Source organism: Talpa occidentalis, unplaced genomic scaffold, assembly GCF_014898055.3.
Source record: "Talpa occidentalis isolate TD23 unplaced genomic scaffold, MPIMG_talOcc4v2.1 talOcc4.5, whole genome shotgun sequence".
NCBI classification, from domain to species: domain Eukaryota; kingdom Metazoa; phylum Chordata; class Mammalia; order Eulipotyphla; family Talpidae; genus Talpa; species Talpa occidentalis.
In genome coordinates this window covers 61,201,133-61,425,786 of record NW_023604861.1, presented here as the reverse complement: position 1 = coordinate 61,425,786, position 224,654 = coordinate 61,201,133, and the positions used below count along the sequence as shown (strand labels likewise).

Genomic DNA, 224,654 nt, shown 5'->3' with positions numbered 1-224,654 from the left:
GTGTTGAGTGCAGTGCTGTGAAGCTGTCCACAGGTTCTGCAACACAAGTTTGATCCTGGACCAGGGAGCTACCCACACGGCGCAGCAGACCTCTCCTGACTCGCCTGCTGTTCCCTCAGCAGTGTACTTCGGTCAGTCTGCCTGTTCTGTTCCCCATTCTCTCTTTGGTGAATCTCTCATCCCCTACACCTCTTGCCTGTACCCCAGTTCTTGTAATCATAAATAAATAAATCTTTTTTTAAAAAAGGGAAAAAAAAATATGTATCATTTGACACTAAACAGAACTTTAATAAAATATATGTTTTGTTTTGAAGAAATGTATCCTTAGAGGAGAAGACAGGTCAGTATTTTTATACATCGACCCTGGATTTTATGAATATCCAAGAATGGTGAATGTCAGTTGAAATATTGTTAGGCATATTTTTCTTTGAAGCAAGAAAGGACAAATGTTGCCATTTCTACAACTATAATTAAAGTCAGAAGAAATCTATTCAATCTCTATCATTTTACAAAGAAGGAAATATTGACACAAAACTACTAGACGCTGAATCAATAGTTACCCTCAAAATTGCTGGGCCTTCAGATTTACCTAGAGCAGCAATAAGTGAGAATGTACTTCTTTCTTTTTTTTTTTTTTTTTATAGAGGCATGTTTTTTATTTATTTATTTGTTTTGTTTGTTTGTTTTGTTTATACATGCACTGGTACAGTCAGAAGCGCGGGAGGGTGAGAGAATTCACACAGAGCCAGAGCGGGGAGCAGAGCAGGCAGAAGGACCAAAGTACACTGCTGAGGGGAGCAGCGGGCGAGGAGAGGTCTGCGCGCCATGTGGGACCTCCTCTTGGTGGCCGGGAGCAGCCGGGAATTGAACCAGCGCTGCAGAGGCTGCGGGCAGCTTCGCAACCCAGCGCTCAAACCGCTGCGCCACCGGGGAGGCCCCTGTACTTATTTTCTTATGCTCAAGGTTATTATATTTGACCAAAACTAAGGCTATAATATTAATACTATTTTCCTGGTCATCTTAATTATTATCTTCCAGGTGGGTTGGCTACTACTTCCTTTAGGCATGAAATTTCAATGTTTTAAAAACTCAAAGCAGAAGAATCACTAAAAAAATTCAAACCCTAATGTCTGCTCAAGGATTACATTCATATTTCATTTTGCAAGTTATGTTTCTTTTATGAGTCAGTTTTTTTCATATTCATATTGCTGAATAAATTTTTTTTGGAGAAAATAATTACTTTGAATTTGTGGCATTATTGAAATGGAAATTAAATGCATAATCAATCTACTCAGCTTCTCTAAGTGATAATTTCCTTGTGTCCTCAGTTTTTAGCATACAATGCAGAACTTGAGTTCAATAAAAATCCAAAATATTTACAGTGATGGTTCCAAGTCCTTGAACATTAACATTTAGAGCAGTAAATCTACTTTCTAGCATCAATGAATCCAGTTATTTCTCAAAACCTTCACCAATCCACCATCATCTCTCGCGTGAATTAGTGTAGTACCTCCCCCGTGATCCACCCACTTCTTTCCTTGCTTTCCTATAAACTTCTGTCAACACAGAAAAAGTGAAGTACTAAATACGTGTTAAGTTATGCCATTCTTCAACACAACTTTTCAATACCGCCCCATTTTCTTCAGAGGAAATAAAACCTATAGCCTTGCAATGGTCCATAGCCCTGTTTTATCTTATCCTTCACTGTGTCTTTACCTCACATTTACTATTCTCTTACTCGTTTGTCTTCAGCCACAGTGACTCCTTTCCAGTCCTCTAATATACCAGGCATGTGCCCACATTGAATTTTCCCCCTTCTGATCCTCTAATTGAAATGGCCCTCTCTCAAATGCCCACATGCACTTTCTAACATTCTACAAATCTCTGCTCTGATAGTAACATCTCAAAGAGGGCTTCCTTGATGATAAATTTCCTCAAACTGACTCTTTCCTACTTTATTGCTCTCTGTAGCGATTACTGACATCCACGCACTATATTTTCATTGATGTGTGCCTTCCCTCACTAGCAGATATACTCCCTAAAGTAAAAGACATTTTAACATTGTGTTCATTACAGCATAGTGCCTAGGAACAGTGATTTTCACATAGTGGATGTCAATAAAAAAATTACTGAATTAGAAGGGGGCGGAGCAACATGGCGGCGAGGAGACGCTGCGAGTAAGAATTCCCATTAAAAAAAGTGAATAGGGAGGAAAAGCGGCAGGTCCCAGTGAGAACTGGACACGGAAGATAAACGGGTGACGCCAGCGAACTGCCCGAAGAAGAAAGTGGCCATAAAAGAGGACTAGAAGGCAGGGAAGCGCAGAACCCTGCTCCCCTCCCCGCCACAGAGCGGCACTCTTCGACTGCAGAGAGGAGGAAACAACAAACCAAAACGGCCACAAGAACAAACGACGCAGCAAGCGGACTGGGAGTGGAAAGGAACTATTTGCAGCACCACACACCCGTGAACGGGAGCTGAGGCGAACCCTGCAGGATTCGCCCCGCGGTGAGCGCACGGCTCCTGGCGCCATTAGAGAAGAACAAAGACCCCGGGAGACCGCACACAGCCCGGGCTGCCGGTTGGTAAGCCTGCGCGGAAACGCGGCGCGCTCGGCGCGCTTGAAAAGCAAGTGCAGACCTGGATCGCGGCTGCCCAGGTCCCCGCGCCTGCGACCTAGGCTTGCGGGGGACGACCTAGGCTTGCGGGGAGACGCGCGGAGGTCCTCACTGACGTGAAGGTCCCTCCCTGAGTGAGCAGGAACAGGCGCCCAGGCACGGGAGCGGTGCAAAAAGGCGCCATCCCGCGCCACTGAACTGGGCTACAGCCCGCGTCCTGGAACTGAGGGCTTTGAACTGAGGACCCGGGCACGAAAATTCGGGCGTGGGTTTTCCACGACGGTGGGGCACAAGGCAGACACAGCACCCCAAAGCTGTTGAGGTGGTACCCTACCATTCCCGCTCTGTTCTCTGTCCACGGGGTGGGGGGAGGCGAAAAACAGCCCCCCAAGGGTCAATAGGAGAGATCTCTGGCGCCACCTAGCGACCAGGAAAAAAAAAGTCACTAACACCTATAAAACAGGACATTTCTTAAGACTGCTTGAAAAGGGCAGAAGGTTTCTGGAGACCCAGTGGCCAGCCGGAAGTTATTCCGCCAGGCCCCTTTCCGACCAGCAGTCTGAGCCACAGAGGAGCAGGCACCCACGTCGGGGCAGACCGGGTGCGCAGAAAGAGTGTGCCTGAAACCGGAGGCGCAGGGACTGCATCCCGCTTCGCCATTTGAGAACAGGGACATTTCTTCAGTAAAAACTGCCTAAAACCAGCAGAAAGCTCCCCCAGAAGACAGAGATGGCTCCTGGAAGAGCCAGAGGGGGAGCGGAGAAGTTCACCCAGATGTCAGTCAAGTCCGAGCAACACAGTGTCCAACGCATACGACAAATTAGAAACAGACAGTAGGGAGTAGAAGAACCCACACGCAACCTAAAATCCTCAGGAAAGAAGCACACCACAAAAAGAAAACCACTCCCCAGATTGCAAACGAACGATAATGAAATTATCACTATTTTCAGATAATATACATAGGAAATCCAAAGACTCTACCAAAAGATTTTAGAAACAATAAATGAATACAGTAAATTGGCAGAATACAAAATAATTATACAAAAATCTCTTTAATTTCTATATGCAAACAATGAATTGAAGAAAGAAAAACTGAGAAACAATTCCATTTCAATAACAACAAAAAGGATAAATACCTGGAAGTAATCTTAACAAAAGCTGTGAAGGACCAATATGCTAAAAACTAAAAACTACAAGACATTGGCAAAGGAAATAAATGAAGACACAAAGAAATGCAAATGCATTTCATGTTCGTGAATTGAAAGAATTTTTTTTTAAATGGCCATATTACCTAAAGTAATTTACAAATTCAACATAATACCTATCAAAATTCCAATGGCAATATTCAAGGAAGTAGAAAATAATGATAAAATTTTTACAGAACTACAAAAGACTCCAGGACCTCCCTGTGATGCAGGGGTTAAAGTCTCAACACTATGAAACTATCCTCAGCCACTGTGGCATGAATTCGACCCCCAAACAGGGAGCTAACCCACATGGCGCAGCAGACCTCTCTTGTCTCACCCACTGCTCCCCTCAGCAGTATATTTCAGTCAATCTGCCTGTTCTGCTCCCCACTCTGTCTCTGGTGAATCCTCTCACCCCACCTCCTCACCTCTGGCCTATACCCCAGTTCTTGTATGCATAAATAAATGAAAAATAATCTTAAAAAAATGAAAGACTCCAAATGACACAGAAAATTGGTAGAGGTATCACATTTCTTGACTTCAAACTATACTATCAACAATATTAATGACAACAGTGTGGTACTGAAGCCAAACAGAAAGGCAGACCAATGGAATAGAGATTCCAGGCATAAACCCACATATATATGGACACTTAATCTTTGTCAAAGGAGTCATGAACATACAATAGAGAAAGGAAAGCTTCTTTAACAAATGGCGTTAGACAACTTGGATAATCCAAAAAATAAAACTAGATCATTACCTAATTCTATATACAAAAGATCAATTCAAAATGGATTAAAGAACTAGACATATTCTTTTAAAAATGTAAAAGAAAACATAGAAGATACACTCCTGAATATAGACCACAGAGATGTGTTTGGGGACACAATTCCATTGGCACGGGGAAAAAGAACAAAAATAACATGGAACTACAATGAACTAAAAAGATTTTTCATTGCAAAAGGGACTACAACAAAAAAGAAAAAAAGAGAACAACCTACAGACTGGGAGAAGATATTTTCACATTACGTGTTCAACAAGTGTTAAATTCAAAAATATATAAAGAACACACACAACTTAACAAAAAAGTTGGGCAAAAGATATAAATAGATACTTCTTGAAAGTGACATATAGATGGCCTACTGGCACATGAAAAAATGTTTTGTAAGTGAAATGCAAATCAAAACCACAATGAAATATCATCTCAACCCCTTTGAGAATGATTGCTCTCCTTCTTGAGGCAAGTGACATACACCATTTCACTCACATTTATTTGCTCAAAGTAAGTACCACATTCATTTTCAACATGTAATCCTACCTTGTACTTAAATACAGAAATAAAATTTTTAGTATAAGTATTAATGGCTACTATAAACATTTTTTCCTATTGTCCATTATCTGTTTTTCCCTTTAAAGTGGAATGTATAATTAATGATTGTCTACCTACTAGAATATGTAGGATTTTCGGGGTCACCCTGGTGGCCTAGGGGTTAAGTCTCAGTGCTACCACCACTGTGGCCTGAGTTCAATCCCCCACCAGGGAGCTACCCATATATGGTGCAGCAGACCTCTCCTCTCTCCTGCTGCTCCCCTCAGCAATGCATTTCAGTAACTCCTCCTGATCTGCTCCCCAATTTGTCTCTGGTGAATCCTCTCACCCCTCAGCATCTCTGGCCTGCACCCCAGTTCTTCTATGTATAAATAAATAAAAAATAAATCTTTAAAAAAGAATACTTAGGATTTTAATAACATTTATTCTTGTTATACCAGAACTTTGGTATGCATATTTCTAACTACAGTCACCAGGCAACTTGAAATGGCTCTTTACCCATAAATTGGGAGATCTTTTCCCCAAAATACATGTTCTCTTTCCTTTTTAATAGTTTAATATGAAAGTAAAAAAACAATTGTTTTATCTCAATTAATATAAACCTCCTCATAATTTCTGAACCTAATTCCTTTAAAACTATGGATTTATGTATCAATTCACAAAATCTGGAAGGAGAGCTCTTTAGAAATAGTAATAAGATTTTTTTGATACAGTAATGGCAAAGATGATGAGAAGGATGCCCAAAGTCCACTCACTCAAGCATTTCAGTCTGTGCATCTTTTGTAAGCCTAATTTTGTTAGAGCTGTAGCAGAAAGAAAAAGTCCTGGCAAGTTTCCAACATAGAATTTTATTTATTTTCTGCTTATTCTCCAAACATTCTGAAAGTGCTCACCCTGTATTGCAACAAAGTGATATTCAAAAAGTTGAATCTTGGGGCTTCCCTGGTGGCATTAGGGTTAAGTTTCAGTGCTATCACTCTATCACCAGTGCAGCCTGAGTTCAATCCCCTGCACCTCTCCTGTATTGCATGCTGCTCCCCTCAGCAGTGTATTTCATTAGACCTGCATGTTCTGCTTCCACTCTGTTTCTGGTGAATCTCTCACCCCCTGCACCTCTGGCCTACCCCTCAGTTCGCTACACAAAAATTAAATGATTTTTTTAAAAAGTTGAATCTGAATCAAATAGGGAGGCAACATAGGTACAAAGTTCATGATATATTAGAGATATATATATGGATTTTACTGATTATCCCCAACAACAGTCTAATACTTTTGCATATTCAGAACAATTAGGAAAAAATAAGAAATGTAATATTTTAAGATTTATTTTGCAAATATTCTGCAATTTACCTTAACTTTTGACTAATTACACATTTTGTGGACATTAAAATCATAACACAGTTTATACATAATAATTAAAGCAAAAACTCTAATCAGCTTAAAAGTAGTTGCAGGTGGGAGGAACCAATCTACTAAGCTAAGCTCTTCTTTAGTTGCAGTACATAAACCACTACAGTTTGTTCTGATGGCTACGATTCAGAGGTCTGGTTATTCATGAGAAAATTCTGTTATTCCTTTTCACTTATTTTTTATTATGGGGGTAACATTGGTGTCATGTAATCATGCCAGGCTGGTAGGTTCATTTTTGACTTGGGCAGACAGAGAATCTTAAATCCTTTGTATATCTTGTATGCCTTTAATTCTGAATCAGGGGACCAAATACACAGGCAGACCAGCAGCAGGGAGGCACACAGGCAGAAAATGAGCACCCTAGCTCCCAAGAATCTCCCCTTTACGCCAGCTTCTTGGCCCAGGTGTCCATAATCACAGGTGCACGAGCCCCGTGCTCCAGCTCCCAAGCACCCTCTGCAATAACATATAACACGTGGGTAATGAAACCTGGGAAGGAAAAAAAGCCACAGGTGGCAACAGCAGGCTAGTGGCAGGGAGGCAAAAAAGAGCCTAAGTACCCAATGTTCCTTAAAATGGGTTTTGACTTAGGGAAATAGGTTCATATCACCTCAGATATATATCACACAGTATACCCACCACCAACACACCCTAATCCCTTTAACATAGACAATTCCCCCCACCTCTCTCTTGTCCCCATGCCCAAATCTCTCTCTCTCAGTCTCAATTCTACAGTCATATTTCTAAGCTATTTATTTTTGGCTTAGTTTGTCTGCTCCTTTGTTTTATTTCTCTATGTTCCAAATGTGAGTGAAATCATCTGGTAATCACCTTTCATTTCTCACTTATTTCACTTAACATAATACCCTGTAGTTCCACCAATGGTGCAGCAAATGGCAAGATCATCTTTGTTTAATAGCTGAATAGTATCCTATCATGGATATATACCACATGTTCTTAATCTAGTCATCTGTTGTTGGCAACATAGGTTATTTACATAATGTGGCTATTGAAAATAGTGCAGCAATCAACATAGGAGAGTGTAAATGTCTTTGAATTCATGTTTTCGCAGTCTGTGGATAAATACCAAGAAATACAATTGCTGAATCACATGTTATATCTATTTTTAATATTTTGCGAAACCTCCATATCATTTTTCAAAGGGGCTATCTCAGTTTATATTCCAACAACAGTATGAAGGTTTTCTTTTCTCCACACCCCAGCCAAGATTTGTTGTTTCTGGGGTTTTTCACGTGGAATATTCTCATAGGTATGAGATGGTATCTAATTGTGATTTTGATTTGTATTTCCCTGATGATAATTTATGACAGCATTTTTCCATGTGCCTGTTGGCCATCTGTATGTCTTTTTTAAAAAATGATCTATTTAGCTCTTCTGCACATTTTTTGATTGAGTTATTTGTTTTTGATTTATTGAGTTGTACTAGTTCTTTTTAGATATTGGATATTAGCCTCTTAATTTTGTATGAAGTATCTTCTCCTTACAAGAGTTCTTATTTTTATGTTCCATACAGTGAACGCACAAGTTATCCAGGTACTCACTTTTATTTTTTTAAAGATTTATTTATTTATTTATACAAGCACTGGGTACAGTCAGAAGCATGGAAGGGTGAGAGAATTCACCAGAGCCAGAGCAGGGAGCAGAACAGGCAGACTGATGAAATACACTGCTGAGGGGAGCAGCAGGTGCAGCAGGAGAGGTCTGCGCGCCATGTGGAACCCTTGCTGGCAGCCGGGGATCCAACCAGCGCTGCAGAGGCTGTGGGCAGCTTCTCAGCCCAGTACTCAACCGCTACACCACTGGGGAGGCCCAAGTACTCACTTTTAAAAAAAGATAGTTTCCCCTTTGGAGAAGTTTCTTTTTAGCTCTCCTGCCCATTTTTTGACTGGGTTGTTTACTTTGTTTTTGTTGAGTCTCATCAGCTCTTCGTAGATTTTTGTGATCAGTCCTTTATCATTAGCATTGTGCGCAAAAATTTTCTCCCAATTGGTGGGGTGTCTCTTTGTTTTGGTTACTGTCTCTTTTGCTGTATAGAAGCTCTTTAATTTGATGTAGTCCCAGCCGTTGATCTTTGCCTTCACTATCACTGAAAAAAATGTTCAACATCACTTGTAATCAGGGAAATGCAAATCAAAACTACAATGAGATACCATGTTACACCAGTGAGAATGGCACATATTTAAAAAACTAGCAACAACAAATGTTGGTGAGGGTGTGGAGAAAAAGGAACTCTCCTGCACTGCTGGTGGGAGTGCAAACTGGTCCAACCACTATGGAGAGCTGTGTGGAGATTTCTGGACCTACTAAAGATGGAGCTTCCATATGATCCAGCAATTCCACTCCTAGGTATTTACCCAAAGGACACAGAAACATTAATTCCAAAGGGCACCTGCACCCCTATGTTTATAGCAGCACTATTTACAATAGCTAAGCTATGGAAACAACCCAAATGCCCCAAAATAGATGACTGGATCAAGAAGCTGTGGTATATATACACGGTGGAATATTACTCAGCAATCAAAAAAGATAAACACATGCAATTTGCAGCAACATGGATGGAGCTGGAAGGGATCATGCTCAGTGAAATAAGCCAGAAAGAAAAAGAAAAATACCAGATTGGCTCACTCATAGCAGGAATTTAGAAAACCTAAATAAGTGACCAGGAAAAAGACTAATTATAATAGAGTAAAAATCAAAATTAACAAGCAACTATAAACCAGAGACACAGTACAGCATGGGGTCAGAGGGGAGAGAAGGAAGTAGGATCAAAACAATGGTGGTGGGAAAAAGAACTATAACCAAGATGAAAATGCATACATTGTGCAAAAATGAAAAATGATGTAAAATATATTTAAAAAAATAAATAAATAAGAATGCATTTTGCAAATTACATTTTTGTTGTTGTTTCTGAATAAACCCGTTTTGTTGGTGAAAAAACAAACAAACAAATAAATAAATAAATATAAAAGAAGATTGTATACTCTCAAAAGTCTCCCTTGAAAATTCCTTAATTCTCTTGAGAAGAGGTTAGAATACACCTGGTTTGGGGGAAAGGAGAACGTCAACAATGGTTTTGGTGACCTAAGGAACTTTATAGCATTAAGAGATTTAATAAAATCATTTAACAAAAACAACTCTTTAAAGTCATTGTCAAATTAAGAACTAAGTCAACCAAGTGAACAGTGTATTTTGGGCTCCTAAACTGTTATTTCTACTTCTTAAAAGTTTTATCCCCTTGGCTGAACATCTATTGTTGCAATCACAATTTAAGTTACATGTGATAAGCTCTATAATAGATGCTAAGAAAAACAGGCTCAAGATGGAGTTCTCATTGCTTGTCTTCACCCAGAATTAATAACTATAGCAGTCTTAACCTCTTCTAAAAATATAATCCTAAACAAATCGATTTAGAGTTTCCTAATCAGCAACAGTGAGGTAATTTGCAAATCACAACACTTTGCCTTCCTCTGAGGAAAGTGACTTTATTTGAAATAATCTTTTCCTTTGTTAATAATTTGTCCCACCCACTTTTTGCCTATGCACACCCTTCATTTTAGGCAACCCTTTGCAGAAACTAGATGGAATGATACCCCATTCATTAATCATTAAACAAAGCAATGATATCTAAGTTTATGATTTTTATTAAATTAAGTCTTTACATTTAAGACTTATTTAATTATATGTAATAATAATTTTATTATATATTTGAACTCTAAAATTGCTGTGAAAATAGAAAAGCCTACAAACTGTAAAAGAATATGAGCCCAGATTCTGTAGAATCACAGTATTTTATTTCACATTTGGTTAACTTATTAAAAGACCAACTTTCATAAGAATATAACACCTCTGCTTTCAGAAACATTCAATGGGAACATTAATAGGAGCACCTAAGGAGCACATAAGATGCACTTAAACATTTGTGAGTGTCAGTGATTTATACAAACTGAATATTTAATATTGCCAAGAGTTGTACATCAGTCAAAATGTTGTTCCATATTCTGTATTTTTAAGGACTGGTGTTGTTACCAGGAGGCTTAGGCAAGATCAGGTAATCAACACTAATATCAGGCAAAACCAAGAGTGCCCAGGAATCCCATAGTGTTAAGGGGAAAAAAACATGTTGCCTATTCTAAGAATCTGTGTCACCTGCATGCACAAAGGAAAGTAATCAGACTCTAGTGTGATCAAAGATTTTAATAGATAAATAGAATAAGAGTAGGAGCAAGAAGGATTTCAAATAAAAGAGTCTCAGTCAAACTCCAAAATCATCCATCCCTTGAGGACAATTGTCCAATCAAACAGGTCAGATCCAAAGTGGAGTTGGCCACTTACTAGCTGAAATCACCAACCCATACTTATCTAATAGCAGCTACTGAGAATAGTGAAGCAATGAATATTCTTTCTTGCTTGCTTTATTATTATTTTTTAATTTTATATATTTTTACATCATTTTTCATTTTTTGCACAATGTATGCATTTTCATCTTGGTTATAGTCCCCTTACAATTCCCACTCCCCCTTGCTTTGATCCTACTCCCTCCTCCCACTCCTCCAGCAGTGAATATCTGGTTTATAGTTGCTTGTTGATTTTGATTTTTACTTTATTATAATTAGCCTTTTTCCTCGTCCCTTATTTGGGTTTTCTAAATTCCTTCTATGAATGAACCCATCTGGTATTTTTCTTTTTCTTTCTGGCTTATTTTGCTGAGCATGATCATGAACTCAAAAGGGTACCTGCACCCCTATGTTTATAGCAGCACTATTTATAAGAGTTAAGCTGTGGAAACAACCCAAATGCCCAAAAATAGATGACTGGATCAAGAAGATGTGGTATATATACACAATGGAATATTACTCAGCAATCAAAAAAGATAAACTCATGCATTTGTAGCAACATGGATGGAGCTGGAAGGGATCTCAGCAATGAATATTCTTAATTTTTTTTAATTTCTATTTACCATGCAGGTATTCTGGGCTGTATAATTTATTGTGTGATATAACTGTTTATAAGTCTTCTGGGTGTATAACTGCCTAAGTGAAAATTGCCTAGGTTTCTGAATAAGAAAAGCTTTCAAATAACATTTTGAATAACATTCTTTGGATAGTATAGTTGTTTAGTTTGTCTGAGGAAACAAAGACAACAAAAGCCTTTATTACTATATACTGCTACCATTGCTATTTTTTCTGCAAATTTGATTCACCATGATAAACAATGTTAATGCAAAAGTAGAGAAAATCATGAATGAAATACTGTTTTCCTAGCACTTACTAGTCTAAAAATAGACACCCATATCTAAGATGGAAACACTCATCCTTAAATATATTACTTTATTTTTCTGCCTCAATAAGAAAATAATTGCAGTATACTGTACTTAAAGCATTTTTATTTGAAGATGCAAAGTGTTGCAGAGGTAGAGGTCATTCTGAAATGAATTTGAAAATCAATTCTCATTACACCATGATATGGATGTAGATTATTGGGTTTACTCCGTACTAACCCCAAGCAAAACCCTGAAATGTATTTTTTAAAGGTAACTATATAATTGACAACTTCTTTTTTCTTACAGTTTGACTCTTTTGGGAGAAATGTTTTAAAAATCTGAAAAATCAAAAGCTTTGGTTAATTGTGATCTGTCATCAAACTCCTTAGTGGTTCTGTTTCTCTGGAGAATCAAAACTAATACATACAACAACTATATGATGCAGCCAAATCTACTCAGAGAGTAGAGAAGAGGAAGCATACATCTATACAAAGACTTGTACATGTATATATTAAAAGGAAAAGTCACTTAGTAGTAATGAAAAACTGGAAATAATGAAAATGTCCATTAAAAGGTAAATCAATAGAAATATTTCTTAAAATGACATGTCCATTCAATGCAATTCAGCAATAAAAAGAAATGAGCTATTGATTCATGTAACTCCATAAATGAATCTCAAAATAATTATGCTGAATGAATGAAGTAGACAAAAAGAGTACATACTGTATAATTCCAATTATGGAAAACTCAAGAAAATGAAACTGATCTACAGCAACAGGAAGTAGATCAGCAGCTACCTGGAGAGAAGAGGTATCGGGAGGAGGAGAGGGAGGCAGGGATCACTTAGGGCCATGAAAGAACTTTTGGCAGTGATAGATGCCGTCACTATTTTGATCAGCATGATAGTTTCATAAGTGTTTATGTATTTCAAAATTTACCAAATTTCATGTTAATTACATGTCATATATTTCATGTCAGAGCTCAATTTTGTATACTACTACAATTTGTCTTCCAGAACAGAAATGTTTTTGAATGAACTGAATATGCTCTCTCAAAATAGTCACCTTAGATACATAAATAAATGTCTAATTATGCCTTTTGCTTCGGGATTACAGAAATAGCATGTTGTTTAATATATTTTCCTTGGCACAGTGTTGAAATATATGTTCATTCTTAGAAGTCTTTGGAAAATGAAATAATTATTTTTACTCCTATGATCTTATTCTGGGTGCCACAATTAAAGAAACTTACAACATCAGTGCTATAACTTACTTTCAATTATCTAAATTCTTGAATTAATAAGATTTCACATAGTTTTATCAAATTAATCTCAGGTGCACACTGGAAGTGAAACTTGCAGTCTGGAACTTGCCAACAACACACTTGATGGGCCACTCCAAGAAAATGGGTTCACTCCAAGAAAAAGGATTGTCAATGGACCCTCCTGGATTGTTCTGGAAGGATGTCACAATCATAGAATGCATTGCCAAAATAATAAATAAGAAGCATAAATTCACACATATGAACAAACTTGCAAGATTCAAATAAAAGCCTGTCCCCACAGAACTGACAATGCCCAGCATTCTGGTTTGAGGCTTCATATATTTATTTCTCCTGGAAGAGAAGAACTAGATTGAAAGGAGGTAGCCTGGCACAATAACTTAAAGTCAGAGCACTTATATAGGGATCAGAACTTGGGATGATCACATGTTCCACTGAAGCCTTTGTTTTCTTGTCTACAAAATAAGAATGCTTGTATCTGCCTTACAGACAATACAAGAAAGTTTGAAATGAAGCAACTGAAATGGCATGCATAGAAGTGTTGAAAAATTCAAGACAACCAGAAAGACCCTTAATTAATTCCCTCATATGACATTTCACTAAAATTACTTGTTATGTGGCCATCTTCCCTTGAAATACAACTTTGTGGAATAAACAACATTTCAGACTTATTCATGCCATATGCCCTGGGCCTGGTAATAGTTTGTGGAATAAAAATGATGGTATCTTGAGTTTGTGAGCACCCACTCAGTTCTAGGTACTTCCTAAGGCCATTACATGCATTAATGTCATTCTTCCCAACCATACTATGAGCTCGATACTGTTACTAATACTATTTTAGAGATGAAAAAGCTGAGGCACAAAGAGTTCAAGAACTGATTAATGAATAAATACGGGGAGCCCCCACCAGGTGGCTAGTGCAGTATCATCACACATGGGCTGTCCACATAACATGCTACCCAACTCTGAGAAATTCTAGTCCAGGGCATTTGCTCTTATAGATTTAAAAACTGAGTATTTGGGGAGCATCCTCACAGAATAGGCCATAGTTTATTCAGTCAAACTACCTATCAGAGGAGAAGTGGATTTTTTTTTTTTTTTTTAGTAGGGAGGGTCTACATGGAGACAGTAAAATGAACTGCTTCCCTCCATGGAAATGAAATCTGCCTCCCTGAGGAGCCACTTACCACCCAGGACTAGGGAGAAGAGTTTCTCTGATTTTCAGGAGCTAAGATAGGAGAAATGATGCTTTTGAGTTTGGAGAAAGTATTCAGATTTTTTTAGGACTGCCCCAAAAAGCAGGGCATCTGCCACACATGTGAACACATGCACATAAAACATAAACACACACGCATGCACACACACCAGCGCCCCTAGTATGAGTTCAGCGACAGGCTATGTGAGAAGGAAATGGGCCGTGCATAGCCCCACCAATGTCCAGGCTCAAGAAGCCTTTGTGCAGTACTAGGCACTGAATACTCTGTGATTTCCCCTTGGTCAAAATTCAAAAGGCCAATAAGATGGGGTGCTTAGGTGAAGTTTATTGCAGAGGTGCCAGTGATAGATAAAGCAATACTTGACTGTATTGGCACTATTTACAATAGCTAAGATATGGAAACAACCTCAGTGTCCCAGAACAGATGAGTGGATCAAGAAACTGTGTTATATACACAAGTAGAATACTATTTGGCAATCCAAAAAGACAAACTCATGTCATTTTGCAATAACATGGATGAAGCTGGACGGGATTATGCTCAGTGAAATAAATCAAAAGGAAAAAGTAAAATATCGGATGGTTTCATTTATAGGTGGAATATAAGGGAGCCAAATAAGGGATAACGGGAAAAAAAAAAAAGATGAGCAAGCGAACTATAAATCATAGACATTCAGCAAGGCAGGGAGAAGGAGAGGGATTAAAGCAGGAGTGGGAAGAGCACAAGAGACTCTAGTGATGGTTCACGGGTGACTTGGTGGTGGGAATTATATGGGGACTACACCCGAGAGGAGAAGAGAAATCAAACATTGTACAAAAATTAACAATGATGTAATATATATATAAGATTATATATATATATATATATATATATATACACTAAAGATAATCGGGTAAGCTTCATAGCCAATGTTGAGGATTGAATTGAATGCAGCAAAAGAAGAAGAGGAGACTTTGGACTTCATCTTGTAGCTATGGAGCATCAATGGTGGCAGAAACTTCACAATTCATTTTTTGTTTTGTTTTGTCTTTTAGAAAGAACACAGTACTTGTAGTACTGCTCTAAAATGTTTTAACCATGTTCCTTTTTTTGCCACTTACTAATTCTGCTGAAAATTGGTACTTATTCCAAGTCCACAGTCTCAGTTATTCCTAAAGGTGTGTTATATAAGCTCTGGTGATAAAGTTGAGACACTATAATGATCTAAGGCACTTGAAGTTGCTGAGATACTTAATAGGAGTACAAGAATTAAGTAAGAAATAAACTCCATCCCCCATGGCTCAGCAGACAATATATCCTTATTATGACAGAGGAAAAAAAACCAACACCTGCATGATCAGCAGGAAAAAAGGAATTACAGAACTGCTTTTAGCTGGGATAGGGAGTGAGCTTAGCCTCTGTTTAAACCAAAGAATTCACACACACAGGAGATGTTCATTTGAGTTTGATGATGTGATAATAAACTAGAGCTGCTTTAATTTTTTGTTTGTTTTTGTTTATGCTTTCTGTAAGACAATTTTCCTCCTGGCAGGAGAGAATTTGCACTATTCCACAAAACAAAACACTCCAGAATCACCATTGTCTTTTCACTACTGCAAAATCCAGTGGCTTTAGTGACCTCCTATACGTTTGCTTTCTTATCCTCAGTCCTCTGTATTTCTTGATATGAATTCTTCATGTGTCAACCTAAAGTGTTGACTGTTTCCAGGACCCTATCAATATGAGAATTTATGCTTCCTCTTTGATTGGAAACATCCTTTCCTGTCCATTCCTTTCTATCTATAGAAACCACTTCTTTCAATGTCCAGATCAAGTTTTATCTCCTTGATGAAGTGTTCCATGATCCTCTGACTCCCTTAGCATTTTTTTCATAACAAACCACCCCCAAAATAATGGCTTAAAACAGCAACCACGTATTCAGCTCATAATTCTGTAGTTGATAATAGAAGGTGGGCTCAACTGGGTAACTCTTCTGATTCTTACAGTCCCTGCTGGGATTCCATATATCTGTGCTTAACCACTGGCTGGTCTGTTCAGTGGATCCATAGTTGGGAGAACCTGTCTCGAATAAAATTTCAATGTCTGCTGAGGCCTAGACTCAGAATGTAGGGTAAGGTAAAATGTATCAGACTTTTCTGCCCTCCCGCCATCAGGATAGATGATGGAACCATGTGGTCCCGAATGCATGCCTGATGGCGGGCACCTGGAGTAGGGTGTGGGCATAGGTAGATGAGATTCACCTGGGCTAAGATTGGGCTTTTAAGGGCGCCGTCATGGGGACGCCAGCAGAAGCTGAGAGAAGCAGAGAAACAGAAGCCGAAGCCAAAGCTGAAGCCGAAGCCGAAGCCAAAGCCGGAGCCGAAGCCGAAGCCGAGAGAGAAGCAGAGCCATGAGAAGTGCAGAGAGAACATGAGAGAAGGCTGGAGAGCTGTAGGGTAAAGAAAATATCAGGCTTTTCTGCCCTCCCGCCATCAGGATAGATGATGGATCCTTGTCCTGAATGCATGCCTGATGGCGGGCACCTGGAGTAGGGTGTGGGCATAGGTAGATGGGATTCAGCTGAGCTAAGACTGTGCTTTTAGGGGCGGCATCGCGGGGACGCCAGCAGCAGCAGTAGAAGCCGAAGCCGAAAGAGAAGCCGAGAAGCAGCAGAACGAACTCCAGAGAGCTCAGATAGAGTGAAGACTTGCTCCTCCCAGCCCCCCAGCCAGCACCTCTGCCTGCCATATGCCTGGTGAACTCCAATAAAAATCCTGCAAAACCACTGAGGACTCTGACTCCTCCTTCACCCGGTCTGCATAGGATCAGAAAACCTGCACTGTGTCCTGTTCCTGTCCCTACAAGAGCCCAGAGTGAGAACTTGCTGGGGACTGGGAGGCCTGCCAGCCTCCCGGCCCCCCAGCACCTCTGCCTGCCGTGTGCCTGGTAAATCCCAATAAAAGCCTGAAAAGCCACTGAAGGCTCCAGGACTCTCTCCTCCTTTACCCAGCCTGCTGGATCAAAAAACCTGCCCTGTGCCCTTCCTGCCCCTCACCCAGAACCAGTGCACTATTACTTCAGACACACTCTCTTGGCCAAGGCAAGTCATAAAATCATCCCAAATTCAAGGAAATAGAAACATAGACTCTACTTCTTCATAGGAAAACTACAAAGGCATAGACACAGGCAAGGGATAAAATTGTAGGCATTTTTATAACGTACCACATCCATATCTACAAAACGAGAACTACCAATGTCCTGTATTCCCAACTGCAATATTGTTATAACACTATTAACTTTTTTTTTAAATAATAGATTTTAGTTTTATATTCCCCATACAATTGCAATCCCCCCATTTTGACCCCAATTCATCCCCTCCCACCCCCCACCCCTCAAAAAGTGTCTCTGGTTCATAGTTTTTTGTTGATTTTGATTTTCACTTTCTTATAGTTATTCATTTTCCTGGTCCCTTATTTAAGTTTTCTAGATTCCTGCTATGAGTGAGACCATCCGGTATTTTTCTTTTTCTTTCTGGCTTATTTTGCTGAGCATGATCCCTTCCAGCGCCATCCATGTTGCTGCAAATTGCATGATAACACTATTAACTTATTCACTTAACTGTTCATGCACATTTTCCTGCAGGTGGAGCTCCTATTTGAATGCAGGAGTCATGTTTCATTTATCATTGTAAACCCACAGTTCTTGGCACAAGTTCTGATACCTTATAAGTGTTCTATGCATGTTTACTAAATGCTGATTAAGAATGATCAACCTTCATCCAAAGACAGCTGTCTACAATTAATTGGAATATTTTTTGCAGAATTAGTAGTGGTCAAAGCCAGAACAATGTCAAATTTTTACTTTTTCATTTCCCATTCTTAGATTCCTTGAAATTTACCACCTATGTCTTGAAAACATTTTTTTCTCAGACTGAATTTTTTTAATCAATTTCAAAGGGATAATATTGTAATAGATTACAATGTTGACATAAATTAGTGGTATTATACCCAATATGTACATATACAAAATTGGATATAATTCAATAAGCCTTAAATATAAAACTGAAAAAAAATAAAAAGAGAGCCTCCCCTGGTGGCACAGCAGTTGAGTGCTGGACTGTGAAGCTGCCCGCAGCCTCTGCAGCGCCGGTTCAATCCCTGGCCGCTGGCGAGGGTCCCACATGGCGCGCAGACTTATCCTGCAGCGCCCGCTGCTCCCCTCAGCAGTGTACCTCGGTCCTTCTGCCTGCTCTGCTCCCCGCTCTGGCTCTGGTGAATTCTCTCACCCTCCCGCGCTTCTGACTGTATCCAGCGCTTGTATATATAAATAAATAATCTTAAAAAAAAGAAAAAAAGTACAAAACCAATAAAATTCTAATTAACATTAATCCAATGTAGCACATAGTCTTGTTTTGCTAAAATAAATCACTGCTTGCAACAAGAATAAGATTAATCTGTTATTGTTTAAGTCCATGTTGAATTGGTATGCCTATAATTAATACTATAGAAGTATCCACATTTTTCTGTAAACACTGGTATACCTAAAAATAATTTCTTCAGTATTTCAATAACCAATTTATCTCTTTAGTTGCCATCTACCAGGATAATAGAAACCTAATATCAATTAACTAAAGTCAGGAGTTTATCTTGCTTCTCTTCATAGTCACATATAAACTGTCATTCTTATATGGTATCAAAGCATGTGGGGAAGAGGAAAATTGATACATAGCAAAAGAGTAAGTGAATAGGGAAAGTAACTGTCCAATTTTTAGATTCTCTGTTCACACCAATGTGTGTTTGTGGAGAAATTCACTGTCAACACACGTGGATCACTGTAAAGAGTGCCCTGTTTCTGTTCATTAAGATCTTTCTATCTCCCAATGCTTTCTTCTCTAGCACCTGCCTGTATGAGATACAAGAAACTCAACCATATCAACAACTCCATCTTCCCAGACATTCTCAGCAACCATGATCTATGTGGAGTTTGTCATCTCCATCATAGTCTAACCCTTTAAGTAAAGCTCAGACATGATCTACTCTTGGGTCTTTAAAATATATATATAAAAATTTTCTACATTCTATACATTTTGTCTGTGAATTTGGATGCAGAAGACAGTCCAATTAAAATAGGACTCCTCAAGCATCTCTTATTTTTCTCTTTAACTCACAGCAAATCTAGGCACTGAAAAGGAATGGAAATAGTATGTCATGTTCCCATACAGTAATGTGGATATATATGTCATTCAGACTATTCATTTTCTAACTTACAGTCATAGCTAATTTGTCATCATAGCAAAAACCTATTTGAAAATTCTTTCAGAGAACTCTCAGATGCCTAAGAATACATCCCTAGGTCTCACAGGCCTAGGAACCCCAGATTTAAAATCATTGTGCTGTAAAAACCTACTCTTCTTTCCAACCCACTTTCTTTTTTTTTTTTAAAGCATATTTATTCTTTTTTTTTTAAGATTTATTTTTATTTATTTATACAAGCACTGGGTACAGTTAGAAGTGCGGGAGGATGAGAGAATTCACCAGAGCCAGAGCGGGGAGCAGAGCAGGCAGAAGGACCGAAGTACACTGCTGAGGGGAGCAGCGGGCGGCAGGAGAGGTCTGCGCGCCATGTGGGACCCTCCTCCCGTGGCTGGGGAGCAGCTGGGGATTGAACCGGCAGTGCAGAGGTTGCGGGCAGCTTCGCAACCCAGCGCTCAACCGCTGCACCACCAGGAAGGCCCTCCAACCCACTTTCATGCAAGAAATAAGTCTACGCAAATAGTATTGGATGGATGACTTTTTAGTTTTACTTTCAGATGACGTTGAATGGACATATATTACCATCGCCGTCCAAATATCATTTCTATACTGTACATATGGAAAAGACTGTTCTAGGATCAGAAGAGAGTTGCCTGGTGTTGCTACCTATCAGCTATATTTTGGGTTTTTTTTTCAGTTTTTAGTCAGATTTATTTATTTATATTTATTTATTCTTAAATATTGGGGTATCCCATCAATTATTACACCATAGTACACCCAATATCAACTCACCCATAGCCTACCACCATAGACTGTTATGCTTCCTTCTTTCAGCTATCAAGGGTTAGCTTTTCAGCTTGCCTGTATTTGATTATTTATTTAGTAATTTTATATCCCACATATTATTGACACCATCTAGTATTTATCTTTCTCCTTCTTACTTATTATTGCACTTAGCATTATTCTTTCAAGCTCCAGCCATGTTGCCACAAAAATAGTATCTACAGTGGGGAGAGAAAGGAGTAGGATCAAAACAAGGGCAGTGGGAATTGTGTGGGGACTATAACCAAAATGAAATGCATATATTGTGAAAAAAATGAAAAATGATGTAAGAAATATATAAAAGGAAAAAAATGGCATCAGTTTATCTTTTTTGATCACTGAGTATTATTCACTGGGTATATATACCACATCTTCTTGGTCCACTCATCTTTTCTAAGGCACTTCGGTTGTTTCCATAGTTTAACTATAGTAATAGTGTTGCAATCAATATGGGAATGCAAGTTTCCTTCTGAATTAGTGTTTTTGAATTTTTTGTACAAATGCCTAGGAGTGGAATTACTGGGTCAAATGGCAGATCCATGTTTGATGTTTTGAGACCCCTCCACACTGTTTTCCATAAGGGCTGGACCAGTTTGCAGTCCCACCAGCTGTGCAGGAGGGTTCCCTTTTCTCTACATACACACCAATGCTTGTTGTTTCTGGTCTTTTCAATTCAATTACATTTTTGTAGCTCAAGCCTCCCTTCCCTACAATTCTGGAAACAAAGAGCCAATATGTGCAAGGATAAATGTTTTGATTATCAGAGAGTGATTAGCACTTTCTGATGCATATAAGGGAAAATACTGATTTTGGGATAGATAGCTAACATTGGTAATAGATTTGAGACAATGTGGGGAAAACTTCATTAAGGGTTCTTAATAAAATTCTGCTACTTAACAAATTTAAAATCTATTCTCCCAAGTTCTGACTTGGTATATAACACACTCAGGAAATAAACACATAGTTTTCTACCTTACCCGTGTACAATGCACCCCCAAATATTGGCTAGAGTTATTTGTTGGATTTGTTGATCCAGACATCTATGCCAAAGTTGAGTGCTCTTTAATGTGGATCTTCATAAATATTACCCAAAATAAAGCACAGTTAAAGATTACTTACCTTCCTTCCACAAGGAGTAAGGTCCATTTATCCATTCATTTCTTCGATATTTATTTAAAAACAAGTATATGCTTAATATTTATTCATAGGTATTAAGTAGTAAAGATCAAATATTGAAAAAAGTACTCAAGGCTTTCAAGGGGCTTACAGATAAAGATGCTAGTAGATAAGGAAAAAGAGGCTGTGTATTCATTAATTTTTTAAACACATATGCTAACATACTATTCCCTTCCACATACACACACAGTATTTACTAAATGGCAATCAGTATTTGAAATACTAAAAATGCCAAACCAAAAATGTCTTAAAGCAAACCTGCAAGATACTGTCTCCAAAATAAGTTTCCAAGAAATATTTTTCATGGAAAAGGTACTGTGGGACAAGTCATTTCAAGAAATACTTCATACTTACCCCTTTCTCTAAAAAATTCATAATGCACAGTTAGTATATTAGGAAGCACATTATAAATGAAATTGCATTGTTTTGTTTAATACAAATATCCAAATATATTTAATTTTAAGATACAAAGATCTCTTAAAGTACAAGATAATAAACAAAACTATTTGAATTTATTTTGACACATTTCTTAAGAAAAATGCAAATAAATCTAAAAACTTTTCAAAAAATATATAATCAGAACTAATATTTTTCAAGTGTTTTCCATATACCAAGAATTGAAAAGCACTATACCATACCAATTAAAGGCATAATTTCTACATCCAGAGTACATGGTTCAAACTCCAACTCTAACAAATACATTGTCTATGTTAGGTTCTGTTATGCTAAGAAATAAATTCTAAAATCTCAGTGGCTTGACTGAAAAAGAAATTATTCCTCACTCATGCAAAGCACAACACAGATGTTTCTGATGGGGTTATTCTGCTAGTTCTTCATGAAGGGATGATTCAGAGACCCATGTTTCTTTACTCTCACAGCTCTACTATCCTCAACAAATGATCCCAAGGTTGCCAAAGAAAATGAAAGGGAATGTGAAGTAATGTGAAACCTGGAAATAACACATATCATATCTGCCCCCATTCCCTTAGCCAGAAATTAACCATATAACCCCAACTTAACCACAAGTGAACTAGGAAATGTTGCCTGAAAGTAGAGTCTGGCACAAGGTAGGAAGAGTTAGAAATGCACTATTTACAATAACTAAGCTATGTAAACAACCCAAATGCCCAAAAATAGATGACTAGATCAAGAAGATGTGGTACAGATACACAATGGAGTATAACTCAGCAATCAAAAAAAGATAAATTCATGCAATTTGCAGCAACATGGATGGAGTTGGAACGGATCATGCACAGAAAAATAAGCCAGAAAGAAAAAAAAAAAATACTGGATGGTCTCACTCATAGCAGGAATTTAGAAAACCTAAATAAGGGACCAGGAAAAAGACTAACTACAATAAAGTTAAAATCAATAAGCAACTATAGACCAGAGACATACTACAGTGGAGGGCGGGGAGAGAAGAAGAGGGATTAGGGTCAGAAAAGGGGGGTGGGAATTGTATGGGGAATATAACCAAAATGAAATTGCATACATTGTGCAAAAATGAAAAATGATGTGAGAATTATATAAAATAAAATAATTCATTAAAAATAAAAAATAAAAAGTGAGAAATACGGAAAACAAGGTAAAAATAAATTTGAAAAATTTGAAAAAAAAATAAAAAGAATTAGAAATGATTCCAAGGACAGGACAACCCAAAGGCAGGCCTGGGAGGCAGTAGAGGATGGGTGCAGGGGTGTCTCATCCATAATCAGCTCCTCCAAGCTCTTTCAAGTAAGCCTACATGCTAAGTGAAAACTTAGTCTCAAAATGCATCCCTGGAAGATCTTTAATTTGCTTTCCAATTACCAGTAAGTTTTGGGAACAATAAGAAGGAATATAATATAGGTTGATAAGACTCGAAGCAAGAATAAGGAGAATTATTTTTTGTTCTGTCCATTTGCAACTGAAAAACCTTAGACCCGTCGTTAAACTGCTTTGGTCCTCAACTTTCTAGTGTCTAAGATAAAAGAATTAGACTAGATGGTGGTTCTAAAGCAGGAAGTTTCCCAAGTCTGCTGCTTGGGGGAGTCTGCTCCTTAGATTCTGCTGCTTGCTGGAGCGGAAAAGTTGCCAGGTGTCCTGCACTGTGTGTTCATAGAGGTAGCCATGGCTACCTTGACCCCCTTCCCAAACAATAAAGAATGTTGATGCCATGATGGTTGGGATAGCAAGTTTCCTCATACAAACTTTATAAAACCCTGCCATTTTTACTCTTGGGTGCTCACCCTTTTGGGAGCGATCCCACTGAGCCTGCCAGTGTGACAAGTAAATCTCTCTCTCCACCTCTCTGAGTGCCATCGGATTTCTCTGGAAAATTTCCATAACAGTTCTCCATAAGGGCAGCACCAACTGCCCTGAGGACATTTTGGCTAATTATAGGAGAAGTTTTGGTTGTTGCAAGGGTTGTGCAATGCTGCTGGCATTTAGCTGGTATGGACAGGGATTTTGGATATACTGCAATGGTTAGACAGTCTAGGACAACTAGAAATTGTTCTACAATCTGTTAAAGCTTCTAATGTCACTCTGACATTGAGGTAGGTTAAAAGACTTGTTATAATTAATTATCCTAGAACCTAACTCTTTCACATATAAAAGCAAATGTTTTTTGCACAGTTTTAATGCATACCAGTCCTACTAGCTTCTACTCCAATATCTACCTATACCTTCATTTTTGCATTTTTCTCTCTATTTATACAGAATGATTCCCGATCTTCCTTTAAATCTGAACTTACTCATTATAAGTAGTACCTCTGGCTACTTCAATATGTCTTCTAGACTGGTGTATTATGTGAACACTGTAAATTTATGTATTGAATATATATTATGATACATTACCTTCATCTTATTTCTCATTTATATTATAGTTATGACATTTTTATTTATGTGTGTATACAAGTTATTTATTTATGATTTTTTCTTTTAGGATAGCAAAGGAATGTTACAAAGCATTTGTTATAGAAGTGCTGCTCTTGGATCTGAAATGTTGGAATCACTAGATTTCATATTCTCCCTCTTCCGTGACTCAGCATTTGCCCACATTATCGTCCACTGAGAGTAAACTACAAGAAACAAGTAGAATATCTTACTTGTTGCAAAACTTTCACAGGAATCAACATGATATACTTTTGGCTATAATTTTACGCAGTGATGGTGATGTGGATATCCTCCCAATAATAGACATTAAACAACCTGAGTAAATATCAATAAATAATGGAAACTGAGTGGAGTCACATCCATATTTACTACCAATTTCTTGGCATTTACACAAGACACATGCAGAGTGTGTCAATTATACTGATCTATGAAGACCACTCTCCTGATAATAGTTCTCTGAACACCACGCCCTGCTTACTTTGCATCAGCAGGCTTCTACAGCTTATCCTGTTGGAAGACTACTCTTAATTTGGTTTGTCATCAAAAGCAGATAAATGAAACTATTTTTCAAGAAAACAGAAACTTTTGATAGAGCTGAAATGACAGGTCAAATACAGACAGCTGAAATAAAATGGTTACTGTTCTGTCTTTATTTCTCAAAGAAAATAATCACCATTGGGAGTTATACACAATTCTGCAGTGTTTGAACAAACTAAGTCATTTATTTTTGTTTCTCCTCTGAAAAACATAGCCAAGGCAAAAAGTACAGGAGTAATGTACATTTTAAAGGATGAATGTTACATCTCTCCCTTTTCATTCTACAAATACTAAATTCTTTGTTTTTCTATAACCAAATTAAATTACTATTTTTACCCACCTCCACTTCCAACTGCTGAAACAATACTTAATTGATTCAATTCTAAGTGAAGTGTGCCAAATTCAATGAGCTCTTAATAACCAGAGGTTCAAAATTTAGCGTTTTAAAGGACTTTTTCTATCCCTTGTCCCACAGGGTGTAGCATTGGTTGGGAGGGTACCGTCCACTCTTCTGTCTTGACCTGCTCTCTGATCACTTATTCTGAAGCCACTTGCACCTCCCAGTGTGGGCATCTACTGGAAAGTCAACTTCCTCCATCATAATTTCCGCACTCTACTCTGTTAACCACGCTGCCCAGGCGTGGCACTATCATCACTTCTGGGACCTGCCTACTCCCAGTATCTCATTCAAGCCAATCTTTAACGACCGGGAAAACATGACTGTTCTAACATCCCGCCAAAGTCAAAGAGAACTCCGGTGGAGGCAGACGCAGAGCCATCTGCGTGAGGTGCTGCACGCGGTCTTCTCTGTGCTGGTTGCCTGTCCAGGCTCACGCATGCTTTCAGGGGAACGAATATTTCCCAGACTTCCCACATCATAAAGAAGCCAAGTTTAACTCTTCTCTCTTTCACTCAAGGATCTCAAAGTTTAAAGGTGGTGAGGTTCCTTCATTGCTGGCTCTGCCGGGAATTCACCCACAGGGAAAAAAGATGAGGGAAACAGCTTTCCACACACCAGGGCAGAACATTCTGCCCGCTCTCTCGCTCGCTCTCTCTGTTTCTCTCCCCCTCAATTTCAGGGGCCCTTACCTAATTTTGATTGACAAATGAGTTGACAATTGAAGACAGAATTCTCTCATTCTGTGTCTTTCTCAAATTTTTCTATTTTTTAAGTGATTTAAGGCTTTGAGGAATTTTAACATCTTTGTTGACCAGTTCTCTCTTTATTTGTGGGTAGAGAAGTAAAATAAGCTCTCTCACAGACTGTTAATGAAAATTTATACTAAAAAGTTTTATTATAAACTTTTGGCATTAGACTTTGTGATATATAAATAGTAATTCTATTCTTATGAATCTGGCTTAAGAAAATAACCATAAAACTGAAAATATTTTTACACAAAAATGCCAAATGCCATCATTTATAGTAATAGCCCAAAATGAAACATCCATGTCCAAAAATATGGAAATCAAAAATTGCAATAATTTTCTGGGATGCATTGACATGAAACCATTAAAAACTGTGTCAAATAAGGGGATTAGTAACACAGGGAAATACTTTGCAATAGAAAGTTAAACAAAAATATAAGTGTAAAGTACACATCAGATTTCAAAGACTTGATGTAAAAAAAAAGAAAGTAAAATATATAATTGATAACTTTATATTGATCACATGATATGATAATATTTTGGGTCTATTGGGTTAAATGAAATATATTTTAAAAGTTAATTTCACCTGTTTCTTTTTATTGTTTAATGTGACTACTAGAAGGTGTAAAACTGCATCTCTGATGGGACATTGGCTTGGGTGGTCTGGAGGACAGTGAATGGGACATGTACATATGGAGGAACAAAAATGTAACCCCCAAATTAAAATTAATTAAAAAATAAAGAAAAGAAAAAATAGTGTAAGTGGTTTGAATTGTATTTCTGTAGGGCAGTGCTATTCTAGAAACTGGTACAGATCAATGAAGACTATTATATTCCAGTGACACAGATTATTCACATAAAATAAACTAACCCCAACATAAAGATTCATTCAACAGATACTTCTATCTCTCTTAAAGGTTCTCTCTTTTCTAATATTTCTTTTTGGTCCTATAACCACTACAGTGAGGACTTCAAATAGATGTGAGTCTCTCTTAATCTCATTACTGGGACATTTAATGAAATCCACTCTCTTCCCCAGGAAGGAACTGGGTCCTGCTTCTAGGAGCTGAACCGAGGATGAATGAGAAGAGCAATAAAAAATATTTTTAAATACTATTAAAGGTGGCCTCTAAGTTTAAAAATACATGATTATATTGCCTATTTGTCTACTTCATTGTGTGTTAGTCCCATCTGGCATTTTATTCAAAGGATTCTCACAGCCAACACCACAAATCTCTTTCAGAGAATTCTTTCTATCTGTTCAGGTGATGTGAGATCACTAATGGGAGTCTCAGCCTGAAACTCAAGGGCTCCAGCTTGTAGAGAAGGGGTCTGGAGGACAGACCTGACCCAGGGACCCAGGTGCTGCTAAGTGATAGGGACTTGTCCCCAAACAGGACCATTTATACACTAAGAGGCAAGAACAATGAACTACTCAACAAATGCTTTTTAGCTGGGGTTTTCAATAAATGATCTGTTGTGCTGTTGTTTTTCTTGAAGAGAATTGTACAAGTCAGCAAAACACAGAAAATAAACCTCCTTGAGCCTGACAGACCAAATATGCCCTGATTAAGAGCACATCAATCCTACAAGCTGTCATCTACTAACCAGCAAGCAATTTCACTGTGCTCCTTTATTAAGGAGTGCACATTTCTGCATTTCATCTGTTCTAAGAATTGCTATTATTCATCAAAAGATGATCTGCAAGTTATTTTTGGAAACCATAAACTCGTTTCATTTATGATGATGGAAGAGTTATAACTAAGTGATGGGAACAACATTAAACTTCTCAAAACTCTGCCTTTGCTAAAAGACAACCTTGCCAGGTTCATTTGCCCTTCAGATTTCTCTAGAGCTGTATCTCTAACCAGATAAGCAAAGCATTCCCCTCTATCCAAATTGTCTATAGGTAGAAAGATCTCAGTTTTTCAGGAGCTCTACTGACCTTGACCCTCACTGCAATGGACTTGGTTTAGCCTCCTGCTATTTGTATTGCATCCTCCTTTCCTCTGACCAGCTTTGTAGTTTTGCCCCAGATCACAACAATAATAGTTCTCTGAAGCAAGTCCCCAAGTTCTCTGTCATAATGCCTCTTTCACACCTTTCCTGGCAACACTTCTATCTTTGGTGTCAATTACTGCTCTGCTCTTGCCTCATCTTAGCCAAAGCTATGCAGTGAGAGTCATGGGGAGTGGAGGGTGGAGGAGGAGATAGTGGAGTTTGCAGGTGTTGGGATTCAAAAAAAAAAATTCTGTTTTTCCATGACCGAGAAATGATTGAAAGGGCAACTCTATCTGTTATTAAAATACTAACCCTTCAATGTCAGTGTAATTGGAAATTTCATTTCATTATAGCAGCAGCTCAGGAAATTCTACTACTGTCAACTGAAAAGTAGCTTAGAGAGAAACAGGATCAACTAGATCTTCCCTGGCCAATAGGAAATTTCCTCAGAATGATCTTTTTACTGGGAAGACTTCAGTGTAACAAAGGTTGTTGTTTTTTTTTTTTAATTCCTCCAGTTGTAAGGACTGTTGATGCTATTCACGGGGATATGTGGTTACAGTAACGCAGTCCTGTTGGAGAGTATAGAGCAAGCAACACTTCTTGCTTAGTGAACTTCTCCCCCTGAGCCCCTGTGTCGAACCTTAAAACCAGAGTGACTCCCTGAGGAGTTTGACCTGCTTTAAATTTAGAGAAAACTTTTCTCAGTTCCTTTGGCAACAAAAAGCAGTAAGTTGCTGTTTCATTCCCCTGAGAAATTAGACTACAAAAATGTTAAAAATTAGTAGATCTTATAAAGGAAACACAGCAGAACTATGCATTAATCTTGCAACCTTTGTGTGACCTTAAGATGATTTCAAATTAAAAATATTTAATTCCCTGGGTGATTCTGATAAAAGCACACCAATGACTGGCATTTGGAGATCACAGAAATAATAGTGTGAATGTGACCTTAAGAAAGCTAATGGAATGCTGTCTCATCTTCTGTTCTGTTATTTTTATAATATCCCTTGAATGAATCATCAATGTACTATCTGGAGTTACCATCCAGGTAAATAACCAGGTGGAAATGATCACAGTATTAAATTAGGAGAAGAAAATGACATGCATTTATACTTAAGCTTCTGCATAAACTTTTCATGCAATCAATTACTTGTCTCAACACCTTCAGACTTCTCTAAGATAATTGCATGTGCAGTGATGATATGCTTCTGTGCTTATTCATTATGATCATGACATTAATGATTATAAAAAAGAAACCTCAAAATTCCACATATACTTGGATCTTTTTGCTTCATTCTTCCTTTTCATTCTTACTAATGATAAGACACTAAAACAAAAGACCTTGGGAGAACATACCTAATTGAAGCTTAATAAGATTCCCATTTTAATAACTGTATTTTTGAATACTTACTATGTGCCAGAGGCTTTATCAACTACTTTCACACTATATCAGGAAGAGAAATTTAGTGACTTATAATAATGAGGGCTTAAGACTTGCTCACACTTCAGGTTTATTGCAGCTCAGCAAAATGATTCTGCTTATAGTAGTTATAGAGGGAAAAAAATAATAAAGCAGTCACCATTTCCAATATCGAATCACATTGCTAGGGCCAAGGGGTCTCTAGCAGGACTTGCACCAGTCACAAAATGATACCCGTAGTTCCTGTTCACCAGTCACTGGCTAATTAAGCACATGAGAAGTTCATCATCTAGCACAGAAATGCCAATCAAAACAACATTGAGATATCACCTCATACCTGTGAGAGCAGCTATTAACCAAGACAAGAAATAAGGTTGGAGAGGACATGAAAAGAGTGTTCACATCTGTTGATGGGATTGCAATTTGTAAATTGGTGCTGTAACAGGGTGGTCCCCAAGAAAAGGGAGGTTCCAGTTTCCCTGGCCCACACAAGAGAGGGTGGAGCTGAGCAGCAGGAGGAGAAGCTGGACAGGAGACAGGGAGAAGGAAGAGGATGGGGAGCAAGAAGGAGACCTGAGGAAGCACAAGTTGCAAAGAGAGGTGTGAAAATCTGCACTTGCTTCTTGGTCCTGGACTGGTTAAAACAGGTGTGGGTGAGACCCGTGGGGAGGTTAACAATGGAAGCATTTTTTTTTTTTTTTTAAGGTGATACTAAACTTTTATTTTTTAAAAACTTCTAACATTCTAAATTTATTCATTTGTTTTTTTTTTTTTTTTAAATATTAAATTTTATTTTTATATTCCCCCATACAATAGCAAACGCCCCATTCTGACCCCAATCCTTCCCCTCCCGCCCCCCACCCCCCAAAAAGTGTCTCTGGTTCATAGTTTTTTGTTGATTTTGATTTTCACTTTCTTATATTCATTTTCCTGGTCCCTTATTTAAGTTTTCTAGATTCCTGCTATGAGTGAGACCATCCGGTATTTTTCTTTTTCTTTTTGGCTTATTTCGCTGAGCATGATCCCTTCCAGTGCCATCCATGTTGCTACAAATTGCATGTGTTTATCTTTTTTGAATGCTGAGTAATATTCCATGGTATATATGTACCACATCTTCTTGATCCAGTCATCTATTTTTGGGCATTTGGGTTGTTTCCAAAGCTTAGCTATTGTAAACAGTGCTGCTATAAACATAGGAGTGCAGGTGCTCTTTGGAATTGATGTTTCTGTGTCCTTTGGGTAAATACCTAGGAGTGGAATTGCTGGATCATATGGAAGCTCTATGTTTAGTAGGTCCAGAAATCTCCACACAGCTCTCCATAGTGGTTGGACCAATTTGCACTCCCACCAACAGTGCACAAGAGTTCCTTTTCTCCACATCCTCGCCAACATTTGTTGTTGCTAGTTTTTTTAATATGTGCCATTCTCACTGGTGTGAGATGGTATCTCATGGTAGTTTTGATTTGCATTTCCCTGATGACAAGTGATGTTGAACATTTTTTCATATGTCTGTTGGCCATTTGCATTTCCTCTTCAGAGAAGTTTCTTTTTAGCTCTTCTGCCCATTTTTTGACTGGATTATTTTCTTTGTTGTTGTTGAGTCTCATCAGCTCTTTGCAGATTTTTGTGATCAGTCCTTTATCATTAGTGTTGGGTGCAAAAATGTTCTCCCAGTTGGTGGGGTTTCTCTTTGTTTTGTTATTGTCTCTTTTGCTGTGCAGAAGCTCTTTAATTTGATGTAGTCCCAGCTGTTTATCTTTCTCTTCACTATCACTGCTTTGGGTGATGTGTCTGTAAAGATGTCTTTGATGTGCAAATCCCGTAGTGTTTCGCCTATATTTCCTTCTATGTATTTTATGGTTTCAGGTCTTATGTCTAGTTCTTTAATCCATTTTGAGTTGATTTTTGTGTATGGTGTGAGGTAGTGGTCAAGCTTCATTCTTTTGCATGTAGCGACCCAGTTTTCCCAGCACCATTTATTGAACAAACTTTCTTTGCTCCAATGCATAGTCTTTGCTCCTTTGTCAAAGATTAGTTGACCATAAATCTGTGGGTTTATTTCTGGATTTTCTATTCGATTCCATTGGTCTGTATGTCTGTTCTTGTTCCAATACCATGCAGTTTTGATGATTATGGCTTTGTAGTATAGTTTGAAGTCTGGGAGTGTGATGCCTCCATTTCCTTCTTTTTTTTTCAGTAGAGCTTTGGCTATTCGGGGTTTTTGGTGATTCCATATGAATTTCATCAATAATTGTTCTATTTCTTTGAAGAATGCCATTGAGATTTTGATTGGAATAGCATTGAATCTGTATATTGCTTTTGGTAGGATGGCCATTTTAATAATGTTTATTCTTCCAATCCATGAGCAGGGGATGTCTTTCCATTTCTTTGTGTCTTCTTCTATTTCTTTTAACAGTGTTTTATAGTTTTCTTTGTATAGGTCCTTTACCTCTTTTGTTAGATTTATTCCCAAATATTTGATTTTTTTTGTTTCGATAATAAAAGGGGTGTTTTTTTTGATTTCTTCTTCTTCAGATTTATTGTTTGTGTATAGGAAGGCTACTGACTTTTGCGTGTTGATTTTGTATCCTGCCACTTTACTGAATTGATTGATGAGTTGAATTAGTTTTTCTGTGGAGATTTTGGGGTTCTCTATGTATATTATCATATCATCTGCAAATAGTGATAGTTTGACTTCTTCTTTTCCTATTTGGATGCCTTGGATGTCTTTCTCTTGTCTTATTGCTCTGGCTAGGACTTCCAGTATTATATTGAAAAGCAGTGGTGAGAGTGGACATCCTTGTCTTGTTCCAGATCTTAATGGAATTGCTTTCAGCTTTTCACCATTGAGAATGATACTGGCTGTTGGCTTGTCATAGATGGCCTTTATGATGTTGAGGTATGTTCCTTGTATCCCAAGAATTTCAAGGGCTTTTATCATGAATGGGTGTTGCACTTTGTCGAAAGCTTTCTCAGCATCTATTGATATTATCATATGGTTTTTATATTTCTTTTTGTTGATGTGTTGGATAACGTTGATTGATTTTCGGATGTTAAACCATCCTTGTGCCCCTGGAATGAATCCAACTTGGTCGTGGTGAATTATCTTATGGATACATTGTTGGATTCTGATAGCTAAAATTTTATTGAGGATTTTTGCATCAGTGTTCATTAGGGAGATTGGCCTATAGTTTTCCTTTTTTGTGTTGTCCTTATTCGGTTTTGGTATTAGTGTAATATTGGCTTCATAGAACGTGTTTGGTATTGTCCCTTCCTTCTCAATTTTTTGGAAGAGTTTGTGAAGGATAGGCACTAATTCGTCTCTGAATGTTTGGTAGAATTCATTTGTAAATCCATCAGGTCCTGGGCTTTTGTTTTTGGGGAGGTTTTTGATTACCATTTCAATTTCGCTAATTGTAATTGGTCTGTTTAGGTGTTCTATTTCTTCTTTATCTAGCTTTGGGTGATTGTAGAGTTGTAGGAATTTGTCCATCTCCTCTAGATTGTTGAACTTGTTTCCATATAACTGTTCATAGTAGTTACTGATTATTCTTTTGATTTCTGCTGTGTCCGTTGTGATTTCTCCTCTTTCATTTATGATTCTGTGTATTTGTGCTTTCTCCCTTTTTTCCTTTGTGAGCCTGGCTAGGGGTTTGTCTATTTTATTTATTTTTTCAAAGAACCAGCTCTTGGTTTCATTGATCTTTTGGATTGTTTTTTTAGTTTCAATTTCATTTATTTCTGCTTTGGTTTTTATTATTTCTTTTCTTCTACTGGTTCTGGGGTTTTTTTGTTGTTCTTTTTCTAGATCTTTGAGCTTCGAGATTAGGTTGTTTCTTTGAGTTCTTTCTTGTTTTTTGATGTGAGCTTCTATTGCTATATATTTTCCTCTTATTACTGCTTTTGCTGCATCCCATACATTTAGGATATTGGTGTCCTCCTTGTCATTCAATTCAAAGAATTTTTTAATTTCTTCTTTGATCTCCTCGTTAGTCCAGTGGTCTTCCAGTAGTGTGGCTTTTAATCTCCATGAGGTAGGATAGTTCCTTGCCTTCTTTTTATGATTTATTTCTAGTTTGATGCCTTCGTGGTCAGAAAAGATGGTTGGTATGATTTCAATCTTGGTGTATCTGTTGATGTTTGTCTTGTGCCCCAGTATGTGATCGATCCTGGAGAATGATCCGTGTGCGCTTGAGAAAAATGTGTACTCCGTTTTTTTTGGGTTTAGTGTTCTATAGATGTCTGTTAAGCCCAAATGCTCTAGGTCCTTATTTAGAGCTTTAGTTTCTTTACTTATTTTTTGTCTTGTTGATCTATCCATTGTTGATAGTGGTGTGTTGAAGTCTCCCACTACATATGTGTTTTCTCTGATGTCTGTTTTCAGAGAGGACAACAGTTGTCTGATATATTTTGGTGCTCTTTCGTTTGGTGAGTATATGTTAATGAGTGTTATTTCTTCTTGAAGTATTGTCCCCTTAATCATAATGTAGTGACCATTGGGGTCTCTTTTTATTTTTTTGAGTTTGAAGTCTGTTTTATCTGATATAAGTATAGCTGTTCCTGCTTTCTTTTTTGGCCCATTTGCTTGTAGGATTGTTTTCCATCCTTTGACTTTGAGCCTATTTTTATCTTTTGTAGCTAAATGTGTTTCCTGGAGACAGCAAAAGGTTGGGTTTTGTTTCTTAATCCAGGCTGCAACTCTGTGTCTTTTTATTGAAGAGTTTAGTCCATTTACATTTAGAGTTAATATTGATATGTTAGCATCTGTATTTGCCATTATGTTTGTCTTTCCTTTGATTTTATTTATTTATTCTTTTAATAACTTTTTGTTTTTTTTTTGGTCTTCTTTCGTTGTTATTCGTCCCTCTGAGGTTCTGGCTTTAGGATTCCTTGTAGTATTTTTTGGAGTGGGGGTTTAGTCGCAATGAAATTCCGGAGTTTCTCTTTGTCTGGGAAGGTCCATATTCTTTCTTCATGGAGGAAAGAGAGCTTTGCGGGATAGAGTATTCTTGGTTGGCATCTGTTTTCTTGGAGTCTGTTGACTATGTCCCTCCACTCTCTCCTTGCCCATAGTGTTTCTTCAGAGAAGTCTGATGTCAGCCTGATTGGTTTTCCTTTGAATGTTATCTGTTTCTTCCCTCTTGTCAGCTTCATTATTTTTTCCTTGTCCTGGATTCTTGGGAGCTTTACTATTATGTGTCTTGCTGTATTTTTCCTTTCGTCGTGGAAGTTTGGTGTTCTTCTTGCTTCTTGTATATCAATTTTCAGCTCCTTCTTCTCATTTGGGAAGTTCTCTTCAATTATATCCATGAATATTTTCTCTGTTCCTACTTCTCTCTCCTCTCCTTCTGGTATTCCTATAACTCTTATATTTCCTTTCCTCATGGAGTCAGATAGTTCCCGAAGTCTTTCTTCATTCTTTTTCCTTCGTACTTCTCTTTCCTTTTCTGTTTTGGTTCTTTTTATTTCTGTGTCTTCAAGATTACTTATTCGTTCTTCCATTTCATCTATTCTGCTTTCATTGCTTTTCCCAGAGTTCTTTAGTTCCTCCATTAATTCTTTGATCTCCTGCATTTCTCTTACTTCCCTCTTTAGGGACTCAATTTCCTTCTTCTGATCTATCACTTTTTTAATCATGGCAATTTTAAATTCTCTTTCTGGAAGGCTCAGAAGTTCTTCCAAGTTGCTGTCGTTGCAATCTGGGGAGTGGTTTTCTTTTTGTGGTGTGCTTCTTTCCTGAGGAGTTGTTAGGTTGCGTGTGGTTCTTCTACTCCCTACTGTCTGTTTTCTAATTTGTCGTATGCGTTGGGACACTGTGTTGCTCGGACTGACTGACATCTTGGGTGAACTTCTCCGCTCCCCTCTGGCTCTTCCAGGAGCCATCTCTGTCTTCTGGGGGAGCTTTCTGCTGGTTTTAGGCAGTTTTTACTGAAGAAATGTCCCTGTTCTCAAATGGCGAAGCGGGATGCAGTCCCTGCGCCTCCGGTTTCAGGCACACTCTTCTGCGCACCCGGTCTGCCCCGGACGTGGGTGCCTGCTCCCTCTGTGGGCTCAGACTGCTGGTCGGAAGGGGCCTGGCGTGGAATAACTTCCCGGCTGGCCACTGGGTCCTCCAGAAACCTTCTGCCCTTTTCAAGCAGTCTTAAGAAATGTCCTGTTTTATAGGGTGTTAGTGACTTTTTTTTTTCCTGGTCGCTAGGTGGCGCCAGAGATCTCTCCTATTGTCCTTGGGGGGCTGTTTTTCGCCTCCCCCCACCCCGTGGGACAGCGAACAGAGCGGGAATGGTAGGGTACACCTCAACAGCTTTGGGGTGCTATGTCTGCCTTGTGCCCCACCGTCGTGGAGAAACCACGCCCCGAATTTTCGTGCCCCGGGTCTCAGTTCAAAGCCCTCAGTTCCAGGACTCGGGCTGTAGCCCAGTTCAGTGGCGCGGGAATGGCGCCTTTTGCACAGCTCCCGTGCCTGGGCGCCTGGTTCCTGCTCACTCAGGGAGGGACCTTCACCTCAGTGAGGACCTCCGTGCGTCTCCCCGCAAGCCTAGGTCGTCTCCCCGCAAGCCTAGGTCGCAGGCGCGGGGACCTGGGCAGCTGCGATCCAGGTGTGCACTTACTTTTCAAGTGCACGCTGAATGCGCCGCTTTCCCGCGCAGGCTTACTGGCAGCCCGGGCTGTGTGCACGTCTCCCGGGGTCTTTGTTCTTCTCTAATGGCTCCCGGAGCAGTTCGCTCACCGCCGCGGCGGATCCTGCAGGGTTCGCCTCAGCTCCCGTTCACGGGGTGTGGTGGCTGCAATAGTTCCTTTCCACTCACAGTCCCGCTTGCTGCGTCGTTTGTTCTTGTGGGCCGTTTTGGTTTGTTGTTTCCTCCTCTCTGCGGGGTCGGAGAGTGCCGCCTCTGTCAACAATGGAAGCATTTATCTTTATTTTTATTTTACTCTCTTCCTTCCAGACTTGCCTTGCTGCTTCTCACCCTTTTCTATGGGTCCCCACCTGAAGGTGCTTCAGATTTGGGGCAGGATTTCAGGCTTCAGTGGCCCTGCTTTGGGCCAACCCTGTTTGAGCATTTACCCACGAGGGGATGGGTAACTTTGGGTACTTGATATGGAAGCCATATTCTTTGTCTTTTCTTTGTTGCACACTAATTGTATTAAAGTTCCTTTCTATTAAAGGTCTTATGCACTAGAGTATGTTTTATCTTGATACAGCAGATGGCAGAACCTTTTTAGAGGGGGCAGGTTTGGGGGTTCTGGGGTGCTCCTCACCCTGCCCTGTAACAGTGAAGCCAATATGGAAATCAGCATGGAGACTTCTTTTTTTAAAGTGTTAAAAATAGAAATTCCACATCATCCAGTGACCCCCACATATGGTCATTTATCAAAAAACAAAAACACTAATTTGAAGAGATATATGCAGCCCCATGTTTATTACAGGACTACACAATAGCCAAGAACTGGAAATGACCTAGGTGTTCATCAACTGTTTAATGGATGAAGAAGATGTAGTACATATACACAATGGAATTCTTCATATAAAGAAACTTTTTAAAAAGATGAAATCCTACCATGTACAACAACATGGACTGATACAGAGGTAATTACACTTAGTGAAATAAGCCAGACATAGAAAGACAAACATCATATGATGTCACTTACATGTGATATATGGAGAAAAGAAACAAAAATTTGATTTATTTTGAATTAAATTAAAAAATAAACTGTGGACTACATAAATAAATTCATTGGCATGAGTAAGTTGCAAGGCCTCACCTAGCCATCAGGAGTTAGGAGGCCATGCTACATGGACCTGGGAGGATTTCCTCCACCAATGCTAATAACTACAACACATGCATTATAACACCTCTCCTTTGCCCTACCCAAGGGCACAATAAAGTAGTGACTTTCATTGTCTTCATGTTACTGATGATAAACCAAGAGTTACAGATATTTAGGTAATTGTACACAGTTACACAGAAAAGGAGGCAAGATTTGAACCCAGATCTGTGTGGTTACATATCTATGATCACAGTCACTAAGACTTGCTACTTACTTGTTCAGTTTTAGTGAGGAGTTAAATGTACAATTTTAAGAGATTTTTCTTAGAAGTGACATGACATTGGAGGGGCAGTATTACCTGTGAGAGAAAGGTCTCTTACTCTGGTTGCCTAGAGTAGTCTAAGTCATTTCCACCCTTCCATGAAAACAACACTTTGCTTCAGCTTCTTAGATACCTACTACCTTTCCCAGTTCACATCCACTGTCAGCATTTTTCTCTTCATCTGCAAGGTCTATTTGCCTCAACTATACTCTCAGTCAAAAACATGAGCCCTGACTTCACTAATTACTGGCACACTGGCTTTCAGGTGAATGAGTGCAACTGAACTGGGTAGGATTTCTCTGTGCACAGAACCTATTTCCAATTTAGAATTTTATAATCCAGGCTTTAGCAGACTGTGTATAATCTGTATAATCTTGCCAAAGCACACTGTTTTCATGTTTTTCAGCACTGGGCCAGTGAGCCACTCTACATAAGAGTGACTAAAGATAAAATCAGTGGGGTGAAGAAATATACTTTGCCCAACCAACTTGTATGACTGCAAAGGCATAGGAAAAGGTGTCCAGGGGTGCATATTTCTACAAAAGAATATAGTAAAGAATCAGGAACAACATTCAAACTTCAATCCCACAGTAACAGGAGATGAAGTTGCTGATGGATAAATTCTTTGCCCTTTCTTCCTCCCTCTTCTTCACCCCAAGAATTGTTCCTAGGCAAGGTGATCCCTTTGGAATCTCTAGTAGAGCCATTACAGGTAAAAAAAATAATAATAATCAGCTTCAGGGCCTTCCTAGTGGCACAAGGGTTAAGACGCAGGACTTTGAAGCTATCCGCAGCCACTGCAGCATGAGTTCAATCCCCAGCCAAGGAGGTGACCCACATGGCACAGCAGACCTCTCCTGACTTGCCTGCTGCTCCCCTCAGCAGTGTATTTCAGTCAATCCTCCTGTTCTGTCCCCCACTCTGTCTCTGGTGAATCCTCGCACCTCCACACCTCTGGCTTGTACCCAGTTCTTATAAGCATAAATAAGTAAATCTCTCCAAAAAAAAAAAAAAAAAAAACCAATCAACTTCTTGAAGGACCAATACAATAGCACAGTAACACCACACCTTGTATTAGTAATAAAACAACTTTAGCTTGTAAGATATTCCTCAGTCTCACTTTTCTAGGGAACTGCAGTAAAGAGAATAGGTTTATAAGATATACATTCCCAAGGTGTTTTCCATAATGGTGAGATATATCTATATTGATTTATATCTAGACAGACAGACAGACAGAGAATACAATTTTTTCATTGACACAAAAATGCAGACCTATGACTTAGTCACCATCATACTTAACTTTACACCAAACCTATGTTAAAGTCAAGATTTTTAAATGTGATCACAGGAGAAAGCTTTCAAGTCTCCCCTGTGCCCGGAACCCTCTTTTTCCTCTTCATATGCTACTGTCCTACTTGCAGAAATGTATCTGTCCTCTCAGGCTCTGAGCTCACTACCTCCTCCAACTCTGAAATCTTTCTTGACTCTTTATCTTCCTACTTGTCATGTTTTTTGTTTTTCATAGACTTTATTAGAAGTGAAGGTAAATTCAATTATTTTAACATATGTATTTATTATATTAAATCCAAGCAACATTGATGATTAAAAATGCTATTTTATGAAATACTGTTTGATTAAATCCTACCTACAGAAAATAAAGACTTTCTCAAGAAAGAGAGGAAATGAAACCATCAATAGCTTTTCAGAGTTGATAGTTGCTGCTTCAAGTGATTTTACCCAAAGACTGAAATACTTTCATAAAAGCTGGAAGACAGTAATAAAGAGCTTTCTGAGATAATAGGGAGGAGGAGAGAGAAGGGGTAAAAAGGGTATAAAAATCAATTATAAAAACTTTGTTTCCAAATCTACGAATGTCAAAAAATAATCATTATTTCTTACTTCCTTCCAAATAAGATAAGAACATTGGCTGTCTCAGATCTCCTGAACTCACTTTGACCTCCACGTTGTTGATATCCTTTAGACTGTTTTTGTCATCTCTAGAGATGGAGTTGAGGGATGGAGCCAGCATCCATGCTAGATCATGACCTTGTCCGGAAAGAAAGTTCTCCCATAGAAAGTAGAGCCACTCATTATCTGGTACTCATTTATTTGGGGTGTTTCTCCCGTCAGGGAGGGACTCTGATCTTACCTAAAGCACCTGTCCCGAGACAGACAGTTAAGACATGTTTCAGAGCAGGCTGAATAGCACAACTTAGTGCTATAATTTTAAATGATTAAAAATGTTCTTTTTATATATTTTAAGTAATATTGCATTGTAACATTATGTAAGTTTCAGGTATTCATTGCTGAGTATCAACATATGTATACACTACATTAAGTTCAAGCTAAAAGTCCAAATCTATCTTCACTGTTCTCCCCTTTCTTACAATGCACCCACCCTTCATCCCCTTTCCTTCTTGTAACCACTAAATGGTGTTACAGTGTAACAGTTTATCTTTGCTTATTTGCCCTATATACTAGAATTGAGTGAGATCATATGATGTTTGTTTTTCTCTGACTTATTTCATTAATTTCTTATTATTTCATTAATTGTAATTCTCTTTAGGTCCACCCATGTTGTTGCAAATGGCAGAATTTTGTTTTATTTATAGCAGAATGTGTTCCACAGTGTATATGCACCACATCTTTATTCATTTATCAAGTTATCAGCACTTAGATTGTCTCCAATTCTTGGCTATTCTAAACTATGCTACAATAATCATAGGGCTCCATATACTCCCTTGGATTGTGATTTTGTATTTTTCAGGTAAATAACCATATGTGGAGTAACTGGACTTATGGGATTTCTATTTTTTGTTTCTATATTTTTATTTTTAATAATCTCCATAATGTCCTCCATAAAGGCTGCACCAATTTACACCCCCAACAATAAAGTATAAGGGTTATCTTCTCTTCAGATACTCTCCTACATGTGTTCTTTCTTATCTTTTAGATAATAGCCATTCTCATATGTGTAAGGTGATGTATCATTGTTTCAGTTTGGATTTTTATAATAATAAGGGATAGGAAACAACTTCTCATATACCTACTGGAATATCTATGTTTTCTTTAAAAAAAAATGTGTATTCAGATTCTCTGTTCATTTTTAAATCAGGTTGCTTCTTCAGAGTTGAGATTAATGAGTTCTTTGCATATTTTGGATGTTAACCATTCTTGGACATATGATATGTAAATATCTTCTCCCATGCAGTAGGATTAGTTTTGTTACAAGTTTCTTTAGATAAGGAGAAGCTTTTAAGTTTGATGTGGTCCCTTTGTTTGTTGAAGTGAGCTCCCAAACATCACAAAGTCTGATGTCAAGGAGTCTATCACCTATATTTTCATCTATGTATTTTTATGGTTTCAGCTCTTACATGCCAGTTATATTAATTCATTTTGAATTACTTTTTATGGCATTAAATAGCAGTCTAGTTTCATTCTCCATATGACTGTTCAGTTTAACCAGCACCATAAATTAAAGATACTTTCTTTGTTCCGTTGTAACTTTTTATTCCTTTTTCATATAGGAGTTGTCCATAAGAGTGTGGTTTTATTTATCGGCTCTCAGTTCTGTTCTATTGATCAACATTTTTTATTTGAATGTCATTTCTTTCTCTCTTGGCCTGAGAAGCCTAATGAAAACCTGATGGGAGCACCTTTATAAGTTATCTGCCTCTTGTCAATAATCTTTCTTTGTCTTGAGCTCATGAGTTTCTCTAATATGTGTCTTAAGCATAAGACTAATTGCACTTAGCTAATGAGAAGTTCTGATAGCTTCACGAATGTGTATATTTAGATCCTTCCCCATGTTTGTGAATGTTCTATTATTCTTCTTTGAATAATTTCCTTCATTTGCATTCATGGCTTTCTCTAGAGCTAATGATTGCATTTTCTTTTTTAGTTCTTTACATCCTAAATCTCTGTCATTTTCTTATTTAAGACTTAAATTTCTATATTCTTGTTATTAATTTTTTTTTTTATTTCTGTGCTCATTCATTGGTTTCTCTGAGTTTTGTTTTGTCTCTTATAGTTTCTCTGTGCCTTCTTGTATCACTTTGTGACTTGCCTTTCTGATTTTTTTTCTGTATGTGTTTCTTTAATATAGAAATTCGTACTCTAACTGCTAAGGAGATAAAATTATCCATGTCTTTACAATTTGATCAAAGAATCAGTTGCTTATATATGCAGGTCTATTTCTGGGCTCTCTATTCAATTTTTTTCATCTGTGTCTATTTTTTTAGGCCAATATCATTTCATTACCTTTATACGTAGTCCTAAAATTATATAATGTTATCCCCTAACTTTTTTCTTCTTTTTCACAGTTCTTGTGTTTCTTTTAGAAACCTTGCATACCCACTGAATTTTAAAATCAGCTTATCAATTTCTAAAACAAAATGCTTATACTTGTTAGGAATTGTATTGAATCCGTAGAAACATTTAAAGGAAACTGATACCAATACACCATAACTGTGGTATATATCTCCATTTATTTAGACATTTTAATTTTTTTGAAGATTTATTTATTTATGCATACAAGAGCTGGGGTACAGGCCAGCGATGCGGGGTGGGGGAGGGGCAGTGAGAGGATCCACCAGAGACAGCGTGAGGAAAAGAACAGGCAGACTGACTGAAATACACTGCTGAGGGGAGCAGCAGATGAGATAGGAGAGGTCTCTTTGCCATGTGGGTATCTCTCTGGCCGGCCGGGGATAGAACTCATGCTGCAGAGGCTGCGGATTGCTTCATAACGTGGTGCTTAACCTCTGCACCACCAGGGAGATCCTAGGCATTTTAATTTTTTTCAGAAACTTTTTGTAGTTTGTTTTTGTACAATGTTGTACATATTTTCTCTTGCTTATCTCTAAATGATAGAAAGTGATTGTAGGGCCTCCCCGGTAGCGCAGCGGTTCAGCGCTGGGTTGCCAAGCTACCCGCGGCCTCTGCAGCGCGGGTTCGATCCCCAGCTGCGTCCCCGGCCACCGGAGGAGGGTCCCACATGGCGCGCAGACCTCTCCTGCCGCCCGCTGCTCCCCTCAGCAGTGCACTTCGGTCCTTCTGCCTGCTCTGTTCCCCGCTCTGGCTCTGGTGAATTCTCTCACCCTCCTGCGCTTCTGACTGTACCCAGTGCACATATAAATAAACAAACAAACAAACAAATAAATAAATAAATAAAAATACATGCCTCTTTAAAAAAAAAAGAAAAAAGAAAGTGATTGTAAATGGTTTGTTTAATGTACTCATTTGTCCTAAAAGCTTTTTCATTGATTCCATCAGATGATCATGTTACATGCAAAAAAAAAATTATTTTTGGCCTCCCTTTCTTATCTAGACACTTTTTACTTACTTTCTCACCTCATTTCAATGAATGTACACTCTTGAATAGTCATGGAGTGAGTCTCTTCACCTTCTTTTCAATATTAGGAGAGAGCATTCAGATTTTCATAGTTAAATGTATTGTGGGCTACAAATTTTTCCTAGTCTTTATCAAATTAAGGACATTTCTATTCCTAGTTTGCTAAGAGTTTTTGTCACAAATGAATTTGGGGTTTTTCAAATGCTTTACTATGTCCATTAGGATGATCATATAGGTTTCCTTTTTATTGTATTAATACCAAGTATGTTGGTTGATTTTTTAATGTTATAACAACCCTGCATTCATAGGACAAGCTACATATACTCATGATATTTTATTGTATTTCACATATTGTTGGGCTTAATTTTCTAAAATTTTGTAGAATTTATACATCTATTATCATCAGCAATGTGAGTTTGTAGTTTCTTTCTCTTATGTTTCTTGCACCTTGATAGCAGGATAATGCAGGTGTCTAAATAGTCTTAGTGGGGCCTCCCCAGTGGCACAGCAGGTTGAGCGCAGTGCTGTAAAGCTGTCCACAGCCTCTGCAGTGCGGGTTCAATTCCCAGCCAGCCAGGGAGATTCCCACATGGTGCAGCAGACCTCTCCTGTTTTGCCAGCTGCTCCCCTCAGCAGTGCTTTTGGTCCATCTGCCTGTTCTGCTCCCAGCTCTGTCTCTGGCGAATCCTCTCACCCTCCCACACCTCTGACTTATACCCCAGCTCTTGTATAAATAAATAAATCTTTTTAAAACATTAAAAATTAAAAAATAAAATAAAATAAAATAGTCTGAGTGGCATTCATTCTTGTTTAATTGCTTTGGCATAAGGTAGCCCAAGTCAGTTTCCAGTGGTGCCTCAGCTGGTATTCTGGCATACTAGATGGTTAGGTGGCTGATATCATCCATTAAGGGTTTTTTAATATTTTTTAAGACTATTTATTTATTTATTTATACAAGAACCAGGGCACAGTCCAGCTGTGCAGGAGGGTGAGAGGATTCACCCAGAGACAGAGCGGGGAACAGAACAGGCAGACTGACTGAAATACACTGCTGAGGGAAGCAGCGGGCACAATAGGAGAGGTCTACCATGCCACGTGGGTATCTCGCTGGCTGGCTGGGCTCAAACCCGCACTGCACAGGCTGTGGACAGCTTCACAGTGCTGTGCTCAACTTCCTGCACCACCAGGGAAGCCCAAACCATTAGGTTTTCAAAGAATCAGTAGTCAGAGAAAACCTAAAAAAAAGAAAGTTATAAAACTAATACATTGTAATGCCTTCTGAATCATAATGCCTTTCTTCAGAGGAAAATAATGCCTACCTGCCTCACTTAATAGAGCTGTTGAGAAGATCACATGTGTATTGCATAGTTGTCCCATTGATATCATAACTATATTCTCTTCCTTCATATAAATTTCTATATCATTTATGGGCATATATTGGCCTAATCACAACTCCCTTTATCTCATCTGCCTCAATTAAATCAATCATCAAGATCTAGTTAATCTATTTCAAATATTGCTCTCAAATCTAGGCTCTTCCTTCCGTCTTTGTTATCAGTGAGTCAGTTCAGTTTATCATCATGTACTATCTCACTTAGATTGTTATAGGTGTGTTATGTGATCATCTTCTCTCTAGCTTGCCACCTGTCCTTCCTTACAAGTCAGATCATGCCACCCTCTTGCTTCAATATTTTTACTGTTGTTGCCTCAAAATTCATGCTGTTAGAAGTCTTAGAAGATGTCAAATTCATAATCAAATGATGTTCCAACAAGCACTTCCACAATGTATCAGTATTAAAACTGGATTGTTTGCTTTGTCAAGTATGTTTTCTTAAACCTCCTATGCATACTACCTCTGTCTACTCCTCATTAGTCATAAATTACACAACTCTTTTCAGTTTTGTTGCCTCATCACTTCTTTTCCGTCAACTTCATCCTGTTCTTTCCCTAGCCACTCTGATTTTGCACAAAAAGCATGATATTCTATGTTTACCTTTATACTGTATCAAATTATACATCCCAGCCACATATTGATGTCATTGAACCCATCTTATAATTTCTTTCTTTGGGAGAAAAGATATCTATATCTATTATCTGTTTGTATTCTCCTTTCCTGGGTTTCATTGCATTTACCTCAAAATAGGCATTTCTCTGACAAGTAGGAAGCTGAACCAACTACCCCTAATTAACTAAACCATGTGATAGTTTTTAAAGTTAATTCTAGGTTGTTAAGTTATTTTTACACTCAGGTAGCTCTTTACATCTAAACAGCTTCTAAATAAAAGAAACACAATATGATAAACAAGTTATTTGGGAACAGAAATTAACGTTCCAGTATTGTACTTCTAATACCTAATTTTCTTTGATAAATACCTTAGTCATAGAAATCATAGAAAAGCAGAAACTGCCTATTATGTTGTGAAGTATGAAAGGTACTTGATCAAGAAGGAAAAATTCCTATTAAGAGATATTTTGGAGAAAGCATATTTAACATTTCCATTCTTTTACTTTGAGATTTTGTATGAATTTATGTGGGTTTGGAAAAAATATCTCCATCAATTGACAATACATTCACCCTCTGGCCATTTCTATTTTCTTTGAAGGCTATTATGTTGAATATCTAGATATAGGTATCAGCACATTCATCTAATAATTTCTCTGTCATCTTTCTCTAGGTTTATCTGATCCGTTCTCATGGCTTTACAACATCAACAATCTGATAATGACTACCTATTTATACCTCCAATCTGGAATTGATTTCTGAGTTCCAATATAAGCTCATAGAAAGCCTCTGAACAAGTCCACTTAGTTGTGCCCAGAACAACTTAAACTCAAGTGTAAGTAAAACCTTAGTTTTCCCTTTCATAATTGCTCCTCCTCATAAAGGCCTAATCTTAGCAAATGACACTGGCTTTTACGTTGAAGCTTCAAACCCAAAAACTTAAGAGACACACTTGGCTTTACCTTTCATCACACTCCACACCAGTCCTTTATCAATCTCTACAAATTAACTCAAATTTGCTGATTGTTATCATTCTCTACTGCCAGCACTGTACATGAGGCCAACACCATCTCTTACATGCACTATCTCCATAGACTCCCACATACTCTTATTGACTCTTTAAATTTCATTCTGAGCAGCATAATAATCTTTGTAGACTATGTTGACTTTCATTATTACTGTGTTCAAAATGTTTTAAATAGGTTGAGAGAGCATATATTCCAAAGACGGCCACAATAACTCCCATCCCACATACTACTGAGTCTGCATGTGATTATGACTCTCCACATAAAAAGGAGGAAAATAATTGCCGTCACCCTTAATTCTATAATGACCTTTTGACCTCCTTCTAATTAATAGAATCAGTCCAAGCAACAATGCATGAATTCTGAGGTTAGGTCAAAAAAGAGAAGGACTGGAGAAAGACAATTGTGAAAAAATTCAACGATTCTTAGACCACCATTCCAGAAAGGTCAGTATTAGACACTCCAGTCAACAGCTTCAGAGTTGAGCTCCCAGCTTCAACTGCTAACCTTAATGAAACATCTTGACTATACAGTCCAGTCAAGACTTCTGCTGCTTTGAAACATCCGACTAAAGGAAGCCAGGAAACATCTGACTATAGTGAAGGGAAAGACCCTGAGTAAGAGCTGCCCCATGGAATCATTTCTGAAGCATTGTTCTACAAAATTTGAGCAAAAATAAAACTGCTTTTATTATACTGTTTTATTGTACTGCTAAATTTGGGGGTAATTTATTATATAGTAATAGTGACTGTATCAGCTTCCCATTGTTCTCAGCAAAAAATTCAAAATCCTTTCTGTAATCTATAGTCTTCTTATACAATCTGGCTCCTGGCTAGTCCTCCAACCTCTTTCTCACCCATGCTGAATCTTCACCCATATCAAATCTCATTTATTCCTCATTAGAAATTTTGTTGAAGCTATTGTTTTCTCTTCCTAAATTCACTCTTCACCTGCTTAATATCAACTCATCCTTAGGGTCTTAAATGTCAGTCATTTCTTCAAGAAAGCTAAAAATATACATGACAAAGAGGAAAGCTTGCTTTGTCTTGTTGCTGTTGTTTTTAAGATGGAGGAAACTTCAGCAAAAATATCCAGTTATGGGAAGGAATTGGTGGAAAGGGAGAGATTGATGATGGGGAGAGATAAGATAATTAACGGAGAATGGTGGGCTCTGGACACAGATTCCTGAATCAGATGTGCATGAGAAAGACAAAAGCTAGCATGCATGTGAACACCTCCTGTATCCCCTGCAAGCTTACTCTACCCGGCAAGTAATGATGACTAGGGACTACAACAGACACATGCCCTCTGAGTCCCTTGGGAGGAGCCCATGGGAATTGTTAGCAGGGGACTGGTGAAAGGGAGGAGACAGATTTAGGAATATTTACTTGCCCCTCTCCTTCCCAGTAAGGGTCGAGTCTAGCTGCTGCTTGCTTTGCTTTGTAATGGCCCTCTTCACACTACCTTCACTGGGATTTCAAGAGTGACTCCTCTCCTTCCCCACTGCAGTCCCCTCTGCAGGGAATTGTGTGTCACTCACTATTCCCTGGAGTTCCCTACACCCCACCAATGCCTTTGTAAACAGTCTGCTTATTAAACTAACTTCCAATTATCCTAATTTAAGTGTGACATCTGTTTCCTGCTAGGCCCCTGTCAGATTCAGGAAAGAACACTGATGAGTAAGAAGGTGGAATGGGCAAGAAAATGTGAAGCAGGGGACAAATTCAACACCTGATGCAATTCTGGTTAAAATAGAAAACTGAACACGACTGCTCTTAAATCAAGGATTAAAATGAAAAGGCTGGACAATTGTCATCTGCATACAGCAAAATAATATCTATAGCGAGGTAGGGTCTCTTCTATTAAACAATGTAATCAATCTTTTTTTCCCACTTAAAGCTCTAAACTAACAGAATCAAGGTCATGAGAGATTACAGAAAACAAACCAGATAAGTCATTTTATTCTTTTTATTTACTCATACATTATAAATTTAAACACCACTCTTACCATACACATCACAGTGACCTCTGCACACTAGAATACCTTAAAAGTTTTTTTTTCTTCTAAGTTTTTCTGAATTCCAGAACAGAACAATATTTTTTTAATAAATGCCTAAGTCAGGGCAGATGTCCTCGACCTGAGATCCACTGGGCCTGTGTCAACACTTAAAATAACTCCTGAAGGAGAAAGAGCAAAAGTGAAAATGAGAAAATCTAGTCCTCATTGATTTGTTACCATCTTTATTAATCACATTAGGCTATTTTTAAGACTTTCTATATTATTATTATTATTATTATTATTACACTTTGATGGATGAAGAGAGATGTTAAGAGCATTTATGTCATTTATGAAACATCTACTCTGTGCCAAGCACTGTTCTAAAAAATGATTTATGTCAAGTCATATTAGCCCCATGATAATCCTATCACAGAGATATTATTACTCCTATTTTCAGATAAGGACACAAAAGCACAGAGGTTAGGTGAGTTGCCAAAGTAACAAACTTAATAGGGCAATAGGATTATCAGGGACAACTTGTAACACAGAATACTTGAAAGATGACTTTTTGTTTTTATTTCTTTTCTTTTTTTTAATTTTCATTTTAGATATTTATTTATTTTGGTCCCTCTGTGGAAGACACTCTCCACTTTATAGTTGAGGATATGGAGATATAACAACAAGTGTTAACTTCTTTTCTTTTCTATTTGTCTTCTAAGAAATGCTTTCCAATTTGGAGAAATTTGGAACTGTTTTGGACCTCATTTCTCTGGAAAGTATCAAAGAACTCCATGTTTCCCTCTGTATATGTCCCAGGAAAAGTATAGTCATTGTCATAAAGCTCTTTCCTGTAACTTGACAATGTGGCAGTACTATATGTGATTCTAAAGAAAAATATCTATATTGAGAAATATAAAAGGATTTAACTATTTTGCATCCATTAGAATGGCTATTGTTTTAATAAAATGACAAATGTTAGTGATGATGTTTAGAAATTAGAATGTTTCTGCATTGCTGATAGGAATAAAATGGCACAACTGGGTCTCCCTGGTGGTGCAAGGAGTTAAGACGCAGCACTGTGAAGCTATCCACAGCCACTGCAGCACAAGTTTGATCCCCGGCCAGGGAGATACCCACATGGCACAGCAGACCTCTCTTGACTCACCTGCTGCTCCCCTCAGCAGTGTATTTCAGTCCATCCGCCTGGTCTGTTCCCCACTCTGTCTCTGGTGAATCCTCTCATCCCCCCACACCTCTGGCCTGTACCCCCGTTCTTGTATGCATAAATAAATAAATAAATCTTTTTTTAAAAAATCGCACAACCACAGTAGGAAAGTTTGGCAGTTTCTCAAAAAATTTAATCTAGAGTTAGCATATAACCCAGCAATTCCACTTGTGGGTATAAACCACCAGGAATTAAAATCAGGGACTCAAACAGATACCTGTGCACTAATGTTCACAGAAGCATTATTCACAATAACCAAAAGGCAGATGTAACTCAAGTGTCCATTGATTGATGAATGATTAAATAAAGTGTAGGATATGATATCAAGTTATATTAATTCAGCTTTCAAAAGGAAGGAAATTCTTATGCATGCCACTACATGAATGAGCCACAAGGACTTAACACTAAATGAAACAAGTCAGACAGAAAATGGACAAATATTACATTATTCAATTTAAATCGAGTATCTAAGATAGGCAAATGTATAAACATAGAAAGTAGAATAGTGGTTACAGGGGGAGGGGGTACAGAAGTGAAGAACCATTGTTAAATGGATCCAGTTTCTGATGAGGAAGATGAAAAAGTTCTGGAGGTGGCTAGTGGTAATGAATGTAAAATGCAGTAAATAGATTTAATATATCTGAATCATACACTTATAGATTGTTAAAATGATAAATTTTAGGTTAGTTATGTCTTATCCAATAAAACATAAATATATATATGGCTACAGTAACATCTCCTCCTTCTCTTACTCAATATCTGTGGACAAACCACTGAATTTCTCTAAAACTCAAATTCTTAATTTGCAATTAATGAGGTGCTTGAATTTGAATTAATCAGAAATCACAAAAGCTGCACAGTGACAACAGAACAAATTTTGTGCTTTAAAAAAAATCTAACAGCATTTAATGAAATATTACATAAAGATTCAAATTTGCAGTTTTTATTTTAAAAGATCAACAAAGGCAGTTCATTTTGAAATATGGAGCCCGAACTCATATCAAAAAATAAAAACCCAATTGCAAGTTCATAATTTTTAGGAAGCAATCAGATAGCTTAAGTGACAGAGAATCAAATTATCCTAAAATATGAAAACAGATAGATGCCTGGAAGAAGAGACAAGACATGCATACCTGCTTACCTGGGGAAGACCCACTGGACACCAGCAGGAAAAATGTAGCCACAATAGTGAATGATTAGTGGAAGATGGGAGTGGACCAGCTCTCAGGTTGCTACAGATGTAACAGAATTCTCATCCTCTTACCAAATTTTTCTCTACAGGTTCTATGTTTGTGAGATAAAGTTTCCTCTAAACCTGTGAGAAAAGGTCTAGTATAGCACAGGCCTAGGAAAGAACAGTAGTTATATGCAGACACAAAATGCCAACTACTGCTTCCCTCCCCAAGAGCACAAGAGACTATGGTCATGGTTCACGGGTGTCTTGGTGGTGGTAATTTTATGGAGATTACACCTGAGAGGAGAATGAACAACGATGGGAAAAATATATAAATTAAAAATTATAAAAATAAAATGAAAAATCTAGACACCATAAACACACACATGAACAAATGTTTCCCTCCCCCTCAACACCCTGTGTTACGAAAGGTTTAATCAATGGGGATAGGGAGGCACACTGTTACCCTTAGGGCACTGTGGAAAAAGTAACTTCAGCTAGGAAAAGAAATCAGACATCTGACAAGGATCTACAAAGAACTCATACAACTCACCATAAAGAAAACAACCCAATCAATAAGTGAGCAGAAGAGCTAAATAGATACTTCTCCAAATAAGACATACGGGTGGCCAACAGGCACATGGAAAAATACTCATCATAACTGATCATCAGCGAAATGAAAATCAAAACCATAATGAGATGGCTCCTCACACCAAGGGGAGTGACCAGTATCAGAGATGAAAAATAAGAGGTGCTGTCAAGAGCATGGTGAAAAAGGAACTCTCATATACTACACTGTTGGTGGGAATGTAGACTGGCCCAGCCCTTTGGAAACCAGCATTGAGTTTCTCAAAATATTAAAAATAGACCTACCATATGATCCAGCACTTCCACTAATTTGAATGGATATTTGGACTCCTGTGCTCATTAGAGCACTGTTTACAATAATCAAGTTATTGATCACCTCATACCCAAGGACAAGTGAATGGATAAAGAAACTGTGGTATATATACACAATGGAATATACTGTTATTTAAAAAAAATATCCATGCCATTTATGACGACATGAAGAGAACTGGAGGGGATGATGCTAAGCAAAATAAATAACAAGTAAACTTTGTAGAATATGAAGAATCAAAACAAAGGAACAGACCAGTTAAACTGAAGCAAGCTCTATAAATATGACTGCAGATTTGGGGCCACCAGAAAGGTAGGATGTATGGGAAGCAATGGGGTGGAACTGAGTGGACTAGGATAGAGATGATTGGTACTTTGGTGGTGGACAGCATGTGATGGTATGCATCTGCTGCAGTATAACCTTATACAGTGTGGTAAGCTAACATTATCGGAATAAAAAATAACATAGCTTTTAAAAATATAGAAATTATTATATTTTATTTTAAAAACTATTAAATAGACTCTATCAATATTAAAAACTTTTACTCTGACTAAACACTACTGAGAGAATGAAAGACAACCCACACAATTGCAAATCACATTTCTGATAAAGTACCTATTATCAGAATACATAAAGAAACCTCAAAACTCAATAGGAAGAAAACAAGCAGCCCAATTTTTAAAAAAAGAGGGAACAAAGACTCTGAAAAGATATTTCACCATAGATGTATTCACAGTTGAAAATAAATAAAACATGAAAAGATGAACAAACATTAATCACTAGGCAATTCAAATTAGAAACAAGAGATACCTATCTCTTAAAATGGGTAAAATTTCAAAATCTGACAATAACAATTACCCAATGAGAAAGGAAATGTGGTTAAGTGTTAATAATTGGTGAAGTTGCAAAAAGACACTCAGCTCTTTTTACTGCTCCTGCAACTTTTCTGTAAATTTTAAAATCATTTAAAAATAAAGTTTAAGAGGACAAATATTTAACTAAGAAACAAGTAGTGAAAAATGATTATGAATCTCCTTTATTCAAAAATGGCTTTTGTTATTTGCAGTTTTTAAAGTAGACTGAATAATTTAAACTGTAATAATCGAAAAGTCACATCTACTATGAAAGTAACTCTAATCTATAATATTTGACTTTGTAATTTTGACATTAAACAATATTATAGTTCTAGCTGAGCAATGTCAATAAAGCACAATTTTCAAAATAGAAAACTAACATATTTTTCCCTTAAATATTAAAAAGCTACCTATTAAATAACAAAGAAATTAAAACGATTTGTCCAAACTGAATGTGTATTTCTCCATAGCAACAACTGGCTAGAGCTGAATAGTGACTGCCTGCTTTAGACAAGGAGTGTGTTTTGGAGTGTGTTTTGGAGGCTTTACATTTTCTTCCTGGTCCTTGTGGATATTTGAGTTTGGGATCTGTGCTTATGAGATTATATGGTGCCATTCGACTATAGTCCAATAAGGCTTTACATTTTCTTCATGGTCCTTGTGGATATTTGAGTTTGGGATCTGTGCTTATGAGATTATATGGTGCCATTCAACTATAGCAATTGTGATACTCATTCATGTCAATATTTTGCACACAATTTCAGACACCATAAACTCCTCCCCTTGACCTCTGCCTCTAAATAACTATCGTTTGCCTCACTCCACTCATTAAAATGCATTGCAATGTTTTCTTATCAGAATTTCCTACTCTATTCTCAATTTGTTCTTACCACCACTTCAATCCCTGAATTACAGGGCAATATATTGTTCTACTTGGTAATTATGCTTTATTACTTTCTTTTAGATTAGCACAAAATGTTCCTCCTCAGACTACTAAAAAGGAGGTACCATACGACCTGGCAATTCCACTATTAGGGATCTACCCAAAGGACACAAAAACATTGATTCAAAAGGCCACCTGTACACCTATGTTTATTGCAGCACTATTTACAATAGGCAAAACCTGGAAACAACCCAAATGCCCAAAAATAGATGATTGGATCAAGGAGATGTGGTATATATACACAAAGAATGTTATTCAGCAATCAAAAAAGAAACTCATGGCATTCGCAGCAATGTGGATGGAGCTAGAAGGAATTATGTTCAGTGAAATAAGCCAGAAGGAAAAAGAAAAATATCAGTGGTTTCGCTTATAACAGGAATATAGGCAAAACAAATAAGACATCAGTGTAAAAAAAACAATAATAACAATACAAAACACAGCAAACCAAAAACAGACAATTATAAACCAGAGACATGCTGCAGGGGAGGAGGAGGGAGAGGGATTAGAGGGAGGGAGGGAGGAGCACAGGGTGTATGGTGATGGTGCATGGATGCCTTGGGGAAGGAAATTCTATGGGGACTCAATCTGAGGGGATGGGGGGAAGCAAATATTGTTTAAAAAATTTTTAAAAATTTAAAAATTTAAAAAATTAAAAAAATAGATTAACACCAAAAAAAACCCTCAAAACTTTGGTCTCCCCATGATCACGCACAAAACACTCCAGCAGGTTCATAGATCTGGAATTATTTAATAATTATAGAAATGATTTTCTTATTTTATATATTTTTACATCATTTTTCATTTTTGTACAATCATCCCTGTAAAATTCCTACACCTCTTGTTTTGATCCTACTCCCTTCTCCTCCTCCCCTGTAGTGTGTCTCTGGTTTAAAGTTGCCTGTTGATTTTGTTTTTTTTTTTTTTTTGTTTTTTTTTTGTTTTTTTTTTTTTTTTTTTTCTGGATCATGTGGTAGATTTATTTTTATTTTATTTTATTTTTTTTTAAATATTAAATTTTATTTTTATATTCCCCCATACAATTGCAAACGCCCAATTCTGACCCCAATCCTTTCCCCCCCGCCCCCCAAAAAGTGTCTCTGGTTCATAGTTTTTTGTTGATTTTGATTTTCACTTTCTTATATTCATTTTCCTGGTCCCTTATTTAAGTTTTCTAGATTCCTGCTATGAGTGAGACCATCCGGTATTTTTCTTTTTCTTTTTGGCTTATTTCACTGAGCATGATCCCTTCCAGTGCCATCCATGTTGCTGCAAATTGCATGTGTTTATCTTTTTTGAATGCTGAGTAATATTCCATGGTATATATGTACCACATCTTCTTGATCCGTCATCTATTTTTGGGCATTTGGGTTGTTTCCAAAGCTTAGCTATTGTAAACAGTGCTGCTATAAACATAGGAGTGCAGGTGCTCTTTGGAATTGATGTTTCTGTGTCCTTTGGGTAAATACCTAGGAGTGGAATTGCTGGATCATATGGAAGCTCTATGTTTAGTAGGTCCAGAAATCTCCACACAGCTCTCCATAGTGGTTGGACCAGTTTGCACTCCCACCAACAGTGCACAAGAGTTCCTTTTTCTCCACATCCTCGCCAACATTTGTTGTTGCTAGTTTTTTTAATATGTGCCATTCTCACTGGTGTGAGATGGTATCTCATGGTAGTTTTGATTTGCATTTCCCTGATTACAAGTGATGTTGAACATTTTTTCATATGTCTGTTGGCCATTTGCATTTCCTTTTCAGAGAAGTTTCTTTTTAGCTCTTCTGCCCATTTTTTGACTGGATTATTTTCTTTGTTGTTGCTGAGTCTCATCAGCTCTTTGCAGATTTTTGTGATCAGTCCTTTATCATTAGTGTTGGGTGCAAAAATGTTCTCCCAGTTGGTGGGGTTTCTCTTTGTTTTTGTTATTGTCTCTTTTGCTGTGCAGAAGCTCTTTAATTTGATGTAGTCCCAGCTGTTTATCTTTCTCTTCACTATCACTGCTTTGGGTGATGTGTCTGTAAAGATGTCTTTGATGTGCAAATCCCAAAACTGCATGGTATTGGAACAAGAACAGACATACAGACCAATGGAATCGAATAGAAAATCCAGAAATAAACCCACAGATTTATGGTCAACTAATCTTTGACAAAGGAGCAAAGACTATGCATTGGAGCAAAGAAAGTTTGTTCAATAAATGGTGCTGGGAAAACTGGGTCGCTACATGCAAAAGAATGAAGCTTGACCACTACCTCACACCATACACAAAAATCAACTCAAAATGGATTAAAGAACTAGACATAAGACCTGAAACCATAAAATACATAGAAGGAAATATAGGCGAAACACTACGGGATTTGCCTGTTGATTTTGATTTTTACTTTATTATAATTAGGATTTTTTCTGGTCCTTTATTTAGGTTTTCTAAATTCCTGCTATGAGTGAGACCATCCAGTATTTTTCTATTTCTTTCTGGCTTATTTCACTGAGCATGATCCCTTCCAGCTCCAACCATGTTGATACAAATGGCATAGAAATAATTTTAAGGGGGCCTCCCCGGTGGTGCAGCGGTTAAGCGCTGGGTTGCGAAGCTGCCCGCAGCCTCTGCAGCACCGGTTCGATCCCAGGCTGCTCCCAGGCCACCAGAGGAGGGTCCCACATGGCGCGCAGACCTCCCCTGCCTCCCGCTGCTCCCCTCAGCAGTGTACCTCGGTCCTTCTGCCTGCTCTGCTCCACGCTCTGACTCTGGTGAATTTTCTCACCCTCCCGCGCTTCTGACTGTACCCAGTGCTTGTATAAATAAATAAATAAATCTTTAAAAAAAAAAAAGAAAGAAAGAATTTTAAGGGGGCCTCCCCTGCTGGCACAAGCGGTTGAGCGCCGCACTGTGAAGCCAGCTGCAGCTTCTGCAGTGCCGGTTAGACCCTGGCCGGTGGCAAGGGTCCCACATGGCGTTGCAGACCTCTCCTGTAGTGCCCGCTGCTCCCCCCAGCAGTGTATTTCATCAGTCTGCCTATTCAGTTCCCCACTCTGTCTCTGGTGAATCCTTTCACCCTCCGGCGCATCTGACCTGTATCCCAGTTCTTGTATAAATAAATAAATAAATCTTAAAAAAATAATAATAATAATTTTAAGGAAGATTCTGTTAACAGAAGAGAGATGGTTCCCTTATTATCTAAAAAGGGGGCCCACAGAAAGATTATTTTCAGTACTTGCAGAGTCTCCTGAGTAAGTACCATGGACAGTTTCCCTGTAGTACTAGCATTCCATTGACAGTGAGTATATCAGACTATCATATGTTAATGACATTAGTAAATTAGTAATTTTTCTGATATGAAGCTCATCAAGTGATTTCCTGGTTAGAATTTGGTTTCCCATATAGTTTTAATACAGGGAGAGAAAGTTCTGATCTGTTATTACATGAATATACAATTTTCATTTTCATTTATTTTATTATCTTATTTATTACAAATAAATCAACTGACATTGTGGTTGTAAATCAGTCTTTTGATGGTAAAATAAATATGGGGCACAAATAGGCAAAGTAATCCTGACAAAAAAGAACAATTTTGGTATTTTACACCCTGACTTCAAAGTATACTACAAAGCTATAATACTCAGAGCTGTATATTACTGGACTAAAAGCAGACACACAAAGCAGTGGAATAGAATTGAGAACCCAGAAATAAAACCACAATCTACAACACAGGAGTTGAGAGAATACACTGGGACAAAGATCTCTTCAACAAATGGTGCTGGAAAATCTGGATTGCCACATGCCAAGAATGAAAATAGACCACTATCTCACAGCACATTCAAAAAATGCACTAAAGACGGATATAATACCTGAGGCCAAAAAAATGCATAGACGAAAACATAAGCAAAGCACTCCATGACACTGTCTTTGGTGATGTCATGTGGATTCAACTCCAACAGCAAGAGAAACAAAAGAATATAAATAAATGGGACTACATCAAAATAAAAAGCTTCTGTATACTGAAATTTATATATTTGCCTTCCTCAATTACTACATATTTCTAACATAAGGATGTTGCCAGGTATGTTATAGAAGTTCAGTAAATGGATATGGCCTATAATTACTGAGGGGTGGTACCTAACTCATAGAAATAAAGGAATTTTCATCTTTATTTGTTAAATTACATCTAAACAGTAAGATTCTCTTACAAAAACTCTTATAACTGCCTCATTATAGATGGCACTGGTTATCAAATCCTGATATTTGAACGCATATCTGACCCATATTTGAACCCATAACCCCTCCAAATCTATGTTTTAGAGCCTCTCAAAATCAAAGAGCAACCTTCTAAAATCATAACTCATACAGAAAAGTAGTTGAATATTTTAGTCTTTAAGGAAGTGTATATTTGTACTGAAGGAGCTCTTGCAATAATCCTGTGATTTTACTTTACTTTAAGAGCCAAATTTGAGAACCCTGCTCAAAAGAAGCTCTTTATCTTTCCCTGAGGGCTTTTAAATTGCTTTCTTAGACTAAATTCTGGTACTTAGTGAAACTTTAGGTAAAGGTTTTCATATTTTCATTTTGACAGTTTGTATATAATTCACATGGGTATATCAATACAATATAAGAAAACATTATTTTCTTATTTGTGCCATTCCTGATTCAATAAAAGATAAGGTGACTTCAAAAGATGTATATGGTAATAGCACAGCAAATTTAAACATAAACAGCGATTAAATTCTATACTATACACAGAATTTGAAATGTCTGCTGAAGTGCTTATATCATACTGATAAATATTTACAAACAGGGCCTCCCCAGTGGCACAGCAGTTGAGCGCTGGGTTGCGAAGCTGCCCGCAGCCTCTGCAGCGCTGGTTCGATACCCTGCCACCGGGTGAGGGTCCCACATGGCACTCAAACTTCTCCTGCCACCCGCTGCTCCCCTCCGCAGTGTACTTCGTCAATCTGCCTGTTCTGTTCTCCGTTCTGGCTCTGGTGAATTCTCTCACCTTCCCGCACTTCTGACTATACCCAGTGCTTATATAAATAAATAAATAAATCTTTAAAAAAAAAAAAAAGTATTTACAAACACCATGATGGTGATCTTGTCACTTAATGACCCAAAATTATTTAGATTTTTTTCTTTAGTTACAAATAGTTTTGCAGTACAAGATTAAAAAAAAAAAATCCTAGTTTTCCTGCATGACTCTTGTCCAGTGTGTTCTTTCCATCAATATTTTTATTTCAAGTGTTACATATTCTATCACATTGATTTATTTTTCTCTAATCCCACTTTTTTGTTTTCTATTTTGAAAGAAACACATGCTAATCATATAATAATAGATAATAGAAAAGCAAATCTCCCATTAGTCCATCATCCAGTGATACCAGGTATTAAAACTTCCCATATTTCTTTCTGTACTTTTGTTCTGCATAGTTTTTAACATTATATAAAAATTCACTTTCAATGATTTTTAATATTTGGAACTATTTTCAGTATTTAAAAGTAGTGTATACAGGGGCCTCCCCGGTGGCGCAGCAATTGAGCGCTGGATTGCGAAGCTGCCCGCAGCCTCTGCAGCACCGGTTCGATCCCCAGCTGCTCCCCGGCCACCAGAGGAGGGTCCCACACGGCGCGCAGACCTCTCCTGCTGCCCGCTGCTCCCCTCAGCAGTGTACTTCGGTCCTTCTGCCTGCTCTGCTCCCTGCTCTGGCTCTGGTGAATTCTCTCACCCTCCCGCGCTTCTAACTGTACCCAGTGCTTGTGTAAATAAATAAATAAATCTTTTAAAAAAATAAATAAAATAAAAGTAATGTATACAACTGAAGTAGATTTGCAAAATATAGAAAAATATGAAAAAATTATATAAATTAGAATCTTTCCATTCAAAAATAACCACTGCTACTCTACATTTTTACATTATTTGCTTACTTTATACATGCATATATATTTACATGGAATAATTATAAATTTGACTTTAATCAACACAAAACCAAATTCTTGAAACTATTCTGTCAATAGTACTGACAAAAGAGTTATTTAGGATCTTCTTTGCTTGTAGGGACTGGAGGTTTTGATGAGGGTAGAAATTAAACTCTTGTTTCAACTTGACTTTGTGAAATATGATAATACCTTTGCACATCAGTGAGCTTTGAGCTGCTCTCTAACCTTTTTTGATATAGTGAGAAAATCTGCCTTGGTGCCCTGAAAGAGGCTGTCCATTTCCTTGTGTTTCTCACTTTGCTAAGTGACCGAACTGAGATGACATAAAAGCATTCTTCTTTATGCTGTCACTAACCCAGGAGGACTTGATCAAATGGAAGGAGGTACAACTTTATAGCATGAAAGTAAATGTAAAAGTCAGGCTGTTTTCTTATTTTGAAAAATTCTAAGATAATTCCGGGGAGTGAGGAGGAGGAGGATAAACTTCATTCAGAGCATTTTATGTTTTATCTTTTTCCAATTAGATGGCTGTCAGTATTCTTTGAAATTCTGACTCATCAAGGTGGTCCCCTCTTGCCTAAATTAGAAGTAAATATTGAGGGAAAAAATGTGTAAGTAATTAAGAGTTGACACTTTTACTTATGTATCTGTGGTACAAGTTTCCCTAATGACATAAGAGAAGTAATTTTAATGAAGAAATTGGCAGTTAACACTCTCTTTGATTTACATGGGGCCAGCAGTGAGTTTGATTGAGCTCCTTGAAATAATTAATCATGCAAGGGGAAAGAACTCAGAAGTCGACCCCTGCCAATGGCATGTGGCTTGTAATCCTGCATGTCACATTACTATTTGCAATACTACCAACCTCCTCTCTGACATCAGTTTGTACTTTTTCCCTTTCGTAGTCATTAAAAAGTAAAGGCTGAACACCTTCAGCTGCCCCCAGGGCAGAGCAGGCGGAAGAAACTCCAACATCATCAGAACCTACTGTCCAGGGCTGATTATATCCCCAGGGAAAAACATCACGACTAATCAGTTCTGAAAGCAGTGACCATTTCCTTTTTACAGGGAAAACAAAATCATCCTTCTATGGAGTTCTAATAGATCCACTTAAAATTTCAGAAAGGTATAAAAAGAACTGACTCAAGGAGAAAGAGAGGTGAAGCTTTTGCAATAGACATCTTATTTGAAAGGAGCATTACTCCTTAGAAAGGTGACATTGTGATGTTGCATCAAAACAATGCTAATATGAAAGCATCAATGGCCTGTCAATCAAAAATCCTAGGATCAAGTGCAGCTCTGCATTTACTAGTCATTGTGGCATGGGGTAACTCACTTGAGCTCACTGAGCCATAAATTTCTTTTATCAATGAGGTATATAGCACTCCTTGATATACTGCAAGTTTCAGATGAGAATAGATTTGAAATATCTTTGCATTATTCTTGCTATCAGGATGCAAAATTGAGCAACACAGACATGGATCATTACCATTTAAATTTAAAATTATTAAAGGAAATACATATAACATGTAGGCAGATTAATAGAATGCCGAGCAGAGGGAGAGGGAATGAACCTGTATATGCTGATTAGGGAAAAAGGCAGTATTGTAGACTGAGAACTGGATGATGAGAGATTGCCAGTTGTGAGTAATAGCTGGGGAAAGATGCCGGGCAGAGTGTGCAGAAGTCCTGTGGTGGATAATATAATTGGTGAACTGAAGAAAATGAAGCAATATCAGTAAATCTGGAACATAGTAAATGAGTGGGAGAGTAGCATGAAATTGGAATGGAGTGAGATTCTAGACACTTCTATTTATATTCTGAGAGAGAAAGATTTGACTGTGACTGCTTGCACAGAGCCACAGAACAACGGCTTGGCAGTTTGCACTGAATGATAACAAAAGACATGTCGAAAAGACTTAAATTCTAAAATTTGGCCTGACCACCCTCAACAAAATTCCAAATATGCATGCACATTAAGCCTACAACATTCCAATATTCCTCCACTGAAAAAAAATATAGAATAATAAATTTAGATAATATAGATAATATAGATAATAAATTTAAAGTATTCATGATGACCACTGAAGATCATTATATGATCTAGATCTCCCAATAGGCCCATCTGCAGTGTAGAAAGTGAATCACTGAGATTACTTTGAAAGTGATCTTAACCAATAGCAGACAACCAAAGTCTTTCATCTCAAATCAAGAGAGACCGAGTTAGACCCATCTGTGAATTTTCCACTCTAGCATTCTCTACTACATGTCAACCTGAGTAACTGATCCATTCAGTTGGAAATGTTCTTAATTCATCACTCACAGGCACCCCCATCTGAAAATTGTTTAAAAATAATGGCCAACCAATTTGTTCAGGAGACATTAGTCTATATAGGACATTCATCCAAAACATTTTTCTTTATTCTTTCAACCCTACCCTAAATGAGTTCACCCAAACCACTGGCATTAAAACCAGGAGTATTCACATAACTCTCAAATCTATTCACTGGCTCTGACCTCTCTTACATAACAAAGCTGTTAACCACCTCCTAGATATTAGTTTATCCAAATCCAAGATGTCCAAAGCACAAAGGACCACCTTTCTCAAACCATTTTCTCACCAATAAAAACACTACAATAAATCCACCAAGTACTCAACCATGAAGACTGGGGCTCGCCTTCCCTCTCTCTCTTCTTCATTCAGCCAATATTCAGTCCCTACAGTTTCTACTGCTGCCTTCATACTCTGTAGTCTCCCAACCTCCTACCCTCCCCATGATGTGAGACCTCTATCTTTTCTTGCCCGGGTCTCCCAACTTGCCATGTGGCCCACTCAAATTTACCCTCCACAGAAATACCATAATGGTCTTTATCAAAGGCAAACCTACTCATGTCAGTTTTCTGCTAAAAATTATTCATTGTTAGCCTTTAACTACTAGCTTTCAAAACTGTGGCCATATACTGAAACTTAGGATACAAGACCCTTCATGATATCATTCCTTCCTATCCGGCTGACTTTGCTTTCTCATCCTCCTACATTCCAGACCAACTCGACCATTTAAACCTACACACACACACACACACACACACACACACACCCCTTGCAATTTTTTTTCTCTATTTTTTTTCAAATTCACTTAATTTCTTTTCATCCTTCAAAATTTAGTTCAAGCCTTTTCTCTCCCTCTATCTGGATTAGCTGTGCTTTCTCCATGCCTTAAAGGCATCCTGTTTCTAAATACCTACCTAACACTCTCCACACTGGGCAACACATACTGGTGTACTTATTTGTTTCACTAAATTGACTCTCTTTCCCTCAGGAAAGAGAGCTTATTTCATTTGTTTCCCTAATACTTACAACAAGCTCTCTGTAAATATGTATACTGAATATTTAGCCAGTGGAATATTAACTATAAACTACAGAGTAAGTGATCAGGAAGCTATGAAATATATGATAGAAGAGTGAATTTTTAGCTTTATCTGATATCTGAGTATATTCCAGCATGTATTTGATGGAAAGGGTTTTTCATTCATAGTATTCCACCAAGTGAAACTATAAGTAAAGGTACATTTAAAATGTGAATATTCTTTTCCATTCTTGTAGGCATTCTCCAAAGAATAAATTCCTCCCCACACCCTCACCACAGAGAACGACTATCCTTTTCTGACACTTATAAATGCAGTGAAAATTATTGCAGAAAAACAGAACTCATATGATTTGCAGATGACAAATCCACAATCCCTTAACTGAAATTCTGCAATCCAAAAGCTCTGAAAATAAAAGTGTTTTAGAAACTCATTTGGCTGCAAAACCTGGCCTGATCTGAACCCCACTGATGGCAAAACCTGAACGAGGGCTATTGAAAGTCATGACTTATCACACTCTCAGGAGTACAATTCAACACTTTTTTTCAATGACTCTTCCTCAGTTCACACCATAATCTTTACTAGCTAAAAAAAAAAAGAAAAGAAAAGAAACTGACCTCATGATTTTGTCTTTGGATTTATGGTTCCATACCCTCACAATAGGCTATGTCTTCCTAATTTTCTTTTTCCCACTCAATACATACTCCTAGTCAGAATTCTTTGTGTCTGTCTGCAAGTTAACATATTGTTACAGTAAAAAAATATAGAAATGAAATTACTTCTAGTAATTTTGGAGATTGAAATCATGGTAGATAGCTTTCATTCAAAAAAGTTACTCACTATATTTCTTTAGATTAAAAAAATCAAATGTCTCACACTCTTAATTAATTTCTATTTAAAAACATTTTCCAGGTGTAAACTAACCCAGGATCCCCTAGGACAGATAGGAAAAATTATAGTTTTTAAAATTAATATACAAATGAACAAAATTATAAAGTAACAAAGAGCAAGGAAAGAATTCTTTACAACTTCAGAAAGAGGAAGTGTTCTGAAGCTATCAAAACATAAAATTTAGAAGCAATTTTTCAATAATTGGAAAAACCTAACTACATAAAAGTTAAAATTTTCTGCAAAGCAAAAACACTATAACAAAGGCCAAAGACAGAAAATAAGGGGGGAAATTTAAATATAATTTAATGAATACATATGAAAATCCAACAAACAAAATTAATAATAAACGATAGAACAAGATATGAATAAACAATTCACAGAAGGAAATACAAAGTACTCGAATGTAGAAAATGCCTCAATCACATCCATAATAAGAAAAAGGCATTCTTTTTAATTTATCAGATTGGCAACATTTTCAAACTTTGGAAACAGCTTTGTTATCAAAGCAGTGGAAAATACATGTGCTCTTGTATGTTACTAGTGAGAATATAACCTGGAACATCTCACATAGAAGCATTTTGGCAATATCTGTTGAAACTGCAAATGCACACATTTAATGTAGCAATTCCACATGTAGGAATTTATGATGCTGCAATGTGAGATTGTAAAAATGACACAAGTACATGGTTACTCATTGCAGCATTGTTTGCAGTGAAAAAGTAGATATTATCTAAATTTCCAACAATATGGGCTTAGTTATCTATTATGTATCCTTTCAGTAAATACTTCCCAGTTTTAAAAATACACATATAAATAAGTTCTTTGTGTGTTCACGAGGAAAGATATTTAAGATTTTTTTTTTTAATGAAAGGCAAAGAAAAGCACAACTGTATTATCTGATATTTATTTTTTTAAATGTTTCAGAAACTGTTATCTAAAATGTCTTTTCCATAAAATCTATTTTTTAAAGATTTATTTATTTATTTATTTATACAAGCAGTGGGTACAGTCAGAAGGCAGGAGGGTGAGAGAATTCACCAGAGCCAGAGCGGGAAACAGAACAGGCAGAGTGACGGAATACACTGCTGAGGGGAGCAGCGGGCATGGCGGGAGAGGTCTGCCGCGCCATCCGTAAAATCTATTTTTAACATCAATGTTTTCTTGGATGAAACTTTTAGGAAAAAGGAGACTTAAGTAACATAATAAAAGCAAAAGAAATAATATCTTTTCCAAATTAACTACTCAAAGAAAGTCCCTTTCATATTGAAGGTTTTTCCACTCTTTGCATTGTAGATCACACTGGCTCCTTACCTTGTAAGTTTCCACTGGCTTCTCAGGTCTATTGAAGTGTCCCTTCATACATTCAGTTTTATGACAGATATTCATTCAGCAATATTATTATGAGCACCAACAATGGTCAGATGCTGTAACTGTGTGCATTCTCCTCATTTCCTCATTTGAATAGTAATTCATTTGCACAGGTATAAGGTAAGTGAAAAAGTATCAGGCTTTTCTGCCCTCCCACCATTAGGATTGATGATGGATCCTTGGGGTCCTGAATGCATGCCTGATGGCGGCACTTGGAATAGGGTGTGGGCATATGTAGATGGATTCACCTGGGCTAAGACTGAGTTTACAAGGGCAGTGTCATGGGGACGCCAGCAGAAGCAGAGAGAAGAAGAGCAAAAGAGAGCACAAAAGAGAAACAGAGACCACCAGAGAATGCTGGCGAGCCTAGAAAGTGTGAAGACTTGCTGGGGGCTGGGAGGCCTGCCAGCCTGCCGGACACCCCTGCCTGCTGTGTGCCTGGTAAATCCTAATAAAAGCCTGCAAAAGCCGCCAAGGGGGTCTCCCCTGGTGGCGCAGCAGTTGAGCGCTGGGCTGCAAAGCTGCCCGTAGCCTCTCCAGCGCAGGATAGATCCCTGGCCGCCAGCGAGGGTTCCACATGGCACGCAGACCTCTCCTGCCGCCCGCTGCTCACCGCAGCAGTGTATTTCTTCCTCAGTCTGCCTGTTTTGTTCCCCGTTCTGGCTCTAGTGAATTCTCTCACCCTCCTGCGCTTCTGACTGTACCCAGTGCTTGTATAAATAAATAAATAAATCTTAAAAAAAAAAAAGCCACGGAGGGCTCCAAGACTCTCCTTTACCCCGTCTACTCGAATCATAAAGTCCTACACTGTATCCTTCCTGGCGCTACAACAGGTTAATTAATTCTTTCAATTCAACCTATGGGATTAGAGGCACTTTGCACTGTTAAAAAGTTTCTTCTACATTTCTGGTAATTCTATCTTACCTTTTGATAAACTATTTTCTTCTTTTTCATGTTTTTGAACTGTTGTGTTGCCAAGGATCCCTTCACTCTTTATAATGTCCCAAGTGGCCTCATATATTTTTTTTTTAAAGATTTATTTATGCATACAAGTACTGGGGTACAGGCCAGAGGTGCAGGGGGGAGTGGGGTGAGAGGATTCACCAGAAACAGAGTGGGGAACTGAACAGGCAGATTGAATGAAATACACTGATGAGGGGAGCAGTGGGCAAGTCAGGAGAGGTCTGCTGCACCATGTGGGTTGCTCCCTGGCCGGCCGGGGATTGAACTCATGCTGCAGAGGCTGCGGATTGCTTCATAGTGCTGTGCTTAACCCCTTGCGCCACCAGGGAGGCCCGGCCTCATATATTTTAGTAACTTCACTATTATAGTGAGACTGAATTGTGGTGGACTGCAGGTGCTTTGGAGGGGGTGCACTATGGCAACAACACATGATGGGGGATCACACACTTGTAAAATTCAAATGATGTAAACCAATGTTAACTCAATAATTTTTTTTTAAGTAAAGAGTTTAAAAGAAGTAAAAGAGGTTGTAGTGCCAGCAAGGCATGGGGCAGTTTCTCTAGCGATTCAGGCAGATGGGTAAAGGAGAGTCCTGGAGCCCTCAGTGGCTTTTTCAGGCTTTAATGCTCTTTCTATGCCAAATGTAGTGAGGTAACCAGGTGCAGCGCAGGCAGCGGGGAGGGGCCCAGAGGCTGGCAGGCCTCCCAGTCCCCAGCGAATCTTGACTTTCTTTGGGCTCTCTCAGGTGTCTTTTGATGGGTTCTTCCTCTCATAGCCATTCTCTGCTGCCCTTATAGCCTCAGCCTCCAGGCTCAGGGGTGCACTCTTCTGCCTGCCCACACCATACTCCATGTATCCACCATCAGGCATGTGAACCCCAAGCTTATGCTCACAAATACCTCCTGCATTAGCACAATCAAGGCCACAGGTGATAGTCACAGAGACCAGCAGCATAAGTGCCTGACCAGTCTTCATTTACCCTACCGAGGCGAACAAAATTTCATGGCAAATGTTCAAGAGAGAGAACTGAAACCAATGTGTCTGAAGTCAAGAGTGGGGGTGAGGAGGAAAGAAACATGATTAATAGATTCCTCCTAGGAGTTCTACCAATGATGAACTTACTTGTCTTGGCAAAAACCCAACTAGAAAATCAAGACTATTGCCTTATCTTTTCACTTCCTCTGGAATCATTAGGAATTTACATACAGTCACTCTTAGACTGCACTGACTACTTCTCACATGTTGATCAATTATCTATTTTATCCCATTTCTTTTTTTAAAGATTTATTTATACATACAAGAACTGGGGTATAGGCCAGAGGTATGGGAGGGTGAGAGGATTCACCAGAGACAGAGTAGGGAACAGAACAGGTGGATTGATGGAAATATACTGCTGAGAGGAGCAGCGGACCAGCCAGGAGAGGTCTGCTACACCATGTGTGTCCCCCCCCTCGGGGGTCCCCCCTCCACCCCACCCCCTGCCAGGGATTGAACTCGTGCTGCAGTGGTTGCAGACAGCCTCACAGTGATATGTCTCAACACCTTGCACCACCAGGGAGGCTCCCTGTATCCCATTTCTTGTCACCACTTGCTGAAAAACTCAATGCAAGTTCTCAACTTCTCCAGTACCTTTCCTGATGCAATTTAAATTAACACCACAGGTGTCTAACTTTTTACCTAGATACCACTCCTATAAAGGTTGGCTCATGATTCATTAAATCCATTGTTAGAAGAAGCTTTAATTAGCCACTCTTTCTAGAAACAACCTAGAAAAGAACTAACTGGATTCTTGCCTCATTCCTATTTTTATTCTCTGGGGCCTTCCTATCAGTAAAGATTTTCTGTAGTGGCTACTCCTCCTTCTCCATTGTTGCCTAGCAGCCTAATCAGTAAATCTAGTCTAGTATGATTGTCCTTGTAACCTTGACACCTGCTTCATATCAAACCGATTTCTGTTTATCAACCACATCAAAGTACTTCCTTTTCTCTTTACTCTTCTGCCTCTTCCCCCAACACTCTCTTGCTGTTGATAATTCTCTCCCTGTCTCTCACACATGCACACATTCACAGAATTCATACTCACAAGTCTCTATTATTTGTCTTTCTCAACAATTACTTATGTTCACAAAGCACACGTTTATATTTAAGATGGCGCCAGACTCTCAAGTCAGATGCACTTTTAGTTCCAAACGTGCTTTTAGTGTACAGATTTTTGCCGTCAAGAGAAATGCCGGAGAAACACACTCTGGAAACTAATTGGAAAGAAAAATGTTTAAGCAAAATATAAGAAAAAAGTTTCTTTCTTTCTTGGCATTCCCAGAATGCACCTGCTTCCATTCTAAAAGGCAATGTGTGCAGAAGTGACAGAGCAAAAGATTTACATTCACAGTGGAATGAAATATCCATAGTTCAATAAAAGCCAGTAGAGCAATTGCAGAGAAAAAGAAATAATAAAGATATGACAGAGGGAGATAAATATACAAAGCAGTTTCAGAAATGGCTTGCTTCTGTTTGCACAACAGAATCTAATTATGTGTATGGTCAATATATGCTACTCACAGATAGTAGTGAATATCTGACTATAATTTTAAATGCCTTTTCTAAATAATTAACATAATATTCCACAAACTGTTCCTACCCAACTCATCACACATTTATATTCCAAATATACTTTTTGCTATTCATTATATTTTCTTTCAGTCTCCTGGATTTCAAGAATTTTTGGTTGAATTCATTTCTGAATCCAATTCCTAATACAAATCTCATTCTACAGCAAATATGTATATATTAATATACTAAAAATATATGCATACATGTATACATTAATAAATATAGTAAATATTATCTCTATATACACACGAGCAAACATAATTTTGACCAAGGTAATTCATCCAGTTCTAAATAGGAAACAATTCAATATAGGTATCCCTCATTTTTTAAATCTCAGCTGAATTGCTAACTCACAGAAATCTTTGCCACAATAGTTTCTGTTATTTCTATGTCACAATAGTTTATCTATACATATGTAATTTTAAAGCTGTACTTAATTAGTATTCTCTGTTTCTTTCAATAAAATATGTTTCATAAAAGCAAGAAGCATTTCTGTCTTGTTTTGTAACCCCATCACATAGAATTATATGAAACACATTGTAAAAGTGTTATAATTAATTAATTAACAAGTTAGTCATGGCTAAATCTAAGCATTATAAGCAATGAATAAATATTACTTGTCACAATCAATAAATTTAGAACTTGTTCATGAGGTAACACTGCATCAGCAAAAAACTGAATAATATAGTGATGAATTTTCCAGCTATTGATGAACAAAATAAGAATGACTGACTATATTTTCTACACTTAAATCACATTTGTTTCGAGAAGAAAGTTTCTATGCTTTTTGGTATTTTCATACACCATATTATATGTATTTTTCATGTATTTTTATACCCCGTATTCTAATTCCTGCCAACATTATCATTAATGCATTACTTCTGTTGAATAGCAAGACTGAAGTGTAAGAGTCAAAGAGGCATTTAGGGTCAGGATGGCCACAGAGCAGGTTTCTTTATGATCCAAGCAGATGAGACAGGTAAAGGAGAGTCCTAGAGCCCTCGGTGGCTTTCTCAGGCTTTTATTGAGCTTTTACATTTAGTGCAGCAACCAGGTACACGGCAGGCAAGGGTGTGGGGTGGGGGACGCCCAGGAGGCCGGCAGGCCTCCAAGTCCCCAGCAAGTCTTCACTCTGGGCTTCTCTGGCATTCTTTTTCCCCTTCTCTAGCCTGCCTGGCTTCTCTTGGCGAATATCTCAGTACTGTAGTCCAGCCCACAGAAGTAAATAATACAACCATAACAATGTAACAGAATGCAGGTGTCCCATCAGGCAGGGCAATCCTAATGGCCGGAGGGCAGAAAAGCCTGAAAATCACTTACCCTACAAGGCGTATTAACAATCTTGAGAATTAGGCTTCCCACACAGTCTCTGGCATACATGGACAGACAGTTTTTGCTTCTGAAGGCAGAAATTTCTACCACTAAACTTGACACCCCTCAGAAAGGAAGGACCTGAGCAACAGCCTCCCACCTCCCATGGTGGGGGAAGAGCCCACACATCCCACTCTAAGGAAGTTTCTTGCAGAAAATATTAAGATGGGGACTTCTGTTTTCTCAAAGTATTCCTTTCTCACACTCCAGTATTTTCAGAACATCCTAATTTCAACACTTCATAGCATGATCTGATGGTTAAGTTACTGATGCCTGTCCCTGTTGCCACTAGTTAATGCTGACTCCCTAGAGAGCCAAGGTCACAGTTCATTCGTTTTTTTAAATTTCTTGTGCTACACAGAACCTGCCGAGAGCAAGCTTTCAGGAAATGTATCTGAAATGAATTTCTATGTGCTTTGCTAAAATTCGCTCCTCGCTGATCAGTGAGAAATAACCAGAGGGAGGTAATAAAAGTGTATAAGGGAAACTGGTGGTAAAGTTTCATTTTAAGCAAACCATAAGAAATTCTCAGACTTCCTTGATGATAGAAAGCCAAATATTCCATTCTTGGAGACCTTTAGAGCCATAAGCACTAGACTTATGCCCAGATATGCTAATTTTTGACAACACCTATTGAGGTTTATCTTTGATGTGTAAGCTACACAACATCATAAATATTGCTAATAAAAATCATAGTTTGTGTATTAAGAAAGATAAAAGACTGTGTATCCGGTTTAATGAAATAGAGTTTAATCTCCTGGTACATAATATAACATACTCAAAAGTGCATTTTCAAATTACCTCCTACATTTTCTGACCAATGGGCTATCACTTTTATATAAATTTTAGCATAAGGCTACAAGTCAAGAGGCACACTTTACAAAACTAACCATATATCCATTTTCAGGTGAAGTCATGCAGTCCCTCACAATAAAACGTACATTTCTATTCCAAAAGAAAACAATGGCAGTAATTGAAAATTCCTAAACCCAATGGAGAGTGTTTCTTTCTCAGAATTGGTTTCAATTCATAGATGGAAAGGTCAGAGTGAGTGCCTTCTGTGATTCAAAATGTGTATCCAAGCAGGAAATGTGCTAGAATTGGGAAATACACAGCAAGGGGGTGTCTGCACATAGGAAAGACCCTATTCTCCAATAAGGCTAACAGAGTGGCTTTCAGCAATCCACCTGACAATTCTGAGAGATGAGCTTGCAGTTGGCAAGGGGTCAAGAAAACTTTATACTCTAGCTATCATGATCACAAGAATGTGAAAAAGTAGGGGAAACTTCTCTGGAAGTTTGTAGAGAACAAAAAAATGTTATATCCCTATTTCCCTCCAAGCATAATAAAAGGTGCAATGTGTCTGAAAACAAAGCCTTACCTGTCTGGTATAAATTGTTTGATTGAAATGGAAATACTTGCAAATAAGATTGTTCTATGTTAATTCAAGACATCAGAGGCACTCAACACAGGCTGTTGTGTTGAGTAAAAGCTCTGTTTGAATGTATTTATTATAGGACTAGAAGCATGGGAGTTGGATTGCAGAACCAAAATAAGTTTGAAATTAATAAAACAGGAAATTCAGAGGGGCCTGGCATAGGTAGCTAAATTTAGATTTTGAAGAAGGGTCATTTTTTGGTTGATGTTACTGTCTCTGAAGGGGTAAAGTGTTTCTGCAAATGTTGGGAATGAGTGAAGAAATCCCTTTGGCGCTTTACAGTTAGTCATCAATTACTTAATTGGTATCTTGGAAGTGTCCAGAATTAGATAAATCCAAGGAGAGAAGAGATGTTCTCATGAAAATAAAACAGAAAGTAGTATACAATGAAAAGATATTGAGATACCATATATTTAACTTGGGAATGAGATAATATGAGATTAATTTGTCTAGCAAAAAGTTTAGCTATCTTGGTGGGTTTTGGTAACCTGAGAGTAAGATTAAAATGTACAAGGTTGATAGGTAATTATGCTAAAAGTTATGATGGATGTAGATATAATTGTGCCATGAAAATGTTCACAAGTAAAGATTGGTTCAACTCTTGAATTAATTAGATACCCCAAATAAGAAATAATCATGGAGCTGATATTTTGACTTATTCTTGTTGTGAAACATCATTCAGTCATTTAACAAATACTTATTCAGCATCCACTATGTGCTGGGGGCTGTCCTAAAAAACAAATATCCTTGTAGTCTTAAGTTTCACATTCTAGCAGGGGAAGAAAAATAAAGAGAATGAACATAATAAACATGGTATATTAGAGGAAGACAAGTGCTAAGAAAAAAAAAAAAAGAAAGAAGAAAGAAGAAGAAGTTATAGAGGGTGTGAAGTTTTGCAATTTTAAATAGGGTGGTACAGAGTAAGTTTCCTTCAGAAGATAATAGTTAAACAAGATTTCACCAACATATCATTGGTAAATTCTGAGGCTCTGAAAAACTGCTAAAAGGAAAAAAAAATTCCATCCACAGTGCAAAGAGTTTATCAAATACAGTTCTAGAAAATATCAGATTCCAAAATTTTGCCCCTCTGGAATAAAAGAATGTGAAAGCATAGTTGTTACTACCTTAAAATGGTAGGTTCACTTACTGCTGTTGTACTAAGAAGTAGTACATGGAAAACAGCAGAAGTCTGTAGAGTTGGACAGTGGACACCACTCATCTTTCTTCTTTGCCACCTCCCTCTGCTTTCACCTCACAAACTCTCTATTGCATTTCTATTGTGTACTTGGGCTCTTTTGTTGTATTTTTCCAGATTTTAATTCAAAATAAACTTATTTAGACCTGGTTTTTTATCTTAATCAAAATTCCTAAATTGAATTCACAATAGCCAGCAAATATATATATATATATATATATATTATATATATATATATATTAATCCAGAGCATATAGCAAGGAGAATGGCATAGTTTTCTGATTAAATGTTAATGCATTATGAAGTCTGTAAAGATGTAAGTAGGGGCCCAATTATAGATGATAACAGAATGCAAGCTTCAGGAGACTGAGGAAAACACCAGGGACACATCTATTGTAGAATTTGCCAGCAATTAATGTGATACACATCAGTCAATGTGCAAAGACTAAATGAAGAAGTAACCAAAAGTTCTCCTGGACCTGGTTCTACATCAGCCAACAGAGGACAGGAGAAATGTTAATGGATCTGTGAAGAATGTAATTTGGCAACCTCTGGGATAGTCGCTCCCATTATAATTCACATTCAAGTTGACTTTTATCGGAAATGTTTTTAAACAAGGAGAAATTTTGTAAATTTAGAAGGCAGGGGGAAAGTTGGGATTTATGTTAAATTGCTTCCCTTTTAAAATTTAAAGGGGGGGGGGGCCTCCCAGTGGCGCAGCAGTTGAGCGTTGGGTTGCGAAGCTGCCCACAGCCTCTGCAGCGCCAGTTCAATCCCCAGCCGCAGGGCGAGGGTCCCAAATGGCGCACAAATCTCTTCTGCCTCCCACTGCTCCCCTCAGCAGTGTACTTTGTCAGTCTGCTTGTTCTGTTACCCACTTTGGCTCTGGTGAATTCTCTCACCCTCCCTCACTTCTGACTGTACCCAGTGCTTGTATAAATAAATAAATAAATATTTTTTAAATAAATAAATAAAATTTAAATGTGAATGAAATATTTCAGGCATCTCAAAAGAGTAGAAGGAAGCAGTTAGTTAGGCAACCTAGTCTTGTATGTGGGCATTTTCTAAAACAATCATGGTTAATGACATCCAGTCTTTTAACAGATTTATCCAAAATACTTCAGGTATCATTCAATAACTTGCTATAATTAAAATATCTCTGATGAAATGAATTGAAAAACTCAAGAGAGGAGATATAAAAACCACACTTGGAGCACCTTTACAATCTAGCCTAGCTTGTTTTGTTTGGTAACTTCAAACTGACAAAAAAAAAAAACCTATTTTTACATAGGGAGAAGATTCTTGAGACTGAGTGGGTTGAAGAATGAAGGAGCAGTCAGTGAAGTACATGTCTCCAGAGAGATTTTTTAAAGACATATATCAGATGATATCACTTTCCAGCATACCAACTTCCAATGGCCTCCCTTCTATCCAGTCAAATCGAAACTCCTTCAAATGGCATGTGAAGTCCAGCACAGTCAGGACCTTTCCTTCTCCTTTGCTCACTGCACCCCTGCCAAGCTGGTTTTTTGCTACTCTGAAACATGTTAACTCATTCCCACCCCAGAGTCTTTGCATGTCGTTTTTCTCTGTCTGCTTCATTCCCCTCTTTTACACATGTCTCACTCCTTATCACTTGGGGTCTGCCCAAATGTAACCTTTTCCAGGATAGCATGCATTACCACGTATCTGAACACCAGCTTTCATATCATCCTTCAACACACATTCTTAACCCTGCCTTGGTTTAATTTTGTGGCATTTATCTCTATCTGAAATTATGATTTCTATTTCAACAAGAACATAAGCAGAAATCAAAGGGCCAGATTGTTCTTGAAAAACTAAGAAATTAATATTTAGTACCCAGAGAGAGAAACACAGAAAATAATATGTTCATCAATTTAAAATAGTCACTGTGCAAATCAATGTCATTCACCATATCAACAAAAGGAAAGACAAAACTCTATGACCATATCAAAGGTGCAGAAGGGAGCAGCATTGGGGGACAGGTAAAATGGGTGAAGGGGGTCAAAGCCTGCAAACTTCAGTTACGAAATGAATAAGCCAAGGGCTTATAATGAGCAACATGGGGGCCATAATCAATAATAAGGTACAGCAAATTTGAAAGTTGTTAGGAAAGTATTATAAATAGATCATTTCCCAATGTATATGAATGTTGAATCACTATGTTGTAGACATGAAACTAAAAAAATACGTTGTAAGTCAATTATATTTCAATAATAATAATAAATTAATAAACGAAAGAAAGGGGCGGGGGCTTTGGACCTGTTTTCAAGGACTAAAGGCAGTTTTTGAGGCAGCATGTGATGAAAACTTTGAAAAAAATATCGAAATCTCTGATGCCTCATGACAAAATTAAAGAAAATGTTCACTGTTGGCATATTTCATAACTAACGGCCACTTTGCTTCTTCTAGCCCACCGTGCAGATGAGAATTGTGATGAAATCTGATCTCATCTCACTGCTGATGACAAATAGCATGCCACAGCCCAGTTTGTTCCATTTAAGCTCATTGTTAAGCTCAAAAAGAGCCTCACCAAGTCAGGCTCTTTTTCCTCTCTAGTTCTGCTTAACTTAACCAGAATTTAGAATACCAAGCTACTGGGTACAAGAAAGGATCTCCCCTCAAACTGTGATGTTTCAGTCAAGGAAACCTTTATGCTTCTCTATTTCTACTTTTCCTTTTTTCCCAACAGGGTCAGGATATCATCCAGTACAAGTGCTCATGTCCCTCCAGAGACTTTGTTATTGGAAACAATCTTCTATTCTATCCCCTGTTTTGTCCCACCTGTGATCTCACAAAAGCAAGGAATACCAAAATCGATTTTAAAAACTGACAATATAAAAGTATTTTACAATGCCTAAGACACTTACATACATCATATAACTTAACCCTCAAAACTGCTCTGTCAAGAAGCATGATTTCCCCAATCTTATAAACATAAATGTAAAAGTTGTATTAATTAAAGTCAAGAATAGCTGCTATAATAAAGAGACCAAAAAATACCATGGATTAAATATAGATATTAGTTCCTCTTACACTTTAAATTTGCCACTTAGTGGTCCAAGCTGATAGGACAATTATATTTAATGAAGTCATCTTGGGATATAGGTAACTCCATCCTGTTGGTCTGCCATCCCCTGCAATGGTTCTCCTCATCTGCACCATAAAAGTTAGGTCACCCCCAGATCCAAGAATCATCCCAAGAGAAGGGGAAAGGAGACAGTTAAGAATAGGCAATTTCCTCACACATCATCTCTCCTTAAATTCCCTCAGTTAAGAACTTAGCCATGGAGATATACCCAACTGTGAAGGAGTCTGAGAAATACCTCTCACTGGGCAGCCATGTGCCCAAAAGGAAAGAATGAACAGATTTCGGAGGACAACAGATGCTCAGAAAGGCTAAGTGACTTTCCTAAGGGCAATTAGTTAATGAGTCAGAACAGAAACCTAGACTTCCAGCTTAATACCCAGGGCTGATTTCCCTACACCAGAACATCTTCTTAATGAAAAGGTGGTAGACCCCTTAAAATTGTATTTCTAGAGAGTGCATTACACAACTAAATTTAAAGAGATAAAGCATATCATTTTTAAGCTAAAAAAAAAAAAAACAGATGGTCAGCACAGGAAAAGTGGCCACTCTAAATGGGCAGCAATAACTCCTAAGGATCAGTTTCTCAAAGAGGTCACAGCAGAGATGACAAGTGACATAGTTGTATCCGTCATACAAGAGCTAATTACACTTATCACTGAATTATTCAGATCCTTTTCTTTTTATGCCATTGTAGTGCCTGAGGCTCACGAAGACCATGCAAATGTTTAATGGTGGTTGTCATGGGGATGCCAGGAAGGACTGAGTAGAATTCACTGAGATAAATCCAATAACTCTGGAGAGTGTCATCATAAATATGATCCAAAAAGACAGGGGTAAAAAGGTATTGTGAACACCCCCATTTCCTTTCCCAACGCACAGAGAACATTGCTTTGACGTTGCCCTCAGTACCTTGTCCACCTCCTGATTGAAGTAGTCAGACATCCCTCATGAATCTTTTCTATCCCCTTCTCATCAGCCCTACATAAAATCCCACATTCCCAAAATACGCTTAAATCTTCCTTGGGACACATTGGACACTCTCCCTTGTTGGACTTTTACACATTTCAAATTGTCAAATAGCCCTCAGCTCCTAACCTGTCTCTTCTGGATCGTTGCAGCTTCCCTGAATGTTTGTTCTCTCTCTCTCTCTCTCCCTCCTTCCCTCCCTGCCTCCTCCCTCCCTGCCTATGTTTCAGTTCCCTGTTCCTTGCTGGTCATAACTGACTGTAAATGACCCCTGCCATGAGAACAGAACATTCAAAGGAAAATCTTACCTTTCCTGACATGGCATTTCATCAAATAACAGAGCAGTTTTACACAAATATCATGTTTTCCCATGACAGCAAGTCAGTGACAAGTGAGCACATCACTATCCATATGTCTGACATAGCCCTCTCCCTTCCAAAGGCCTATTTAGGGGACTATTCAAGGTGAAGAATAAACGCCTAGTGACTGATAGTGCCCCATCCACTCTACAGAGGGAAAAGGGGAGTCACAGTTCAGCCACATAATAGCTGAATTAAAATCTCAGTAAGTAACTTTAAACAGTGCTTCTCAAACTCTAAGTTGCATACAAATTAGCCGGAAATTCTGATTCTGCTTTTCTAACAATCTCCCAGGGTATATTGCCCTTCTCCCTACCACTTGATTATTCCCATGTTACCTCACCTTGTACCTATTTAGTTTTTTGAATGAATTCATGGAATTCTACATGTCAACTCTGTGGCTAAATGTACTTTATAAATATGAGGATGTGTGAAGTTAATCTAAAATTACAAATCTCATATTTATATCTTGTTGTTAAGAGTCCAAAGTTTTCCATTCATGCTCTACCATACTTTCCTCTACCGCTGAGTTTCATAAAGATGTTTACCTTAAGGTCTAAATTATATGTTGATAGCCCAAAGTGAACTTATCTGGTCATATTTTCCTTAGGAAACTCTTACTTATATCAGTGAAAGTTTATGTTTATATATGGGGAGAAAAAGAATTGCCTTTAGTGTTAATACTCCATGATACAGTTTTGAGTTTTTAAGCCCCACTTAGTCACGCTGATAATTTTCCATAAGTACCTTATTTCCTCCAGTTGCTCCAGATAACATCTAGCAGATAAGTTCCTTATCTTCCATTCAATGGGTTTTCGTTTTGAACCTCTGAAGTGAAAGGACATTTCTCAGTGCTCTTTGTGAGGCAGCTAAGAAGTCCCACAGTTCTCTAGGAGTGCCATCTAATCACAGAGTCTGCAAATGATTGATTACATAAAGCAAATGCACTGCTTATACAAAACTATATGTCTATGTCTTCAAATCACCTATGGGTAATTCACAAATGGTTTCACTGAAAAGTGACATATTTGTTAAAGTAAATTACCCTGAAAATGAGACAAAAAATATTCCCGATTCTCACTTCATTTCAAAGTGGGAGTGGGGTGAAGAGAGATTGAAACAACAGTTTCATTTCAATAAAAGCTAAAACAGAAGGATATTTTTTTCATATCAACCTAAGATAATTACTCCTGACATTGTACCATATTTTAATCTTTATCCAATGAGAATTAACTTCCTCACCTGCAGAAATATAATGTATAATGACCCATTGATTTCTTTAAAATAAAAAGCTTTTTCCAAGCAATTTAATCAGTAGATTATATTTGTTCTACCCAATTTCATTTCTTTTTCTATTTCTTAAAGTTTCTTGAGTCATGTCATCTATTATTGGACTATATTTTACAAACTTTATAGCAGTGAAATGGCCATTTCTTTATCCTTGATTTTAATAGTATAATATATGATTAAATGCAGGGTGTATATGAATACCTACATAAAGAAAAAGATGTTTAGACACTGGATAAATAAATACAATAACTAATCAATTGCCTAATTCAGTCATTAAATATTTTTGAATGTTTATCAGTGATCGACACTGTAAAATTCACTTGGAATACAAAGATAAATGGGGAATGTTCTCTATTGTCAAGATGTTCAAGGTCTGTTGGAGAATAAGACTAGTAAGTCCATTTGTCCTTCAGTATTACAAGTGCTGCTGTAAAAGTATGCTTGCAGTTCTGCAAGAATATGCTGAAGGAGCATCAAACTAGAGAGGTCAAGGAAAAGTTATATAGAAGATACTTATACTTGATGAGTATTTGTCATACCTGGGGTAGGGGAGGAAGGAGAAGAACAGGAAATAGGCATACCTGACTGGAGGAATAACACCTGCAAAGGTCAAGAATCTATGAGGGCAAAGTACATGAAGAAACTTCAAGTATATCAGAATGACTTGGACTAGAAAGTGGGAAGTTAGGAATCACAGAAATGTCAAGAGAATCATTGGAAAGCAGATGGTAAAAGCTTCAATTTCAGTCTTTCTGACTCCAAATATTTGTGCTTCCTCTATACCAAGCTTTTCAAGGCAGGAATATGAAAAGCTATACATAGTGTACATTTTGAAGATTTATTTATTTATTTTTATTTATGCATACAAGAACTGGGGTATAGGCCAGAAGTACGGTGGGTGAGAGGATTCACCAGATATAGAGTGGGGAACAGAACAGGTAGGTATACTGAAATACACTGCTGAGGGGAGCAGCAGGCAAGACAGGAGAGGTTTGCTGAGCCATGTGGGTGATCTCTCTGGCCAGGGATCGAACTCATACTGCAGTGTCTGGCAATTGCTTGATAGCACTGAGACTTTAACCCCTGTGCCACCAGGGAGGTCCCATATTTTGTAGGAGACTGGAGGAGGCAGAGATGACTCGGCTATATCAATTAAGGATACCTCTATGAGGTGAAGAGAGGAACTGCACTATATCCAGTTCATGTAGAAGAGATGGACAGTGTCACAATATGAGTTGTCTTGTACCATTATCTCCCTGTAACCATTGAATTATTTCCAAGAGTTTATAACAGCTATAGGTGCTTTCCAACTTTAGGAAATCTTCCTTGACACTACATCCCTACACCTGTGCCCACTCTACCTCATTTTCCTGCTCCTCTTCCTATGTAATTTCTTGATAGTGGCTTTTCCACTAGATAATCTCATTTTCTCACCTCTAACTCTACCCTCAACTCGCCAAAGTCTGACTTTTCACCCTCAACCCCATAAAACAACTTTCATCAAGGCCATAAATGGCTGTCATAGTCAGTCAACCATAGTCAGTCAACACCAACCAGTAGCATTCAAACGGTGATCCCTTGAATAATTCTCCACTCTTGGCTTCTTCAAAATTGTGCTCACTTGCCTTGGCCCTCCTATTCTTTCTCAAACACCTTCTGTATATATTCCCTAAATGTTCATTGAGGAAGTATAAGGCTCAATCTCTGGCTTACTTCTCCATTTTCAACTCACTCACTCTAAATAATCTTAATAATCCTTTTTCTATTAACTCTGAAACTTTTATCTCTAGCCGACATTTCTCCCTTGAAGTACAGATGGCAGATAAATAAATCTGTACTTGACATCTTTATGTGGATATCTCAAAGACAACTCAGATTAACATCCTGAAAATAAAATTCATCTCTTTATCCCTTGCTCTCTACTTCCAGTCTTACCATCCCACTAGCTATCCACCCAGGAAAGTAATGGGCGATTTAGAAAGAAAAAAGAAAGACAGGAAACATCCAGTTTTATAGAAGACTAATGATAGAAAAAGATAAAATCTAGAATTAGAGGTGGTGTATTATATAGACTATTACTAGCTGCTATAACAAATAAACCTGAACTTTGGCTCACCACATTTTATTTTATACTTATGGAACTGTCCAAATAAATGCTGGTGAACTCTCTTCACATGGTATTATAATGTAGATACCTCTGACCTGTGACTCCATTATACACTTAGAGACAAGGATATTTTGTATCTAGCCAGAGGTGAATTGTGGACAATGCACAATAATTTCTTATTACTCCAGCTCAGAAGAGAAGCATATAATTTCTTTATGTTGTTGTTGTTTTGTTTGTTTTTTTCCTTACGTCATTGTTATCTCCATAGTTCTCCCACCACATCAGCCCTGAATCATCACCATATTCCCTTGTGTTCATCCCTCCCCTGTTTTGTACCCCTTCCAGCCCATTCCTTTGCTTTATTCCTCAGTTCTATGTTTGGCTGATAGTTTTGACTTTTTCTTGAGACTTTTTTTGGTTTCTCTATATTCCATACATAAGTGAGACCATCCATTATTTATCTTTTTCCTTCTGACTAATTTTGGCTACAGAAACCCGTCCAGTGCCATCCATGTTGCCGCAAATGGCATGAGTTTGTCTTTTTTGATCACTGAGTAATATTCCATTGTATAAATATACCACAACTTTTTATTCATTCATCCATTTTGGGGCATTTGGGTTGTTTCTATATAGTTGCTATTGTAAATAGTGCTGCAATCAACATTGTAGTGTAGTTTCTTTTTAAATTAGTATTTCTGTATCCTTTGGGTATTATCCTAGGACTGGAACTGTTGGATCATATGGTAGGTCCATTTTCGGTGTTCTTAGGAACCTCCACACAGCTTTCCATAGTGGCTGTACCAGTTCACATTCCCACCAGCAGTTTAAAAGAGTTCCTTTTTCTCCACAAGCTCTCCAGCATATGTTGCTTCTTTTTTTTTTTAGTGTGGATCATTCTTATTGGGGTGAGGTGGTATCTCATTATAGTTTTGATTTGCATTTCCCTGATTATAAGTGATGCCTTATGGCCATTGGCATTTCTTCTTTGGAGAACTTGCTTTTTGGTTATTTTTTCCCATGTTTTGACTTAGTTGTTTTCGTTGAGTTGTATAAGTTATTTGTAGATCTTTGATATCAATTCCTTATCTGTTGTATAATGTGCAAATATTTTCCCCCATTCAGTTAGATATCTTTTTGTTTTGAATATTGTCTCTTTTGAAAGCATATAACTTCTTATATTCTATTGGTGAAAACTATCCATGCAACCTTATCCAAGGAAACCTAAGCAACATTGTCCCTGGTTGGGTTGTTGCCCACAATTTAAAGAGGAACACAAATTTTGTGGACAGTTATTTGTCTCTGCCATAGGCAACTAAATCAAGGAACCAAGAATTGGGTATTATCTGAGGATAAATTACAAAATTTTTTAAAAGAAAAAATATTTTTTCATGGGAAGAAAGAAAAAGATGCTTATAAGAGAATAGAAAAGAGAGTGAGATATTAAATAACTACCATATATTTATGAAATGATACAATATTAATATATTTATAAAGTTAATATTATCTATCCCATACCATCTATACTTAACATACCCATAGCCATTAGCTCTCTGGATTCCTGTGGGCCATATCTTTTCAGGACATGAGAAAGGATAATTCCACCATAAGTTTACCATGGGAGGGAAAAAACTAAAAACTGAATGAATTTCTGCTAACTTCTGCCAGTGTTTTTAAATGAATGTACATACAAATACGTTCTGACAGTTGCAAGAAAAGAAAAAAATAATGAAGTAGATCAAGAAAAAGATTTTGTTGGCTAATTGTTCACTGTTATCCTTTTATGTTCCCTTGGGAGACTGTTACAAATGAAATTTTTACTAAATTTAGTTTTCAAGGGAACCTGACATCTTACCTAGGTATTTGGCAAACCTGCCATAGAATGGAATGGCAGGCAATGAAGAATGAGTGCTCTAAACCTCCCTTCTTCATCTTCAATTTCATGTTCTTATTATGTAGAAGTGATAAGGGAACATGAAGAAAATTTTATTCAAAGGTAGTGACATTTGAGGTGACAAAGTATCTCCTGGACTTGGAGCAGACATAAGGTCACAAGGCTATAACAGGACATAAATCATAGAGGGCACATCAGGATCACAATGAGCAGATTAACAGCCACAAGTACTTTTGAAAAGGAAAGTCAATACACCAATGTAGTAAAAGTCCCATTAGATAAACATACCAACCCAGGTGCAATAAGCAAGTTTGCTTTCCCTTACCACTTGCAAATTCTCTTTTTGTCTGATGGACTTATGGCTGGTCTTTACACTAACAAGGCTGCATTCTATGAGAAGAGGGTACAGCAGAGTAAGTGACTCCTCTTATCTTCTGTTAGCGTCTTCCCACTCCCCTTTGTCAAAACTTCCCATTTTGCTCATCTTCCCTCTGAAAAACCTTATCTACCCAAAATGTAATCTCCATGTAACCTATGTTAAAATAACTGAGTATAAAAGGAAATATTTCTGTATGTTTAGGGCCCAGATCTTTCCAGGAGAGAACTCTCCTATCTAGTGCCTGCTAGCATGATAATAATAAAAGTTGTACCCACTTGCTCTCTGAGTCTGCTTGGTTAGTTCTTGTCCAGGAAAAACAGTTTTTCCATAACATTTTTACCTCTGAGAAGTTTGGCTTTCCCACAGAATCAAGGTCTAACAACAGTGGCCACACCAGAACAGAAAGTACGGGCTGCGGAGGACAGGTAGTATAGTGTCATGTAAGATAGAGAGCAGTACAGCCCCCAACCCTGTAATGTAAGAGTCTAAATCTTCCTCAAGACAAAGAATTGGAGGAATAACTTAGGTCTAATGAAATGTACTGTGATTTGTTAGGAATGAAAAATAAACAGCTGCTGTCAGTTTTCCATAAGTCAGGGTGGGGGTGGCTGTGGGAAATGTTCTTACCCATTTAGTTGCCACAAAGACTTCCAACTAGGTTACCATGGAGACAGTCTAGAAATCAAAGTAAAGACTTAAATTATTAAAATCTACTAATCCAAGGAAGAGAAACGCTGATAATTTGAATAGTTTCCCATTGAGACTGGTGATACTTATCCCAGAACAAAAGAGTAATTAAAATACTTTCCTACATTGTTTATGAGCTGCCATACCATATTGCTACGTTTATGTGTTTAAATGCTGAACTTTTTATTACACAATAACTTCCATAGCTTCACACTGTCAAATTTTCAATGTATGTAAGTATGATTTATAATGTATGTTAGACTCATAACAAATGTGCTAGCCACTACCACCACCACTAGAAGCAAATAATCTATGTTTTATTCCAGTGCAGTGTCAAAAGATGGCACAAGCATAATTCATTGGCAGAAAATCAGTCATTTGGCTAATATTCAGTGTGGCTGGTGCTTTGTTAGTTAAATATGGTCATGAATGTAAGACAGAAAGTTTTTACATTGGAAATCATTCTATTCAAAATCTGCTCCCTGGGCACCTATAGGACAATTGCATGGAGCTGGAATAGTCAGTGTCACCAAAATGAATTAAAGGATGATGTTCATAGTCAAATACCCTTGCTTGGTCCAAGCAGGAAACCTCCTGGTAGCTTCACAGGTCTCACCTAAAAGTATCTGAGTCACTGGTCTGATGGCTCTTCCCTTCCTAACTACTTAGTCTAAAACCATTTTTTTTTTTCTTAGACAGAGTCATTCTTTCTCTTTATACAGCAAATGGGAAAGTGGAAGTCCAAAACCCAAGAAGTCACTTTGGTTATTGACTGAGATAACACAAAACAGGTGAGGACCAAAGCAAATCCTCATAAACAAAGCAATAATGGGTGAACAATTTCTCCTTTCAGAGAGAAAAGGCAGAAGTGACATGAAGTTTAAGGAATCCTTATTTATTTTGCTTCATCTCTTAAAATTAGAATGAGACCATTAATGCAATAATTATTAACTAAATTTACTAAAATCAAAGGAAATCCATTCCTCTAGTATCCAGTTCCTCTTCTAACAGTTTCCTTCACCCTTCCCCATCCCTTCTCCCATGTCCTCAATCTATCGCATCTCTATCTGCCATTTCTGTCCTCTCTAACTACCAACTCCAATATATACCAACTCTGGAAAAGAAAACAAACCATGAGTAGTAGAAACTTCCAATGTTGATTTATCCTTTCTTCCTTAAATAGAGTTCCAATTTTGTGTGGGGAGGAAATATGACCAGTGAAAAATATTCATCTCCTTAGATTCTATTCCAGCTTTAAATAACCTTAGAACCTATGTCCAGCCAATGAGATAAGGGCAGAGTAAGGAAGATCTTGTGTTCCTGAGAACAGAAAGGGTAAAAGTTGGCACACACAGGCCTTCCACTTTTGCTTTTTCTGCCTTTGTGCTGAAATGCAGGCACAAAGTTGTATTTGGGCACAGTAGGAAAATCATACCCTAGAAGTGATAGTGGGTGATTTAAAGTAGCTTTGGCCCTTGAAATTTCTCTTAAGGTCCCAGTCTCAACTTTCCACTTCAGATTGATATGTAAAAGCAATAAATCCCTTTTTAGTTAAAACACCGTGTCTGTTTTATGCCAATAAAGGTAACTATGGCTGATATAATACAACTGTTACTTGACAATGTGAGAGTTTCCATGAAAAGAGACAATTAAGGTAGGTCATCAACAGGGCATCAAGGAAATGCTGCGAGTAAGATCTCCCATAAAAAAAAGTTAATAGGGAGGAAAAGTGGCAGGTCCCTGAGAGAACTGGGACACAGAAGATAAATGGGCGACTCTGGCAAACTGCCTGAGGAAGAAAGTTGCCATAAAAGAGGACTAGAAGGAAAGCTCAGAACCCTGCTACCTGCCCCCACCCACAAAGTTGGCACTCTTCAACCAACAGAAAGGAAGGAAAAAAGAAAAACTAAAGCAACCAACAAGAACAAACTACGCATCAAGCGGGACTGTGAGTGGAAAGGAAATATTTCAGCCACCGCACCCTGTGAACTGGAACTGTGGAGAACCGTGCAGGATTCCCCGTAGAGGTGAGCGAATGGCTGGGCTCCAGGAGCCATTAGAGAAAAACAAAGACTCTGGGAGACCTACAAACAGCCCCAGGCCAGCCGGTAAGCTTGTGCGGAAAAGCAATACGCTGAGCATGGCTGCCCAGGTCCCCGCGCCTGCTACCTAGGCTTGCGGGGAGACACGCGGGGACCCTCACTGAGGTGAATGACCCTCACTTAGTAATCAGAAACCAGGCGACCAGACACGGGAGCAGGGTGCAAAAGACGCTATTTCTGCAGACACTGAACTGGGTTACAGCCCGCGTACTGGACCTGAGGGTTTTGGGAACTGAGACCCGGGGCACGAAATTCAGGGCGTGGGATCCCCATGATGGTGGGGCACAAGGCAGACATAGCACCCCCACCCCACGCCGTTGAGGCGCTCCACGCCACTCCCATTCTGTTCCGCTGGACCCACGGGCTTGAAAACAGTTCCCAAAGGACACTAGGAAAGATCTCTGGCGCCACCTAGTGATCAGAAAAAGATCACCAACACCCTATAGTTGGAAAACAGGGATCACAAAAACACCCTCAGGCGCTGAGAGAGGATGGGCCAAGCAAAAGCGGGTAAGGAGGGAAATAAGGCATGGAGCAAGACCCCATCCTGGAACTGAGAGCTCAGCACAGGATCCAGGGTGTGGGACACACCATAACAGTGGGCACTGCATAGGGTGGCAGCCATTATTTTGGATCTGATAGCCCTGGAACTGAGACCTAGAGTGCAGACTTCAGGGCATGGGATCCATACAGCTGAGGGCACAACACCTGGTGAGCACAAGGCAGTCACAGCACCTGGCTTGAATAAGAGCCCCTGTGTTGAGGTGCTCCCCTCCACTAGTCCAGAGAACCAATGGGAAAAACCAAGTATGGGTCTCTGGCGCCACCTCGTGACCAGAACTAAATCACCGACTAGCTGATTCCCTGTCGGAACTGAATAAATACAGAGGGAGGGAACTGTAAGAGACAGAGCCCAGCAACACAGCATCAACACCCTGGTGGAGTTTTGGCCTTACAGTGCTGGTCTCAGTCTGGTAAACTGTTTCCAACACCCCTAAAGGAGCACTCCAAAGAGATGCCCGCCAACACCAGTGGCACAACGTCCCAATGCATAGAACTAATTAGAAAGCAAACAGGGAGAAGAGAAAATACAAATAACCAAGCAAGCCAGCAGGAGGACACACCACAAAAAGAAACACAGTCACCAGAGTTCAACGATGACATGGAAGAACTTCTCGGCCGATCAGATAGAGAATTAATAATCATCCTGATTAAAAAGCAGAAAAATGAAAAGGAAAAAAATGAGTTGAGACAAATAATCACTGAACAGAAGAATGAAATTGAGACCTTAAGAAAGGAAAGAAAAGAAATGCAGGAGATAAAAAGATTACTAGAAGAGATAAAGAACTCTGAGAAAAGCAATGAAAAGAGGATCGATGAAATGGAAGAACACATCAGCACTATAGAAGATACAGAAATAAAAAGAGCCAAAAGAGAAAAAGAGAGAGAAGTGAGAATGAAGCAGTATAAGGAGACTCTTAGACAATTATCAGACTCCATGAAGAGAGGAAATGTAAGAGTTACAGGCATTCCAGAAGGTGAGGAGAGAGACAAAGGAACTGAGAAATTATTCAAGGAGATAATTGAAGAAAACTTCCCAATTATGATAAAGGAGATGAATATAGACATACAGGAAGTGAGAAGAACTCCCAATTACCATAATGAAAAGAAAGCTACAGCAAGACACCTAATAGTAAAGCTTGCAAGAGTCCAAGACAAGGAAAAAATAATGAAACTGGCAAGGGGGAAAAACAGATAACTTATAAGGGAAAACCAATCAGGTTAACTTCTGACTTCTCCAAAGAAACATTTCGGGCAAGAAGAGAATGGAGTAACATATTCAGCGAACTTCATGAAAGCAAATGCCAACCAAGAATACCTTACCCTGCAAAGCTCTCCTTCCTCTACGAAGAAAAAATATGGACCTTCTCAGACAAACAGAAACTCCAGAAATTCATTACAACTAAACCCCCACTCCAAAAAATTCTACAAGAAGTCTTAAAGCCAAAACCAACAAAGGAATGAACAAGAAGAAAAGAATAAAGCAAGGAATAAAATCACAAAAAAAGACAAACAAGATGGCAAACACAGATGCCAACATATCAATATTAACTCTAAATGCAAATGGATTAAACTCATCAGTAAAAAGACACAGAGTAGCAGACTGTATTAAAAACAAAATCCAACCTTCTGCTGTCTCCGGGAAACACATTTAACTACAAAAGATAAACACAAACTGAAAGTAAAAGGGTGGAAAACAATCCTACAAGCAAATGGACCAAAAAAGAAGGCAGGAAAAGCCATACCTATATCAGATGAAATAGAAATTAAAAATAGTAAAATTTAAAAAAGTAAAAAAAGAGACATAGATGGACACTACATTATGATCAAGGGGACAATACATCAGGAAGATATAACACTCATCAACATATACTCACCAAATGAAGGGGCACCAAAATATATTAGACAATTATTATCAGCTCTGAAAACAGATATTAAAGAAAATACATATATAGTGGGAGACTTCAACACCCCACTCTCACCAATGGACAGATCAATGAGACAAAAAATAAACAAAGACACTAGAGCCCTAAATAAAGGACATAGAACTCATGGACTTAACAGACATCTATAGGACAATGCACCCAAAAAAATCTGAGTACACATTTTTTCTCAAGTGCGCATTGATCATTCTCCAGAATCGATCACATACTGGGTCACAAGACAAACATCAACAGATACATGAAAATCAAAATCATTCCAACTATCTTCTCTGATCATAAAGGCATCAAGCTAGAAATACATCATTAAAAGAAAACAAGGAACCGTCCCACTTTATGGAGATTGATCCTCACTACTGGAAGACCACTGGACTAATGAGATCAAAGAAAAAATTAAAAAATACTTTGAGTTGAATGACAATGAGGATGCCACTTTCCAGAATGAATGGGATGCAGGAAAAGCAGTAATAAGAGGAAAATATATAGCAATACAGGCTCACATCAACAAACAAGAAAGAACTCAAAGAAACAACCTAACCTCACATCTCAAAGAACTAGAAAAAGAACAACAAAAAAACCCTAAAGCCAGTAGAAGAAAGGAAATAATAAAAATCAAAAGCAGAAATAAATGAATTAGAAATTAAAAAAACAATCCAAAAGATCAATGAAACCAAAAGTTGGTTCTTTAAAAAAATAAACAAAATAGACAAACCTCTAGCCAGGCTCACAAAGGAAAAACAGGAGAAAACACGTATAAATAGGATTATAAATGAAAGAGGAGAAATCACAATAAACTCAGTAGAAATCAAAAGAATAATAAGAGATTACTATGAACACTTATATGCAAACAGATTCAACAACCTAGAAGAGATGGACAAATTCCTAGAATGATATAATCATCCAAAGCTGGACAAAGAAGAAATAGAACAACTAAACAGACCAATTATAAGCAGCAAAATTGAAGCAATAATAAAAGCACTCCCCAAAAACTAAAGCCCAGGCCCTGACAGCTTCACAGATGAATTCTACCAAATGTTCAGCAGTGAATTAGTGCCTATCCTACACAAACTCTTTCAAAAAATTGAAAAAGAAGGAATACTACCAAATATTTTCTACAAAGCCATTATTACACTAATACCAAAACCCAACAAAGACAGCACAATAAAAGAAAATTACAGGCAAATCTCCCTAATGAACACTGATGCAAAAATCCTCAACAAAATCCTTGGCAACAGAATCCAACAACGCATCCATAAGATAATTCACCATGACCAAGTTGGATTTATTCCAGGGACACAAGGATGGTTCAACATCCGAAAATCAATCAATGTAATCCAACACATCAACAAAAAGAAATATAAAAACCATATGATAATATCCACAAATGCTGAGAAAGCATTCAACAAAGTACAACACCCATTTATGATAAAGACCCTTGAAATTCTCGGGATACAAGGAACACACCTCAACATCATAAAGGCACACAGCCAATATCATTCTCAATGGTGAAAAGCTGAAAGCATTCCCATTAAGATCTGGAACAAGACAAGGATGTCCACTCTCACCACTGCTTTTCAATGTAATACTGGAGGTCCTAGTTAGAGCAATAAGACAAGAGAAAGACATACAACGAATCCAAATAGGCAAGGAAGAAGACAAACTATCACTATTTGTGGATGATGATAATATACATAGATAACCCCAAAAATTCCACAGAAAAACTAATTAAACTAATCAATCAGTTTAGTAAAGTGGTAGGATACAAAATCAATGAGCAAAAATCAGTAGACTTCCTATACACAAACAATAAATCTGAAGAAGAAGAAATCAAGAAAACCATTCTCTATATTATTGAAACAAAAAAAAATCAAATACTTGGGAATAAACCTAACAAAAGAAGTAAAGGACCTATACAAAGAAAACTATAAAACACTGTTAAAAGAAATAGAAGTAGACACAAAGAAATGGAAAGACATCCCTTGCTCATGGATCAGAAGAAATAACATTATCAAAATGGCCATCCTACCAAAAGCAATTTACAGATTCAATGCTATTCCAATTAAAATTTCAATGTCATTCTTCAAAGAAATAGAAAAAATATTGATGAAATTCATATGGAGCCACCAAAAGCCCCAAATAGCCAAAAACCTCCTGAAAAAAAAAAAAGAGAAGAGAATGGAGGCATCACTCTCCCAGATTTCAAATTATACTACAAAGCCATAATCATCAAAACTGCATGGTATTGGAACCAGAACAGACACATGGACCAATGGAACTGAATAGAAAACCCAGAAATAAACCCACAGATCTATGGTCAACTAATCTTTGACAAAGGAGCAAAGGCTATGCACTGGAGCAAAGAATATTTGTTCAATAAATGGTGCTGGGAAAACTGGGTCGCTTCATGCAAAAAAATGAAGCTTGACTACTACATCACACCATGCACAAAAACCAACTCAAAATTGATTAAAGAACTAGACATAAGACCTGAAACCATAAAATATATTAGAAGGAAATATAGGCAAAACACTACATGACATGCACCTCAAAGATGTCTTTACAGATGCATCACCCAAAGCAGTGATAGTGAAGGCAAAGATCAACAGCTGAGACTACATCAAATTAAAGAGCTTCTGCACAGCAAAAGAGATAATAACCCAAACAAAGAGAAACCCTACCAACTGGGAGAAAATTTTTGCACCCAACACTAATGATAAAGGACTGATCACAAAAATCTACAAAGAGTTGATGACACTCAACAAAAACAAAGAAAATAATCCAGTCAAAAAATGGGCAGAAGAGCTACATAGAAACTTCTCCAAAGAGAAAATACAAATGGCCACCAGGCATATGATAAAATGTTCAACATCACTTGCAATCAGGGAAATGCAAATCAAAACTACAATGAGATACCATCTCACACCAGTGAGAATGGCACATATTAAAAAAAACTAACAACAATGTTGGCGAGGATGTGGAGAAAAAGGAACTCTCCTGCACTGTTGGTGGGAGTGCAAACTGGTCCAACCACTATGGAGAGCTGTGTGGAGATTCCTCGACCTACTAAAGATAGAGTTTCCATATGATCCAGCAATTCCACTCCTAGGTATTTACCCAAAGGACACAGAAACATTAATTCCAAAGAGCACCTGCACCCCTATGTTTATAGCAGCACAATTTACAATAGCTAAGTTTTGGAAACAACCCAAATGCCCCCCAAAAAGATGATTGTATCAAGAAGATGTGGTACATATACACAATGGAATATTACTCAGCATTCAAAAAAGATAAACACATGCAATTTGCAGCAAGATGGATGGAGCTGGAAGGGATCATGCCCAGTGAGATAAGTCAGAAAGAAAAAGAAAAATACTGAATGGTCTCACTCATAACAGGAATCTAGAAAACCTAAATATGGACCAGGAAAAAGAATAACTATAAGAGAGAAAAAAATGAAAATCAACAAACAGCTAATAACCAGAGACACTCTTTGAGGGGGGGGCGGGGTGGAGTGGAAAGGAAGGATTGGGGTCAAAATCAGGGTTGTAATTGTATGAGGAATATAAAAATAAAAATAAATAAAAATAAATAAATAACCATGGTCTATTATTAAAAAAAAGAGAGAGAGACAAATATCAGGGATTGATGTAAGAATAAAAGCTTGCAATAGATGTAAGTTGCTGGGGGTTCAAGGGAGGAAGAGGAGGTGGAAGTATGGTTTCTATATCAGTCAGGGATCCCCCAGAGAAACAGAACAAATGGGATATTTATTATATATATATATATATATATATATATATATAGAGAGAGAGAGAGAGAGAGAGAGAGAGAGAGAGAGAGAAATTTATTGCAAGGTATTGACTTAGTAATAGTGGGAGCTGGCTAGGCAAATGCAAATCTGCAGGGCAGGCCATTAAGCAGAATAGGCTAACAACTCTCAGGCAGCAACAGATCTGCAATCCACAAGCAAGGTATATAAGGTTACCATAGGGCCTCCCCGGTGGTGCAAGGGGTAAAGCAAGGCACTATGATGTAATCTGCAGCCTCTGCAGCACAAGTTTGATCCCCGGCCGGCCAGGGAGTAACCCACATGGCACAGCAGACCTCTCCTGTCTCGCCCACGGCTCCCCGCAGCAGTGTGTTTCAGTCAGTCTGCCTGTTCTGTTCCCCACTCTGTCTCTGGTGAATCCTCTCACCCCCTGCATCTCTGGCCTGTACCCCAGCTCTTGTATGCATAAATAAATAAATCTTTTAAAAAAATGTTACCATAGTAGAGAGAAAAGCCAAAGTAGTAATTAGAGTATTCCGACATCTGTGACACTGGCTTATTACCCTAGAGTTGAAACAGATAGGCAGTCTACTAGTGACTAACTTGATCTCACTATGTAAGTAGAAAAGCTCTAGGTATGGAGAACAAAAGTCTGACTTAAATCATCAAAACACAAGCATAGCTCCTAAATAAATCCTCAGCTTGATCCAATTCATAGGTCCTTTTGAATAAAAAGGAAGCCAGAGCCATTTGAGAAGAACTCTGCTATGTACCCATAAATATAATCTGTTAATCTTTTTCCTCATTTTTGCAAAATGTACCTGAAGCGATATGCCAAAGTAATTGTGCATGGAGGAAGGAAAAATAGTCAGACTTTATGGAGGCTTATAAGCTACTAACTCTGAACTGACACTATCTCCTAGAGACCTAAATGTCACTGTGACCCATCAGCCAGCTTGTGGGAGTCAGGTGATGAATGGAGTTTGTCTCGGGTCTGTGTCCCAGGGGTCCCAATGAGTCTGAACACAATCTGTGGTTATATTCTCCATTTGAGGAATGCATAATTGGAATAGACATGTTCACAAACTAGAAGAATCACCAAATTTATTCCCTTACCCATGTAATGAAACCGTTACTGGTTCTTACATCAATCCCTGATAAATAGAAGCCACTAGAACTACCTCTCTCATAAAATAGCAAGCCAAAAGCAATACTGTATTCCCAGTAGAAATTGAAAATGTTAATGACATAATCGAGGACTTGATAAATGCAGAAATAGTGATTCCCAATTCCTAATAAACCTCTATTCAACTGACCAGTCTGGCTTCTGATGAAGACAAATCTTGGATGGCAGCTTTTTAACCTAAATGTAAACAGATGTTGGCTCAGAACAGTAGAGGGCTCTGCAGCAGGTACAGGCTGCTATTTTGACCCAGATCTGATGGTGCCTAAAGTGTCTGTGGTAGATAAAACTGCTGTTTGAAGTCTTTGGCAGGCTCCTATCTTTAAATTTTGTCAGTCTCTTAGGATATTAGAGCAACATTAGGCCATCCTCTATCAGTAGCTACTAACTTTGAGAAACAGCTTTTGCTTTGCTACTGGGCATATGTAGAGACTAAAAACTTTTCTCTGGGGTACCATGATGTCTGAACTGCCCATCATGAACTGTTGCCCGATACACCACTCTATAAGTTGGTGTGTACAGCACTTCATCATCAAATAGAAATTATACATATGAGATCAGATTTAGGCAGGTCCTTACGGCACAAGGAAGAGATCAGCATGGCCATGGCCCTAATCCTGCTTGTTCCCTCCTTTGTCTCTCACTTCTGTGGACTCTTGGAGAGTTCCTGTGACTATTTGACTGATGAAAAAACTCAAGCTCAAATTACAGATAGTACTGCACAATAGGTAGGCACCACACCAAGGGGCATATTCCAAACTGCATTATTAGCACTTCACTCTGTGAGAGCTTAAAGGTGAAGGGAAAACCTCCTGGTGAGTAGAATTTAAAGAAATGTATCAGGTGTTTGTTTCTTCCGGAAAGGGAGATTCCCAATGGCACATGCACCAATTCGTCAACCACAGCTAATGGTATGGTAGAACAGTCAGGAGACCTAGAAAAGAAGTAAATGGGCAGGTATCTTTAAATATACACAAAATGTAAAGATATTTGTGTCTCAAGATCTCAAGGGAGAAATTTAGTATTTAAGCTGTCTAGATGATCAGTCATGGACATTAGTCAATCCCCTTCCCCAATCTCTCCTGTCATTGTCCAATAGACTCATGAATAAAGTGGCCATGGCAGCAAAGACGAATGCTCAGCAGCATGGACTTCCACTCCCCAAGGTCAACCTGGTCATGGCCACTGCTTTGCTTTGTCAGATCTTCCAATAGCCAGTAATCTTACAAACAAGCTTGGGAAAGGATCTTCCCATATTCAAGTCTTGAAATGACTACAACCCCAGCCAAAATCATCACTACAACCTCATCACAGATCTTGAAATTGAACCATCCTACTTTTCCACCCACAGAAACACAGATATAAGTGCATATTATTTTAAGCTGCTAGTATTGAGGTGACTTGTTATGCAGCAATAGATAACACAAACCTAGCATTTAAAAATCTGATCAGGAAACCCCAGATAACCTACATGTGATAATGGTAGGGACCCCCAAAAGATGCACTCACTGGTTGGTTTATTTTAGTTTTCTATCATTGTTTCCATTTGTGTTTTTTTCATTATTGCATTATGTGATAAATAGAACCATGCCTTATGTTTATAGTTAAGTAACTGATCTCCAAAAGTTACATATTCTTTTAATCTGTTTCCCTAATAGTTACATCTAGACATTAGCAATTTGGAGAAAAGGACAGCTCCCCTCTGTTCTGTTCCTTTCAACTGCCACCCAAAGCATGATAATGATGATAGGCACTTACTTTTACAGAAGTAAAAGAGACAGTGAGAAGAAAGCAGAATCATAGGGACAGCTCTATGATGCCTCTCTTCTTTTCCACACCCTGATTGATTTGCCTTTCCTGTGGAACTGAGCTCAGCACCTCTAGTGACCAATGGAATCTGACCTGAGATCAAACCCAACTTTCATGGCTCTTATCTGAAATATTTTTTTATTCATGTGTGAGTCCCAAGTAACCTGGCATTTAAACAGGAACCACAGTCCTTTTTAATTGGTTTATTTCCAAGTATAAATCTATGTCTTTTTTTTTAAAGATTTGTTTATTTATATAAGAATTGGGGTACAGTCAGAGGTGTGGGAGGGTGAGAGGATTCACCAGAGACAGAGTGGGGAGCAGAACAAGCAGATGGATTGAAGACACTGCTGAGGGGAGCAGCGGGCGAGGCAGGAGAGGTCTGCCATGCTATGTGGGTTTCTCCCTGACTGGCCGGGAATCGAACTGGCACCACAGAGGCTGCAGACAGCTTCACAGTGTGGTGCTCAACCCGCTGCACCACCGGGGATGCCCTAAATCTATGTCTTTTAATCGCATTTCTGCTGTTGTTATTCAGAGACAGATTAACTCTGAAACCTTGCAATATAACGTTTTTCCTCTGATTTTCTAACAAATAAAATAGGGCATTTGAGAAATCATCCTTTTGGCCAAGTTTCTTTTACCGGAAAGTGATTCTCCTTTCTCTCCTATCTAGTAAGATACAGATCTTGTACCACACTAACTCAAGAACTACATTCCTTATCTCAAGTCTTTTAGATTTCATCTATTTCATTTTCCATCTTAGATGTGCAATTATTCACTACAAATCACTTGCAAATTACTTTTGGTCACTTTATTCACTTCAGATGTGAAGAGATCACTGCAGCTTTTACCTCAACATTATCCCATAGAAATTTGTTTTAATTTTAAAACGGCACACCTTCTTCACTCTTGCAGTTTTACATCTGTGTAAAGAATGTAGTAAGCTACCCATTGGCATGATTTTCAGATCTAGTGACACCAATTTGTTGGTGAGCTAAAATCAATTTCCCAGGTAATGGACAATCTTCTTTGTCAATTTCCCTAATTAGTATTTTTCCATATTTAATGAAGATTCTGACCTCATATTTCTGTCTTCCTCTAAGCAAATGATTAAAAAAAAAAAAAAAAAAACACTGACCTTGGGTCTTCAAGACCCATTCTCTAAACTTAATGTCATCTGACCTTGCTCATTCAAGATTGATCAGGAGCGGGGCTTGAGCTACACTATCAACTGAGGGAGTCACAGCATTAACAGTTAAGATAATAAATTAATCTAGTCATGCAAAATGGACTATTACTTAGCAATCAAAAAAGATAAACTCATGCAATTTGCAGCAACATGGATGGAGCTGGAAGGGATCATGCCCAGCGAAAAAAAGCCAGAAAGAAAAAGAAAAATATCGGATGGTCTCACTCATAGCAGGAATTTAGAAAATCTAAATAAGGCACCATGAAAAAGACTAATTATAATAAAGTAAAAATCAAAATCAACAAGCAACTATAAACCAGAGACACACTACGGGGGGAGGGTGGGGAGGCGGAATTAGGATCAAAATAAAGGGGGTGGGAATTGTATGGGAAATATAACCAAGATGAAAATGCATACACTGTGCAAAAATGAAAAATGATTTAAAAATTATATAAAATAAAATATTAAAAAAAGGTAGCAAATAAAGCTAACAGCATTGCTTCAAACACTGGAATAAATATCTAAAGTAGGAATCGCAGAAGAGGGAAAGCAGTCAGGAAACTTAAATTCCTATCACCTTTGGCAATTGCATATAAATACATGGTGTATTAAATTCCTGGGTTTGTGATAACAAATTTCCACAAACTTAGTGACTTGACACAACTGAAATCTACTCTGTTGCAGAAATCTGAAATCAAAGTATTGATGTGGGCACGCTCTTGGAAGGTTTACAGAAGCATACATCCTTGCATCTTCCCACTTTTAGTGGACCCAGACATTTCTTGGGTTGTGGCCACATCAATATCTACTTAAGTGGTCACAATGCCTCTTCTTCATCTTGTCTTTTTCTCTTCTGTTTCAGCTCTCCCTTAGCCTTTCGTTTATAAAGCCACTTCTTGTTGGATATAGGACCCATCTGGACAATTCATGATGATCTCCTTACCTCAAGATCCTTAATTGAACTATCCCTGCAAAGGCCCTTTTTCCCATTAAGGTTATATTTATAGATTCTGGGAATTGACATGGGTATCTTTTGGTGGACCATTTTTCAACTGCCACATGTGAGTGTGAATAAAGGAGCAGACACATACACAGGAGAAACATATTCCTGTGCTGACTGAGGAGTGGGGTATTAGATAGATTAGACCTAACAAAATAACCACAATAATTTAATCTTTGTTCTTGTCTGATTTGTGCTCACTATGAGTGATTCTGTGAGAATATAGAACTATAAAAACATGATTCAGTTTTCAAAATGCTACATTTAATAAAATATACTTATTGTTAACCCTGCTGATACAACAGAAATAAAAGGAAGAGCAGAAAGAGCATGTGGGCATATGGATTAGAAAGAACTGAATTTAAATCTCGGTTATACTCAACTCTGCTCCCATGACCATACATAAATTAAGTTCTGTCTCTTTTTTTATTAGTAAATAAAGATAATAAATTTTGTGGTTATAATAGTCTGGAGAGAATTACTGAAGCAGAGTGCAAAATAGGTCCAGGGGAGTAAAATCTGAACAAAAATTCAGCACCTAGTCATTAGCCTCAGGTATGTCATACTTTCTATTTTATTGTATCTTCAAGAAAATGCTAAAATATAGCTGTTATACACAATTTACATGTGAGCAAAAGAGGCTCAGAGAAAGTGGGTAATTTGTCCAAACTCTCACAACTATTAACTCACACAGCTTCTATTCAAATGTAAATTCTTCCAGTCACAGCATCTATTTAAATGATAAAAATAAATGATAAGGATGTGCTAACTAATCTTATTGTGATGATTTTACAATATATATATATATGTATATGCAAATATCAAATCATTATGGTGTAACCTTAAACTTACCCAATGTTATATGTCATTAAGTTCAATGAATGTTCACTGCATAGTGAGAGGCTCTGAGACATCCTGTCCTCAAGAAGCAACTGAAAATACACTATAATCAGACATTTGGAAGCTCAGTCATGGGACAACAGGAGTCCAGCCTAACATGAAATTGCAAAGTGTCTAGTTTTCACCTCCCTCAACATGAACCCTAGAAGTCAATGCCCCTACATGCAACATAAGCATAGAGCCACAGCATTGATACTTTGTTCCCATTGCAAAGCGTTTTCCCACTTTGACCAGAATCCACTCCCTGGTCTTTCTCCTAACTCATTCTTCCTGCAGTCACCTACCACCATTTCAAAGGGACTCAAGCAGTGACCCTCAATTCCAACCTCACATAGTTGCCCAGTTCTTACTGATCCTCAGGGAGTTCTAGGTAGCTATTGGCATGCCTTTGCCCTTTCGTAGTTCAGGCCAGTTCCTTGGCCAGTGACACCAGCCAGGTTTTTCCACATTTGTTCAGATTTTGTTATAAGGGGCAGGTACTCACTACTTCTTCTGTCCTGATGTTCTCCCTCCTCCCACTGATCTATCCTTCTCAGTAGCCTGCCTAGTGGACTGGGTAGAGGTGTATGCCAAATGAGTATGAATGAAATGAGCAGGGATATGTTTAACAAATGAATGAAATGAATAGGGTTAGCCGTAATAAATGAACGAAATGAACAGAGAGATGTAAAACAAATAAATGGAATGAACAGGAAACGTAAACAAACTCAATGAATAGGAGGTTCATAACAAAAGAATGAAGTGACCAGGCCTGTAAATACACAAATACACAAAAGAAACATGAAGATGTATAAAAAAATGAATGAAATGAACAGAGGGGAAAGGACCTCTACGAGGGTAGAGAGCTGTACACAGGCTAAGACATGGCCAGGGACTGAGCAGAATAGTTGAATTTAGAGGAATTCTGTTTCTTTAAATATTTGTCTTCACATTAGTGAGTCAACTTCCATCATGTATTTGAAGAAATGTTTTTGTCAAATTATTGTCTGAGGTCAGTTTAAATAAAGGTAGGGTCAGACTCAAAAGAGCAAAGTATTCCTGGGGTTTAAAAATAAGCTATTTTCCGAAGAGAGATGGATATGTTAAACTGTTCCACAGATGTTCTGCTTGACTGTATTGATTTCTTTTGTGAGGTTTTTTTTTTTTTTTCAAGCAATAGTAGAGAAAGTGACCCCCAGATTCCCAGAATCAATCATGGTGAATTTTAATAGTGTGATATTCCAGGAAATGCTCTAACAAAGGTTTGTTTCAAATTCAGTTTCAATCTCCTAAAATTTATACCTAGCCAATATGCTTGTGCCTTCTGTGATTCTGTGTCTGTGGTAATTTTCTTGAATTTTATAAGTTTTATTATTAACAGAACCAAATTCAAAGAGGAAACAAAACAGGTGCAAGGGTACATTGCTGTTACACTTCACAGCCCGTATAAATCTCCCACATGCCAACACATAGTTACGAACAGCATTTGTAGCAAATACAAACCGGTTTAAGAATTAGACGATTCAGTCCCATTACTTTGCCTACTTTATTTTCATCTCAATACTTATTAGACCCATAAATATTAGATTAGCAAGAAGGAAAAAAAACCTCAAATTAGTCTATTAAAAACATAGGGTCTCCAAAAAGATGTCTGCTAAGGATTAAAGCAATTGACTGACATTTCTGAATAGCATATGGATTTCAAGCATCACGTTTTCCCTGTGTTCATCTATATTCATTAGCATAGTCACACCTCCCAGACTCTCCACAGAGTGAGTGTTAATACACAGATTGTTTGCACTTCTAAGATGTGGCCATGGTGAAATGGAAAAACTTAGGTTTGCAAAAAGACAGGGTTATGCTAATTACTCAAAGCAAGAAGAACAAGAATGGATGTATGCCTTATAATTACAACACCCACACTGAAAACCACCCCCAAAATGTGCACCCATCCCTATCTTCTGAACAGCTGGAGGGCTTTGCCAAGAGACCTTTTCAGGTATAGTATCAAGGAAGCGTCTCTCAAAAAGTAAATCTGAGGGCCTCCCCAGTGGCGCAGCGGTTGAGCGCTCGGTTGCGAAGCTGCCTGCAGCCTCTGCAGCGCCGGTTCAATCCCTGACAGCCCTGCAAGGGTCCCACATGGCGTGCAGACCTCTCCTGCTGTGCCCGCTGCTCCCCTCAGCAGTGTACTTCATCAGTCTGCCTGCTCTGCTCTCCCCTCTGGTTCTGGTGAATTCTCTCACCCTCCCGCGCTTCTGACTGTACCCACTGCTTGTATAAATAAATAAATAAATCTTAAAAAAAAAAAAAGTGAATCTGAGGGTAAACTCTAAAGTGTAATTTAATTAGTGGCATTTTCTTGGATTTTTACATGGGTTCCCAGGCATTGTTTCTCTCTATTACTGTGTTCTCTATGTCTGCAGGGGGATGATTTGGACTTGACTCACTCCTATGCAGGAGAGGACTAAAATGATGGTCGTAATACTGGGCTTTTAGCATCTACCAAGAATTCGCCATTTACAAGGCACTGGGCCAAGTTCTTTGCAATTTATTATCTGAGTTAATCATATTAAGGGATTATCAGGAATCACTTCTATTTTTTTCTCCCATTTCTGCCATGCTATGTCAAAACGTCCTGCCCCACACCTACGCAACATCTCAGGTAACCCCTTTCAGGTAACCACGTTCATTTACTTTAAGACTCACTTTCAGATACTGAGTAGATCATTAGAGTAATATGAAATCATCCATCATATCTGATTTACAATGTCTTCCTTCTGCCTAATTCAGGTCTATGAGATGCATGAAACTAGATCTAGAAACTAGAAACTAGATCTAGTTTCTCCATCTTTTCTCCTTTCACACTCCATATTCTCCCTCTCCCAGCTTCAGGGGAACAGGAAGGAAAAGGAGAAAACCACATAAATTCCCTCCCGAAATCACCTCAGCTGGAAATCAAGACTTGAGGTAAAATAAATGTCCATCCTTCAAAATCTCTCCTCCAGCAGTGTTGAACTCTGTACTGCCCAGTTCTCTGACATGGGCACTGGGCTCTCCGGACAGCCTCCAATTTCCTCCACTTCTTCTGAACAGCTGTGCTCAGCCACCCAACTAAAAGCCTTTGATTGTTGGTGTCTTCCTTACCTTGCAGATAGACTTTATAGGAAGATCCCCTTAAGATGGCTAGGGCCCACTACCATATACATGGTCCATATGGTTTGAGGGAACTCAAGCATAAGTGTCTATTGGCCCAGCCACCATCCTCCTCCTCTACCAGGGAGGGTTGCTCCCGACCTTCAGAGCTCTTCCAGGAAGGATGAAAGCATCAGTAATAATGTTCACACATGAGGTTTCCCAGGAGCTCTCTGGCCATGCCCCATCTCAATAACACTCCCCAACTAAGAGAGTGCCCCTTCTGTAGCCACAATCAACCTCTATATGTTCCTCCTGGGGTGGGGGGGGGTTGCTTGTTAGGAAAGGGAATAGATATAGGAAATACCCTGAAAAAAAAGTCAAAGATTTCTCTATCTGTATGTATGTATTTCATCCAATAACTTCCATTCAAATTTTTCCTTTTTTTTTTTTAATAATCTAAAGATGGGTGATGGAGGTTGTTATTTGCATAATAAGATTTGTCATCTCTTACTAAGACTGACTGGGTGCTTCTTTTATTTGTCTTTAGAATGTTGTAAGTCATCACTCAGGAGCCTTCTTCAGTATCAAGGATTCGTCCACCACACTCCCTGCTCCCTCATGGGCTTCTCCTTGCAGTCCTAATGGCCACACATGGAAATGCCACTATCTACACAGTAAGAAGAAGCTTCCTCTCCAAGATATAGGGAGGAAGTGGATAAGATTCCTTTTCCTACTTACCACCCCATCTTCCCAGACAGCCAAACCCATATATAAATTTTTCACCAAAGGATTAGGAGAGTTTTAAAGGAAATTACAACCTAGGGATAGGACATGGTTAAGCTCTCACTATGCATTCTCAACATCTAGAGAGAAAGTCCTCAAGGAAGTCAGCCTTCATAAGATGATTGTGCTTGTATGTCCTCCGCATCCTAACCTGGCTGCCCTGCCCTGAGGTTCCTGTTTCCCGATCCCCAATCACCTCTCCCCATATTTGAATTCCATCCACCTCTCAGTAAAACAACCCCTATCCACAGGGAGGAGTCTATAACTTCCTGGCTGTTACCTAATAAATATATTGTTTAATATGTTATATTTTAAAATATTTCAAAAATGAACAAACTATGAAGAATCGTATACTTTATATCCATGTACTTAGACCCAGCTTTTTCAAATATTAGTACTTTTATATATTTGCTTGAGATTCTTTCACATAAAATCAGCAACATTTTTTAAATATGGTTGAATCCCAACAACTTTACTACCAGAATCCTGGGCCTTTTCCATATCCCCACGCCCGAAGTCCCCCACTCCCCAGAATGAACTACTTTGTAGGATATTATGTTCTGTCTCACATATTTTTAAGTCTAAAGAAGTCATTCAGGCTGGAGTATGCTGGGATTTTGTTCCCATGATACAGCATGATTTCCATGTTCCCCAAAACAACCTGGAGAAGGGTTCTCCAGATGCCATTGTATGAAGCAGCTATGGGATCTTGCAGCTTGGCTTACTCTTGCAAATATCCATCCTGTAATTCACTTATCAGTAAATGTAAACACCAGGCGCAATTCTAGAATCTCGGAAAACAGTAATAAATCAATTGGCAAAGTCTCACTCTTCAAGAGTTTTCATTCTAATGTGGGGGAGTGAGTCAGTAAAAATATAAACAAATAGGTCAGACAATGTTAGATAATGTGTAAGTCCTGTGTAGAAAAGATGGAGAAACCAAGATTGTGGGATAGAGAGTGATGAGAAAGAAGAGAGGCATTTTAGCTGCTTAGGTCTTCTCTCTGAGGAGATGAAAATAGACTTAGAACTTAGCTGATGACAAGGAGCCAGTCTAGGGACGATCTGGTAAAGGAATCTTCCAAGCAGAGGGGAACACAAACTTCAAGGCACAGGGTCAAGACCAAACTGGGAGTGTTCATAGAAGAGAAGGAAAGCCTGTGTTTCCAGACCCTGGAGGGAGATGAAGGTAGGAGACAGAGGCAGGACCAGAGTGAAGACCAGTCACATGCAGTCCATATGGACAGGGAGACTAGGTTAGGACAGGGGAGATAGATGGTATGGTCTATACCTGGCTCAGAGTGGGTTTCTGTCCTTTCTGCCTCATAATTGCAACACAGTCCTATTGACCCATGGACCCAATAAGGCATTATGTGCCAAATTCAGCTCTTTTCCTGCTTGCCTCCTGGACTAAACCAAGAACTGAGCATTACTACACCTTAATGGGACATTTCAGCAGTTTTCAAGAGACATTACGTGGCCTATTCTGGGAGCCCTCTTAAATTCCTCCCATAAGTCTTGACTCTAGCTAGTCTCCATCTGGGAGAAAAATAATGGGATGGTCTGGTTTTCTTCTTATATACAACCCTTTATTTAATCCCTCTGCTATCAGAAACACAGCTATATTCAAAAGGATACCTGCACCCCTATGTTTGTTGCAGCACTATTTACAATAGATAAGATATGGAAACAATCCAAGTGCCCAAAAAAAATTGACTGGATCAAGAAGATGTGGTATATATACACAATGGACTATTGCTCAGCAATGAAAAAAGATAAACTCATGCCATTTGCAGCGACATGGATGGAGCTGGAAGGGATCATGTTCAGTGAAATAAGCCAGAAAGAAAAAGAAAAATATAAGATGGCTTCACTTATAGGTCGGGGGGGGAGTAATTATAATAAATTAAAAATCAACAGGCAACTATAAATCAGAAACATTCTTCAGGGGAGGAGGAGAGAGAAGGGTCAAAATGGAAGGCAAGAGCACAAGGGACTATGGTGATGGTGCATGGGTGAAGTGGTGGGAATTTTACAGGGACTACTACTGAAAGGAGAAAGCATACATTGTACAGAAATGAAGAATGATGTAAAGTATATGTGAATTTTTTTTAAAAGCCATCAGCAATCCTTTTATTCACACAAACAATGCAAAAGGCAGAAATTTTCATCAACTCCCTAGGGGAAAACATAGCCTCAACCGAAGTCAAACATTTTGTTATTGCAGTGAAACATGAATATTTATGCTAAGGGGGATAGATAAAGATCACAAATACCAACATGTTGGCCTGGACAAATTTGCTATCAAGACAATAACTGAAAAAATAAAGCACAACTTTGTTTCACTGCTTTTTGGCACAAGAGATTATGAACCTAAAGAAAAAAAAAAAAGGTAACAAGACTCAGTACTGAATACTCACTGCACATCAAGCACTGTTCTAAGTTTGTCTAAATTCTCACAACCCTGAGAAGCAGGATGAGGGTCAGGCAGTCTATAAGCAGGGGGTGGGACACACATCTGTAACAAGAGTGAAGTACCGAGCCGCCATATACCTGGATGCTAATCCCATGTGTGACATCCCAGTGTGAGCTACCCCAGAGTGACCCAGGAATTTCTCTGGTGAAAAAGAAAAGGGTCATGTTAATGAGGTTTACACGTGGAATAATTAGAATATCATATATTTCAGGCCAGCTATACCTTGCTCCCAAGTGAAAAAGTGGCACTCACTTATAAGCTTAAACACTTGAAATCACATGCAGAGCAGAGAGATCTTGCTAGAAAATACGCAAGTTGACATTAGCTCATGGTGTGGTTTGCTCCCATTAAGCTAGGAATTTCAGAAGTCTGTGGCCTCTGGGTAAATAAAATGTCTCTGTTCCTGCTCATCTCACCTCCAGGTTTCTTGCTACAAGAATCTGGGGTACGTATGTGTGTGTATTTTACATAGGAAGGGTCCTTTTTCTTTTGAGCAACCATATTTTACCTGAAAAACATGGTTTTACCTGGAAAAAATCTTGTTTTATCTGGAAATTTATAGAGAAATATTTGCTCAGGATCTATTCCTCAACTACAAATTTTCATAGGTATACACATAAAATAAAACTCCCATTTGTTAAGCCCTGGCTAAGCCCTTTGCAGGCCTGATGGCGCAAAAGTTGCAGAATGTTGCCAGGTGGGTATTTTTACACCACTTTACAGAAAATAAAACAAGCTGCCATTTACTGTGGGCAAGGCGTTGAGCCTGCTATTTTGCACAATGACCTCACATTTCATACAATGACACCATAACCCCGAGAACCATATTCCATTATTCCTGAGTCAGGCAAGCAGGCTAAGGCTCAAATATGGAAAGTGGCCAGTTGTGATTTGCAAGGCTCTGAAAGGCAGCAGCCTTGTTTGACTGCACTGGCTAAATGGACAACTAAGCTCCCAAGTCTTCTACATCTCAATTTCCTCCTCTGTAAAATGGGCTCGGACAGTTTCTCATAGTGAGCCATTCAACCCCACATGTGCACACAACCAGGATCTTAGTCAATTGCAGGCTCCATTTCAGGGGGTCTGGGGCAGGGCCTGATATACTACATTTCTCACAAACCACCCAGTACTGCTGGTCTGCAGACCACATTTTGAGGCTAGAAGCTTTACTGGAATTTTATCTTAAGGCCTTAAATGAGCCAATGCAAATAAAGTTATCAGCACTTTGTCCAGCACACATTAAGCATTCATTGTATGAATTTTTATGTAGTCAAGCCTAACTTGCAAAGTGACTCAAAGTTATTGTTTGGCTAGTCTATAAGATCTTCTTTATAAGATCTTCTTAATAATATCTTCTGAATTTCTTTTCATCATGAAAATAAAATTTCATTTTGAACTGAACATTTCTTAAGAGAGGTAGGTAATAGTGCCATGTGATGTAATAAAAAGAACATTAGAGTTAGGGTCAAAAGATCAGTATAGAATTCTGGTATCACCTTTTTGGCAAGTCTTGAAACCTCTGCAAGTTATTTTAGGATAATAATAACTGTCCACTTAGTTAGGGGAATTGTTGTGAGAAATCAGTGCAATATATGGGCAAGATAAAACTCGAGCACAGTGTATACAAGGGCAAAGCTGCATCAGTATAAACATGTTCCAGACATGCTCCCCTCACCAGCCTTCCCCCGGAGTGTCACATTTATTGGTGTTATTTATAGCAGAAGACACAGAGGATAATGACATCCATCTTTGACACCTGGTGGGAAAAATAGGTTCAAGTAATTTTATTTTTTATTTATTTATGCATACAAGAACTGGGGTACAGGCCAGGAGGTGTAGGGGTGAAAGGATTCACCAGAAACAGAGTGGGGAACAGAACAGGCAGATTTACTGAAATATACTGCTGAGGGGAGCAGTGGGTGTGTCAGAAGAGGTCTGCTGCGCCATGTGGGTCGCCTCCCTGGCCGGGGATCCAACTCATGTTGCAGTGGCTGCAGATTGCTTCATAGTGCTGCGTTTTAACCCCTTGCACCACCAAGGAGGCCTTGGGTTCAAGTCATTTAAAATGTTGCTGCTTCTCCTCTGCATTCAAAACAAAAGGTCATAGAGAAAAGGAGGAAAGCAAAAATAAAAAAGCTGATCCTAAGTCACACTATTAACCTTCTGCACAGTGCTGCCCCCTTGCTGTCACACTGAAATAGCTCATGCACAGTAGTAGCAAGTACTAAGGGAAATGGAGTGGCCCCAGATCTCAGCTCTCACTCTAAGGGAGATAAGGCCTTGAGAGCCAAATTCAGGTGAGGGCTTGGGGAAAGTAGTCCAGGAGGACCTTTGCCTGATTTCCGTTTGTGTGTTAAGTAGAAAGGGAGAAGGAGATTACCCACATGCTCTGCCAGCACCACAGCTAGCAATGATATATGACCTCTCGGGTTGCCCTTGGTCCATGTGAGACATTCAGGAATCAGCAGTGACAGAAGATGGAAGGATTTTTCAAGGTTTGTGGGTGGTTTCCCATGCTTTCACAAGGTCTTCTATCAAATATGGCAGGCAATATCTTATATATCTTATCTAGTGGAATAAAGAAATATTTATTATTTATTATTTATTTTAATTTAATAATTAAAATATTTAATAATAAATATTTATTTATTATTCCTCAGCCTGCTTGCCTAAATATCTTATCTAGTGGAAAAGACAGGCTGTATTTACAACTAAACCATTAAACAGTTTTCCAGAACAAATGGTTCCACTTGCAAATGCATGGACATCTAATATGAAATTATGAAGTTGTTGCTACTGCAACAAAATGGCTACCAGCTTGAGCAAAGGCATATGTGTTAGAGTCAAAAATGTGAAATTGCATTCAAGTTCAGCCTGATTGTGAGTTAATACCACAAAACCTAACGATTAATTAACAGTGTGACCTGGTAATGTACAGGTTTTAAAGGCAGGTATTCTTTAAGAGTCAAACTACAGGAGTTCAAATCCTGACTCAGTTACTGCCTACCTGTGAGATCTTGAACAAGTTAATTGATTTTTCTGGGTCTCAGTTTCCTTATTAGTAAAAATGATGCCAATAGCAGTCTACTTCATAGGATTACTGTCAGAATTAAAAGAGTTCATGTGTGTAAACTGCTTAGAATAATAAGTTGACACAGTAAGTACACACAAAAAAATAACTAAAAAAATTAATATTATTGCATGACCCTCACAAATCAATTGACCTCTTTGAGTCTCTTTTCATCAACTGTGACAGAATAAGGATATCCTAAGGGTAAAGGGAAACAATATATGGGAAGTATTCTGAAAATTTAAAAGCACACAATAAATTATGACATTATATGATTTTTATTACTATAAATGGAACTTTTATTTTATGCCACACTTCAGTTTGGTAAATAAGAATCTCCATGTTCATTGTCTCTGGAATGAATAGTCTATGATTTCTGTAAATGCCTGACATCACCTCAACCTGCCAAGAGCTTTCATTCTAAAACATCCAGAGGTCATTGAGAGGTGGAATTAATTATTACAAATTTGAAAAAAAAAATATGAATTCTAAAGTTGACCCATGGTTTGGAGCATGAACAAATCTGTGACAAAATAAATCCTTTCCAAAAGTAAAATCATTTTTTTTAATAATAAATTTTATTTTTATATTCCCCATACAATTTCAACCCCCCCATTCTGACCCCAATCCCTCCCCTCCCGCCACCCACCCCCCAAAAAGTGTCTCTGGTTCATAGATTTTTGTTGATTTTGATTTTCACTTTCTTATAGTTATTCATTTTCCTGGTCCCTTATTTAAGTTTTCTAGATTCCTGCTATGAGTGAGACCATCCAGTGTTTTTCTTTTTCTTTCTGGCTTATTTCGCTGATCATGATCCCTTCCAGCGCCATCCATGTTGCTGCAAATTGCATGTGTTTATCTTTTTTGACTGCTGAGTAATATTCCATGGTATATATGTACCACATCTTCTTGATCCAGTCATCTTTTTGGGCATTTGGGCTGTTTCCAAAGCTTAGCTATTGTAAATAGTGTTGCTATAAACATAGGGGTGCAGGTGTTCTTTGGAATTGATGTTTCTGTGTCCTTTGGGTAAATACCTAGGAGTGGAATTGCTGGATCATATGAAAGCTCTATGTTTAGTAGGTCTAGAAATCTCCACACAGCTCTCCATAGTGGTTGGACCAGTTTGCACTCCCACCAACAGTGCAGAAGAGTTCCTTTTTCTCCACACCCTCGCCAACATTTGTTGTTGCTAGTTTTTTTAATATGTGCCATTCTCACTGGTATGAGATGGTATCTCATGGTAGTTTTGGTTTGCATTTCCCTGATTACAAGTGATGTTGAACATTTTTTCATATGCCTGTTGGCCATTTGCATTTCCTCTTCAGAGAAATTTCTTTTTAGCTCTTCTGCCCATTTTTTCCACTGGATTATTTTCTTTGTTGTTGTTGAGTCTCATCAGCTCTTTGCAGATTTTTGTGATCAATCCTTTGTCATTAGTGTTGTGTGCAAAAATGTTCTCCCAGTTGGTGGGGTTTCTCTTTGTTTTGGTTATTGTCTCTTTTGCTGTGCAGAAGCTCTTTAATTTGATGTAGTCCTAGCTGTTTATCTTTGCCTTCACTATCACTGCTTTGGGTGATGTGTCTGTAAAGATGTCTTTGATGTGCATATACCATAGTGTTTCACCTATATTTCCTTCTATGTATTTTATGGTTTCAGGTTTTATGTCTAGTTCTTTAATCCATTTTGAGTTGGTTTTTGTGTGGTGTGAGGTAGTAGTCAAGCTTCATTCTTTTGCATGTAGCGACCCAGTTTTCCCAGCACCATTTATTGAACAGACTTTCTTTGCTCCAGTGCATAGTCTTTGCTCCTTTGTCAAAGATTAGTTGACCATAAATCTGTGGGTTTATTTCTGGATTTTCTATTCAATTCCATTGGTCTGTATGTCTGTTCTTGTGCCAATACCATGCAGTTTTGATGATTATGGCTTTGTAGTATAGCCTGAAATCTGGGAGTGTGATGCCTCCATTCCCTTCTTTTTTTTCAGGAGAGCTTTGGCTATTCGGGGTTTTTGGTGATTCCATATGAATTTCATCAATAATTGTTCTATTTCTTTGAAGAATAACATTGAAATTTTTATTGGAATAGCATTGAATCGGTATATTGCTTTTGGTAGGATGGCCATTTTAATAATGTTTATTCTTCCAATCCATGAGCAGGGGATGTCTTTCCATTTCTTTATATCTTCTTCTATTTCTTTTAACATTGTTTTATAGTTTTCTTTGTAAAGGTCCTTTACCTCTTTTGTTAGATTTATTCCCAAGTATTTGATTTTTTTTTGTTTCGATAATAAAGGGGATGGTTTTTTTCATTTCTTCTTCTTCAGATTTATTGTTAGTGTATAGGAAGGCTTCTGACTTTTGCATGTTGATTTGTATCCTGCCACTTTGCTGAACTGATTGATGAGTTCAATTAGTTTTTCTATGGAGTTTTTGGGGTTCTCTATGTATATTATCATATCATCTGCAAATAGTGATAGTTTGACTTCTTCTTTTCCTATTTGGATTCCTTGGATGTCTTTCTCTTGTCTTATTGCTCTGGCTAGGACTTCCAGTATTATATTGAAAAGCAGTGGTGAGAGTGGACATCCTTGTCTTGTTCCAGATCTTAATGGAAATGCTTTCAGCTTTTCACCATTGAGAATGATACTGGCTGTTGGCTTGTCATAGATGGCCAAAGGTAAAATCATTTTTAACAAATTCTCTTTATCCTCTATACAAGTCCAAATCCTTGACAGGCAACAAATATTGGAGCAACCCACTGAGTTCAGTCTTTGGAGCCACACTAGTGCATGAAGTCACTGATTTATAAGAGTGGCCCTGAGCCTCTGAGCATCCTCATACACAGTTTCCTTGAGGTAGAAATACGATTCTGCTGACTCAACATAAGGAAAGTATCCTTCCCAAAATGATGATGGATATACACTACTTCTTCCACAATGAGGAGTCCCCAAGTAATCAAACAATGCACATCTAGAAAAATATCAAGAGGCCATCTGTGTTCTTAGTCAAGAAGCTTAGTCTTCTGTAGTATAATATGAAGGGTGACACGCTGTCCCTTCTGCTCTGTGTTGTTGGTCAACAAACCAGTTCTGTGGGAAGCAATAACACAAGGTGTGAGGACCTATAGGACCTAATAGGGTTGTGTGAAAAATTAGTAAGCTAGTGTGCAGGAAGCTCTCAGAACAGCATGGAGAACATCATAAGCACTCACTAAAATGTTAAATATCTTCATTGTAATGTGGCTGGTACTACTATTGTTGTTGAGAACACTAAGTGTTCACTGGTGGTCGTGAAATAGAACACCAGCTGAATTGCCCAGAATTTCGCCTCTAGTCATTATTTCATCAACAACCTGTTTTAATCAGTCTACAGAGACAATTTTCTCTGCAACTTGCTGCTCCATGACATGTCTCTGTCTTTTTCAATTTCTTTTTTTAACCAGAAGAAAATCTTCCCCCAAAAGCTTCATACCTGACTTCTCTTCACCTCTCGTTAGGCATAAGTCAGTCACATGTCCACCCCTGGCTGCAAGGGAGGCTAAAAATATCTGATATGTTCTAAAAAGGTGGTCATAGAAGATTAGGGGGAACCTAGGAGTTAACCAAGAGATTGTCTCACACATGCATGTTCTCTCAAAAAACTTTTGTCTCATTCTTTCTGCATGAATGAGAAAGATTGTGAACCAAACAATTCGTCTGAAATTGTTTATCTTCTTTACTAGCATCACCCAGAAACAAAGAACAGAATTTTACAGATAAATTTTCTCCAGTGTGCTAAAACTGTACTGTATTTTCACCATTTTATGACAATCTTTACTGAAATGCTCTACTTTCATGTCTCATTTGACAAGGTTTTGAATTTAACATTCAAGGAATAGCAGATCTGCCGTCATGCACATTAATTACTACACAATGTATATACACTCTAGTGCCTTTAACCAGAGACATTAATTCCTGGGGCCTTCCCTGGTGGCGCAGCAGTTGAGCGATGGGCTGCAAAGCTGCCCACAGCCTCTGCAGCGCTGGTTCGATTCCCAGGAGGATCCCACATGATGCACAGACCTCTCCTGCCACCCCGCTGCTCCCCTCAGCAGTGTATTTCATCAGTCTGCCTGTTCTGTTCCCCGCTCTAGCTTTGGTGAATTCTCTCACCTTCCCGTGCTTCTGACTGTACCCAGTGCTTGTATAAATAAATAAATAAATCTTTAAAAAAAAAAAAAAAGAAAGAAACACAAAAATTAAACAATAATAATAATACCCTTTATTTCAACACCAAATAATCCTACTTGCTCAACTTGCTCCTGTTAGTACATACTACTCCTCAAATTTTCTGCATCTTCTTGTGGAAGTACCTCCTCCCTTGGAATCATGTTTGTTTCTGCCATCATTTCTATCTTCCAAGAACTTTTAATGTTAGTTCCTGCTGTTTGTGCTTTAATCATAAGTAGAATGATATGGGGGAAAAAAAAAGAGAGAGAAAACAGGATTTTGGACTTCTTTCATAATCTGACCAGAAAAACAGATCTTTTAATAGATGGAGGAGAAATGAGCGGTCTTGAAGTGTGGGGCCCTGTATTAGGGAGAAAGAATGGAGGAATCCCCAATGCTGTGAGGCCTCTGGGTGCTGGGGGAGTAAAGGAGGTGACACCTGAGGTGGGATCTTGCGTTGCTACAGTGCTTGAAAGGACCATGAACTAGCACCAGGACATCTTGAACCTGATATGTTCAGGACTGAGTTCCAAGTTTGGCAACTGCTTCCAAAGTCTGAAATGGTCCCAAATGTTCTATACAACTGGGGCAATAATATATAATAATGGAACTTTGATAGCTTTCAAAATTGTATAATCGGTACAATTCACCAGCTGAATCATTCTTCCTACCTCTCTGGGTTTGTTTTATAAATTAATTTACTTATAAGCAAGACATTCTAAGCAGAACCTAGTTAGTCTTCCTGGCCATTATGAGCCTGTGTCTGATTCTCCGGGTGGCCTCACACAGTGTCCTCCTGTGCAGGTTGTTTGATTGAGGGCCCCGTCTCTGGAGACATGCAAGGTTAGGTTTGGCAAATTCCTTGTGTTCTTGACTCTACTAGGGTAGAAATCTTGTCTCAAAATTAAAGCCCTCTAAGCTTCATATGCCCTAACTGTTGTGAGTGATGTAGGAAAGGCCAAAGGATTTAGTCTGTTATGTGATCTGACTAATAGGATGGTGGGCTGGATTAGTGAGTGGGCCTTTGCTGTCATAAACAGCTTTAGATTTGCAAGCAAGTACCTGGTCCAACTGCTGGATTTCACTGTACTCTACCAACAAATCATAGCCAAACTCTGTGAGATCAAATATTTCCTCAGGGAGAGGCTAACTAGGCATAGGGTAGCACAGCATTAACCAAATCAAACTTTTGTTATAAAAATAATACTATTCATTAACCCTATGCAATAAATTCTCATTATTCACAAATTCCACATTTTCATACTTGGTAAAATGTATTGGTAACTCTAAAATCAATACTCATGGCATTTTGGGGATCATTTATAGAATTGTGCAAAGTGATAAAACCTGAGTTACCAGCATTTAAAATAAATTGGTGTTCTGCCTTCTTACTTATAAATAAGTATCCTCTCTGGGGGTCTATTTAGTGCCACATTTTTCACACTTCTGTAGTTTTTCTTGGTGATTTTGCTTTTTGAAATGTCCCCATTGTTCTGAAGTGCTATCTTGTGTCCCCAAGCACAAGAAGCCTGTGATATGCCCTAATGAGAAAACATGTATGTTAGATACATTTCTCTCAGACATGAGTTATACGCTGTTAATAAATCATATATGTATGTATGCATATGTATGTATGTATATAAGGTTTTTTAAAACAGATTACAAAATTATATTTTATATTATGCAATGAGATTACATTATGCATGATATGTTAATGAAAATACTATAAGCAGAGGCTCACAAGAACCTAAGGCTGTTACCACCTGAGCACCCATTCAGTACCTACTTACTTATTCAGTGTTGGTGGAGATTTTATGGAAGATGATTGCTAGGAATCCATGAAAGTTAACTTAATTCTGAAAATGTTATACTTTGAATTCTCATAAATATAAATATCCAGGTACTAGTGATTTCTGTCTCTCAATAAATGTATACAGATTCCTAATTCCTTCCCTGATTCTTGGACTTTTCACTACAGAAGCTCTCTCAGGCAGAAAAAGGCCCAACTCTCAAACACATAGGGCCTTTAAACAACAACAGTTTGCTTGTAGCGACAACAGTTTGACATTATTCCAGCTCTATACCCCTTCTAAGTAAATTAAGATGCCTTCTTTTTTGTTTATCTGAAAAAAAAAAAAAAAAAAAAACTAATGCAAGTACTATAGAGTCCATTGAGTTTTACACACTGAAGTAAGGTTCTCAAAGTAACTGAACAAGATCAAGTCAATGTTCTCAGCCCCTGTGTTCATTAAGAAAGAATAAGCAGGGCCTCCCCTGGTGGCGCAGCGGTTGAGCGCTGGGTTGTGAGACTGCCCGCAGTCTCTGCAGCGCCGATTCGATCCCCGGCCACCAGGGGATCGAATTGTTCATTTTTAACAATATTTGCTTCCCTCTACCCTCAGGTGTAATCCCCATAGAGTTTCCTTCACCAATGCACCCGTGCACCATCACCTCAGTCCCCTGTGCTCCTCCTTCCCTCCCTCCCTCTGAGTCCTCTCCCTCCTCCTCCCCTGCAGTATGTCTTTGATTTATAATTGTCCATTTTTGCTTTGTTGTGTTTTGTACTGCTATTATTTTTTTACACTGATGTCTTATTTGGTTCCCCTATATTCCTGCTATAAGTGAAACCATCTGATATTTTTCTTTTTCCTTCTGGCTTATTTCACTGAGCATAATTCCTTCTAGCTCCATCCATGTTGCTGCAAATGGCATGAGTTTATCTTTTTGATTGCTGAATAATATTCCATTGTGTATAAATGCCACATCTTCTTGATCCAGTCATCTATTTTTGGGCATTTGGGTTGTTTCCAGGTTTTACCTATTGTAAATAGTGCTGCAATAAATATAGGTATACAGGTGTTCTTTTGAATCAATGTTTTTGTGTCCTTTGGGTATATCCCTAGGATATGTTAGCTCCATTTTTAGTAGCCTGAGGAAACTCCAGACAGCTTTCCAGAGTGGTTGGACCAGTTTTCACTCCCCCGAGCAATGTAGGAGACATCCTTTTTCACCACATCCTTGCCAACATTTGTTGTTGCTTGTTTTTTTGATATGTGCCATTCTTACTGGTGTAAGGTGGTATTTCAATATGGTTTTGATTTTCATTTCCATGATTATAAGGGATGTTGAACATTTTTTCATACACCTGCTGGCCATTTGCATCTCCTCTTTGGAGAAATATCTTTTAAGTTCTTCTGTCCATTTCTTTTTTTTTTTTTATTTCTTTTTTTTATTAGATAATAAATTTTATTGTTATATTCCCCATACAATTGCAGCCCCCCATTCTGACCCCAATCCCTCCCCTCCCGCCCCTGCCCCCCTAAAAGTGTCTCTGGTTCATAGTTTTTTGTTGATTTTGATTTTCACTTTCTTATAGTTATTCATTTTCCTGGTCCCTTATTTAAGTATTCTAGATTCCTGCTATGAGTGAGACCATCCGGTATTTTTCTTTTTCTTTTTGGCTTATTTCGCTGAGCATGATCCCTTCCAGCGCCATCCATGTTGCTGCAAATTGCATGTGTTTATCTTTTTTGAATGCTGAGTAATATTCCATGGTATATATGTACCACATCTTCTTGATCCAGTCATCTATTTTTGGGCATTTGGGTTGTTTCCAAAGCTTAGCTATTGTAAACAGTGCTGCTATAAACATAGGGGTGCAGGTGTTCTTTGGAATGGATGTTTCTGTGTCCTTTGGGTAAATACCTAGGAGTGGAATTGCTGGATCATGTTGAAGCTCTATGTTTACTAGGTCCAGAAATCTCCACACAGCTTTCCACAATGGTTGGACCAGTTTGCACTCCCACCAACAGTGCAGAAGAGTTCCTTTTTCTCCACACCCTCGCCAACATTTGTTGTTGCTAGTTTTTTTAATATGTGCCATTCTCACTGGTATGAGATGGTATCTCATGGTAGTTTTGGTTTGCATTTCCCTGATTACAAGTGATGTTGAACATTTTTTCATATGCCTGTTGGCCATTTGCATTTCCTCTTCAGAGAAATTTCTTTTTAGCTCTTCTGCCCATTTTTTCCACTGGATTATTTTCTTTGTTGTTGTTGAGTCTCATCAGCTCTTTGCAGATTTTTGTGATCAATCCTTTGTCATTAGTGTTGTGTGCAAAAATGTTCTCCCAGTTGGTGGGGTTTCTCTTTGTTTTGGTTATTGTCTCTTTTGCTGTGCAGAAGCTCTTTAATTTGATGTAGTCCTAGCTGTTTATCTTTGCCTTCACTATCACTGCTTTGGGTGATGTGTCTGTAAAGATGTCTTTGATGTGCAAATCACGTAGTGTTTCGCCTATATTTCCTTCTATATATTTTATGGTTTCAGGTCTTATGTCTAATTCTTTAATCCATTTTGAGTTGATTTTTGTGTATGGTGTGAGGTAGTGGTCAAGCTTCATTCTTTTGCATGTAGCAACCCAGTTTTCCCAGCACCATTTATTGAACAAACTTTCTTTGCTCCAATGCATAGTCTTTGCTCCTTTGTCAAAGATTAGTTGACCATAAATCTGTGGGTTTATTTCTGGATTTTCTATTCGATTCCATTGGTCTGTATGTCTGTTCTTGTTCCAATACCATGCAGTTTTGATGATTATGGCTTTGTAGTATAGTTTGAAGTCTGGGAGTGTGATGCCTCCATTCCCTTCTTTTTTTTTCAGGAGAGCTTTGGCTATTCGGGGTTTTTTGTGATTCCATATGAATTTCATCAATAATTGTTCTATTTCTTTGAAGAATGACATTGAAATTTTGATTGGAATAGCATTGAATCTGTATATTGCTTTCGGAAGGATGGCCATTTTAATAATGTTTATTCTTCCAATCCATGAGCAGGGGATGTCTTTCCATTTCTTTGTGTCTTCTTCTATTTCTTTTAACAGTGTTTTATAGTTTTCTTTGTATAGGTCCTTTACCTCTTTTGTTAGGTTTATTCCCAAATATTTGATTTTTTTGTTTCAATAACGAAAGGGATGGTTTTTTGATTTCTTCTTCTTCAGATTTATTGTTTGTGTATAGGAAGGCTACTGACTTTTGCGTGTTGATTTTATATCCTGCCACTTTACTGAACTGATTGATGAGTTGAATTAGCTTTTCTGTGGAGTTTTTGGGGTTCCCTATGTATAATATCATATCGTCTGCAAATAGTGATAGTTTGACTTCTTCTTTTCCTATTTGGATTCCTTGGATGTCTTTATCTTGTCTTATTGCCCTGGCTAGGACGAATTAGTGCCTATCCTTCACAAACTCTTCCAAAAAATTGAGAAGGAAGGGACAATACCAAACACGTTCTATGAAGCCAACATTACACTAATACCAAAACCGAACAAGGACAACACAAAAAAGGAAAACTACAGGCCAATCTCCCTAATGAACACTGATGCAAAAATCCTCAATAAAATTTTAGCCATCAGAATCCAACAATGTATCCATAAGATAATTCACCACGACCAAGTAGGATTCATTCCAGGGACACAAGGATGGTTTAACATCCGAAAATCAATCAACGTTATCCAACACATCAACAAAAAGAAATATAAAAACCATATGATAATATCAATAGATGCTGAGAAAGCTTTCGACAAAGTGCAACACCCATTCATGATAAAAGCCCTTGAAATTCTTGGGATACAAGGAACATACCTTAACATAATAAAGGCCATCTATGACAAGCCAACAGCCAGTATCATTCTCAATGGTGAAAAGCTGAAAGCAATTCCATTAAGATCTGGAACAAGACAAGGATGTCCACTCTCACCACTGCTTTTCTTCTGTCCATTTCTTGATTGGATTGTTTACTTTGTTTTTGTTGAGTCATGTGAGTTCTTTGTAAGTCTATCTGATCTGTCCCTTATCAGTTGACTGGAGTGCAAAGATTTTTCCCAATCAGTGGGGTGTCTCTCTGTTTTGGTTAAGGTCTCTTTTGCTGTACTTCTGTACAGATTTTCAGTTTGATGTAATCCCAGTTATTTATCTTTTCCTTGACTATCTTTGTTTTGGGTGATGAGTGTTTAAAGATGTTATTGCGATGTCTGTCTTGTAGTGCTTTACCTATATTTTCTTCTATATATTTTATGTTTTCAGGTCTTATGTCCAGTTCTCTTTTCCATTTTTATTTGATTTTTGTGCATGGTGAGAGGTATTGGCCTAGTTTTTTTTTTTTTTTTTGCATGTTATCATCCTGATCCAGTCATCTGTTTTTGGGCATTTGGGTTGTTTCCATATCTTACCTATTGTGAATAGGGCTGCAATAGACATAGAGGTGCAGGTGTGCTTTTGCGTTAATGGTGAAGGAAATTCTATGGGGACTACACCTTTGGGAGGAAGTAAATATTGTTTAAAAATGAACAATGATGAAAAAAATAAATTTGAAAAAAATCTTAAAAAAAAAAAACAAACAGAAGAAACAGATGAGTCTGAAAAAGAAAAAAAAAGAAAGTACAAGCTGGGCCTCCCCTGGTGGCGCAGTGGTTGAGTGCTGGGCTGCGAAGCTGCCCGCAGCCTCTGTAGCGCCAGTTCGATCCCTGGCCGCCAGCGAGGGCCCCACATAGCGCGTAGACCTCTCCTGCTGTGACCGCTGCTCCCCTCAGCAGTGTACTTCGTCAGTCTGCCTGTTCTGTTCCCCGCTCTGGCTCTGGTGAATTCTCTCACCCTCTCGCACTTCTGACTGTACTCAGTGCTTATATAAATAAAAAAATAAATCTTTTAAAAAAAAGAAAGTACAAGCTAGTCGTAAGAAACGCACAAAGAACTGCCACAGGCAAAGGAGCTTCAGGGATGATACCTCCCACCTCCCATTTTTGTTGTGACATATCTCCAGCTTTCTCCAGGGTTAATGGAAAATTCAACCAAGAACACCCAAAGAAAGGAGAAAGGTGACTTACATTCTCCTCCAAAATTAACCTAGAAATAATTTTAGAGACCATTACTCTGAGAAAACAGATTTGTGATTTCTTATTATCCATGTTAAAATTTATAGCATCCTAGTTCAAGCCCTCATCATTGTGCTAGATTACTAAAGCAGCCTGCCAAAGCTCTCTCTGTCTTCCCTCCTCTCATACCCTCCAATTCTTCACAACTCCAAATTGATTTTTATCATCTAAGCTCTCCACAGTTCTCAGGATAAAGCCCAAATATCTACAGCCTGCCATTCAAGGACACTTGAAACTTAGTTCAAATCAACCACTTTTACCTTATCTGTCCCTACCCCCAAACAAAAATTTTTCTCCACATGGTTAGTCAACAACCTGTTTCCATGTGTAGCTTTTTTGTGTCAGCACAGTAACTGAGTGATTTTAAGCTTCGACTCTGGAGTTGAAATGACTGGGTTCAAATCCTGACTCATTCCTTACTATGTAACATTGAGCAAAGAACCTCAGTGTCCTCATTTTTTAAATGGGATTAATAAAAATATCTATATCAGAGATTTGTTCTGATAATTAAATTTATTATGTATGGAAAGTACCTAGCAGTACCTGGCAAGAAAAAGTAATGAATAAATATTGGTTTAAAAAAATAATGTTTGTCCAGCCCCACTATCATAGTCTTCACCTCACAACCTTAAAATATTGTCCTTCCTGTATTATCCACTCTCCTCCTTCTCAACTCCCAATTTTACCTTTCCTTCATAGCCTTGACCAAGGAACTATTGATAAGTCTCACCTCTTTTTTTTAAAAAAAAAGATTTATTTATTTATTTATTTATTCAAGCACTGGGTACAGCCAGAAGCACGGGAGGGTGAGAGAATTCACCAGAGCCAGAGTGGGGAGCAGAACAGGCAGACTGAGGAAGTACACTGCTGAGGGGAGCAGCGGGCGGCAGGAGAGGTCTGCACGCCATGTGGGACCCTCGCTGGTGGCCGGGGAGAGAACCAGCACTGCAGAGGCTAGGGGCAGCCTCACAACCCAGCGCTCAGCTGCTGTGCCACCAGGGGAGGCCGAAGTCTCACCTCTTAAGGAGAAAGGTGAGAAGGACAAAAACAAAGAGTGACAGGGACAATAACTTTCCAGGTTTCCCAGGTTAGAAGTTCTAAGGTTCTAAAGCATCAGTTGGCAAGTTTGTTTTTTTTAAAATCTAGATAGTAAATGCTTTAAATTTTGTGGGCCATTCAGCTTCTATCACAATCATTCAACTCTGTTGTCTTAGCAGAAAGCTACACAAAATAATGGAAAAGAACAACTCCAACTATGTTCCAATAAAATTCATTTACAAAAAACAGCATCAAACCAGCAACAACAAAATAAACAACCTCATTCAAAAATGGCTGAAATACTTGAATAGATATTTCCTCCAAAGAAACTACACAAATTATTAATAAGCACATGAAAAGATTGCTGAACATCACCAATCTTTAGAAAAATGCAAACCACGACCACAAATGACCAATTAGGATGTAACCAATTGGTTACTTCTAACCAATTAGGATGACTATTAATTTGTATTGAAAAAAACACACAAAAAAACAATTCTTGACAAGAATAAGAAGAAATTAGAATCTTTATATATTGCAAAATAGTGCAGACAATGAAGAAAAAAATAGAGCAATTCCTCAAAAAAAAAAAAAAATTCACTCCTGGGTTTCAGTACCAAAAAAAAGTAAGAGAATAACTATACGAACAATTCCACTTTTGGGTATATACCCAAAAGAAATGAAAGAATGCCAAATAGGCATTTGTGCACCATGTTCATAGTATCATTCTTCACAATAGCCAAAAGGTAGGAATAACCCAAAAGTCCATCAACAAATGAGTGGATAAGCAGATATGTTATATACACACAATGGAATATTTACTATTAAGAAAGGAAGTCATGGCCTCCCTGGTGGCGCAGTCAGTTGAGCGCCGCACTGTGAAGCTGTCCGCAGCCTCTGCAGTGTGGGTTCAATCCCAGCCAGCTGGAGAGAATCCCACATGGTGAAGAAAACCTCTCCTGTCTCGCCCACTGCTCCCTTCAGCAGTGTATTTCGGTCAGTCTGCCTGTTCTGTTCCCCGCTCTGTCTCTGGTGAATCCTCCCGCCCTCCTGCACATCTGGCCTGTACCCTGATTCTTGTATAAATAAATCTTAAAAAAAGAAAGAAAGAAAGAAAGTCAATTCTGACATTCTGCAACATGGTTGAACCTTAAAGATATTATGCTAAATAAAATAAGCCAGATACAAAGGGAAAAATATTGTATTATCCACTTAAATGAGATAACTGGCATAGGCAAACTCATAAATACAGAAAGTAGAATAGTAGTTATCAGGAGCTGTATAAAGAGAGCAATAGGGAGTTATTCCTTAATAGCTACAGAGTTTCTGACTGTGAAGATGAAAAAATTCTAGAAAAAAAATAGTAGTGATGGTCGTACAACATTGTAAATGTACTTAAAGCCACTGAACTGTCACTTAGAAAGTATTAAAATGAGGTCTCCCTGGTGGCCCAGGCAGTTGCGCTCAGTGCTGTGAAGCTGTATGCAGCCTCTGCAGTGATGGTTCAATCCCCGCCGGCTGCGAAAATACCCACATGTCGTGGCAGACCTCTCCTGTCTCACCCACTGCTCCCCTCAGCAGTGTATTTCTTCAGTCTGCCTGTTCTGTTCCCTGCTCTCTTTCTGGTGAATCCTCTCACACTCCTGCACATTTGACCTGAACCCCGGTTCTTATATAAAAATAAATAAATCTTTAAAAAAATAAAGAATACTAAAATGGTAAACATACTACATATATTTACAATAAAAGAAGTACAAAAAATAAAAATTGAAAGTAAAAAAATTCAGCTGGCCAGAGATGTCCACAGGTCACAGTTATGTATATTTGTGAAGAGAAAGTGCTGATATATCATAGTTGGAGTTAATTAGGTTATGTCACACTAACAAAGAATGCCAGAAACTTCAGTGGCTTATGACTACAAGTTTATTTTTCACTCCAAGCATATGCCCACTCTAGATTGGCAGCTCAGTTCTGCTCCATGCAGTCATTCCATCTGGAGATGCCATCATTTCTCCATTATGCTTCGGGGTTCACCATTACAAGGAAAGGAGCTAGAGGGTCACACACCAGCCATTAAATGCTCAACCAGAAGGGACACATATTTCTCTTGATCACAACTCAATGTCAATTTACCAAGTGCAAGGCAGAATGAAAGTATCATCCTTCCGTGCCCCTGGAAAAGAGGAGAACTGGATTTGGGGGGATACTAGAAGTGTCTGTCAGAATAGATATTTTCCACAAAATACTGGGAAACCAATGATAATAGATTCAGAAACATATACATCAATTTGCCTTATTGTGAGTTCTTTAATGGCTCTGATAATGTCATTTTTAACCAAAAAAAAGATAAAAAATATTTCCATAACAACTATAGCGCATCTGAGGAAATTTCAGGTGATTATAATGCCTCAATGAAAGTAAAAATAGAATAGATACAAGGGTTTCTATATATTACCATCTACCTGAATAGTTGGAAAGAAAGCTACTGTCCAGCACTTACAATACTCCTGTAAACCCAGACACATCCAGTTACTGAAAAGGAGAAAGAGTGGGACCCCAAGGCTGGAAATGCCTCAAGGTAACAAGATGCCAGTTGTACCAATTACATAGCAATAGCTCGCAAATCAGTATAAATTCCTACTTCAAAAATAATTCCAGGATTTATATAAAAGCCATCATTAAAGATAAATCATACTGACCTGGATATAAAACAAACTCTGAAACATAGTCTTAACTTCTGATGTGTGTTTTGTTCAATTAGGCATATTACATTTAGGCAATATTACATTTAGGCATATTACATTTAGGCATATTACATTTAGGCATATTACAATTAGGCCAATACATTTAGGCATATTAAATGCTCAGTTACTTATATCCCACTGTAATTAAGGATGACAAGCCCTTTTCCTTCTTAGGCTTCTACCTTTTAAAATTGAAACTTCTGTTACTGCTATCATAATTTAAATGAAAGTGCTAGCAGCCCCAGAAAACTGTCTTAGAAATGCTGTCTGCCTATCCAGCTCCACAGAAACCCTCTTAAGTCTCATGTCTCCTTTGGAGTAAAGCATTTTTAAGCATAACAATAATATTTACAACAGAGATTTAAACTATTGGATTTCCTCCCATTTTTTCATCACCCTTCGTGTGCCTAATCTGTTCACATGAGGTCAGAATTCTTAGGTCTCAGAAGCTGCTGAGACACCATCAAAACAGTGAGTTTGGCCCTACCCTGAAGAAGGATGCCTGATCAACAACTAGACTGTTTTAATCCTATTTTAAATTTTCTTGAAGAAAATTTGTCTCGTTTTCATGCTAATTTGGATATAAAATCAGACTCCCTTTCATTGGTATTTCAGCAAGGAGGAAGAACTGGAGGCGGGTGGGTGCACAAGGGGCACTCCCAGAAGACTCAAGAATGCTGGTATGCAGAGCAGGGAAGATGACCTCACCTCTGCTCAGTTCTGAAGCCTTGAAAACATACGTGGCCTCCCTAACTCTTCTTTTTTTTTTTTTAATTAAGGTATATTGTTTTACAGCACAGTTTGTGATTCAAAGGTGCGGGATCACACTTCTTCAGAAAGATCTGTTCTTCTAACCACAGATTTGCATTTCTAAACTTCTCACTTCTGCCTTTCTTTCCCTGTCTCTTTTTGTCCCCCATAAATAGTCTCCTCCTCCTTTGTTCCTATCATTACGATGCCCTAAATTAAAAACAGCTCTTCATGTTACCGTCTAGTAAAAGCCCTATAATCAAAAGGAGCTAATTCACATAAAGTAGCATCAAGATTCCCTTGGCATGAAGAGCTGAGCACACTGTCTTACCTCCTGACATTCACTATAAAAGGGAAGTTACCATTACTAGTTCAAGTAGCAAACTGAACTCCACTGAAACTGGAGGAGAAAGAAGAAAACAACGCATCTTTGTTTCACCCCTAACTGCATGGAACACAAGCACTGCATGAAGGAACTGTGGTTGCCTTGCTCTGGAGCAAGCAAATCATAGTTTCGAAATCCTGATGCTGACTCCCCAAGGGGAATTTCTTTACAGCATAACTACTACACTTCTCTGGGACATGTGACAAGTCCAGCAGTTAGTTATTAATCACCTTATCTGCCCATAGCTCAAAAGTTGGATAATGTATTGCTCTGGAAATGTCATCTGAATTTTTTAACATTTGAGTTCTCTGTTGAAATGCACTTTGAAGTGAGTGGCATGCTTAGAGGAAGGAAAGAATAGAGGGGATTTTTTATTTCCTGCAGAGAAGAATGAGTGCAATTATCACAGCAGGCATACTTCTTCCTTCTATTTCTTCCCTTTTCTCTGTCACCCAATATGTGTAACAATAAAGAGAATCAAAATGAAAGCTTCATTTGCAAAATGAAGCTAATGGCTAATTGACAGCAGCATTTTCAATGGAATGCTGACATAGAAAGTGTTGTTGCCTCGATTCCCAATATCTGTTCCCAAGGAATGCTGCCTATACTATGCAATTCTCATCATATTTATAAATTATAGGTCTCTCCTGTTTCTTTTAAGCAATTATATAATGATTATTTTTAAATTAAATAATGAAGAATCTGTGAAATTACCTTTTGAGACCTGTAGTTGACTATTTCCACTCAAAGAGACACATTATCTTTTTTTTATTATTGTATTGTTCTCTTTATTTCCTTCGTTATTAAACTTATGTATTTTCATATATCATTGTTAATGTTTGTACAGTATTTGATTTTCCTCCTCAAGTGCAGTCCCCAAAGTTCTCCCATTACCTCAGCACCCGTGATCCATTTCCCTATCCCTTGTCCTCTTCTGTCCCCTCTTTTGACCCCTTTCCTTCTCCCTCCCCTGCTGGATACTCAGATCTATGGGCAGTTTGCAAGTTTTGTTTTTTTCCTGACACTTTGTTTTGTTTCTCTATATTTCACATGTAAGTGAAACCATCCAATTTTTATTTTCCCTTCTGACTTATTTCACTGAGCATAATTCCTCGAGCTCCATCCATGTTGCCACAAAGGGCATGAGTTTATCTTTTTTGATCACAGAGTAGTATTCCATTGTGTATATATGCCATCTTTTCTTGATCCATTCATCTCTTGTGGGACTACCTCAAACTAAAGAGCTTCTGTCCCGCAAAAAGAGACAGCAACCAAAATGAATAGACACCCTACTGAATGGGAGAAAATATTTGTGCACCATACAACTGATATTAAAGATCTGCAAAGAGCTTACACAACTCAACAAAAACAAAGCAAACAACCCAATCAAAAAATGGGCAGGAGAGATAAAATTACACTTACCCAAAGAAGAAATGCAAATGGCCAACAGGTATATGAAAAAATGTTCGCTGTCACTTATTATCAGGGACATGTAAATCAAAACCACAATGATATACCACCTCACACATGTGAAAATGACCCATACTAAAATATATATATTTATATATATATATTTTAATATATATTATTTAATATATATATTTATATATTATATATTTAATATATATTATTTAATATAATATATATATAAATAAAACAAATGCTGGCAGGATATGGTCAAAAAGGAACCCTCTTACACTGCTGGTATAAGAGCTGGAAAACAGTGTGGAGGTTCCTCAGAACACTAAAAATGGATCTGCCATATGACCCAGTGATTCCACTTCTAGGAATCTACCCAAAGAACACAAAAACACTAATTTGAAAGGAAATCTATACTCCTATGTTTATTGCAGCACTATTTACAATAACTAACATATGAAAACATTATCATAATATTATCTGCAGCTGAATGTTATCTGCAATTGAATGTTTAATGATGATCATAGTGACAGGGATGATGACTCCAACTACAACACAATGGTTTTACGTGGAAACAGTTCTTTTTTCTCTTATGCTAATTCTTAAGAGTCAGAGATTCTACTACAAGCTTGGTATGGAAGTCAGAAGTTTGCTTGTAACCATACATGGTAGAGGTGTGTTTAGAAGCTGTCTATAATTGAAAAATGAGGTAGAACCCCTGGAAAAAAAGTGATAATGACTACCCAAATGAAGATAGTGAATCTTTTGAAAACATTGACTATCCCCATTGTCTTTCAAAAGCCAAGATGTGTTATTTATCTATTGCCACATAACTAATTAGCTCAAAATAGTAAAATTTACTTTCTTAGTTTCAGGAATTTAGAAGTAGCTTAGCTAGGTAGTTCTGGTTCAGAGTCTCATGAGTGGAAATTACAATGATGGCTAACATGGCATGATCAAAAGGCTTCAATGGAGTTGCAGTGTCTGCTTCCAAAATACACACCTGACAAGTTGATGCTGGCTGTGGGCAGGAAACCTCCCATTCTCCCCACATGAGCCTCTCCTCAGATGTCTTGAGTGGCCTCCCATGACAGTGACAAGCTACCCCCTTAAGAGAGCCATCCAAGAAAGCAAGACAGCAGTGGCAATGCCTAGCTCAGAAGTCACACACCATCACTTCTGATACATTCCATTTGTTAGAAGGAAATAACTAAATCCACCCAAATGCAGTGGGAGAGGAAATTAAGATGGGAATTAGGCAGCACCTGTTGCAGAGAGGAATGTAAAAGAGTTTTTAATATAAGCATACTTTCAATCACCACATAAGGTTATATAGCCCTGATAAAAATAACCCACAAATCAAACATTTGGTGTTCAGTAAATGTTCTCACATTAAAAAAAAAAAAAGAGCATTTTACAAGCATGTCTTGAAAGTGATAAAATATCTTGATCACAGTCATATTTTATGTGTGGCATGCTTATTGCTTTCAAAATATAGAATTTCAACAGAAGTCCTTTACAAATGAAAAAGATTTGTACAATAAAAACTCAATGTGCCACTTAAGAGGTTGTTGCCTCTCATCTCTAAAACCACTCTTTCATACTCTACTGTGTGTTTTGGGGTTTGGATTTTGCAACCACATTCTCCCTTGCCCAGTCCTCAGTGTCAGGTCCTATCAGTAGAGGGACCTCAAAGAGATTGCAAAGCTAAAGAAGTGAGAAGGTATTTTCTCCTTCCGTTTGCTTCTTTTATGTTTCCTGCTCACCTTCTCTGTCCCCCTACTTCACTGTTCTATGCCGACAGCAGCAGCTCCCTCCCAGGGCAGCAACTGAGCCCATATGATTTTTTTTTTCAGCACTTGCAGATGCAGCCTCATCATGTGACTTCACACCAGCAGCCACTGTCAGTGCCCTTGCCCTAGAGGCCATGGCATCTCCTCCAAGCTCAGAAACTCCAAAGCCAGCTACACGGGAGCTCCCTAGCAGAATGGCTCTAAGTGTCAATAATTCCAAACTCTTCTCTTTGCTCCATAACTTAAGTTTATTTTGCCTCCATTTTAATCATTCTTTAAATTAAATTTTCTCTGTCAAAACAAACGTGAGTTTCCATCTCCCGATGCATAGTTCATTATGCAGTTGCCCAAAAGAGTCAGGAAAGATCATGAAGAACACCATTTTTTGGAATGTAGGTGTAGTGGCAGGATAGGCACAGAGCAGGTTATCTATGATCCGTGCAGACGGGTAAAGGAGAGTCTCAGAGCCATGGGTGGCTTTCTCAGGCTTTTATTAAGCTTTACATGCATTGCAGCAACGAGGTACACGGTAGGCAGGGGTACCAGGGGGCCAGGAGGTAAGCAGGCCTCCAAGCCCCCAGCAAGTCTTCCCTCTGGGCTTCTCTGGCCTTCTTTCTCCCCTTCTCTCTCCTGCTTCTGCTTCTCCTGGTGACTAACTCAATACTCCTCCCATGGCCCACAGAAGTAAACAAGATAGTTAGCAACAATGTAACAACTGCCATGGCACACAGAAGTAAATAAGATAGTTAGCAACAATATAACAACTGCAGGTGCCCTATCATCAGGGCAATCCCAATGGTGGGAGGGCAGAAAAGCCTGAAAAACATTTACCCTACAGTGGGCATTGGATGAGGTCACAGGAAAATAATAGTACACCCCTACCATGATGGACACCATACAGCAAAATTACAGTCACAAAATGGGGAAGTATTACATGTCTAAAACTTTTAACATGAAAGGATAACCCTATTACTGATAGAATTTTATAGATGGGAACAAATGGAAAAGGGGTCCAATGAACTACAGTGGGGGATTATTGGGGCTTTGGTAGTGTGCAAGGCTTGACATTTGTAAATGTGTGAACCTTTACCCCTAAAACATAAACAACATAGAATCAACATTACTTCAATAAACATATTTAAAAAAAAATCAAGTGAGATACAATAGGAGACATGAGCACATCATGTCACACGGAAACTGGGATAGAGGGAGAAGAGGGCAGAGAGAGCAAAGGCTACCAAACAGGCTGTCCTGTACTCACAACCTTTTAGCCAGGTGCAAATTCTGCTGAGGTTTGACTCTGAAGTGAAAATTAGGACTCTTCCTTCCTGTGATCAAAATTTAAGCCCTTGGTGGACCTCCCCGGTGGTGCAGCGGGTTGAGCGCCATGCTGTGAAGCTGTCTGCAGCCTCTGCAGTGTGAGTTCTATCCCAGCCGGCCTGCAAGGGTCCCACATGGCACGCCAGACCTCTCCTATCGCGCCCGCTGCTCCCCTCAGCAGTGTATTTCGTCAGTCTGCCTGTTCTGTTCCCCACTCTGTTTCTGGTAAAGCCTCTCACCCTCCCATGCCTCTGGCCTGTACCCCAGCACTTGTATAAAAATAAATAAATCTTTTAAAAAAATAGAAAAAATAAATCATGACTTTAAAAAAAAAAAAAGTTAAGCCCTTGGGCCTCCCTGGTGGCACAAGGGTTTAGGACGCAACCTATGAAGCTGTCCACAGCCACTGCAGTACAAATTCAATCCACAGCCACTGCAGCACAAGTTCGATCCCCAGTCAGCCAGGGAGCAACCCATATGGCACAGCAGACCTCTCCTGACTCGCCAACTGCTCCCCTCAGCAGTGTATTTCATTCAGTCTGCCTGTTCCGTTTCCTACTCTGTCTCTGGTGAATCCTCTCACCTTCCCCCACATCTCTGGCCTGTACCCCAGCTCTTGTATGCATAGATAAATAAATCTTTTAAAAAAAAAGTGAAGCCCTTGTGCTCAGTGGCCCAGGGTATGATAGGCAGATGAAAAGAACCCCTTATCACCTTGCTGCATACAGCTAAAATGTTAACAGCTGCAAAGATTTTCATCAAGCTAAGGCAATACTGTCCCAAACGAACAGAAATGGATTAAAGGAAGAAAGAAATCCTGAAGTCTGGTTTAGAAGGGAACTGTTATCTGAAGTAAAAAAAAAAAAAAAGGTAATGAAAAGCACAAAATCATAGGGCACAGAGGTTAACATAGCAAATGGCTGGTTTCAAGACTGAACTAAAGATGACCCAAACTCTCTGATCTGGTTATTGGTTGTGCTCCTACAGGGGTACTGACAAACCCCCCACCACCACTCCCTTCTTCTCTTCCTCCCTCTCTCTCTGCTGGGTCTGCCTAAGCATAACCACATCCAATCTGCTTCACGAGAGCAGAGGGGAAAGGTTAGTCTGCCTTTGAGCTTCAACCACCAACTACTTTTTTTTTAATCGTTTTTGTTTCCCATTTTATTTTATCGTTATTGTTTCCTATGATTTACATGCATATTTTCCTAAATGTATTCTCAGCGATAAAAACACCATCACCACAGCTACAAATTAGACCCAAGGTCACTCCCTTCACCCAATATATTAAGGAAGGAACATGAAACATGAGCAAAGAGTCACTGACACTTATGAATCCAGAAATCAAATAAATAGAATGTAATATGACTTGGAAATAACAGAATACTAAATCAACCATAGTAACATACATTATGAAGTTATAAATATAAACACAGTAACTTCTAGAGAAGAAGTACTATGCTTTAAATTTTATTACACAAGTGTTTATTTCAAAATTTCTCAGCTAAAATTAAATTAGCTCTTCAGTATGGTTAAGTGGTTGTTCTTAATTTGGGATAAAATTTTGTTACATGACTAAGTATAAAATGTTTTAATAAATTTACCTTATTTACATGCATACCTTCACTAAGAAAGATTTTTAAAAATTGGGGCTATAAATTGATAATTTACCACTAAGCTTTATGAAAGTGGTACCAAATATTATGAGTTTGATAAATGAGTCTTCATTATTAGAACTTTGAAATGTTTTCAGAACCCCCAATTTAGATGTGGGCTAATGTCCAGAATCAGGGCACCACCCACCACCAGCCACATAAAAAAAAAAAAAAAAAAAAAAAAAAATCTGGGCCTCCCTGGTGGCGCAGCGGTTGAGCTTGAGCGCTGGGTTGCGAAGCTGCCCGCAGCCTCTGCAGCGCCGGTTCGATCCCCGGCTGCTCCCCGGCCACCAGAGGAGGGTCCCACATGGCGCGCAGACCTCTTCTGCCGCCCGCTGCTCCCCTCAGCAGTGTACTTCGGTCCTTCTGCCTGCTCTGCTCTGAATTCTCTCACCCTCCCGCGCTTTTGACTGTACCCAGTGCTTGTATAAATAAATAAAAATAAATCTTTGAAAAAAAAAATCCCATAAAATCAGGGCAGAAGCAGCAAGTTTCAACCCTGTGCACATTCTCGAGGAAAGAAACGTACAGAAATTAAGAACATGTTTTTTTGAGACAAACTAAACTGCCAGCTAGACCTATAACTAGTTAGCTTACTTAGTATGCTCATTTGCAAGATGGGACTTCCATCATAACTACTCTTTTAATGGATGACCATGTTATCAAATTGGATAGGCATTTTTCAGTCCTTACTAGAGGTGATGATGAACATTTTTTTTTTTTTAAGATTTATTTATTTATTTATACAAGCACTGGGTATAGTCAGAAGCGCGGGAGGGTGAGAGAATTCACCAGAGCCAGAGCAGGGAGCAGAGCAGGCAGAAGGACCGAAGTACACTGCTGAGGGGAGCAGCGGGCGGCAGGAGAGGTCTGCGCACCGTGTGGGACCCTCCTCTGGTGGCCGGGGAGCAGCCGGGGATTGAACCAGCGCTGCAGAGGCTGCGGGCAGCTTCGCAATCCAGCGCTCAACCGCTGCGCCACCAGGGAGGCCCGATGATGAACATTTTTTAATATCTCTTTTCACCTTCTGGGTGAGTATCCTCTTTGATGAATTATCTGTTCTTATCTGCTGCCCATTAATTAACTGGTTTGTTTTGTTGTTGCTGAATTGTATGAGTTTTTTATATATATTGTATATTAAACCCTTATTAATGTTAAGTTGTATAAATACTTTCTCCCATTCAATAGGGTGTCTTTTTAATTACCTTGTATTTTCTTTCACTGTATGGAAACTTTTTTTTTTTTTTTTTATAGAGGCATACTTTATTTATTTGTTAGCTGGTTTGTTTGTTTGTTCTGTTTATACATGCACTGGGTACAGTCAGAAGCGCGGGAGGGTGAGAGAATTCACCAGAGCCAGAGCAGGGAGCAGAGCAGGCAGAAGGACCGAAGTACACTGCTGAGGGGAGCAGCGGGCGGCAGGAGGGGTCTGCGCGCCATGTGGGACCCTCCTCCGGTGGCCGGGGAGCAGCCGGGGATCGAACCGGCGCCACAGAGGCCGCGGGCAGCTTCGCAACCCAGCGCTCAATCGCTGCGCCACCGGGGAGGCCCTGTATGGAAACTTTTTAACTTGAAGAATATCAATAGTTTATTTTTGCCATAGGGATAGAGTCAGCAAAATTATCTTTTAAAAAAAATTATTTATTTATGTATACAAGAACTGGGGTATAGGCCTGAGGTGCAGGAATTGAGAGGATTCACCAGAGACAGAGTGGGGAACAGAACAGGCAGATCTACTGAAATACACTGCTGAGAGGAGAAAAGAGAGATCTTTTATGCATGTGGTTTAGCTACCTGGCCAAAGATCGAACTCATGCGGCAGTGGCTGGCAATAGCTTCATACTGCTGAGACTAACTCCCATGCCACCAGGGAGACCAGCAAAAACATCTTTATCACTGATATCTATGAAACAAATCATCAGTTTTCTTTTGTGTTTTTATTTGTTGTATATCTTATATCTAAATCTTTAATCCACTTTGAATTTATTTTTATTTATGGGGTTAGTGAGTGATCCAACTTCATTCTTTTCTGTGTGGCTTTCCAGTTTTCCCAGTACTATTTATTAAAGAGACTGTCCTTCCCCCACTTTATGGACATAGCTGTTTTACCATAAATTGTGTACATGGATTTATTTCTAGGTTTTCAGTTCTATTCCAATGATCCATGTATCTATTGTCAAGCCAGTACCATACTGTTTTAAGTACTGCTACATTACAATAAAGTTTTAAAACAAGTAATGAGATACCTCCATTTTCTTCCATTTTTTCTTGGGATTGCTTTTGCAATTCAAAGGCTTTTGCATTTTTGTGGTTCCATACGAATTTCAATATTTTTGTTTAATTTCTTTGAAATATATTGCTGGTGTTTTGATGGAGGTTATTAAATTTATATATCAAGTTAGGCAAAATAAACATTTTAATTATATTGATTCTCCCTATCCATGAGCATGTGATATCCATCTATTACCTTATGTTGCTATGTATGATTCTGAGATATATAACTGTTTTTTAAAGCAATTATCAAGTCATTCCTTTTTTAAATATCTTTTGCTTCTTGTTCAATGAATATAAAAACAGTATGGATTTTCATACATTGAGTTTGCAACCTGCCACTTTGTTTTATTCAACTATTGTTTCTAATAAGTTTGATGGAGTCTTTATGATTTCCTGTATATAATATCATATTTTCTGTGAAAAATTATAGTTCCAGTTCTTCCTTTCTTTTTCTTTTCTTTTATGGAAGCTTTGTTTTATTGCAATGTTGTTATATCTAGAGGAGGAAAATTCAGCATCCTCACTCTACCATCATCTTGCTGGGCTCTTCCAAAGTCATCCTATTGAATTTGTTCCTCCGGAGAACCTAACTATAGTAACAGAGTCCCCTAAGTCATTCCTCCACCCGCATGTACCTATATTACCATAGGACACTCACCAGCAAATTACTAATAACCTTCTACCACAATCCACTAGATCCCTTCTGTCCTTTGTTCCCAGTCCCACCCACTCTGGTAAACCTCAGTTACCAGATATAATACATACTTTATACACATCTATAAAATGTATGGAGGTAACATTGCCTTTACAAAACTATATGTTTTAAAAGTAAAGATTCACACTTCTTCTTATGTTATTACCACACCACATTTATATAAAGAAGACATATAGGTGGCTGGTAGGCACATTAAAAATGGTCATTATCACTTATTATTAGGGAAATGCAAATGAGAATCACTGGAAATGGTTATAACCTCATACCTGTGAGAATGGCCTACATCAAAAAGACCAGAAACAACAAGTGTTGATGAAAGTGGAGAATTACTGTCAGAATCCACGGTTTTGCTCTTGTTTTGTTTTTTTCTGTTCATTTCCAGTATTTGTCTTTCTCCTGACTTATTTCCCTAAGTATTATTCTCTCCAGTTCCATCGGTTGTTGTAAATGGCAAGATTTCATTCATTTTTATAACTGAGTACTAGCCCACTATGTATATATAGATATATCTTTTTTAGGCAATTATCTGTCGATAGGCATTTAGGTTGTGTCCATAGCTTGGTTATTGTAAATAATACTGCAATAAACATACAGTTGCATGTATCTTTTTAAATTCATATTTTCATAATCTTGGGATACGCATCTACAAGTGAAATTGGTGGATTATATGGTAGAACTATTTTTTAACTTTTGCGGAAACTCCATACTGTTTTTCACAGAAGCTAGGCCAATTTATATTCCCACCAACAATGTATGAGGATTCTTTTTTCTCCACCTTCATCAACACTTGTTGTTTCTGGTCTTTTTGATGAAGGCCATTCTCATAGGTATGAGGTTATATCCATTTCCAGTGGTTCTCATTTGCATTTCCCTAATAATAAGTGATAATGACCATTTTTGATGTGCCTACCAGCCACCTATATGTCTTCTTTAGATAATTGTGGTGTGGTAATAACGTAAGAAGAAGTGTGAATCTTTACTTCTAAAACATATAGTTTTATAAGACAATGTTACCTTTTTATATATGTGTATATATATAAAGTATGTATTATATCATGCCATTTTCCAGTATAACATGTTTATGGCTTTCCATTGCAAGTAGAATAAAATCCAAAATTCTATAAATGTTTTTCCAATCTCAACATAATCTGATTTCTGGAATCTCACCTCAACCCTTGTTGAGGGTTGACATAGTCCAAATGGGCTCTTTCTTCCTGCTTCTGAAGTGTACTGAGCTCCTTCTTACCTCAGAAGTTTTCCCTCTGCCTAGAGTTTCTTCCTAATCATCCTCAGCTGTCATTTCCTCAATGAGTCTCTCCTTTGACCCATATAAAGAATAACAGGTAAAGAGTCATTCTGTGTCCATCTTTCTTCTAATCACCATATATGTATATATAAAATATATGTGTGCAACACATATACTTAAATATTAATTTATTCAATCTCAAAATAACTCCATAAAATATATATGATTATTTTCCAGGTGAAGGGACTAAGGTACAGAAAGCTTAATTAGTGTGCCGAGATCACACAGCTGAGTTGGTGTTTGAATCCAAACAGTCTGTGAACTTCATTATTTAGTTTATCTTCCCCTAGGTAAAAGACTCTTTCAGTTAACTTCACTATCCTTTTATTTTTCCTCACTCTTTATTATGATTCATAGTATATATCCAAATGTTTTATTATGTTCTACCTCCCATCACTACCCAATCAAGTGCTACAAGAATAAAGACACCACCAGGTTTTTTTTCTTTGTGTGTCTAGTATTTATTAGCATCTCCTACAGAATACAGACACCAATTGTACATACTGCTGTTAACAGTGACCATAAAAGACAAGGAGAGTTTCTTACTCTAACAATAAGGAAACAAGCTAGCAGCTAGCTAAATTTTACTCAATATATTTTACATAATCCTACCAAAAATTCAAATAAGAAGTTGCCATTTGTCCTTCCACTGAGTTTTTATTATGGTCAAAAATCTTTTTTTTTTTTTTTTTGCTGTGAGGTTTGTTTTTTTTTTAATTAGACAACAAACAATCCAGTCAAAAAATGGGCAGAAGACCTAAAAAGACACTTCTCCCAAGAGGAAATGCATATGGCCAACAGATATATGAAAAAATGTTCAACATCACTTATCATCAGGGAAATGCAAAGCAAACCACAATAAAATACCACCTTGCACCAGTCAAAATGGCACATAAAAAAAAAAAAACTAGCAACAACAAATGTTGGCGAGAATGTGGAGAAAAAGGAACTGTCCTACGCTGCTGGTGGGAATGCAAACTGGTCCAACCACTACGGAAAGCTATGTGGAGGTTCCTCAAACTACTAAAAATGGAGCTACTATATGACCCAGCAATTCCACTCCTAGTTATCTACCCAAAGCATACAAAAGCATTAATTGAAAAGGACATCTGTACCCCTATGTTTATTGCAGCACTATTTACAATAGGTAAGATATGGAAACAACCCAAATGCCCAAAAATAAATGACTGGTTCAAGAAGATGTGGTGTATATATACACAATGGAATAGTACTCAGCAATCAAAAATATAAACTCATGCCATTTGCAGCAACATGGATGGAGATGGAAGGGATTATGTTCAGCGAAATAAGCCAGAAGGAAAAAGAAAAATACCAAATGGTGTAACTTATAGGAGGAATATAAGGGAACCAAATAAGGGATCGGGGAAAAATAATTATAATAAAAATAAAATACAAAATTAACAGGCCACAGTAAGTGAGAGACATTCTACAGTGTGGGGAGGGAAAGGGGTCAAAACAGGGGAGGGAAGAGCACAAGGGATATGGTGAGGCTGCATGGGTGAATTGGTGGTCAGAATCTTACGGGAACTACACCTGAGAGAAGAAAGTATACATTGTACAAAAATGAAGAATGATTTTTTTAAAAAGATACATATATATCTTTATATATACATATATATGTTGTCCAAAAAAAAAAGACACCACCGGTTTTGTTCACATATTAACCCAGTTCAGCATTCAGAATATACTAATTCTCAGTAAATGTATTTATATTGTATATCCTTGTCCTTCCTTTCCCTAGCTCCATATATATATATATATATATATATATATATATATGTGTGTGTGTGTGTGTGTGTGTGTGTGTGTGTGTGTGTAAAATTCATAGAACTCTTCCTTATTGCCCCCAGGTCAAATAGGAATTGTAATAGGAGTCTGAATGAAGAATTTGACTAATATCCTCAATGTCTAACCTTGGCTATGCATTTTATCAATCCTGTTTCTTGAATGGAACAGCCCCCATATAAATGCAGGGGAATTGATATCTAAGGGATGGGATTTGATAATTCCCTGAAATTGAAATATAATCACTAGAAATGTTCTCCCTTTTAATCTCTCTTTAGAATTCAAGTAGCTCCTGGAAGTTAGAAATGGGACTCATTTAGTTAAGATCTCAGTTATGGTTATAAGAAGGATGTCTTCCTGGGAATGCAACACTAAGTAGGCATCTCCACATCAGATGGGCCTGGTACCTGTAGGTAGGTCACCAGGAGTGTAGTTTTACGTAGAGATCTCCAGGAATAGAATCTCAAGTGGAGTCGAGTGGACTCAAAGCTGATTTTCCCTTCTCCATGGTATTTAAGTGCTTCTAACTTGACCCTGAAAAAACTGTCTTGAAAGATAAATACCTTCTATGGTTTTCAGAAAATCTCTAATTTTTAGATTTATATACTGCAAGAAGCAGGTCATCAATTTTTGAAGTGATGGAACTCGTTAATCAAAACACCAAACTATTTTGGCTGATTCATCACTGATCTATTAAAAGGCAATTCAATGTTAGATTTAAATTGAGATAATGTCAATGATAGTCGTCAAAAAGATTTCAACAGAAATTAGCTACTTTCTTCCTTCTCAAATTTATATCATTTCCTTTTAGTGGTGCTATGCTAGTATTCTGAGATACGCACTTATATAAACTTACTTTGTATTCAAACAAATTATTTCAGAAAGGAAATATTGATTTTGTATTTACTATATTAATAACCTTTCAAAATTCTATGAGTTTAATTTAGATGGAAAATTATATATAATTAGGTTGTACTTACTAGTGGGTAAAATAGGGCAATTAGCTCTCCCCCACAATCTTCTAGGAATATTGCAGGAAAGAATTCGATATCACCGCAATTATTTTTTGAAAATACAGGGATAATTCTTCAAAAAGTGTGATTTTTATCACCTTTCACTAATAATATCATAGTTTAGTAAAAAGAAGTATAGATATACAGTCAAGACTAACTTCTTCGTACATTTTTCTGGGTAATCTTGAAATCATCACATCTCTCCAAAGCTTGAAGAAAGAATTTAAAGAACTAGAAGATGGTTAACAGACACAATTATTTGACTACCTCTATAAAGCAAGTCAAGTGAAATGTCCCTGATCCTAGTTTCACATGAAAAATTTTCAGGTATAAAATGCAATACATCAAGGACACACCCAGGCCACCAGGAAAATCATACTGCTCACAGCACCTTTCTGAGGAGCCTCCTGGCAAAATTGACTTCTTAACTCATCAACATTCCATTGTTCTGCACACTAAAAAAATAAATAACAAATTTTCAAAATTAGGTTTAAATTCTTCAGTGAAGAATGATTGGTATTGCCCTTATTGTTTTGGGTAGCTAATCTATATTGGATGCTCATTGTATTATTGGCAGAATGATAAGTACTTTGCCTGCATATTCCAAGGGGGAAGCCATTTATATTGAAAATATGCAACATTATGTTATAGTAGCTATAGTTTAAGTTTATTGAGAGTAAAGAAGAGAGATAATGGCTCATGGCCATGTTTTCTTTAAACTCAGGCTAACAATCCAGATTGAAATTAAAGGGGAAATGCTTAAATATGTTAAGCACATAATAATTTGGGAACTTCATATGAAATTTTCATGTGGCAAAAACTCCCAATACAGTTGTAGGAGGTGAGATTCCACATCAAAATATATCAAGTGACAGAACAGCTTTGAATATTGGAAGCTTTTATGTTACAGACTGGCATTAAAATTTGGGTAGCTGATTGATCCTTAAAGTTCTCATATTAGAGTTCCAGAAAGTCTCCATGAAGTTTCTTGCACAGGGAAACTTTTAGGACTTCCAAACAGAATTTGTTGTCTCATCATTTTCCCTGACAATCTTCTAACATGTTGTTTCCAAATAGATGAACAAACCATTTCCCAAGTGACAAATGGTGAAGTAGTGCTTATTGGAAAGATAAACTAAAACAAACCTGCCAACTCAAAACATCAAATTTCACAAGTGTTTGATAAAGAATTTGCTATTGTTTGGATTTGATTCACATATGTGTCAGCAGCCTAAAAGCTCTGTTCCATGAAGTATTTAAATTGCTGCAACTGAAATATTTTTTTAAAAGTCAGAAAATTGGTCCAAACTAAGCAAAGCCCAGTTTTCTTCATAACATCCTAAATTGTGTCCTGGTACCTCTATTTTTCTATTGAAGCACGTCTTTATTTTTCTCTTTTACCCAATTCCTTTTCCACCAGGACATACACTTTTTGCCCTATTACAGTAAGTCTATGTAAATCTATAGATCCTTGTGGTAATTTTGTCCCCATATACTTGCTGATTCCTCCAGGAGGAGAATTTTGCTTCCTGTCCCATCAATGTCAGGCCTGGCCATGTGGTTTGGTTTGATCCATAAAATATGGTAAAAATCAAAGTGACATTTCCCAGGTAAAGCTTCAAGGGAAACAACACATTACACTATTTCTGTTTTCACTTTGCCACAAGAACTGTGCCCCAATTAGGAGATCCTTAACCTGGATTCTGAAGGAAAGAAAGCATGGGGCAGGATCACCAGTATCATTAATGAGAAACAAATCTCCAGAGAAATCAAGCAACGTGGAAGAAGAGTGAAGGTAACATACTTGCCTCCTCTACAAAACACAATTAAATAATACGCAGAAAAAGACAATTGTTCTGGAAGACAATTGGATGACCAGTAACTGTACCAAGAAAAGCCCATAACTAGTGCATAATAAAGCAACTTTGCAGAGAGGGTAGGAAAAATTTGCAATATAATCACATTGGAAAGACACCAGGGCAGCATCACTCAGGAGAGGGAGGAATAGCTGCGATATGGAGCCTGTCTGTTTTTAACCTTGGGCATGCCCCCCCCCCAGGGACTTTAGAACTGGGGGACTTCATTGGAGAGGGGACCACACAAAATGCATGCGCAAAACAGAGGGATCTACCTCTGGAGAACAATTGGTTCCAGGGAGTAGAGATCTAAGTTAGAATGGGGAAGTGGTGAGATAATTAATAGTGATGAGAAAATATATCATTGAGCAAATGGATATAATAAAGATCCCAGCAGAACTTCCAGCCCAGGTGCAATTAACACTCCAATGCAGGCGTAATTAAAGTTTGCTTACTTACAGCTCTTTCCCTTTAAAGATTCATGGCAGGGCAAGTTGGGGGGGGGGGAGGTGTGGCAGCACTCCTGTCTAAACAAAATTGCATTTCAAAGAGTCAGATAACCAGTCCAGCAGTCCTGTCTCTTTTGGGTAATCTCCAGAGGGCTGCATCCCCTTCCACTGTCCAAGATTTCCCTTTGCATGGGAAGCTACTTGGCTCACTTTTTCTCTCCACTAATGGTTTTTCCAATTATCAATGTAACAAATGTGAAGACAGTTATGTATAAAAGGAACATTTTGTCTTTAAACCAGCGCTCCAACCATACAAGGATACCCAGGTCTGAGACCTCATGCATGTGTAATAAAGCTTTTCCTGTCCACCCCATTCCTGAAGTACCACTTGTTCTTCCTCTGCCTGAGTAAAAGGCCAGAATTTCTAAAACAATAGAGCAGGAGGAAATTGACCCAGCAAGTACAGATGCCATACTTCTAAGAAAGAAACCAGTCAATTAGGCGAGGAGGGTGGGATACCCCACATATCTTAAAAAAAGAGGGGGATTTTGGAGGGCAGTGGACAGTCCTGGTAACAGGTAGAACAGGGTCTATTTAAGATGATTGTTGATTTGAGCTTGAGGTTCCCAGGCACAGGCAGCTGGAACCTGAGTTGGTAAAGAAGACTCTTTTAGAGTAAAAGGGAAGAAGTTCAACTGCAGAAACATACCGCCTGCCTTACCAACTGCTGCAGGCCAAAACAGAACTAATGTGCACATAAGCTGCATGCTGCTATTAGCTAGAATTTAAAGCACCTAGGCCCTGGCAGCAGAAGGTCATGCCTCAGGATTAGGTTTTTTACATGAAAGTCACAGGAATAGACGCTGACAATAGTCCCCACCTACCCTTCACCTGGTGCTACAACCACTTAGAGTACAGAAATTTGTCGAGGGGGGAGTCATGCACAATCCCTAAGAAATATATACCCCTTATTTGCCTATGATAATAATTGAGACAGAAGCCTATCCACAGTGCTAATCCACAACTCTCAGACCACTCTGCTCCTGTCCACACCCCAAGGGAAAAAACTATGGGCTGCAGAATCCACATACCAGAACTAAACCATAGTTGAAGAGTTGGTGTTAACCTCAGACTACTAGGGAAGCTTTGGCTGAGTAAATTACCGAGGAGAGGAGAATCACTGTAGACCCCCTATCTCCTGATTCAGGCATCTACAGAACCATAATAGACTTGAAGTCTTGGTACTTGCCAACAATAACTTCTTGAGTCTACATCGTGCCAGTTCCTACCTTCTACCCACTAGAGCTCCAACCATCTGAACAGGTGTAGTGGTGCTCACCTATAAAGTACCAGACATTCTAGGGAATCAGATAAAGATAAATTATATTCTGCAAACAGTAACAGCAACATAAAGTCATTATACCAAGACAAGGGAAAAAAGCTCTGAATCTCAACCCTTAAAGACTAAAAATGGAGAGACAAAGGAATATACCACAAACAATGGACCAAAAAAAAAAAATTCTGAGGAAAAAATCTAAATCCAGCAGAACTATGTGATATAACTGATGGGAAGTTTAAAGCAACAGTCATAACTATACTCACAGAAGTAAGAAAAACAATCAATGAGCAAAAGGGATTGCTATAAAGATAAAGAAAATATGAGAAAACTTCAAACAAAAATAATGGGTTTACAGAATTCTATTACTGAACTAAAAAAAATATGATACAGGGACTCAATAGTAGACACACAGAAGTAGCTAAGAGTACCTGAGTCTGAGCGTACCTTAGTAGAAAACAAAAGACTAGCAAAGAGAAAATAGAATTGAAAAGAGTGAAAACAGTGTAAGAGCTCTTTGGGACAATATGATAAGAACCAATATCCATAGAAGAAATCCCATAATTATCCTAGAAGGAGATAAGAGAGAGAAAGAAATAGAAATTTTATTTTTAAAATAATGACTGAGAAAACTGAAGAGGGAATATTTCCTTATACATTCTACAGGGTCAATGTTAACCAAACACCAAAACCAGATAACGACAACACAAAAAAGAAAACTAAAGGCAATATCTCTGATAAATATTGATGCAAAATTACTTCACCAAAATACTAGCAGATCAAGTTCAATAATATATTAAGCTGATCTTACATCGTGACCAAGTGGGATTTATTCTAGGGATGCAAGTACAAGTTCAACATATGCAAATCTATTAACATCAGTGACCACATGAACAAAAGATAAAAATCACATGATCATCTCAATAGATGAGGAAAAAGATATTGACAAGATACAGCATTTATTTATAATAAATATTTTAACAAAATGGGCTTACACAGAACATATCTCACATAATAAGGCCATATACTACAAACCTACGATCAATATACTTAACAGGGAAAAACTGAAAGCAAGAATGTCCAAGGCAAAGATTTCCACTTTACCACTTTTAAATAAAAAATACTAAAATTTATATGTACCCATAAAAGATCCCAAATAGCTAAAGCAATCTTAAGAATGAAGAAGAAAAATGTTACCTGTTTTAAATTTTATTACAAAGCAACTATAATTCAAACATCATGGAATAAAAATAGACAGAGATCAAATGAACAGAATAAAGATCATTGAAATAAATCCACACATATAATGACACCGAACTTGTGACCAAGAAGCCAGGACCACACAATGGAGAAAGAAAATTCTCTTTAACAAATGGTACTGGGGAAACATGAAAGCGACAGGTGAAAGAGTGAAACTGGATCACTCTGTAGCTCTTTACATTAAGTTAATTCAAAATAATTTAAAGAATCAGATATATGATTCAAAACTATAAAATATATTGATGGAAACTGAGGTGATACATTCCATGACACTAGTGATAAGGATCTATTGGTGTATTCAACCCCTATAGCAAGTTAAATCAAATCAAAAATAAACAACTGGGACTTCATCAAATTAAAAAGTGGTTACCCAGGGAGAGAAAATATTTTCATATTGAAAAAATAGCACTTTGAATGGGAAAAGTTATTTTCAAAAAAATAAAATTACAATATAGACAAAGTAAACCTTTGTTGTTCTAATCTGCTGGCATTTGAAATTTTTAACCCAATATTCCTTAGACCATAGTTGACTGATGCAATCAATATTTTTAATGAGCATTTTAATTTTATTTTATATATTTTTTAACATCATTTTTCATTTTTGCACAGTGTATGCATTTTTATCTTGGTTACAGTCCCCATAAAATTCCCACCACCCTTGTGTTGATCCTACTCCCTCCTCCCCTCCCCCATAGTGTGTTTCTGGTTTATAGTTGTTTGTTGATTTTTTTTTTTTTTTGGCATTGAACTGATAGTATTTATTTGTTTTTATAAATTTTATTTTTATATTCCCCATACAATTTCAACCCCCCCCATTCTGACCCCAATCTCTCCTCTCCCGCCCCTGCCCCCCAAAAAGTGTCTCTGGTTCATAGTTTTTTGTTGATTTTGATTTTCACTTTCTTATAGTTATTTATTTTCCTGGTCCCTTATTTAAGTTTTCTAGATTCCTGATATGAGTGAAACCATCCGGTATTTTTCTTTTTCTTTCTGGCTTATTTCGCTGAGCATGATTCATTCCAGCGCCATCCATGTTGCTGCAAATTGCATGTGTTTATCTTTTTTGAATGCTGAGTAATATTCCATGGTATATATGTACCACATCTTCTTGATCCAGTCATCTATTTTTGGGCATTTGGGCTGTTTCCAAAGCTTAGCTATTGTAAATAGAGCTGCTATAAACATAGGGGTGCAGGTGTTCTTTGGAATTGATGTTTCTGTGTTCTTTGGGTAAATACCTAGGAGTGGAATTGCTGGATCATATGGAAGCTCTATGTTTAGTAGGCCCAGAAATCTCCACACAGCTCTCCATAGTGGTTGGACCACTTTGCACTCCCACCAACAGTGCAGAAGAGTTCCTTTTTCTCCATATCCTCGTCAACATTCGTTGTTGCTAGTTTTTTTTAATATGTGCCATTCTCACTGGTGTGAGATGGTATGTCATTGTAGTTTTGATTTGCATTTCCCTGATGACAAGTGATGTTGAACATTTTTTCATATGCCTGTTGGCCATTTGCATTTCCTCTTCAGAGAAGTTTCTTTTTAGCTCTTCTGCCCATTTTTTGACTGGATTATTTTCTTTGTTGTGGTTGAGTCTCATCAGCTCTTTGCAGATTTTTGTGATCAGTCCTTTATCATTAGTATTGTGTGCAAAAATGTTCTCCCAGTTGGTGGGGTTCCTCTTTGTTTTTGTTTTTGTCTCTTTTGCTGTGCAGAAGCTCTTTAATTTGATGTAGTCCCAGCTGTTTATCTTTGCCTTCACTATCACTGCTTTGGGTGATGTGTCTGTAAAGATGTCTTTGATGTGCATATCACGTAGTGTTTCGCCTATATTTCCTCTATGTGTTTTATGGTTTCAGGTCTTATGTCTAGTTCTTTAATCCATTTTGAGTTGATTTTTGTGTATGGTGTGAGGTAGTGGTCAAGCTTCATTCTTTTACATGTAGCGACCCAGTTTTCCCAGCACCATTTATTGAACAAACTTTCTTTGCTCCAATGCATATTCTTTGCTCCTTTGTCAAAGATTAGTTGACCATAAATCTGTGGGTTTATTTCTGGATTTTCTATTCGATTCCATTGGTCTGTATGTCTGCTCTTGTTCCAATACCATGCAGTTTTGATGATTATGGCTTTGTAGTATAGTTTGAAGTCTGGGAGTGTGATGCCTCCATTCCCTTCTTTTTTTTTCAGGAGAGCTTTGGCTATTCTGGGTTTTTGGTGATTCCATATGAATTTCATCAATAATTGTTCTATTTCTTTGAAGAATGACATTGAAATTTTGATTGGAATAGCATTGAATCTTTATATTGCTTTTGGTAGGATGGCCATTTTAATAATGTTTATTCTTCCAATCCATGAGCAGGGGATGTCTTTCCATTTCTTTGTGTCTTCTTCTATTACTTTTAACAGTGTTTTATAGTTTTGTTTGTATAGGTCCTTTACCTCTTTGGTTAGATTTATTCCCAAATATTTGATATTTTTTGTTTCGATAATAAAAGGGATTTTTTTTTTATTTCTTCTTCTTCAGATTTATTGCTTGTGTATAGGAAGGCTACTGACTTTTGCGTGTTGATTTTGTATCCTGCCACTTTACTGAACTGATTGATGAGTTGAATTAGTTTTTCTGTGGAGTTTTTGGGGTTCTCTATGTATATTATCATATCATCTGCAAATAGTGACAGTTTGATTTCTTCTTTTCCTATTTGGATTCCTTGTATGTTTTTCTCTTGTCTTATTGCTCTGGCTAGGACTTCCAGTATTATATTGAAGAGCAGTGGTGAGAGTGGGCATCCTTGTCTTGTTCCAGATCTGAATGTAATTGCTTTCAGCTTTTCACCATTGAGAATGACCCTGGCTGTTGGCTTGTCATAGATGGCCTTTATGATGTTGAGGTATGTTCCTTGTATCCCAAGAATTTCAAGGGCTTTTATCATGAATGGGTGTTGCACTTTGTCGAAAGCTTTCTCAGCATCTATTGATATTATCATACGGTTTTTATATTTATTTTTGTTGATGTATTGGATAACGTTGATTGATTTTCGGATGTTGAACCATCCTTGTGGCCCTGGAATGAATCCTACTTGGTCGTGGTGAATTATCTTATGGATGCATTGTTGGATTCTGATAGCTAAAATTTTATTGAGGATTTTTGCATCAGTGTTCATTAGGGAGATTGGCCTGTAGTTATCCTTTTTTGTGTTGTCCTTGTTCGGTTTTGGTATTAGTGTAATGTTGGCTTCATAGAACGTGTTTGGTATTGTCCCTTCCTTCTCAATCTTTTGGAAGAGTTTGTGAAGGACAGGCACTAATTCTTCTCTGAATGATTGGTAGAATTCATTTGTAAATCCATCAGGTCCTGGGCTTTTGTTTTTGGGAAGGTTTTTGATTACCATTTCAATTTCGCTGCTTGTAATTGGTCTGTTTAGGTGTTCTTTTTCTTCTTTATCTAGCTTTGGGTGATTGTAGAGTTGTAGGAATTTGTCCATCTCCTCTAGATTGTTGAACTTGTTTCCATATAACTGTTCATAGTAGTTACTGATTGTTCTTTTGATTTCTGCTGTGTCCGTTGTAATTTCTCCTCTTTCATTGATGATCCTGTTTATTTGTACTTTCTCCCTTTTTTCCTTTGTGAGCCTGGCTAGGGGTTTGTCTATTTTATTGATTTTTTCGAAGAACCAGCTCTTGGTTTCATTGATCTTTTGGATTGTTTTTTTAGTTTCAATTTCATTTATTTCTGCTTTGGTTTTTATTATTTCTTTTCTTCTACTGGTTTTGGGTTTTTTTTTGTTGTTCTTTTTCTAGATCTGTGAGCTGCGAGATTAGGTTGTTTCTTTGAGTTCTTTCTTGTTTCTTGATGTGAGCTTCTATTGCTACATATTTTCCTCTTATTACTGCTTTGGCTGTATCCCATACATTTAGGAAATTGGTGTCCTCCTTGTCATTCAATTCAAAGAATATTTTAATTTCTTCTTTGATCTCCTCATTAGTCCAGTGGTCTTCCAGTAGTGTGGTTTTTAATCTCCATGAGGTAGGAAAGTTCCTTGTCTTCTTTTTATGTTTTATTTCTAGTTTGATGCCTTCATGGTCAGAAAAGATGTTTGGTGTGATTTCAATCTTGGTGTATCTGTTGAAATTTGTCTTGTGCCCCAATATGTGATCGATCCTGGAGAATGATCCTTGTGTGCTTGAGAAAAATGTGCACTCCGTTTTTTTGGGGTTTAGTGTTCTATAGATGTCTGTTAAGCCCAAATGCTCTAGGTCCTTATTTAGAGCTTTAGTTTCTTTACTTATTTTTTGTCTTGTTGATCTATCCATTGTTGATAGTGGTGTGTTGAAGTCTCCCACTACATATGTGTTTTCTCTGATGTCTGTTTTCAGAGAGGACAACAGTTGTCTGATATATTTTGGTGCTCCTTCGTTTGGTGAGTATATGTTAATGAGTGTTGTTTCTTCTTGAAGTATTGTCCCCTTGATCATAATGTAGTGACCATTGAGGTCTCTTTTTATCTTTTTGAGTTTGAAATCTGTTTTATCTGATATAAGTATAGCTGTTCCTGCTTTCTTTTTTGGTCCATTTGCTTGTGGGATTGTTTTCCATCCTTTAACTTTGAGCCTATTTTTATCTTTTGTAGCTAAATGTGTTTCCTGGAGACAGCAAAAGGTTGGGTTTTGTTTCTTAATCCAGGCTGCAACTCTGTATCTTTTTATTGAAGAGTTTAGTCCATTTACATTTAGAGTTAATATTGATATGTTAGCATCTGTATTTGCCATTGTGTTTGTCTTTCCTTTGATTTTATTTATTCATTCTTTTAAGAACTTTTTTTTGTGGCCTTCTTTCATTGTTATTCGTCCTTCTGAGGTTCTGGCTTTAGGATTCCTTGTAGTATTTTTTGGAGTGGGGGTTTAGTTGTAATGAAATTCCAGAGTTTCTGTTTGTCTGGGAAGGTCCTTATTCTTTCTTCATAGAGGAAGGAGAGCTTTGCGGGATAGAGTTTTCTTGGTTGGCATCTGTTTTCTTGGAGTCTGTTGACTATGTCCCTCCACTCTCTCCATGCCCGTAGTGTTTCTTCAGAGAAGTCTGATGTCAGCCTGATTGGTTTTCCTTTGAATGTTATCTGTTTCTTCCCTCCCGTCAGCTTCATTATTTTTCCCTTGTCCTGGATTCTTGGGAGCTTTACTATTATGTGTCTTGCTGTATTTTTCCTTTTGTCGTGGAAGTTTGGTGTTCTTCTTGCTTCTTGTATATCAATTTTCAGCTCCTTCTTCACATTTGGGAAGTTCTCTTCAATTCTCCTGGAATATTTTCTCTGTTCCTACATCTCTCTCCTCTCCTTCTGGAATTCCTATAACTCTTATATTTCCTCTCCTCATGGAGTCAGATAGTTCCCGAAGTGTTTCTTCGGTCTTTTTCCTTCATACTTTCTCTTTCCCTTTCTTTTTTGGTTCTTTTTATTTCTGTGTCTTCAAGAGTACTTATTCGTTCTTCCATTTCATCTATTCTGCTTTCATTGCTTTTCCCAGAGTTCTTTAGTTCTTCCATTAATTCTTTGATCTCCTGCGTTTCTTTTGCTTCCCTCTTTAGGGACTCAATTTCATTCTTCTGATCGTTGATTATTTTTCTCATATCATTGTTTTCCTTTATGAGTTCTGTCACTTTTTTAACCATGGCAATTTTAAATTCTCTTTCTGGAAGGCTCAGAAGTTCTTCCAAGTTACTGTCGTTGCAATCTGGGGAGTGGTTTTCTTTTTGTGGTGTGTTTTTTTCCTGAGGAGTTGTTAGGTTGCGTGTGGTTCTTCTACTCCCTACTGTCTGTTTTCTAATTTGTCGTATGCATTGGGACACTGTTTTCCTGGGACTGGCCGGCATCTTGGGTAAGCTTCTCTGCTCCCCTCTGGCTCCTCCAGGAGCCATCTCTGGCTTCTGAGGGAGCTTTCTGCTGGTTTCAGGCAGTCTTTACTGAAGAAATGTCCCTGTTTTAAAATGGCGATGCGGGACGCAGTCCCTGTGCATCCGGTCTCAGGCACACTCTTCTGCGCGCCCGGTCTGCCCTGGCCGTGGGTGCCTGCTCCCCCTGTGGGCTCAGACTGCTGGTCGGAAGGGGCCTGACGTGGGCTAACTTCCCAGCTGGCCACTGGCTCCTCCGGGAGCCTTCTGCCCTTTTCAAGCAATCTTTTCTGAAGAAATTTCCCTGTTCTATGGGGTGTTAGTGACTTTTTTTTTCTGGTCACTAGGTGGCACCAGAGAGCTCTTCTATTGTCCTTGGGGGGCTGTTTTTTCACCCTGTGGGACAGGGAACAGAGTGGAATGGTAGGGTAAACCTCAACGGCTTTGGGGTGCTGTGTTTGCCTTGTGCCCCACCATCGTGGAGAACCCACACCCCGAATTTTGTGCCCTGGGTCTCAGTTCCAAAGCCCTCAGGTCCAGGACGCAGGCTGTAGCCCAGTTCAGTGGCCACAGGAATGGCGCCTTTTGCACCCCACTCCCGTGCCTGGGCGCCTGGTTCCTGATTACTCAGTGAGGGACTTTCACCTCAGTAAGGGCCCCCGTGCATCTCCCCGCAAGCCTAGGTCGCAGGCGCGGGGACCTGGGCAGCCAAGATCGGCGTCTGCTTTTCAAGCGCGCTGCTTTTCCGCGCAAGCTTACCAAGCCGGCCCAGGGCTGTGTGCAGGTCTCCAGAGTCTCTGTTGTTCTCTAATGGCGCCTGGAGCAGTTCACTCACCACTGCGGCAAATACTGCTGGGTTCTCCACAGCTCCAGTTCACGGGGTGTGGTGGCTGAAATAGTTGCTTTCCACTCCCAGTCCCGCTTGATGCGTAGTTTGTTCTTGTTGGTCGTATTAGTTTGTTGTTTTCCTCCTTTCTGTTGGTTGGAGAGTGCCGACTTTGTGGGTGGGGGAGGGGAGCAGGGTTCTGCGCTTTCCTCCCTTCTAGTGCACTTTCTTCTTCGGGTAGTTTGCTGGAGTCGTCTGTTTATCTTCCCTGTCCCAGTTCTCACTGGGACCTGCCGCTTTTCCTCCCTATTAACTTTTTTTTAATGGGAGATCTTACTCGCAGCATCTCCTCGCCGCCATGTTGCTCCGCCCATGAACTCACAATCAATATTTTTAACTGTGTTTCTGAAAGTAATTTTAAGATCTACGCATCTCTTAATTGTCTAAGTTAACAACTAATATTCCCATTTGTGTCTAAAAAGGTTCAAAAGTTGTCATTTGCAGTATATTGTAAATTTTTGTTTTTAAATAAAATATTTCCATCACTCTTTTAAATGTACCAAAATGGCTAAATATCATATTTTTATAAGACCATTTGTTATATATTTTTAAAATATATAAACAAGTTTCACCCAATAATTGAAAAACTGACATCATTCTTTATAGTCCTGACTTACATTTCCACTTTACTTTTCCACAAAGTTTTGAATCCTGATTAGTCACTTAACATCTATCTCAGAGAGAAAATATATCTAATTGTATATAAGGACATAATTTTAATTTTTTTATTTCCTTTTACCATAAGTATCCATGACTAAATTTTTCTCCTAGATCAAATTATCATTACAATTATTTGTGGCATCCAGTTGATCAAAATATGGAATATAAAATAGTATAAAATTGATAAAATATTATTATGTATTAAAATATTATTGGAAATAATATGAATCAGACTTCAATTAGTTCATGTAACTATAACTGAATATTATTTGTTGTCAGAAAAATTTCAGAATTAAATCCATCACCTATTTTTCACTTTACAGATATAAGCAATAAAACTAAATTGATCACATGTAAGTAAATCAGAATAGAGAAAGTTTTGCTTCTGAGTTAAACATCCAAAATTATGTTATAATCTAGCATCAAAAATTATTTTAATGATTTATTAGGTGACAACTCAATTAGATCCTCTTTGAATTTTTTTAAACAAAGAATTAGAAATTAACCTTTTTTGTAAAAATACCAATTATCCAATTACTAGAATCACTCACTTAATTTCTGAGAAGTTATTTTTAAAGGCTTTGCCAAGGTTTATCGATAATATATTAGCTATACCTATTATTCTTTCATGTAGAAATATGTGCAATTCAGTAAAGAAAGAATTTGGAAAAACAAAATATTCTTTATTATAGTACTACTTTGTCAGTACAATTTTTTTCAGGTTACATTGGTTTACGATACTATATGTGATTTAACAGGATAGGCTCACAGCTCCCTAAATGTACCACAACACACCTACCACTAAGGCCCCACTATTGTCCACAGTTCCCACAATATTTTTGATAAAATATTTTTTAATTTTAATTTTTATTTTCTCATCAGATAAAATATTTTTATCTGATGATAAAATATATTTATCCAAACCTCATCGTTTCAGATTTAGCTCCTTTGATTTCTGGAGGTATCCACCACAAAACCCAATTGACAAAACCAGTCCTCAAATCAATCAGCCAAATCTGACTTTCTGTCAGAAGTAACCTGACTTTTTTTGTAATTAAAATGACAGTGTTAACATGTCTCATAACAAGCATCTCATTTCGAAATTCTAACATCAAAACAAAATTTTGGAACAGCACTTAATTCTCCTTCAGGTTGCTACCTGGAAATAATAAGGAATCACAACCTTCCCTATTTCTAATGACAAGCTTTAGGTGTGACTGTCAGCCCTGTCTCTCTCTCCTCTGACAGGAGCACAGGCAGGTCCCGGTGGGAGTTACTCCTTGGCCTAGATTCCATAGCATGGAGTAGGTTCTCTTTACTGCCCTTTAACATGTCTCTCCCAGGAGAGTGCTGCATGTCTGGGAGACATCACTGAAGGATAAGAGAAAATTTTCACCAAGTCCGCTACCCCATTTTACACTGCATATAGTTCAGAATACTGCCATAGAAGCCAAAAAACCCTGTTTCTAAGATCACGCTTTGCACTCAACAGAAATACATAAAAGACAGAGATAGACACAAAATCCTAGCATAGGGATGTGATTCACAGAGGCATCATTATCAATATTTTGCATTTGACTGGAGATTTTTATTTTTATTATTATTTTATTTTATATATTTTTTAGATAAGTTTTCATTTTTGTACCATATGTATTTTCATCTCTGTTATAGTCCCTGTGAAATTCCCACCACCCATTCACCCATCACTGGAGATTTTTAAAATGCCCAATAATTCACTGTGTTAAGATTTCAAATGTGTGAAAGTATGACTTCCTTTTGGAAAGTGGGGGTAAGACAAAAGTGAAAAAAAGATGGCAAAGAAGAATCTATGTGAATCCTGAATTGCAGGCACCTATTCAGGCCAACGAATTTGAGAAAAGAGTATGTATGGATGCTGAGACTATGAAAATTGCTGCTCTTCAAACGTTCTGTACCCATGTACCTCAGAAAACCTTCCTATTTCCAAACAGGTACATGGACTAAATTTGAAAACTATTACTACAGACTTCAATGCCAATGCGAAATCCAACTTACAGCTTATGAGACAAAATACGTTATTCTCTAAGATTTCAAACAGCCTAACAAACTCGGCATCACCCACATGGGATGCAGTATGGCTTTCCTGAGTAAGGAGGCCAAGCACTATGCAGCTGGGTCCTCTGCACAGGGTTTAAGGCTGCAGTCATAGGAGATTCAAGCTCCTCTCCAAGCTCCCTGATTATTGACAGAATTCAATTCTGTTTTTTTAAGACAGAGGCCTTCAGCTCCTATAGGTTATCATCATATCCCCTGCCATATAACTCCACAACATGGAAGTTTAAGGATAACTGTAAAAGTCTTCATTGTTTCTTCTGCCTCTGACTTCTGGATCCCCTTGGAAAGGACACAACTAACTAGGCAGGCCCACCACTTTAATCTTTCATTTGTTCAACTATAAGTCAACTAGTTGGGGGGATTAATTACATCTGTTAAATCCTTTCACCTGTGTTATATAATGCAACATAGTCAAAGAAGTGATATATCATCATTTCTGCCATGATTTCTACTTAGAAACAAATTATAAGAGGTACCCATAGCCAAAGGGAGAAGGTTTTACAAAGTCATGGGTCATTGGGAGTTATTTTTAGAATTTTGCCTGCCATACTATTTAAACCAAAAGTAACATTAAAATTATGATTATAACAACTGTGGAATATTTTCTTCAAGTTTAGAATATAAAATGTAAAGAAGGAAGGCAGCTATGCTCACCATTATACCACCAATGCCGACAACTACCAACATGGGACGGATGGGGGGGGAGGAGGGAGTCGGATCAAAACAAGAGGGGAGGGAATTGTATGGGGACTATAACCAAGATGAAAATGCATACATTGTGCAAAAATGAAAAATGATGTAAAAAATATATAAAATAAAAAAATATGTAAAGAAGGGCCTCCCTGGTGGTGCACAGCCACTGCAGCACGAGTTCGATCCCCAGCCAGAGAGCAACCCACATGGTGCAGCAGACCTCTCTTGTCTTACCCACTGCTCCCTTCAGCAGTGTACTTCGGTCAATCTGCCTGTTCTGTTTCCTGCTCTGTCTCTGGTGAATCCTCTCACCTCCCACATCTCTGGTCTGTACCCCAGCTCTTGTATGCATAAATAAATAAATCTTTAAAAAAAAGTAAAGAAAAGTCCTGAAAACACACATTATTTAGTGATCTTTAAAAGAATCACCAGAGAAACTAGTTTAAAATCTATTTCTGAGGCCTGAGGGTCAGCCAGGAATTTGCATTTTTAAGTAAGTATTTCCTGAGGATTCTGATGCCAGTTCTGCCCAGTCACTGAGAGGCACCAATATAGTGCTTCCATAATTAAAGGACAACTCAAATTTTCCAAAGTCTCTGCCAGAGAATTCTTCCAAAAGCATTTAGTCCCTCTGTTTTATATAAGCTGTATTTCACAGACTCCACTGCTCTACTTAGCAGCTAACATATTGAGAAATCATTATATCGCCGTAGGAAGTACCTTTCTGCCTAGAGAGAGTCCTTTGTGTAAGACTAAGCTGACAGTCTCCTCTCTACTATTAATTAAATATACAAAATTTTAATAACACAGAGAGAAACCTGGTTTCTCCTTCAACTGTAGTTCTTGCCATTCTTAAGAGAATAAAGGGAGAGATCCCAAGCTTACTTCTAAAGCATCCCAGTCACCCCACCTTGTGGCCTCACTCCTGCTGAGGCTCTTGCTGGTTGTTGGGGCAGGGGCTTCTTGGAGGCTGTAGGGTAAGTGAAAAAAATCATCAGGTTTTTCCACCTTCTCGCCATCAGGATAGATGATGGATCCCTGCGGACATGAATGCATGCCTGATGGCGGGCACCTGGAGGGGCGTGGGCATGCATAGGTGGGCACACCTGGGCTGAGAGGGTGCTTTTAAGGGCAGCATCACAGGGAACCAGCAGAGCAAGAGTAGCAGAATGAGAGCAACGGAACAAGAGAACACCAGAGAGCCCAGATAAGAGTGAAGATTCTCTAGGGGGATAGAAGGCCTGCCAGCCTCCTGCCCCCCCACACACACCCTGGCACCCCTGCCTACCGTGTACCTGGTAAAAGCTCAATAAAAGCCTGAAAAAGCCACCAGGACTCTCCTTTACCTGTCTGCCTGGATCACAGAGATCCTGCTCTGTGCCGCCCTGACACTACTGAGGCCTTAGGAAGGATATAGTGCAAGAAGGTAGTAATGGCCCCAGCAATATGACTATCAATTTTCACAGTGATCTGACCTAACTAACTTATGGAACTTTGGCAAAAGGTGCAAGGCAGTGTGCAACTGGGGTAGGTTGGGTTATGAAAACTTCAAGTGGCAGAATTTTTTCAGAACACTTAGAAGAGTTCCGGAGGTCAGTGAGAGCCTCTTGTGCTACAGATGCCCCAAGTGTAATAAGTGGTGATGAAGACAGATGAGCGGGGAAGAAACCCACAGCACTTGATGGACTCCACTAATAGTTTCTGAGTGTCAGTTATCTAGAGCACAGTGCTCTCAGTGTTTGCACCAGAGAAAAGAGTTTAGTTTTCTCACTGCATGACTTTGCCCCTTATTGGACAGTCTATCAAGCACATGCTACTCTAGTATCATGTGTGTGATAAATAAAAATATTACTTAGTGATCAAAAAAGATAAACTCATGTCATTCCAGCAACATGGATGGAACTGGAAGGGCTAATGCACAGTGAAATAAGTCAGAAGGAGAAAAATACTGTGTGGTGTCACTGATAAGTGCAATATTGAGAAACAAACTAAGAGTGAGATAAGAACAAGCTTAAAGTCCAGCCCTTGAAAGCTGGCTATGAATGGAAGCATCCAGAGAGGGCAGGTGAGAAGGTGAGAACAGAGGGAAGAAAGCTCAATAGACTATGTGGGAGGACTATGGGTGGATTGGTGGTGGATGCACTACAGTGGCAATACTTCATGGGGGTAGCCTAATTTTACCATAATTAAAAATATTAACATTACCTTAACTACAAAATAAAATCAAACACAATTATGAAGATTAAAGAAAGGGTGGTTTAACAATTGTTCCTTAGTACCTCTTCATTCAAGGATTCCAAGTCATGCCCTCTAGAGTTGTCCCTTACAACTTGTCTGGAGTTCTGAAAGGATCTTAAAGGCTGAGGAAGAGGAACACGTCAATACTGTCAGTGAGTACAACTCCCAGGCAGTCCTCAGTCACCAGGTGGGGGGCCAGAGAAGACAGGTAGAATAAAGAAACCAAGGTTTGCAACTTCACAGAAGTGTTGGGGCAGAAAGTTCTGTAATTCCCTAGCAGGGATTAAACAGCTGCTAATCCAGGAAAAGTGCAGTTTGTGTTCCAACAACAAGGGTTCGAACTGTAAAGGCTCACTTATGTGCAGATTTTTCTGCAAACAGAGAACATAAAGTTATGGTGCCAATAAATTCAGTACAGAAATGTAAAGGAATTTTCTCCTTAAGAATTTCTTAATAACAGTTTGTTTTTTTCTAGTTTTATTTTAATAATAAGTATATAATACAGATAACATGAAAAGTGTGTTAACTGCTTACATGATAATAACGTCAGCAGTAGACATTAGTAAGTTTTGAGGGAGTCAAAGCTATACATACATTTTTGACTGCATGAGAATCAGCACCTCTGACTCCCATGTTGTTCAAGGACAGGCCAACTGTGTTTAGAAGGTAAATGTGTCTGTGGCAACTTCCAAGATCATATCTATATTCTCTCCTGCCATCACTCTTCCCTTCCTGCCACATATGATATCCTTGAATTTTCTTGCTATCGAAACAAGTTTCCACAAAAGAATCAGAAAGTCATAATTTTTTGGAAAAATGGCTACATTATTATTGTTTTCTTTTAAAAAATATGCTTTTTAAGTAATACCTTTTTGGTGAAGATTAAAGCATTGGTAGTGGATAAGACAGATTTGCTATGATTGGATTTTTTTAAGGGAAGGCAGAAATTTTCCCCGTCATTCCACATTGGCAGTCTTTTGGACATATGGCACTATCAATACTTGAAAGGAAACACAGGGGCAAGAGGAGCCAGGGAGAGGCAGTATTTATTTCATTCTCTATGGTTCTTAGAAATATAATGTCCAAACTTAACCGTTTCAGCCCCAACATGTAAAGAAGCTGCAAGTGTCTTTATAATAAGGAAACACTCGGTGAACCAAAATGAGTGACTTTTCTAGAACCCACCAAAAAATCAAGATTGCAGGAAATCCTGCCACTCTGAAATCAGGAGAAACAAGTACAAATAGAGAATACTATCTGGAACAGATGTAGCTGGAATGATAAAATAGTGGAAACATTTGAGTGACAAAACATTTGTCAATTGTTGGAGGCTGTGCTTAGACTAACATAAAGGTGAAAAGTGGCTTGTGGATCCTCAGACTTTTGTGCCATTAACTTGAGAAATCCCACTGGTTCTCAAGATTAAAATTCTAGAAATATCCTTTATTGTTCTGACAGGGGACTGTGAAAGGAGCAAATTGTGAAATACCACCACCCAGTTGACTACTATTTCTGAAATTTACCCAGAACACTGTCCATAGTAAATACCTATTGTGCAGGAGAAAAGATTTTGTGAAGTAAGTTTTTTCTCAGTTGAGGAAAAGGCATCCCTCCCGCTCTGGACCCCTCTAGCCATCCTTTCTCACCTAAAATGGGGAAAAGGTGGGGAACATATCAACTGGGATGATAATGTTGAAGGGTATCAGCTGGAAACATTGTAACCAGACAAAGGACTGGGGGAGGAAGCACTGGAGAGAAAACAGCCACAGATCTGAGACACAAACTAACAAAAAGATTAAAATTTTATAGTCTAGAAGGACATTTACCCTTCTTCATAACTTTTTTTTATTTAAATATTTTATTTTATATAATTCTTACATCTTTTTTCATCTTTGCACAATGTATGCATTTTCATTTTGGTTATATTCCCCATACAATTGCACCCCCCCTTATTTTGACTTTAGTCCTTCCTTTCCCCACCCCTCCTTCACCCCCTAGTGTGTCTCCTGTTTATAGTTGCTTGTTGATTTTGATTTTTACTTTGTATTGATTAGCCTTTTTCCTGGTCTCTTATTTAAGTTTTCTAAATTCCTGCTATGAGTGAGCCCATCCAGTATTTTTCTTTTTCTTCCTGACTTATTTCGCTGAGCATGATCCCTTCTAGCTCCATCCATGTTGCTGCAAATTGCATGTGTTGATCTTTTTTGATTGCTGAGTAATATTCCATGGTATATATGTACCACATCTTCTTGATCCAGTCATCTATTTTTGGCCATTTGGGTTGCTTCCATAGCTTAGCTATTGTAAACAGTGCTGCTATAAAAATAGGGGTGCAGATGCCCTTTTGAATTGATGTTTCTGTGTCATTTGGGTAAATACCTAGGAGTGGAATTGCTGGATCACATGGAAGCTCTATGTTTAGTAGGTCAAGAAATCTCCACACAGCTCTCCATAGTGGTTGGACCAGTTTGCATTCCCACCAACAGTGCAGGAGAGTTCCTTTTTCTCCACATCCTCGCCAACATTTGTTGTTGCTAGTTTTTTTAATATGTGCCATTCTCACTGGTGTAAGATGGTATCTCATTGTAGTTTTGATTTGCATTTCCCTGATTACAAGTGATGTTGAACATTTTTTCATATGCCTGTTGGCCATTTGCATTTTGACTACACAAGAAAGCTCCTGTATAATTAGAGATGAAAGAGATGGAAGGCATAGACTCTCTCTGAGGATCTGCACTGAGGAATACTCCCCAAAGTCAACAGGGAGACAAAACACTGACACTAGAAGAATTCAAAACCTCGAACACCTAAAGCTACAGCAACCATTAAACACAGCCTAACTCCTTAGCAAATTAACATAAGTCTTCACACAAACAGTTTAGTTATCTCAATTTATGTACCCAATACAACAGGACTGGCATTCATCAAAAAAAAAAAAAAATCATGACAAAAACTTAGAGAAAAAACCATACTGAAAAGATAAAATAAATTTAGAACCAGAAACAAAAATGACACAGATGTTGAAATTAATCATCTAGGAGATTTTAAATAATCATAACTAAAAAATTAAGGATTATAAAGAAAAAAGCAGAAAAGATGCAAGAACAGAGGGGCCATCCTTGTCCTCTCTTCCTTTGACTCATAACCTCACACTTTCTATCAATTCCACTTCAGACACCTTTGAAATTGAATCTATCATTCCTCTTCAGCTACATTAGTACTGTAGTAGTTCAAGTCCTTAACATTTCTTGCCTAAACTATCACAGCAGCCATTGGATAGGATAGCCTTTCTTACAGGTCTTTCCTTACCTTAGCTCATCCTCCAATCAACTTCTAGAGTTATTTGTTGAAAAACAAACCCAGTCCTGTCTCTTTGTTACAGGTCTCTTTTGCATACACAAGTTCCACTGCATACAGAATAAAATCTAAACTCATACCATGACATATAAGAACCTTCATAATCCTGTCCTCAACAACCTCCACAACATCTATTTTTGCATAATCTTTTCTTCTTTTGTTGTACTTAGAAATGTAAAATAATCATAAACTTTTATTTTAAACTTCTCTATCACCAAATATTAACTTCTCAAAGGAAATGACTGTGATCACTTGGAAAATGTTCTGCTAAAGACTAACTTGAAAGAGTGGAGGAGGTTGAGGAGTCATTCTCTTCCTAAGTTAGAGCTTCCAGAAAGTCATCTTGATTGCCCAGATCGTGGAAATCGCCATGGAAGGCAAAGCTTATAATAAAGGTGTTGAGGTGCCTGGAAACCATCAGGGGAGCCACCATTAAGGGAGTAAAGTCCCATCCTCCAGTTAAGGAAATGTAATAAAACACTTTGAGGTTTAAGGATAAAGGATGATGAAAGGTTGGTGGTTAAGAATGAAGGAAGGATGAAAAAGATACCCAACGACTAATAATATGACTTGGCAGAAAAACAGAGGGGACTGTTTCACAAGACGCAGACCACACAGTCTGTCCGTTAACAGTGATCATGAACTTCTGTTATCAGGGAAGTCGACTTCAGAAGGACCAAAGTAAGTATCAACTTGGGTGTGGAAGACCCTTAGCTGAGAATGACATAGAGACAATGTGTTGTCCCCTATAACAGACTATAATTCAAAAATTCTCAACAACTTGCATAGACATGAGCCTGAAGCCTATCCGCAGACTGCAGCAAAATGACCAGTTGTCCACAGTGACATCGTGTGGCTGCAAGAAGTAATGACTGTGTCTGACCCATCTGTTCCCCTTTCATAAATTATCAGGGAACAGCCTGAAAGGAAGATGCTGAACTTCCTCCTAACCGTATATGTGATAGTTCCATGTGTTGTTAAAATAAAAAATGAAATATTTATGGCCATAATTGTCTTCTAGAATATGTAGCAATTCAAACCCAGGAAAAACACTTGAAACAAAAACCACTGAAACAGTATGGTGGAGATTTTTTAAGCTATAGAATCCTTTTTATAATGGAAAATATGCAGGAAACTCTGGAACTCTCTATAGAAGAAACTGTCAGAGTTATTCTGGCTGGTGTAGAAGTTGGGGGCTGGAAGCCCTGTAACTCAGACTCCCTATGTATTTGCCCAGCTCTCAGCAACAGTCTCTGAATCCCTCCACAGAACCCAAGTGTCCTGCATAACATAGAATAACACCTGCTTCTTTGATGATATAAAGTCCATGAAGAATTCAAATTAAAGGATGAAATCAACAGATCAACTGTGTAGAGCAGAGGAGGGTTTTAAGAGCGTGAAGAGAACAAGGCAAAGTTGGAGATAAGACAACTGGCTTATAAGAATCAAAGGACAGACAAACCTTCTGACAGATACAATAGCATGAATCATGTTTAACATGAAAACATGCTGATCCAACTCTATTTGTAAATATAAAATCTGTTTGTAAATCATTATCAAAAACATGCATTAGAAGGAGAAATAATCTCTCAATAATAGTAAAAAAAGATTAATCTATGATTAACTTGGAAATACAATTATCAGAAATTTCTTAGACACTCTTCTACCAAAAAGGTTGTTTTATATCAGATCCCTCCCCCTTATTCAGATTGGAAAATTACTTTGAGCAAAATTGACTTAAATTTTGCCAAAAACTAGGGGACTTAAACCTATTGTGATGAAAAGTCTTATTCCCATGCTAATTTTTTAGGAAAAAATCTAATAAAATAGATTCTTAAAAGAAAAGTATAGAATGCCTACTGGGATAAAAATAGCTTCCTAGCAAATTTTGGGTAAAATATGGTAGAAAACAATTTTTAACAGAAAATGAGGGATTGAAGCATGTTGTAATGAATATGTGTTTTCAAGCTAGTTTTGGGAAAATATTTGGAATATAATATTCTAAATAGAAACATTTGGAATTTAATGCAATTATATTTTCCAAGCTATCAATAGTTTTGAGAAAAGCTCAGTACAAAACAGATCTTAACCAAAAAAATACAGAATTTAAGCAATAAATTGCAACAGGGAACAGAGACAAATTAGAGACGGATTCTGAAAAAGAGATGAAATGGTCCCAAACACACTGCAGGTTGCCTGCCTTTGCACCCTGCTCCCCTGCGTCTCCCGCTCACCTTCTCCCCCTAGTGGCCAGACATGGTATGTGAGCTGCCTCCCCAGAAACTGGGACATGAGCTTGCCTGAGACAGATCCTGCAGTCTAGGGAAATTCCTTGGAGGAAGGTTGGGAAATGAATACCCGAGTCCTATTTGAAGGATCTGGGTAAGTGCTTTGTAACACTATCAGATAAAAGGTATCAGCAATAAATTTAGGAAGTGAGGTGGAGTCATGTAACAGAAAACTTCAGGTACATCAGAGCTTAACAATGTCTCACCAACTCAAGAGCAGAAGTCTTCAAGAATATGCAAGCTCTCAGACAGTCATTGAGGAAAAGGGATTTTTAATATTTAATCAAGGGAAAGGGCAGGAAGCTAAATAAGGTGGTCTCACTTATCCTTACCATGTGGAAACTTTAACAAATTCTAAATCCACAGGCTACTAAAATGCAAGGGATGACTCAGGGAAACAAAAGCAAATTAAATCTCAACCTTCTAAAAGAAAATCTGAGCTTGCCCTGATGCAGCAGCACTGGAACTTACACTGGAAAAGGAAGGGAGTTTTCTTATGTTCCTGGATCCCAGACCTGCCTCTTGAGCTGAATCCAAAACAGCAACATGTAACATACCACTGGGGCCAGGTACTCCCATACAACAACCCCCAAAAATTCATCACCCGCCCATGTTTCTTTTAGCCTACAACCGCAAACCTGATAATCAAAGAAAGCACTGAAAATCCAAGTCATTAGAATGCAGTACTCACAATGAGTTTTCCCTCATTTCCCATCTTAAGTCAAGCAAGGATTTAGTCAAGAGATTTATTCCACTGGACCATCAGGGGGTTATTAGCATTTCATTCCCTTGTTGAACAATGGTATTGCTGATCCCTCCGCTGCATACTATATAAGAAAAAAATGCAAACTCATGAACAAGGGATACCACATAAAAGACAGCAGGTCTGGGACCTACTGATCCTGAAAAATTATTTACTTGAAATTCAAATTTAACTGGATGTGCTTTGTTTTATTTACTAAATCTGGCTTTCCTAATTGAAGGGAGTAGCAGGGCAGAGAGACCTGGTGGCAGAAGGATAACAAAAATATGCAGAACTGAAAGTAGCCAGACCAGGGCCATTTTGCAGGTAGTCATGCAAGATCCCACTGACAGGGCCTCCCTGGTGGCACAAGGGGTTAAGATGCAACCTATGAAGCTATCTGCAGCCACTGCAGCACGAGTTTGATCCCCAGACAGGGAGCTACCACATGGCACAGCAGACCTCTCCTGACTCGCCTGCTGCTCCCCTCAGCAGTGTATTTCAGTCAATCTGCTTGTTCTGTTCCCTACTCTGTCTCTGGTGAATCCTCTCCCCCCTTCCCCACCACACACACACACACCTCTCGCCTGTACCCCAGTTCTAGTATGGATAAATAAATAAATAAATAGATAAAGATCCCACTGATAGTAAGACTGAAGGAGGAAGTTAGGAATAGGTACCCCAAGTCCCAAGGCTATTTATCAACCTGATTAAGAAATAATCACAGACCAAAAGGGTGCCTCCCCCACCAATTAAATTAAAAATTCAGAACACCAACATACTTATAATAGCACAATAGCAGCGGAACAAAGCTGGCTTTGGAAATGTAGGCTGGGTAATGTGGGAAAACTCAGTGGGCTTCATCAGCCTAGGAGACTCCCAAGGGTCCAGCCAACCAGCAAGAGACACAATGCGGATCTGCCCAATGTGCCCCCCCCCCACCTTGCCCACTGCACCAATACACCTCAGTGGCTACCCTGCTTCCAGACACCTCAGTGGCTACCCACTTGGAACCCATCCCTACTTGGAGAATTTTTTTGTCTTCCCTCTTATCAATAAATCTCTTTCTTTTCTGTAACTTAGGTCTCGACATTGAATTCTTCCCTTGCCAAAGACAAGAAGCAAGAAAGAAGCCACCTGGGGTGCTTGGACTCCAGGCCTGCTCCCAAATAAACACTGATTCAAGATCTCAACAATCATTCTAGAAGAAACTGTAGACAGTCTGGGGTGGAAACTGTGTAGGGAAAATCAGAAAAGTCAAGAAACTACAGAGTGCTCCAAAAGTTTCTTCAGAAAACTCACCAACACACAGCTCCCAGAGGAGAGACACAACAGGAACCTTTGTCCAATAGACATTCAGTCAAAGCCAAAAAAAAATAGCAACAGCACAGAGGACAAAAGCATCATTCAAGTAGGAGATACTTGTGTCTTTCCATGTTCTTACACCCAACCCTACCCCACCAGGGGAAACAGGAACCTGAAACAACAGGCACAAAGAAAAAGACCAGGTCTTGCAGGTCTCCTGAACCACAGTCAGAAAGGCAAGGAGAAGATAAAAGGAAATTAACATTAAATTGAGTGTCAGACTGAAAGTTTAAATAGAATCAGTTATCTACTGCTGCAAAACAAAGGTAGTGGTTTAAAACAATGGATATTTATTATCTTCAGCTTCTGTGAAGCAGGAATCTGGGTACAGCCCAGCTGGTCCTCTGCTTCAGGCTATCGTTCAGGGTCAGCTGGGGCTGCAGTCACCTTGAGGCTTGACTGGGGATGGATCTGGCTCAGTGCTCACTCTTGTGGCATTTAGTAGCAATCATCCTCATGAATGCTTAGACTGAAGCCTCAGCTTCTCCCTATCCTCCACTCAGTTCTTTGCCACGTGAGCCCCTCTAGCACAAGAGCCATTCTGCGACCTGCTAATCACAGACTGCACTGACTTAATAACTAAGAGGATCAGAAAGCTGCCTAAAATCTCCTTTATATAGATGGAGAAAAAGATGAAACTTTGCATAACTGAAAGCAATACTGAGGGAAAATCAAACTCTTATATTTGCCCCAATCAAGTTCAAATAGTCCATAAACTGGACACAACTATTTACCATCTTAAAGCAGGCACCTGCTGTGTAGAAATGTTTTGGAGTTTCCCGAAACCAATTCCAACAAAATCGTGTGTGTGGAGGCTTCCCCTACAACAACAATCAATTCTCAGACACCAGCAAGATGTCCAAGAATTCCACTCAACTCAGATCAGTTCCACCAGGAGATAGCATCAGATGGTATACCATCACCTCAGATGCCAGTCATAAGGCCTGCATTTCTGAATTACTTACTCTAAGTCAGAAGTTCCAAGACCATCCTCATCAGGTTTGATTAATTTGTTAGAGTGACTCATAGAACTCAAGAAACCTAATCACTAGGTCACTGATTTATTACAAAGGATACAAATCAACAATCAGGCAAATAGGGCAAGGTATGGGGGAAAGCCCAGTGCTTCCATGTCCTCTCCAGGTGGACCATTCTCCCCAAATCTTCACACCTTCGCCAAGCAGGAAGCTCTACCAAGCACCTCCTTCTGGGTTTTTATGGAAGCTTCAATAATTAGGACTGATCAGTTATTTGGTCTTTGGCAACTGAACCCAATTTCCAGCCTCTGTCTTCCCCTAGGAAGTCTGGGAGTAAGACTGGAAGTTTCAACCCTCTAATTACATGGTTGATTATCCTGTCAAACCACCCCCATCCTTAGGTGCTTCTAAAAGTCACCTCCTCATATAAGAAAAGACCTATTTCTCATTCTCAACACTTATAAAATTCCAAGGCTTTTAGAAACTGTGAGCCAAGAACCATAGATGAAGACCAAGCATATAAGGCAAATATATTTTGGTCATCTGAATGACTAAATATTTCTTCCTAATCACAAACCATAAACAAGGGAGACAGTGTGGTACAATGGAGAAAATTTCTTTGAAGATTAACAAAACAAGTGTTGAAGCTCAGTGTAAGGGCAGGAACAGGCACTGAGCAGGTTTTCTGATCCCATGCAGACCGGGTAAATGAGGAGTCAGAGTCCTCAGTGGTTTTGCAGGTTTTTATTGGGGTTCAGCAGGTAAGTGGCAGGCACGGGTGCTGGGGGGCTGGGAGGCTGGCAGGCCTCCCAGCCCCCAGCAAATCTTCACTCTATCTGGGCTTTCTGGCGTTCTCTGCTTCTGCTTCGGGCTTCTTCTCTTTTGGCTTCTACTGGCATCCCCGTGACACCGCCCTTAAAAAAGCACAGTCTTAGCACAGGTGTACCCACTTCAGGTGCCCGCCATCAGGCATGCATTCTGGATCACAGGGTTCCCTCATTTATCCTGATGGTGGGAGGGCAGAAAAGCCTGACGTTTTTCCTTACCCTACACTCAGCTTCACCACTACCAGTAACCTTGAGTTAATGAACATCTTTGAAACACATCCTTCCCAGTGATCAGGTTATGATGAGCACAACAGATGAGGCACATGTTTAGGTACAGAATATGGCCAACACACAGCAGTTATTGTGATCATTACCATTACATAGTACTCCACAGCTCTTTTATCCAATTTGAATGACCAGCAGAACCCAAATTGTTCTCCTCTTCATTTTAAAGCATGAAGACGACAGAAGTCATAACAGTCATTTATTCAGAAGTAAGCACATATTTCTAGAGTATACCTAAAATTTGCCCTAGTTGTGCAACTTTTGTAAGATTAACTCACTGCTCATGGCTTGCACTTTGACAAAGAGTGAAAAATCATGTCTGTGATACCAAGGAAGAGCTGTGTATGACTGGTTTCCAAACTCTCATAAAGTGGCACAGCATTAGGTGTCAGAGGAGAACCCAGCACAGCCACGAACAAATAGAGCTTCTCCGCTCACCTGCAAGAGCCTCACCCCTGAAGGCCACCACAGCACTCTGCCTCAAAGTTCAGATGCATCCTGGCCAAAGAAGAAAAACTATAAAAGAAACTTATAAGAAAGATGTGTCCCCCACCAAACAGATTCCATACCACTAGTACCACTTAGTGAGATTTCACCACATACAGATAATCCTCAAGTTATCATAGGGGAAAAGGTACTTCATACACCTAACACACCAAACACCATAGCTTAGTCTAGTCTATCTGAAGTTGCTCAGAACACTTAGGTAGTCCACAGATGGGCAAATCAGCTAACACAAAGCCTATTTTATAATGAAGTGTTAGATATCTCATGTAGTTTATTGAAAACTGCACTGAAAGTAGACAGTCTGCAGAGGATCGGCTGTCTACCCTCGTGACCACAGGCCTCCTAAAAGCTGCAGCTCATGGCCCCCACCCGGCACCTCAACAAGGTGGTGCATGGCGCTAGTCCAGGAGAAGGCCAACATTCAAAACCTGAAGCACAGTTTCTACTGAATATTACTTTAACACCATTGTAACATCAAAAAATGCTAAACTGAGGCATTGTAGGTCAGGAGCCCTTTGTACCCAATTTACTTATTGCTATCTACATATTGTCCTAAAATTCAGTTGTTTAACTGCTTTAAACAACAAATATTTATTGATATTATCTCCCACAGTTTCAGAAGATCAGGAATCCAGAAGAGTTTAGTTAGCTTCATCTGGCTCAGGGAATGTCATGAATTTGCCATCAATCTGGTGGTTGGGGGCCTCCCCGGTGGCGCAGCGGTTGAGCGCTGGATTGCAAAGCTGCCCGCGGCCTCTGCGGTGCCGGTTCGATTCCCAGCTGCTCCCCGGCCACTGGAGGAGGGTCCCACGTGGCGCACAGACCTCTTCTGCCGCCCGCTGCTCCCCTCAGCAGTGTACGTCGGTCCTTCTGCCTGCTCTGCTCCCCGCTCTGGCTCTGGTGAATTCTCTCACCCTCCCGCGCTTCTGACTGTACCCAGTGCATGCATAAACAAAACAAACAAATAAATAAATAAAACATGCCTCTATAAAAAAAAAAAAAACCTAAAAAAAAAAAAATCTGGTGGTTGGGAGAGATGTTTCTAGCTTTGTTCTTGGCCTTATTGTACATGCCTCATTCTCTTCCTGGAGCATCACAATAGCATCTTCTCTTTCCTGGTCATCATAACATCTCCACATTTATATTTCTTTCAAGCCAACTTAGTTCACTTGAAAATAATATTTTAAGTCTACACTTAGATATAACATTAATAATTGTACTATTTTCTGCCACAGAGATGTAATAAATATGAACTGAGAAAATGGTCAACACAAAATTCTCTTAACACAAGAAAAGACAGGTCCCTTCAGATGTGACCTAGGAAGAAGGGAGAAGTTGCTTTAACTAGAACAGCCCCTTCCATCTACTCAGAAATTCCTGCTTAGAAGAAAGTCACCAAAGTTACTCTTTAAAATGCAATTAAAGGTCAAATTATTAGTACAGTTGACTCTTTAACTAAAATTATTCTGTCAGGTTAGCTATACAACCACCTATCTAGGTACAAAAAAAAAAAAATGGATACAATATACAGAATTACTGAAACAGAAAAATTCATTAAAAAATATGGATTGGGTTTCCACTGAATTCTGCAGAGGTAACTCAGGAGTCAGAGGAGACCACAGGATATGAGAGACAGGATGAGGGGGATACACTGAGGATCCCTTAAATTTATTTTTCCAAATTAAAACCTGAGAAAGGGATCAGGTAATGTTTTCAAGAGGGTCTCCCAAAGTACAGAAATAGGGAAGAGGAGATTGATGCAACAGAGGGCTCAGTCAGCTGGGCCTTCTCACTTCCCAGAATTGTGCCTGCCTTAAAAGAAGGGAAGTTGAAGAATTATCCATAGACTCCAATCCCCCATTAGATGTTGCTCTGTTCCTCGGGCTGTATTTGTGGGTTTCTGCACCCTAAAGGAAAACTCTGGAGTGAAAAGTGGAAAGATATATTGGTCTCATTTTAAGTGGACACTGTCTACTTTGCAGAAACCTGAACTGTCTTAGAAATGTCCCCAGCAGTCTCGGCTGAAATCACAAGTGGGTGAGGGGGTGTGATGTGGGACACCACAGACATCTATCCGCTGAAGGACAAGTTCCAAAACATACTTGACACATCAGTAAATTGCAAGAAGTGATGCTGAAAACAAATAACATCTACATCACATTTTCACTTAGGGTTAGTTCTAAAGATAACTCTATTTAGAATTCCCAAGCAAGTGGAAGCTAATTATTACACAATCGAGAAGAATTGCTTCTACGATGATTCCCAGAACATGACCTTGATGGTATGTTAAAATGAAACACTAAAAGCACAAGCAATAACGAAATAGATAAATTGGACTTTATCAGCTTTTAAAACTTTTATGCTTCACAAGATATCATCAAGAAAGAAAAAGGGTCCATGAAATGTGAAAACATTTACAAATTAGTAATCTGCTAAGAGATTTGTATCTAAATATACAAAGAACTTTTATACCTCTATAACTAAAATGACACACAACCCAATTAATAATTGGGCAAAGGATTTGAATAGACATTTCTCAAAAAAGCTATAAATAATCAATAAGCACGAGAAAAGATAGGTAGCATCTATTAGCCACCAGGAAAGCACAACTCAAAATGACAATGATATATCATTCCACAGCCACTATAATCAAAGACAGGTAACAAGCCTTGATGAGTACATTGTGAAACTGAAATTCTCATACACTGCCATGGGAATTGTATATGGTACAGTCACTTTGGAACCATCTGGCATTTACTCAGAGAGTTAAACATAGAGTTACCACATACCCCAGCAATTCCAGTACCAGATAGATACCCAAGAGAAATGAAATGTCTACATAAAACTTGTACACAAATGTTCATTGCAGCACTATTCATAATAGCCAAAAAGTAAAAACAAATTAAATGCCCATCAACTGTTAAATACATCAACAGAATGTGGTATATGTATAAAATTGGACACTATCTGGCAACCAAAAGACACAAAGCACTGATACGTGCTACCACATAGATAAACCTAAAAACATTATGCTAAGTGAAAGAAGACTGACACAACCAACCACATATTGTATGACCCCATTTACATGAAATGTCCAGAATAGGCTAATCTAAAGAGACAGAATATAGATTAGCAGTTGCTTAGGGTTGGTGAGATTGGAGGGAAACGAGGCTAACTGTGAATGAGAAGTAGAGGGTTTCTTTATGGAAAGACAAAATGGGCCTAAAATTAGTTGGTGCTGATGGTTGTACAACTGGGAATTTACTAAAAATCATTGACCAGTACATTTTAATGGATAAATTATATATGGAAATTATATAGCCATAAAGCTCCATAAATATTGGTACGTACTGTAATCAGTTTATAAGAAATACAGAGCAACTGCTGCATACAAATCATTAAAAATTAATAAAATTATGGAAAAAATATAGTGTATAACAATAAAATATGGCATTTTATAATGGTGCATGAGTATTTCAATGTATACTAGATGTACCTATAAAGAAAATGTTACTATTTCTCTTTAATATAAGTACAAATTTATTTTTTAAGTGAAGGAGAGTAATCAGATTGCATAAATTTTAAATATTAATCATTCAGCCCTAAAGGTTATTTTCTTTTTTATTTACATATATTGTACATCATTATTTATTTTTAAACAATGTTTGCTTCCTCCCACCCATAGAATTTTCTTCACTAATGCACCCGTGCACCATCACCTCAGTCCCCTGTGCGCCTCCCTCCCTCCTCTGATCCCTCTCCCTCCTCCTCCCCTGCAGGATATCTCTGCTTTATAATTATCTGTTTGTTTTTGTTTTGTTGTGTTTTGTATTGTTATTTTTTCTCCTGATGTCTTATTTGGTTCCCCTAGATTCCTCCTAAAAGTGAAACCATCCAATATTTTTCTTTTTCCCTCTGACTTATTTCATTGAGTATAATTCCTTGTAGCTCCATCCACATTGCTGTGAATGGCATGAGTTTATCTTTTTTGATTGCTGAATAATATTCCATTGTGTATATATACCACATCGTGATCCAGTCATCTATTTTTGGACATTTGGGTTGTTTCCTTGTTTTACCTATTATAAATAGTGCAATAAACATAGGGGTACAGGTGTTCTTTTGAATCAGTATTTTTGTGTCCTTTGGGTAGATCCCTAGGGGTTATTTTCTAGAGAAAGTTCATAAACACAAGCCTGTAATCAGAATCTAGGGAAATCCTGAGAGAAAATCAAACACAAATGAGTTGCCAGAGGATGATTCTATACAGAATTAAATACTATCCTTTTAAGATTAACAAATGATTTATTTATAATTATAAACTTTTGGTTAGAAAGGGCTAAAAAAAAATTTCAATTCTAAGAAGCTCCTAACATTGTAGCTTTGTCTACTATCTCAAGGGAAAAAGTCATTAGCTGAGAGACAGCAGCTTATATTCAATAACATGATAATTAAGATTGATTCATTCTCATTGTAATAGTGACGTTAAAAACATCCCAGGCAGTAGGCCTCCCCGGTGGCACAGTGGGTTGAGCGCAGCACTGAGAAGCTGTCTGCAACCTCTGCAGCGCCGGTTCAATTGCCCGCCAGGGAGAGTTCCACAGCGCATCAGACCTCACCTGTCTCGCCCGCTGCTCCCCGCAGCAGTGTATTTCAGTTGTCTGCCTGTTCTGCTCCCCATTCTGTCTATAGTGAATCCTCTCACCCTCCTGCTCCTCTGGCCTGTACCCCAGCTATTGTATAAATAAAAAATAAATCTTAATAACAAAAAATCCCAGGCATTTCTCCTCAATGAGCATCTGGATACTAGCCAACCGCAAAGAAGCTGAATTTTCTGCTCAGAGACAACACACTATTTAACTCACCAGGACAATTTAAAATATCTGTGCAAGGAAATTTGTCAGGTGAAAGCATTTCTTCCTTAGAAAATACCTGCTGGCAATCAAGAGGGAAAAAATACATGTTAAATTAAGAGCATGTTTGGAGAATTATCTTGATTCTGAAACCATGTGCAAATTCTTCCAGAAATTTAAGAGGGTGATTGGTGATTTCCAACAGATTTTAGGCAGATAAATAAATTGATAAGGGAAGATTACAGTTTTTCATCTTAACATATGTAATCAATATATATTATATAACATATAAAATAAAATCTAAAACTACATTGTAGTCCTTATTATATATAACATATGTGATATAAAATACCTATAATGTTATATATATATAAAACAAGGAAGAATCTGTAACATAGAAAGCTCACCGTGCCTTTCCACCAACTGAGCCTGCACTTACATTTCCCCTGAAAGTTTCTCAAGCGCCCTCATGTTATCACTTTATTTCACACACCCTGTGTTACACAGGAAGCAAAAGAGGCAGCATCCTCATTTTATCATGTGTTAGTTGGCTATCGGAGATGCAAAATAAATGGGAGGGAAAGAGAAAAATCAAGCTAACTGCCTGATTATGTCTTTGTAATTTCATATTTGCAAGATCACCAAAACAATGATTTTGCTAAAAAAAAAAAGGGAATTTGAAGATCATAATATGGATTTGTTAACATCCCTTCTTGCTAAAAGGAAAATGTTCCCACACCTTGTTCAACTATTATGAAGATCCACATTACTTGGTCATTTAACATCTTTAATTAGCTCCCCTCTGAGATGCAACCACAAAACCAAGCTTATATTCATAAGATATACAGAAAAGATGACTAGAGTCTAAACCGAACAGGAATTGGCTGCTCGGTGGAAGCTCGTGGACCCTTGCAGGCCCACTGCCCTTCACTAGCAAGTCTGACCAACCTTAAGGTTCTTTGAAGGCAGAACATACATGACTTTTGCCCAGCACCTTCCCCAACTGCCAAAATTTGGTAAGTATTTCCCAGGGGACTCCCTGCTACATGTAGTTCTCAATGATTTTTTTTTTTTTTTTTTTTGCTTTTCTGGTAAATTGCCATAGCATCAAAGGATGTTAAGTTCAAAATCATTGCAAAATGGTGGTTACCAAGGGCTAAGGTGTGTGAAAATAAGAGAGATGGTGTTTAAGGGTACAAACTTGCATCTAGTAGAAAATAAATCCTAAAGACCTAATGCAAAGTAGAGTGGATATAGACAACAATATTGAATTATGATGATCAAATTTTCCAAGAGACTATATCTTAATTATTCCAACCACACACAGAAAAAGAAATAACAATGTGACATGATAGAAGTACTGACTATCACTACAATGACAATCATAATACATAAATACATCAAATCAACATGTTGTACAACTTAAAATGACACAATGCATATTAGTGTGTAATATGTCAAACATACAAATATATTTCAATTCAAAAATTAGCCAGGTTTCTTTGAAACTACTTGGCCAAAACATTTCTCAGGATAAACTCAGAGCAGAACTCACTGTTTCCTAATTCTCCAGAGAAAGGCTCTGCTCTAACAAGTTTGGGAAGGAAGGAAAAATGGAAACTAACAGTTATTAAGACTCTAAATGCCAGAACACTTTATATATTATTTTTGCTTAACCTTTGTATCAAACCTGTGAGGTGAACATTATTATTCACCCACAGATACATCAGATGAGGAAACTAATTCCCCAAGGTCAAACAATTTACCCAAGGTGACACAGTGAGTATGTGGGTAATCAGTCTATAAAGCAGACTCAGCTCATTCCAGACCACAGAATTCTCTGAGAATCTCTAAACAGCCAAAGAATGTTCTATTTATACATTTACGAACTAATTCATAGCCCTAACTTAGACCAGGTAGAAATAGAAACCCCAAGGCTTCCCTCTTTCTACATAACCACACTACTTCCTACTGGACAAACTTGGGAAGGAGGAAAGAGAATTACCTAACTTTAAAGCACTTTTTTTTTTACTCCAAAATCTTTTCATCTGTCTTATCAGTTATTTCATAAATACTTTATGTATCCTTTTCTACTGGTCAGAAACTACTTGTAGAGAGCAAAAATTAAAATGATTTCATTAACTTTTTTTTTCAGTTTTTCCCCAACTATCCCACTTCTAAGCATTTATCTAAAAGAACTGGGAAAAGAATCTCAAAGACATATATGCACACACATATCTACTTCATCTTTATCTGGAAGAGCCAAGATATGAAACAACATAAATGTCCACTAACAGATAAATGGATAAAGAGGAAATGGCATATACCTAAATGAAATATTATTCAGCCTTTAAAAAGGAGGGAAATTCTATCATATGCTACATTGGTAAAACATAATAACATGATGCTAAACAATACATTCTCATAAAGGAAGACATTTAAACAAATACTTTGTTCCTCTGAGTCATTTCCTGAGGGAAAACTAATAGTGACCAAATGATAAGTTTTCTCCCTGGATGCAGCTAGGGTTATGAAACTCCATACTAGTGTGCAAGGCACCATTCAACAGAACCATATGGTCTTATTGAGGTACTTCTCAATATGACCAGGTGGTTCCTAGCCCCATTACTGCCCTGACACCGCAATACTTAAGCCAAAGGAGCTCTCAGGGGACATAGACTAAAGATACTGTCTTTGCATCCACCTTGGCCTAAACACAGGTTTTTTAGTACCTCCCTAGAAAGGAGATTACAACCCCCTCTGAAATCCTTATTCTTGTAGCTATCCACAAGAGGACACCTGCGTATTGCAAGCACTGAAAGGCCAGCAGGGCTTATGATGGTGTCCCCACAGAACCATGCAGAGTGGCATACTCTAAAAGCTGGTGTCTGTGGGTATGACTTCCAATCAGCCTGAAACTAGATGCTAAAAGAGAATCCCTGGGAATACTGACAAGTTTTGACACATCCTCATCAAAGGTATTAAGAATAAATCAGGCTTCCTAGACAATCACAAAGTTTAAGAAACAACCAAAAAATAGGATAAAGTTGAACAAAAAAGTTCAACACCTAGACAAGACCACTCTTTTATATTACTTTTATTTATTTATTTATTTATTTATTTTGACATTTATCATTTTTTTACATTTTTAGACAATATTTGCATCCTCCCACCCCCTCAGATTGAGTCTCCCTGGAATTTCCTTCCCCAAGGCACCCGTGCACCATCACCACAGTCCCCTGTGCTCCTCACTCCCTCCCTCTCACCCCTCTCCCTCCTCCTCCCCTGCAGTATGTCTCTGGTTCATAATTGTCTGTTTTTGCTTTGTTATGGTTTGTACTGTTATTATTTTTTTACACTGATGTCTTACTTGGTTCCCCTATGTTCCTGTTATAAGTGAAACCATCCGATATTTTTTTTTCCTTCTGGCTTATTTCACTGAGCATAATTTCTTCTAACTCCATCCACGTCACTGTGAATGGCATGAGTTTATCTTTTTTGATTGCTGAATAATAATATTCCCTTGTATATATACGACATCTTCTTGATCGATCCATCTATTTTTGGGCATTTGGGTTGTTTCCGAGACTAAGAGAGACAACTGTCTCACCTAATGCATTAAAATGAAAAGAAAAAAAAAACCACACAACACAAAGAGTTAAACAAAATGAAGAAATAGATTAACATGTTCCAAAAAATAAGATAAAGTCTCAATAAAAGAACTTAATGAAATGCAGATAAACAATTTGCCAGATAAAGAAATCAAGGTGATGTTCAGAAAGATAGTCACTGAACTCAGGAGAGGAATTAATGAACAAAGTGAATTTTCAACAAAGACATTACAAATGTGCTAAACGTAATTCGCAGATTGTACTACAGAATACAATAACTGGACTGAAAAAACACAATAGAGGGGTTCAACAGCAGAACTGATGAAGCAAAAATGGATAAGCAAGCTCAAAGTAAGGGCAATGGCAGTCACAAACAAGGCAACAACAAAAAAAGGAATATAAGAAAAAGATACTTACAGGACCAATGAAACAACATCTAATAGAATAGCACTTGCATTATAAGGTTCCAAGAAGGAGAAGAGACAGACAAAGTCTTAGAAAATTTGCTTGAAATTATAGTTTAAATATTCCCCAATATGGGAAAGGAAACAGACATCCAGGCACATGAAACAGAGAGTCACATAGAAGATGATGCAAAGAGATCCATGGCATGACATACTATAATCAAAATGTCAAAGTTAAAGAAAGAATTTTAAAAGCAGAGTAAACATTATACTACTATCAAGAAAGACCCTTAAGACTATTGGCAGATTTTTCATAAGAAACTTTATGGGCCTAAAAATAGATGCCTGGATCAAGATGTAGAATATATACAAAATGGAATATTACTCAGTAACCAAAAAAGATAAACTCATGTCATTCACAGCCACATGGATGGAGCTGGAAGGGATTATGTTCAGTGAAATAAGCCACAAAGAAAAAGAAAAATATGAGATAGTTTCACTTATAGGAGGAATGTAGAGAAAACAAATAAGGGATTGGAGTGGGGGGAAATAATTACAATAAATTTAAAATCAAAATCAGCAGGCAATATAAACCAGAGGCATTCTAAAGGAGAAGAGGAAGGTGAAGGATCAAAACAGGGGTGGGAAGAGCACAAGGGACTATGGTGATGGGACACAGGTGAATTGGTGGTGGAAATTTCATGGGGGCTATACCTGAGAGGAAACAGCATACATTGTAAAAGAATGATGTAAAATAATTCAACTCCTAGGTACCTACCCAAATGACACAAAAACATTAATCCAAAAGGACACCTCCACCCCTTACAGTTATTGCAGCACTATTTACAATAGGTAAGCTATGGAAACAACACAAGTGCCCAAAAATAGATGACTGGATCAAGATGATGTGGTACATATACACAATGGAATATTACTCAGCAATCAAAAAAGATAAGCTCATGCCATTCGCAGCAACATGGATGGAGTTAAAAAGGATCATGCTCAGTGAAATAAGGCAGAAAGAAAAAGAAAAATATCCGATGGCTTCACTTATGGAGGAAACATAGCGGTTCCAAATAAGGTATCGGGGGAAAAATATATAATTATAATAAAGTAAAAATAAAAAACAACAGGCAACTATAAACCAGAGACATTCTGCAGTGAGAAGAAGGGAGTAGGATAAAAACAGGGTTGGAAAGAGCATAAGGGACCATAGTGATGGTTCACAGGTGAATGGGTGGTGGGAATTTCACAGGGACTATAACCAAGATGAAAATATATACATTGTACAAAAATGAAAAATGATGTAAAAAATATAAAATAAAATAATAATAAAAAATTTTAAATGATGTAAAATATATATAAAATTAAAAAACAAACAAAAAAATAAATAGAAACTTTATGGGCCAAAGAGAGTGGCATTATATATCCAAAATGCTAAAAGAAAAATAACTTCAAATCAAAACTATTCTATACAACAAAGTTATCAATTAAAATCAAAGAAGACATAGTTTTCAGACAGGCTACAGCTAACAGAGTTTATCAATGCTTAAACTAACTTTGCAAGCAATAGTAAAGGATCTTCTTTAAGCTGAAAAGAGATGGCAGTAGAAAACATATGAAAGAAAAATTTTTATTGGTAACATTAAATTAGGCAAAGATAGTGGATTAACCAGTAGCATGAACATGAAAACAAAAAGTAGTAATGTTAAATGAAGTTCCAAAAATTACCTAAGGGATACACACAAAAATGATGTAAAGTGTGATGTCAAAAATATCGGAGGGGGAAGTAAAACTGCAAAGATGCATGAGTTCAAAATTATTTGCCATAGGGTCTCCCCGGTGGCGCAGCGGTTGAGCGCTGGGTTGCCAAGCTGCCCGCAGCCTCTGCAGCGCCGGTTCAATCCCCGGCTGCTCCCTGGCCACCAGAGGAGGGTCCCACATGGCGCGCAGACCTCTCCTGCCGCCCGCTGCTCCCCTCAGCAGTGTACTTCGGTCCTTCTGGCTGCTCTGCTCCCCGCTCTGGCTCTGGTGAATTCTCGCACCCTCCCGCGTTTCTGACTGTACCCAGGGCTTGCATAAAATAAATAAATAAATAAATAAATCTTTTAAAAAAAAATTATTTGCCATAACTGGAAATAGAATGTGATATACTTAGGATGTTAAATGTGAACCTTCTGGTAATCACAAAGCAAAAACCTATATTATCAATTGAAACACAAAAGAAAATGAGAAAGTTATCAAAGTATAACAAAAGAAAATTACCAACACCACAGGAGAGAAGAGGAAATAAAGAAGAAAGGAACAAAGAAGAATTGTTGAAACAATTAGCAAAATGACAATAAATATATTTCTATCAATAATTACTTTAAATGTAAATGAGCCAATTATCCAATCAGAAGACACAGAGTGACTAAATGGATAAAGCCAGACTCATCATACCCTACCTAAAAGAGACTCACTTCAGATATAAAGACACATAGAGACTGAAGATGGAGAGATGCACAAAGATATTCCACCAAATGAAAAGAAATTAAGAAAATAATTCCATTTACAACTGCATTTTAAAGGATAAAAAAAGGAACTATGCAAAACTAAAACATTTCTGCAAAGCAAAAGAAATCATCAACAAAATGAAAATGCAACCTACTGAGTGGGAGATGTTATTTGCAAATCATGTGTTTGAAGGATTACTATCTAGTATATACAAAGAGCTTGTCCAATTCAATAAACATAAAAAAATTACAAAATGGGCAGAGGAAACAAATAGATATTTTTCCCAAAGAGAGAGGCATTATATATATAGATGGTCAACAGGCACATGTAAAAATGCTCGATATCATTAATAATCAGGGAACTGAATCAAAATCCCATGATGGGATATCACCTTATTCCTGTCAGAAATGCTATTATCAAAAAGAAAATAAGTGTTCCCAAACATGTGAAGAAGAAAGAACCCTCATGCACTATTGTTGAAAGTTTAAACTGGTACATATACTGTAGAAAAAAATATGGAGGTCCCTCAAAAATTGAAAATAGAGGATCTTCCTGGTGGCACAGGCGGTAGAACGCAGCACTGTGAATGAAGCTTTCCACAGCCTCTGCAGTGCGGGTTCAATGCGGGCTTGCAATGGAGATACCCACATGGCGTGGCAGACCTCTTCTGCCTCACACGCTGCTCCCCTCAGCAGTGTATTTCAGTCAGTCTGCCTGTTCTGTTCCCCCCTCTGTCTCTGATGAATCCTCTCACCCTCCCACACATCTGGCCTGTACCTCAGTTCTTGTGTGCATGAATAAATAAATCTTTTTAAAAAATTGAAAATATTGCTACCAGATGACCCAGCAATTCCACTTTTAGATATTTACCCAATAGGGAAAAAAAAAAACACTAATTTAAAAAGTTACATGCACCAACGTTTATTGTAATAATGTTACAGCATTATTTACAATAACCAAGATATGGAAACAAATGAATGGATAAAGAAAATGTGATACACATACACAGCATACTACTCATAATTACATATATATGATAGAATACTATTGAGCCATGAAAAAGAATGAAAACTTGCCATTTGCAACAAGGATTACAATAAGTATGTTATTATGAGTAAATTATATCAAACAAAGAGGCACAAATACCATATTATTTCACTTAACATTTGAAATCATAAAACAAACTTAAAGTAAACAAAAGTCATAGAGACAGTACAGACTGATAGTTGCCAGAGGAGAGGAGGGTTGGGTGGTGGGCAAAGGGGATCTACATATTTCATGCACAGATACATACTACATGCATGTTCACATAGTATACAAATATATCAATCCACTGATGTTTTAAAACAGCTTAAAAAAATAAATAAAGGTGTACACCAAAATGTAAAAGTGGGCATCTCTATGTAGCAAGTTATAGAATTTCTCTTTTTTTCTTTAACTAAACTGTATATTCTAAACTTTCTATGAAGCATTACATTTTGGGGTAAAAATATTTTAGTAGGGGCAGAGGAAAATATTGAGAGATAGTGCATTGAGTTTGTAAAATACTATGCAAATATGGACCATGCCTGTGCCATGTTGGTTTGCTCCCTGGCCAGTGATCTAACTCAGGCTGTTGCAGTGGGCCACCATGGTGGTAGCACTGAGACTTAACCCCTAGGCTACCAGAGAGTCCTTATCTTTCCACTAATTTGTCTCTTTATGTTCTTTAACAGTATCTTATAGTTTTCAGTATATAGACCCTTACCGCCTTTGTTTTTCCCATCTTTTTGGTGCACTTGTAAATGGGATTTTTTTTCTAATTTCCCTTTCTTCTAATTCATTGCCTAAATATAAAAAAAAATCTATTTCCATATACTTATTTTGTATCTTGACATGTTACTGTATTTACTTACGATTTCTAATTACTTTTTGGTAGACTTTTTAGCATATTCTATGTACATTATCAGGTGACTGCAGACAGTGATATTTTTGCTTCTCCAATTTAAATTATAGTTTATGATTAATTATTTAGATTTTTTTCTTACCTAATTGCTCTGACTAGGATTTGAACAAAAGTGGTAAGAATGGATATCCTTATTCCTAATTTTAGAAGAAATGCATCCAATTTTTCATAATTGAGTATTAGTTAACTATGGATTTGTCCATAGTTATGGTCCATAATATGGTTTTTATTATTTCAAGGCATTTTTCTAATATTCCCAATTTATTGAGAGCTGTTATCTTAAATGAATATTCAATCTTATCAAATGCTTTTTCAGTTTCTACTGACATGATCAGGTGATTTTTTTTCTCTCTCTCTTTTTTTTACATCCCTGGAATGAATACCACTTCATCATGATGTATGGTTCTCTTAATGTATTGCTAGATTTGATTTACCAATATTTTTTGAGGATTTTTGCATCTATGTCCATCAGAAATACCAGTCTGGTTTGGGAACCAGAGTAATGCTGACCTTGTAAAATGTGCTTGGGGGAGCAATCTCCCCTCTTCAAATTTTTGGAAGAGATTCAGAAGTATAGATATTAGGTCTTCTTTAAAGTTTGGTAGAATTTACCAGAGATACTATCTTGCGCTGGGTTTTTTATTTTTAGGGAGACTTTTAACTACTGTTTTGATTTCTCTTGTAATGTCTGGCCTGTCTGAAATATTTCACCCAGATTCAATGTTGGAGGATTTCTTCTATGTTGTCCAGTTTGTTTGCATATAGATGTTCACTGCAATCTCCTATGATCCATTGTGTATCAGTGGTATCTGAATTGATTTTACCTCTTCCTTTCCTTATTTTTTTAAATCATGTTCTTGTTCTCTCTTTTTTTCTTAGTGAGGCTAGCTAAGGGTTTATCAATTATGTGTATCCCTTCAAAGAACCAGCCCTTGATTTCATTGAACTTTAATGCCATCTTTATGGTTTCCATTTCATTTATTTCTACTCTGATTTTTATTACTTCCTTCTTTCTACTGACTGTTGAGTGGGGGAGAGCCAATGCAAGCAAAGAGGCTCTACAGCCTCTTCCCCTGCTTAGTACAGACCAAGTACCTGTCTGTCACTGCATGAAGCCCAAGTTACAGATAACTGCCTCCTGTTGCTCCTGTCCATGGTGCAGAGAAGGTATCTTTCTCTGATCTCAAAACTGCTCAATACTCGAGGCAAAAGAGGATGGGCCTCTGATGTCCATACTGCTAACAACCAAACTCTCCAGGACGGAACAGAAGATCCAGCCCCATGTGCTGAAGCTCTGCATTTCACTCTCACTGGGATGATACCCTGCACAGGTCTGTGTGCTACCCAGTCCATGCCCGATCCCCAGTCTATGAACCACCCGGGCTACAACTCTTCTCCTCCTCTCTGTCCCTCCAACACAGTGAGCCACCAACCACCTGCCTCAGGTGAAAATATCCATGGGTCAATTCCCAAAGCAGATGATGAGCTGGTGAGATTTCCTATATGCAATGGTTGATTTCTGTTTGTGCTCAAGGGAGCAGCTTATCAGAGTTTCCTTATTCCACGGGAGGAAACTCCCACACTAGCTTATTTTTTTCTTTTAACAAGTTTTAATCCTAAGTGTTATACATGGGAAGCAGAAAATGTGTTTGCTGCTTTGAATTCTGGTTTTTTAAATACCAGATATTTCTTAGAAACCTAAGTGTTCCTACTCTTCTCTGACTCCTATAGGCTAAATCCATCAAGACTACTCCCTTGGTCTTATGACCTCTGGACCAGGCAAATAACCCCTAAAGACATATCTGAATTAATATTACAAGTAAAATGTCTCCTCAAGTCCCTTGAAAAGTTTCCCTTGTCCTCCAGTGAGTGATTTACATTTCAAACATCAGAGGCGCACTAAAGTAGGTCTCCCCCCAGCTCAGCTTCCTGGCCGCCTCGAGTCATTCTGTCCCACTTACTTGAGAGAATTGAATTCACACATTCTCATATGAGCTTGCTCTTATATTCCCAAAGAAAGAGAACTTGGTTTCTGTTAAGGTTAAATTTTAAACAACTCAATTTTCATTTATAGGAAGAAAAGGGGAGGACTAGGAGAAGGGGAAAGAACACTTTCTAGAAATATTTATATTAAGACAGAAGCTTATTTCATCTGAAGACATGAATCTCCCTGTTTCTGAGACAGACTCCTTGGTGTCTCTATACCTAATATTTCAAGTGGCGTCCCCTGGAGCATAAGTAGGACACAGACTAATTAGAGCTCTGAAAGAAACAATCAAACTGCACCAGAATGAAACAGTACTTATAAGGAGAAACTTGGGAGGGATTAATCTATCTAATAAGAAAAGGAAATAAGTCCTTGGCAAGAAAGAAAATTATTCAGAAAACCATAGGCTCTTAACAGAAATGATGGAAAACCTTAGTTCTAGAGAAACTGGAGGATGTTGCTACTTATAAAATTTCTTCACAATAAGCAAAGACAAAGTAGTCTTCATCCTCATACCAGAAGAAACCAGGTACCCCAGCAGCAGGGTGTCCTCCAGAGAACTGAGTGACTATGGATGCACAGACCCTAAGTTTCCCTCCTTGGCGCCAAATGTGCTTTAGAACTCTGATTTTTTTTTTAATTTTGGAAAAGAAATTTTGTGCAAAATCAATATTATAAAACATTTCCAGTAGGACCTGGGGCAACGCTTCATTAATCTCACTAAAGCAAAACATATGAAGATTCACAGTAAGTAGGATAGATGAAGGATTATATAATAGATCTGCATCTATTCAAGTTTTGCTGCCATGTGAGTTATACAAAAAATGACTTTAATTTTATGAGGTTTAAGAGTTTCAGAAATGTGAATAAGGATCTGTGGACCCATCTTTTGTGTTACAAGTCTGTCTTTGGCCCCAGAGACAGAGAACCATGCCCTTCTGATCTTCCCCAGGACCTGGTGCACAGAGAGTGCACTGAATTTACCAATTCCCAGGCTTTAGGTCTCTCATGTTCACACTAAAGTTCTAGACACCCAAGGGGATGCAAACTGTAAAAGCAAGAGAGACTACTCAAACGTATTCTGAGCCACTTTGAATTGAACGAGTTAAAAAGAAAGTGAATTTTCTGCCACATTTCACCTTGCCCAATTCCAAGTGTTGCCATAGTGTAAGCTGCCTAGAGATGATGAAGATGAAGATGTTTGCGATCTTGTTTGGAGATTTGTTAGCAATTTTCTAGAATGCCCTGATAACATATGTCCCATCTAGGGAAACCAGTCCCCATAAGTATTAATGTTCTTCTCTTTGGTTATACCAGCCTGGTGGCAGAGACACAGCTTAAGGCATAGCAGGAAAAGCAGTTTTCATGATACACCCACGGTACATACATTTTGGTCCACATTTCTCCTTTCAGCCAGGCGTATGCACAGTGGCATCATCTAAGCTGCCTCATCTATCTCACCCACTCACCACTGTCAAGAGGAAGTTACCAGACTCACCTCCTCTTTGTCTCTATGGGCGTCACCAGAGGTCTAGAAATAGATGTGTTGAGTTGTTTCTAGGTCCCAGGTCCTTTAGCATACAGGACAAGGTCACCCTCCTTTCTCAGTTGGACTGGCAGTATAATTAGTCTTATCTCTCACTCGGTGAAGAACACAGTGTAATTTTAAAGTTTAAAGCAAGGAATAAAATATAGAGTTAAACCCCTAAAGCAGCAAGGACATCAGAAAAGGCAGCCACGGATAAAGCATCAGCATTCAAACACCCACGCCAAGAAGATATTTCTATTAGCTAACACTGAGGTCAGGAATTGACACACAGGGATTGCCCAATATAGAAAACTCAATAAAAAGAAATCTAAGTCTATAGAACAAATACATACATTCCCTATGATGATATTACCAAAAAAAAAAAAAAAAACCTTTAAATTTCCCTCTTTTTCTTTACCTTGTAAAGCACCTTAAGTATTTTTAGATCTACTTCTTTTTAAGTTTCTTATTATATGGATTATAGAGGTACACAGTGAGAAAAAGAAAAAAGATTAGACACAGGAAATTAAGTTCTGAATCTGACTCTTGTCCTAAAGGCCCCCAGTTCCTCTTTCTAATGGAAACTATTATGACTAGATTTTGGATTTTTCCAGAAATGGTTTCTGCATATAAAAGGCTGTATCATTTTATAAATATAAATCTGTCATACTATATACACTATTCCACATCTTGGTCCCTCTCCCCAAATGCATATTTATTATTAATACCTTGCTAAGCTTTTAGCATGTCACTCCACTACAACACACACAGGCACCTGGAATTCTTCAGAGGCTCCTGAGACATTAACTCAGTATTCGAGGTTAGTCCAGTACTTCCTAAGTCCTATAGATGCTACAGTGGGTTGACTTGTGTCCCCAGAAAGATAAGTTGAAACTGAAACTGCCAGAACCTATAAATATAACCATATTTGGAAATGGAGTTTTTGCAAATGTAATTAAGATGTAAGTTACAATGAAGTCAATGCTGGAAAAAAGTGAGCCCTTAATTTACCATGACTATTGCTATTGTCCTTACAGTAAAAGGAAAAGAAATACGGTGACATGCATGTACAGATAGCTGGAACACTGCATGATGAAACACAGGGAATAATGCCAGGTGATGATGGAAACAGGGATTGGAAAATGTGCCAACAAGACAAGGAATGCCAAGGATTGCCACAAACATAGGAAACTAGAAAAGAGACCAGGAACATTCTCTCTTAGAGCCTTCAGAGAGAATGACCCTACTGATACCCTGATTTCAGATTTCTGACCTCCCAAACTGAAATTTCTGCTGTTTTAAGCCATTCAGTCTGTGGCACATTGTTAGAGCAGTCCTAAAACTAGCCAAATGTCACTTAATTTTTCCTCTTCCCAATGTGGTGTTCCCATTCCAGCTATAGCACCTGCCTTCCTCTTCTTTTCCCACCCTTGTCAGCCCACCAGAGTGGTTCCTCCTCCAGCATCTTCCTTGAATTGTCAAGCCTGATTTGATCTCTTGCCTCCTTGAACTAGATACTTGTGCTCTGTACATTTGTCCCCTTGAATTTTATTGTCATGTGTGCACATCTTTCCTCCTCAAAAGGCCAAAAGTTCATCAAGTATTCATCTGTGTTCCTTTTTCCTTGATCCAGTGTGGACTCACAGTATGTGCTAAACAAGCCAACTGTATTAAAGAGTTACTAATTTCAAAGGCGATTTTTCAAAAAGCACCCTGTGATTCTTCCCTTGGGAGTTCAAAGTATGCTCAGTGTTATTAATCTGATACAACTAAACAAAAGCTATTAAAAAAGTATTTTATTCTTTACTGTATTTCAAAAGTAAAATGATTTCGTTTATTTTAATGCGAAATTCAAGTTAGATTACTAGAAAGTTTGCTATAACAAAATGGGTGAATTAAATGCTAATGAGTAAGGTGACTCATGAAAACCAAATGCAAATTAACCAAAATACATTTTTTTAAAGATTTATTCATTTATTTATACAAGAACCAGGGTACAGGCCAGATGTGTGGGAGGTTGAGAGGATTCACCAGAGACAGAGTGGGGAACAGAACAGGCAGACTGATGAAGTACACTGTTGAAGGGAGCAGTGGGCGCGACAGGAGAGGTCTGCCACGCCATGTGTGACCCTCACCGGCCAGCCGGGATCGAACTGGCACCGCAGAGGCTGCAGACAACTTCACAGCACTGGGCTCAACCACCTGGGCCACTAGGGCAGGCCCCTGAAATACATTTTTAATAAAGTAATATCTCACTTTTTGATAATCTGCAGAAGGAATCGAAAATAATGGTGAAGAAAACATCGCTGAGATTCTAGCAGGCAACTGATTTAGAAAGCCTAAGGAAGTTCCCGGCCTACTTGTAGATGTTATTTGAGTAAGATAGCAGAGTGAACATTTATCTACACAGTACTAAAGACTGCCTGACTTACCTAGATATTAATTTCATTCTCACTTAATTATTTTAGGAGTATTGCTGATTCTACTATCAAATAATCTTAGCATTAGAATGGAACTTGAAAGCCAGCATCATCCAATCCCTTACCCAATATAGAATCCCCTTCATTTCCTTCCTCATTTGCCATGAGGAACTTTGCCTAAATGTAGCTGACAACAGGAAACTCTGCTTTGAAGGGCACTGAGTCCATTGCCCAGTTAGGAATAACAGATTAGATTCTTAGGGTCCTAGAATCCGTTCCAACTGGCTTATCCTAAAAGAAAATGCCTATGAAAAGATCCCTCAATTCTACTTCACCCTAGACATTAAGATGTGACAGCAGAACTTAAGCTTCTACTAATCAGGTTGGCTCTCTACTTCAGAACCACCTCTCTGAAAGTAAACTGTAGTATTTCCTACCATATGTAGTAACTCCTAGCATTATCAACATGATCAGATGCCTTTGCAAACACTGAGGACGTGGTCTCTGCATTCATCAGTGGCATATTCCACTCACTCAAAGGCTTTTGGGGTACAAGGGCTGATTTGGGGACCTTAGAGCTCAAACGTCATGGATTTGAGGATGACTATTATTGGGCTATTACCGAAGCAGCCAAATGTTTAATCAATAAGGCAGTCATTATCTTTTCACTTTAAAATGAGTCTTCTATAAGGTAGATTATAAAGAAAAAGAGTAACTAGCCCTATATTAGTTTTCAACGCCGCTAACAAATTACTAAAAACTGAACAGCTTAAAACAACATAAATTTATTATTTCCCTCTTTCTTCAGGTTAGGAAAATCCAGATAAAGCCTAGATAGACTTAGACTTCCAACCAAGGTGTGACCCAGGCTCAGTTCTCCTCCAAAGCCATGACTGGCAACAATCTGCTTCCAAACTCCTTCCATCTGCTATCAAAATTCATCTCTTTGCAGCTGTTACACTGCGACTCTGGGCTTCTTGCTGCCTATTGGCTGGAGGCCACTTTCACCTCCTAAGATTGTTAAGAGTTCTTTGCCACATGAGCTCAGAACATACAGCTTGCTTTTCAGAGACAGCAAAGGGTCAGCAAGGACATAATCATAGAATGATATCCATCACTTTTGCCTTGTTCTGTAAGTTAGAAATAGGTCATAGTCCTGCACAAAGTCAAGAAGAGGTTTTGCAAGGAACATGACACTAAAAAGTGGGCTCATTGGGAGGGTGGGTAAACTTAGAGTCTGTACACCACAACCCCAAGAATATGTCTTTTTCTAAAACACCCACACAATGTTGATATTTAATCAGGCTTCTAAGATACCATAGAGAAGGCAAAACAAGGGTGATTATTTTATTGTTGCAGTTTTTCATTTTGTACCTTAGAGTCACATGGGGGGCTTTTAAAATCCCATTGCAAGCAGCACCACAAACCAGTTAGCTCAGAATATCTGGAAATGGATTAGAGTTTTGGATTCCACAGGTGACTTCAAAGTGCAATTAAGGCTAGGAACCCCAGATATTTCTGGAACAGGAGTCAATCTTAATGGAAAAAAGGCAACCCTTAGGGCAAGTTGAGCAGGGCTTTCTCAGTGCGACAAGAAAATGAGATAAAGGAGGAACATTTGTAGTAATTTAATGAAGCTGGTAGATTCAGAAAAGGGAATGAATTTAAAAAGTAGCACTGATAAAACTTTGCACCAAAGAAGATGTTCACAATGAAGAACCTCAGATGACTTCCAGATCCTGGACTTATATATCTGGGACTACATGAAAGCCACCAATTGAGAGAAAGAATCAAGAGGAGAACTGGTTAGAGAATGGGGGGATGTGGAGGTATTGAATTTAGATTTTAAAATATCAAGTTGCACACATTTTTGTTCTTTTAAACTAATAGTTTTCTTTTAATATATGAACACATTATAAATTAAAAAAATCCAAAATAATAAATTAAAATATAATGCTATATTCAAAATATTTCACAATGTTTCTTATTTTTATTTTACATATTTTTATATTGTTCATTATTTTGCAATGTATGCTTTCTCATATCAGTTATAGTCCCTGTGAAATTCCCACCACCAATTCACCCATGTATCATCACCATAGTCTCTTGTGCTCTTCCCTCCCCGCTGTTTTGATCCTACTCCCTTCTCCCCACCTCGCCCTCTGTAGAATGTCTCTGGTTTATGGTTGCTTGTTGATTTTGATTTTTTACTTTATTATAATTACTTTTTCCCCCATCCCTTATTTGGATCCTCTACATTCCTCCTATAAGTAAAACCATCCAGTATTTTTCTTTTTCTTTCTGGCTTATTTCACTGAGCATGATCCCTTCCAGCTCCATCCATGTTGCTGTAAATTGCATGAGTTTATCTTTTTTGATTGTTGAGTAATATTCCATGCTGAAGATGTATATACCACATCTTCTTGATCCAGTCATCTATTTGGGGGCATTTGTGTTGTTTCCACAGCTTACCTATTGTAAATAGTGCTGCTATAAACATAGGGGTGCAGGTGCCCTTTTGAATTAATGTTTTTGTGTCCTTTGGGTTAATACCTAGGAGTGGAATTGCTGGATCATACAGAAACTCCACTTTTAGCAGTTTGAGGAACTTCCATGCAGCTATCCATAGTGGTTGGACCAGTTTGCACTGCCACCAGCAGTATAGGGGAGTTCCTTTTTCACCACATCCTCACCAACATTTGTTGTTGTTGTTAGTTTTGTTTTTGGGGTTTTTTTTGATACGTGCCATTCTCACTGGTGTAAGATGGTAACTCATTGTGGTTTTGATTTGCATTTTCCAGATTATGGGTGATGTTGAACATTTTTCTATATGCCTGTTAGCCATTTGCATTTCCTCTTTGGAGAAGTATCTTTTTAGCTCTTCTGCCCATTTTTTCACTGGGTTGTTTACTTTGCTTTGTTGAGTTTCATCAGTTCTTTGTAGATCTTTGTAATCAGTCCCTTATCAGTATTGCGGTTGCACACATTTTTAAAGGTGATTTAATTTCATATGTACTAAGATTCCTTTGGCTTGCTGGTATAGATTGGGCATTGTCAACATTTTCTTAATTAATTTATTCTTCTGTTTTCTTCTGCTTCCCATTGGACTAAGGTGCCCAACACAAGGTCATGCTAATTCCATATTCACCATTAACTTTCTCCCCTGAAATGTCATTTATTATTTTACAAGTGACACAGTGCCTGGATGACCATTCCTACCACTAAATGGCATGCGATTTCTATGCAGTGCTAAGTACTGAAGTCTTAGTATGTGTTGATTTAGCAATTATTAAGGTAATAAAACTGCTCTTTGATAATAAAAATTAAATCCTTTTCTAAAAAATCATTTTAATGTGTACAACCTGAGTACCTTGGTGCCAGCTTTTAAAGCTAAGTAGCCTCCCACTGAAATCATGAAAAGCTGAAGAGTTCTCTGATGATCTCAAAATTAGTTAAATAAACAATCAACTCAAGACTATTAATTCTATGATAAAAAAATGTTTTATCCTGAGGCTAAAAGCACAACAACTAAATGCACAACATTTTCTAACTAGGAAGTCTGGAGATATTTAGATATATTATTTTGGTAATATTCAAACACTGATGAATTGTTTCAAAATGTACAGAAGCTAGAGTTGTATGCCATGGTATGCAGTGGTAAATTATCCAATCAACCAATATCAGTATGTTTGACTATTGTTAAACCTTGGAAGTGTTCATGCATTTGTACATAAAAATTTGAACTAAAAGTTCTTCCCACAGTCCTGAAGTATTACCAATTACTAAACTTTAACAACTCAATGGAAAACTTATAATCATATACACTTATCATAAACATTAGCCATAATAAATGTTTAGTAATCTAACATTTCTTAGTAGGGTCACTTTTAAGATATTTTATTCTAAAATGTAGTCATTTTAGAAGTACTCCATGAAAATTACAGAAAAGAAACCTTCTTTCTAAAAGTTAAACATGAACCAGTGTAGCATGTAGACAATGAAGTATTTAAGACAGCACTTGAAGGCTCTTGCTGCTAATAAGAAAAAGTGTTTATTATTTTTTCTTTACTTATGAAAACAGAAGCACATCAAAACCCCAATTTCAAGTTTTAGAAGTAAGTGTCAAGGAAGATCTTTTATGCGAGAGGAAATTAAAAAAAAAGATATTACTAACTTAAAACTCATGGGGAGAGTAATAAATTGTGGTTAAGTAATACTTTCATTTTTTCATTATTAAGTGTGTTACTGGGCCACAAGTTACGTTTTACTAGAAAAGAAAGTGGTGAGGTGTTCATAGACAAGATTGGTTTGGGAAACAAGATAAATTTTCCATTAAACTTAGATGAATATTGGGCCTCCCCTGGTGGCACAGTGGTTGAGTGCTGGGCTACGAAGCTGCCCGCAGCCTCTGCAGCACCAGTTCGATCCCTGGCCTCGGTCGAGGGTCTCACATGGTGAGCAGACCTCTCCTGCTGCACCCGCTGCTCTCCTCAGCAGTGTATTTTGTCGGTCTGCCTGTTCTATTCCCCGCTCTGTCTCTGGTGAATTCTCTCACCTTCCCATGCTTCTGACTGAATCAGTGAGAGAAAAGTGTGGAAAATCAATCCTGTAAGATTTTTCATTTGCAAAACACTTTATTTTTTAAAACATCTTCACACCATTACTACAGTGTATTTTAATAATGTCTCTATAATGGGTAGATTTTGTGAGGGGGAAAAAAAGAAGGATATGAGATTTGCTAATAGGTCAGTACATTTTAGAAGCTCTCTCTTGTAGACTTGGTCAAAGTGAAAGCATGCAGAGGAATTCCCTATATAATAAAAATAACCACCTTCTTGAAAATTACTCTTCTTAGGGCCTGTGATTATAGGGAAAGTACTACACAAAAAAGCCTCATTTACATCTTTCTTCCTCTTCACCAAGTAGCCAAAGAACAGACATTCAGGAGACTCTACTTCAGTCTTCAACTAGAAGTAAATGAAAAACTTCATGAAAGAAAACAATATTGCCTGTTAAGTAATATTCAATTTCAGGAGTGATGTGATTTATTATTTTCTACATCTGGTAATTTACTTCACAACCACTTCCCAATCCCTCTGTTCCTCGTGTCTTATTCTTTTTTCTTCAATTTAAGTAGAGTCTATCAGAGCTCAAAAGATCCCTGGGCCATTTCTAAATTTTTTAGGCTCCCTCTATAATATCATGAAATGTAAAGAATCGACAAAATAAGATAGCAAATTTACAATTTTAAAAATTGATTTAGGCAAATAAGCATATGGAGAGATGGTCAACATTGTTTTTCTTTAGGGAAGTACAAACTAAAATAATGAGATCTTGGGGCTTCCCTAGCGGCACAGGCAGTTGAGCGCAGTGCTGTGAGGCTGTCCGCAGCCTCTGCAGTGCCGGTTAGATCCCCGCCGTCCACAGAACAACCCACATGGCGCGGCAGACCTCTCCTGTCTCGCCTGCTGCTCCCTCAGCAGTGTATTTCAGTCAGTCTGCCTGTTCTGTTCCCTGCTCTGTCTCAGGTGAGTCCTCTCACCCTCCTGCACATCTGGCCTGTACCCCAATTCTCGTATAAATAAATAAATCTTTTAAAAATGAGATCTCACCTGATATAATATATCTGATAGAATGGCCAAAATCCAGACACAGAAAACACCAAATGGGGGTGAGGGTGATGGAGCCAATACAAAATGATACAGTCACTTTGGAAGACAGCTTGGTGATTTCTGCTAAAATTAAGTATACTAACATGATCTTACAATTGTACTCATTGGTATACCCAAATGTCTGAAAACTTATGTCCACACAAAGATCTGCTCATACATACATATAGAAGTTTTACTGTAAAAATTTGGAAGCAACCAAGATTTCCCTCCATAGGTCAATAGATAATAAACTGGCACATCCAGACAATTGAATATTATTCAGCACTAAAAACAAATTAATTATCAAGCTGTGAAAAGAAACTGAGGAAACTTAAATGCACACTAACATATGCTGTACTATTTCAACTATATAGCATTCCAGGAAAGGAAAAACTACCAAGGCAGTAAAATGATCAGTGGTTGCCAGGACCTGGGGGTAGAAGGGTGTGAATAGGAAATGCATAGATAATTTTGGGGTTTGGGGCAGTAAAACGATTCTGTATGATACTGTAATAATGGATACATTTCATTATACACTTATCAAAGCCCATAGAACATACAGCACCACCAAGAGGAACTCTAATGCAAATAATGAACTTGCAGTGATAATGACATGTCAATGTAACAAATGTGCCACTCTGGTGTGAGACACGGATAGTGGTAGAGACTGTGTGTATGTGGGGGACAAAGAGTATCTGAGAATTCTCTGTATTTTTGACTCAATTTTGCTATGTGTCTCAAACGTTTCATAAAAATGAAGTCTACTTTTAAAATTCAATACTTAAGACAAAAAATAAATAAAAATATGTGCATAAGTTTTTAGATAAAATCAAAACTCTTAATTTGAGGCCAACACAATCAGCTTTAGCAGTTACAAACAATGATCTACCTGTTTTAAGGAGAAAATAATTTATTAAAAGATATTTGTTAGCTTGTAGAATTTATAGAGAAACCAGAGGACTCACTATGATGGTACACATCTTGAAACTACCCAAAAGCAATGCTCAATCACAGGAGAGACTGGCCACGACTGCCACCAGGCACTTGGCCCTGAAGACACAGGAGCTGGATGCCAGAAACTGTGTCTAGAGTCACAGAAGAACCAGATGTCTCCACCACCACTTGCCAGAAGATTGGTCTTCCCACAGCTGCCTCCTTCTGTTGTTTTCTTCCCTATCCAAGTCCTGTGCAAAATGTAAATGACTAGCAGTTCCTATTGCACTTTCTTGCACCTAACTCAAAAGGTCTGGGGAAAAAATTCATTCTATCATGCCATGCATGACTACCAAATTGGGAAAACACAGGATACCTAGAAATCTAGAAAGTGACTATATGGAAAACCACTAACTCAGGCTATTTTTCACCTTCCATACAACAGACAGCCCATACCTTAAAATGCTGTTTTCCACCCTTCAGACATGTAACAAACAGATGGGCCTGGTGTTTGCAACAATGCATCCTTGTGTGGCTATGGGCACATACCAGTGTAAAGAGCGCCAGGCAGGGAGTCCATGTTCTGCCTCTCAGTGTTGGAGTATCTCTTCCTCTGTCTTCTTGCCTTTGTTTATGGTCCACTGTCTCAGCATTAAAGGACTGCAAAACCCAGCAAACGGTCCAGATTCTCTCATCATTACAAGAACAGACAACAAACCTACCAGCCTGAGATGGCTGCATGACAGTGACTTAGGTATCAACTTATAGCAGTGAGAGTTAGCAATGGACAGCTAAATCCTGAGAAAAAAAGCATTTAAAAAGAAATAGTTAAGCTATGGAAACAACCCAAATGGCCAAAAATAGATGACTGGATCAAGAAGATGTGGTACATACACACAGTGGAATATTACTCAGCAATCAAAAAGATAAACACATGCAGTTTGCAGCAACATGGATGGAGCTAGAAGGGATCATGCTCAGCGAAATAAGTCAGAAAGAAAAAGAAAAATATCAGATGGTCTCACTCATAGCAGGAATTTAGAAAACCTAAAGAAGGGACCAGGAAAAAGACTAATTAATACAAAGTAAAAATCAAAATCAACAAGCAACTATAAACCAGAGACACACTATGGGGGAGGAGAGGAAGAATTAAGGTCAAAATGGGGGGGGGTGCAATTATATGGTGAATATAAGCAAAATGAAAATGCATACATTGTGCAAAATGAAAAATGATGTAAGAATTATATAAAATAAAGTATTAAAAAAAGAATGTAAAACTGAAAAAAATTTAAAAATAAAAATAAATAAATGTAGGAGGTTGTTGCTCATTGGAGAGTTCATGCATAGAAATACAGAGATAAGGGATCATATCATAAAGTAATAATTAAGACCATGATTGCAAATAAGAGACCAGGGGGAAAATATATATATTGACAAAAGCAAAGGGCTAATAATAAAGCCTTTGGAATGACTGATGTTTAAGAGCAGGATAGAATAAGATGAATTCATAAAGGAAGTGAAAATAGTATTCAACTTTCACGATGGTAGGAGCATCAAGTTGGAAAAATCAGTAAAGCATAATTGAAAAATCACCATTGGATTTGGAGATGGGAGACCACCAAGAATGTACCACCACTACATGGATGTCAGAATAGTTGAGCTACATTAATTCCCTCTTAGTCTATTATCTTCCAAAAGTCAGAAATGATGTCTCATTTATCTCAGAATCTCAGCATACATTACAGTACTTGGAACAAGAATTTCAGTAAATGCTTTTTGAGTCTAACTAAACCCAGACCTGAAGTTTCCTTTTAAAAGCATGTGCAAGCAGCCAAAAGTGAAATTCCAATAATTCAGGTCTTTGAGATTCTTGACATCCTGATTCTCCAAACTCTTCTAATCCAGAACCACTGTTTTAGAAATTTAAGATCCCAAGTTTCAAGACGTCTCCTCCCTTATTCTTTAGAGCAATCACCTTTCAAATATTGATAAATCAGCTCCCTTCTCTTTAACAAGGTAACAACAATAACAATCATCATAACAATAATAATACAAAAACAGTGCCTCCTTGGTGGCACAGGCAGTTGAGCGCAGCACTGTGAAGCTGTCCACAGCCTCTGTAGTGCGGGTTTGATGCCGGCCGGGGGCCAACCACATGGCACAGCAGACCTCTCCTGTCTCACCTGCTGCTCCCTTCAGCAGTGTATTGCAGTCAGTCAGTCTACCTGTTCTGTTCCCTGTTCTGTCTCTGGTGAATCCTCTTACCCTCCCGCACGTCTGGCCTGTACCCAGGTTCCTGTATAAATAAACCTTTAAATAATAATAATAATACAAAAACAAACATCTGTGAAGTACTTATAATATATGCAATATTTCAATATTCATAATAATCCTGTGAAATTAGTATTTGTATTGGCCCTGTCTTATAATAAGATTACATAACTGGTCTAAAAATCACTGACAATTAGAAAGAGATTCCCTGAATTTGCTAAGTTTCTCTGGCTTTAAATCCAAGCTCAGTTCTCTCTGCCACACCAGCTAGGGTGACTCAACAGAGATTTTGGCTCTATCATTTTATAGCTCCCAGGCTCATAGTGATTAGCAGTCTGCTAGTTCTCATTTATCATTTTGGCATCTGTTGCTGGAGCTGCTGAGGGTGCATATTAGTCATTTCAAGGAATTCAATTCAAATCCAGTGAGTGAGATTTCTTAAGCTATTTCAGGAAAATTTCCCAATGCTCATACCTTGATACACTGAAGAGAGATTTCTTTTAGGTATTCAGGGATCAGAACTCCAACTAAGCTAGTTTACTTGATCTCTGATTTTCTTCTAACATTTGGAGAATGCAATTGTGGACAGAACCCAAGGTAAGCCCTTAGGGTTATTGGGGTTGGTGGCAGATTCTGCTTCACCAGGATGTGATGACACTGCAACTGACCAAGGAACCTACAATTCTGCAGCTGCAGCTATAGGACTAACAAAGGTAATAACTGCTGCTCCTCTGTCCCCCACCTTTTGCAAACCCAAAACTGAGCAGAAAATTCCAGGTTCTGAGGGTCAATACCAGATGACCCTGGCAAAAAAGCAGGAGCAACTCAAGCAAAGCTGTGATCTGAACTGGTTGGTTTGGTTTGATTTGGTTTACTTGAAGGTTTTAAAAATCCCTCAATATGTTCTTTGATTTTAAAATATTTAATTCAAAAATATTGAATTTTCCAAATATTGAATTATGGGCTTCTTTCCAAAATTCACCTCTCAAGATGGCCCAACTCTTATCTCTATCTTGATAGAAATGAACTCAAAAGCAAGACATGCTGGGATGTGAGAGCAATTCAGTGACCAACAAACTGTGTTATAAACCAAAACTGGGATGTAGGCCAAACTGGGCTGGGCTGAGACAACAGACCTGGTAGGAAATGCTGGTGAGGGTGGGTTCAGTCAGATGGCCCAAAGTATCCAAAGGATGTGGCCAGCTTGCTCGGATATGGCCTTGGGACTCTCATCTGGCAGCCAAGACAAATGACTGAGTGAGCCCATGGAATATGGAATAATGCAAATCATACAGAACTCACTGTTCTGGAAAAGAATAAACAGCAAAGTATAATGGAGAGTTCTGTCATGGAACAAGAGAAAGATTTTTAAGTCCAGCTTTGTTTCTCCATACCAGCATAACTGGCTCCTATCGTCTATAGTGAGTTATAGTCATAATATTAATTTTTATTACTGTTGTGAAAATAAAGTAAATGTTCATAAAACACCTCATATAACATCTCAACAGAACAGGCAAAAATGAATGCAGTGAATTATATAATTCTTATCGCCTATCCTTTCATCACAGGACCACTAGCAGCAGCTGGGGGAAATAGAAAGCACAGAAGATTGACCTCAGCAGAAATAGTATCAAACTTGAGAGTTAAGGGCTTTAAAAGACATTCATTCCATAACTACAAGAAGAACTGCATATTACCCCATTGCTTAGAGTATTTTCTTAAATAAACAAATACATAGTTCACAAGAACAGCTATTTCCACCATTAACATCCCCTTCTTAGAGTCTCTTGGAGATGAATTCCACCTCAAATTCTAATTCTTAAAGATTAATTATAAAGAAAGAGAAGACGGATGTATAAATTCAAGATGCAACCACCCACTATAAATCATTTCTGACAAAAGAGATGTCTAAGTGGTAACTAATGCATTGTAATCACAAATAGCTTCCAAAGACACAGAAAATAATTAGAAATTAAGGTAAGAAAGACTCCATGTGGGAGAGAATATAGGTTCTGCATTGCTTCTCTTGAAAGTTTCGGTATGAATTTTTCTGAACAAGTCTCTGTGCCGAATAGTAAACCATCAATACAAGCACTTTTTACTTACTTCAGTCATCTGTATTCATCTTTGGAACATATTTTTTCCCCAGACAGGCTGGGAATGCAAAGAAGATAAAATTCAAATAAGTTTATTTTGCAATACTGCTCAAAGAAGCTCAAATAAATATCAAAATAGTTTAACAATGTTGAAGTTCATTTTTCAATGGAAAGCCAAACTTCAACCAAGTGTAATCAAACAGTTAATATGGTGACAAGATCTGTAAAAAATGGCAGAGGCAGCCAAGAAATAAGGGAGCCCAAAAATGCCATAGGAGAAAAGATCTGAATCCAAGCGATAAGAGGAGTTTTTTAATGTGTTTTGTCCTCTTTTCTAAAATTAATATTTAAAATGTACTAAAATATTCTGATGGCCTAGAAAATGTAGTTATTATTTATGGAAACATAAACCATATTTCCATACACACTTTTCCCATTTGCTTCCTATATTTACTCCAAACGGAGGAGGTGGACAGCTGGAGAGCAAAGGATGCATCTTCAAAAAAAAAAAAAATGTGGCTTAAGAATGAAACTGATGGAAGTTATTTTTTTTGGTAATAGTTGGTAACAGAAGGCCTCATGATTACAGTTTTCACTGCACTCTAGGTTAAAGAGGTAAGCATTTTACGAGCCCCAAAGAAAATGCAGGAAGTGGGAGAAGAGCCCCAGTTGAGAGAAAATATAGCATAAAACGTAAGTTGACACCAAGCGGAGACAAAACAGAAGTGTCTAGGGTAATGTGATGTGGAGTGTTGGGGTTAACCAACCTCTGTGTCCACTATAAATAGCCCTCAGTGAAATCTTCTTGAACTACTTGGTTTCTGGTTAAGTAGATTCTTTAAGGTATGACAAAGAGGTTTTGGGTCTGCATCCAAGTAGTCACAGGATGAACAGCTGTGGTTTCCAGTTCTAGAGAATGAGAGCACAGTTGACATCTGTGTCACAGAATCAGGGGTAATCTAAGAAACAATCCACACACATTCACCTAACACCAGGCCCATCTTAGAAGGTCTTTGCCCATGTGGGGAAACAAATTAAATATAGGGGCAGGAAAGAAAAGCATAGAAGAGAAAAACTCACCCACAAAGCATCACTTGTTAGGGGTAACAAAACCAGAGAATAAAAGCTAATACCCTTAGCTCAAGAAATAGCCTAAGTACAGAAGAGCACAGGAATTTAGGAATATAATCACCACATTTTCACTACAAATAAGTCAAAATGGAAAAGTATTATCTCACTCATCTTGTATGTTATATGTCTGGCGGTCTCTTCCATTATCTCCTATCCTATTTTCACCTCTCTGTGTTTTTCACTTCATTCTATCCCAGGATAACAGGGAAAAAATGAAGTCATATATGGTATGAGTATTTGTGGCTTAGAATATTGCAACTTTTCATTAAAGGGATGTGAAGTCCAGGAATAAAAGAGAGTCATCTCTCAAAATAAAGATTTATAGCATAGAGTGCCTTTCATCTTGCCAATTTTGAACTAGAGATTTTGATGGATTCAGAAAATATGAAATCCCTTCTTTTAAAAAAACTGTCTAGTCACTTTAGTGTAAAAGGTGGTAACATGAAAGAATAATTCTGTAATGGCAGTAAAATTTGCTTATATTTGAATTTGTTAGGTAGCATCTAAAGCAAAACAGAAAGACCTAGTAGCAACAATATCTGTTAAAAAAAAAAAAAAGAATATTTCAATACTAGGTACAGAAATGACTGTGACTGAAAAGGAACAAAGTTTACATTTATAAAACCAAAATAAAATACTATTATAAAAAGAAAAACAAAAGCAGTGTAAATATTTTTTTCTTAGGAAGACAATCCACAGAAACATTTCAATAAACTTTAAAATGCAGTATCTTTCCAACCCGCAAAATTTGGTGCTTTCTTGGTACCACCGTGTTCCTGTCTTCACTGACAACTGAATTCTCCAACTCTCCCTCTGTGTGAACAACAACCTTCAACCTCTTTTAATGGCTGTCAAAGGTCAACTTCCCTAACACTTCCTTAAAAAGGTATTACATAAATTATCACTTAAAGTTAGAGGTTTAAAAGTCAAAGCAGACTCCTAACATGTTAAGAAGATACCTATCCCCAAAGGAATAGCTAAATATCCTAGCAACTTTTTGGTCAAACTCTCATTGCTATGGAAGGATTGAAGCTTTACACCTTTAATTTTGCACTGCTCTTTTTCCTACCAAAATGTATACGCATCAATCCTTTTAAGTGTGATCAACTAAAATTATAAGAAAGGAAGGGCCAGCAAAATATTAATACCATGAAAGATAATTAAATTAAATAACTAAATTTAAATAATTAAATAAATGTTTAGGTACTTAGACAAATGAAGACTTGCTAAAGGGTAAGGACTTGCCATGTTAGAAGCAAATGTAAAGGAGATTATCACTACTGACTGTTTGATATATTAGTTTCTAACTCTAATTATTTTAAATTAAGGTACTTTAAGCAATATGGAATTAATGCTATTAAAATTTTAAGAAGTGTTTTTAACTTAAGAACCTTAATTTTTAAGGTACTAATACTGTTTTAAGAGTGATCTTTATTTTTGTTTCATACTGTTGTTGACACAATCAAACAACATAATTTCTTCTAATGGAATGACTCATTTGATGTAATTTGATGTTGGTCACCTATGGAAAAATAAAATTTGTATGGCATAAATTATCTTTGCACACTTGAGTACATCAATTATATTAAGTGATATAAAGATGAATTGTTGGCCATTTAGCAGGAGGTGAATAAATTTCAGAAATAATTCACTCTTGCTTGATCTAGGCTTTTTGACAAGCCACTTGATATGAAATGAGACTAAAGAACATCAAGGGAGAATTAAGTAGATTTTAAATAACAAATTATGTGTTTTTACAAAAAGAAATTATATTTCACTTTAATTAAAGAAAATCTAGAAGCAGAAATTGAAAAACTAGGTTCAAGTTGTTTAATTTGCAAGAAGGCAGGGAAAAGTGGATTAATAGTGGATTTACAAATGTGTTGTCATGCAAATACTTAAAGTAACTGAAAAAATAATTTTCCCTTCAAAATAGCTTTCAATATTGATTCATTTCTCATGTACTATTGTAAGATAAATCAGTACATTACCAGCTACACAATCTATAAATGTAGATTTTCAGAAGACTCATCATCATCCTAGGTTTTTCCCTAGCAGATTTGAGAATTTATATTCCAAGTTCATATTGTTGATAAGCTTGGTATCAACTGTAAAAAAAGGTGTGTGTGCACCTGTGTGCTTGTATGCAAGCACCATAAGAGATCCAAACTTACCCAGCCAAGATGATTTGGCTTAAGGAAATTAAACACAAACTACGGTATAGGAAATCTGAATTCTATGCTCAGCCAGTCCATAAAATTCCTACTAAGCCCTACTAAGCCCTATTTCTGAATAGAAGTCCCTCCTTCATTATTCTCTATCACTTTGTCATTTTCTTCATAGCACTTATTAAAAGCTGAAAATATTTCGTTCACTTGTTTCCTGTTTGTCTGTCTCCTCTGATTAAAATGTAACATCCTCTAGTACATATTTGTCTTCCTCCTTCATTTCCAAAACCTCAACACATAGAACAATGTAGTAGATTTCAAAAAATCTTTATTGAATGAATACATGATAACATTTCTGAAAGCTTTAACTCTTCATGAAATAAGGAAGTATGTTCACTGAAATAACTGGATCAATATGAAATCAGAATTTTAGGTATAACAATTGAGACAAAAAGAAAAGCAGCCTTGACATTCAAAAATTGACCTTCCACTCACCCTGGACCATGTGACTTTCCCCAATAGACATTAACAATTTCACAGAATACCAACCTCAGACAAGTTTCCTCTGTAAGACCATCATAAAATGAAACAAGACATGGTCAATTCATGATTTAGGCAAGGTACAAACAAAATCAGTTCTCTGTGCCACTCCTTAAATACCAAGCTTCCATCTCTTAGCCAAAATGAGTGACTGCTACTTCTTTACTAAATTGCAATTTTATCTCACATGAGTTTCCTCTCCCTATACATAATATTCATTGGTACAGTCATAAAATAGCTTGTTTTCTTACAGTCCAGAGTGAATCCTGCTTTTTGGGGACCCTCCCCCAATGCACCCAACCAGTGCCCAAATCATGTAACAATTTCCCATGGTGTGTGTGCCCTCACACTGCAATAGTAACGCACCCAACTTATTCAACTACAGATATGTTCCTGGTGGTGTTTGATGTAAGGGCATTAGCAGGATTCACACCAAAAAAGCATGAGACAAGAACAAGAATCCAGAACTTAATAATTTTTTAATAATAGAATAATAATTGCTAGCATAACTTGGGTCACTCCACAATGCCAGGCACCGTGCATGTCTAATCTAATTCCCACAAGTCTTTGAGGTAGAGTCTATCTTCTCTGCTCTGCCTTTAAATGAATTAACTTACTTGAATTCACTCAGCTACTAAGTGGTAGAATAGGCACTCAAATCCAGAATCTCCACTATACCGACTTTCAGGAACTTATTTGTAAAGGGAGTTAAATTTTAACTGACTTCACAAAAATACTGTGTTCAGTGTGAAAATGGTAACCTTTGAAATCCAGTAAGATGAGAATTTCAGCATTCCCTTAGGACATCCCTGGAGCCCGCAGGCCTTTGCCCTACCATTTGGCAACTTCTGCACTTCAAAGCAACCTCGTTATTTGTACCATATTTGCAACCCAAAACCAGTTTTACTTTGGTATAGTTTTTAAAGCTAAGTGACTACATAAGCGTTTCTCTGCTAGACAGAATATAGGTTTTGTTCCTGCCAAAGGAAAAATCACTCTTTCAATAAAAGCAACAGACCATTTTTCCAACTGTGTCATGAATGTTCCACAGCCAGCAATGAATGGACTTAATGGACAAAACATCTCTCTCTTTTCTGAACTAAAAATAATCAGGAACAGTTGCACCCCACCAAAACAGGGCAGAAAGTTGTAGGAATTATGCCTGAAAGAAGTAAAAAGAAGTGTCAACATGTAATAAATACTCAAAACATGATTCTATTTCTTCTCTCAAATTTGGAAGGAAACCTGTGGGATCCCATTGAAGATGAATTATTGCTCAAATGCCAACCTAATAAGTCACTGACTAGACTATGAAGCCATTTTTTAAGTACTTGGTCTGCAAATACCTATAAAAACAGGACTGAAAGAAAGCCAGCCAAAGGGCTCCTTTCCATGTCACTCAAATGGCTTAATTCTATGGGGACAAAGTGGGTGTTTACTAGACAGTAAAGGAAGGAGTCACAGAAACATGCAGCAAGTATACAATTTTCTGCTCAGGCCTGACATGAGTAATTGAAAACTAACTCCAAAATAAAATTGGTGGGGGGAATCCTGAAATAGCCAGACTTGCAGAAATTTCCAGTAGAACTTCTGAGTATTTGGAACCCCCAGGTCCACTTCCATTTCACCCACTAAAAGTCATTCTTTGCAAGTTGTTTAGTGTTCTTTAGTAATTAACTGGCTAAATCCTGTTCTATGGACTTGGGTTAAGTAATTATTTCAGAGACTGTACTTACCCAAATGCACATTTACTGTGGATTAGGTAAATAAAAATGTAAGATCTGAAGAGTCTGTCACATTTTACATTGTGAAAAGGCTCTGTCCTTGGAAAAGTTTGCAAACCATCGGTCTACTCCATTTTTCATTATTCTGCTATTAACAATTTCATGCAAAACAAAATTTGAAAACATATTAAAGTCAGTGCTTGTTAAACAGCAATTTAATTTCTCCAAACTTGCAATTCTCTAAGGAATTTCCAGGTCACTGAAATATGAAAAAAAATCTAATGAAACAGTAACAATTAAATTTGTTTTAGGCAAGGAACATTAGACACCCTACATAAAAGTAATTTACTTTGTGCTTCTTTAATATGATTCATACTACAGTCATGTTCAAATGGTGCTCATATATATATGTATATACATATATGTGTATATGTATATACATATATATACACACATACACACAATCTTATTTACTTGTCCCTGGCTCTGATACATTAGTTCTCATGCAATAATTCTATTGCAATGGGCTGTTTCTTACTATAGTTTTAAAACAGTGGGAGGAGATGAGAACTTTGAAGTTACTTTCATTCCACTTCTCATGATAATATAAATGAAGATGACAAAATACTACTAAATCACTCCTTCAGATTTCTTTTAAACAGCTTTCTAAGATTCTACATTCTGTTCTGAGTATTTCATACATTACTTACTCTCATCTCCTATTTTCTCATTTTAAACTTTTTTTCTTAAATTCCAAGAAACTCCTCATAATTCTTAGGAGAAAGCTAAAGCGTAGTGATTGCTGTGGATGATGATACTTCAGTTTTGGGTTTTTTTTTTTTCTTTTTCCAAGTACAAGTCTTACTTATAACAGAAAAAAATATTAAAAGTAAAATGTGGAAATAACAATCTTAGCTCTTTCCATGATAACTTGCAAACACTACAGCTTTCAGTAACCTTCCCTACTCATCAGACATTCAGAGCTCATAGCTTTCATTCAGTGTTCATTAAAAAGCATTTCCACTAGCATATTATGACAACAGAAATAGCCTAGGGTCTGTTCCTTGTTCAGATGGATTGGAGAAAACATCTGGTCCTTCCACATGTTTCCATTGCTGCTCTCTGCAGTTAACTGGATTTGTCTTTTTTACTTTTTCTGCTTCATTGCCTTCCTTTACAATCTGAAAACAGGACTCATAGCCTTCAAAGGCAGAAGAGTGCTCCTGAATCTGAATGCTCCAGGCTTGTTTCTTGTTCTGATAGATAAATCTAGGAAATTCTTCCAAGCCTGTCTTCAAAATCTTTTGGTTGTCCTAAAGAGATGAAAGACTACAAAGGGCATTTTGTTTAAAAGAAACATTAAATGCATCCAGTTATTATTTGTAAAATATTATCCCTATTACATATTTTCCTATTATTTTTGTGGTCAATATTGTATTTTTATATTATTTATTGAGTTTCCAGTAATAAAGTTCTAATTTGCTTTAGAGAGACTCAGGATTTAATGCAACCATCACACAGGAAGAAATTAAGAAGCAAGTTTGAAGAATAAAGCCCCATACCCTCTCCTATTTCCACCTTTTACCTTCTATTTAACCCTTCATAAAGCAATTTCCTGACATAATTATGTGGCTCTCCTCCACTGCCTTTTTTGACAAATAAAGAGGGAGCAGTGAAGTTCTTGTTTTCTACCAAGAAGAATATCAAAAGGTTAATGCAGAAATAAAAGAAAACAGCTGATGGTGTTGCCAGACTCTAGGGAAAAAATATAATTAACACAATCATGCTTGGTCAGGACTCCCTTATTCTATTGATAAGAAATCATGTGTTATAAAATTAAACTCCAAAGCAGTGGTGACCTGACCAAAGAAACAGTATTAAAAAACTAACAATATAGATCCAAGATCTGGATGTCATCAAGCATCTATAAAATTGCTGTTCCCTTTCTCTCTGTATGATGCAGAGTAAACTATTCTGCCTCCACTGACAATTTGCTCAGATTATGAAGGTCATCTAGAATCTGGTGACAACCTACCATGTCCCTTCCAACTCGTACTAACCTTATTTGTTCAGTATGCTACATCTTCCCTAAAATGTCAGCCAGCTGTCCTTCAGAACCATTTTCCCAAGCCTCAAGCTTTCACATAATACAGCTCTTCTCTGTTGCTTACTTTGGATTGCAGTTATTTCTAATTGGCTTCTTTGTACTTCGTGCACCCAGGCTTGGCAGGGCTTCAGAACTTAAGAATAGAATACTAGTGCTCTCTTTTCAACCTTCTGTTCTTCAGGGCAATGGAATAATTGGGGCTGGCTGCTGACCTTTCTGAGCCCACCTCCTTATTCCCATCACTCACACCTGCTCTGTGAGTATCATCAGTTTTCATTGACCGCCCTCTCCATGTTCTGTGGTGCTTGGAAACGTGCCACAAGCATGTTGTAAGAAAAAAGCTTTTTTATGGGTGGTGTGTTTTGCTCCCTGCAATTCTTATCATTGCTTTCCTTGAAAAGATGGCTTTTTGGGATCTTTTATTTTAGAATATTGATAAAATTAGAAGAAGACAAAAGACAGGCTAAGAAATATCATTAGGGTACCTGACTAGTTTGATGAAGAGTAGTGAATATTTGCAAAAAGAGGAAAAACGAAAACATGGCTATAAGGATCGTTAGAAAACTTGGGAGTATGTTTAAAGCATTTTAAGATGTTAAGAAATGTTTAAAGGTTAAAGAAAACAAGAAAATGCTTCATATGATTTAGATAGCAAATGCCCCTTAAAGATACTGGAAGCTTCATTTGCAAGTTACTGAGGAAGGGCAAAGTGCTATCATATAGGATATGCTAAAGCACAAGTAACAGAAACCCTAATTCTGCTGCTTAAATAAATAAGGAAGTTTATTAGATTATATAAGAGAAGGTCAGTAGACATACTTGAGGGCTGCAGGCATGAAATGATCAGGGTTCCAGATCTGTCTGCCTACAATCCATTCATTCGTTTGACTCTAATGTCTCCAGATCAGTTTTCCTCATAGACATTAGAGTCAAATGAATGAATGGATGTAGACATTAGAGTCAAATGAATGATTGTAGACAAACAGAATGAATGGATTTTCTGGGGATAGATTGTCTCTCTTACAGAAAATAAACAAGGTAGCCAGTGGTCTCAAGTGCTGCTGGTGGCCATTGTTTATTTTCTGTAAGAGAGACAATCTCTCCCCAGACATGGAATATAAGGCCACATTTGGGCCCATATTAGATGTTAGATCTCAGGCCTATGTTAGATCTCAGGCTCCCACCAAGACCAACAATAATGACTTGGGGAAATGTCACACATTTGTTGCTTAGACTAACTAAGACCCACCCAGGAGCTGGCAATGGAACTGATTCCCCTAAGTCTTAGGACTAAAATGGAGGGAGACTGAAACCTGAGCCAAATCAGGGTCCTGTACTATGAGGAAAGGGGGAGGGAGAAGGCAGGCAACCAGTCCCAACCCCTGCGATAGCATCAGGATTAACAGCATGGATCTTGGTGCCCATAGGCCAGCATTCATATTCCAGCTTCAGAACTTCAACTTAATAACTTTTTTGACATCACTGGTAATGTTGTTATCACAATCATTATTCATGATTATATGCCTCCTTAGTAGTTTGAATTCTTCAGCTAATTTGTAGATTGAGGATCGGGGATTAGGAGGAGTATTCCAGACAACTAAGGAAACAAGGCTTATCAACTAAATGAGTATCCCCCACTCCAGTATGAGAGAATGCCTGTAAGTAGGCAAGAGTTGTTGTCAACCTCCCAGGAAGCCATAGCACAGACTTCAGCAGGACTTCCACCCTTTCAGAATTCTACAGGTGCTTCTGCCCACAAAGATGTGCACTAATCAGAATCCTGACCTTTCAATAATTTCAGGTCCAGTCCTGGCACTTCTTCCCCAGAGGACTCATCTGCTCCCTTCCCAGCAGCAACTCTTGTGAACTATTTACCTCCCAAAGGTCCCATCTCTAAACACCATCACACTGAGGATTAGGGTTTGAACATATGAATTTTGGGGGACACAACATTCAGTCCATAGCAGCTTGTGAGAAATAAAAAGAACTCTAAAAAAGAGGAAGTACAGAAAGGATGTTCTGGCACTACCCAAGAAAGAGGTCTTCTACACCCCAGAATGGAGGTTCAGACCCCCTGGCAGCAGTTCCACTGCATGATGGGAAAGTTGCTGAAATGCCATGGGAGTTGCACCTCCTGGAAAGCAGCCCTTCTGGGTTCCAAAGAAGCTATCCATAAAGAGATGCCTCCCCTTGGGCCTCACTTCAAAGATATAGGAGGGGTGTGGGAAGTCAATTTAGCACTACCTTGATGGCATTAGTAAGCAAGTAGAGTCATCTAGAAAGGGGTCTGAGGGAAGGTGTTGGCTATACACAGAATAAGAGCTGGGCGCTTGAAAAGCTATTCATGGCAGGTTACTGGAAAAGTTGAGATAAAACCAAAAATATTGAGTGTAAGAAGCCCCTGGAGGTAGAACTCAGAGCTGGGGAAGGAATAGTGAACCATCCCTAGACGTAAGAGGGAGCCAGAGGACATCAGTGCAGGAGTGAGGCACACATCTCGTGTGGGCTCGGGAGGGGTGGCTTGTCTCTAGGCCCACACCATCCCAGAAGTGGCCACTAGCCACTTGTATGCATTTTTACTCAAATTTGAAATAATCAAAATTAAATAAAATTCTAAAAATTAGTTCCTCAGTTGTACTAGCCAGATCTCAAGTGACTGCCCCATGAGACCAGTAGCTGCCACTACTGCCCTGGGCCCCTTCCATCCAGTTTGGGAGCTTCAGTCAAGCACTAGACACGCTTGACCCTGAGGACCTCTTGGGGACTTCTCACAATCTCTGTGACACATTCAGAACATCCAGAATGTTGGTGAAAAGGTCCTTAGTGAAAGATGAAAGGGTCCTTAGAACTTGGGGCTTGTAGAATAACCAGTTTTATTTCCTTGAAACTGCATGAACACTGTATTAAATGTGTGACCCAATTATACTTATATTTTCCAAACTGGAGTCCCACAGTCCATTTGTAAGTGTTCTCAGGAACAAGTGTTCCATGTTCAACTAAGGTTTGAAAATACTGGATTAAATCAAATTAAACAAGTTCTTTCTGCATAGAAGTTAACGAAGATGTTCTGTACTCCTATATTCCTCTCACTTCAAATAGCCACTCGATGCATCTCTTTCCCAACAGATTACTCTGAAGAGAGGAAGGCGGCTGCTTTGCAGTGACAGGCTGGAGGTGCAAGAGATTGAGAGCCACCCACAGTGAAGACTAACAGAAGTTAGACAGAAGTTAGACAGCCAGCTCCTTTGTCCCTCAATTGGGATAATTCTGAGGCAAACACGTCACAGTCACTCAGAGTTTCCCTTTGGACATAAGCTCTAGTATCCCCCAGAAATAACCAGCTAACAACATACGTTTTACTGGCTTCTTTCCCATCCTTAAATTACTTCCCACTTCTCTTCTGTGGTTTCCTAGACCTCCCAAGTTAATTATTTGCCCTTGGATTGTTATTACAGGATCTACTTTTAGAAAAAAATAAGCTGTGATATTCTATGTGATTTTTTAACTTTCAATAAATACCATCAACCTTCAAGAAAGGAAGAGCAGACACGGCATTCCCCAAATTTGTTGACAATGAGTCCACCTTCTTATGGCATATCCCTCACATCTCCCTGCCTGGTGTTCCATAAAACCCAACTAAGGAAATGCTAGGTTGAGTCATAAAGACGAGACTCCAAGTTTGTAGCCCCCAAAAGTGATCTAAAAGTTACTGTAAGTCAATCTTAAAAACATCAGGCTATAAAGGGCTCCTGAGGTCTTGGCCTTTTTTTTTTTTTTTTTTTTGTGGGACCCTGGCCTGCAGCCAGGGAACGAACGGGCGCCTCGCAGCCCAGTGCTCAACCACTGCGCCACCAGGGGAGACCCTCTTGGCCTTTTCTTTATAGAACTTTCTGCCTTATTCTAGCCATAATTCATTCCCTATAGGTGGCCCCAGTGAAGTTCTACTTAAGAATGACACCATGGTGCTGTGGGGTTTCCAGAGAGGATCAAGCAGGATAAGGAGCAGGAGACTTGTCACCTGTTGGAAGACATAATAGGTCAGTTCCACTGTGAGGAGGGGAAGGACAGAAAAGCAGCAAGTTGGAAATGTATAAATATATAAATAGCATAATTGGGATACTTGTCTTTGCTCTTCACCTTTCAGAATATCAGGCTTAGAGAGTATCTCTGAATGTCTGAGAGAAATATGTTGATAAAATAGAGCATTTCCTACTACACATGTTCAGCAGTTTATATGACAATTACGGAACCTTTCTCTACTTCCTACCTCGAGAGTTAAAAGTTGGATATAAAAATAGTATCTAAAAAAGGGTAAGCAAACTCCAGGTCACTAGAATCAATAGAGAAATAGCGTTGCACTGTGTAAACCTCCGAGTCAAACAGACAGGGTCTGAACGGCAGCCTTGCTGAGTGAACAGGGACTTTACTACATCCAGATGCACTTCAGGTTCCTCATATATAAAATGAAGAGAGAAGCACTTGCCTTTCAGGGCCCTTGTAAGGAGTGAAACAAATGCATATTAAATACCCAGTGCATTGCCCCAGAGTTGTAACTATTATTATAATTTATTATAATGTATTAAGGCATCCACTGGGTCTTGGCAATATTATTTCCATCTATGTGTGGCCAGTCAGGGAAACAATGAAGTCCCTGACCAATCACGACGAAGGACAGGACCCAGCATGGAGGGGCAAAGTAAGCAGAGGCCACCAGAGCAAGCAAAGTCCATCTGCCGGCTCTTGCTCCCTACAGAGCCCTCAGAGAAGCTGGCCCATTCCACATGGGAAAGACGAAGCGAACTACTTCTTTCTTCAATTACAGGCCATTTAAATGTCCCATAAGTGCATAGAAATATCTCTACTCCTCATATTTTCTGACATTTTCTCTGCCCCTCAAAGTCAAATAAAAGCTTTAAAGCTGTATACATTATTCCCAGGCCACAGGAACATTCCGAAGCCTCCGAAGCCACACTCCCCCAAGAAAACACTTTGGGTCCCCCTTGTCTTTTCAACTGCTTCCCAATTTCTCCATTTCTTTTTAATTAAAAGTTCTGGCAAATAGTCTTTCAGATCATTGTCTCTGATCCTCCTCTCTTGAACCCGCTAAAATCAGGACTGAACATGACAGCTCTGGCCAAACGGACCTCCACGTCCCAAATCCAATCTTCCCTTCTTTCTATTTATTTATTATTTATTTATGTATTAATTCTTATGATATTTGCTTTTTTTCCTCAGGTGTAGTCCCCATAGAATTTCCTCCACCAATTCACCCGTGCTCCATCACCGTAGTGCCTTGTGCTCCTGCCGCCCTCATTTTGATCCCTTTCCCTCCTCCTCCCCTGCAGAATGTCTCTGATTTATAGTTGTCTGTTTATTTTTGTTTTGTTTCATTGTGTTGTTGTTGTTGTTGTTGTTGTTGTTGTTGTTGTTCCTTGATCCCCTATATTCCTCCTATAAGTGAAACCGTCCAGTATTTTTCTCTTTCCTTCTGACTTATTTCACTGAGCATAATTCCTTCAAGCTCCATCCATGTCGCTGCGAATGGCATGAGTTTGTCCAATGTGCTGGGACACTGTGCCGCTGGTACTGGGGGGCATCTCTTCGGGGTGCTCCTTCTGGGATGTGGGAAGCTGGTGACCAGATGGAGTCCAGCACTGTTATGCCAAAACTCCACTAGAGCGGTGGCTGTGGATACAGTGATGCGCGCTGTCCCTGAAGATCCCCTCCCTCTGCACTTGCTTAGCTCCAGAGCAGGATCTTGAGGGCCCTGTCCTGCAACTCCCTGTCTTGCCACAATGGCGCAGGGGCTTTGCTTCCCCCTTTCCCGCTCACCTCTTTCTGCAGGACCGGCCCTCTCTCGGTTCCACAGAGGTTTTGTGGGGTCCCCGACCTGCATTCTCTGTCTTGCAACAACAGCGCCTGCTGTTTGTTTTCCCTGCGCCCACAGCTGACCTTGGCGGCGCAACTCCCTCTCAGCTCCGACCCAATCTTCGCTTCTCAATTCCCATCTCACTTAAGTTTCCAGTGGTGTCCCCCAGCAACAGACTCACTCCTCTTCTCACACTGCCTGCCTTCAGCCAGACGCCGGCCTGCTGGTGCTCCTTCACAGCAGCTTTCCCGCCCCAGGTGCTCTGCAGTCCCTTAGCATTCACACCCTCTCCTCTCCACATCTGTTTCACACCTTAGTGACCTCATCCGTAGCTTCGAATATCAGCTATTGGCTCTCAAATGTATCTCTCCAGTATAGACGTCTCTCCTGAAAATAATCTAAACTCTCTCTCTTGCCTTTCCCTATTGCTTTTTGTCAGAGAGACGGAAACATTACCCGTGAATCAAGATAGGGACATTGTCAATAGTCCACAATAAATTCACCCATAAAACAATTACTTTTGGAATTTCTTCCCTTAGCCCCATGTTAAGTTATATTTTCATGGACCTTTCTTAAACTGTTCTCAGCTCAGGATCCTCATGAATATCTTGGTTTGTCAACATTTCCTCTACATGCCCAGTATACAGTTATATTAAGCACATTTTAATAACTACAAATAATGGAAAATTTAATACAGGAAACATTTTTTTTTTAATGATTAAAGCACAGGGCCTCCCCGGTGGCGCAGCGGTTGAGCGCTGGGTTGCGAAGCTGCCCCCGCAGCCTCTGCAGCACCGGTTCGATCCCCGGCTGCTCCCCGGCCACCAGAGGAGGGTCCCACATGGCGCGCAGACCTCTCCTGCCACCCGCTGCTCCCCTCAGCAGTGTACTTCGGTCGTCTGCCTGCTCTGCTCCCCGCTCTGGCTCTGGTGAATTCTCTCACCCTCCCGCGCTTCTGACCGTACCCAGTGCTTGTATAAATAAATAAATAAATAAATAAATAAATAAATAAATAAATAAATAAATAAATAAATAAATAAATAAATAAATAAATAGATTTTAAATGATTAAAGCACAGATCAGAAAACACACATTTTAAGATCATCTTATAATCCAAGATCTGGTTTATAAAAATACTGTTTTGGCAGCAGTGTGGATTGACGAGAAGCTGGTTAGAGATTTAGAGGTAAATCTAGTCCAAAATTACAAAAGCCTGAAGTAAAATAGCAAATAGTGAGATAGAATAGGTACTAGATTTTTTTTTCAAGCCTAAGCTTCTGAGGCCAAAGCAATAAGGGTCAGATTAAAAAAAATGAACTTGAGTAAATGACATCATGAAATATATAGGGAATACAGAATGTAAACTAGCAGATGGGATATTAATGGATTCTCGTGATCTTAGGTACATTTGGTTTCAGAAACCAGTAATCTTTCTGGCTAGCAGAAAAAATGGAGGTCAAAAATACAAGAGGTAATTAATAAAATATACAAGGAAAATCAAGAAACTATTATATATGTTCCTGCCCCCTCCCCCTGGTAGATAAAAAGAAACTTAAAAACTAACTGGCTGCGGGGACTCTCTAGTGGTGCAGGAGTTATCGCCAGCCACTGTGGCATGAGTTCGATCCCTGGCCAGGGAGCTAACCCTCCTATCTCACCCGCTGCTCCCCTCAGCAGTATATTTCAGTAGATCCGCCTGTTTTGCTCCCCACTCTGTCTCTGGTGAATCCTCTCACCACCCTCTCATTTCTAGCTTACACTCCAGTTCTTGTATGCATAAATAAAAAAAATAAATCTTAAAAAATAAACTAACTGGCTGTTTCAAACATTGCAGGGCAGTATTATGATATAAAGATTAGGCCACATGAACCAGGCCATACGTGTGTAAGTGTTTGGCTAATCCAATCAACGTGGCATTTTAGGGAATAAATGAACTAACAAGAGCTGATAAGTTAAGCTAAAAGCACCATTACATAGATACGAAAAAGTCCTAGCTGATAAAGGAGAGAATGGCAGAAGAAGAAAATGATGAAGTTGATTTTTAGAATAACATCCTACATGGGATCACCTCCAGATGCTGATGATCAATTTGCCTCAATAATGGTAAATATGTTTCTCACCTCACCTATTTCTATTTCTAAGAATCATTCCTGCCATTTCTTTTCAGATTCTAGGAATGTGTGGGCAACTGAAGTAAAATTGAACTCAAAAACAGAAGAATGATGCCCTAAGCATTCATTTATTCTATAAACATTTCTCAGCTCTGCCTTAGACCATCCATCGTGGATCAAAAACAAATAAGATGAGATCATTGCCCACAAAGGACTTTCAGATTAGTATCATAACACAAGCAACTTACTCCTTGCCAGATACTTTCCTTATAATAAATAGTTTAATCCTCACAAAAATTCTATAACATCAAGTGTGTTATATCATTGCCATTTTAGAGATGAGAAAACTGAGGCACTAAGAGGTTAAGTGACTTGCCCAAGATTACACGCAGAGTAAGTGGAAGATCTGGAACTTCAAACCATGCAACTTGGCTGCAGGGGCTGTTCTTACCCAATATTCTATCCCATAGGCGATAGAAATGAACTATGAGCAACTGAGATGGCACATCCCTAGTATGAGATATTAGAAGTGAGTACCTACCACAGCAGGGCCCAAATTGCAGAAGGAAGGTCAAGAGAAAAATTTAAGTCCTTGAGCAGGGCCTTGCCAAATAAACAATGATTCACTATGCAGTGGGGGGGTGCAAGTTCCAGATAGAGGGAGCCTTGTGAGCAGAGGCTCAATGTGGGGGCTGGGAGGAATTAGGGCAGGGTGGCTGGAAGAAGAACAAAGGTGAGGGAAGTGGCATAACAAGGAAGCAAGTTGGAAAGGTGGCATGTGCCTGAGGTCTTAGGAGTTAAACAAAAAACAAAAGAAGGTCCCTTGTTTCTGGAACATACTCTTTAACCAGTCTCACTTAGATCAGCATTCCAATGTCAAAAAATGAGAGAGGCAATGATAGTCTCCAGCTGGCTCAGAACTGCTTTTGTTCAAGGTTTTTAAAAGTTTTTCCTACTCTACATCAAGCACACATGGTTAAACACAGGAGTTTAACTGCCACCAAATCACTGGATGTACAACAGAGACAAGGTGGCTCCATAGTTGTGCCCACCTGCTTTCACTTCCAATGCCACTCAGAAGGTCCCCTTCACACCCAAAGAAATCTAAACCTCTTTCCCTTTGTAGCCCATCAGGCAACAGAATCCCAGAGCAAAGACATTTAGGTTTGGAAAGCAAAGTTACAATATCAAGCAAACAAGAAACTATTCCAGGGAAATAGACAGAAATGTAAAGCAATCAGACAGTATTCTTTCTAATGTGTTTCAGAGGAATTAGCAAACAAACAAACGCCTCTGTAGCAATGTATGATAAATAAGGTACTTAAGGAAAACCCAAAGCAAAAGCCATTGCAGATGTAGAAGATCCATGTGCCTGACTGTAAAGTCGCATCCTATACACATGGGGGAGGGCAAGAGTGTGGCCTGCAAAAAAGAACAGAGGGGATTCAACCAGTTCAGGAAGCATCCAGCCCAGAACAGAAGCAATTCCCTCCACACAGACTGAAGAGGAAAAGAAACAGGACATTTTCATCAGTACCAACTCTCTCATACCAACTCTCTCAGGGCCACCCGTGCCTCCCCTTCCCTCGGCCCCTATCAGCTCAGGGCCTTTCCCAGAGTAGCAACCCAAGCCCCAGTCACCACCTCCCTTCACCAAAGGCTTGAGAGTATCCAAATATGAGAGTGGCTGCTCACAGGGGCAGCTGCATAGTTGAGTAATCACAAGCCCTGGTCGCAGGCACATGCCTCCATAGTCTGAGCTGTGGCACTGGGCCCTTGATTCCTAGCACTGCTCCAGATCTAGAAGGAAAATACCCAGTCACAGTACTTCCTCCTGCCCCAGCCTGATGGGGGATCCATCAAGACAGGAGCATGGGAGACACTTGGCAGTCCATGACAACCTTTCCTTCCTGCTTCACCCTCCACATAAGTCCTTAAAATGAAAGGAATAAGCACAAGCTCCTGCTCATTTGCTTCTGTAGGGGAGGCGAATCCTTCCTATCTTCCAACACGACAGCAATGACTCATTTCCACAGTACCAAGGTGGTCCCTGAACCTTCCCTGCTGGGGAGAATCACAGCACAAGTTTTAACCTCTGATAGACTAGTCTAATATATGTACATGCATATACATATGTACATATGCATGTACATATATTAGCATGGTAGCTGCACGCTAAATTGTATCATTCTCTTTCTATGGTGTGAAGTCAAATATTTTATTTTTGAAGCACCAAAAAGTGCTCTATTTTTAGAGAACCACTTCAGGAACAGATTATCATAAATTTTCTGGATTGGACAGTGTCTCATAACAAATTCAGTCACAACTCTGATGTCAAAGCAGACATCAAACAAGCCAAACAAGCAGTGCCTTTACTGAATTTGCCTGACCTGGATTCACTTCTATCCAATGTATCATAATCATTCAACTTAGAAATCTAAATATAGGAAAACAAAGATGGGCTTGTGCTGTAAGAGAAATGAAGTATGGATGAGCTTCATGGCTCTTCTAAGAGGCAGAGCTGTCTGTATGTGTGTGTGTGGGGGGGAGAGAGAGAGAGAAAAAGAGAGAGAGAGAAACAGGGAGACAGGGCCTCCCCTGGTGGCGCAGCGGTTGAGCGCTGGGCTGCGAAGCTGCCCACAGCCTCTGCAGCCCTGGTTCAATCCCCAACCACCAGCAAGGGTCCCACATGGTGCACAGATCTGTCCTGCGGCACCCACTGCTCCCCTCAGCAGTGTATTTCATTGGTCTGCCTGTTCTGTTCCCCGCTCTGGCTCTGGTGAATCCTCCCACCCTCCCGCACTTCTGACTGTACCCAGTGCTTGTATAAATAAATAAATAAATATTAAAAAAAAAAAAACAGGGAGACAGAGAGGCAGAGAGACAGGGAGAGAGACAGAGAGGCAGAGAGAGACAGGGAGAGAGCACTAGAGCGAGCTCCTTGGGCTGACCCCAAAGCAAGAACTACCCAACTCCTCACCTTGCCCCTTCTTAGGAATAGGATTCATTCAAGTTTCTCATCTGACTAGTACACTCGTATTCAGAGTTAGCTTTCAGATTTATCCCTTAGGGCCCCTGGCTTGAATTGTTACCTTCCAGTGGTCACAATTTATAATTTGCTTTTACTTTGCCCTGGACGCAATATCACCTACACACCTATTTACCCAAGCACTGATGAGGAAGACTGGCCATGAAATTGGGGCTATCTTAGTCATCTCCAGACCTGGTTTCATACAAACTGAACAATATTTCAAGACATTAATTACCATCCAAATCACAGCTGTACCAATGAATATGCTACCCCATAACGTCAACCTCACACTGCTGATTTAAAGCCCCACGCTACTCAAAATTTAAGTCTATAGGCCCTAGGATATGTTTTACTTTGATCTCAGAACTGTATGTTCTCCCCAAAATTATATTAAGTAGTTATTTCTTTTTCATTTTTGTAAAGTAGATAACATTATCCTAGAAAAAAAAAAAGTAAATGGAATTTTGAGGCAAAGCAGTTCTTACTGGGAAATAAAATTGAGAAAGTGTGTTATAAACCCATTACACATTTATTTCCTGTAAACAGATTCCTCTAAAAGGACCAAGAGCATACACTGGAATGAGGCCCCTGTTTCTTTTCTTCGTGGAGTGAATATAAAAACACACCAGAAAATGAGAACTATGAAGTCTCTGTCTCAAAAATCAAACATCAAGTTGAGGGGCTGTGCAAGACATACAGAAGTAGAAGAAAACACCCTGTCTTATATTCCCATGTTTTCCTCCATGAATCCTCTTGCAATGTATATTTTTGAAAGATATCTACATACACATATATGAGAAGTACAAATTTCCAGTTATAAAACAAATACATCATGAGGCTGTAGTGTACATGGGTCCACAAGCAATAAGATTGTATCGCAAATTCAAAAAACTGCATAGATGGAAAATAGACTTATTGTGGTGATCATTTCACATTGTACACAAATATCAAATATCATTATGCTGTACCCCTGAAAACTAACATCATGTTTTTGCCAACCGTACTTCAATTTTTAAAAACCACTAACAAGGGCAGCACTCCTGGTCCTTACCTCTCACTTTCAATCAAGTTTCCCTGTTCGTATTTGGCTTCCAGGGCAGCAGGGCCACAGATGGAGCATTTTACCTTCTTGCCCAAAGGACTCTTCAAGAGGCTGTGATGACTTGCAGAGAGCAGGGTGGATAGAGCTCAGCAGAGGAGCACTTGTGCCAAGCCTCAGCAGAAGCCATCATTCAACTGCGACAGGCATCACAGACAGAACCCAGTCTACTTCCAAGTCAGCAGAGACTTAAATGCCAAAGCCACCTTAGTGGGCAAGGAGTCACCCACAGCCAGATGCTGCTCTGCAGCCTACTTTAGGGGACCCCCTCTACCCTTCCCTACACTTCCATTTATGTTGGAGTTTTATATTAAACATTGGGATCTATAAGACACACGAATGGAACTTTAAAGAAAGCAAGAGCTGGATTTTGCTGTGTCTTAGTTGGTTGAAGTATCTTCTAGTGGATGAAGGAAGCAGGGACAGCTTTGAGCACCCAAAAGAGGAGCTATAAATTGCCAGTTCCCCAAGAAATGTCTAAGTTACCACAGACTAAAAATGAAGGAAATGCTTCTCACTACATTCTTTCTGTAGAGTCACAGACATAAAACCCTTTAAATGCTCTCAAGAGAACTGAAATCAAGATGTGGCATCAATGACCCTGGGGAGAACTGACTGCACAGATGAGTAACCAGGTGTGTGACGTGGGGCCCTGTATGGAGAAGGGCCCCTGCTTGGTGTTATGCTCTGTGGCCACCATCTTGAAACTCTTAATAATTATTTTTAACAGGGGTTCGTTCACTTTGCACAAGTTCTGCAGTCAATCCTGCCATAGGGTTTCTCTCAACACAGCAATACCTCTAAACAACCAGGGGACATACTTTTGAGGGACTTGGCTTAAAAGAATGAAAAACTCCCTGATGGGATATTTTGCCTCTCTTGTGGTTACCAGTCTACAAAATATGCCTTTAAATTGTCTGCATTGTTTCATTTCACTTTGTCAAATGGCCTGAAATGTTTTTCTATTTGGAGAATAACGGTGAAGAACAAAGAGGAAAAAAATATATTTTTAAAAAAATACCTCTATAAATATCAGTCATGCAGACAGTAGTGTGAATTAGTTGAATCAACCTGCTTTCCTTCTGACTCATGAGTGAAATGAGTTGCAGTGCTTCCACAGGGTCAGCAGGAGAAGACAGGAGAGGCAGACTAGGGTGTGGGTCACTGATGGGGAAACAACACTGTGGGGTTCTTGGGGCAGAATTTAGGACACTGAGAGTTTAGGACGATGGTAGTTGAGTAAAAGGAGTAAGAGCGCGCTGAGTTTACCTACCACAGGTCAGTGCCAAAGAAATATCTAGTCCCTTTTCCCTTTTTGCATACCTTGAATCCTATTCCATAATGAATGGACTTCATTAATTTAGTTACATTGTGTTTCAAAGACATTTAAACACTTTCTTATCATCATGCAAATACATTTCAAGTTTTCTGAGAGGAAATGCTCTTAAATTCCAAATCACTGGTTTACCAATTAATTTTCAGAATACCTCCGATCCAGAGAATAAATATAACCTGGATCCTATTCTGCTGATGCACATAGCCTAAGAAAATAGCATGAAGAACATTCCTACAAGTGAGATTTTCTAAATGTGCACTGGTCTTTTCCCCAGTACACACAGTTAGCAAATAAATGGTACAATGACTTTCAGCATTATTTGTCAAGAACACTAGTGATTGACAATGAATATATTTTAACTTACAATATAACGGTACTTTTTTTCCAGAAACTCTAAGTCCCTAATTCATCCTTGTGTGAAATAAAACTCAGAAGAATTTCTATGTTTCCATGGAAACCAGCAGGAAAGACTTGCCCATCTGACAGAGGGATGTACCACCAGTGGTGGGACCCGTTCTCAGTCTAACACTTTTCTCTCTCCGCTGGCCAGGTTTCAACAATCACCAGCACACAGACCCTTGTGGCCTACAAAGCCTTCTGCCTAAACACCAGCCTACAGGGGATAAAATTTAATGAGATATTAGTATGGGGCACTTTGAATACCTTTGCTCTAATCATAATGACAATGTCTTAAAGAGGTGCTATTGGCCCCATTTTACAGCTGGGAATATTGAGGCTCAGGAAAGTAAGGAATTAAAAAGGTCATGTGGGCATAAGCTCACCAGTCCGGGCATCTGCCTTCCAGAGCAGATGTGGGACAACAGGAGAGTGTGGGTGACTGAGTGAGTGGGTGAAGAAGCTGGGAGAAAGCAGTAGAATATTGGACACTTGCTGCCCATTTTAAAGCCTATCTCACCGTCAGATCAGAGACCAGGCTGGGAGAACAGAAGGAGGCTCGCACTTCATCAGTCAAGATTATCTCAACAGCAGACCCTGCCGCATCTTGCCTTCACCATGTGTGTTCTGCTCCGCCTTCACTGCCACACTTGAATCTGTCATCACATCACCACCTTTCCATAAGTTCAATAGACATTAAGGGGCTAGATTTAAGAGGACATGACAGGGACTGCAACTTTTATTAACCTCATGAAAGATGCGCGGAGTGTGACGCTAGGTAGAGGAAAAGAGAGGGGTCTTCCTTGTTACTTTATCATCTTGCATGTGCCCCCAAAACTCGTACAATGTCCAAAAAGAATCGCTTTGAATCATGTCTTTAAAAATGTACATGTTATGTATTATATGACCTTTTTCCTTCTCAGTAGGTCATATTTATTGGCTGAGCTTTACTACCAGAATGATGTTAAATGTGAAGTCAAGGTAAAAGTCACAACATATAAAGTACTGAGATATATGTCCTCCATTTTACCTTTTTTTTTTTTTACTTAAAAATCCCATGTACTTTCTCCTGGGTTGTTATCTAATGGCATTTAAGATACTGGTTCTCTTTTTCTTTTTGGCTTATTTCGCTGAGCATGATCCCTTCCAGTGCCATCCATGTTGCTGCAAATTGCATGTGTTTATCTTTTTTGAATGCTGAGTAATATTCCATGGTATATATGTACCACATCTTCTTGATCCAGTCATCTATTTTTGGGCATTTGGGTTGTTTCCAAAGCTTAGCTATTGTAAACAGTGCTGCTATAAACATAGGGGTGCAGGTGTTCTTTGGAATTGATGTTTCTGTGTCCTTTGGGTAAATACCGGATGGTCTCACTCATAGCAGGAATCTAGAAAACTTAAATAAGGGACCAGGAAAACGAATAACTATAAGAAAGTGAAAATCAAAATCAACAAAAAACTACGAACCAGAGACACTTTTAGGGGGGCGGGGGTGGGAGGGGAGGGGTTGGGGTCAGAATGGGGGGGCTGCAATTGTATGGGGAATATAAAAATAAAATTTATTATTAAAAAAAAAAAAAAGATACTGGTTCTCAAATCTGGTTGCTCATTGTAAACACCGGGGGATCTTTTGCAAAACACCATGTCTGAGTCCCAACCCAGACCAAGTGAACAGTCTCAGAAGGGTAGAGCCTGATAATTGTTTATTAAAAAATTCTCTGTGACTCAAAGGGGCTCCCTAAGACAGAGACGTTTTGGGGCAGTGAGGCACATAGGCATCACCTGGGGAAATTGACTAAGTACTGGTGTCTGGGTCCCAATCCTAGGGATTTCCACATAACTGGTCCAGAGTGAGTCTGGGAATCAGGGTGTGAAAATCTCCCCAGGTCACTCCAACGCGCAACCAAGCTTGAGAACCACTGCAAAGAACATACAGAAAATTATCATCCAGTATAAAATGATGACAGTTAACAAGTCAAAAAAGTAAGAAACAAAACTCTTCACACTCCTCTGAACGAACAGTCAGAAACCAGCACTTCTGCCTCCATCTGGAGCCCTTCCAAGCATAATAATAGTCATGTAAAGGTCATTCCTCACACTTCCACAGTGAGCTGACTTCTTTACGTTCCCTGCAAGGCTTGCTGTTTGGTTCTTAAAAGTATGGATTTGACTCTGCCACTAATAAACTACACACTTAACTCCCTAAGTCTCAGTCTCCTCCTCCATAAAACAGGCATGCTGACCCCCTATTGAATGGCACTGAGAATATTAAAGGTGACAGTGCAAATAATGTGGTCAGTAAATGTTTGCTATTTTGATTATTGGTGGCCATTCTTAGTTCTTTTTGGTAATAATTAATTTTGACAATTAACGTTTACATAGGCTTAATATTTTCCAAGCATTATTCAAGTACTTTATATATATTGATACAATTTTCACAATCACCTAATAAAGGAATACAATTACAAAGCTAATTTTACAGAGCAGCAAACTGAGGCACAGAGTGCCTGGGTGACTTGCCAAGGCGCCACAGTGTGTAAGTAACATGGCCCATGCGGGCTCTTCCGCGCATGTTCCAACCACTTGCAGTGCTGATTCTCAAACTATTCTACCTGACAGCAAGTTCACCTTGGTGTACCTCCACCTGCTCACATTTCTAAACTCTGTCCTACAAACCCGAGGTCTAAGGCAACAACTGGGGGGTAACTAATAAAGTCAGATCACCCCAAGATCCATCTGCCAGTCTCTCCCAATGGTCAGAGACATCTCAGTGCCTTCTTCTCTTTGCACATCTGCTCGAGAACCACTTGGTGTGTATAACAACTACTGAAGTGATTTTGCCTCTATCTTCTCTGTGTTGAGAGGCTTAAGCAAAATAGTAAAGTTTCAGGAACAGTGCCTAGGACACAGTGCTTACTGTCAATATTATTTCCATGTTTCCCTAATTCAGTTTGACTTCTCAGGTCTCTTGGGGATTATTTTCTCCTGAGCAACATGTCTGTGATTCCATCAGCCTAGTGAGCAGCTGTGCCTTTCATTTAGGCCTGGCAAACTGGCCTCTGGGGCCAGCCCACAGAGCCAAGGCTGGGAAGTGGCAGCAAGTGTCAGAGGCACAGGAAGGGAACATCACCCCAGAGAGAGTCATTGCCCCGAAAGGCTGCACTACTAAGCCTCATTTCTTACCTTCCTATCAACTCATTGACTCCACATACAAGCTAAATTACTTCCTTTTCCCATTATTCCACAACAATCTGTAAAGAAATCTGCTCCCCCTGAGTTTACATTCACCCAAGGGGCACATTGCAAACGCTGCTTCCCAATCTCTTGGAGTCTCCCAGATGGACTTGTTGGTTCAATTTCAACATTCCCTGCTGGAATGTTCATCACTACCAAAAAAAAATGTCAGTAACACTTGGGTTTTATTATTTCCTGATTGCCCAAACCTTTGATTTAACTCCCAGATGCCAACTTCTAGGGCATTGTTCTGAAGCCTGACCACGCCTGAGTCACCCACTAGCTTCCTTTATTGATGCCCCTGCCCTCTGTCTGGTATATTCTTTCTTCCTAACACATCATTTTGGAAGTCTTCCTGGTCTATTATTTTTAAGCCACAGAGTCTACAATGCTGATCAGTCTAAGTATGGGTAAGAACTCTTCCCATCTTCTAGAAATCCCCTACCAGGAGGAAAGGGCATATAGGAGACCTCGCCAATTTATATTGGGAGTGGGGGTGATTTCTGAAGCTATTTACAATGTTGTTTCCCCATGGTTTCCAACATAGCTGTGGAAAATTCTTTTCTGCAGAATAAGCAGTGCGAGCCTAACTGTGTCTAGGGTTTACAACATGGTGGGAGGAACGTGTGCCCTATAGTCCAGCTGTGTGGGCTGGAGTTCTGAACTCCAGGGTAACCTTGGGCTGTACTTCCCTTTTCTGACCTCGGTTTCCTCATCTACAAAGTGGAGATAATAATAGGATTGTTGTGGGAATTAGAAGACACATTTTTGATACTTGGCATAGAATAAATGCTCAAGAAATTATTCCTGAGGTGGTTATTATCACATTCATTATCTTTATTAGTCAGAAATCTTCCCCAGAATGCACTGAGAGCTAATGACTGGGGAACACAACCATGAATAAGGAGCAAAACGAAATAAACAAGATGCTGTCTGACTTGGGGGTGGGGGGCTGGCATTTCTAGCCCTCGCCTGCGCTACCTTCCCTCTCCCACTGCCTCCCATATCTCTCTCCTTTCTTGTTCCTCTCCTTCACCTCTTGAAGGTGTTAGAACATTAGATGAGCTGCTGGCTGCTCAGTGTGAAAACACACAGGCTTAATTTTTCTCTTTAATACGAAGTACTTTAAAGCTTAAAAATTCCAAGATCACCTTCAATTATTAACAGCCATTGAAGTTAAAGGGAGAAAGAAAAAAGTGGTCAAAGTAGATGTTTCACTTTTAATTATATATAATATGTAAATATAGAGCTTAGGAGCAATATTTACCTTCTTTTTTGTATCTGTTCAGTATTCAAGTATTTAAACCTAATTTATGTATTTTGGAGATTAAATAAGTGCGCAATGAACTGCTCCAATTAGACACATTTTTCCCTGATTCAGAAATTCTACAGCAGTAAAGCTTTTTCAAGTTCTGTATAACGAACATTCAGAGCTCTAATCTTAAATCTTGCTAGCATCCATGAGAAAAACATAGAAGAAGTCTGAAGGGAAAGGAAGACAAGACCCTTGGATGAAGAGAGGTGAGCGCCCAGCCCAGATCAGAGTCAGAGGCCAGATGCTCCTGGGCCTCCAGTCGTTCTGCCTTCCTTGCCTCACACCACTATTCTAGGGGAATTCCCACATCCATTTTCTTTAAACACATTTTACAATCTCCTCTGAAGTATAGCTAGATAAAGACTCCCTTTCTCCATATTGGATACATGGCTTATCTATTAGTACTGAAGCTAAAGACACACTTATATTCCAATGTAGTCTTCTATGTCTCCAATGTTACAGGCACGCTTGATGAATCTGAATTTTCCAGAGTTAAGGGAGAGGAACACTGGTGCTAATGGTGTTCCATATTTTTTTTCTTTTTTTGTTTTGATAGCTTAATTAACTTTTTTATTGTTATTCTAATTCAAGAGTTACATTTTTACTCCCCCATATGTGCACATGTTCCACTCACCCTCCACAATGGTTACTCATGCCAATGCCCTACCTTCCCCATATTCTCCTCCCACCCCTCCATTCCCTCTAGTGACCAGTAAATTTTTTCACAAGGTCCAAGATTTGTTTTCACTATATTTTGCCAATTTATCTTTTTTATGGTTATTTATGTTCCAAAGATAAGTAAAATCATCCAAAATCTATCTTTAATTTTCTGACTTATTTCACTTAGCATTATCACTATAGTTTCTTAAATCTGGACTGAGACTTAAGGTAAGTTACTGTTTGAAAACATAAGGCCTAAATGTATATCAATCCATGTACTTCTGAGCATTCTACCCAACATTGACATGGACATGTTTCTCTGCACTCCACATTTATTCCCATCAACCAAGACTCACTGTTTAGTGTTGTGATCATATTTTTTTTTATTAAATAATAAATTTTATTTTTATATTCCCCCATACAACTGCACATGCCCCATTCTGACCCCAATCCCTCCCCTCCCGGCCCCCACCCCCCAAAAAGTGTCTCTGGTTCATAGTTTTTTGTTGATTTTGATTTTCACTTTCTTATAGTTATTCATTTTCCTGATCCCTTATTTAAGTTTTCTAGATTCCTGCTATGAGTGAGACCATCCGGTATTTTTCTTTTTCTTTTTGGCTTATTTCGCTGAGCATGATCCCTTCCAGCGCCATCCATGTTGCTGCAAATTGCATGTGTTTATCTTTTTTGAATGCTGAGTAATATTCCATGGTATATATGTACCACATCTTCTTGATCCAGTCATCTATTTTTGGGCATTTGGGCTGTTTCCAAAGCTTAGCTATTGTAAATAGTGCTGCTATAAACATAGGGGTGCAGGTGCTCTTTGGAATTGATGTTTCTATGTCCTTTGGGTAAATACCTAGGAGTGGAATTGCTGGATCATATGGAAGCTCTATGTTTAGTAGGTCCAGAAATCTCCACACAGCTCTCCATAGTGGTTGGACCAGTTTGCATTCCCACCAACAGTGCAGGAGAGTTCCTTTTTCTCCACACCCTCGCCAACATTTGTTGTTGCTAGTTTTTTTAATATGTGCCATTCTCACTGGTGTAAGATGGTATCTCATGGTAGTTTTGATTTGCATTTCCCTGATGACAAGTGATGTTGAACATTTTTTCATATGTCTGTTGGCCATTTGCATTTCCTCTTCAGAGAAGTTTCTTTTTAGCTCTTCTGCCCATTTTTTGACTGGGTTATTTTCTTTGTTGTTGTTGAGTTTCATCAGCTCTTTGCAGATTTTTGTGATCATATTTTATTTTTTAAGATTTATTTATTTATGCATACAAGAACTGGGGTACAGGCCAGATGTGTGGGGGGTGAGAGGATTAACCAGAGACAGGGTGGGGAACAGAACAGGTAGACTGACTGAAATACACTGTTGAGGGGAACAGAAGGCAAGACAGCAGAGTTCTGCTGCACCATGTGGGTAGCAACCTGGCCAGGGATCAAACTCCTGCCGCAGCTGCGGATACCTTCATAGGTTGTGTCTTAACTCCTTGCACTGCCAGGGGATTGAAAGAGTTCAAATCAAGTACAAATTGGTAAAGCTTTTTGGAGGGCAGTTTTGCAATCCCTACCAAACGAAATAAAAGTAAAATTCACTTGCTTAAGTGCACAGAAATATTGGTACATACCTATAAATTATAGCACTGTTTATAATGAAAACATTAAAAGAACATAAATCCATCTTTAGAGGACTGAATAAAAAATTTTTATATACTCATACAACTGCTATATGTAAATAAGCAGTCATTAAGAAAATGAAGTTAGCTCTAAATAGAGATAATAAAGTTGTCTAATATATTTTCAAAGGGGTAGTGAAACAGATCAATTTATATATTATAAGCCTACTGATATAAACAGAAGATTAAATTGTTAATATTCTCATATGAACATGGAAATATAGGAAAAGTTGAGAATATTTTATTTCATATACTAAATGTTTATGAGGCTTTCAATGTGCCAGACACTTTTTCATGTTATTTATGAATATTAACTCATTTAATCCTCATGACACCCCCTGAGGCTAGTATGCTATTACTGCTCCTGTTTCTGATCAGGAACAGGAGTCTCAGGGAGCCCAAGGTCACATACTGATAGCCTGTGAGGGTTGCAACTAAGATTCTGATCCAGGCAGTTTTGTCCAGTATCTCCTTAACTGTTAGAGAATGTTCCTTCTTGTCAGTGCTGGTTTAATTCTTTTTTAATAAGTACTACTTTAATTTTTTTAAAGCATGTATTGCTTTTATATTAAAATTTCACCATTAATAGAAAAAACATTCTGAACTCATTGGAGGTGTATTATTTGTTGTTATGAAGCATAAAAACATGTTGCTGCTTCACAGATCAGGTTTTCAGGACAGAATTTAGAAATATGAGCAAGTTATTTGCCTTTTAAGGCCTGGAAAAAGCAGAACGCATTTCAACTCATCCTGTTTATGAAAATCTAGCTCAAGAGCATGAGCTGACTTTAGAGATCCTGCTTTTTAGAGATGCATCTATGAGGAGTCAGGAGGCAACCCTTAAACAAGGGAGCTCTCCAGTAAGACCTCCCTTCAACAAGGAGAACAGGAAGCAGATTGGGAGAAGCATGAAGTCTCATATTGGCTGTGGATACCCAAAGGTCAAGCAGATCTTAAGAATCCCATCTTGCTGCCCTTCCCTCTAAGGTAGACACAAAATTTATTAGAATGACTCACAGCTTGCCTCCTATTGGTGGTTTAGTCAATGACTTGGAGATCGTTATTGCTGTTGCTCTTAACTAACTTCACGCATGGTCTTCTAGATGTACTGAGAGGTATCTGAGAGGTTGTGGAGGGAAACAAATAAGAAAATTTAATTAGCTGGAAAACAAAAACAAGTAGAGCCCTTCCCCCACAAGATCTGACTGAGGAAGGAAATAGCTTAAACCACATATATAGGACCAAACAACAATACATGAATGAGATGGGGAACCCCAAAGTACCCCTGGGTCTGGTGGGGAGGAAATCAAAACATTGAGGATCTTGTCTATAGATAACAAGCAGCAGCCCATGTAAGCATACAGAAAAGGGGGTGGTGTAGTATCACAAGGATAACAGGAGCCTGAAGTCGTCCATAGCCAGGTAGGAGCCAAACTAGAAACTGGAAATCTAGCAAGCACCCTGAGGGCAGAATTCTAAAACCTGCCAAAACGCCTGTAGGTGCCTATCCTTTCCCCCAATCACATGGCAGAAGAAAGCAATGTCTCGATTTGGTCATTTTCTCAAGCCTTTAGTTGTTAGCCTCCCAAAATCAAGAGACAGTTCCAACATCTATAGCAAGTTGGCAATGTCCTCGGCTCCCTGGATTATTTTGCAATCTGCTGCTCACACCTCTTAGCCTTCTTGACAGAAGGAAAGGGAGAGACTGGTTTTCTGCTTCTCTCTGAGATGCCAACTTCTTTTCTCTTCTCATTTGTATCTTCCTTCTTTCTTCTTCTATGACATTTCTTTGGCTGGCCAGAAAGTCACTTATAGTCCTCCTTATGGCATTTCTTACCTCCACCCCCAACCATGAACTCCCCCATGGTACATCTCTATAACTGAATCATTGCAGTGGAATCATTATGATGTATGATTTCAGGCACAAGCAGCAGCAGCTCCCAGGGCCAATTGGGCAGTTCAACTGTATTGCAGAAAGTAGGGTCCAGAGACCTCAGAATGCAAATTTCGTTCAAGATTCCTAGTTTTCACATGACAACCTGTCATACTTTGGTTTTACTGAAAGCAGTACTGATGTGAGGAG

General features: G+C 38.4%; 1 long non-coding RNA gene across 1 annotated transcript; it reads right to left on the bottom strand.

Annotated features, from left to right (window-relative positions):
• Nucleotides 1-48,065: 48,065 nt before the first annotated feature.
• Nucleotides 48,066-224,428, bottom strand: LOC129144659 (uncharacterized). The gene is made up of 3 exons (XR_008549079.1): nucleotides 224,243-224,428; nucleotides 223,589-223,690; nucleotides 48,066-48,184 (listed from the first exon to the last, which is right to left on the bottom strand). It is a non-coding gene; the product is annotated as an uncharacterized LOC129144659 (long non-coding RNA).
• Between the last annotated feature and the right edge of the window lie 226 nt (nucleotides 224,429-224,654).